Here is a 245,967-nt window from a genome sequence, read left to right as displayed (position 1 = left end):
TAGATAGGATAGATAGATAGATCCTGATAGATGGATAGATAGATAGATCCTGATAGATGAGATAGATAGATAGATCCTGATAGATGGATAGATAGATAGATCCTGATAGATGATAGATAGATAGATCCTGATAGATGATAGATAGATAGATCCTGATAGATGGATAGATAGATAGATCCTGATAGATGATAGATAGATAGATCCTGATAGATGAGATAGATTGATAGATCCTGATAGATGAGATAGATTGATAGATCCTGATAGATGAGATAGATCTGATAGATCCTGATAGATAGATAGATCCTGATAGATCCTGATAGATAGATAGATCCTGATAGATAGATCCTGATAGATAGATAGATCCTGATAGATCCTGATAGATAGATAGATCCTGATAGATCCTGATAGATAGATAGATAGATCCTGATAGATAGATAGATCCTGATAGATAGATACAGATATCTTGATAGATAGATACTGCCAGATAATATATAATTCACCCTTAAAAATAGATTTTCGCTGCGCCATCTCCGCTATATAGCGATTCGCACATTTAAAATAGATGGCAGTTAAAGGCCCCAATACCCTTAGTTCCATACTGTGCTACAACATTACCTAAAGTATAACAGATGGGGCAATGTTAGTCCATTATATTCGTTGTATAAAGGTGCCCCAATAGTTCGGCTTTTGTAGTTTAACGTATGTAGCAAGCAAGGCATTTAGAAATGTTGTGAACCTGTTGCACCCACTTTCACAACTAAGACTCATGCGTTAGCCCTGTCTGTGTCTACCACTCCACGAAAAGCGTACATTATTAAAGTGCGTTCAATATTCTCTTGTGAGTTAGGCGCCGAAGACAAAAAGAAGGATGACAATAATTTTACTTCAGCCACGAATCGCATGCAGAAGGATGTGCATAGAAATGAAACTCAGGTGTAACTTTTAGGTTTATATTAACTTGTAACCGCGCTGTTAACTTGTATGTTTGCCAAGTTTAACTTCGCGCCGATTCACGTTCATCCTGCATGATTCGAAACTCATTTAAACCGTGCTGTTACGCGTAGATCAATCCTAAGACAAATCTAAATGGGCCGAAAACTGGCTCGACAGCATTTCAACCTTCAATAATTTATAACTGACGCTGCGCCGTACAACAATATAATAGCAAACGCGTGAGAACCTAGGTGTCCTATACTCAACGGTGCCTATTCCCAGCTTTCGTTGCCTTACGAGTTTCTTTGCACAAAGTGACCTGTGTTCCATTTTACGTATACCCTTTTTCCAAACGTAATATACTCACTATTTGAATAGCTATAGAGGACAAAGTATATCGTATTTTTATTTGCCATTTTAGTAAAATATTTTAATATAGCAGAAGTTGATATTAATTTTCTTAAACCAATTATATTTCAACTGTGAAGAACGTATCTGCCATCCCATATCAAGAAAGTATTCTCTGAAAAATTCTTCCCATTTTCACGTAGACGTTTTTGTTTACCCTAATTCCTCAAAAAAAAAAAGTCCGATTTTTCGATATTTCTGAAAGAGGCTGGTAAAGTAAGTTTACCCGTAATGTCAAGATGTGTATGTTGAGTGGGAAAACATCGTTTATACACATCTGTTTTACATATTACTTAGATTTATCCGAGCACTTCTCAAGCTGTATATACACTAAACCAAATTTTTCTGCGCTTTACCTTTGATACTTAAAGCCTTTAAGAGTTTACTTTTACAAGTATAATTATATCGGCCTGCAATGGTGATAGAATTCAAGGGGAATCTAAGGCATTGTTCCACCAACGTAAAGTCGACGTACTAAATTGACTGAAAATCATTTTTCATGTTTGCTTGCATGTCAGCGAGAGCGCTAGCTTCGACTTGCAACATTTTTCCTCATTGTTTCCTCATGTTTCATTTAATGGGCCAGCTAGCATTCAGCGTCCCTCTAACAAGTGCCCAATTATCTAGATTTTAACCAAAAAAAGAAGACAGGCAAACAAAAAAATGTACTGCATGCAGTGGCCAAGACAGCAGATTAGATACGTAAACAGAGACATATCAACAAGCGTAACCGGCAGAATTTCCATTGCTTAGAAGAAAGGCAAAGCTGCTATTTTTAAAGCCTTTTTTCCTAACCGACAAAAGACAGATCATTGGATCTCTGGAACGATGCACTAGCGGCATGCCCGGTTGGTTGATAACTTTATCTCCTGAGACGACGTCGGCCTGTCTATGAATTGAGCACAATGGCGCGTTAGATGCGCGCGAAAGTTTACTTCTATTTGTCTCGATCGCTGCTGTAAGCACTGGGATAATGAAAACGTTACAACGTAAATAAATCTTACAACAATAAGTAAGTGGAGCAGAAGCAGTTTTTGAATCTAACAAGGCCCGCGCGCTGTCCGTCACCCGCCCGCCCGCCCGCCCGGACCATGTGTTATCGTCTGAGCGATGCTGTCAATCGTTAACGTAAATCACCTCGTTGATTGCTGCCCGTTATCCTTCGGCGTAAGAGTTGTCTACTTTTGTTGTTGTTGTTGTTGTTATTATTATGGTTGTTGTCATTGTCAGCATATGGTATATCTTCTATAGTTGTGCTTGTCGTTGCTACCATAAATTGAGAAGCCTGTGTGCGGGCGACTTCATCTCGTTGCTTTTGTGACTAGGAGTTCCCGTCACGATTTTAGCAGATGACTGACATCGGTCGGATGGTATAACTCGTAGATATAAGTGTGGAGGTAGTACTGTTATACTACTACGACCCTCAACGATAACAGCAATAGATACACTTTGCCCGTGCTAACGCTGCTGTTGCGGATGATGACAGCATGGAACAGTCATCGAAGAAGTCTACGTTGAGGCCGTTACTTTTGTGTGTCCGTCTATCTGCTCGACCACCCTCCGAACGTGAACACAACATCAATACAGATCATTATAATCATCAATATAACAGATCATAGTACCAGCGGTAGTAATCACAACAGCCGAAACGGTAATAATAGGAACAGCTGTAGCGGCGCGGCCAAGATTAGCGAAACTGATCGAAACAATAGCCGCTAGCCAGCTGATGATTACGCTATTATCGATCGATAAGATTGTATTTACGTCGGTACTTGAGGTAGTTGCAGACGTGCTATTGTGGAGTGCAAGAGCAATGTCACCGACTGATTTCGCGCCCCTCGTATCAAAGTTCTCTGCTAGATTACCATAGCTGGCCACGGTCGCATTTAGCATATTGTATATATCGTGTGGTACTATGGACGGGTGTGACAATGATGCGAGCTTGTGTCCGGGAAACGTCGGCCTCGGCGCAAGGCGATGCTTAAACGAGAACTCTGTTACTATCGAAAACCTTTTGATTTCGATCGATAAAGTAGTTTGGGACGGTCTACCGTGCCTATTTTTTTCTCATGGTGGCTGCCTGCTTAAATTAACTGGCAGGTGCTAGGGCTTGAGAGACTAGGTCACCATGGCCATGATCAGTTCGACAGTAATAATAACGGCGGCCATGGCAGCTGTAGCAGTTGAATCAACAACAAACGATAATAACGTAGCAGAGCCGTGGCCGCTTTAGAATATCTCGCCACCAGTGGCCAGTGACGTTGCTACGTCCTATATTTTTGCTGTTGCCGCAGTAAAACGTCGTCGTACAAGTTTGTGTGTATATGTATTATCCTCTCGAAGATAAGGGTCGTAAAACCAGTACGATATGGACTATGGATACAAAAACACACATGGAGTTTTACGCTACCTCCGCCAGGATACCAGAGTTATATTTACTGAAGGATGCTATTGTGACGTCACTGAGGACGATGAAGCGCTGACTGCAACGTCAGCGCCAGCGACGACCTTGAGGAAGTGAAAATAACGCAACAATCATCATTTGGCCAGCAAGCATCGGACCTGTAGATGAGAAAAAGGCTACCGTATGCTTCTACATCTATGTCTACTGCAATGGCTGCTGAGGTTCGTTCTATAATATCTCATGTGCATGAAGCAATGTCGACCCCGCTAGTACATCGACTATATTGAAAGGCTTCTTCGTTTGTTAGCGTCGAACATAGACGAAGTGCAAACGCTTTCACCGCGATGCTAAAAGCCCCTTCGGCGCATCTCATAATAATAGTAATAACAACAACAGCAGCAGCAGCAGCAGCAGCAGCAACAACTTTGCTAGGTCAATGTAAACATAGAAGAATACATAAAGAATTGGCCAAGAGGCAACCGTGGGACATGCAGAACCGCGCATACGCGGGCACTACTGAAGGGCATTGCTACTACAATTACTATATATTACTGTTAGTATTACGCGACATAGAACAGCGCCGCGGCTAGCAGAATTAAAGCTCCTGGAGCTGTAGCGTCTAGATATAATTGTTGGACGTCTGACAGGTCGTCTCAACAAACGGTATTACTTCTATAGGCTACGTTACTTCGTGTCGGGCAAATGCATTTATGCTAGATGGGAACCTATTGGGCGCAGCTTGGACTATCTTCTAAGCGCTTGTATCTCTCCGAGAAACTTCCATTCATATACAGGAGACCTTAGACTAAGGGGCGAGTTAGCTGAAGTGTATCAGCGGTAGACGAAGGGTTTTCAAGCCGTTGACCTATCATCTTCGTCGTAACAGCAGATTTATAATATATTTGTGAAGTCGATGGGTGACGAACGCTCCTTTGTCGAAAAAGTACGTGAACTCATACATATATGGCAGCACTACAGCCAGCTGAAAGACTGAATAGTCAATGAATTTTACTAAGCACAGCGCCCATGGTATATGTGTGATCATTTGTTGTGGTCGATTTTCTTCTTAGTAGTTCCTCGTACGCTAAATCTGTATGCAATTTTTAAGTGTTAAACTGAATATTCTATAGCTATTAGAGGGAACAACAAGAACGGATTATTCACAAAGGGTCAACTTCTCATTGACATTATGGGTTGGCCTGAAAGATGCCTGAATCTCTACAGGTCCGGTCCGTGCAAGCGGTGTTTTTCGGCTTTGTTTATTCACAGTCGTACCTTGTTTTGTTCGTCTTGAACCCACCGCCCGTCATTAGGCACCACTGATTCTAGTGTGTAATTTAGATAATGAGATATTATCTTTAATTATCATGCTGCCTGGCCAGTGAACACAGTTCAGTAGACTTGGCTCTCGTTATTTTATTTCCCACAGGAGACTGAAATTGAGCGAAACACGTTTAAAAGTTCTGAGGAACGTTGACCACTTCCATGGCCGAACGGCCTTATTGAATATAGGTTCTGCGCGATTTTCGTTTTTGCTAAGAAGGAAGCAACGTAATCGATCGGACGGGTTGATAAAAAGTGAGCCCTTGCAATGACAAACCTAAAAAACCTTTAAAAATATATTTAGAACTGGACAGCTCTTGATAAACCGCGGTCGCGGCACTTCTTACAGCGGAGGCTATGACTGTTTTAGTGGAAATGCTTAACTGAAAAGATGATATCGCTTGTGGGTTGGTAGTTGCGCCAATCTCGTTCGCGCTAACCGCTAGAAGGCCGTTGTTGATCTGAAGTAGACCATTTCAGGGCCGCGATGATGTTAGTCATGCACCCTCTCGCATCAGCGACGTTACAATAGCGCCGGGCCGGGAGCAGGTCTGCGAGGTCTTCGACATTAAATCGCTGTTGGTGTTTTGTCGTTGGCCCTTACCACGCTTTTTGGTAGCAAGAGGTCGGCTCAAAACTCTGCCTCAGCCAAATGCGAATCGCTATGATGAGTGGACAATGCGGTTTAGTTCTATTGTGGTTGTTGTACCTTTTCCTTGATCCTCGTTGCTCATAATCGCCGTTGTTACCTTTATGGCGATGACGATGATCATAATAATAATAATAATAATCAATGTCAAATGATGTCGTGAACACAATCAAACTAGCATTCAGGTAAGTTTAGGTAGTAGCAGCGTGGTACTAAACAACACTGCTCAACTTAAGAGACTATAACAACAATACTTTATCAAGTTACAGGTGACGGGGGCGGGGGACGGGGGGTGGGGTTGACGCAAGGTAGAAGTAGCAAATGGCCACTGGTAATCACCGACTGATGGCTGTCGCTGATGCAGAATCAAATGACGGTCGTCTAGCGGAGAACGGCGAAACGTTGCACGAGCCAGCATCGAAAGAACATCAACTGGAGGTACAGTTGTAGCCGTGACCATCCGATCAACAACTACCCAGGTCTACCGTATTGACACACCGTTAAGGACCAACTGCACCTATTATTCGAATTGATTTTTCGTTTATGTTAGCGTTACCCAAGAAAGCAATTTATTTATATGACGATGATTCTGTTGTTCCATGAAAGGTACTTCCTAAAATGATAGAACCAGCAACCAGATCCATCAGAGGAGGGGGGCGGTAGTGCGGATAGTATCATGAGAGTAACTCTCTCAAATCGAATAACCTGAACGATAGCGAAAGCATTTAAACAAACGACTAAATGATATATAATAAACATAATGATAAATTGGCGGTACTGATACTCATTCTGCTCTTAGTAATATCGCCATATAAACATCAGCCGTAAGTGCCGATCACGGTTGGCTGTGGGACGGCCACCGGACAAATTTAATGGGCGATATAACTAGCATACTTTTAGCGCAGGCTGTATCTTAGTATATGTATACAGGCTTTACTATAATAGTAACGGTGTGATTTTTGTGAAAATTTAACTATATAATAAACAATCATCAACTATATTTTACGCACAGTTTGCATATCGAGCTCAGTTTAATATATCCATTAAATCAAATTTTTTTCACAGTAAAATTTGTCGTTGCCAAAAAAAAACAGCATTCTATCAGAGGCGCCAACAGTGCACACCTTAAAAAGCAGATCGGCTCTGAGGCTTTTCTAAAAATCGTTGTTCTAAATCGTTGCAGGTGATGCTGCCGGAAAGGTTTTCATTGTCAGCGTTCCCTGCTTGGCATCCTGTTAACATTGTATGCATGATAATGCCTTTTTTTTAGCCGTTGCAAGACGCTTCTGACGCTGTATTGAGGGGACGCGTCAGAACAAATGGATATTTGAAAATGATGAAACGCCGCCAGCAAGTTCAGGGTTCGAACACTATGGAGGAAAAAGTTTAGGCAATGCAAGTTCTTTATAGCAGACGAGGTAATACCAGAAGAGGGAAATGTAGTCGATCGCTATACGATCGAACTGGGTCGAACTACGCTGTTTGAAAAGTCCTTTTGAACATCTAGATTTAGCGTAGTACTATGGTTATTATACAACTTGTCTAAAACATTGATGGGAACCTACGAAAGAGGGCTTCTTGTATGTTGCTTCAACAAACGACCTCTTCATACAAACGTCGAGAATCTTTATGATCATTTCGTGAAATCACCATTGTAATATAATAGAACATAGGAGGCATGAAAACAGCGAGGGGCTTCGCCTATTAATCCATTCTCAAACGTGAGAAAGTTGAATCTATGTAATACTTTGATCCGCTAACATTATACGAGTCGCACGTTTGCTTATCGGAACACAGTGCATAAATCTTAGGCCGGTTAAACATAAAACAAATTTAAATACGCAGCACATGTTTAAAAAACAAAGACGGATATATAAATGGCAGTGTTTAAGCAATGTAAGCAAAGAACACGAATTGCCCAAAGCATATATTTTCAACACGTTCTTTTTTGCGCCCTTTGATCAATAGGTGACAGCATCATAACATCAGAAGGACTAAAAGTTCTGCTGATCGGAAAAAGTAAGTCGTTGTTTACGCTAGATCATATCATGAAAATTCAACCAATATTGTACATTGATATATAACGAGGTAATTGTATACAAACAGGTCCCTGTTATCATTCTTTATTCTAGAGGGGCTGTTGTAAACGGCAACAAATCACCAGAGAAAGCCACAGAACATTCGTTCATATTTCAAGCTCGGATAAAGACCGTTACTAGCAGCTTGCTCGGGAAAATACATGTCGTCATATTCAATTATTTAAATTTTTAGCCCTACAACACTAAGTTCTAGTGTAACGGGGTAACTCAGCGTTTGCTATACGGCTGCAAGAAAATGTAGAAGTTTCCGTGCGTACGAAAATAGTCGGTCAACGAACAGATCTGCGGGCCAGTAGCGTACTCCGTTTTAGCTTTTAATCTTGTTTGTTGTTTACTAAATGTGTTTTGCTCCCGTCAATGTTCATTTGATTAAATATATGATTACCAAACAAAAGTAATGACATCATAGTAAAAATTCAGCATGCTGATAATCCTTCGTCAGCGACCCTTTACGATTTCCCTGTTCTAGCGCGCAACCTCGTTCGTGTTTTCGTTCGCGCGCGTATTTGGATATTCGCGCTGTTAGTATGTGCCCACCTATCCATTGTGTTTGGTGTCTGGTGTTGATGTAAATAAAATATTGGGTAAAATAAAAAAAGTAAACAAGACATTAGGTACCTGTCGGCGTGGCTAGATCAAGCCTAGAGAATCATCAAAGCGCCGCTTAGGTAATTGCTGTTACCAGCGGATATGCACCAACAAAAAGGTAAACGTTTCACGCAACCCCTGTCACCCCTCTGGCTGCTTAACATTACCAGAGACAACGTCCCAGCAATACAGACCATTTATCGCGCGGCCGATTGACGAACGAATGCTCTGGCATCATTTTTCCGTCTCCGCTATTCTCGCCATAGTCTAGCTAACTACCCAGCTAACAGCAGACGAGAGCAATAGCACCGTCCGCCGCGAAGCCGTCTGCAACGACGAAGACAAGATGGTACTGATTCGCCCTGCTACTGAAGAACTGAACACCAATCTGAGGTAGGCCAACAATGGTCGAGAACAACGATTAACGCTGCAGCAACGGCGATAATAGAGAGTAATTCGTTCGTTTGTTCGTCTGTCCTCAATCAGGCGTAGTAATAGTAGTGGTCGGAGCGGACAGTTGTTCTCATGTTGGACTGACAGGGGGCAGCCCTTGGGGGTGGCTATGGCACGGAGCCACAAGATGTGCTTGATGATGACGATGATGTTCTGTATGCCATATGCCCCTTCATACAACCCTTTAATCGAATCGCATGCAATACAACATCGTGACCGCTAGCAGCAGCTCGACGATATGATTCCCGTCACTGTGGAATCCACGGGTACAAAGCCGGCAGCAGCTGCTAATATTACCAGAACCGATTGTATTATAGCGGCACTGATTGTGGCGGAACGCACGAGGATGTGGTAGCTATAGGGCGATCATGCGGCCTTTGAATTGGACGTGGTCATCTACCAAACGTCAGCAGCTGCGGCATTGGCTTTAAACGGCGTTCGGATTATTATATTATAACGACGACGAAATGCGGCGGTGGCGGCGCCTCCAGCTGTCATTTCAGTAGCTTCGCGCAAAGCCATTTACCGTTGCTGACAACATATCTGTTACAGTCGTGCATATTATGGCATTTCTTTCAACATACGTATCCGCGGACACAGACATGGTCAGACACAGGCAGATACAAACGCGCGCCCATCATCCATGCTTGTAAGCAACAAACAACAATATCCTAGATACAACAAACGATGCAATAGAAGAAGGAGCCAGGCTAAATAATGTGAATGACGTAGGTGTTCCAGTAAAGCTAGGGATCACTTGTGTAAAGCCACAGAGAAATTTTCATATTCAGAACCGAGGCTTGTGAGGACTTTCGTTGTTGGCGAAAGCAATATTCTTGCCGTTAGAATGCCGAAGTAAACACGACCAGTGTATGAGGCAAATTAGCACTCCTATGCCAAACGCAGATGGTTTATAGAAAGCGACGTACGAACTTTGATGCAAATAACTGCGAACGAACTTCGATAAAGTTAAAAAAAAAAAAAATAAATAAATAGACTACTATCTTAGATAAACAGGTTAGTTGATAAGGAAAATGTGATTTTTTTCACCCTTGGAATAATCGGCTTGTTCGTAGGTTATATCAGTTCCAGTTAGATGCCTGTGTAAGTTTATTTACCAGTATCATATAAATAAAAAATTATTGTATAAAAATAAAGTTAGATAAGTAAAGATTAGATTCATATAGATATCACCGCGTACAATCACAGGTCAAGGATAGTATAGATCTGCAAATGAGCGAATACAGGCTCAGTATATTTCCGGCAGTGATTTGACGCGACGTGCCTAACACCGTCTAAAGAAGTCATTGAATTCGATATTTCTTTAGAAATATCTAATAGCTCAGCGGAGACCTTGGGACTTGTCAATGAAGCATCTATTATTAGCTCCTGCTATAGAAATAATAAAAATTTCCAACAGATTTAAATTTTCAAGTTGATAACGCGCTAGGAACTCACTGCAGTGATATCAGAAGTCAGATGACGCCTTATAACAGCAGTAGTAATCACTAAATGCACACTTTTCTCTAGTCGTGCATTTCTGGGATCAGGACCGCTTTCACTACGTCACAGCCTTAACGTTACTTTGTCAATAGCGATAGATAATTCAATCCGTCATCATCGTGCGTCGACCATTAAACTCGAAATAATTTTATGCCGCAATCTTTGCCAAGAGCACAGATGCTAGATAATTAGTTTGCCGATTGTCAGGACGATACGAGCTTATCGTTCGTTTGTGTATTGACTGCAACAGCTCTAGAGGCAGACTGGACATTGTTTCTATGCCTTTCAGACATACTGGCAGAGTTTGACGTAGTTTATAATACTATATGTCGATCTATTATACATTCACCAGTATCCGATAACTGCGTATAATATATGAAACAAGATCACTCGGTCATCGCGAACCATCGCTATGTTAATGCGTTTCTATAAAGGGAGAGACTAGCACAAGGCGGAGTTGCTGACTGTGACTGGTCGCTGGATGCTAGCGACATCATTGACTGCCACTCATCTCGTAACTAGTGACGGCTTGAAGTAACTTAGCGATCTTTTAAGCTTCTCATTGACGGTTCTATAGGCGACGACAATAACTATAGATCGCTGTGGTTGTATCGGGGGCTACTGTTCAGGGATAATCGCAGTAGCGTCAAAAGCCTGACCGAAGTGACATTGTGCAGAGCGAAAAGAAGCGGCGAAAAAAAAAATGTTTGCGAAACCACAAAATACCGTTGCGTGAAGGCAAGTGTCATACTTCTATTATTGTTGGCTCGCTGACCGACTGGCGAGGGTTAGAAGATAGGAGACGTCTCGTGCATGAATACCTTGTGTGTGCTTTCGTATAGCTTAAGTCATCAAACGGGAATGAAGGGGTCGGACGAAGTTCTAGGATCGTTGGGAAATGAGCGAGGATTGGCCAGTGAATCCTTTAACAGACCTTCGCCAGTTCTTTCAGAGATACTACGGCTGTTGTGAAAGTTCATCTTGTGCCAGCGATAGTGATACCTGTAAGATATGAGGCGATAAGTGTGCGGTCAAAGAGGATGGCCGTCTTTATTGAATCGTCGTTCATATCTGGCTTTGTTCCCATTAACCATTACTATTAGCAAACTTGTTCATCATTCAAAGTGTAACAGAGTCGTTTCCCATGCGTTAAACGCCAGCGTAGTTAGGTTGGTACGCTTGTCGGCAAATAGTTTCAGTAACTTGAATTTGTCGGGTTACCTCTTTCTCTCTAAAGGTATTTTTATTTAAAATAAAGAATATGGCCTACAATAAAGGATTTTTTATAAGGCCTCTAAGACTATCAGCGCAGTTGTCCCATTAATCGGCGCTAATGCCGTCATCATTCAATAATCATATTCTTCAATTTTATAAGTTTCTGCAGAGTAATTAGTACAACAATACAAAAGGTATTGTAGAAGATGATTTCGTCTATAATCTTGACCTATTTTCGGAAGCCGGGTTTAATGTGGTTTGCCTACTTGCTGTCACGAGGTAGACTAGAACGTATGAGTAACACTGTCATCATGTGGGTTGATACGGGCAGGGGAAAAAAGGCTGAGACCATAGCAATTAACATAACAATATTTGAGTAAAGTTCACCTAATTTTTTGAGTTTCTTATTTTTTTTTTTTAAATAAAAGTAAACTGCTGCTCAAGATAATTGTCCGGAAATCACCGGAAACCAAATTTCCAGAAAAAATTACTCAGAGCGACGGCGATCAAAAAACAGCAATTTTTCATAAGAACTCTGGCAATTTTTCAAAGCACTCCTCATCAATAGCTTTCCAAAATACTTCCCGAGCGTTGATGGTTTCGAAGATAGTTTACAGTGGGTTTGTAGAATTTTCTGCTCAGGTATGTCGTTTTGCAGATAGTATCATTCTGATAATTTTTTATTTATCTTCTAAAGAAAAGATTTTAGTTCTTAATTCGTGCTTTATATATATATAATGGAATTAGTAGTGGAGTATGTACAGCCGATTGTATGGCAGACGCGTGCTTTCTCATATGTGCAAAACAGAGTAACATGCAGTTCGTATCTATTATGAGAAACGTGTATCGAAAATGATCTTAGAAAACGTGCAATCCGGTCAGCTTTCCGTTTCTTTTAGTTGTTATAACTTTTTGACGATGTCTGTTAATTTTGGAACACGGCCTTCTAACTGTACGTGGTTCTTAGGCTAAGCGCTATTCGTAATAACGCATATATCCATGCACACGTAGGTAGTACAGACTTTTTTTTACAGTGCAGTGACCTTTTAATCATATTTGATACATTGCATTCTGTTAAATTAGACTCACTGCAAACTAGATCAAAATAAGTACATTGTAGTATTTAGGACGTCCCTTAAAGAAATTAACTGCTTAAATTAACAACTCAGGCAGAACAGGACTCAAAAGTACCTAAAGTACCCTAAATGACATAAGCAGTGAATAGAGACACAAGGTAAAAACGAAGTTTACTCTAAAGACTCAGTTAAGTTCCTTTCCCAGTGTTCTCGATTTACTATTTCGTTATCTGAAAGTTTACGGGTATTTCTTCACGATTTTTCTTGGTCTATCTAACCTTATGCCTAAGCTCTAAACATTTGGCTATCATATACGCTGAAATATACTACAGAAATGTCATATAGATACTTGATGTCCCTAGAGGACCATATGTTGTTGTTCCTCTCGTTTTCTCCCCGCTTTCCTTCAACGCTGCACCCCATCGAGAGATCCACTTGAGATGATATGACCAGATCAGAGATGGCAATAACAATACATAAACTTTTAAAGGGAAATGTTAGCCTAACGGATTGGTCGCACATTGGGCAACCAAACGTCCAGGGCACCAATACACCGGTGGCGTTCCAGTAACGCCGTAGGCGTTGTTCAACCGGAAATTATGCATTATTTCTGCTGAGCGCTTCCGCAAGTAGCTACGAATCTGTTACAGCATCCACCTGTGGCGTTTTTGCAGCTCCTCTTGGCCAACATGGACCGTAGTCGATTTGCTAGAACCTTACAAAGATGGCTAGGTTGTGGTGTATAAGCTTTGCTAAGCTGGTACGTATCTCTGTCACTTTACTTCCCATGTTGTGTAGTCGTCCGTTTCGTAATCATGCCTCTTCGTTCTTGCTCGTACTATATATCTTTATCTATTGCTTACCGATTGGATTGGTAATGTGAGTTACGGGGTATTAGTTGTGATAGCTAACCACCCAGACTGGCCAGATTTCTTAACCATCAGCTCCCCAGGCCAACAAACCTTCCCCTTCTGTGTGAATACTGTATGATGTATTGTATGTAACACCCCACGGGCGACAAGTACTCGTTAGATAATCGTGTCTGTTATTAATTAGAATCAGAATATTACGTTAGGGTAACTGCTATTACTGGCTATGAGTAATAAATAGAAATATCTGCATTGAATGAAACGAACCGACAAAACAAATGAGTCCGCTGTGCTACCCCCAAATTCTACCAGTGTTTCATGTTTGAATAATGCTTAAGCACTACGTGGGTCTTTTTCTTGAGTAGAAACATATTAGCGTAACATTTTATATCGAAGTTATTTAAAACTGATGCCATTTTTCGCTATTGGCCTTTCTGACTTCACCAAGACAGGAAATTGTCAATCTTTATATTGGTAGATGTGAAGCCACTGGCTAAGGAAGTTGCTATAGGTGAAGTACGTTTATAAAATTACTATAGTGCTACAGTCTATAGGAAGGGTGGATGTTGCCATGCGGTAAACAAATATCTCGTGGTATATTTCTGAACCCGGGCCCATCTGTATCTCTTCAGACGTAACGGCAGCAATGACTTTTGATGTAGCAATCCTCGATGTTTAGTATTATCACTGAAGTAGACAGTATTTTGAAATTGAAGTGTATTGTTGCAGGCAACACGATATCACACCCATAACAGACAGGCGCCGGCTTTCCATATTATTATTAAGCTCTTATTGTTTAATTATCGTTATTTGATATAATAATCGGACCCCGGCAGTACGAGCCTATTGAATTTTAGGACCATTCAACTATTTTGCATTGCACTAAACATGAATCAAATGGTGTAACGATATTTTTTTTTTGGATTTAAAGAAGCATTAGATTTCTTGTGTTCATGTAATTCATCGTGCGCTGATTAGGTAAACAAATAGAATTTACCTAAACCATATTGGCTCTAAATTGATGCCGTTTGTGAGTTATAATGACCTTCGTGTCACATCAACTTCTTCCTACACCGATTGTTTAAAAGGGTAAAACGTTTACGTCTTTATCTTTTTGTTCATAGATTAGATATGATCTGGTTGAAGACGTTCCGCGAAAAAATCAAAGAGAACAACAAGGAGACGCTAAAAAGGAAAGAGAAACCTACAGGAAATTTAAGATGGTGAACTGCAAGCACCTGGATGGACGGTGCGAAACAAGATAAACACCCGCGGAGTATAAAAAAAAGTTCTAAGTGGCAGCCTGTATAGTTAGGATGCTGTATATGGTTATTGCGAAACACGCTCGCTTTTTGGCTGTATACACCAGGTACATCAGTCTCTTTCATATTGCATAATCCCATCAAGGGAAAGCCATTATTTCGACCGTGCAAAGACATACGCGAAAGCCAGTGAGGGGACAACGGTTTCCCAACCATGTTCGTGCCCCTATGAGGCTCAATCTGGCGTAGTCGATCTATGATAATAAGCAAGTGTACCACCTGTCGCCCGTCAACCTATTATACATAGCCTCAGTGAATAATAATCTGCTGAATCTTCACTACGATCAGGGGGTCGCAAAGTCGGGCCGATCCGTGTCATTATTTTTTTCTTGGTAGATTTGAAAAACTATCCTTATTGTGGGGGCAACGGCCTCGGCGATGAAGCCAGATCAGATCAGATCAGAGCACCAGGGGCTTGCCTCCGTGTGTAAGAGTCCGAATGAGTTCTTGGCCGGATGCGGGCCAATCACCTTCCTTCAGTCATTTTCTGCCTTCTTTCGTCCTTTCTCTGAAACGAAGCGCAACCTAGCGGAGGTTGGAGAGGAAAAATTAGCGTTCCGTGAAATTTTTCTCTCGGAAACGCGACTGCACCGCTGCATAGGCTGAAACCCTGATCAGCGAAGAGATAAAAGATTTCGCAATTTTTGTTCATCGCCATTTTCTTGTACGTCGTAGTAATAGCAGGCGCTACCGCGGTTGGAACTGCCACTATCATCAATATCGCTACTTGGTCACCCGCCACGATAGAACAATAAAACCGTCCTGAGAAGTGGTCTGCCCGCTCATGACCAGTTTACCATGAAGACAAGCAGCAGGACAGCGAAGTGGAAACAAGAATAATGAAAAAAATAGCGAAAAATTTTGAAGACATAGGGTACATAGGACATTGGGACGACGACCAGGGAGAAGGTGCATGAAGGATAGACGAAGAAAATCCAGGATAATATATGAAATAAATCTATGACATCGGCAATTTTAATTTGTCTCTTCGTCTCATAATGGCTTTATTTTTTCTCCGATCTTTGCCGCCATCATCTTACGGTCGTTGCTACCGCTGCTATACCTGTGGAAAAGCACTAAGTGAGATCACGTTCAACCCATAGGCCCATACTGGAACGTGGGGCCAATCAAAAGTATACATAGTACAATGATACTCTGATGGTTTTAAGTAAATCACAGTCCGCGATCTGTAACATCCGGGACACTTTTAATTAGACTAGAACTGAGAGCATCTTGCCGAAGTCACACAATTACTACTAAAAAACGAGCGTTCACAGATGTTTTGCCCGTTTTGTTATGAACAAATATCTATTTTCAGGCCGACATCAGGCCCCTATTTCAGGCCCGATTTCTTTGTGCATATTTGCAACTTACAGGAGTGAAGGAGATTTTCCACAAGCTCGCTAGAAGAAGTCATCTAGCGATGCTCTTGGTCTGCTTGGAGAAGGAATGCTCGTCGAGACGTTTGAATGGGCGACTTAAAAACTGCCGCTTCGCTTACGCCAAAGTCGATGCCTTCTGTCGCCAGCAGCGACGACGCCAAGCAAGACAGCGCGGATTAGGCCAGGTCGGCCAGCTTCGCATGAAGTGGAAGCAGCGAAAAGAAAAAATAACTGCCCTTCCATGATCACCAGCAAAGTTCTTCGAGCTTCGGAACGCTGGAGTATCGGAAAAGCAAAGCTGACGTTCCGCCTGCGGGCTGGCACTAGTCGCGAACGCGTAGTTCGCTAACGCCTGCTGCACCACTACCCGCCATCTACTATCACGGACGCCTCTAATGCCACAAAGAGCCAGAAAATAAATCTCCAAGATAGAACAGCTTTCCTTTGGCCTCTTCTCAGAGCAGCGGCTGCAGCTGACTGTAGCGCCGCCTGCTGCAGTAGTAGCAGCCATCAACGTGCAAAGAGGAGACTGAAAGAAATCCTGTACACGACTGGTTCCTCGGGTTAGTAGCAGCAGACGTACCAGTAGCAAGGTGATAGCAGAAGTTGTATGACAGCCGCGGATTATAGCACCGGCTTCGAATGGAGTCTGTTACGGAGCGAACGACAGAAAAAAAAATCGAAAGAAAAAGCTTTGAAAAGTAAAGCGGCAAATATGTCTGCGCTGGCGGAGGCTGCGACAGCACCATCAGCCGCAGTGAAGGTTCCATCGACGACGAGCCCGAACAATGCCGAACGATGGGCAGGCCTCACGAACATGTGAGTGACAAATTTCAAGGGAACTCGTTACAAGGCGGGGAGTTGGGTACAGCCATTGAAATATATCATTGAGGACGCCTTTCCTTTTCTTTCCCACTTTCTCTTTATTTATCTTTTTTTGTTCGTTTTTGTTTCCGACCTCGGTTGGGTCGACACAGCGTAAAACGCGGTTATTCCTCTCTCGCACTGTGTCTATCTTCTTTTGTATTTTGTGAAATCTCTCGCGATCTGACGCTCGAATCTTTTCGCTTATCCTCTGTCGTTTTTCTACCCCATCCTCCATATTTAGACACTCTCCAGTCCATATGTATGTATCGATGTGCTAAGACTGACCGCAAGTAATACGGCAATTTTGAAAGAATTTCTAGATCTATATATGGAAAAACCTTAACTATTGGTCACTGTTTTTCCTGAATATAGAGAAGCAAATGCAGTTGGAAACATATACGTTGTAAAGCAGTTATCGGCGACTTGACTTGATGGCCACTGCATAAGTCATTGTGGCCATTTCAGTCAATTGGAATGTATAATTCTTGGGTTTTTCATCCACCGCCTTCAAAATTTCGATATTTTAAAAAAGCTCCATGTTGCTTTACTTTTGGGATAATCCAATACTATACGAAACGAGGATGTAGCTGAATCTTGTTTCCTGTTTGTTTAGACGCAAAGCTGTATTGCAAACCCGAAGCGACCGTGTCCCTAAGTATGAAATTCTCACCATTCAAAGCTGCCATGCGCTATATCTAGAAGAATTCCTTGAGCCGTAAGGACATCGACCAAAGATGCAAGTCCAAACTCAAAAAGGAGGTAGTAGAATATAACGTCTATTCAGCAGCCACCACATTTCCTAAACAGACAGCAAATACCAAAAACGCACTCAGATCTTTGCTATTTCTCCCGGCGTCGACCTCTTTACCAATAGTCTTTTGCTCTGAGAACCAGATAGCCAGCACAGGCCCGTTCGAAAACACACTTTTTTTTTTACTTTGTCGAACTTCCTGCAGCAGGTTGCTTCATCAGTTTTTCGGAGATCTATCGACACTCTCTTATGGTATCCTTTTTGGGTTTGGGATGCTTGCGGGGGGTAGCCTGCTCGAAACGCCCACGTAAAATGAAGAATCATCTAGTTTTCATAAAGAACTGTGTTTCCTAGTTTTCTGTTCCGCTACTGTGGCGCTCCGTGTAGAATGTGCACCTCGTATGTGCGTCATATAGAGGACTTCGCAGTTAACAGGAACCAAATAAGGGTTGTTGAAATTTTTGGGCCAAAACGCTATCATCACTGAAATTTCTTCAGTGCTACCGCATCGCTACGAATTGAATGACCAAGTTACCTCAACAGCCTTCAGTCCTTTCTCAGGTATGTAGTGTGTACACGATTCGTCATTCGATCTTGCTTTATAGCGAAGCGCCCCTTGCTTTTTGCTCTTGGGGTCACACCCAGCCGTCGCTATCAGGGCTATGGACTACGTCTGATCCAAGGCGTGTTTCCGCAAAGATCGAGAACCGGCCTAAGTCTTCAACATACAAAAGCAAAAAGGCAAAAAAGTGGAGGAGATGATGAGAGCATTCATCATCGCATAGAATATTTCCGTGTGCGTACGCACAGGCAACTTGGTCCGCTTTGAAAAGTGGCTGTATGTGCATGGGGCCGATGGATAGGTGCGTACTCTAGGAAGATAGAGCTGCATGGCAATAACGGAAGTAGCACGCTCTGCTTTTTCTTTTCGACACGCTTCTGGTATTGAATAGACGGATTGTACGCAAATATGTTGACGCGACCACTTGAGAAGCTTCCTCACCGTCATCTTCACTAGTGCTCAATCCGCGCTTGTTCTCAATCGAACGAGTCAGTTGTGACATGGGTACAAAACGATGCTTGGCTTTTTTCATTTATAAGCAGACCACTTATATGTGTATGTCTTGACGAGCGAGAGGGATTCGAAGTTTCTCTACTTTGCTCCCTGAGCGTTGTAAATAGGGCCTAATGCGGAACTCTTAGCAGTTTGCTCCTCCGGAGGCGAATTCTGCCTGTGCATTTCTCAGGCAAGTTCTCTTTTAAACGAAAATTGGCACAGATCGCGTAGAAGCACTTCGAGTCAGCGTTCCGCAAACTTACGTTAGCATGCGGCTGAATATTGGCCGCCTTTCCTCGTCGTTCTCCCCGTCGTCTTTTTTCGGAAGCAGCGCAAACATCAGCGCTACATCGATGGGGTAGTGTAGTACCTATTCAACGCATGTAAAGAATGTTGTTACATCGTCTCAACGTACATTCGGTGTGCAAACAACTCGATAGGGTGAAAGACTGCGCGGTTGCTGGCATTTTCTAGCTGTCCCTTCAGCTTCTGCCTTTCCTCTGAGAGTTCTGGCGCCAGTCGCTTTGTTTAAGCTGATACAAAACCTGAGTGAGCTATGCAACCTAGGCTTCAACCTATAGGAGTTGAATTCATACGAAAATTTTAGAATTGCAATTGGAATGATCGCAGAACGCCCATAACGTTCACTGCGCTTTTTAAGGTTAAGAATACGTTCAAATAAATGCGATCAAACGAAGGATGGGTGAGCAGTTTATGAGCGATTCTAAATTTGAGATACTATTCCGGCCGATACCAGACATATGGAGAGTCTATTTTAATTATTTCCGCTTCATTAGGAAACATAGGTGGAATCAACAAATTTAACAAGTCGAAATTTAGCGATGTTTTTTTCTTTGACTCGAAGGAAATTGAATAGCGTGCATATAACCTGGGTTCTTTTTATACGTTAGGAGTCATGTACATTTTCCCACCACTGCACCTTTGTAAGTTTTAACAAATTTCAGTACACACACAAAATACGCTCGCTAGTTGAAGCCTATGCGGGGAACAAAAAATCCACTATGATGGCCTCACCTCAGAACCTATAACCATAATGATGGACTTAGTGATTGTTACAAACATCAAACTACCAATAACGATATGCAGATGCTAGTACGAAGTGGCCTGTTATTATAAGAGGTTTCACTAATAAAACAAGCTGATGTCTACCGTGCGCACGTTTTCTAATCCTCTATTAATTTCTGTTTTGTCAGCAAACAAAGCGTATATTGCAATCATTATACGTTATTTATTTAATTACTATATAAACATTGTTTAGCTTTGCAAGATGTAATTTACCTGGGGGAAGACATAGCAATCATAACAATTGCGGTTATCTAAAATTTTCTATGAAGTCTATAAAGCGATACAAGCGCATACTCTGCCCTCTTGGTAAACTTGGAAACTCAGTAGGTGACGATAGCTCTTTCCAGAAAAATTGCTACTTCGAAGTTTTCGGTAGGCGCTCGCTCTTTTGTCAAAGCACGATAACACGAACGTTGCTGCAGCCCATAACGGCTGTGAACACCGGTTATACTGGACGAGAGGACCGAGGTACTTGGAAGAGATTGAAGAGGAAGAGCCGGCAGTCTTATAAAATGCTAGTCGATACACCGCCCATATAGTTCATCAAAGTTTATGTGAGACAGGAGATTATAAAGAGTTAGAGCTGTTGTTCGTTTAGCTTACATTAATAAACATGTAAAAGCTTTCCGTGTTTTTTTATTTTAGTTCTGTATTTACATTGTTAACAACTACGCATTTTTTCAGATGCGATCCTTTATTTTACGTTCATTGGAATATGGTCCAGATCCGTCCATACTACCTGGCTAGCGAAATCGCTATTATCATTAAAATATAGTAGCAGCTTTTTTTTGGATATTGCTTTAATATGCACGATGAGATGATTCCGCGGAGCCCACGTTAGTGTGGACACGGGAATAGACGCGCTCCGAAGTGAAGCAGTACGGGGTTTCTAAAGAAAAGTCGTATTACAGAGTTCCCACGAGAACGTCATTTTTTTTTTATAGGTTTGCTCATTCTCATTCATTGTTTTTTTTTTTTTTTTTTTTGCAGAAAAACAGGTTCCGTATCCGTGGGGGGTTTTTATTCGTGTAAATCCGTATACGAATGTTTAGGTGGTCATTGTGCCCGAAAGCCTTTTGGCACATCATGCATTTGAATAAATACCACCTGCATCGTGTTCGACTACTTTTACATGAACGGTAGGTTTTGTGTATTCGCTAATTGAATTACGGCGGGGTCGATGCTAGTTAAATGGCCCATGTACTTCATCTATGTGTACGTGCAGTGACTGCAATTGTCAATGATGAACATCAAAGCTAGAAGTTCCTTGCGATGTTTGTTTCCATAGTGCCATAATACAGGCCATTTGTTACGTTGGCGTATAGAAGTCACGCATGACGTCTTTTCTAGATGATGGCATGACCGAAGCACAATCGTAAAATTGCATCAGTGTATTTTCAAGTAAAAAAAGCCTCATCGGAAAGAAAAAGGAAGAGCTTGACTAATGTGCGCAAGTTTTCAGGAGTCGATTGTCCTACCAGGTTCGCTGATAGGCCAAAGCTGATTGTCTCATTTTCAAAGCTTGTTGCGACAGGAACATTTTACATCGGCGAATGTCACTGGAGCCCACGGGATGGCTATTTGGTAAAGCCATGAAATATATGGCGGATGTCTTAGGACTACGAATGTTTCTGCCTAGTTACGGACACAAGTTAAAAGAACTAATGAAGCAAATGAACATGGCTTTTACGTACAGTCCAGTTCCTGCACATCTTAAAAGGGGTCCAAACAAAGGAGTCAGGATACGAACGGCCTGCGAGGAACAGGGTCACAATGTGAAGCTGGATATTTATTCGGCGATAAATTATATATATATAGGACTCGCACTTTAGCTACCGAAAACCAGATTACTTGCTTAGCAACTCTTACACAGTAATTAACTCTTTATAAAATTGGTGGCAGTACTAAAATATATATCGTTCGTGTAGAGAAACGATTATGATTCCCAGATGCCTTTTGCTACGTTCATACACCGTTCGAAAGGTCCCAATTTGGACCAGCGGCCCATTTTTTGCCAATTACAAGAGCTGCTGAAGTTTGACTCTTTACAGGTGTGTACTTACTGCATTATGTAGCTACTGCAGGCAAAACTTATCTTTCGCAATAAAGATACTCATTTCACCTAGATATTTATCATTTAGCGTTTAGCGACTTCATATATATATAAGCTGGCTATTATTAATTTTTGTAATAGAATTAATTGTTAGTTTTTTAAATGTCAACCCTTCACTGTTAAAGCGCATTTAGGCACGTGCGCATCGTACAATTGGAATCTCACGCACAAGTTGCCCTGTCCTTCTCTATTATGATTGTAAATTAATTAAAGGGTTAGGTAGTATGGCGGTTGTCACGTGACCTCACCAAAGCCAGTTGTTTGTTCAGGTGAGGCATTGCTTCTCCCATAAGTATCGTTAAAATTGCATTGAAATGTCTTTGGAAGTTTCGTTACTCCGATGAAAGGATCTTAAAGTCCAACTAGACACTGCGTACGCGCACTCTGCTTGCGCTCTATATGTCTTGACATGTTGTTATGCTATCTTGCTGTACTTTCTTAAAGTAATCGGGTACGGGTATCTTGTATGTCATACGTGGGCTGGCCCAGAAAGCAGGTTCATTCATCGTCGCATCACATTCAAGTTTTAGCACGACTTTTTTTTAACGGTTACCCATATGAGGCCATTTCTGATTGGAAGACACGAGGATGCACAAGCCAAGATGCTTAGCCTTTCCGAATCTCCTGTATGCGTAGCAAATGCACGCTAGAAAGAAATTAATTAGCATATAACTATTCTTAGGGCTAAGGCTATCATTCGCTAGCCATTATTCCTTAGGGCTACAGGGAGCCAAAAAGGAAACTAGGCAGGTAGCTACGTTTGTACGTCATTGTTGCTATGCCCTACTAAAATTATCCTTTATACAGGACACGCGACCAGAGGCTCGTATCCCAAAAGTGAGTGCGTACGCCAATAGGTGTACAACAGTGCTAAATCATGTTGAACTACTAAGCTGCTATTCACATTTTCTTACTACAAGCATATAAAAATACATGCTTGTGAAAGCTGGTCCTGTATCGCAACACCGGAGGGTAGACAAACCAAAAAAGACAACATAGAAATCATGCAGTCGCGGGGAACTGTACGGGATCGCTGAAGTCGTTTTCTGGGGTATAGCTTAGGGAATTATTTTCACTGAAGACACTGTACATATCGAAGAGGATCCCGTGGCGCTCTACTGCATCTTGTGAGGCATCTATTGCCACAGTTGTTACCACTGCTGCTACGCTTGTCGCCCGCATTACTGCCCCAAGAGCAACTTCCCAGAACGATTAACCTGTGGTACTATTACCAAGATAGCTGGCCCGCCTTTTGCCCGAAGCCATAAGCACACCGTGATATTCCGAGACGTCTGCGTATAGGGGTTGAGAGAAACGAGAAGCTTATTTTGCGTTATACAAGATGCTTCTGCTAAAGAGGCAGCAGGCTCAGGACTATGGGCATCTTCCATGCAAGACCCCCGCTGGGGGCGCACTCTACCGCCCTAAAGCCCTAGTTCGTTGGCTTTTCCTGCGTAGCGTCCTCTCTAGTCGGTTAAGACATAGTCTCCTCGGCAGTTACATCTCCATAAACAAACAGCGTTCGTTTCTCTTATATGGTGGGCTATATTTAAATATTTTGCAACCCTCCAGGTCCAGGAAGTGTTTCACTTTCTTATTACCACAATCTTTCGTTCGGCGCTAGAGACCGATGACACAACGCGTGGTTCTAAAAACTACGAATGAACAATCAGGTCCAGACAAGTGATTACGGTCCCAGCGTATGTGAGGACGTTAGCGAAGTAATGCGATTGGCTAGGGAAGCGTAAGAAATTTAGGGATAAGGTATCTTAAACATAGGACAACTGTAGAGACTAAAAGGGCGGCGGCAGCAGCAAGAACAACGAACACCTAAGAAGCCCAGTAGAGCTGCTCTCACTGGTCCGCCGAGGGGGGGGGGGGCAGATATCTACTTAGTGAATAAAAATCTATGTTCTGGCTGGGTCCAATACAGTGCATGCCCTGATGCAGTCTTTCTGGAGACTTGGATACTTTGAGCGTATATGCGCAGACATTGAGTACTTACCGTATCACACTCAAAGAGATCGAATACCGCGCGTTTGTGTACGCTTCGTTTATATTTGATACATAAAATATGTGATTTTGAGAATCAAGCTGTGGAATAATATAGGTAATAATTAAGAGCTTTATGAGCATTCAATAAACAATTATTTGATCATTTTTATTGGATTACTGAAGCTTGTATTGCTTTGTCGTAAATGTCTGATTAAAAAATAACCGCCTTTTTTAATTAGACTCGCAGTTCGTTACAAAGTTAATAAGTTCAAATTAGTGTTCTAGATCGGCCTAAAAAACTAGTCATGCCAATAGACAGTCTCAGAAGAGTGCATGGAATTAGGCAACTATCCACTAAGGTAAGTGACGTACTATATGAGTCACTTAAAGTTTTGACGAAAAATATAAATGTACATTACGTGAGCATATAGTGCGCCCCACAATAAAAAATTTTAATAGCGGAATAACGCTAGCTATAAAAGTATCCTTTACTCAAAGAGGAATACTTGACAATACTTTTGGCGTTCGAAATATTAGGAGGACCGGGCATAGCTTCGAAAGCGTTACCGTAGAATGCATGGAAAAGAATAAATACGTCAGCTAAGTAAACTAGAGACGGAGAACACCTATAGTAAAGAGATCCCGAAGGCATTTCGATAAGCAGTGCAGTGGCGGTGATAGGTATTAGCAAGGAATGGATACCTAAACGTACTCACAAGACGGCCTGATCTCAATGGAGTAAAAATGAAAGAGTTCGTTAAAGGCAAAAAAAGACACAATGTTCGAAAGAATCTTTGAAACACAGTTTGGTAGCATATTATTTATAAAAATATTATTTGAAATCAAATAAAAAGCGACTTCTTTGATTACAAGTCGGTTTTCAACTTCCGCAGCGAGCAAATCCGCAGCCGATCTGCTTGTCCTTGTAGAAAGCATTGAAAACGCCTTCCACCCACGGCTTTTTTGACAAGCATCGGCCATTTCCAACAGATGATTACCTGAAAGCAATGCTCCTCTAGAATATAACTTATATCTGGATATACCGTGCCACCTCTCAAAGAAAAGTATTCTGTATATATATATATATATATATATATATATATATATATATATATATATATATATATATATACAAAGTAAAATAATCAGAAAGGAAGTAAGACTGTCAGTCGATTACCGGAGCCGCAAAACGAATTATCATTGACATAAAAAGACTCTTTCACCAAGAAATCAATGTGACGCTATTTTTTTAATACTATATTATTATGTCAAGCTCAGTTACCATTTGAATTTTCATTATCCATTAATTTACGTATACCATATACATACGAATATGCAGAACAATTTTTTTTGTTGTTCCAGAAAAAGCCAAACATTCGAAACCGATACCTCTTCCTTGATCTTGCCCTCATGGCATCATCATTAATCATCGCTCATTCCTCGTAGTGAGAGCATTAAGATATTATGATTAGATATTGTATATGAGCTACAGAAATTCCGATCTTAATTAGTGATTACCTGTTTTTCATTCTCGTATCTCTCAGCCTTTTCTCGCTGTCTTTCCCTCGGCTCCATCTATTTTTTTTTTTATTTTTAATTACCAACAACGGTTTCACAGTCAGCGACAACGCTCACGACAAATCACTGGTCAGTGATGGGATAACAACGACAGCAAAAACGACGTATTACCGTTCTATTACGAGTCCCTCTTTCTTTCTTTTGTCTTTACACAGCATGTGTTGTAATGTCATTTTGTCCGCGCGTTGTCGATCGGCCACTCGGCTAATTGGGGCGTGCGTGAAGCCACAATTCGTTTCTCCCCCACTGCTAGTCCGGCTTTTCTTATTCCCCCCCCCCCCAAACCTTTCCTCTCCTGCTAGCTTTCTCTCCTGTATATGGCATATTGGGCTTTTCTCTTTGTCCTTTTTTCTCTTTATTAGCAAGAAACACTTCGGGCCTGTCACGTCAAAAATGATAAATGAAGATTTCTAGTTGACTCTCACTAGCGTCAGGTCTTTTTCTATGCGTCTGTTAGTCTATCGGTCCGTCTGTACTTACGACCGCGTGTTTATCCGGGGGCCACCGGTTACCTCGCGAACTGATTCTCAGACCATGATATTTGCCATTGCCGTCCGCTGGCTTCGGCTGGCGCACGCGTTCGCGCGCAAAGACGGGTAAAACCTCTAGCTACTGTTAGTGTTGATGTACAGTCACCCCTTTTTTGCGTCCATGCGCGATTATCTGCTTGTCGATCTTCACGGACGGGCAGCGATGGAACGGCTTACCGTTTTCTCTCTCTCTCTCTCTCTCTCTCTCTCTCTCTCGTTTTTCCGCCTCTTCGCGCCTCTTTTCTCTCCGCAACTTACGCTGCATTCTGCTGTCCCGTTTCTGCGGATTTCTGATACGGTATTGGTGGCAACTGGCGATGGTCGATGGGAAAGGCGGTTAACGCTAGCTAATTGCTACGACGCCAGTAACAGGAGCGGCAACAGCGTAACGAGATGAAAACAAACAAAAAACGTGATACAAGCAACGGAGTTACTAGTCTCTGGTAGACTTGATCATGGACGCGATGGAGCCAAAACAACTGACCTTTGAATCCTACTTTGTTCTTGATGAGGCTGACGCCACCACTTGGCATTATCTATTGCTCGAAGATCAGCACTGGTATCGAATCGTTGCTCGCTCCAGATAAAACAATGGAAGCTGAATACTACGACTCTTAAAATGTATCGGAAGTTAGACAAATTATTTAGTTAGTTAGGTAAAAAACTTTCTTTGTTGTACATGACTCAATATTGCGACGATCATTGGTGAGTCGGCGGGACACAAAACGTAGCGGTTTATTCATTGTATAATATGTCTCATTATGTTTCATCGGTATCAAGTATTCTAGGTGTAACTAAGTTTAGATGCTCCTAAGTTTCTGACATTATGTTGATAGTATGTTAAGTTCAAACGATCCGTTTAACGTGTTATTGATCGTAGTGTGGACGGGGTAGAAACATTTTCTGCACAAAGCTGCGTTGTGTTGTTAACGAACGTTGAAGTTTTTTACATTGCAAAAAAAAGAAATACTTTTTTGCGGTAAACAAACATACATTTCGTCAACATAATTCATCGTCTAAGAAAATTAGTCGCTTCTTTTGACGAGGGAGGACTGATGATACTAATATACTAAATTGATATAAAATACATGTTGAAGTGTATGGAAACCTTTACATAATCGTGCTATCGTACAAAGTGAACTGACTTTTCATCTCTACTATCAAGTTCTATGGCTACAAAGCAAAGTGTTTATAGTGTAAGTAGAATGCCCTTTAGACGCCCCTGGCCATCTTTAAACGTTTGTTATCGGCAACAAACGTTGCTGACCAGTTCTCTTTAGTAGAGAAACATCTGGAAACGTGTTGAAAAAATCTACCACAAACTGTAGTACCGATCAAATGTAAGACCAAATAATAATCGCTAACGTGGATCGTTGAGTGCATGAATGCCACAAGTATGCAATTGCCCGAGTTGACGATAGCTATCAGATATTGTTTATGTTGATATGTAAACACGCATTGGCGTATCGTCTGCTATTGGCGTGTTAACCACTACATTGCGGTCAGCTAGTATGGTCAGAGTCTCTCGATGATAAATTTCTGCCAAAAGTTATCTACGACGATATATAGGTTTATGTATGTTTGATAAGTTATTACCAAATTCCTTTGTACTCTTCAAAGTACTTTGTTGTACATCTACCACTCAGTACCGCACGCGGAATTGATGATATACAAGAAGTATGCAAAGTTCAGCCTGTAGAAGATTCAGATTCGCTGTTCGACTCTGCTTTTAGCCTTTTTGGTGAAGAGAAATCCGGAGTGAGTTTTGTTATTATGAGCTGATCGGTATCTTTCTAGCTTAGCAGCATATTGTCTAAATGATCTGGAAATTTCATAATTTTCCTTGCTGGTACGATAGGCACAGTAGCGTGGTCTATGGGCACCGACAGTAACAACTATCCGTACGATAAATCGGTTCAAAGGATATTAACTATTGTTTTTGTTCATATCAACTTTTTTGAAGTTGTTGGTTTGTAGGCCATTCATTTTACAGTGTGCGACCATTGTTGACCTCGGTCAACTTCTCCACAATAAGAACACATGTCGATTTGGAGTGCTTACGCGCGTCAATTTCGAGCGTTTGCAAGTCTGAGTAACTTATTCACTGCCGTACGAAACGCACACGTGATTGGGTTCTGTACCAGTAGTAAGTTGTTTGCTTTAGACATCTTAGTCCATACGCTGGCATATGGACTATACATGTTAAGGAAATGCTTCAAAGAAGGATTAAGAGGTTGTTGGTCACTGAAAAAATTGTTACTTTCTTATCTTATTTCATGCCTCTGACTTCGAACAGCCTTTGTTGAATAAGTGTATTGTTCTCTAGAATATCATCTACCAAAGATTATCTCGTCCCGCAGAAGCTCTAAGGTACTTTTCCAGCTTTAGGCTTAAAGGATTCCTGGTTTGTGTCATAAATTAGGACCTTCGTTAGGTTCGATGATGCATATACTGCCCTGTGCCAAAATTGATCAACTTTTTTCCCGTGACACCCCGTATATCCTACCACCCTGTTTGGAAAGCAATAGTTATATGTATGTATTATTTGGTAATTCCAGAGGTTTAAGCCGTGCCAAGTTTACCCTAGAATGTACTTCAAACTATGATTCGGTGTATTCGCTCAGTGTAATATTCGCCTTATCCAAATGGCATTGTACTTACTATGAAGCTATAATCTTCGCAAATTTCAAGTTTTTTTCTTAACTAGCAAGCTACTCATAGTGCTACCGTAGTTACTTTCGTAAACTCAACTTCATTAGCTAAATAGGCACTGAGTGAAATTCCGATTGACCCGCAACGCATATAGTAAATCAGTTGTTACTTTTACCTATTAGTCAACTAGCTAGGATAGAGGCCTCGTCTTCATATATTAGGTATTTTATTAAAGCATGCTTGAAACAAAGGTGTAAAAGTGGACACCCTGAAGAGGCAACGAAATTATGATAAATTGAAAAAATAGATGTAATTTGTTTGTGCATCTCTTGTCAAATAATACCAAACGATCTCATGCCAAACACATATACAGGATTAATATTTTTATTAACAATTAACCAATCTGATCCTTCCGACCATTCGAGCGTAGCTTGCGCCGCGATGATGACTGGGCACTGACTGTGACTGTGAGAAGTTTAGTAGTCCTGGCCTGAGCTGAGCCTATTCGATATAGAAACACGAACCATAACATGTTAGCAGGCTGTATTTGATCGCTACACCATCTCAGCAACTCGAATTCTACGTAAACATGACCACGATGTACACATACATATACCATCACCATTTCAATGGTGAGCTTCAGCTGGATTTCAGCTGAGCGGCATTCTATCTAGTAACAACAGAACGTCGCATTATAATGACGTCTGGCTGTTATCTGAGCGTAATACGCGTAGCCCATATAGATCCACCTGTAATATAATTGAAGATCTGAATTGTAATTTGTTGAGCCAGCATCCGTTTTGTGGCATTTCGGCACATAAACTAGGCAGAAGAATAACGATAGAAAATATGATTTCATTGATATATTTTGTATAACGACTTCTGGTTAATTTGGCAAAAGCTACAGCTCCAACACCGTGTATTGGCTCTGTGTACGGATCTCAGACTTAGTCGACGTTTTACGTGACCCTTGTACAGTCAACTGGATTGTCCACTTCTATAATAAAAGCCACTCCGAAAACAAAAGCGATTTTTTTTAATTAATTTTCTTAGTCTTCTTTGTCCGTATATATGCGGAGATCATATACCTCGCTTCATCCATCCTAGTTCCTTTTCTCGTAGGCTTTGTGATTCTCTGTTCCTGACGAGATCTTCTTGGCCGTCTTTTGTAGTAGCTACTGAATCCGTCGCCAGGGAGCGCCACGTTCACGAGATGGCCCTTCGGTGCGCCCCCTTGCGACGAACTCTCTGCATCTCCTCAGTTCGCTCGATCGGGCCACTCCAGTTGAGAACGGACTGTCTCGATAGGAGGAGTGTAACGCTCTGTTTTCGAGACGATTTAGCATGCGCGCCATACGCACCAGCCGAAAAGTACACTGCAAAGCTTTGGGCGTCGGCCCTACGAGCCGAGCCAAATAAACTATTAACTAATTCTACAAAGAGAGGAACGCGACAACAAAAAGAAGCGAGTGCCAGGACTCTACTGCTGCTTGTACAAGTGTCGGATCATTTCGGAGCATAGAGTCCTGTGACTAGCAAGCCGAACAAGGATCTCCGGTCTGCGTCTTTCTTGTTTCGAGCGGCACTCGTATCAGACTTATCGTTGTCTGAACAAGTCATTAAATTTTTCGACCCTTTTCTATAACGGAGTGTGGATACCCATCATTTGACGAACGAAGCCAGCATCGCACTCTCAGTGCATCTATGACATCAGTTCGGCATGTCATACGGTGTAACAAAAATCGTGTGCAGATAAAAAGATGAAAAGTGACAGCGAATCTTTGAAGGGAATAAAACTCGAGAAAGGTATTTAGGTGCAGAGGGCGTGAGAGTGCGCAGTGGATACTTTTCATCATCAGCAAATTGACAATCCATATTTGAATGGACGTGTGATCTGTCCTAAGGGAAGGATTGTTGCTTAGAAGCGACCGTCAAGTAAAATAGACGATCTCAAAAGTTCCATACAGCGTGACGGCTAAGGATAACTGTCAGTGTTTCGTGGTGGTGACGACGGGTAGAGGTTTTTGTCAAGCGACGAGAGTTTACTAATATCCCAATATAACAATACAGAGAAAAGAAACGGAAGTGCGAGCGTGTGTGTGAGACCGACCGCAATAACGTCGTGACCAAAATGGGCTACCCTTTAAGAGTTATGCTATTGTGTACGTGGATAACGTGTCTTTTCATCGTAGGAGTGGAAGCACAGTTCAGCAAAAGGAGACCCCACAAAGGTAGGTTTACAAGCCGCTCAAGTAGGATTATAATGTCGTTTTTCTATATTCTGGGGAAACCATTTCTCAACCATTGAGGAAAGAAACTATTTCCACTCGAAAAAGGCCAGCGATCTGAAAATAAATATCATTTAATTATAACTTGAAAATTCTCAAGCCTTAGTCGAGCGTCAGGGCAGGTTTTGAGACTTATTTCAAATACGACAGCACACTACTTTATGCGTGAGGCAGCTTTTATCCTAGCACTGCACATTCGTATCAGTACCATCTACATTTGGTATGAATTCTCTGCCAATAATATGCCCCACTGTCGTTGACAAATAGCTAGTCTTGTTTCACTCGTGTCCAGTGGGGCAGGAAAACAGTGAAGGGCTGTTAATCCGTCGTCGCTAACGACTAAAATCCCTTAACGCCGAATTCTAGCAATAGGTGCAGCCGATTACACAACATATGTCACTACTGTTTTAGCTATTATTGAACTGCCTGCGGGTTTTTGTATAAAGATAACGAGAATGGCCCCTAAAGCTAATTCCACTATCTTCTTCTGTTGTTTTTCTTTTCTCTCCGTTTTTTGTTTCCGTTTCCTGTGGCCATCTCTATACAGTTTCACTCGGTCAGAAAGCTACGGTCAAACAATCAACTTATACCTTTACGCGAAACACCGAGGAGTATTGTTAGTCCAATATGCAAAGAAGTCGCATATACCACTAGCAGCATGCCGACTCACACCATCACTGTCTTAGAGGGTCTGCAAATCTCAAGGCACTAAAGTAGTGCTGTGATAGGTGCGGGTTGTAAGCGTGTGTATGTGCGCGCCACAACGTCGTTTGCCAGAATTATGGGACTGCAAAAACGGCAGACGTTTCGGCTGACCCATTCCTCGCGACGTACAGCCACACGGTTTATTCACAGTTCGTGCCGGCTTCTAGCTACTGCTAGTAGCTGCTTTGCTGTTTTCCCGTCTCTCTGCCATCCTTTCTGGTTTCTGCCGTGTCTTTGGAACGTGGTTCCGCCAACTCCAAAGCTCCTACTAATGGCCGCTTGTCACGGAAGCGCGGGGCCGTTGTCGGCAGGAGCCAGAGACGACGCTGGTACCGCGACCGCTGCGGCCGTCGTCTCCGTCGCTCTCGGACCTCCACAGCAGAGCAGTGGAAGGGAGCTGTAATGGTGAAGACGGACACGGCACGGAGCAGCGGAAACGAAATAGCAGACCGGTCTGCTTGGCCCCGGATGAGGCTCAGGGGGGGGGAAAAGTCTGCTAAACTGGGAGTTCAGGACGTTCTAACCGAGCCGACTTTCAGTCTCGGTTTCAGACTTGAATAGCGCCAGAAGTGAGTAGACTCTTGTGGACGGTCGGCCCACGATTAGAAGAATTAGAATTTTGGAGTCTTTGAGGGTTATTCAGAGTCGAGAAAGCTGAACACAGGACAAGGGAACCTGGAGACCGCGTGTTTCGTTGGAAGCAGAGATGCGAAGGATAGGCAGATAAAACAGGACCGCAGCACCGGCATTATATTGAGCATAAAGCTAAACTCAGCTGACGCAAAGCTAGCACGAATGTAATCAGCCAGTTTGTTCATTGCGGTATCCGCCGAGCGATCATCTGCAGTAACCAACGTAGGGGCTCGACTCTATTCCGCTTGGTTCCGGACTTCTCGCTGGGTTCCGGCAGCCGTGTCAAAGGTATCAACATAGATTTATTTGAGAATTATAACGTGAATTGCGTGCTCAATTTGGCCCTAGCGTGGCGCATTGGCCTTCCCGGCTCATTTCGGCATCTCGATTCGATAGAACGCCCGTTTGAGCAGATAGTAACCAGAGGCCTTCGAAACAAGGCGACAAGATTTTGTAAAAGCAGGCTGTTAAATACTGTATACAATGCGCCAGAGCTAGTGTGGATAGTCGCATTACACGGCTAGACAAATTGAGCTTGTTTTAGGGAGATGGAACTCCGCCATTAGAATGGAGGATGTAGCGAGAAGGGACCATCTTAAAAACGCGCTGGCTTACGCGACAGGCTGGCAGCTTCAGTTGGATGCCATAGCTGAAACGGCAAGAACTATGATATGACAGAATAGTTTCAATTAACTGGAAGAAAAGTGCACGCAGAAGATTATATTGCAGCTGTCATGTTCGCTGTGAAGCCTTTGGGTGACGTATGTGTTCGTGTGGTCCGTCAGGGTCCGTAATTAAAGGCTAGAATAATCACAGATATGCCTTAGTGTACCTCTTAATATATGGGAGAGATTGTTCTGGCAAAAAAGCCTACAAGACTTGGCTGTGTTAATTGCGTGAATACATTTATATTATCAAGAGGTCCAAGGTAGAAGATATAAAAACAAGTGAAATCATCACTCTGTCACTGCAGAAAATAGTCAAATTGTGATGTGTTGCCAGTTATTGCGCACAGCTAACTTTCTAACCTTAAAGATGGGTGTGATACCATCATTGCATATGATTCCCTGGGAAAAATAACCCAGGGTTTATGCCTAAATGGTATGCAAAAATGTACAACGATTAAAAAGGTTTCTTTTAAATTTAAATTACCTTTACGTCTCAGAGAAAGGCCGCCTAATACAGAGGCGAAATCATCCGATGTGATCGGAATCGAGTGGAATCATAGAATACAAAAAAAAACGGAACGTCAACAACTGGATCACTGTTAACGAGCCTAGAATTTGTCTCGTTCACACGAAGCTGCACTACCTTTCTATTTTAGTAGACCATTTCCTTAATAAATGACAATTTAGTGTTGACTTTCATGTTTATTCTTTGATCCTCTTGTATTAAATTTCTGTGTGAAAAATGAATTACCCATAATATTCTTCGATGCTATTATACATAGATACTATCTTACATGTATATTTAAATAATCAGGTCTTGGGAGACGTACAAAAATTTAGTCTAGAAGACTTGGCTGTGTGTGACTCTTAGAAATTTAGAATTTTTAGACCAGACTATCCGTGAATTCGACCGCGCACGAAACCGGAACAGACAAAATTTCCAAAAACATGTACCGAAACGCTAGCATCACGGCTAAGGTGGGCGCTGGAAAAGAATCTATCTGGATTCTGTTTGATACCTGGGACGTCATTGCACCGTGTATGACGTATATGTACTACTCAGTTTATACACTTTCTATGGATGCTGCACTTTGTAGGAAGGACAGCATTTTACAGGGGCGATTTTTTGCCAGTACGATGAGCCCAACCTAAATCGTTTTCACAATAGTAACGTGTTCCAAAGAATGTGGTAAAAACCAGCTAACCGCGAAATTCAATAAGTTGTCGGAACTTTCTACTTGTTTCAATAAGGTGTTTCTACTACATTATTATCGTTATTAGTGTTATTATTATTGTTCCAAATATTGTTGAGATATTCGGTGCAAAGCAGATCATGTTTTTTTTTTTTCTAAATTTTAACGTGATACTCGCGTTGACTGTTAACCACGATGACATTATATTTAACAGGATAAATATTGTCGCGTACCATTGTTTTAATCAGCCGATTTCCGAGCGTAGAAAAGTTGCTCACACGGGTAGTTTTCCCGAGTAACATTCTCACACGTCATAGGCTGTTTTTGATCATTGTGTTCTAAGGCCGTTATTGTTGTGAGGTTCGTTTGACAAACGGCAATCGTCAATAACAAAACTATTAGAGAGGCACAGCAAGCCTCGCACAGAACGTATTCACGCACGTAAAATCTAACGAGCTTGAGTATGATTTACGGCTGCGCGTTGACCAGTAATAACTACTGTTTCCAAAGTGAAAGGGCAAGTTTTGTACTACAGCCAAATGTTAACTAGGCAAGATTGCCGTCTGTCTGCGTGCAGAAACGATAACCACATGGTGTTTACTTCTGCTGCATGATGTTGCATGTGATCATCAGGTACGCTAGGGTACGTACGAAGACAATTCGCAGATGTATTCGTTTCACAGACAATCATTTCTAGCCTTACTACGTACTCTCAAAGTTCAGGCTGGACAATTCCTTATAGTTCAAGTTTTGTCGAGGATTATTTAGCGATATGATGAGGCTATAAGAGGGCACAACTTAACCGGCATGCTACGATCTGGCCTCCATCTTGATTCGTGCTGTATATACGTATATATTTGTTTAATCCTCTTATGTTACAATTTGCTACAATTATAATGTAAACGTTTAGCGTTTAACAGATTTCTAGTTTTACGACCGCTGTTCGTAATGTAATTTCACTCGTAGACAGATCCGTGGTCGTTAACCGCAAATGGTAAGGCGGATCTTGTACTGGGCGACCTATTCCACGACACGGTTTGCATATACATTTACGTAAGTTTAATATAAACGCTATGGCTTTAACCTCGAATCGATTGTATGCACAGAGTGCGGAGGTGGCTTGAAGCGCAAACAGGGTTATTGATTATTGATCGACGATTTAGTTGATTTCTGAACGAATGATTTGTGTGTTTCGCTTTTGTTGATCACACACGTTTGTCGTTTGGCGTCAGAAAAGTTGAGCCTTTTCCTAGGCTGTGCAAGTTCGCACGGTTTGTAAATGCGACGCAAACATGTACAGACTTTCGAACTTGGAAAAAATACCCTTCTCTCTACCGTATAGACACTTGCCAAGAGCTGAAGACATAAAGGCAATCGCAGAGCTGTGATATAGTGTTAGTCCTCACGAATGGGCTAAAAGTGGAAAGCAAACTTCGAACGAAATCCACACACGTCTGAGTCATATAACCACAGAATGTTGTCTGTGTTCATTGGGAGAGATTCTTAAGTTGTACAAAAGCTATTTGTCGTATATGAAAGCTTGGCTTGCCAGCTTACCGCAAAATCGTTACATAGATCAAACCCAATCCATGCGATACTCATTCTCCAGAGAGGCTTACAAAATGGCTGCAGCCAATATATGGGCGACTAAGGGTTTGTATACACACATACTGATTATACGGAGAAACAACGAATCATGTAGAAACTGGACACATATAAAGAGGTATTACGTATGACCGCTTTATATTTAACAGTCTACAAACGTTGGCATTGCCTACGTTCTATTAAAATGTTCGCTTGTTTCAGTTAATGCTCTGTTAACTGGTCGTGATAAATAATTATATTTTCCGAAGCAATGAGTAGTTGACTCTGTGTACAAATGGAAACAGATTGACCTAATCAATGGAAGCACGAAAAATAAGGGGAACTATAGGACCAACGAAGGTCACCCACGAGTCAAATTAGAACCTACGTACAAATGAAACATAACTGTAGACTTATTATTCTCCTGTTAGCAGCTTGGCCATATAATGGCTGGAATGGTTTATTTGACAGCATCTTGAAATTTCGAAAAGGTCGTATTAATACTGCTTTAATAACAGAGGTGCCGTTGAAGACGAAAAAACGCACGTATTACGCCAGCCATCAGATGCTTTTTGGACTTAGGTGAACTATGATCGAAACAATGATATTTTAAAGCGATAATTTTTGCAACGTTCAATACTGTTTCGCATGAAAGCAAGACTCGCAAGCCGCTCGCTTGCAATGCTCTCGCAATAACAGTGAAATCTAACTCGGTTCATTCATTCTCAGATGAGATACAATAGAACATATTGAGAGCTCTGTATCCGGTAGCTCTAATAGCGTTGAAGACGGTTACTTAGCGCGCGAGCGTGCCGCAGAGATGAGCATTACGGTCGAACTGACCATATATAAATGAGTCATCAAGCTTATGTTTTTCTCTTTGTAAGCTCAGTGATGATCAGCAACATACAGATGCTTCTATATAGTGAATAATAAGTGACCCTTATACGATAGCTGAGACGGTCGCAAGTAAATGGTCTAGTCATATTTGAACGAAGTAAAAATATCGTCGTCCCGTCACATTTTTAAACGACAGTGAGCTCGTTTCATGACGTCAGCTGAAGGAATAGCATCAACATAGTATTCCTTGCCTTTCCAGGCCATCTAGTCTAACATAGGCATCTACATCCAAATTGGAATTGAAGTTATGCGGCCTTAGTAGACGCGGCCTTTTCATGAGAACTGATATTCTGGTGAAACTCGTTCTCTGTTCTGAGAGGGTCAAATCCCATAAACCTGTCTATCCAAAAAACTATCGTTCGCTTCGATCCTTTGCCCCGAGTCTAAACAGCCCAGATGTAATTTTCGATATTTCACCCTTTAAATTTGCAAACAATATCGTGATAGTGATCATGAGCCGTTAACAATTGCGCTCGAACACTCACGATGTGTCTTCAAACTGGACAAAAATCCTGCTTTCGATCGAGACCTAAGTAGGCAAAAATACAGCTTTTTTTCTATTGTCCATTTAGTTATGGATGCTATTCTCATCAACACAGTGTTGATCTACAATTTACAAACAGGTGATTGATAAATAACAGGTTTCATTATTAATTTTTTAAAGGTTTTCCATTACGAGCAGATGTGGCGACATAGTATGGGTCGCATACACGAAATTTTATTTTGCACAAAATAAAAATCTGTTTAAAAAAATTTGTGAACGAGTTAGGTATCCTACTTTTGGCTGATGTTTACATCATCAGTAAATACAATACAGTAAATATATATAACAAGAAATAAGAAGAAGCTAGGTGGTTGATTGAATTAAATTTCTTTAGAGAATGCAGCAGCCATGAGGTCCACAATGCTTTTTTTTTTCAGGAAATATCTTAGCGTAGTATAAGACGTAATCTCGAGCATTCCATAACTGCGTAATATCGACTTTTTCAAAACACAAACTGTTTTCTTTAATAACATTTTTTTTAAATGTCCTACTTTGCCCCACAGAAATTTTGTTAGGTTACCTTTAGAAGCCGAACGTGGCCTGGCCCGCTACGCCCAAAGGTATATTCTCCGTGTACCTCCCAATGGAAGGAAGTTTGTTGCACAATAACATTGGACGATAAGCGCTCCTCGCTGCTAGTTCAAAGATATTGCCGTCGTTTCAATGAGTTTGCGGTTAAAAGGTGGCTTCTTTTCCAGCCGCAGGAGAAGCGGATATATGTTTGCCGGCAGAAGTAGGTCGTCGCACATGACGATGAGTTAGGTTGATGAGTATAACTAGACAGTGGCCAATTGAATCTATACGCCTCGATGGAGTGCTCTCACTATTATCACTAGAAATAGTCAATTACGGAAAATGTATCAGTACAAACGTCCTACTGTAAAAGTTTTTAGACGATGTTTTAGCGTTACGGCGCTATCACTAACCTATAAATGGGCATAGACAGACACATACTAATCTAAAGGATGGGCAACCGCGACAACTGGACCATTCTTTGGACTCAGCTGTTTTTGTGGCTGTCGAAAGCGTTTTACTTGTTCGAATGGATTCGATCTGATTTTTCGACCCAATCTGTAATTAATCAAGCCCACAAATAATCCAGCCAGTGACCTTCATAAATGATTTATACATGATTGATTATTCATTATCGAGATGAAATGAAATGGAGAGACACGACTGGAACACGTGTAAGATGTGTCTTCCATTGAATGAAAGTGATGTTCGGCGACTTTGCGAGCTGTTGTTTGGTTCGGGCAGAATAACCCCATCTATAGAAAATTCATCCGGCCGCTAGCTCTAACCATTGATAGTCTCTATGGCGGACTCGTACTCCGTTTAGTAGCGTTAATTGTTGAATGCTAACAGGCGTTCGTGGACGAACCTATACCTATGGACGGACCTATATATGGTCGTTGCTAAAATTGATTGACTACTATATAGTATAGGGTAAGCGTACAGACGCATTGCGCACCTACATAGCGCGTTCATAATAGAATTGGCTCATATACGTGTATATGTCGTACGAGACTTACCAGATAGGCCATCAACGCTTGTGTACAGTATAGCTTGCAAAGTGATTTGAAAGTAGTCTTTTAGCCTTGATAATCGTTTTGTAGCTATTTTTTAGCTTTCATAAAACTAGATTTTGGCTAGAAGATACATCCTTGATTCACGCCTCAAACAGATTATGTTCGAATCTATGCAATCGCGCACGTCAGCCGATAGCGTAAACATTGTGTGAAAGGCCGAAGGCAATTAAGGACAGCAAGCAAATTATGCTAGCAGAAGTCTAATTTTTTTTCAACCGTTGCGACCCCCAACCATTATCTGTTAGATTGTACATGTTATATGTTAAACACTTGATCAGTAATACTTGGCAATCAGACATGACCAAGTCCGGCGCAAGGCGCATAAATACTACACAATATGTTACACACAAAAAGTACTATTTCATGTGATCAAATATAGACCAAGCCTCGAACGATTAGTTTCCGTTATCGCCATGCGGTCCAGAGCATTATCCGTCGATTTGTTATATTTATATAATTATAGTAAATAGTATTATTATTCCATACATTAACGCAGCTGGCCAGAACGGCTGTGGTGAGACAGAACGCGGTGGCGTCTGCCTAGCCCACACATACACGTGCATGGACATTCACAGGCACACGCACACGCGCACACAAATCATTTTCGCACCATATCGCCGTCGGCAAATAAAGGTCCTGTTATATGAATGCACCTCCTAAACAGCATCCTCACGCCGTTGGTACGGGACACGAGCCAACACTCCACACAGCCTTAAGACAATATGTACATATTTCGTTTTTGTTACGGCTCGATCGTTATTACATTCGCATTGATCAAAAGTGCCAGTTCTATCGGATGACACAGGTCAGCTGAAGGGCGTTGCTACTACGTAACAAGATATATTCTCGTGCAAAAAATAGGACTTAACCTGTCACGTTTCCCCTTTGTACCACGCTTACGTAACAACTGAGGAACGAATAGATTTACAGAATGTTATAGATTGGTTCAGTTTCATGACCAGTTGCCGTCTCAAGCTGCAGGGCCGATGAACGAGGAAAGGTCGCCTGTGTCAAGTATAGCATACACAGTTAAAACAAACGTGACCGTCCAACGATGGCAAAAATATCCGTACAGCTGCCTGAACGGAATAACTGCGCACCGACGATAGCTCTCGGTCTCGGAATTGATTAAATATTGCATCATTACCGCTTTACGGTTCGCTCAAGTGTAGCCGCGCGAATTTGCGTAGATCAAATAGACGCTCGTCGATCAGAAATTGACCTCTGCGTCGGATGAACAACGTCAGCGCTAGTATACTCACTTAACACTATTAGTCAGTAGCAAAAATAACAACGGCTCGCTTACATTAAGTTTTGATTTTTCTTAATGCGCCATGTACGTACTTCTCATCATCATTATTGTCTCATGACCTTGGGTGGACACTTGTTACTGTTGCTCATTCATTCATATGATAGCGGTAAAGTCGAGGCCGTCTTGGAAAGAGGAGAAAGTTGACGATCACTAATAGTTTGCCCAAACCGCAAACCGTCTGCAAGCGACTGCTAGCAGTTTCTATTGCTTGAAGCAAATTGAAACAGCGAAAACCAGATAGTTGAGCGTGGAGCGCAGAAAAACAAGGGCAAGCACGTCAGAGGGGGAGAGGCAGAGAGCGAGTGGCGAGGAAGTCTCTTTAGAAGCAAACAACATCCAGAAATAATTATACTTTTTCCTGCCGCTACCTCATTTTCTTTCCATGCTTCAACGATGTAGCCTGCCAGACCGACGGTCACTGCACCAGGAACGACTTTACTCTGAGCCGACTCGTTAAAGATGCTGTTTTTTCTATGAATGTATTGTATGAGGAAGGTCTCGTTCGCTCTTGTCTTGTGTTTTTTCCATTTTCGAATACACGCACCTTAATTTACTATAACTGGATTTAGCCGAATTATACGCACTCACTCGAAGGTTCGGACCCCTAACTTGCTGGCCAGCAGCCGGTGGCAGTCAGATCGCAGGTTTGCTGCCCGTTTCGTTCTTCATAATGCACCTTCTCAAAAGCTATGAACGTAGGACTGCGCAAGGGCTAGATCTTAAAGAAGAAAAACACAAAAGGAAAGAATTGCGTAAGCACGCTCTGCTGATGACGAGGGAGCGGGCGAGTTTGAAAGCGCCTGTACAAGACCACACGTGTGTCAGCGACTGCAGACGGCCTTGGCCCTTGGGGCACTGAAAGCCTTGGCGGATGGGTGACCCAGGGCCAAGAGAAATTTCACTTGCGATGAGAGCTAGTGGGTTGGGATACTTCAGTAGTAGTAGCAGCAACATCGTCAATGTCATCCCGGAGCACCGATGCTGTCGCGGGCGCCATTTCCCTTAAGTCTGCCGGGTCCGCTACTAATTGTTTCACCCTCCAGCGTGCGTGGCTCGAGTAGCTGGGGTATGGCAAAGAAAGGCAGGGAAAGGCGGTCGAGAAGCGATAAAGGTGGGAGCAGATTTTCATGAAGACAAGCAGGGTTCTCTCGCATTTTCGCGAGGAGGCCTGGCGCAAGAGAGTTACACTACATATAAAAACAAAACAAGGACGCGTGCTTACAAAAAGTCCAAGAATGAGTCTGTCTTGATTTGGAAAGTAATTGAAATTGCATTTTAATACTCGCCAATAATAAAGAAAAAAAGTCGACGCACCACTAAAAATGATGCCCGTATATGACGCAAGTCCTATTCTTTATATAAAACGGTACTAAGGGGTGCGCAAACCCTCAACGTCCAGTCAGTTTATGAAGTCTGAATTGCGAAATTGGAAATGGTTCCTGCTCATCATGTATAGACCGTTTCAGCATAGATAATCCTGGCAGCTCTATTAGAGATCTCTTGTGCTGCATTTATAATTTGAGATGCTGTGTTGGAATTTTATGTGGCGTACCGAACTGTTTAAAGCGTCGACGCTGCTTCATCCCCTGGCAGCATTATTGTTATTTCCTCTGCTGTATCCTACGGTATTCCTAAAAATATGGGGGTTTCTGGTTGCGATTTGCGCGAAGTTTCTCCGTCGATACCCACTGGGACTCGAGTTCCAGGAGAAACACGTACGACGAGTTTCAAGACAGCTAATACAAAAAAAGCGGTTCTCTCCACTGTGTTCCAAAATATATCCGAGGAATGGAGAATTAACTCCCTTTTACACTAGCGCTAACATTGGCACAGAGAGGTCATCTGGTGTATCTTTACGGAAGAATTGATTGGAGAGCCAAGAGCTCTTTCTAGCTCGGCGGTTGGCTATCTGACTCGCTGACAACTCCAACCAAGGTGGCCGGTAACTTACTGGGGCGAGCTGATTGAAGGTCGATTGTAAAAACCAACCCAGAGGGTTTATGGGCGGAACAGAGCTATCGTTCAAGATGATGTATGCAATCAGTCATCACCAATGCTTATTACGAGAACTTTTACCGCTATCTTTTGACGAATTTTTGCAGGTTTCCCTGGTCTGTTGTCGTAGAAGGCTACGCTCCATTCGGCAGTAGCCTGTTCGTCTTTACGGCTTAAGGTCTTTCTTCGTTCCCTGCCTCTAAATGATAGCTCAGTTTTTTTTCTGATAACTGATTCCCGCTCCGAAACCTTTTTCCTGTTCATCGCGATCGGTCTTTCCCTTTAGTGATCGACATAACTTCTACCGTTGGACTTGGCAATGCCACTACGGCTACTAATACTATAAAAGTACAGTGTTCAACATCTGTAGCAATACAACGATGTGCTGGCGTTTCTATACGGCTTACAAGACCCAAGCCGTACGTGGTTAGGTTCTAAATATAGCTGGATTTGTTGAAGTGTTATTTTGAATTTGTAGTAGTAGATAAAGTAAGGTTACATGCGTACGCGTATTTAGCACGAAGCGCTACGTTGACAAGGTGTAACTTCACCAGCGGCACTCAAGGGCCAGTACCAAGTTGCTAAACTGGAGCGCCATTGGCAACGCCAACGGTACCTTCAATTCTACCCGCATGCCAGCTGATACCTGCCAAGTAAGCACTCCAGTCTCGTTAGAGTGTTTCCGTCGGTCAGCCTTCGGCCATCATTCGTTCCACCCGGTTCATTGCAACTGGTGGGTGAGCCAGAGGTGAAGTCGAAGCTGAGGCCATGTGGGCCAGGACTTATTCGAGTAGTTACAAGTGCTGATCCTCAAAACATCTCAAGGTGGGCGGCGGGTGGGCAGGGTGGATGTGAGGTGTGGGCCCTGCGCCTAACAGGGGTAGTTTCGCCTTGACGCATGAAAAGTAGCAGGACACCTGTTTACTCTCCTATCCCTTCTTAACTCCTCCCTATATGGAGTTGGTGAACCTGTGAGCTACCACAGCAGCATGCTGCTCGTAATCATGAAGGAGCTCATTATTATGAAACCAGCCGTGGCGGTGCTTCAAGAGTTGAACTTGGCGAGACAGCAGATATAGCAGCAGGGCGGTGGAGTGTTGGTGCAGTAGATGGGACGACAGATCGCTGGAGATTTTCATTGATGCCCACCACAATTCGGTGGCTGCCCGACTGCCCACCACATGACCACCGCGTCAATAGCATTGCTACGACCAGCTAGGTTACTGAATTGGCTGTGGCCGAGCAGCCTGGATCGTATGAGCTTGGTCTCGATGCTTACGGAGGTGGACGGGGGGCCAAAAAGAGGCTCATAGTAGTTAGGAAGCTCGTTCGACCATCAATCTAAGCTGTTCTCATTAGGTTACTTCTTTCGGAAGGGAAGTTAGCCGGAAGACCTGCAGTGACCCAGCCAGGCAACTAACCGCTCTTGGTTCTTTCCCTCGTTTCCGATCCTGTTGTCTACGTACAAACGCACACGCACACTTAGGGTCGGTGGCAGGCCACTGCGGCAGCAAGCTGCCGTCAACTCATTGCTGCGCGTAAGCAGTGGGTAATTCTGTCTTGTTCGGTTTTTTTCCCATATAACCGCACATCAGTTCTACGACATCACAGTAGCTTTATGACAGCTACATACGACGCCTTGATGACGGCAAGCACTAGCGGAGGTCGTTTGCGCCTCCTTCGATGGAATGCGGGCTCGCTGTTTTTCGCAGGCTTCTTTTAAGAGTCCCCTCGGTGCTCAGCGGCCGAATCACCATCACTATCGTCTTCATAGCACGATCCCTTAGCAGGCACCAGAGCTTCTCCGTTACCGCGATCGGACGTCGTAATTCGTCTTAAACTTTTACCCGCAGCGCCAGCCAGCCACTCCGGCAACGGCGTGGGATCTTGACTAGTTTTAGGCCCTAGTGAGCTAAGAGAACGAGGAAGGAGGAAGGCTCGTCAGTTTTAGCGAGAGAAAACGAAGCAGCACGAAAATGGGAGACGAAGCGCGCGTCAGGACCAGGACAAACTGCAAGGGGTAGCTCCGCCACCTCATCGGCTGGCAGCCGTAATGACTTCGAGGACAATTGTACGGGCAGGCTACGATTCCGGGCCGTAGAACCTGGGGAGTCAGGAAGGAGCAGCAGGACAACCATAAAAAAGTGGCAAAGATGAGATAAGCTACTGGTTGGACTCTGTAACAATGTACTACGTATAGCTTCGTAGGAGAAGTGGCACGTTTGTGGCACATTGAAAGCCAATGCCGCAGCAGCTTTTATGTTGGGCAGCAGTCAATTCCCGACCGCTTACAACCGCTGACCGGCAAGAGTTTCTCGATCTTCAATATTCCCTTCTGTGTGCATGCGTGTCGCACCGACTCTTGAGTTATATGATTATGATCGGATGTACCAGAGCTAAGGCATGAACGGGGAGGTGGAGGTTGAAGTACTGTATGTTCATATATTTGCCTGCTGTCAATGTGCACGTCTTCCTACGCTATGGCTATGCGTGGCGGTTATGGTTACCCACGAAGGTCTAGTGGAGACTAGCAGTACTACACCGAAAGCATCCCTCTCGCATTACTCCTGGTAGCCAAGTGGGTGACGTGGATTATGGCCGGAGGCTGGGGCTGTCTGGCTTTTGTAGGGTTCTGCGTCGCCGCACATCCTGTTAGTTGGCCTGCCACCGCAGTCGTTGTCACCGCTCCATATCAGAGGGGCCGTGCTTGTTTTAGAGTGTCTGTTGGTGATGGGCACGTCTCGAGGATGTCCAGGAGCTGGCCAACAAGTCATAACGCTCATTTGTGTACGTATTGCTGCTATATGCAGGACAACCAATGCTAGCAGCCGTTCGGAGACCGAACGATCACACTAACCGGGGCGCTAGCGAAAGCAGAACAGCTCTGTATATCGGACATGTCAATGTGGGCACGACCAAAGCACAGTCACACAGAAAAGAAGGAAACCGAACTGAAATAGCTCTAGCAGTAGTAGCAGTCGTGGTTAGGCTAAATCAACGCTGTTGTCGTGATTCAAGAGGGCGGAGAGACAGACAACGGTCGGGGCAATCAGCGCGGACGGCAAAGAGTGCAGTAGGCTATAGCATTAGTTTCTTTTTGCTTCTTCATTGAATTTGGGCCGATTGACTAACCCCAGTTTCATGAACGGCCATGGCACAATGCGAGTCTGGGGACAACTACATATGTATCACCACTGTGGGCGATGCAGCAATTCTTCGGAATCATCCACAGCCTCGGGTTCGATTCGTTGTGCGCCTTTTGCAGACACTAATTTGATCGCATCAGGCCACAGCAGTTCGTCAACTGGTGACTGCTCCGGTCGACGATGACAGGCCAGATTTGCCTGAGCCACGTTGTTCAAGCAAACCCCGAGGAACAGATGGCGCCTGGAGGCAAAATACGGTAGACAGAAAGCTAGTGAAAGGTTTATTGAATCCTTGTGGATAGCTGGGGCGTGTTGAAATTCATCATATTGCAATGAAGACTGGGTAAATGGGTTAGTCAATACACCAACGTCAGCTTGGCACAGATGACTGTTACGAGAAGTTGCTGATGGCTGAATAGGATACAGCCTCAAGACATGGTGCTAGGAGCTCAAGACGCCTAGGCATTTCTCTATCTCCTATCCCTATTCTGTCCTTTAATCACGTCGAGTGGAAACAGTTGCAAGTGCGTTCTCATTCGCTTGCTGAGTTAACTAGTGCTTAAGCTCTCGACGAGTTGTTAGCGTCGCCTTTCGGGACACCCACACGTTCAGCTAGTTCTCCCTGTCTCTTGTCGTTGGTCTGGTGGTCATTTACCAGCGAAGTTTCCATGAATATGCCGTTCTATTGCTCTGGACATAAGCTACGACCACAATGTAACGATCCTTGCGCACTGCTTCGACCTGATGGGGATCAGTGCTGAGCGAGCACAGTGAAGACCTTTCTCAAAAGCAAGTGGAAGACTAGCATCGGAGGCTGGTTAGAAAAGAAGGGGGGGGGGATGTCCCTAAGATCCCCACTTAGGGGGTTGCATCGCTAACTAATCGAATTAGCACCGCTCATTGGGCTGATGAACAATTTTGTCTTCTAGGACAAACTTGGGCATACGCCAGACTCACGTCTCGTTTCATGGCTACTATCTGAAATTACAAACAATATCAGATCATTCTTAAACATTTACATATAGGAATGCATATGTTGCCCTTAGCGTCATGCGATGTGTACAATGATATGTAGCCTATGCAGACCACTGAATCTACTTCTACGAGAACTCACAGTGGTAAACGAATGAGCGACTAGATAGCAGATGTTTTTGTCACCGCTTCACTTGGCTTATCGAAAGCTCCGGACGGCGCCAATGCTTGGGATGAAAGGAAAAGAGTAGAGAAGAGATTGAGGATTATGCGAAATAGCACTCGTGCTGTGGTTTACACAAGGTTAGGCATTTAAACCTAGAATGATAGAGCTAAATGAGTATTCAAGCACAACTCAATTTATTATAGGTCTCTTCTGTGGAAATCTACCACCTCAGAACGATAACACTGCAATACGCTCTTCACTCCGTGTGCCCATACACTTCTTAGACTATGGATATCACACATATCAAGACTAGATATTATTACACTACAGTAATGAAGTAATGAAGTTGTCCATCGGTGGTCGCATGAGCTCGCATTGTCATATGACTGAAGGAAAGGGTGCATGCACACCGTCCCTGGCGACTCATCGTTTACCTGGTCCGAGTTGCTTGCATATGATCTGGGTAAGGACTTTGCTTTTAGTTCAAACAAGTAAGCAAGGGAAGTCATGTGCATTGGCTCTAACTACACTGGCGAGCTTACTTCTCACCGATGAGTTTAGATTCAGAGCGCTTCCCGTAGACCTGTCATTCAGAGGCGAGAAATGCATACAGCTACATCAGGGCCGATCTTCAGGGTCAAATCTACGAGACGGCTAAAATGATCAGAACAAACAAGTTCAACCTGAGATCATAAGCAACTACAATCATGACTAACACTACGATTTGCGTTAGCATATTCGCAGCAGACGCTGTCTCTTGACCGTGATTCTCTCTTTCCCTTTACACTCTGTTTGTCAATTTCGTTTCGATCTTTCTATCGTCTACTTTCCACTTTTCTCGTTCCTTCTGCTTGTCTACAATCTGTAGATATTACCAGAATCACTGCTTTGCATAGTGACTCAGCAACGACTACACTTTAGGTACACATTGTTCCCCTTGTTGAACGGCTTACTCCTAAGCGACTACTAAATCGCCATCAAGCGGTATCCGATGGGGAAGACCAAAAGATGCTTGTAGACCAATCAACTGCTAAGAGAATAACATATAGGGATACATAAAACTAAGAGATAAAAGAAGTGATCGACGTACAACAAGGGCAAGATTTTTGGATTAAGCAGCTACGGTTTTAGTGTCGTTGATGTTGTTGGTATTGATGGTGCTGTTGTTCATTATTGAGTGTTATTGCTCCCGGGCTCATACGATTTCAGCCTGCTGTTCTCTGTTGTTGCTCCTTGCAGGCAGTTAGCCTCCCCTTGTTGTAAAGGATGATCCCTCTCTATTCGTTCTGCTGATATCTGGAGCAAGAGCAAATCTCTTGCTAACCGTCTATGGGAAGCTGCGATGAGTGGCGGCTCAGATCCGCGCGAAGTAGGCAGGGGTGTCCAGCAGGGGAAAAGCCCGCAGACTCAGTAAATTGACAAGCACACCAAGACAGAAACAGGGAAAAAGAACCGTTGCCTTCAGCCATTGCGAGGCCTTCAGGATGGAGAAAAGAGGTGGCACGCAATTTAGACTCGAAGGACATGCATGCCTCGAAGGATATGGCGAGAAGGCTCATGCATGATGAGGCATAGATACTCAGTCTGATGTGATGCCGGTGCTGGCAGCGCTAAGCGCAATTTCATCAGAGACTGGATCTTCGCTAACCACCTACCTTCGCGTGCGGACGAGCGGGAGGGCAATCTAGACAAGAAATAGGCGGTTGTAAGCACCATAGGCTACTCTACGAAAAACGCGGGCGAGGAAGTTGGGCGTCAGTTATTGGGTCGTTGTCCTCGTAAAACTTAACATAAAGTACGCACAAATGCATATATATATTGTTGCCGTAATAGTGTTTTACAGTTACGGCGCTAGCAGGCAGAAACACAATTTATTTCGCGTTGCTGTTCTGTTTCGAGCTGGAAGTCAGTCTTCTGAAAGAACGCTCTATGTCAGAATTAGACGTACGGGTAGACATATTTAGCAAGTGGATATTGTACAGTGTTTCGCCATACGTATCTTTATAATGCCGATCACGGATTGTGTTTCTTTTTGAGGTTTTTTTTATCAGAACTTCAATGTTGGTGAATTCACGTTCACCTGGAACGCTGCGAATATCACGTTCGTAAGAAAAAGCCTCCAACTGTGAAACCTAGCTTCTGCAGCAGACGAAGTTAACCCTCCAATAAACTGCTTCGTAAAAGCAGCGTGTAAGAACGACTTTAACAGAGGATAGGATCAGCATATATTTTATCTGTAAAATCAACTACAGCTGAAAATATTGACTATACAATAGTAGCGCACAATAATACACCTAATATTTACACTAATCTAAACGCTAGATAGCACCGAAGTCATTCACTTTCACAGCAGCGGCTATTGTCTCGGAAAAGCTCAACGTTCTGGCCTGGCACGAAGCCGACCCCAGTTTGAACTGTGCTTCTATCGACTGGCGGTCGATCAAAGATTCGCCGACTATGTGCCATTGATGCACGATGTATGTCACAGGCTAGCGCAATGTATGAGAAAATTTTTGTCTAGCAGTGAAAGGAAACGACAGTTTGTCAATTGCAAAAGAGAGTCACGATAGGAGAAAGAAAGAAATAGCCGTCGGCCCGTCTTTACGCCACACACGAAGACGCTTCGCCCCCTTCACATAGATATACGGGCGCAGTGACACAAGATACAAAGGAATGCTGGACGATGTTGTGAGTGGCAAGTATATGACGGAGTAGACAGCACAACGAAGAGACCGATATGGAGGAAAAAAGGCGGTCAGATAAACCCGATCGACTGTCAAGGCATTGTTTTGGTCGTCTCCACTTTGCTACTACCACACACGGTTCAGCTCTGTCCCGCTCTGCGCTCTATCTGGTTGGAACGAAACTGAAGCCATCGCTAACGCGTTGTTACGACGACGACCACAACGACAAGGACGTAGCTATAGAACGAAAAAAAAAGAGAGAGAAAGGGAGTCGATGCTTCTCCTTTGTTGCCAAAGAAAGGGGCGGTGGCAGAGCACTAACCCGGGTTGAGATCGCCAAACCCGAATTCGTCAGATGGGAGATATAAGGGGCAAAACCCTAGTCAATGGTTCTCCGTTCAGCAAGAGCACGCTCACCCAGGCCGCAGTCGCCACTTGCCACAGGCAAGCAATGCAAAGGGTGATGGAGCAAAGGCAGTGTTAGTGGTACGAAAGGTATGTGAGGAAATGTTGGATCTCATAGCAATCCAAAGTATGGGCGGCTGAGTCATAGAGAACAAATGCAGGGGTTGGCGACGGCTATTCTGGTGGTCCCTTGATGCGTTGTCCTTTTCGAATCGAGATCTATGTACGAAGAACTTTGTGCGTTTCAACTCGCAGACTGGCTGGCAACTGGTAAGCACGCAGACTGGGAAATATGGGGGCATTACGACATAGACAAGGAAGAAGAGGACGTCGCGAAGCGAAAGCCGCCACAGCATAATGAGATAGCGAAAGCGAAAGTGAGAACGAGAGAGCTCAATGGAAGGACTCTTTCCCTAGCCTCAATGCAGCCATCTTTGCCCCTTCGCTGAAATCACACTGTACCCCCTTTCGCCTGCCCCCACGCTTCTACGGCCCTGGCAAGATAATGTGTTCATTTGATAGCATTGCATGCTGCAGCGCGCTGCCGACACGCCACTACTCCGCGCCCCTGGCCGAGTAATTGCGACATGAAATAGGCGGCTGAATGAGGTGGGAGGTGGGCGTCTGATGGTGATGATATGACTGGGACACTAGCAGAGAAGAAGCCGCTGAAAAAGACAAACAGGCGCTAGCTTGCGAACAGAGGTCGCTGAACGTCGTTGGTGGAGACTCGAGGAGACAGAGAACTAGGGCAGGGAAATTCCGGGCCAAAAAAAAAGGCCGCAATAGTAGCGTTTGAAATGAAGCGGGACAGCGACGCAAGATAGATACAAGATGGCGTGCGCCACTGCCTACGCCGTCAACGACGCTAGCACTGACAGGGACCATATACAAATACGGGGCAAAGAATGAACTAGACCAGACCCAGCAGAGCGCTGGTGATTTGCCCTCATTGAGCAGTAATACAGGGGAAAAATATATAGCTATATTAACGGAGTCCTTACAAGACGGAACCGATATATAAGGGGAAGGAAAGAGAAATGGAGGATAGTAGTTGTAGTAGTAGTCGTAATATTATGGATATTAAATATAACGAGCTAAGGTTTTATTCGCTTTAAAAAGAGTTTCGCCTTGTTCTGTAGAACTGTGCCGAAGTGGCACGTTACCCTCTAACAGTATGGACCCAATCGAATGGATCAACATTTGCAGTGTATACTACGTACATCCTTCGATAATAAGGATCGCTTCACCAATAGCTAAAAGAACCTTGTAGCACGTGGAAACAACACGTATATCTTACCGATCAGTCTGGTTTTCCAGTTCCATCGGTCTATATGTCTAGCTTAGAAATTATACTTGGCCGATGATGGAAACTGGTGCTACTTGTCACAACGAAGGGAGGAGTTGAAAAAGAAATCCTTTAAGGGAACAGTAGAAATTCCGCCAATACAGACGAAGACACTGAGTGTCGCAAGGTACGGTAATTGTATATAGGTGTAAAGAACAAGACTGTGAATGATGGTGGTTGGAATGGATTAGGTAATGTGAAATGGATAGGACGAAACATTAGGCGATGCAGGAGAAATAGGTATGGGTATGTGTGTGTATGAGAGAGAAAAACGGGGTGACAATGGGCATCCGATTGCGTTTCGTCAGCTCCATGCGAAGAAAGAAAGAAGTAGATAGATACCCGAAACAAATCGGAGATCGCCTCCCCCATTGTAATAGAATGAAGTTACAAATCCGGCAGCCATGAGGAAGCTTTACCGGTTGACTCTTCGACCTTTTTTTTTTGACGAAATCGGAGCCGTTTGAGCACCCGGCGAGTCGCGTTTCTTCGAATTGTATTGTTAGTGGTTTGATCGGGTCGTCAACCATTTGGTAAGCTGTCGCTTATCGGGCAAAAGCGATCAGAGCCCTACGGCTATAACATCCCAAAGCGGTTGATCACATTCCACGCTTCGCTTGTGAAGGGCATTGTGAGCATACATTGTAAAGTAAGATTTAGCTGTTCTTCGTACTAAATTCCTTTTCACTTTCTTTGAAAACGAGAACAATTCAGTTTCTTGTACTCTGTTGGACATTTACTAACAGCTGAAGTATGGAGGCCACAGCAAGTATCAATAAAGCTATGTATATATATATATATATATATATATATATATATTTTTTTTATAATTGATCAGCTGATACAAATAAACGCAGGACAGGTTACAATCAAGCTTTACATTTTGCCTCTGGAAATTGCTATTTAGATCTAATTATGTTCTGTATAATGTCTATCAAGGGGCCCCTTGTGTACACACTACAAACTGATTCATCGAAGCACGTTATTCCTAGGGACGTGTATTTTATAGTGTCCTCGCTTATAACCTTATAACGTCGTCGAATACGGCGCAACAGAGGGCTGCTGTTCAGGACTCGGTAAAACGTCTCTGAGGGCAGCCTCGCAATTTTTGAAGTTAGGTTGCCCGTGCCAAAATACGCTGTACTACATTTTAGACATCGAAAACTCAATCTTTTCGCTATTTCTCTCTCGCTAAAGATGGCAAATCTGGGCGCACTTACCGTTACTTTCTAATGCGCGGCACCAATGTGACTAATTGTAACCATTAGTGAAAAAAAAAAAAAAAAAAACAGCTAAGAGCCATTTGTAACTCAAGTCCTTATTCTCAAAGATTCCAAACTATGCCTAAAGCTATATACATAATGTTTCAATATACGGTTTATCAATATAGAGTGCAAACTTAGACAGGGATAGAGTTTATGGTGCTAACGATTTAGGAGAAGCTCATTTGGCAAGTTACCTAGCATTAGAGTATTATTAGTATTCTCAACGTGTAATAAAGTCTATCCGTCGTAGTCTGATCCCCATTCACTGGTCTACGATACTCTTCTGCTGACGCAGGTCGTGCCTAACAACATTACTCAAACTCTTTGAAAGAAAACGCAAAAAAACAGTAGACACATCATATAGAATATAACAGTATGTTTCGCTTAATGGAACGTTCAATTGAACACAGGATTGAGCCTTTCTTTTATCGGGCTCAATCGAATAGAAGACGGAAAAATGACAAAATTCAGCTGCAGCAAGCACGATGTTTCGCATTTTAAGGTGGCAAGCCAATTGCCTTCGTTTTTCTATGGGAAATGAAAAAGTTACTTCGGCACTGACGTCTGCAAGCTCATGATTACATATTGAGAAAGTCACGTATCTATTGATAGGCGCCTTGTTACTGTTTATGGCATTACCAGCTGGCGTTTAGAAGCAGCTTGCTAGCTCACACCAGGTGCTCGTTTTGATCTTTGATCACAATAAAAGACATCTACCGCCGTACGCAAGTGGAATCATACATTCACCTCTATTCTAGGCATACTCAGCGTAATCTTTGTTCGCTCTTTTAGCTGATACATTCGATTCTGTCGCTTTGTCTTTTTAGGGACGACAAAGTTGAAGTGCACTGTTCTCCAACGATAACAAGTAGGATGTAACTACTGAGGGATTTAAGAAACAACCGTTCTTCAGAAGTGCTTCCTAGTCTAGTTTATCTATGCTAGAGTTGTGTTGACGCTTGAGATATTTACAGTTGTGCAGAAGTAGAACGTAGTGGCAAAGATGGTGTGTGTGTTAACTAAAAGCAACATCAGCCGATAAAATGAAATGAACGCACGTCAGCATGCCTGTTCGCCTCTAAGTCATTGCTCTGCTGGTGGAACTCGCTAGTCTAGTCATAAACACGGTTAGTTCCCTCAACTGTGTTCCTGGTCGCTTTTCGTGTCCGTGTCCCCTGAAGTAGGCAGTAACTCGCGGCCGACAACCGTCCTCATAGAAAACAGGATGGTCGCATTTCCAAACGCCGCGCTCAGAGAACATTTCTGTTATAAGCAGATAGTTAAAGTGAAGAGATGCAGTGGCGGTATTTCCGGCTCCAGGTTTCAATGGTGAGGGCAAGCGAGCGAAAAGGTCTAGGTGTAAAGCCCAAGGGGCACTCGGGACAGCCGTCCTTTTGCTTCGTGCTATACTGAAAGACCAGTGATTTCCGAAAGTCGATCGGTTCTGCCTTGAAAGCACGTAAACTGCCGACAGCCAAAGAGAGACCCGGTAGAAGTGTAAGCCACTAGAGTGAGAGTTGAAAGCAGCGTAGAGGGTGCTCCACTGCAGCCGGGTGGCACAGCAGTCCAATGCTCAGTCGCTGCTCGCCGGCCTCGAAGATATCACCACTAACCTTCTGCAGGAAGAGTTGCCTGCGCTGCTGACGTGCGCGGTTCACTGTTTAACCAATCTTCTAGAGCCGGAAGACCCTCTGTTTAATGTCTTACTTTCCACCCCTGCTAGACTAAGAAACAAAAAGTAGTCGTGTGTAAGGTGAGATAGGATAGGGCCAGTTTTAAGACGCGTGCGACGGTCGCTGACTGCTGCTCCGCGTCACCGCCACCGACCAGCCCAGCGGCCATGGCGGTCCCGGCTGTCTGTTGTGAGCTCTTATTTGAAATCCTCTCTCGCCTAAGTCTGTTTGCTGCCACTCTTTGTACGATATGTTATGAGTTAGGTCACGGCGGGGGCTTTTGTGTATGGGCGAGACGAGAGCGGCTAAGTTAGTAGTCTGCAGAAAGGCTTCGACGTGGACGGCAGAGGCCGTAAAACGATGGCTGGGTGCGAAGGACAAAGCTGAGGCTGAAGTGGGACAAAAAGGTATCCTATTCATCTTCAAGTGTCACTGCTGCGTGGCCGCTGGTGCGGGCGCTTGCTTAACCTAGACTACTCGTTTTAGCACCGAGCTGCTGGTCCTTGTCTTTTATCGCGAGGCGTTTCTGTCCTCGAAATCTCCGCTATATCTCTCTTACTCGTTCACACTATCTTCCTTAGCTACTCATGCGGCGATCTGGCTGTGCCTACAATGCCTTCACTGAGAGTCTTGAAACGACTTGCGCAGCGGTGCGTCTCACACGGTTTTGGAGCGCTTTACTCCTTTATCCAGTGCTCTAATGCATGGAGGGTCTCTGAGGAAGCGTGACATTGAGGTGTGGGGTAATGTGAGTAAAACTACGATTAAAGGCAGGGGGATATAAGTCAGCCACACTTGCGCATACTTACTACATATAGTACCGCTCGCACACAGCGAGGAAATGCTCGGAGAGCACCCTCTACAGCAATGAGAATGGCGAGCACGCACACGCTGACTACCGGTTCCACTCAGCGACGCGGTTAACTGGGCCAAACCACGCTGGCCAGCAGACCAGCCAGTCATCCACTGACCCCAGCTGTGAAATTCCGATTATTCCACTCTCTCGACTACTTCAACATTGCGACGAGTGGGTGAGACCTAGCGGACATATTACGCGGGCCGTGATGCGTCGACGGCCCAAAAAGGACGGGTTTGGGAAGGTTGGCTAAGGCTAAACTGTACGGCATTGCTATCTAAAAAGCAGGCTCTCTACCAAGCTTCGTCCATTCATCGTTGTTCTGCTTACTCCGATCGTTCTCCAGTTCTCAGTGGTGTTGGTGCAAGACAGAGATCTTTTGGCATCTTGAAAACGCTCTTTCTTTGTGCGACATATACACAAGACAAAAACGCACAGGCTCGTGCTCAGGCTAAGGCCAAACATGCTCGACAGCTGCGAGTGTATATCATGTATGAAGTATCGAGACAATGGCTGGTGGAGCTCTGCTTCTGCTCTTAAGGACGCACCGTGTCTAAAGTGTCCCCAGTGGAGGTTGAGTCTCCAGGTCCTGCATCGCTGCATTTTCATAAAGCGCGTTTACGCAAGGAATCAGCAGGCAGCTGTGTCCGTTGTCCGTTCGCTTGTAGACGAGCCAAGTGCTCGGTGTAACAATGAATAGCAGAGATAGTAAGTGAGGGCAATAAAGCCAAAAATTTTCCTAGAAAGATTTTTTTCTTATTAAAAATATTCATGCAACCCGACAAGATACGCCCTACGAGCTGTTATCTGGGAACATTTGTTACAGTTTGATTGACGGTACGGTACTAGCCTATATGTACTGTGCAAATGATTCTCAGCCCAGTGGCCAGTTACGATGTGCTTCATCATAGTTGTCGTTTCAGCATAACAACAGAATGTATCATCATCTAACGGTACTCATCTCTGGGTCTTTCTACTGCTGCTACAGCAGGGCACTGTATTATAAGCCGATCCGCTTAGCGAGGACACAGACCTCGGCCAGCACCGGAGGTATCTACCACTTAGCTCGTTGGTGTGCTAATTAATAGAGGAATCGGATCTGCTGTTGACCTCTGCCGGACGGGGTTAGGGGTGGTGGCATTGATCAAAGTTACGAACGGACACTGTCGCAGCAACACCAGTTAGACACGGGGCGGAGGAAAGCAGAAACAGTCGGACCAAAAAAGGGGAACAGGAGAAGGACACTCGATTGGGAATACCGAGCGAAACCAGAAGCTTCGGCTGATCGAAATAAGGAAGCAGACTAAATGGAAGGCGTGTGAGCCACCCCTTTCAGGAAATAAGAAACTCAAACTAGCAGCGCCCCGGTTTCGTCACAGCTGCGTCAGATGGTTCATGTCGATATCGTCTTTCCATAATAGAATAACTTTGCCTTAATTAAGTCATTATTACACATCAGCGTACTATATGCGTAGATGAGTCCTTACGCTGATACAGCTTTCGTTGAAGGCTTTTGCACACCGAAATACGTTCAGGGTTCTGTTCTATCAGTTCTGCCAAATGCACAATAGTTCACAACTGCAGCTATCTTTGCAATTCTCTTATCAAGGTTACGACCTAAAGAGGCACCGCTGTTAGTACTGCTGCTTGCACTTTATGCGGGAACAGCGCGTCTCCATCCTTCATTCTTGAAATCAGATAGACTATTCTTACTTTAGTGAATAGATCGGCTCCGTATGATAGTTCTTGGCTTTTCAGTTGGTTATAGCCCGATCATTACCTCCCTGCACGATTTCTTTCTCATCGAAAGTAAACGAGTGTGCGATAGGGCGACAACGATCCTGGGAAGACAATCATTTATCACGATTTATTTATACTGAATCTGTTCATCTTTCTCCCGCAAAGATGACCCGTAATTAACTGGCAATTATTATTTTAATTTCGTTGAAATGATGACGCAATTATGTATATTTTGAAAGAAAGACTGTCAAAAAAGGTCACCTGTATTTTTCGCTTTACCAATATATTCACAGGGTGAGTCAAAAATTCCTTGACACTCAAAGGCTAAGATTCCTGGTCAAAGACAATTAAAAGGTTTTTGGGCCTCTCTTTAGCATTCATATATAGGGATATTGTATGAAGCACATTGTTATGGAGCATACTTAACAGTAAAACGACGACCTGCCAACGCTAACGTGCAAGGTACGTACATCGCCTCGGCACTTTTCTCTTTATACCGATCACCAACAAAGGTAGCCAACTGTATTAAAAGTACTCTCCACCGGTTTGTCACTTTGCATTGCCTACAGCCCTCACTGATTGCGATTGTCAAGGGAGGCAAAACGGAAAATGGCTTTTTTCATGGAGTATTTCCATAGCTTGCCTTGGCTTTCGCTCGCTCATTCATTTCTCCTGTTCTCGTAACAGGATGAGTGTAAATACCTACCGGTTGCGAAGGTAGTTGCGCTCTCGACCGCCATTAATGCGCGAAGGCCACCAAGAAAAGACCGTGTCGGAGGATGGAAGGAGCAAACAAGTTGGAAATAGCTAAAGCCTGTCTTTTGTCCCTTTTGCTTGTTTTTTGTTCTTTGCGAGGCCTTACCCAAGCTGATTCTTGGTCAACCCAAGCTGACTAGTCTATTTGGTTTATTTACCGTTGTTTCGCTTTTTTCTCTGATCCTGTGTCCTACCCGAAAATTGGCGTGGCCATCGGCCGCTTACACTGAACAGGAGCTTCGTGAGTTAATGAATTTCCTTGTATCACGCGCGCAGTGACCCCCATCGCCCCTTTGCCTCGATTGGATTGCCGACACGACCCTGTCCCGATTTGGGCCTTCATCGACGGCCGCTGCAGAAACTGACCGCACCTTATGGCAGGACCAGTGAGTACCTGCCGTAAAATTAGTCGAGTACTCTGTCGGGCCGTCACACGGCCATACACCCAAGCCAAAATACAACCAATCCTCTCAAAGCGAATACAGATTCGGTAACGGTAAAAGATGTGTCGGTTTTCGAACTTCTATTGGTTATGTTCCAGCTATATCTGTAACTGTTGTGCAATGCGAACCCCGAGTTGCGTTGTCGCATTATATATAATGTTATGCTGGGCGACTTAAAAAGCCGCAAAGTACGCAGAGATAAAAAGGAAGAGACATAACGAAACAGAGGACTGTAATGGGCGAGTAGCCAAGTTGTTCTGTCCTTCTTAGGTCGCTTTTCCATTCAGGACTCTCCGTCTGGACTCAGTCATATCAGTCAGGACTCGACCCTGCAACGGAAGCGCTGGACATTAGCTGTCAAGGCACAACGGTGAATGGGTCATCTCACAAGTGAATTAACCTTAGGACTCGGATTATCCCAGGTGCAGTAGCAATCCAGCTAGCTCCTTCGTTTAAGCAGATGGAGGGCAGTGCTGAAAGACAGCGGAATACGAAGGGATGGTTCGAACGCGGTGATGAATTCATTACTGTATTCGTGTCGCGTGGGCCTTCGGTGCTTGGCCTGCTCTCTCTCTCTCCCCTGCTGCAGCTACTGCTGCTTCTTTGACCGTTTCTTCTTCGCTTGGGTTACCCAGTGATTAAGAAGTGCCCACGGTCAAAATCGGACCAGAAGGCTGCCGACCTAGCTGTTTAGCCGTCCATGGCTCTCTAACGTTTTAGTGTTACGCTCAGCTTGCTTTAACATTATAGGGTCAGGAAGGCATGGCGAATAACTTTGTTCCCGAAATAAGATGATCTACACTAATCTTTGGACGTTATTATAAATGGACAAAGTTTAAAACATATTGAACATACGAGAATTTGAGAAATTCACAGGGAAAGCCACTAGCGATTGTACGATTATACACCTATGTTGTACGAACGATGTTCTGGTGATGTGAATATGTCTTATAGGGAGAGCAGATATGGGAAATAGAAATAGGAACGTCACATTCTGAGCTTTGTTTGTTAACGGACATTGCGATCGACTTGAAGCTTGATTTTGTGACCGGCAACATTAGTGCGAAACTCGTTATTTCCTGATAACGTCAGCGGAGGTCCTACTACATAATTTTCAGAGGTTATAATAATCCATCGAAAATAATTCCGTAGAGATTTATTTAGGCGACGCGACGATAGCTTTGCGGAAGATATCATTGTCATGACTCTAGTTAGGCTTATTGCTGCTCAGAGCGCTCTGAATGTCAAAAAAAAAGCAAGCCAAAGGCTTAAAGATGATACGCCTTATTTATTTGTTGTCTTTAAACAACTACGATGTTTTGAATTAGAGTTTCGTACAGGTACATGTAGTATATTTCGATGGAAACAAAATTAAATACACGAGAACAGATGCAAAAAAACTCTAATGGGGATTGAATCGTTGGAATCTTAATGCGGAGGCGTCAAGTCCTAAATTATTACTATAGTGATTTGGTCTACGAAAATTTCGCTCGTGATCACCAATATGAATCAGCAGTGAAAGCAGGTTTTCACTGTTGAAAGCACTGTTGGAATTTAAAATACCTGTGTTTTGGTCCCTCGTCTGATATGAAGACACTCTTAAGGTTCTCACAAGCGCAGCTGCCGTCTGACTGGTGACTTATGCTCAAGCCAACTATCCCCGGGGGAGCGCTCGAGCAATTAGGGATGGGAACAGTTCCGCCAGCCGCTGTGCGGTGCCTGCAGCGGCAGATGGGTCTTTCGTATTGTTAGCCTTTTCTGCAATGCCTCGTCACTCCAGGAATCTTCGCTTTCTCTCTCTCTCTCTCTCTCTCTCTCTCTCCCTGTCTCTCTCGCTGTCTCTCCTACTGCTGTAAGGTAGTAGACATGATAAAAAAAAAAAACCCACTGGCTGGGAAAGACTGCTCTTTGGCTTTATACCCTGACGCCAGCTATATTGTGGGTTGTTTCACAGCAAGAGACGAGGAAACTGGCGGCTGACGACGATTTCAGACAGAAGTTACGTTGTATCTTACCCAGTCAACCAGCAATAGATAGACAATACGTATGCCAATTAAATCTATGTGACGTGCACACCGGTATGCCAGTTTAACAGGACACAAATCGATGTTTTTTTTTTACATTTATTATTATTATTATTTGCACTACTGTGTGCAAATTCCTGTAAATTTACGCATCATCGATTACAAGTAATTATCACCATTACGTTATCTAATATAATACAACCGTAATATTTTACTGTACCATTAGAAAATACATACACACGATCAAGCTACCGGAAAATTGTTTGTGCCCGACAGGCGATTTCGTGCACATTAAAAATATAATTTTTGGCATCAAAACAATACGCGACACCTTTGCCTTTACCGCTTTGCATCGCTACTGAATTGGTGTCACGCTCAATTACCAATACGCTTCCATGCTGCTTGCCATAGCTATGCGCGACGATTGGAAGAACGCTACCTCATCAGCTTTAATCGAATCTAGGATACGAAATCTGCACATTACTATGAACGAACACCGCGATGCATTGTACCCAACGAGTAAAGGACTGTAGTCGAATGTATGCATGCTTGCCTAAACGCGCGATCAATCCCTCTTTCCGCAATTCAAGTCTTGGCCAAATCTCCATTTCCACGGTTTTGTTCCATTTATCGAGGCTTTCCCTAGCTTAAGACTAGCTGGAGCTACTCAGTCGTGCGATATCGCGCTTCCTCTCTTGTTTTTCAACTGGTGGCGCCTTTTACCTCCGGAGGAGTCACCCGTTCCTTTTAGCCATAGCAACGCCCAACAGCTAAGTTCTTCGGAAACAGCTTCGAGACAGGCTGATCGCACTCTGTCATACATAGACACATGTACGCCTACGCAGTGCACATGTTTACTATATAACGCAGAAGTTTCCATCGCCGTCGACCCAGTGGCACAGTTGGAGTGGCGCGTTCGTTCACCTTGAGCGTTCCCGCAGATCTTCCCATCCATGATAAAAGAGAGAGAGATAAAGCGCAAGCTGGAAAACTAAAGAAGGTGATCCCGTGTGCTACGCCACCGAACCCAAAGTAGTTAAAGTTAGTCACGCGCGCGGGCTATGTCGCGTGGCAAAGAATATATCGGCGGTATTATTACTGTTTTGAGCCACCAAGAAATATTGGTGGGACTAGCAAAAGCTGATTCTTGTTGTCTTCGAGGAGATGTAGGTTGACGGCGGCGTTGTAGCCGGCGTTAGAAAAGCCAGGCAAGCCAGAAGGCAGCCACAGTACCCGTTAGCAGAGCAAAGGGAAATTACCTAAGGATTACCGACAAGTGCACACGGTTCAAGTGTCGTTTATCGCTTCTGTATGACCATGATGTGCTTGAAGGTAAAGCTGATAGCCGATACGGTAGAATGGACGCATAATCGACAATAGCAACGCTAACATTTTTTTGTTGTGGGTAGACATCTCTACTTTTCACAAAAGGGTATACGGCTAGCGTTGTATAAATGAACGTGTTTGTTGTGATACACACTGTCGTGCTTATACACGTGGCATGAGTCAGCTACCAATTTACTGGCAGTCGCATCAATCATACATCGTATCACGAATGGTGTCAGAAGCCGTTAACAAATGCTGAGAATTGCTCAATGGAATTACAAGGGTGCTACAACAGCAGCGCTTTTCTGAATCGAGGGCGTGTAGGGGTGTCAATGTCCTCATGCTGTCGGAAACTTGTATACCTTACTTATTTAATCTCTTTGGCTTCTCTGTCGTGACCTGGGCTCAACTGAAAAAGCAGTGACCTAAAAAGTGTCTCTATGTTTCATAATCATAAAGTAAATGTCCTTTTGCTGAAATTAACAGGAGATAATTTTATCGCATTGCGTGGCCCACGCATTTGCATCGTAACGGCCCCATCATGTATATCCCGCCAAACTAGAGCCCACTTGCGTCCTCGCAGAGAAACTTATTACCAGTCTGGAAACATTGTTGTCTCTCTGATCTCCGCCTAATCACAGCTAACGACGCTCATCTAGACTGACGCAATTCAGATTGCATACAAGCACCCCGAAACACGCTTGCAGACGATAGTCGCAGGATAATTAACCAAAGTTCGGTACCGACGTCTAAGGGATATGCTGAAACATCAATTATTGATGTATTTTCAACGAAAGTCATCAAAGATAAAGTTCGCTTTTCTTTTAAAATAACTTGTTCAAAGAGGCTGGATATATACGGTCCCACATCCCGACTGTTAGGAAACCATCTAGAGCTTTTAGACATTGACCTGTGCCGTGTCGTTTGGACAAGGACCATCCTTTGGAGCAAACACACGAAGTTATTCCGACACCTCATGGTATCAATAGCATGAGGTACCGGAATGACGCACCGTACCTCGTCGCAGTCATTCAGTCATCCATATAACCCGCTTTCCCCAAACCACACAGACTCTGACTGGTGATCTCTGTCGCCTTGCCCGGAGAACTTCGAGCACTTTCAAACCGCCAGTAGAGGTGTAGTTCGCGGCCTACCTCTGTCCGCGGCGCTCAAGAACGAATGCCACACGTCGCACAACGAAAGAAATACGAAAGTCGCCGAATAACAGAGAGAGAACGGCAGCCATAGAAATCGCTAACACTCCGTATCGATCGCATAGATCGACCGTATAGACTGCACTGATTAATCACTTCACGGATACATTCTCTAAAAGTGGTATCATTTCTCAAGTGCTGCCGTTATTCTTTGTGGTCAGTGATAAGGAATGCACAAGCGACCGCAGTCTGCTCGAGCGAAAGTCCGCCATTCTAGAAGTCCTGCAAGTCCTCAAGAACCTAGGCAACGATCAGGCAGTGGCCGCAATCATACCTCAGAAACGTTTTTATTCGGACATATCGCTGAACTATGTTTTTTATTGAGCGTCTATGTGTCGCCACCTAACCGGCTAAGTGAAGAGATGCTTTGCTATTGGTAATACCCAACGGTAAAGGTAAACCAACTCTGTTATTGGAATCGCTAGCAAGAGCATAGGTTCCCTGGTCTGCTGAGCAGGAGACTCTTTGCCTTTTTAGGAAGCCGGACAACGACGTCGATAGAACTACGTAGATTCCCGAGAAAACATTTGACGAGAACAACAAGCAGTATTCTGGAGACCGAGATTAAAAAAGCGTTCACTAATCCAGCGAGCTTTTTGTGCACGCTGTTTGTTGGTTTTAAAGTCGAATTCGCGCCTGCACCCGGATATACGATTCTGCGTACTTTTTTGCGTATATGGGTGTACCATAAACCGAACTCGTCCTGCAGGCTGCGACTCTAGAGGAAAATAATATAGGAATTGTTAACGAAGTGCTGAAATTGTCCTTCTCTCTTAAACGACTGGCCTGGCCCAAGGTGATTCTTTGTATCTTTTCTGTACGCTTCTACTTAACAGTCTTTCTGACAGAATGAGAAGTTAAAGCAACATGATCGAAACTATTCTTTACGGGGATGACTTGGAAGATTTCAGGTGTAGCGGGTTCTGGTTAGGCTTGACATGGCAGTACAGAAACTGGGATTAACAGCCAACCTGGATAAGACGAATTAATAAGATGGATGAAATCCAGTAGAGGAGGCAGAATTGGAACTGGCGATATACTGTGCCTCGCCGGATCTCCGCTTCGGTGCGTCAACAGACTACCGCACCTCGGGCAACTCTATGAATAGTTTTCGATTCATTCACATCTATATAGCGCTAAGGGCGCACCCTTATTCTTCTTGAATTGGCGATACGACGTGAGCGGAAAAAAGAAATCGTCAAAAGGGGTGGAGCAGGTGGGAGAACTAAAAAGACTATTGGAGATATGAGATCGCGGAGGCTCGGTGAGAGCGAACTCAGCGGATTTTAGGTTCCCAACCCGTCTCTTTCACTACTCCTTCATCCATTGAGAAAACAGCCGTTGATGTTTCAGTCGCCTATACACGTTCAATTATCAAATGTTTTCCGTGATAATAAACGTGCCTGACGCCTATCATATGTTTCTCGCGCGAGTTTGAGAAGCCTTTGCGATATCGACTGAACGATCCGTTTCGGCGCGTGGGAGGAGTTATGGAGAATCTCTCGGATGTTCGGCCAGCCTATGTCCTCTATCCGATGCTTCCACACACGAGCAATTCAATACATGGAATCAACAATTGGCAGCTGGTCTTACAGGTACGCACGGACATTCTCGTCATGACCTTGTCAGTCTAGACTAGTTCATATGAGAGAACCGTTTTCAATCGTCATTACAGTTGCTGCTATCAATCGTAGATAATCAAGTATTTTGAATAAGGTCAGCTTTTTGTGTTTAGTGCCATCTTCTTTAGCCGCGCACCCACTGCGCGGATAAGCATTCACTGCAACAAAACCGTCGTTCGAAATATAGGGACGACTTCTCTATGAGAATTGTCGGCGGAGCCAACTGCCTCTTTCCGGAAGCTTACTGGTCCTTCATGGTAAAACGCTCAACACGCGTTTATACATATTATTATTCAAAGAATGAGAACTAATGTAGGGACAGACGCCTTTTAACTATATCCTGCATATATATATATATATATATATATAACCTGCAGAAATCCTATTTTGGATACAATTCTTCTTTCTCGCCATCTGTGCCTACGCGCTTTGAAAATAATGTAAAGAAGGCTGCGAAAAAAAGGCTCTGTCGCAGAGACTGTTAGAGACGTCTGCTGAAACAGAGCTCACGGGATGGAGTGAAAATAGCGCGCTGAGCTCGTGCAACTGGAAAACGAACACGTGTCGGTGACAACGATGGCGTCGACGGACCTCGCCGACTGAACTCACTATGAAACTTTTCTTCGTTGCCACTTTGTTACTGAAGAAATGGTTCGTCTTCTCCTAATTGTAGCTTTCTTGATTCAGTAGCAGCCGGTTTGATGCTCTCGATTCGCTCTCCTTTACGTCTTAGTAGCGATTGTCAGATAACACTGGTATATATATATACATATAATAATAGCGAGTCTCTGTGAAAGGGGCATAGCAAGGGCACATAGGAAATGCAAGGCAAAGCCAGGTTCGGGGAGAACTGGAGTTTAAATGGCTGGATCAGTAACGGGTTGCTAGCATTTCGTTAGGCAACAAATGAAATGTGGGTCCCTCGTGCGTTAATGGCATCATTATCTCTACTATCGAGGTCATAAGAAGTTTACCGACGCGCAAAGTAACTGTGGAGTGGTTCGCATTCAGCAAAAGTGATAAGTGTCAATTTAATTCTAATATATTAGAAAGAAGTAGATGTACATTTGAGGATATAGTCGGGTGGAGTGAGTCGCTCAGGTTCTTGGTCGAAAATTCTCATTAGCATAGTGAACTTTTACACTACCAGCAAGTATTATCTTTTAAGCAATTAATCAAAGCTTAAGGGATAAACATGGGAATCCTAGGCCGGTTTAAATATTGCAGATATAAAAAATAGCACTGGTGCTCTATTTATTAATACTCTGAACTTGATAATAGAGCTTTATAACGTTTTGTTTAGCGTTTTTGAAACTATGAAGAGTAGGTATCTGCTACTCAACAAGATCATAGAATTACCTTAATCGGTCTGTCAATAAAAGTTAGATTCTCTTCTAAGTTACGGTTTTTGCTTTCTACTTAAGTTTCGTGACACTATTAAAGGCGTCGCTATATGCACCACGTGTTCAGTAAATTCTTGGGCAATAATTGATTCAGGTAACAACGGCCTCAGCAGAAATAAGGAGACCCAATAGTAGAACGTTCCATTGGATTTATACCGTTATATGCTTCGCCTAAAAGCTCACGTGCTCATTGTGGAAAGGCATAGGATCGTGACGGAAGTGTTGCAGTATCATGGGACATCGACGCGAAACGAGTCAAACGCCGAGCTCCATGTGAATGAATTGTACTTCCCACTTCTCTTTTATATTTCAACATTTCTCGCTTCCTCTACCCCACACTTACGCTCACAGACACATATAGACACATCAATATACTCAATTCCACAGCTGACAGCCGCTCGTACTGAGCTCTCCGTAGCCCGCCTTAGCACTTTGACATCCCTCCCTATCTTTCCCTTCACGCTCTTATTGAGTTCGTCGTTTGTCACAGTACTGCTCCAATGGCTCCTATAGTTATTGCCTACACAACTGACGGCGCCGTGGTCGTTGGCGTCTTCGTTTTTGTTAGAATTGAACGGGGCAGTAGACTATAGCAGCGTCATAGTATGAAGCGCGGTGTAGTGGTTTACGAGCGAAACTACGTTGTAGTGCCTCACCAGTCACAAGTGAGGGGAGCAGAGGGAGTCAGCGAATGGTTCTAGGAGGCTGTGTTGGCTTTAGGGTAGGTGATCTCCAACGTTGGCACAATAGCAAGTGGGAGCTGCCGCTCACAGAGGTCGGTATGGAAACAGGAAAACATGTGGAAGAATCAAGCAGAGGGTGAGGGTACGAAGGAAGCATAGTAAAAACGAGATTGGCATTCTGCTCTTACCGCTTCTGTTGCCGCTGTGGGCTCGGCGTTCCCTCCTTCGACTGACCTAGCTGTGAAATGCTGGTATACTCGGATCGAATCGCGGCACCGCATCCCTACCGACTACTTCGGCGTTTCTCGTTTGCCAGTCATATTGTCTCGCCGTCAGCATGTGGCGTGCAGCCAGTTGGGGGGCAACTGAGGCTTAGTACCAGCAGAGTTGTAGTGTAGCCACCATCATGCAGGGGATTGAATGAGGGCTCTTCTCATCTCACGCGTTCTCTCCATTTCGCTCCGTATTTCGTTTAGCCGGCCACTTAGGAGCAGTATATCTCATCTAGATCTATTTATACCGACAGTAGACACCGTCTGACATAGACACATCGACATACGCAGAGACTCATTATCCCTCGCCCTTCTTTATCTAGCTATATTTGCTTCTTCGCGCCTCTCACGTAAAGTATCATATGAGAACAGCGTAGAAGAACACGGCCGTCAAGTGCGATATTCTCTTCCAATACTTGCATCTACACTCTGCAGAACCTTTCGCTCACTTACTCATTTACTACTAAACGCACCTTTATGTCTGTCTCATCATTGGCAGGCCACAGCATGTGTTCAGCTGATATTGCTATGTGCTATGGCCAGATCTTTTTCGATCTGTCATTTCCCTATCTTTGCTTCTATTGTCATTCACACCCAGGCCCCTCATGTCAGCATGGCAATATGCTGGGGCGAGACGGCGAGGTAAGACTGTTGCGGCGCAGTTGGCGCTGCGTCCCCTTGGGATAACGACCATAGGGGTCCTATTAGAAAGAGTGTTTAGGGCTCTGTGTGTGTAGACGCTCCGTCGGTAGTTGCCCGTACCCAGCGCAATACGGAAGTAGTATCTGCTAGGTTCGGAGCTAATATAAAACAGGGGCTCGTAGGGTGGCGTAGCGTAGTTTATGGATGATCCCGAACCTACCGGACGATGGAAAAACACAAAAGCTATGGAATAAAATGTCACTCGCTCGTTCGGTATAAAAATGCTGTGATGCCTCTTCAATTCAATACTCTGTGCTCTAGAAGTACAACACCGTATCGCTAGCGAATAGCACGCAGCAGCCACGATAATCGAGCAACGGAGCCGCGCACGAGGTTCTATCCGTTCGTCAAAAAACTTTTTGCTAGTCCGCAAAATCTGCAAGGCGTTAAGCTTAATAACTTACCTTTGTCGTAATTTACGTATCTAGCTTTTGGCGCTGTCCCATGTAATTTAGCAGGATAGGCAAACAGCAATGGGAGGCCAATGGGTCTGGCCGACCTCAACGTCTCGTGTTCGCTGGCTTCGACTCATTCCAAATTTCTCAGGCCACTGACTACTGGCAGCTCGCGCAAAATGTGAAAATACTGCCGCTTCCATATTTTGCAGAGATCGCAGCTTAAGCTGTAGCAGCGTGGCGTTCTCATACGTGGGTATCCCGCATTATATTGGCGAGCGCTAACGATACTCGAAAGTGGGGCGGGAGGGGGTCGTCTTTGGATACAGATCGTTCGATTTGAACTATAAACAATTCGAATCTAAATGTGTAGGTTAATTTAGGTGTAGAAAATAGTTTTTATTGAAGGAGTTGATTCTGTATCGATATACTAACCGTTCCAAGTAAAATGGCTCAATAGCAGCTTTGCTTCTCACTAACAAACTTTCATCATTCTGTGTTTCAGGTAACTAGAACCGAACATAGGTCCCGTTGACAATAGCTAACCCGACAATGCCGTACAGAATGTAAGCATAAAATTTATCTATATAATGTATTATATATTTGGCGGCGGGTACAATGCAAAATCTTGTATAGCAAGGCAGCTGAATAAGGGAAACACACAGAGTATTCTCGCAAGCTCAGCATTCGATTCGTGTTCCCATAGTTAAAATGGCCACAATGGGCAGTTGTTCAACGTCGCTGTAAGAAAAAAGCGTTAGACTTGGGTCCTGAGTAGTGGCTGTTTAGCAGCGCCATAGGCAGCTGTTGTTATCGTTATTATCAGACCAAAAGGTGATGCAGATTAATCGCCTTGTTCGCACCTATATCTAGTAGATATCGCCATGAAGCGATATATCGTAGCCGTTGCCGGTGCAACGGGAATAAATGACAGAGCAATATCCTTATGATCTCGGTGCCCGCAGTAAAACGGGCTCGTTGAGGAGGTCATTGAAGCCAGCACTAAGGACGTCGCGCCAATATAAAGACACTGCTCGGACGATGACAGTCGCTTGCGATAAATGTCAACCATACATGAAGCAAGTAGATGAATGAAAGGGTAGAATGATGTTCGTATCATCGCTCTGCAAGCGCTTGCCAACGAAGCCGCTCAACGCACGTCATTACATGACTGGCACGACTAATTTGCGAGCCCCGGTGCTCAGGCGACCGAGGTCTACTTAGCGTCTTGACGCAGTCACCTAATGCAGTAAAAAAATAACATCACTACCCCTCGGTTGAGATTGATCATCTGTTACAGAGCGCGGCAAACACATGCTCGTATATATGATACTTGTATATGATGAAGCGATGTGATCTTACGAATTTTTTTTTGAAGCTGTCTTTCTGGTCGGTCCTGGCCAAATAGATAAATCCTTCACTCGAGCAAAGACTTCATTTTTCGTATGCATTTAATACCGAGTTAAATCCTCGTATGAGATCAGTCTCACTATTACTGTGGACGGGATGTGCTTGCTATAAGCGTGATTCCACGCTCGCAAGCAATCTATCCAGCTCGCTATGCCTGTCTGGGTTGAATGCATTGCTCGTTCAATGTCTGTGTGTCCTCGTTTTGAGTTCTGTGTAGCCATTTCAATAAGTCTGTGCATTATGATTGTCTGTTATATGCACAAGTGACCACGGCTCTTGCCCGAACTTCGGGTATCCGAGTCAGTCAGCGGACGATACAGCCGACAGTTGGATGTCTGTCATAATGTTAGACGGACCGAGGTACGTAGGTATCAGATGATTTCTGAATGCGCAATATGATTGTGAGTGATAGAACTCCAACAATGATTCATTACAAGTACATATATATAGCTATCTCATCATCTCAATGGCACTTAGTCGATGTTGTAGTTTTGTATGCGCCTGCAGGCGTTTGTCCTACCCTTCTATGTGCCCCCACGTGTGTCCCTTCTATGTGTCTCGGCCTGTTGGAAAAACTGCTCGAAGTCGCTCCCGACAAATCGATTCAACAAGCTACCTCAACGGGTAGCCATTGGACAGGCGACAACTGACCGCCGACGCTGAACATCCAACTGCCTCTCGTGGGCTTGCATGGTTTTACTGGCCGCTCTTTCTCACTAGTCCATCGCATTCTAGCATTGCTATAGGTTGGCTTTTAGGCTATGCACGCAGACAGTGTTGCTTTTACTGCCCGCCGACCAACTGCTTGTCATAGGCTACCCCCTACGACAAATGGTGTACATGACACATTCACGGAACAGCAAGCAACCACCCAATATTCGTCGCACATTCACATCGTATCGTTTAGCTATCTCAGAGCATGGGACCGCCCCACCAGGCCTTTTGCCCCCCATACCTTGTCAACCAATACAAGTACAGGACCATGCCAGCTTGGTTGGATAAAGGGCTCTGAGGATGGTCCTTTTGGGTGGGCTGGATAATAGAGCAGGAGCTTTTGTCGAAACGCAAAAGAGGCCGAACGGATGGTAGAAGCAGCAGCTGCTGGAGGTCTTGTGTCCCCTGAGAATTCGTGTCATTGATGGTGGCAAGAGCTAGACCAGATGACGATTTGTTCCGGGCCGTTAAATTCGGTCTCGAAGAGCGCCGGCAAGTATTCTGACGTCACCTACAGACAGACCGACGTGGTTCAACTTCATAACGCGGTTTTCGTCGTAGGACAAAATAATGTGGTAATGACAACGATTGGAGCGCTCACGGAGACGGCGGCAAAATGCGTTCGCAAAGATATCGTTCATTCGAAGCCAACTAAACGTTAGGTTACAACAGGCTGAACGTGATACATATTAAAGTACCAATAGTAATAGTAATAATAGTCGCAGTTGGTAATACTGCATAAATTACTATCCCAGTAGGCAATACTACGTTAATACGAACATGAAGGAATAAAAGTCGAGGGAAAAACGAGAATACCATTCGTCGACGACCACCGAGACAGGCCAGGCGAAACAATCGGGTGCGATTGTCCAACAGCGGTTATCACTGAGGGAGTTACTGTCTTTGAAAAAAAAACAAACGTTAACGCAGATTATGATCGTAGAAAGGTAGCCTACGCTTTAGGCATAGATGGCAATCATCCTACCTAATAATATCTGGACTACGGTACGCATCGTATCATGCAATGGGTTGCTAGCAAGCTGAGTACATTGAGATTAACCCTCACATACGACTTAACTCATACGAATGGTCAACGAATTCGTATATTGTACCTTAGAGCATTCAAGGTAATAGGCATAATGTAACAATTGAATCCGCTACAATTTATATAAAAGAATACAGAAACGGCGCTTCGAAAACGTATGAACCCTTTAGCTGTGTCGTAGATCAATAATTGGTAGAAGCATTGAGCTTTTAAACAGTTTGGTGACTACGTTCCACACGACAGCAAGGACCGCGATGCTGCGAGAGACGAACCGTGTGTTCGTGCAGCAGATTTTCGCCAGCCGCCGTCGTCGTCGTCGCCGCCGCCGCCGCCGCTGATTGAAGTTACGGCAGGAACGTACCACGGGCGTCGAGATGTGCCGCTGTTAACTGGCATGACAACGACGAAGGCATTCCGTTGTGAGGTGGCGTGCATGAGATTGCCAGATTGTGAAGACACGTGCATGAACTAGCCCATACCGGAAGACAACCCTTCGTCGCTCTAATGTAAGCAAGTGGGAAATGGCGACCGCTGATACTGAGCTTTGAATAATCTGAATAATAATAAGTGATATACGCGTAGCGTCGCTGGAGGTAATGATACTACATGATGTTATAGTAGACCGCCTGTTCGTCGGAGTTGGGATCTGCATTACTTAGTTCTTGCGACTCCTCTACTAGGTACTGCTGAGACATCGTTTATACATTACATCACATTTCGTATACAAAATACAAATAATGTTTCACATTATTTACGTATGCCGATTGTGCTTCGTGAAAGCATTAAATGAAAGCTAGTTATCGGGACAGAACGGCGAACTTAAGTACCGTACCATGAAGCGGGACATTGGGACCATAGAACAACTTTTTATATGGCCTATAGTACAACACGTTTGAGACTCGATCTATAAAGGTTGTTAATGCAGCTTTTTATTATAAGCTTCTCACCTGACGAGACGAAAAGGCGCCAGTCAGCCAAGCGACCTCTGCCATACGCGCTGGTGTATATGTGTTTGAATCCTTTTTATGAAATAGCCATAGATGACTGTTGCACTACCAATCCTGCTAATAGACGATGACGCACCTCCTACTTCATTGTCTTCGTTTTTATGGGTTTTCATGGTTCGGGCCCATGTTTTCCGAGCAGTACCGACTTGGGCTCAATTTAGGCTGGTTGCTGTTTTTGATGTAGGAGCAGACATTAAGAGAGCCCTCGACGCCAGCTCTGCTAACACCGATAGGGATAGTGTTGAGGGTTATACACGAAGCCACGCAGCCCCATAATGACCTACGAGAAAAAAGGACTGGATAAACGGGTAAAATGAGCTCGTGCTGTAGGAAGTCGTATTAGCAATCGTTGTAAAAACCTCACGAGGTTTCTCGTCAAAAAGTGAACAATCTAACCCGTGTCGATGAAGGGATTGTACTAGCTTGCGGTAGTAATTGTGATGAAAAGGATAGTGAAATGATGTTGATGGTCTTCGGTAAGCGCGAACACACTCGTCTACATGCCCCCGTAAAGGAAAGCGCTTTTAACGTCCTATTGTAGTCACAATAGCGTTTTCCATCCCGGATACGTTGACCAGGTATTTTGTGGGAGCATTAAACAATACTTGGCGACGTCTGAGTGCCCGAACGCTCATTGACGTTATTTGGATCTTGGGCAGTGGTTCTTCACATGTTACCTGCGGTAGCCAGCACTCAGTTATAACCAAATGAAAAAATTAAAGACATCGTCATATTCATTTACTACGAAAACAAAGCTTTACATTTTTTTTGCTCTTGTCCAATTTAGTTTCACCCCATGGAGGAAATCTACTATAAAGAAGAAACTGTCGAAAGTCTCTTTGCATATTATATAGCAAGAGTCAAAGGCATGAAATTATTATATTATTATCATTATTATTATATTATCATCAGGTTTTTGTTTGCATATTGTACTGCTGGGATTATTATCAATAGATGAGCATAAAAGGAGACATACAAAGATAGGGGAAGCTTTCGCTGAGAGTATTCCTGCTACCCTTTGTGTACCTTTACTTTTATGTCTAGTACGCCTTCCTTTAACTTTCTAATCTAGTTAGTCACCTCAGGCAAAAATTAAAGGTAAGAGAAGGCGGCCGGTGCTAAACACCAGGCGAACATTGGTTAGAAAAAGTCTGAACGCGACTAGACAATTCCTAGATTCTAAACTCAAGACTTCGCCACTTCCGGACACAACTAGTAATAGCCGCTTGCGGAACAAACAAAGAACACAGGAACCATTACGCCAATACCTCAGCACTGACCGCAGACCTCGAAGCGCGCAGGGGTAAGGTATGTGATTCGTTGCCTGGCTAACCAGCCATGCGTGAGCGGTTCATGAAGGAATCGCCGCCCAGGTATTCGTTGGCCCCAAAAAATACAGAGTTTATCTATGGAACGCTTATTGGGAGCAGCTATGGAAATGAGACATGCAGCGAAAGATAACGAGCTCAAAAAAATAAAAAGAGTCCGAAACAGGAGAGGCAAGACCGGAGAAAAAAGGGAAGCCCAAACCAAGAAAAAAGTGAAGCACCGAGTAAGAGCGGCCGGACCTATACGAGAAAGTGGTGGTGTTGTCCGTCAAGTTAACGGCTGCGCTGTCCCAGCTCGCCACTAAAAGTGAACTGAGGCACATGCAATGAAATGGGAACGAAGGCGTGCGTCGAAGGCAGCCGCGAAGGCGGCTGGAGCTTCGGGAATGAAGTGCGAAAATACACCAAAGTGGCAGTGAAGTAGAAGCAGCAACAAAATAGCAGAAGATGAGACTCTGGCGCAGGCTTGAGACGACTACGGGGTGGAAGAAAATCGGAGGATGCCGAGTCTGCAGCTGTCAAGACCCTCTAAGTAGAAAAAATTGTAAGCGTAGAAGGAGGGTACGCCTTGCTAATAGTCGAAGTGGTTGGTTACTGACGGCGCCATAGCAACATTGTAGCTAAAGCATACGAAACGAAGTGCGATCACGCATAGAAGAGTGGACAGGTAAAGTTCAGCGGGTGATCAAACTAGAGAAGGATGAAAGACTAAGAAAGTACCACTGGGAGAACTAAAGGAAGAAAAACTAGGTTTCGGAAAAAACGAAACCTAGTTCCAGATAAAATTACGCCACCAGGTAACCTCTTCGATTCACTGGTGCGGCTGCTGCTGGGTGTGCCGAGACCGCTAAGGCTGCCATCGGCCCCAGTTTTGCGCACCGCCGACAACAATAATAATAACAGATAGATAGAATTCGGTATCGAACTCACTTTAATTAGTTACCCGTGCAGAATCGTGAGAACTACTTTTTTCGAGACTCTCTCTGCATAGTGCGGTAGCCCTCTGGTGCTGTCTACATCTTGTGCAACGTTTATCGAGCTACCGGCCCCGTTAGATAAGGATTATATAGCATTCTAAACATAAACCTTTAGCTTTTCTGTTTAATATAGTGCGACTGAGCTAGAATCCTAGCAGTTTGACATCGGGTTGGTTCTCCCTAGTCGGATTCCCTGCTGCTCGCGCACAGCATTCCACTGCAGCTGGCGTCGTTCGTGTCCACCTTGACCACTAAACATTGACTAACAGCCGCGGAGGCCGATCCGGTTTGCCACTTTCCCGTATGCTTTTTCTATTTGCCTATCGAGCCTTTCGAGGTCTACGTCTTAGCCGTATTTGGTGCTCAGTGTCTCTTCTTCAGTACAGCGAACATGCAGTTCCGAATCCAAGTCCAACAAAGTAACCTGCCTGTTCTCCCTGCCTCTCGTGGACTACTCTGATCTGGTTTAGGTTCAGTTTCCTTTCAGAGAAAAGTAAGTAGTTCCTTTCTTAAGTGATCTTCAATTTTTGATGCTGGTTGTCTGTTTACATCTCCGAAATTCTTTGGCCTTTGCCGACCAAACAGAAGGCTGGGATACGACAGGTGTGGTTCTCAACGTGTAGTATCTGTGCCTTGGTTCTTTTCCTTCGGAAAGACGATTCAATAAATGCCGTGCATCAAAGCTAGCAACTAGGTTAAGCCATTGTGTAAGGTAGTGTTTCGACGTTCTTTTTTTTGGTATTGCAAATATTTTACTAACCGTTTAGAACAAAACTAAACATATTTCTGAATTTTCTATAACCTTCTTTCCTACCTTCTATTCTTTTCTTTATCTTTCACGAATTTCTTATAACTCTTGTAGTCTCTTCTAGATCGAATAATTGCCTCATACATAGACATATCTCTCCCTTCATTTCACGAGGATCAACTCTGCTTGTAACCTTGTCTCAAAGTTCTGCTATGGGCTTCCTGCTGGGATTGCCGTCTCTCATACGCAGCTATCACTGCAACTATACAAATTCTTCAATAGGCGATAGGCAGTTGCCGCCCATACCGCTTTAATAACACTGCAGACTTTAATAGTGGCAATAGACACTAGCAACAGATGAATTCAAGTTCAGGATCCTCTTGAATGCCTCCAATCGCCAACGTGTTAATTTTTGTTCTTACAGCAGCCTGCCTTATTTCGGCGATCGGACAAGTAAGCAAACAAAAGCAGCTTATCCTTATCGTTTCTCCTTTCCGCTCACTGGTCGCTATTTTGCGCGTACTCTAAACACTCCGAGCAGGAAGGACGGTAGTGCAATAGCAATGCGTGAATGCCGTCGCTATATAGCTTTAAGCCACCGTCACCGGGTGTGCGACAGCGGTGCAACGCGAGCCCACAAACGTAATCCTATTTTGCTTCTTCCTTCGGCTGTACTTGTTGAAACGCCTCAATAGAGAACTATCGAGACTTGCCTTCCTTCTCTTAGCTGGTTAACTTCAGCAGGTTTTTTTTTAATTTAGTCATCAATCCCTTGTCGCGTTTTCGCTACTGCTGCCGCCGTTGCCCCTTCTGCTACTTCACTACTAACTCTGTATGTTCTTTTTTTTCGCTCCCTTCTGTTGGGTTCTGTGGGGTTTTTCACAACTTAGCTTGGTGGTTCGCAACAAACCCGTAGCACCGGAAGCAGTTCACTCATTGCTTCCTTAGAAGTACTCTTCGTTTTCTTGAAACGGTCATATTTACAAACGCTCGTTGAATCGTTGATTTTGTCATCGCGGCTGCGTGTGCTCATGCGCCTACGAAGTTAATATCGCTCAACTTGCCGCCGCTCAGCGCCCTTAGCACTGGGACTTTTATCCGGTTCCTCTGCGATGCCGTGTAGCTTTCTCCTGTATCTCGCAGATGAGGCTATTCCAGATAAATGACGCTGGAGGGGGAGAGCCTCCCGGTAGTGCTCTAAGCGTGGCTGTTATGGGAATACTGACAAAATAACTGGAACTAAAGCCGGAGGGAATCAGGAGCTGTAATTTGCAGTGATTCAGTTGCAGCACTAGCAGAGCCCGTTCTTGCAGTTCTATGAGGTGCTTCGCCGGTACTGCTAACGGGAACCAGGAAGGAATAAGCTGCAGGATAGAGGTTCCTGTCTAGGAATGTTGCCGCCACTTGTAGTGACATTACAAACTGTCTATGTCATCATTGCAACTGAAGCTCGAGTGATGGCACCGAACTGTCTGGTAGTTAAGCTAGATAAGTATATTATTTCTAGAAGAAAATAACGTCTCTGTGCGTGTACATAGGGTACGGATAGACATATTTATAGACATAAAAATCCATGCATCGCTTCATCTGCCGCATGTGAACGGACTCAAATAAAGCCTAATGGACACACTTGTTACCAACTGCTTATCCCATGGCGCTTCTTCTTTCGCTTGTCCGGCAGCGCTACGGGGCGTTAATCTAATTGTTATAATTTCGTGTGCGGCTGAAACTAAATGATGATCATTTGTTGAATCTGTGCTATGGAACTGGGCACAGATGTGCTTTTATCAGTCGAGGATTAAAGGGCGCCAAGAGACGAGAAAATCTCTTTTAGTGATCGATGAAGAAGCAAAAATTAGACTCTCCTTCTTTGGCCGCTTTTTCATGAAGCTGAGGGGGAATAAAAAATAAGCTGAAGAGCTTAATAAACGACCAGGAAAGCTTCAAGCCACGGACACAGACACGCATAAGGATTCGAGCATAATATGTATTCACAAATAATTGGTGATGGATATATTAAAAATTCTAACGACTGAAAACACTAATTTTGCTCAGCCTGCATATCCACGTAGACGTGTCGGTGGCTTTTTCTTTTGATACGTCACAAGGTATACATATCAATATGAGTTGGCTTATAGCAAGGGACAGAGCTCTGTTCGTGATGAATGGACGCTCACTATCGGAATCACTTGCTTGGTTAGATGATATTTTCGCATCTTAACTCTCTCCTGATCACGTATAGGTTGTTGATATGCTGTTTGTTAGCAGGAATGGCAACGTCACTGTTGTAAGCTTGACTTCTTTATGGTGGGGTGGCCATTGGGTGACAGCGTAGCGTCTGAACCCAACGAGGATTGTGCTGGCGTAACCAGCGTCCATAACCTGTTACTATCAATACACACTGCGCACTATAGTCGAAAGGATGGAGGAAGACCGGTCGTCAAATTATGATGGAACACAGGCCTCACGGGAATGTTCGCCGTGTAACATCTATCGTTCATCCGATAAAACCAGCATCACGGCCCTTTCCAGACAAAAACACCATCAGCAGCAGCAACAACAACAGGTCGAATAGATATCTGTAGATTTCGTCCGACGCCTTTTTGTGGCGGTACTAATAGAGACCGGAGGAAAAACCAGACATGACGGAAAAGCCCCCGCTAGCATGAAGGCTTACTGATTTACAGTGCGTCTTATTTTTGTGGGCAGACCTCGTCGAAACTCCATAGAACCTATCGAAATCGTCGCCCCACCTCAATGTGACGGCTCGCTGTGCCACCTCGCAGACAAGTTGGCATGGCTGTGTCATAAACTTGGAAATCTTACTAGAACCAATCAGATTATACTGCTTCCCCTTCGAATGTCAACAAGATTTACAAGCTTTGTGTATGAGTCTGTGTGTGTGCGCCATTTGACCATGATATCAACACGGACATAATGCTGACGTCTATCAATTATTAGTTGATGGATTACACGCTTCTTTACCTCAAACACTTCATGTTAATTACACAGAGTAAGTAAATCGCTAGTTGTTGGCCCTGCAAAAATAAGTTAACTATTTCATGCTGCTCATTACCGAACGCGTTAATTAGGTCAAGCATCACTTGCGGTCATTTTGTTGGCACCATGGACCACATAGTATGACAGCTGGCCACAATTTTCTACAAGCTAATAACATGCGCAGATTTGGCACATCCCTTCACACATCGACCGCAAGTAAGTTCTAGAACATAGTTGCTTGATGGCAAAATTAAGGTCTAACTATGTCCGGCTATCATTTTCAGACCACCGACGGCAGCTCCCTTGTCTTTGCGGTCGGAATAAGTATAGCAGTGATCCTCCGGTTTTCGGACTCTTTTCGTTGTTGCTGCTATAATTGTGTTCTTGTTTCTGTTACGAAACCTGATGCGTCTATTCAGTAAAGCTACAAGCTAAACATGCGTGGCAGGTATAGCCACTGACGTCACTACTAGGATCGGACGCTCCAGGCTTCTGCTTTGCGGGACCACTCAGATTTGCCAGTCAGCTTCATCTGCGCCTGCAGCTTCACTGAGATCATAGTGAGTCGATCATTGCCTGTCTGTTCTGCAGACACAAGAACGACTGAATGGGAACGACCAAGATGGGGTAAATGATCGGGGGGTACGTGCGTACGTTCTGGGAGTGCGGCTTGTCCCTCTATCTTGTGGTCTGTTTGTCTACTTAGTTCTCTGTATCTGCTGGTCTACCCACGAATTTAAACAGATCCTGTTAGGCTGAGCGAACTGGAACTTTAGTTCGTGTCCTCTTGGTCTGGACAAACGATGGGCGGCTGTAACGACTGGCTGAACCCCTCTGCTGGTTCCGCATCGTGTAGGCCATCTAGTCAACGAGATGAGCAGAAGGGCAGCTGGCGGCGCTGTCCGATAGAAATTCATTGCGACAGCCTGCCTGCGACCAGCTTTGACAGAGGCACAAGCATGGACGCCAAATACGTCACAGTAATACACAGGGAGTGTACCTATTGCCAAATAGCGGGACTCCTCTGCGGGATTCTGCTGGCGAGAAAAGCTCGGGGCAGCTGAATACTAGCAGCGGTACTGGTCACTGTGACGACTAAGTAGAACACTAACTCTAGACAAGCCACAGCTGAATGTCGGTGCCGAGGAGAAGTATCTAATGCGACTTACCATTAATAGCGGTGTCTACCTCAGCGGCGAAAAAGGTACCGCGTTCTTAAACGATTACGGCTTGACTGCTATTGAGTGGGCAGTCTTGTTTTAATAGATGGGCCGTCCAAAGCTAGGTGAGTTGGCAAGTCTCCCTATTTCTATGAACTTTTCGGGCTAAAGTCGGCCATATGCACGCACTGGACCCTCGCAGTCCTAGACAGCGAATCTACGTACATACGAATAGCGGGCGGGCAACTTCTAATCACACCGGTGTCCTGCCGCAACACGGACAGAACAATAAAGTAAGTGTCCCAACGTATCTTACCATCAGTTGGCTGATTCTGCCTGTGCGTAAGGCGGCGCACGAGTTCACTTATTCTCGGGGATAGATTCTCTGGATTTCAAGATACGATTTAAATTTTCCTGCTCGCTCGAATTTGATGCCGCGTCGTGATAGCTATTGAAACCAATAGCTCTGCAACTTTAGTACCCTAATGTCTGATGCCATTCTATCCTTAAAGCCCCACTTGGCCCAACAATTTCGTAAACACTGTTTCAGAATTCTTTCGTCGAAAAGAGTTGCCAGAGGGTTGAAAGAATTCCAGGAACGGTTATACAGTGCATGATCGCATTTTAGTATAGATTAGGAATTGCCTCACACGGTTGTAAGGCTTTCTAATACGCGCCCGTTTGCGTGGGTGTCGGTGCCTAAAGGTTATGTAAACCTGCTGAGCAGTTTATTGAGATAACACACGTTATCGTCAGCCCTTGGTAGGCGGTAAGGATCTCCATCTGACGAAAGCGTACGGCTTCGCCGACCACTGTTGCTGACCATACGTGGGGGGGACATGGAAAAACTACGGAGGGACCGAAATAGATAGAAATGGGCGAAGAAATTCAGAAGAGCTGCAATGAGTCAGCAGCAGCCATCATTCCTTGCATTGCTTCAATGATGCAATACAAGGAATGGCGCCCTTGCTAGAGACGGCACAGCCATCACGGTTACGGATACTAATGCTAGCAATAGTGTTACGGCGGAAGAGTAATAATGAATGTTACAAATTCCTATTTCAAATAAAGATCACATAGCGCTGATGTGTTGTTGTGTGTACTTTCTGGCGACCGCCCAAACAAACGTATTCGTCGTGAAACGCGAGTCGTAGAGGAAAGAACGTTATATATATATATATATATTGGGAAGAGAGATAGAGGGAGAGAGCAAAGAACTACGAAATAGGCATTCAGGCGACCCATAAATTGTACTGAAGGGCTAAAGTCAGAGCGGTGAGCGATTACTCTTGGGTGGTACCGATTGCCGCCGAAAAATCCACCAGCATCTCCGCCTCGAGCGCTGGGAACACCGCACCGAGATTACATGTACATACGGCCCGGATGATACGCGCTCGACACTGATGGGCTCAGGCACAGACAGGCAGCCAATAATGGCGAATAGATCGTAAAAGCACGAAAAGGCGAAAGAGAAAGTGACGCTTAGCGTCGGAGACCGTGACAACATCGATGGAGATACACCGATACAGTTCGCTATCGTAGGCAGATGGGAAGGCGGGGAACTGATGCAGTCCTTCAAAACTGGGGATGGGGCAAATGGGGAAAACCCTGCTGTCAACCCTTCTAATCCTGCTCGGTCGTGACAGGAAGAGTAAAAGGGTGAACATGAGAGAGAATTACATGGGGCACTAATACCCTCGCTGTTTACTGGCAAGCAGCAAGAGGAGGCCAGCGGATCCACCAGCCGTCACCCTTTGATGGCTGATTGCCCTTCAAGGGAGAGAGGGAACTCGCTTCCCAGGGGTAGGGAGCTGAAACAGAGGGTGAAATTGCACAAAAAGAGATTGCTGTTGAACCAACGACGACAACGCCAACGTTAACGCCGACGTCAACCACAATAACAACAACGGCGACCATGATAGTCCGACGACTGCATTGGCCATAATAGTGTTTTGCCCGATTTTGCTTTTCGTTTGTGTCTCCGCGTTCTTCTATCGTTCTCCATTCCCTCGCCCTCCCCTTCTGAGTTTTCATGCTTCTCTCGTTTCCGAAATATCATCACCGCTACCGTGACTACTGCTACAATACAATCCGCCCACTGATGGCCCGTTCGTTCAGAAGAATCATTACCATCGCGGGCGAAAGCGGCGATGGAACGCGGCTGGTAGTGGCGGCAGCAGCGTGGTCGGCGAGTCGGTAGCGATACAGATGGAACGAACAGCGTGCACACAGAGGGCTAGCAAAGGGTATAGACCAAGTAGAGAGGACAGGAATGGAACCAAAAAGAAGAATAACGTAAGCGAACTACGACGGTGTCAGTGGAACAGCAGCCGAGAAAAGACGAGGAAGGAGGGAGGCTAACCTAGCCATGTAGGGCAATCAACTTGTTACGAGCCATCACCGACCGCTGATGCTGGCTGACGATGCAGGCTCGACCAGCGCCAAGCAAATACAATGCTGACAACGTTCCACTACGCACTAACCCTTCCACTCCCAGTAGAAGTCCATACTGAGGGCTAGGCACGTGCTCACATACGAGCGCATGCGTACGAGCAGACTCTCGCAGATTGCGCGAGTCTGCTCTGCGAATGCTGGCTTCTCGTATTCCTCCTCATGCGATACTCTGCCGGAGAACCGTACAATGGCTAGCTGGCTACAAACCGCCCCGCGCGACACACAGTAGCGATTATCGTGAAGTACATCCTATACCTTGATCACTAGCAGCACCGTCATGGCCACTGGCAACATACGACAACGGTTGTGAAGAGTGGAGATCCGCAAAGCGTTGTCAGGGGCTGTTGCTCAGACGGAAGCAATCCCCAGTGAGCTAGGGACGGCTGCGTGTGCGCCTTTCTTCCCTCATTTGGAAAAGCTAGCTAGAGGGTACTTTTGCAAGAAGTACCGTTATAGCAGTGAGCAAGCACCTGAAAGGATAGAGTGTATAGCGGCAGGCTACGAAGGTACATGTTTGTCTGCCACGAAAGGATCTCGCTAGCAATCTCTACCCGATAAGCAGTTTTACCGCCTCATCCGACGTTAGACAGAGCGTCTGGTTCTCGGCAGCTACAGCAGAGGGGCGCCGCCTCCGCCGCTGCTGCCTTTCCGTTCTTCCCCTATATAACTTTCAATTATAGTCTGCAACCCCTTCACTTAGTGTTATTGGCTAGACATCAACACAACGGTGAAGGAGGTCGGAAAGAATGTGGCAAAATTCCTTCCTCCAGTTCGAATGGTAGCAGCAATCTGTGCCTCATTTTTCTTTACTCAGTTTTATGTTAGAGAGAGGGAAAAAGGAAAAGGACATCGATTCAATTAGGTTAGGCCTTGACGATGCCGTGGACTGCCGACTGATTCATGCGACCTCCGTCAGATCAGTGTGCATTAAGCACACTCGTTCGTTCTTTTCATCAGTTCCACAAGATCTGCGTGTTCAGTTCGGTAAGTTAGGCGAAGATAAGACATTCGAATTGGGCCGTTTTGGGGCCTATCGAATTTGAAAGTCAAATGACAGGCGGCGAGAAAGTAAAAAAAAAGAACGTATATTTAGGTTTGACGTATATATATGTGGAAGCGTATATTCAACTACGATAGGCCTTATTACATTATCCAATGTGGACGTTATAGTCGTATGAAATTAGGCCCTTGCTTATTTCCTCCGTAAATATTGATGATGATTTGCGACCGAACGAATTTGACATAACACACACACACACACACACACATATATATATATATATATATAGAGAGAGAGAGAGAGAGAGAGAGAAGTAATTCGATTTATAACCGTTATAAACGGTAAAAGTTATCTTTTTTAACTAAAGTACGCCTGGATTTTCTTAATCAATTATCGTCCATCGGTTATATTATTATTATACTACGAAAAGTCGGACAATTGGCGAACGCTCTGAAGCAAAGAAACACCCAGAGCACATCATCGTCTTGAAATGCCGACTCAGTAAAGCAGGCACAGTCGACCCAACATAATAAAACCCTCACGGATGTTTCCTCTATCTGGTTCTGGTGAACTCTGATGAACTAACCCTCAGTTCGCCGTTAGGGAGTCATCGTGAATCGGACGTCGCGCCGTAGTTGCCCGAGCCCCGTCGGGTAATGGAAGCATCGGCTGATTCGCCTAGGATTGTCGAATCTTGGGAATCCATAGACCATAGATCCTCATTGGGCTCATTTTGTAGAAACGAGCACTTCGCGTCGTCCATGTGTCCCTTGATCTCTCCAGTGGTCCATCCTTCCATTGGAGCTGGCAGTTTCCAGTTTGGCCGCCAAAGCGGAAATGGGTATATGCCCCTTCATAGACAGTGAGTGGAAAAAAAGAAGGCGGCCGCTGAGTCGTCAGACAGCGGTTATTCTGCTATTGGCGTACTGGAGTACACAGGGGAGCCATAGCGATGCTGGTGCCAAGGCGTCTTTATCACTTATTTACACTAAAAGGCCACGACACCGCTACTGGTGGCCGACCGCCCAAACAACCATCAGAGGCCCGCATCTCACAGCGGAAAGAACGACCGGCACTGTTTCGCTGCGAGGAGATGATCTCATCGAGCCGTCAACAACCGCGAAAGCTCAGTCCGTTGAACTTAGTTCTTTACGCTGACAGTACCCGATATTCAACGATTCGGGAATATCAAGCACTCTTTCTGACGTCATCATCAGCGCAACCACTATTACAGTCATTCCTGCTATAATCGTTGCATCCATCGATGCCCTGCCGGAGCGTAGAAGGACGATAAGCATAAGACGCTGCCAAAGGCAACACCGGCAAGCGTCGCCGTGAACTGTCCCATAGTACAGAGACAGTATCCCGGCATCAATGACAACCGCTGATTCGCAGAAGCAGTATGGGGTTAGGAGGTAAGAGAGACGCGTGTGAACAAATGAAGTTTACACACACCGGGAATGCAGTGTAGAGGGAATGTAGAATGGTCGTTCTAGCATTTATTTTAATCTCGAAGACCCCGCCGCACAGGTCTTTTCGGCAATGCTTACTAGATTACACATCTGTATACTGTTGAATATGCATGTGCTTTCTTTACTGGAACGGCTTAGTGATACAAATTAGAATACTCTAACTTTTCATTGCTGCAGGAAAAAAAGAACCACGGCAAGCGAGAGGGACAGGCGCTGGTGGGAGAAAATAACAGCGAGCTCCGAACAGACAGAGCAACCGATATAGCAACTAAGAGCAAATCGGTGAGGACCCCCATTTCGAGACAAAGAAGTCCATCGGTTTTCTCTGTATCTGAATTAACACTGAACCCACGGAAGGACATGAAACAGAGGGCAGCATGTCGATGTGAGTGTGATGTTATCATCATTTCGCCTCCACGCTTTTTGAGCGTGAGGCGACGACTTATGGTTCTGCGCAGAGTTCATAGGGAAACCACAGTGAGCGCGTCTGTCACCTCGCCTTTTACAGTTCTCCCATGGGAGATACGAAGAGGTACGTATGGATCGGTACAGTCGACTCCTTGGCCGATATTTCCCGTCGGGATGGGTATAACATACTTCGTCGACTAAAAGCCCAGCAGAGGTAATATCAAGGTAGTGATTGCGTGACACGCGAATAAATGTGAAGTAGGCAGGGGTGAACTTTTAAGGAAACCGGTACCAACAGACGTGCTAGCTTAGCTTCTGTCCTCTCACAACGCGAACTGTTACGCTGCAGGCGATCATACGCGCAATCACGAGGTGGCTGTTCACTATTGGGAGAAGGAAGGGCTATGGATAAAGAAATTCAGAAGATTCGTTTTTATACAGGCATTTAATAGCAATCATTTGGTTTTGTTGCTAGTTTGTTCTACCTGGACGGGGATCACCAGGTCTTCATCTCACACTGCCCCTAGAAAAAAGAAGGGTGAAGAAGAGGTTTTTTCTACAACAGCGACGCCAGTGGAACACGTCGTATCCACTGCGCAATTCTCTGTCTACGCAAGAGATGCAAGACTGGAAGTTAACAGCGGTACAAGTAATGAGCTCACAGACAGCACGACCGTGCTGCCATGAGCACAACGGCACATTTCGATTTTAAACGACATAGGGAGCCATTCGAGTTTAAAGTGTAGATGACCATTCTAGCGCTGCCTCTACTGCTCTCGTTAGCCATTAACAGAACGTGAAAAATTACCTAGAAATAGGACAGCGTGGAAATGAAAGTTACTTCTATGAACAATAGAACAGTCAAAGTGTTCCATAGATTTATTGGGTGCGTAACCGGCAAGACAATCTAGACGGTAAGACAAATACCGAATTGCCAAGCCGCAGTGACAACGCTCTTTCTCAGACAGCGCAAAACAAATTAAGTATTAGCCTCATACGCAATAGACGCGCCCATGTGTACACGATGTATTGAACGGAACAGGAAAACCAAGAAGAGAAAGCATTATAACATGCGACAACTACAGCGGCTACGATACAGATTTCTTCAATTGTACCGTGCTAAAGTAAGATGCTGAGAATAGAGATGGCATGGCAAAAACTTCTGTCATTACCGATCACCTTAGAACTCCTGTGTCCCCCTCTATAACTATTAGGTATGCTTCGTTCCTGTGATTGGAACAGTATTACTGAGGGTCTATGGATCTTCAAATATGGCAGGTCTTTCGATTCCTGTATGTAGCTAAAGTGGCCACTGTTCAAAGGCCTAGGAGATATCGAGCGAGGCCCTACCACGGACATAAACTGCAGGTAGGCTAGGCCGAAGCGCTTTGCAGTGTGCGGCAGACAAGGTACGGTCTGGCACGGGCTATGTGCGGTACAGGCGTTGCTCACTTACCATACACATTATTACAGATGTACGTGTCTGATATTCAGTCGATCTTAACTAGCGGCCCCTAGCAGAGGCATAATTTGGTGCATACTTGATCCACCGCTAGCACCATCGCCAACTAGAATAGCGAACCAGAGAGCAAACGAGGGGATGTGCGACGTGTTCTGCGTGGGTGGCTTACCTCGCAGCTGGAGAACGACAGCACTGAAGTTGCCGACGCTGTTGTTTGTTATTGTTGTTGTTGTCAAATCGAGCAATGTAGTATCGACAACAGCACATCCTTTCCCGATTTGTTTACGGCTGCTGCTCCACCCTCGTAGCACGACAAACTCTGCGTGCTATTTCGCCACCATATCTATTCACATACATGTATGAACCAGCCTACGCAGACGCTACAACTTATGCATGCGCTTATACAAGCACAGACAATGTATAGTAAATCGATTAAAATAGATTTATTCGATAATGCTGTCGATTTAATTACATGTTATGCGTATACGTATTTATCTAACGCATTATCACAGAATTAAATTTAGAGAAAAATTAGGGGAGAGGGAGAGAGAGAGAGAGATGCTGGTTACGTGTCAGAAACGTGCTGGCCGTCTCGGTTGGATAAGCTAGAATGCGGAGTTGTAACAGCTCGCTTGGCTTTCGCCTAAACAAAGTTGTCATTGTCCGTATCGTTCCAATATGTTGTATTTTCTCGTGGTTTGTCGGTTCGAAGTATGCTAGAGTACCAGGCCAAACAGTCGCACGTGCTACCGCCACTCTCAGATTGCCGTTACTACCTACATCAATGTAGTTCTTTTTTTTGATACCTTAAACTTTTACTCTATTCCTCTATTTTCATTCATATTCTTTGCTTATGATCTTGCTTGTTCAACGGGGGATAGCTTGTAACTCATGCGATGATTACTCTGAACAGCGATAAGCCTTTGCGCGCGTCGAAGGGTTCGTGTGCTGCTGGGCGCGGCCACAAATGTTAGGGCTCTGAACAAGTTTCTGAGTATAGCAACATGTATTAGCTTCAACGGCAGAATGGTTAGTGTGATCGACATCGGCAAGCAACGTGGCTTTGCTAACAAACGCTTCTCGATGAAAATCACTTTTCGTCGACGGACGCGGAGACCCCGCCAGAACAGCACGATCGGGGGGTGACAACGGAGAACACAGCATTCCTAACCCTTGCGATATAGCGGTAGAAGCTGCTGTAAGCAAATGTCGACACGAACAGTTGCCCTTTGCAGTCCCATTCATAAATGCTCTATGAGGTAGACTCGGCTGTTCTGCTGCGTGCCACTTCATTCTGTTGGTTTTTACCAGTGACGAGAGTCGTCTATCGGTGTGATATGGCGATTGTTACAGCCTCATGGCTGCCGAAAACCGACGCTCGTTCACAAACGATCGACATCCTGCTCCTTGTCTCTACGAGCATACACGACCAAAACTTAACGGTCTGACCGTTTATTCGTTTATGAATGTGACACTCATACGTGCACAAAAACAACAACAACAACAACAACAACAGGAAAACAGCAAACCGTATGTTACCAAGTGTATGTTGCGCCGCCTTGGCCTGCCCCCCACCGAACAAACTCCACACAGCTTGAGTCGGTGCAGAACCATGGATACTAGAGAAGGGCTGTTAAGGGGTTGCTCGTGTTGATGCGGTAGGGCGGTGTCCGCATTCAGCGGGCCCAAAGGCGGCGGGCCGGTTAAACCGTTGTAGCAGTAAACTGTAGAGGGCGACCAACGTCGGACCTAGGACAGTCGCTATCAATGCTTCTATACGGTTACCACCATCCTTACTACTTTTATTATTATTCCTATTATACTATGGCGATTACCGCTCGTGTTGTCGGTCTCTCAGTGCTCCAGTGCGCGGCGCCTCAATCAAGAGCGGTGCGACATGAAGACAGAACACAGTGGCCGATGACGATGATAATAATGATGACAGGAGCGAGGACGTCAAATATTTGAATGATTATTCGCTGTTCTTGCTACTATCACACCGCTGTAGTTCGTCTGGTCTTTCGGCCAAGGCCAGGCCTGCAGGCGGTCAGCACTAGGCCGAGTTTCCTTACCTAAGACTTGACTGTGCCTTTTGAATCAGACCAAAGTTTTACGAATGCTGTTGCGACTCCTGCTTCTGTAGCCTAGTTATTGCGAAGTCTGTTGTATAATTTGAGAGTGGCGTAGTAAAAGATTCATTTCCACGTACTGAGCCCCGCTGGCAATGGCCTGCGTTTACCGATCTAGTGTTCGCCGTAACGTACAGGTGTAGAGATGAAAAGGCGGCCTATGCAATGGACGACAGGAGCAATAGATGAAACTCGCTGTAGATCCCGAGGGCATCGTCTTATATCGACGACAGACCAAATCGCTTTGTTGTTTATTACCATGTACACTGTTTGTTCTTAATCTAGATGAATAGAATATGTAGTTTATGAAGTAGTGCAAATAAACTCCAAAAATTGGGTTTTTTTTCTGGTATGCCCATTTACCTTATTTTTCATTGAGGAATAATGGTTGATTTAGCACGCGTTTATTTCAATTTATTTTTCAAATTAACCTACATACTTTTCCTTGTCTGTCGCGAATGGCTGGTATATTCTATTTTGGCATATAAATTAATATGTATGTTTTGTCGATATCTGTTAAGCCAAACCTGCCACTGCCACAAGATCGTTACCCCTTCAGCTGTAGCTTCAGGCGTCTGCCGGAAAGAACGGTTATGTTTAAAACGTTGAATTGCTTTCTTTTCAAGTTATTTCTATGGTTTTAAATATAATTGACTGGAACAGTTCTTGCATAGAATTCTAGGAATTGACTATATTTCGTTGTGTGTCATTTGTAGGTACGATCGTGCTAGCACTAAAACAATACAAACGTGCATAGAAGCTAGCTTTGTTAGTTACGGTACAAATGAAGAGCACTATTTCGAATGACTTATTGGTCGTTCGTTAGCTGCCTTCTGTGGGTAATACGATTGTTCTAATGCTTTGGGAAAAAGCATGCTAAACAGGGTCTGATTGGCTAGGGGTACACGTAGATGGCGACCGGAGACAAGTTGCTGGCTTAGCGATCTACCTCGAACCGGACGCTTTGTGTGATTTTGATTAGAAGCTAGATGAATGGCTAGGGTTGGTCGACCCAAGGGAGTTGCCGGTTTTGTGGTCACGTGATATCGTTTACTTGATGTTATCAACCCTTCTGACACTTCATAGCAAAAGCTGATCGCAGAAAAGGCGTGTCAATAGATCAGAGAAGTACCAAGCGTAACTACGACTTAAAATAGGCAAACAGATATTAGAGACCAGTGCCGCTTCCTCTTTCAGGACAATCATTATCAAAACAATGTTTGATGAAATGATAAACCTATTTCCCTGCGTCCTTCAAGGAAGCATTATGTGTATGTATATTATGGCTATAGGAACATATGCATTCAACGTCTAGCGTGAATGAGCCATTATGCGGCATATTTCTGCTTGCAGTATTGCAACAAATATACGCAACGTCACGATGAGTCCCTAAAAGCTGTGCCCTTTTTAACGTACGAATCGAATTGCATACTTGGATGGTTGGCTGGCTGGCTGGCTGGCGATCTATTGCAGCAGGGCTGAACATGTCGAGCTCAATCAGGGCGCCATTTCGAAACAGAGCGAAAGCAATCACAAGGCATCGAAACAATAGCCGTCCTGTGTAAAGTACCTGCTATCTAACACGGGGTTCAGGGCGAATAGAGAGAAAGGCACTTGAACAGATGAAATGGTGGGGTGCAGTACCAAGGCGAATCAAACACAAACATCGCACGATCTGCTGGCCAGGGGTTGTTTGCCAGGTGAACTGCCAAGGGGTGATCATGCAGGTGTAGTGGTCCATTCGCTACGCACGAAATGACTCTCTTTCACCCATAGGCTTGCTATATATCTTTAGCTTTTCGATAGGCTCTATAAAGTGGGAAGTCTTCTGCAAATCCTGCTGCTCCTTGTGGACTTGCAGAGAGGTAAAACACCACCAATAACTTATACAACAAACTTGTATTCGGTTCTGCGTGACGAACCTTAGACTCTACGCAAGCTCTACGATCCCCTGCCTAAACTTTAGTAGGTTTGTGTGTATTTGAGTCCTCGTGGGCCGATCATCCCGCGCGAACATGAAGCACTCTTCTATCGTGTACTATCGGCACTCCGATAGCCTACTACGAAAGTTTGGCCTTTCTATCGTCTGCTTCGTGTCGCTGAATCGGCCCGCGGTCTTTGTCGATGTCCATCGCAAAACTTCAACAGGGCACGGATGCCGTGAGTGAGTGAACGAATGGAGTTGGTGAAAAAGAGGACGTATCTAGGGGAGATTCGCGTATCGACCCCTGCAGGTCAATGGGAAGGTGAAACTCGACGGGACCCAAATAGAAGGTAGTGGATATGACCGAGTACGATTGCATGGAAGTTTGAAGCGGGCGGATGTGACTGCTATTGTATAATGTGCTGTCGGATAGGTGCACTTGGAGGTGAGAGAGGGGAAAAGACGGGAGTTTTCAGGGGAATGTTACTTTCTATCGCTTTAAACTACCGAAGGAAGATGTAGGGAAAAGGCTGACGCCTGATGTGAGCGTGTCCTTTTGTACCTTTCTCTCTCTCTCTCTCTTTGTATGTACATATGTGTGTATACTCCTCTTTGAGTGTGTAAGTGGCGGAGAGGAAGATCAGCTGATTTTAGGCGGGCACTGCGGCCGTTGTGAAAGGCAACGAGGCGGAGCGAAGTCACCGAATGGACATGCAGTGCACTACATATTATATATATGTGGAACATAAGTAGAAAGTACTCCTCTTCAGCAAAGTACCGTCAGCGGAAGGAATATACAGCGCTCACTGAGTCTCATGCCAGATGGTTCGGATGGTTTAAAGAAGCTGAAGAAAAAAGGGGGTCTAATATCAGCAGTTCAGCAATGCTCTACAGGCGGAGAGGGACCATCAACGCTTGGTGGCACTCTAGATTTCCCTTCTCGTGTGTCGCAAGTTGTAAAGACTTCAAACTATTTCGTTTTTTCATCTTTCGAAACGATACGAACTTAATGGCCGCGGCCAACCTCTGCAATGCTAGAGCACCTTGGAATAAATCAAAGGTTGTGGATGGAAGGGCCCAGCCCGTGATACACGAAGTTGGCTCACATCCAAAGGGATGAGGTGGCGGAGATAATGGCGAATGCGAGTTTAGAAAAGATGGAGCTGACAGATTGCATCGCAGATAGAAAAGCTCGTGCAAACTGTCATGCTTATATAAGTCGGGCCGTCGAAATCCGGGATGTGCATCTGTAGACACACACACACACACAGCGGCGTTAACAAATACAAATCGTTCTAGTCTAGCCTCGTAGAGTGGATTCTTTCATTTAATTTATATGTTTATATTTGTCGATATATCTATGTATGCATATGCACATATTGGTATCGGAAGCAACTAAGGTCGAGCTTAGTACAGAAACATGTATTTGCTCAACGGATCTCTTTTATTGCTTCGCTGTCTTCTCGCATCCATTCTATAGCAGTTATTGCACGGTATTTGTCGACTGCACGAGACAGGGTCGATAAACGAAAGAACTGATACTTAACTAGACTATGTGCGTGGTTGCGCACAAAAGAGGAAATGCTTTCGAAACGTTGTGTCCTTGAAGCGAAAGAACGGGTACCGTTAGGTAGTGATTTTGTAGCTTCAAAAATATGTCCTCCAAAAGCACTAGGCTACTTGAAGACAAACACTTGTTTCTCTTCGGAGAGTTCGAACATTCGTTTTATACACTGCTTCACAGGGACGCTGATTCTACGAGGATCTTTGCGGATCAATTTGTTACAGGAACAGAGTCAGTTTTAATTCTACTTCGGCAAGCAACGATCTATAGAAATGTGGCTGTTCTAAACAATGTTCGCTTCTGCAGGCAAGCTAAATAGTATAACAGCACATTTAATATCCTAGCCGCACTCGAAGGCAGCATAATTATGCAATTATGCAGAGAACAATTATGCAGCTTAAATTCAACACCTTTACTAAGCTATCTATGATGCACCGTCCAAGCCTACTATTTTTAATTAGTTCATCAAAAAAAAAAAAAAGAAACTGGTCTCTCGATTGACGACAAACGCCCGATGCCTGAGTCGAGCGGTTGGAAACCAACGTCCGTTAAGTAAATATTCAGTAACAATATATGCAAGTTAAATGATACATTGCTGTTCCGTTATATGTATATAAGGAGTATTCTAACCCGTTCTAATTGGGCTCTATATATACACGTCTGTTTCAGGTGAGCCTACAACAATCCTAGATCGTAGATGAAGCTACCATGAACTTATTGAACTTATTCATTTATATGTTTGTCTCGTATACGGTACTTATCTGTAGCTCAAACTAGTGGACTGGGAAAATATGGCGTTCTTTTGTATATAAATGTTAATAATTCTCCGTCACTGAGGGTCAACCAATAGCATATTTTATATGTTTATCAAGACCACCTAATTGGATGTTAGCATTTCCCCGTCAGCTACACCTCTTAAGAGGTATAAAAATATTTTTTCTTAACAATTCATTATAATACAATAAATTTAGACAAAGAAGTGTAGTCCTATACGTTATAAGTGATTCTACGATTTCCATAAATGCGAAAACATTATCTTGCCGTCAATCACTATCAGTGTACACGTACTACGTCTGATAGTACCTAAGCATACAATTACAAAGCCAGCTGAATAGGTCATTGTTGGGCTCGTCAAAACAAGGCCGGACCTAGAGACATGAAAACAATCGATTATTCTTTTCCTGTACGCCCGCCAACTAATCAATGCCCTGCCGCTTCAGGCGTCTGGTCCTATTCACTGGCGAATGCTTCCGCCAGCGAGGACTTTTATATACAGCAGTTGAGTACCTTGGACTTACAGAAAGAAACAAAGACGATAGATATGAATACGTAGACTCAGACAACGACTGTCTACACCAGCATAGATGTATATGTATTCTACAGAAGAGCGGTACAATAAAAATTGAATTTACATAATGCAATTATTGTGCCAAAGTTCCTATTCTTCTGCTATTCTGTTTCGAGCATTGCCCTGCGAGTATCCTGACGAAAATTGTCGCCTTTTCTGCCCTAACATTCTTCGATCTGGTCTAGCATCGTTTAGGTAACAGCGCCTACCCAAGGTATTGTTTGGATATGCTGAGAATGCGGACCGAGGGGGAATTTCAGCCCCCCGCAAAAAGGTTCTCCTTTACCATTTGTTTTGTACAACAACGACTCGCAATAGTACCACTATCACACGTGTAGCAATACCGGCATAGTTTACTTTATATTAGAGCTGTAACAGTTATTGCTGATACTGACGGATAATAATGTATTGGACAGCCAGATAGATTCGTTTGCTTGCTGCTCGTGCCACGTACCCATCTGTGCATATTCGTAACGGCATCGTCGTGTATTCGCTGATGTAGTATTTTGGCATTGAATTGTCATACTGTAGCAGCCGATGGGCGTTATAATCGAGTGGGTGGTGTTGTCGCTACATCACGGAGGAATCGTAGGGCTATTGCAGCTGCCTATATATTGGTTGCTTTCCTTGATAAGCTATATATAGCTTGGCACCATATATATATATTTTATAGATGTATATGGTCTGTTCGTAGTATGGGGCTAGGCTACCTCAGGTCATTGCAATTTGCCTTGTCGTTGCCAACGTCGGTTCTTGAATAGTAAAGAACAAGGTAGCGATAATAATCTCCTTGGACGTCTGCGTGAGGTCGGCTTCAACCGTTCGAACGGTTAACGTTACCTGAACAAACAACGCTAAGGCATGAAGGCACACAAAAAATGGCACAGATAGAGAGAAACATGTTAATAATAGGGAGGGACGTGCTTGCTATGTGCGTTTATCAACGACATTGTTCGGGGACATATCCAGTATCCAAACTGTGTATGATCTAGTTCAAGAATTGAGCCGATGCGGCAGATGAACGTGTATGATCGGGTATAGACGAAGGAGTCGTTGAGTAGTTTCTCCCCGTCGGCTTCTGCAGGTCTAAACCAGGTCACCGGGCGGTCGACTACCCTATATAAACTAGCTCTATGTGTTCCCTTATTTACGTGCTTACATCTATTGTATGTTAATAATTATAATTGTTAGATTTTTATTGCACTATACAGAATTGATTTAGGAATTTCTTTTTTGGTGTTCAGGTGTATAGGGAGATCGTTCAATGCGTTATGTAAATGGATGCTTATTGTTATCGAATTGATCGGCAGGAGTCGGAGAAGGGTTATTGTTGGGTCGTTGGGCGTAATGTCAAAAGATAAATTCAGATGTCAGCATGACATTGCAAAACAGATTTTATATAGCTATGAGTCTCTTAGATCGATACTGACACATGCGAACTGAGCAATGACGACGCCTAGAAAAAAACGGTACGAAGCACAACTCATAACAAAGGTACAGAGTGTCGATGTTTTAGGCCGATTTTATGTGTGCATTTCCTGCGTCTGCAAGCGAGCGCTACACAAACGCATTCGTTTTCAACGTTTTACCAACAAGCTAGCCTTTGCAGTCAACATGATTCCTATCACCATCATCATCATCTGGGACCTAGCACTCGAGTCTGCTCTATCCTGGTTTCTTTTCCAGAAGCGGTACTTGGGGCCAGCGCCTTACCAAAATTAGCAGGCGCGTTTGCACCATATCTAGCAAGATTATATAGGACTGGGATCATGCATTCGGCTTCAACGTTTCTTATTTATTTCGCTGTTCTCTCTCTTTTCGGAATTGCTGCTGTTTCTCTATCAGGCAAGCAGGTCTGCGTCATCGCCGTACTTCGATACTGGAGCCCTCGTGAAAGACCTCTCATGTATCAAAATGTCTCCAGTTCAATCGTCTACCGATTAAACCACTGAACTAGATTGCGACTGTCACAAGAGGAGCTATTGCATGCAGCTATCTATTGTCTGGCAGATTGTGCATCTCAGTATGGCTTTATCCTGAGCAGTGCTGGGCTAGAAACACGCAGGCGTCTACGAGAGATACACGACCAAATTATGTATGCAGTGTATGCTACTTGAGCCTTAATGACGCAGTGGATTCGCCAACAAAGGGAAGACACGATGCGCGAAGGCCTGCTAAAGGCACACCGTGTCTAGTGCTCGACTGTCGCTGGAATGGTTTGCGAATTAATTGTACTATAGTTTCATCCTCGATAGGAGAATGTAACTTTACTTTATGGCGTCGTGAAACAGCACGGGATTGTCTGCTTCGAGAACAGTTTATACACATTGCGACGTTACCTGACCGGTGTATAAGTATACGGGTGTAGCGAACGACTGAACAATTCGAGAGTCTCTATTCTGCATCTGTACAATATATATGTACATAGATATCGTCTTTTTATAAGATTGTCGACAGACTTTTGCCCATCATTGCTACCATCATGCCATTATCGTGCAAAATTTTGGTAGCTAAAACGAAATAAAGATCGGACAATCGTAACACAGGTATTTCCATGAATCTTATATAGACCTCATTACTAAACGGACGTGATATAGGAAAAAAAAGGGATGGCAAGGTTAATCAAAACGCAATGACAGCTACAGAACTGAATGCAAACTCTGTTGTAATAGCGTCCGCCAGACCTTTCGCTAGAATCTTTCTTTTTTCTTCCGCCGAGGTCGTCGTTGGCCTTGATCCTGTTGTCATTGTTATTCTTGTTGCTGCCACTGCGGGAGTTTCTACCAATGACGCGGTAAGCTGCCTGAATAGCGAAGTTTACTCCAATTTGCTTAATTTGGCGCCTGTACATCTCAACGTACGATGCTGGAGACCACCGCCGCTAAAATGATCAAATGGGAAGTTCGTGAGGGGCGTCGGAAAGAAGCCGATCAACTAGCCAACGTTGGACCTCCCTGCGAGAAGCCACCGAATAAACCAACAGGAAAGGCAAACAAATGAAAGCGAATCGATAGCTGAGTAGACACGCAAAGACAGCATCACGTAACATCTGCACCGTAGGCTTGCTCGGCAGGCAGGCAGGCAGGCATCAAGGAAACTTGGTCCTAGATGACCAGAGAGCCAAACCAAGCCAGTCACAGAAAGTCTAGCTTGCTTAGAAATAGGACGAGACGCAAGAAACGGTGAGTCTAGGGTATGACGTTCCCGGGCAGGACCAACCAAAGGAGGTCTTGAAACAAACGACAAGCTGGCCTGGATGAGATCAGTTGTAGAGGGTCTACTAGTAGATGGCAATCAAACAACAGGCATGCCAAACGCAAACGAGACGGCGAAAGTCCTCGCAGCATAGTTTAACTGCATTAACATTTAGATTCCACTCTTCCGAAGTACCTAGTATTGAATGAGCTCCGATTTCGTCTCCTGCCCTGCTTTTGTCGTACCACCAATCCAAGCGCAACAATGCATGGACATCGCAAAGGACACGGGGGCGTTTGGCGTCGTTGATCCCTTTCGGCCCACCCTAGCTTTAGACCATTTAATCAAACTGTGTCGATAGCTATGTAGGCGGAATCGTAGAGTTCTTTTCTTTTCTTTACTTTAGTAGTTATACTGTTCTCGAAGGGCTTGGTCCCATGAAAAATGGTTTCGCCGCTTTTTCTAGGGTTCCTTTTGAAACCTTTAAACTTTTGAAACGGCGTGGCAACTGTACAAGCATCTAATGTTTTTTTGCCCTTATTCTTTATTTTTCTAGTTATTAATATTTGGCAAGAATTTCTAGCAACTCAGAGATTTGGACCAATGTGATAACGTAATTATTGTTACCACTGTTACTCACTCAGAAAGATGCGAATTACCCGCCTAGGCCATGCGGTTCCAAAGCTACATGCTAGTTCACTTCATCGAGAACGTTACATAGTGCTGACTATCGTGCAGTAATGGTTACGAGACAGAAGGAAGAAAGGCCATTTGGCTGTTTAGTAAGCGCAAGCGGTGCAATGGTGGTTCTCGAATCATATGAACTTCGATGCAGCTTCACTCGAGGTGACTGATGTAGAAATAGGTGACCAGCCCAAGATCTGACACTGGCGATTTGTTCAACCATGACTACCGGCACTAGCGACACAAATAGCTCGTCTGGGCCGATCGTTTTAGCTGTTGTTAGGTGCAAATAGTTTGTGACGCGGTTCGATAGTGTCTATTAATTAGACTGTTTAATTTTTGTGGCCGTCTGCTGCTAGAATAGCTGGTTATGCACACATAATAATATAAATAAGATTCATTGTAAAACGATCGAAGTTGATACTGGAAAAAAAAAATGGCTGTATTGCAAATCGTTATTTTGGTCTGACATGCGTATGTTTGCATAACGGTGGGAACGTTCGACTCGGCCTAGTTAAGTTAAGCCGGACTTGAATAAACTTGAATAGGTCTGATACTTCTTTCTATATCGTTTTAGCTCTCGATAAGGCTAAGGGTGCAACTTCTTTTACCCCCCAGCGATATGTTATGATTTGGAGTCGTTAAATAAACAGTGGTCATGCCCCCATTCATGTATTACTCGTGTACAATACAAATACTTTTACACGAAATATTCACATGGACCTCGTACGACACAGAAGTGACGAAACGTGGGCATCTGTTTGTAGCGTAAACAAAATCTGCGTCTGTGGCACAAAAACCAATTATCCTACTTAATAATACTGCTTTGTGCGGCTGATACATCGATTAAATCACCAAAATTTCGCTTAAATTGAGTTAACCCGTAAGATTGGGTCGCTCATACACCGCTATGCTTCTTGCCTGACATTTAGGAGCGCGCGCGCACCTCCCTCTGAGTCAGTCTCGCTTATGCCGATGTATTCGCTTCGACGTCTTTATATAACCCAACGATAATTTATTTGTCCAAGTCAATCGAAGAGATCGCCTACCCCCCCCCCCCTCATGCGTTCTCCCCTAGGGTTTAATCTTTACGCGCATCGCGGTCCGAAAACGTATCATATCACTACAAATGTATGCTGCCCCGTTTTGTCCCATTGACTCGGCGTTAGCACCAATGGCCCGTAGCGTCCCCATTGTTCTATCAATTTTTCCATAGTTCAGCCGGCTGTACAATTCTCGATGACCGGCCATGCTGTAATAGTTAAAATAGTAATAATTATCATAATAACGGCTGTCTGATGTGGTAATGTGTAAAATATATTATTCACTTACTGGGTTGCTTTCGTCGGCGTTGTTTATAGGTGAGATCGTTGGTGTTTGTATGGCTGGGCTTCTCGTTGATAGAACTGTGGGGTATAACTTATTTTGCGACTGCAGGGGCCAGCGAGCAAACCGATGGCGAGATCACCCGCTCAAAACAGGAGGGCTGGGTCTTGTCTACTTGTCTACCGTTAGTCCCGTCCAGATATGGTTAGCGATGAGTTTATTTTAGAGTACTTCATTAGTACACATCCGTCATGATTGTTTAAAATAGGTTGACTAATGTACACATCGATTAAGTTTGCGTACTGACGGACGAGATCAAATCAGACTGCTTATGCAGGATGCAGGACTATGTTGGTGTACGGCGAAAATATAGAACTGACGCACTGTTTATTACGAATAGCTTAGGGTAAAACGCAATTGTTAACGATGTAGCATACGATTAGTGAAAATTAGGATCTGAGCATGGGTAAAATTAAAAAAATTAAATAATGCCACCCAAATGGTCCATCACATCATGGAGCTGTATTTAGATAAAGCTAAATACACATTACAAGTGCGTGTGGTCATAGAACATCGTCCGGATCGAGAACGGCAGACATAGTCCCAATGAGGAGTTAGGCTCTTACGGTGGCCTGTAAACAAATCCCAGCTACTGCACATGTCCGGACCGCGTACTCGACCGCGTATCCACGACGACGTACTACATACGTATATGAAATTAGTTACCATTCTATGGTCGTCAGTTAGGTAACCTTCCGCTGTGCATGATGTCATCTATGGCATTTCTTGCGGCTTTGTGTGCTGCTGGGCCAGCCCCAGCCAGTTAGTGTCATGCTTACCGCCGCTTCTGCAGCGACCCACAGGGACCGCGGGAACGACCAGTGTAACCCAGGCGCGCTCGTTCTCGGCTGCAAACAATCAAGGACTATTGGAAAGCTTCAACGAGTAGCGGGTCTAAAAAACAAGATAAAAATCCAACTAGAAAGAAAAGGCATTCGGCCAACGTTAAAATTCTAAGTGAATTGGAGTCCGGGTAAAGCAGGGCACGTATTCGACAAGCCTGATTTGTGCGGGTAGAGCCGGTGACGAAGAAAGAAACGAACGACGAATAGTGCCATCGCAGAAAACGCGTAGGAAATGTTCGCTCATTTGTCACTGTGCCGATTGTACACACACACGCAGTTCACAGATAGCAATAACAACAATAACAACAAAAACAATAATAGCAACAACGGCAAGTACCGCTGCTGCCGTCGCTGGCAAATCGGGATAACGGAAAATCGTATGTCTGCTAAAGGGAGTCGCTCAGTAAACAGCAATTCCAACAAACGACAAGCCGCAGACGCTGCGTGAGGGTGCCAGCACCATTTTGTTGATGGCCACTGCATCAACAGTCGTCATGTTCTTATTGTAGGTGATGTGGGACAGAAACAGTCACCACTGTCACCATATAGTAGGCCTGCAATTGCGACTCGCCATTGTATATACACAAAGCACAACACAATGCAACGCGGCCCCGTCCCTTGGCCTATTCCGTCTTCTACAATGCTACACGTCGCCGCCAGGGTCCAGTCAACACCGCCACGGACTGATTCAACGGTTGAGTAATTGGTTAGCCATTGATTGAATCGATCATACTGGGATGATGTGCGACCGGCGGGAGGGTTGGTGTCGCGCTGGCATAAGACTCAGTCGTAACATGTTCCCCCATTGAATGCGGATAATATGGCCAGTAAATCAGTGAGACGGTCTGATGAATAGAGAAAAAGGGAAAGAGAGACGAGTAATTTGACGATAACTGCTGTGATATTATTAAGACAGCGGTTGTAGGATATTTAATCATTGCATTGATTTTCCGATTGTATTTCTGCATACCTGCTATAGCATACAGGAATAGTGAGGCTTTAAGATAAATGGTATGAAGACAGAAGCATGTACCTAAAGCTGACCCTTTTTTTGAAATTTGTGGTAAGCAATATGATGTAGTTATCATCCTCATTATATATAGTTTTTTTTTTTTTTTAAACTACAATCATAAGAGGATGATTCAGTATTTATGAATCGAAAAGGCCTTATGTAAATCGAGCTTTGCTGCACCGCTTGATAGCGCTGCTGGGGGGCTCTACTTGTGCATGTACGTTGGTTGTGTTCATGGGCGAACGAAATAGTGGGCGCAAGCGGGCGCTCCCGCGCTATTCTAGCCTTTGAAGCGTCTGAGGGTCGTAGCGAATGCCACATGTCACGAGATTTTTTTCGTTTCGACCGAAGGGCCAATGGAATTAGCACTACAATGACACCCATTTGAAGCGTTCGGTTAGGCAGATTGGTAACTGCAATCGCGCGATTGGAGCTTTCACAGGATCTTTTTCGTGATGATGAACAGATGGTCGCAATAATGAGATTTGCTGAGCACTAACTCTATTTGTGTGATCATCGCTTTTTTGTATTTGACTATTAGAAAATACTGCCCGCATTCTGATGATTATACATTTGTGTTACTATCCGACAACAAATTTCGCTAAGGCAAATTTAAGGCATCTAGTTATGTACCTGTCTCTATAAGCGAACCTATTCAAGGAGTATAAATGCACGTACGTGTAAGTAATATGTTTACTTAATAAATAAAGTTAGGTTAGTGTATACGGCTTGTAGAGGAGCGGTAAGGAAGTCTGCATATAATAACATTAATTCTGTCTTATCTCCAACTGCGCAATCTTCGTGTTAGGTTGTCAGTTTGTCACCTAACAAGCACCAGCGAGTAATCTCTGATCTTCCGACAATACGCCTGTACGAACTATAGAGCATGATATGCTAGAAACATTCTTTTATTCACGGGCCTGAGGATCCAACGTGTATTACGCAGACGATACAAACAGTTCCATCCTTGCATATAAAGCCCTATGCTGCTCAGGCCTGAGTCGCAGAACAAAAAATGTCACGGTAGTCCAAGGCAATACGTTTGCTAGTTACTATGACCTATGCTGATCTGGCCATTCTGTAAGGCCAACCAAGGGTACCCACTGACGTCTAGTGATTGACGGGAGAGCAGTTCCCGAGTCTCGGGACATCGGCCGATCACTCTCCTGACGCCGAAACGGCTGCTCTTCTGTTCCGGTTTTCTCCATGCCTCGTTCCACGCTTCTGCCGTTGGTCCTAGCGTATCTAAAGCGTTCTCAACTAGTGGGACAGCCACGCGGGATGCTGAAGGCCTCGCATCCTTCTCACACCTTGTTTGTTCTGTCGTCTGCTCATAAAGACGTAGAAATGCTGTCGTTTCGGTAGGTCCTCAGTTCGGCTAAATCTGGTTGGCGCTCAAGGTCTGGATGTAATCCGTTTGTTGTTGCGGTTACATCGTTGCCACCTGTTTTCATAAAGTTTGTCGCTTAGTGCGCGCCGCTGTGCAGCTTACGAAAGCAAGGAAAATAAACGTATGACAGAAGCTAAGCGATAGGCGCAATGGCAGGGCTAAACCGTCCAGATCTTCTGAAGGAAATCTTGCATGGAAAAGATTAAGACGGCTGAAGAACGATTATGTGGCACATTATAGCTCAAAGCAAAAATGCGATGGATGTGAAAGTATACTTTCTATTAACATTTTTTCATTAATTATTAATTAATAATATTATTAATTTTCATTAATTATTTTCATTTAACTCATTAGGTATATTCGAAAACAGCTTGATAGAAATGTAATATACAACCCATAGATTTTTCCCTTAATTTTACGAGTAAATAGTATGTCATGCCATCTGATAATTTTTCATCGTCTCTTGCCATATCCACCTTTTACACTTTACGTGTGAAGCATACATCGGTATGACACGATTTCATAGTACGTGTTGTGATTTGTCCATTTGTTTGTATGAATCGATTTTTGAATTGCAGCAGATAGCAGGACACGCCGCTAGACGCTATGAAATACGTAACAGATATATGAAAAGAGAGGTTGTCAGTTAGCTTTGATGATTTTGCCCACTTTGTCGCTTGGTTTCAAGGTACACGAGATGAGGTGTAAGCTCGAAGCCACCTCTGCCATGAGAGTTAAGGCTTCGGCGCAAACGTGACAGCTCCTTACCGCTTTACCTTAGTTTTTTTCTTCCTAAACCGTTTAGACTCCGCGGCCACCACACAGAAGTGCGCTCTGTGGCCACTGCGGCAGCAACTGCGTCGGGACCTAACAACTTGGCATCGGTTGCCGATCTTAGCTCCGCTGCTTCGACCACGATGAGCGCTGAACCGCTACAGTCACAGCAAGGTGGCTTACGGCACGACAAACGAAAAACGGGACACGTGTGTGTTCCGAGAGACGGAGCACTGCGATTGGAAAGACGTATTACCTGACGCCACAGCTGCTACTGTGTGTGAGTTGAAACTGGCGGCGAGTGACGCGTGGTTGGCTGGTTGGAGACACCACCGGGGAAGGCTGTGCCCACGAAAGAGAGGGTATAAATTGGTTCCCTTTTAGAGCGAACTAAGCGACCGGTCCTACATGTTCTGTAGTCGAAGAGATGTTTGGTACCTCTTTTATTGTAGTCTCCGTTGTCGTTGACGACATCATTCATCTGTTCCGAGGCTTTTTTTTTTGTTCGTCGTAGGAGCGGCATTTCTCTATTCATTCTCTGTTAGGGCCAGTAGGGCGTTTTTCATAGAAAACATTTTCTTTTTACCCACAATCATCTTGCTATTAGGATTATTGCAAACAGGGTGCAGTGCCTGCCTGTGCTGTTCAGAGTAGGCGCATGGATGCATGTTCTCCTTCCTACTTTTTTCTGCTCGTTTTGCGCTCACCCGGCCATATAAACCTACAGACTAGTTAATCACTGTTCGCCGAACGGTGAATCTCTGCTCGATAAAGGGCAAGTGAGCGGATTTCGCGCATCACCTTCCGCCTGACTTCATCGTAGCTGGTCCTTGCTTCTCGCGTGCTTTAGTGAGCTCCTTTATCAGTCGCCCAATCTCCGCAACACCGGAAGGCATCAGTGTTGTCACCTTGTCGCGTGTTCGTCTATACCTAATATATACGTATATGTATCTATCTAGTGGTGCGGAGCCTGCACAATATACCCCATAGCCTCGTTCCGTTTAGCGGTTCCTTTCTATATTCTCTCTCTCTCGCTCTCTCTCTCTCTCTCTCTCTCTCTCTATATATATATATATATATATTGTTTTTTACTAATGTTGCTGGCCGTCAGTTGTATTGAGCGTATCTGCCGGGAATTAATAGTAAGCAAGCAAACGAGCAGTAGACCTGCTGGTTCTTACGGAGCCCAAAGGTCTGCTTTAGCGATACAACACAGCAAACGTAGGGCCGTTTCTGGATCCTCTTATCACTCAAAATAATAGTAGGAAGATGAGAGAATAAGAACGGGGGTACAGAGGGTGGGCGAAGAGGGATGGAAAGAAAAGTTAGCTGCTGTGGTTGCGATACGGAACCAGTGCAGTATACAGATAGAGATAAAAGGGGAAGACGAAATTGCCTAGCGGACGATGATGGCACTGGAATGATATTGGTGCCGATGACGCAGAGTCTCTGAGCCAGACAAGGCGGTGGTTTTGGGGGGGGTGCAATTGGTCTAGAAGAAGATGTTACCGGGCTGTGTCTGCAAAATCAATGGGCCAAGAGATGGTAATGTCGTTCTAGTAGAAAACGATGGCTAGCTCCTGAAATAAATGAGGGTAAACAGAAAGATTACGCCACTGGCTTGATCTGAGAACAGTATAGTGCTATACTGAATTTCAGTTTTTATGGTAGCCGTATTAAAACCTAATGTGTATAGTAAATGTTATGAGAAAATAACTCTGTATTTAAAATTAAGTCTTCCCCGATGTATAGTAACAGATAAAAAAAAAAATACCGAGGACATACGTTCTCGCCGTTATGCTGTTAAATGAAATAATGTGATAGTGTATACTGAAGTAAAAACTGTAAGAGCATCGAAAGATTCTGTTTTGAATTGATGTGAAGAGGCTCTTCAAGAAGATCTATTCACATGTATACCGAAATAATAATATTAACCATTCTTCGTTAACAACAACCATTTCATTGTCAGTCCTTGCTATCGAAGTAAGCGATTTCTAGCTAACACCCGTTAAACTTATTACTAGATCGTATCTACAACGTATGGTTATGAACTTATGAGCCGTGCGCTGCGTTTTTTCCAGCCTACTTGTGTTTCATCTTCTGCTATGGATGATAGCATCCGTACGTCCGTGTATGCTTGTAACCACAATCAATTTTACGTGTTTCCTAGAGGAAACATGGAGGCGCGAGGCGTAGCCCGTAGCTTCCTTACTCTTTTGAACTCCAAATTCCAAAGCGAGAGTGCTGTGTTTGTACCAACATTGAGCTCTGCGTTGTTTAGTTGTTTCGAACGTTATTCTGGTTGAAGCTTGTTTGACGTTCGGTTCAGGCTCACAACGGATGCGGACGCATTTTATAGTTACGAGCAGCGGCTCGCGAGCCGTCTACGGGTTTCAGCCACCAAACCCGGATCGACACTCGGTAACGAAACACCTGCCAAAGGCCTAGTTAGTGTTATCTTTCTCCTTCTGTTTGGTTTCTGCCGTCTGTTGCCCCCCTTGTGCAATTTGCTTCTCGGCTCTCTATGTAGGTACAATATATACGTATTTGACTCAGTGCAAGTAAGCTTGTAAGCTAGACAAGAACGTTCTTTGTTAATAATGATTTTTTTCTTATTTTTAATTAATGGTAAACCTTAGGGACCATTTCTCAGTGAACGCAGCGTGCACGATGCGCGAAGTTGCTGCACTTGAGAAAAAACGCCGGCGTGCATATATGGGTAGTAGGTGGACATCTATGCAATGATTTGTCCCTCATTTCCAGATGGGGTATGTTTGATACATTGTTTAGGTTAGGAAGAACGAAGATGTTACAATTAGCTAATTAAGTGGTACGAAATAGCTACAATAGACTTTAATGCACTCTCAATAATTTTACTTAATTCAGTAACTTCTCTCTATCAACAAATAGTAACAACATTCCGAATATACTACAATTAGGTACCTCAAATCTTAGCATCGTCGAGGATAATATGTATATACGCTCTGAAGGCTGCTTTTCAACAGGATACTTTCCAACCGTGTAATTTTAGTTAAAACATATGTTATATTTATGTTTAGCATTACCCTATATGATTCAGTAGGACATCACGAAGTGTTCTTTTAGAATTCAACGGCGAAGCATCTTAAAATGGAGCTTGATATTCAATTCACTTGAGGCTACAACCGTCACGTCGTTTTCTAGTATGTTGTTATTATGTTACCCGCTTTCCCCCACTCCGATCATATATTTTTGCTTGCTCTCATCTTTGTCGTGTCTGTCATTTTGGTCGTGTTCGTGGCACCAAATACGATGATGGACATTCGCAACTTAACTACCACTATGATCAGGGGTCCAAAGGTTTTCGCGGGCCCCCCATAGACCAAGCAGTACGCCCTCAGGACAACAATTGACCCCTGACTCCGCCTGATACTTAAACGGGCGACGGAAAAGCTTTGCTACGACTCTGTTTTGAAGGACAGCATAGAGAACCCTCACTATTCGAAAGAGCAGCCGTCCACTACTTCACAGTGAAAGCTAGTGGAGGGTCGGTAGGTTCTTCCATGGCTCACGGCGGCCACCAGAGTCTTGTTCGATGGCAGTAAAACCGGACCACTCCACAAAGTGAAGTGAGTGTAGACCTAATGGCTTCAATCCGCTCACATCCTAGTTGGGCGGATCAGCATATCCGGGTGGCGTCGCCATTGGCAATAGTAGCACCGTTGGTCAACGGTGGTGACTCTGAAGGCGGCCAAAAGCGAAAGATCTTTAAATCCTCCTCATCTCGTTTCGACTCCTCGAGGTAAACTGAGCGATGGGCATTCGTCCCGTCCCGTTCCATTGAGTCGAGTCGTCTTTCCTAGCAAAGGGCACCGTACGTAGTGAATGACAAGCTCTGCATCGACCGAATTCGTCCTTCCCGTTCCTTTTTTACCGATACGGCCCAACGTCCTGCTGGTCCTATTACTATACGCAAGCCATACTCGTGTTGAAGCGAAGCGCTGTGGCATGTTGCAAGCAAAGCTAGACCTCACAACGCACCGTCATTCCACACCAAGCAAGACCACTCGGCCTGCTATCATAGCCACAGCCCGACGTTTCCAAGGCAGGCTGCTATCGAAAGAACCAATGATAGTGGTTTAAGTAAGCTGTATGCGTGCCTGTGTCTGTGCAAACGAAAAGTCAGCCATCCACTGCCGTTTCCGAACCGACGCCCGCGGCAATGGCATCGGTATCGGCGACTCCGTTGCGGAGATCACGTGCGTGCAGTAGCTGGTTCGCGTAAGAGCAGCCGTAGGAGCAGTTTGCGGCGATAGTGCTTGTAAAGGTTCGAAACAAGCGTACGCTCGAAGAGGCGGCACCAGGGTCACATAGAGCCGATCAGAGAAGGATTCATTCTCGGCCACCATGCCATCCATAATGCGCAGGGTTTACTGAACTGTCTAGGAATGGGATCCGTCTTCAACGTAGTTCTGACCAGAACACCGATTCAGCTGTTACCGAGTTACCCAAAGATAGGAAAGCGAAACAGGGGACAAGACAAGAGTGGGGAGTGCTCGAATACCAGCATTGTAAAGACAGATTCTGATCCTGTTTCTACTGGTTCTCCATAACGATATTGCTTCTTGCTAGCTGTGCTATGTGCGAGCGCTGTCTGTTTTGAATCGAGGAGATCTGATGGGCCCTCACCTCGTCCCTCATGTCTGGACATGACCAGCATCATCCAGTGAACGCGGTTACGGAACGCCGGACGTGGGAAGACAGACATTTCTCTCAGCTGCAGTTAGACGCTAGTGACTGGTTATTTTAAGAAGAGTAAACGGTCCATGAAACACGGACGAAATGCGACCATCTATGTATCTCTTCTAAGAAAAAACCGATTTATTTTGAGAAATGTATCCACCTCAAGCAAAACATGTGAGATGTTGGCCACTTCACAGCCATCACACCCCATTTGCTTATCGCAGAATTGCTGAGTGACACTGACCACAGCTACTATGAGTTACGGTTATTTAAATGTAGCGTCGCACTTATGTCATGCTAACATATAGTGTCTTCATAACGTCAGCATTTAACTTACACCTACTGTTTATGTAGCCAATGAGGCACTGTAGTATACAGTGTGTAAACAACTTGTTACATGTTCCGCTATCTAGTTGTCAATGCCCCTGTATTCGCTTTGCCCGGGTGACTAGGCAGTGATCCTTTCACATCCGTCTTCATCCCTCTCAGATGGTTTTCCTGACCACCAGTATCTCGCTTTCGCCAAGGGTTCCTAAGCACAACAATGACGACCTACACATAGGAAAAGGTCGCACTCTCTTACGAAAAAGTCGCCAAACCTGTTTGCCGACCCATGTATACCTGGATAACTATTCCTGCGGACGAGATGGTTTCTTCAACACCCTACTACAGCATTGCCAACAGCAGCAGCAGTGGCATCGTGTGGTGAACAAGTTTTTCTTGACAGAGTGAGATTATACGACGTTCGCAACTGCTGTCGGCAGCGTCTATACCTACAAAACGTACTGTGGCCATGGACTCCAACCCCTCATTGCCACCGTTGGTTCCTTTTTTCGAATACGTGTATACTGGCCACGCGCCTTCTACATGTGTTCTATAGTTCCTTTGTGCTATCTTTAGTGTCACTAGCTCATGTCTACAGCGGTTCTCTCTACTGTCCATTTTGCTATATGCTTGCACCCGTGTCCTCCTGCATGCATATTGGCCAACAGACGACTGCTGAGATTCTTGCCAGCCGCCATCTCCTCAGATCTTGTTGTGCTGCCTCGTCCGTCTTCTCAAAATAGCAGACTATTATACTTCTGTAGGGCAAGCTGCAAATGAGATACCGCCGCATATGCCTTTTCCCAATACCACATCAATGAAGACCTTGGCCGCGACGGTTCGCTTCTTGCTCGCACACCAGCTCGGCCAAGCCGCTGTTTGCATTTTTACAAGACATCGCAGGAACAGCCGCATCTAGTGCGACCTGCAGCCACGAAATGTCCTTGGCCGTCCATGCCTTAGTCGAGGGGGCGTCGGTGAACAACAACAGTAACGATAACAATTATCGATATTGTTGAATGTAATACGTGCCCTACCTCGCTCACCGTATTTTTTGGTGACAATTTGTCGCTTTGTCAGGTTAGTCTTTAATGTTCTCTCACGTTCCCTTCAGACCCTCTGTTTTGCCTTCTGTAAAATTTTTTTCATGCACACCTTCTCATATAAACGGGTATCTTTTCTCCAACGCAATTTTCCAACTCAAAAAGTTGTTCTGACATGCGGTCAACTAACGTTTACGCGTAAGTGGTAAAGATGCTGTCTGGTTCGGTTATGACAATGGAGACACGAGCACTAGAATATTTGGTTACTTCACCATAGAGCCGCATGAAACTATTCCTCTGAGAGCAGGTGGAGCGGACGATGTGCGATGCCTTCGTGGCGCGATAAGGCGCGATATAGTAAGATATTTAAGCCCTTTTAGCTTCGGCATCGTTGCTGTCCTTGTTCTCATGTTAAAAACTAGCGGACAGCAAACGCCAAGAGCACCACGGTTTGTCCGGCCGCTGGGCTGACGACGCTATTGATTTTTGATTGTGATGGATTTCCTGATGGTGGGTCTTTTACTTAGATACTTGTAGTCTGGATTAAGCACACCCCACGATAACCCGTGACGTTCCCGTTTACACAGCGCTACCATTGGTCTCTGTTAGATTTTGTGCTGTTGAGCAAGTTCCCTTTGGATTTGGCTTTAAGTTGTCTAAGTTGCTATGACTCATTTCCCAAGAAAAGGAAAAAAGAAGATGACAAAGGACAGCTTCTCTTGAAGAGAGCTGCAGGGATTATTTACACCTGGTCTTCGACACACACATACACACGTGAACGTGCAAATTCTCACCAACCAAAAAATAGTAGGTAGCTGTGCCGGCTTGTGTCTTTGGGTCGATCCAATCCAGTTCACAGCTCTTTCGCGTGGTTTATATTCGCGCACAGTGTGTGCGGAGTTTGTCATGCGAATACCTGGACTCCGATAGACTGACCATGCCCAATCGTTTCCGTGTGAGTATGTGTGCGCCTGAGAGGATGTGTCCGATCAATCAAGGCTATTTGCACGTCGTGCCGCTTACTGCCGCCGTTCGCCATTCGAGATTTTAATCAGACATACATGGAGCCGAATTCGTAGAGTTCCTTCAGTCTGTAAGGAATTCATTCGTCAGCAGCCAGTCATGCTAGTCGTGAGGGTGACGGTGTTAGCTTCCACGCTGATAGTGCGAATCTATAACTTGTCGGGCAGTCATACAGTGGACCGCTACCCCCCTGGAGTGAGCCTCGCAAAACTAGCTGCCCCCGAGGGGGTTGGCTAGAGTTACCCCTGCTTTGCTGCAACCACGTCGAATCTTGGTGAATGCTGACCCGTAGACAGAAGAGCAGGAGTGAGTGGTTTGTCTTCATCGAACACATTTCCTGCTCGGCACTTCCCAAAAATCTTTAGTCCTCCGGGTTACTCGTTTTGCTACGAAGACCTACTTAACTAGGCCTTGCAGGACTATGTCGCAAACTGTCAAAATCTTGCCCGGTCGTGCTTATATAGCACTCATTCTCCTTCGATAGAAAGGGCGCAACATAAATAGAAAAAAAAACTCTATATTCTAGCCCCTTGGTCTGATCTAGGAGCGATATATTGCCGATGATGATTGGTCTATACTTCTGCCAGCAATGTGTATGTCTATACATATATATATATATAAATTTTTTTCTCGCGTACCATAAAATTCGAGGCTACACACGTGGAGGCCCGCTTCCTAATCAAGACGAAGCGTTTATCCTGTAATATCAAAGAAATGCTGCCGTTGTTGTCCCACTTTAGCTACAATGCGCTGGTCAGGGACGCTGCTGTTATAGTTGTTGGCTTATTGGCGCTATCCACGCCGGGGGACTCAGCTAAGAACCCGTCTATCCTGGCCCAGTTTGATCGAACGCGGTGAGGGCGACGAAAGCCAACCTTATCCATCAAATTTGCATTTGTCAGGAGTGCGTGTATACATACACACATTGCCAGACTACTGATCCAGCTAAGACAGGTAAGCAAGGAAAAGTTGGGCTGGGCCAACCTAAGATGAGCTCGCCAACACAGCACTCTCTCATTTGCACCCTGTAGCCCTCGGAAAGGCGCCCGTATAATGATAAGGATAGATAGACATTACCTGAATGAGTAAGTGCATGAATCGAGCGCGCACGGTTCCCAACCTCTATCTGCTATAAGGATGTAAGCCAGAAGGTATTCGATGGGGAGAACAACCGCAAAAATGAAAGCGGGCATCAACGAGGCTTCGGAAGAAAACAACATGGAAACAACAGTACCGCTTCGGGTACGGTGCTCAATCGGAGCTCTGTGGGTGTATATTGCTTATCACTGCTGCTGCTGTTAAGTGTGAGATTGGGGAGCACGTGCATTCTGGCCAAAACCAAGCCTGAGCGCGACAACGACGATCAAACGGACGAGCACCAAGAAACGTAGGATTGCTCTTCTACTTTATGTAATCCTCTTTGCTGATATTGCATCTTCGGTGTCTGCTGTCCCTCATTTTCTTCCCTCCAATTTTCTGGCTTATTTTGTGAGCGATTCGTCATCTCAATGCCACTTTTCCCCCTGGTCGTAAACGCCTGGAGCTGAGGCTGTTTGCTTACTTCGCTGCCGATGCTGTCTTGTCGTTAGAACATGGGTCATGCGGAAGAAAGGAAACGAGCTTATTAGCACGAGTTATCACATCCAGGGATTCCATTCAATAGGATGTGTGAGAATCATGCCTTCGCCGATCAGTTCACGTCCATCCCTGTGCACCCTCAAGTAGCATCTTCCCAAGCTCTGCGCACCCCCTTCACAAGTCCCGTACTTATTCGAACGGCCTTCGGCTAGCTTTCCCCCCTTTTCTCTCTTTAGCATGAAACAGAAGCAGCGCTCTGGATGATCATTGCGGCCATCGCCCTCTACCCATCATCGTCGCCTCATCGAATACTCCTTCTAGTCTTCCAACTTATTCCAGTCATCGTTACTGTCCCATGTACACGCCAGTAGCATTCCCATAGTTTAACAACAACGATCCAACTACAAGCAATCTTAGCAATGACGGGCAAATTTATCGAGCCAATGTCCTCTATATCAGGCCACCTAACCGAGCTTGCAGTGTCTTTGCAAGTTTGTTAGCCGAACTCGAGGCGTAAGCGAACGGGCTGAAGCATCATAGCGCAGTGAAGTAGTGAGCGCCAGACGCACCCTGGCAATAGCCACGCCGGCAGTCTCGGCCGGCAAAACCCTCTTTTTGACGTGGTCTTTGCTTTGAAGCCAGACGGCTCCTTCTCACGCTCGGCATTTAGGAACCGCACATCGCCTTGCAAGTCCCTTTCTCCACATCATTATCGCCATTCGCCGAAGCCGAGGCTACTGCTGCCACCGTTTCACCTCGTTCTGACTTGTCGTCATTATACAGTGCGAGCTAGTAACGTCGTGACCATCTTACCATCACTGACAATTTCACCAAAGTGAACTGTCGGTAACGAGCCAATAGCTGAGAAAGCAGACAACTGACCAGGCAGCGCCGTCACCGCAACCGTCGCCACCATTACCGCCTGTATCGTTCCTACGGAGCTTTGCTTATAAGCTTTTGTACCTCTTCGCTTACCCAGAGGAGGGAGAAGCGGCCGGGGATAAAGAGGAGAGAGCGAATAGAAAAACTGGAGCATTAAGGTATATGTAGTACTTATAGCTTCAGCAATTGCTGCAAGAAGGAGATCGCGAACTCACGAATCTGGTGATAGAAGAGAGTGGTCTGTCGGTGGAGTTCAGCCGTTGACGCGGAGCACGCCGAAAGTATCATGGAGGAGGAAGAGGAACCCCTGTACAGATTGGAGGTAAATTAAAGGCGATAAAAAAGAATCGGCGTTAGCAACAACAGCAGCGGCGCTGGAGGCTCGTGAGTTTAAATTATGCCCCAACCCAATATGTGGGGGAAGGTGCAACATAGTAAAAGAAAGAACAAAAATTGGATGATCATCGAAGGTGAAGCCTTCATCGCCTAGATCGCCTAATAGCCTCAAGGCTATGATCGTCATCATCTACATCAATCAACTTTTGTTAGTTGAAGTATTCAGTAAACAGGGGGGCTGCTAGTAGCTGAAGAAAAGAGGGGAAAAAATGAGACGACATTTCGTGTGTGCGAAGGGTCCATTTGAACCTGGATACAGCTATAATAATGACAAAAAATGTTAGAAAAACAAAATAATATTACCCCAGTTTAAGGAAAATAATTTCCGGTTTGATAATCTTGTGTGTTTGGTTTTGACTGCATTAGCGATGCGGTCAAACGGTAACGCTAAATAAACAATCGTGGTGATATGGCGATCTGATTATTCGGTGATGAATGTACCTCGGAATGGATAGATGATATTTTTGACTGTTCCTCTTCACCCGGACGCGCTGCAGCGATGCTAAAATTGTCGTCATTACAACTTATCATAATAACATAGAACTTAAGTTAACTAAGCTTGAGACTCACGACGATCTCCCCCGAGCCGCGGAAGAGAGATGGCAGGCCGTACTGCCGACGGCCAGCAGTGCCAGCCTCTGTCACACCTTCGGACCGCACCTCCGTTCGTTCGTAGCAATTTCCTATATCAAAGTCTCGACCCGCTTTACCACTTGCTTGGTAGCTCTTGTGGGTAACGTATTGCGCCACCCTACGACGGCCAAGCAGCCGTCAGTGCCGTTTACTTATATGCGTTTCTGTATGCATATTCGCATAAGGGCAGCGAGTCGCAGAATGAAGCAATGATATGCTCACAGACCAGCTTGCGAGCTCTACTCCGTCAACTTGAACGTACTGCGCAGGAAAAGAAAATTCAAAGCGAAATGCACGTCACCTGGATCCATCGAAAAGTTTCTTCCGCAGCACATTCCTCCTTGATCCTTGTTTCTTTATTTTTCACCCATCAGCCACCGCCCCCTCCTCCGCCTCTGCTTCCTGCCCCCTTCGCTTCTTCCCCTTTACTGCACCTCAATTTTGAAACGGCTGTCAGCTTCGAAACTTCGTGATAGTATTGTACAGTCTCTTTCTAAGTCTGCAAGAGTTAAAAGGCCCTTTCTGCGTACCAGTGCGCATAGGAATTCCGGACACCTCCACTGGATCCTGCTGGATAATATTGGCACAGTCTAAAGGAGCGACTCTCTGCAGTTGCAAAGGAAAAGCCGATGACTAAACGATTGCATACTTGTTTTGCTGTTGCTGTTGACGTTGTCATGTCAGTGCTCTACCGAAGTGGCGCAGTGTACGTATATTTATCGTGCAGTTGCGTGGAAATTTCTTTCCGATAAGGGTAAAAGTAATAAGCTACACGCTCTCTGTCTTTACGTTGTATCGATTAAGTCTCCGCTCGATGAATAGGTTACACGATTAGTGCTGCTACGGGGTATGGGAACCTACCTAGTGCACGTAGAACTAAATGAACGATACTTTCGATAGCGGCTGTTGGCGCATAAGAAAAAACATAACGGACTCCTTACGACGAGGCGTGATGATGTGACTAAGCTTTGCGTTTCTGGCCTGCCCGTCGGTAAGTGGTCTGATCATCTTAGTCGAATGTGTTACAGTAAGTGTCACAAGTTACATTTTATCGTATCTCTAATGCATAGAGGTGCTTGGATGCAGGTTGTTCTATGGGTGCAAATTAATCTGTCAGCAATTGTCTACCAGGTCCACATCCTCTGCTTTTAGAAAAATATACCGATTCTATGAGCAAAAATGGATCTATTTGCTTTCCTATTTCAGGTGAGCCGACGCGATGATATGGAACAACTCAATAGTTTTAGATACGTATATACATTCAGCGGGAATCAAGCAAGGTACCTATGATCGCTCAATTTCAGATAGCTATAGCACGCCTCGAGAATGAACAGAACTAGGTAAATATTTGTAGCTATGTAAGCAAACTATGAATACTTGCTTTGTTTATCAATCTAAACATCGTATCCTACAGCGTACGGCCGCTTCGTCGGATATCTCTGATTGTTAGTCACTGCTTGCGTACACGTGTGATTTGTTTCCAGCTGCTGTCTTATGTCCACATTGCATTTCAGACATAATACTGAAGTTGAACACCTATTTGTGTCAGACCTAAACGACAAAGTTGTTAATGGTTGCCACTTGAAGTCACCTGTTATGCTTATTATTCTCAACTTTTTTTCGTAATATTACGCCCGTGACATTAGCCATCTAGCCCATCGCGTTCTAAGTTATTATTAAGACGCTTGATTTATAGCGCGCGAATCGAAAATATTCACTCTGTTGAAAGCTAGAAGCTAAAAAGGCAACATCTTTCCCCTTGGTAAGCAACGGTGACAAGCATGTTAACCCCTTTTTTTCATTTACTTCACAATACAAAATAGTATACTATGGAACTTACTGTTTCGAGTTGGCTCGTCTGGTAATTTCACGGGCTTCCCAATTCCGTAATCTTGTAATTCCGGACAGACCCCATCCTTTCGACACTCTCACTATAAGATCGAGTGCTAAGTCGCTGCCAGTTGTAATGTACTGCACCATTGGTTGAGAGATCTACTAGGCGGCGCCGGCTTGCCAGGCACTATGCTCACTCACCCCATTGTCGATTTACTTTAGACCCGCATAACGTTGCGTTCATCAAACGTCGAAAGGCAGCGGCACTTTACAAGGGCTTCGCCAACGTTCAGCGCATTATATAGGCAGAGCAGTTACCGTTGGTGAGTGAAGGAGTCTTCTGAAAGGCAAGCCGCCACATGGTAAGCTATAGCTATGAGATATGTGCATCATATCCATTTTGATTACGACGCTAGAACCGCGGCAGTATAGAACTACTGGCCTTAGATAGGCGCTGAGTAGCCCGTCGTCCGTGTCTCTGTTACTGCCTTCTGCGTAATTGGCCCATAGATGATGATTACACACCATGGTGATAATCTCCGTCTTCTGCGGAAGCGAACAACCGGTCCCCGTTAGGCCCAGACACTAGCGGAGCGCTGACTTGGTCGCGGTGCTCCATACACATCGCTCCGCGGAGACTGCACTGCTGCTGATGCTCAAGTCTATGGCGCGTGAACTGCCGCAGCAAGTTCGTTGAGCGTTACTACTTCACTACAGTAGTTTGCGAAGCAAGCATTAGTCGCCAGCTAGTGTTGAACACATCCCGAAGAGGCCATACACACGAGTGGCGCGGCATGACATACGTATAGTAAAGACTCCACTGGCGCAGTACGTCGAAGCTCCACTGTGGTGGGATCTGTATGGGAACTGCATGTGGATAGAATGAATGCAAGCCACAGTGGATAGCGACTGGGCACTTCTAGTTGCCTGCCGACATACTACTCCTAGACCAGCACGGGGCTTTACGTGCGTTATGCGTCTGTGTTCCCTATCCTATCGAGCACAACGTGGCGTATCTTTGCATCATAAATAAACGCTCTTACACTTACGAGAGAAACAAAGCTAAGGGCTGCAAGTGGCCCGGTTGGAGATTGGTAGCGCCGGTTAACAGATCCGAGAACTACTGGACGCGTCGACCACTTGAAGTTCAGATGGCCACTTCTATACGCGCATTACGGAGCAGAGCTTCGCCTACAAACTTTTATGTAGTTTCAATGCAGGTCGCCAGCTAGCTACCCGGACTATTCTCTAGAGTGTAGTCGACTTTAATCGTCGTTGCTTACTCGAGCCTCGTTAACGAACAAGATTACAGCCACCCACACCGCGCACCTTCGCGACTTCGTCTCGTCGTCTATTTCGTCCTCCTTTACCACTGTACCTCTGTTCTGATCTCGTAGCTTCGATTGGCCCCAGGGCCAAAGATCGAAACCGAATGACGATTCTACGCAAGCCGGTATCGCTACGTTATTGAAGGAGCAGTGACTGCTGCTACCATCTTCGCTTGCGGCTCTATGCTGCCCAATCGTTCTGACTTCGTAGGTTATTTTGACGGTTAATATCTTTGAGTGAATATATTTGAGGTCTGGGAAGGCTTTGGCAAAATAAGGCAGCGAAACAGTGGAGTCTTTCTAGGCCTTTAGGCAGGTGCAACGACTTTGCCTCTTCGTCGCCCTTGAAATCGCAACAATCTGGTCGTTTTCATTCGAAAAACCACTTGCGATACTGTGCTGAGAAACTTGCTGTATTCCAGCTTGCTGCTGGTGCCGCTGCCTCCTTTAACCGTCCGCCGAGTAGAAAAGTCAGATCGGAAACGAGTTATCGTTCTCTGCTGAGCTTGTCTTCTAGCTCTTCTCGTCCGTTCCCAATGTGCAAGTGCTTTCGTCCGTAGCCGAACCGCCCTAATAGAGCAGATTCATAGCATTAGGGCAGCGGTATTTCGTTCGTTCGCCTCTGCCTTTGTTATCCTCCTTGCAGTACACGACAACGATGTCGACGGGGGTCACGTTTAAAATATCCGCAGGCTTTGCAGCCGCTAGGCACTTCCGTGAACTAGCGCTGCCGCTACTGCTGTCGCAGACCAGCCGACCGCTTTGACCTGCCACCCCACTTGTTCCCCCCCCCCCCCCCCCTTTTGAGTGTAGCCTCTAGAGAAAAGCTCTTGAATTCCAACCATTCTCCTCTTTTCTTGCCGCTTCCGGTCGACTTTGGTGGCCGCCGCTCGCTGCGGAAGCTGTACGAAACTCTTCCCGATCTCTGGCTGGTCGTAGAATCGAGTGGTGACTAAAACGTCGACGGCTTACTGTTCTGCTTGTTGTTAGACTATTTTTAGTCTTCAAGTGATTTTCATTCTTAAGGAAGGTACAATACTGAAACAAATGGGGCCGAGTCCGTTACAGTCACTGTTGGTTTGGCGATGGACCAACCAAGTGTTCAGCTTGCTTAGTACTTCAGCCGACGCCCTCGTGTATGAACATTTGGGTGGGTACGATATGCTAAGAAATACTTGGTAGACTGTGGCCGTGGATGTCGTTGTAATTCGGACATCAGCGAGCCTAACCACGTCCCGTCGCCAGGAAACCTTTACGCCGCCAACGATATCTGTGTAACAATCCCCTTGAACAAAATAAAGTTACGCGCGGCTATCGTCTTAGAAACTCGCCTTGTTATCAACGCTAGTTTACTATTCAGTTGTGTGCGTTTGCCCCTGCTATTACGTTGTCGTTGGCTGGTTAGAGGCCTGTAGCCCTCTCTTGATTCGTTTTTCCTTGCCGATCCCTTGGTTCCCATGTGTTAGTTGACCATCACTTACTCGCCGATTCGCCAGTGGAAGCTCGTCTGCAGCGACGACAGTGGACGGAAAAACGACGAGAGACCGGGCTAACGGACCACACGGAGAAAATACCAAATCGAAATGGATAGCTTAGAGTGACAGGGGGCGGCACAATCGAAAAAAGGTCGGGAGCTCACCGTCTGGTTTGAACGTTACTCAGAATATACACTGGTCGACTGAGAAGGTATCACCAAACTGCAGGCGCATGTTACTGGTAACGATTGTTAAACTCGAGTCGATGACAATTGTGTTACTGGTGAAATGACTACAATCGCTCGCAAAGCACAGGCGCACACGAGCTACGCTGCTGGTCCTACTGCAGTGATTTCAGCATCTTTTAAATTACCCAGCACCGCCCACTTATGTTCGTTGCCGGTCCGTTGGCCGTATTCCCTGCTGAACGTCCACTTCACCGACGCATAGACCGACTAAAGTCATTGCTGCGGCACAGTGCAACCTCTACAGTGTTCTACTTCGTGCCTGGACTTACTTAGCTACTTGGCGGCTGCTGAAATTGAGGAAGCCTGCGGCAGCTACTGAGTTGCTGAGTGCCATCCGTGCCTCCGTTTCTCTCTATGTCGACCTACGTAACCGCCTTCATTCTAATGCCTGTCCGTGTGCCATGCGCGTCATTCCATTTAATGAGAGGGGCGGATCCGGGCGGAACCGACTAAGGAGCTGTCCAGGAATTGTCGAGGTTTCCCCTAAGAGCCGCATCCTTGATGCTTCGGCTACTGCAGAAAGAGCCGTAGTGGCAAAATGGAACGAATCGCTTCGTTTTTTGGTGGTCATTTTACCCCAAGGCCTGCCGCATCACCGACCACTACTGGCTTTGCGGTAAAAGTCTGCTCCTTTGGGTAAAAGCAGTTTCTTCATCCTAGGCCCCGTGTGAGAGACGTGGGAAATCGGACTTCGTCCGCCGTGGCCCACAGCTAGGAGGACCTGCGGGTAATTGTGGGGTACCTAGCCTGACAACCGGAGCCACCGCTTCTCATCGACTTTCTGTCTCTTTTTTCTTTGTCTTTCTGTTCTAAGAAGACGAGTCACTTTCTAGTGCCGCTGAACCTGGCAGTCATTGGCGGTTGTCACACTGCCTAACCTAGAGACAAGTACGACGGGACAACCAGCCCACTGAATCCATATGTATAGTGTATAAACGGACCGAGTTCATGAGAAAGATCTCTTCCTCCCAATTTGGAAGTGTTTTTTTTCTCCCTCTTTCGGTGAGTTACCCCGTTTAACCCCTGCCTCGGGTCCTGATATTCTTTAGGACTAGATAACGCCAGGGTTTTTTCTTTTTCTAACGTTGCAGTCCCAAGAGGCTGGTTCAAGCAAGTTTGAAGATGTTGTTGTTGTTTCCGCCGAATGCCCCCACTCTATGGAAGAATTTATACAAATTCCCTGCATTCACATGCCGTTCGTTGTGATTCTTCCGGACTGTGTACATCTTCTCCTAAAATGTCATGGTCCTGCCGTGGTATTCTTCCAGTGAAAGGTAGGTCATTGCGTCCTGCCTCCGCAATTCTGCTTCAATTTCTTTGGTGTTTATGTGAATCAGTCGAATGGAGAGATAGATCTTGAAATCATTTGACCAACTCACTTAGCCTGTACGGCCTGTGATCGAATTGGTGAATGCGCTTCGATTCTTTTCTGCCGTGCATCTATAGCATGGCTTGTCCTATTCCATCAAGCGAAAGATACAAGGTGCTTGTGCCGTTCGTGTGCATGGGTACAGGCCATGGGCCCCTTCGCTTCTAAGAAGATCCGATCACATTCCGTCACCCCTTCAATGCTATTGACTCCGTGTCCGTCGATGTTGATACTATTGTTACTTTTCTGACAATCTGCTATTACAGACTACAAAGGGAAAGGATTTATAGTTCCCCCACCTGCTATGCTCTCAAGGAATATTGCGTTCGTGGGCGTGCCGTAGGCAATGGGCCAAACCGCTGTATCCGAACGTCTGCTGTTAGCCATGGTTACTTGTCATCTCTCGTATAACTATCAAGTATCCTCAAACTGCTGAGTGAGTTAGTTTGTTGAATGGCAATGAGCACAATGATACGACACATGACGGCGGTACTATTTTAGCAGATGTTGGTCACGCTTGGCCACGGTTACAGCCAGATGTAGCAATAAGATGAGGCCAAAGCAAATCTAATCATTAGCTGCTATAGAATGTTGCTATAGAACATAGCTGATCGCTACGGTTTTTTGACTGCATCTAAAAATGAGTGTTTCGAGTTTCATATTCCGCACCGTTTTATTATTGCAGTAGAAGTCTGACCATCAACGTGAAAACGGCGTGACTATCCTAAGATTTACATGGAATAAAGTCCAGTAAACAGACGTGTTCCCACTGAATCATTGCAAAAAATACTTATCCTAAGTAGTCCTGTGGAACCATAACACGTAATTGCCATCGGTGTTCACGAAACATTGCTGGCATATTAATAGCATTTTCCCTTATTTATTTTATTTTTTTTAAATTTATGTCTTTGAGGTTCTTCGCGCTTTTGCACGTCAACGGATTTGTAACTTGCAGATTAATTCTGCATGAAAAAAATCTTTGTATAAAATCTATCACGCAGAGATCTCGATTCGGAGGTGTGTCTTATGCAAAATTGCTCTGACTATGTCTGGTAGCTGGAGGTGCACAAGGCTAATTGCCTGTGCATGGCACATTTTGGCCGATTCAATCCCTTATCTTGAGCCTAGCTGTTTACTGCCAGTGAAGCCGTAAAGCGACTCAAATGGCCCCGTGTACTTTGTTTTCCTATTACTTCGTTAAAAAAGGTCGCGATCCATAAAAAAAACAATGATCCGCAAATTTTACGGCCTTAGTAACTTCGTTGCGGTTTAGTTGAACCTAGGCTTTTTTAGACAGCAACATCCACAAGGGTAAGCGCGGTGCTCAGGGAGTTTCGTTTGTCTTATCAGTGGTAGAAGCAGTTGTCACGTCTCGTCACGTTACCCCGCTAACTCTTAGAGACGCAATATATGCAGGTCCCGAAGCGTAAGAACGAATGATACTCAGCAGCAGGCCAAGGCTGAGCCGACGCAGGGAGCCAAAAAAAGACTGCGCCGAGCTGCGCCTGCATGACAACCGACCGGTACGCCATGTCACTGGACGCAGAGACTCCACGCATCCCAGCGTCCCCCGAGTACTTCAATGATCATGAGCCCCAGTGGCGTATGTCCACTCGTCCTGTCTGTCGGCAAACTTGGCTAAAAGCTGACCTTATGGGACCAGTAAGAGAAGACGGCCTTAATGTTCACAGCTACGGGCAAAGGGCTCATTCATCCCTCGTTCGTCTCACCATGTCTAGTCGCAGGGATGCGGTCTGCATGGGCATTAGTTCAGTAGATCCACCGACCACCCTGGGGACGGCGTGACACCGTAGATCTTGCTAGCTATAGGCATCTTATCTGCTATGGCTGCACTAAGGGTGGTTAATTTGTTTTCAATGGAGTCATCCATCATGTGCTTCTTTGGTTCTCGACCAGATCTTGCTTGTTCCTCTTATTGACTTTGGCTTTTAAGAAAAAAAAAAGGAGAGGCTTCTTCGTTGTCTCAGCCACTGATGTCCTCGTATACGTTAAGATCATGCTGGCGTTCGCCCTGTATCTTTAGCACCGATCTCTACTCACTTTCTGACATGATCTATCTAGTCTTTATGTTCACTTAGTTACTTGCACACAGGCCAAGTTAGGCCGAACCGTACTAGTCCTGAAAGCATCAGTTTGGAGCCACCTTTTGTGGCGATCAGTTCATGAAATGCTACCGTTTTCTGCATTTCAACACTTGCTTAGAAACGTACTTGTTGTTGACTTTGTTTCTTATCACACTGCGGTTGTTTCGTCGGTGCTGTGGCTTTTGCCGTTGCCGCTGATGCTGCCAGTGGTGATGTCAATAATGACTGCTAAACCATTACTGAGGCATGTGATTGTTACACGGTAGGTTTTTTGGCAAGGCAGGCGCTCCATCTATTGAATCATTTTTATACGTCTTCAGTCACATTCGGTGATTTACTATGTACAAAGTATTCTATATGGGGACTAAATCTCTGTCGTGCTAACAAGCGTTTGTTCTCGACAAAAGACCCACATGCCTGCAAACCTACTCGGCCTAACCAAGTTTTATTTGGTAGGAGATACCAAAAGCTATGTGTTTGTGTGGCGTCTGTGCTATCTTGCAGCATCCAATATGTGGATTAGATCGGAAGATTTCCTCGAGAGAACGCGGCCTAAAACAAAAAACTCAATTCTCTTTGCGGACGGGTGTTCCGTCGGTTGGCCGTCAGTGGTCTGTTGGTCGTTATAGTGATAATTGTGGTAGACCACGATGGTGTAGTTGTTAGTGGAGAAAGGACTCCTGCCAGCTGCTTTCCGATTCGGCCTTGCACTGGTCTAGTCATCAGAAAGCGTATTCGAGTTGCAGATTTTCCAAGCTTTATCACCTCAGCAATAGCTCCAGCTTTGACCAAATCAGAAAAAGGAAGGTAAGCAAAGGACCACATATGTACGTTCTGTGCCTTCGGCGACGGAAATTGTATTGATTCTTCCGGCTGCAGCATGAGGTAAATAAGTTTCAGTTAGTCACTGTATGCGCCATGTATCATCGATCAGATCAGGCAAGATCAAAAATAACATAGTTGCTTCAACTTCCAACCAAATTCATACATATTAAACAGTACTTGGCACCATTACAAATGCCAACCCTTTTGCCGGCGCTTTCGAAGCTATATACATATACACGGTGATAAGTTAGACGCGAATCATCAAATTTCTTCGTTCTGCGACTCATAAGAGAAACATACAAAACGCGTCTGTTTCAACAGACGGGCCTCACCATCGAGCGACGCAACAAAGAGAAAGAAAGCTTTTGCTCTGCATCTACATGCCGCGGTTCCTACCGCTTAACTTGTCGACTACTTGTAGAGCGAAAAAATTTACGCTTGTCTCTTGTCTGCCAACTTTGACGATCGGCTCGCTCACGATCCATAGAGCGCTGATCATGCCATGGGTACCATCGTAGCCGTTGTGCCACCATGGTGAACAGGACACTGTCCCACTCTCTCGTAAAGTAAATGGTTTCGTTCGATGGCAGATGAAGCTAGTTTTGTTGAGTATCGATGTCCGCTGCTATAGCAGTAGAAAAACTGAGGTACGCCCATCACAATAGCCGTTACCGCTGCGCTTCTTCGATGGCTATAGCCCATCATTCCTCGCCTTGTCGTCCTCTATCGTCACCGTTGCACCTATCAGTTTCATCAGGCGGCCGGTCCCCTGTCGCACTGCTGTGGCAATCGACAGTCGGCACTGGGCGCGGGCCGACCCGCAAGCGAGTGTCAAAACTTCTTCCGCTAAATTTGATACAAAGTGCTCAAAATATGAGCCTCACTATTTTGCTACTGCTCTCGCTCTATGCTCTATCACACTGTCAATGCGCAAAGAGTACTCTGTCTTGGGAGCGGCAGCTGTGTTTCACCCACGACTCGCTTTTTCCCGTTCTCACTCCTGTCTCTGCATGCACGTCTCCTGACGACCCTTCGGGACTCACGAGTTAGTTACTTCGGGATGCGAATGACACCTTAATGTTCGTTGTAGATTGAGTTGTCTCCGGTTTTAGTACTACTTTTGTTGCGCTCACGGTAGAGCAGGCGAAGAAAGAACCTAATGAAGCTAGCGCTTAGTTAAGCCATTGCCCTTGTCCGGTCAGCAGCAGCTTCAGAGTCCTAAGACACTGTCGGTCTGCTTGCCCGTATCTGGCAGCTATTCCATTGTATACTCACCGGTAATAGTTCTAAAAATAACGATAAGCCATTACTGTTGATACTGCAGAGTTGTATTGTTGCACACAGTTAATGTTTGTCTGTGTCCCGTTGAGAAAAACGCATAACATTCTTAGCTTTTTTAGCCATTCTTCGAACGAAAAAGGCAACGAGGGTAAAAGAGATGTATAAATGATGCTGCCGCCGCTAGAGGCTTTTGGCTGTTGACGTCCGACACATCTCGCTCGACTGACCCTTCTGGCTTAGGCAATTGACAACTGCAGCTACCGAATGGAATGGTAGACAACGAAAAGCCAGTGAATCGGGAACACTAAGCAGGCGACTGACCCGCTAAGTGAGGCACGACCGGGAAGCGGGCTAAGGCCACTTGATTCAACGACTCTGTCACTTGGGCTGGCCACATCAGCCTCTTGGCAAATCAATCGTCATCGTGCTACCCTAAGGTGGGTCAACTCAACGTTACCGATTTGTCAGTGAGAAAATGACGACAACGACAACGATAACGATGATGATGATGATGATGATGATGACAATAACAATATCCAAATGCCATCGGATCTCGGAGCGCACCCCACAATATATGGCAAGCGCAAAGACGAGGAACAATGGCTGCTACGGACCCAAGACCGGCGACAAAGACGGACAATTTAACGATTTGGCCATGGTCTGACGGAAATTAACAACTGGATTGCTGTTTGCCGTGTGTCTTATATCGTTAATCATTGCATGCCTGTGGCTGTGGTGTATAATAACTGTGTATAAAAGCACAACACGTAATGAAGTACATTTTATACTGGTCGGTCAGTTTTTACAAAGCGTTATTTGATTACGTCTACGCGCCGTGACCGACCATAGTTTACGGACCATACAGGCACAAAATACATGATACCAAGTTTCTTGGGGCAGCATTACTATAACGAAAACAAACGTCAGCGTTCGTATTGTGTTCTTGGAGCATTGCCATTGCCTCCTTTGTCTGCGCAGCAGCTACTCCCAAAGCTGAGCTTGGATGGCCGCTATTACAGAAGTAACGAATCAGAAATTACTCTTTAACACACTATTCGGTCCTCGTATTTGATGTCGTTTGCTTGTACCGCACACCGCGCACGAGAGTTTTTCTTTTTACGAGAACATTACCGCTAATCAACCTTCTACTTTCAAAGAGATTCTTCTTACTTGAAGACATCGGGAGACAAAGAGTCCAAAAGAAAATCTACTTAAATACATTCTTGGCAGGCTGGCGAAGCGTTGTTGTTGACGGCTCTAGCCTATTTACTACGGCCTGCATAGTCAGTCGGTTGACCATCTACTGGAGCGCAGTTTCCTCTGGCTCCATTTAAAAGTACTGCCCCCATTGCCAATGCGACCTTTTCCACGAGGTAAGAATAAACCAAAGCTAAAGGTGGCTAGCTCTAATGTGAAGCACCGTTACGATATGAGCATTTCTAGTGGCGAGTCATCTCTATTGGACACGCTTTGCTTGATGGTACATTGCTGCAGTCCTATTAAAGCGATTCTTAATATAATGTAAGTACCTAATGCACGCTAACGCTGTAGATACAGATACGCTAGCGATCCAGTTCGTGCAGGCGTTATGGTACGTTTATGAGTGCGTTTAACGGGACCAGCGTCGTCGTACAACCTGTAATGCCTAGACCAATCTATAAAACGGCTATTATATATAAAACTCATAATTGCGGTTAGGCTATTCTCTATGTTCGTGATCACAAACCAGGATAGTTCTCCGCTGATGAGAGTCGACGAACACGGTGAAGCACATTGTGCGTGCATGTACATACAATAGCCGAACATGATTTAAAGTGTTTTGTGTGGTGTAGCACACAATCAAATGCAATTCATGAACAATTACTCGCATATATCATTGGCACTTTTGGCGCTAATCATATATAGGGGCTCGACGCTAGAGGCTCAGTTTCCCCCCAAAGGCCAAAACTTCATTTTCCTATTTTCGCTTGCGCCGTGCTATCGTAGGACAACTACCTATGAGCTACCTATAGATACATATATCAGGTTTGAGAGATGCTGGCGACCAGTAAGACATGCAGTGACGAGGATGCTTGTCGCTCTTCGAACTTCCCCAATCTCATGCGCGCGTGTCTGTAGTTCATAATGACTCTGTCGTGACAGAGTTACCGACTGTAGAGTTCAGGCGAATACCGACGCTGCCGCTGCCGCTGCTGCTGCCAACTGGGTGTTATGAGAGAGTACCCTGCTGTGCTTCTTTCCCGCGATCTTCCTCTCTCTACTTCTCTTTTCCATCGGGTTTTTCACCCATTGTGCGCTTAGACTCTTAACTAGCTGTTCAGTGGCACTTAGTGTGCCAGCAGAAATTCAGCGTCGTCGCTTGTACTACTACAAAAACAGCAGTAGAGCTTCGAATTCCCTCTGTATACACAGTTGATCGGTTCGTTTGTGTGTGGGTCGCCCTTCCCTCAGCGGGCTGGTCTAGTGTGGGCTGATTCTCGTGAGCAGTACGCTGCACGTGACCGCTAACACTAACGTGACTCACAAGCCAGCCACTGTCATCATTCGCTCGTCTGATCAATGGCTGACCGGCCAGCTACGTTCTTTTGGTTGACAGCGGGGTGAAGTTTTGTAGAATTGATTGGACCGCCAGTTGTGCCAGTAGCGATCGAGATGCTGGTGGAGTGATTGAGGTACAGGGTGCGCTGGGGCACGGGCGGTGATCGAGGCCGGTGATCTGACATTGGGAGAGCAGAACAGGCATCCTGTGAGACTAGATGATGTAACAATGCGAGAGCAGCTCAGTTATCTATCTGGTCATGCTTTACATTGAGCTTGATTATAATGCTGATTATCGCGATGATGATGATGATGGTTTTGACAGCTATGCACTTCTGTTAGCGAACTCGAAGAAGGAAACCTCGAATTGATAAAAACCTGTATAAGGACAAAGAATATATCAGCAAGAACGATAGTTCCCAATAACGACGGTTACAATACAAATATAACAGTTGTAGTTGAAGGAGCATCGTTGAAATTAGGCTGAAGTGAGGTCTCTTTTGTCACATCATCATATAGGTTTCACAACGATCTGCTCCGAAACAAAGTACGAGGGTGTCCTGACACGGAGTGGATTGTCACTGGCGAACAACTTGAAATGATCAAACCTTTAATTAACACATTATTCTTTCGAGTTAGGTGTGCATGAGTCTACATCTTCAGGGCCACAAGCACATTTTATATGTAGTTCCCTTGCCAGCTGGTCCTCTTCTTTTACGAGTCGAAATATGACAACTCAGGTCTGACTGGCGTTTTACATTTTGATTCTCGCTGGTCAGCAGCTATGCGTAACGCTTTGTCAAAGATTACGTTTGGCGTTTAATTCACTCGTTCTCACACTAGCTAATGGCGGAATAGTTCGTTCTGCTAGAAGCTATACTAATAGCATCCGCAGGAACTTTATCATTTTGGTGTGGAAAAGGCCGAAAGAGATACAGCCCACAAAATTTAAACTTCTCACAATTGTGCTAATTGGTTTTTCGCTCGAACACTTTAGAACGACGCCAAGTTTCAATACAATGAACTCAGCACTAATTTATAAGTACCCGTATAAGTTATTTCCATCTAACTGCGTACTAGATAGTTGATGGCGGGCCACATAGGACTCATTTACTTCTGCCGGTACTGATCTCTCGAAACACACGTGTATCCCTAGCAAACGAAAATTTCACACATAAATACGTCTTCGTTAAGCTAGGCGAGGTCTTCCTATTTTATTTGAAGGACTGTTTCAATCTTTTTTTTTTTTTTTTGATCACGTGATAGTGAGATGGGTGAAGGGTGAGGCTATTGAGAGACAGAAATGACGAAAGAAAAAAGTACATCACTCTCATGGGAGCGTCGACTAGTTTTGCTACAGATACGTTCTAGAGCGCTGGTACCAAGAGCCGAATTCACTTGGGCTCTACTGAGTCTTTGCGCGCGCTGAACGAGTGAGATCTTCACGAACGCAAGTTATCAAGTAGTTTGAGTTTCGATGAGGGGTCGTTGAGACGCGAAGCGAATTGGGTTGACCAGTGTCAAGTGTTGGGTCAGTTAGCATTACACAATCGGAATCCGCCAAGCCTGATGTGTTAAGACTGGGCGTGCTTTGCGTTGCACTTTGACTACTTCTTGGTAATGACCTATGCGGGAACTATTTTACTTGAACGTGTGCATCTGTGCTTAATGTCAGCGCGTGAACGTTAAGAGACCATCCATACATTACCGTAGAATTGAAAACGTGGTGATTCTCTGAATTTTCATTTCCTTCATCTACATCAGCTACAGAGTCGTATTTTTGTCGCCGGAGATTGTCCCAAAAAAACTACGAGTTACATCGATTTACAATTGGGTCAGACTACGAGCGTAGCTGAGTATGGCTCCGCGTCGAGCTTTCCTCCATTGCAAAGCCATACCTACTCACTGTTTTCAAGCCACCCCGTTTGTTTGCTAACACACTTCAATGCAATGTATTCATTTATGTATATGTGAACTATGTATGAAACACTGAAATAATCTATGCAGCGGCCCTCCTATGAGAGGAGAGGGAAGCTGAATTCAGTGTGCTGATTTTTTTTACCGGAGATTCGTCGATGGAAAAGGAACGAAGGAAAAACTACAAGAATGAACCTGCGAGCAATTAGCTATCGTACAACAACAATAATAACAAGTAAAAACACACAAAGGATACAGTTAATTAGGATGACATTGACAAGCTGAATGCCCTATCCAACATAGAAAATTGTTACAAATTACCGATCTGGTTGTGATTTTATTATTGGGATATTAGATCTGATGTACATATAAGAATAAGTTGTTGCATGGGATGAAGAGTCGTCAGGCCAAGGGCAAGCATGCACAAATCTTGCGGAATATACAATATATCATGTAATGTATGTCTCATCGATCGACCTTCTACGACATGCACGAGCGAGAGTTCGATGATGTAATAGAAAATTATTTATATAAACTTAACGATTCAATGCGCCAGTTCGCACTTCGTGGCACTCACAACCAGCAAGAGCCTCGTTGTAAAATCAAACGAGGAATTTTATGTACGTGTACAATTAAAACAATTCATTCGAGGGCTATCTAAGTGACGATTTGTACATTGGTTAATGCAAGTATTTGCACACGTAGCTCTTCATCTGTGTATGACGATATTCATGACACTCTGAGCCAAGAATGTCTAAAAGCTAAGATCTAAAATAAATGCCCAGCAGGTCCGATGGGTTGTCATTTTCCCAATAGGTAAATGTTCATTTATCAGTTGTGAATTTACGGATGCAACGTATGTGTCGCAACTCAATGGCGAATGTTTGTTTCAAACTAAACTAGAAAAGAGTCAGGCAGCCTCTAGCAAACCTACGGTTGAAGTAGGAGCTCACGTTCTCGAAGAAATGAACAATGGCCTCTCGTCACGGGCGGCGTCAAATGAAATCGGACTAATGTATTACGAGCGTGGGATGACCATCGACTATGACTTCATATTTTTTCTTCGTCGTGAGCTGTTGTTTTTTTCTTTTGTAAAATTACTAAAGCAATAAGGTTCGCTTTTTCCGCGTGCTCGATTGGCACTCGCCTAACGTAGATGGATATACGCTCGTTCGCTTATTTTTAAGCGAAGCTATGTATGTCTCACTACCGTTCTCTAGCTGTTTCTTCGCCCGGCTTCAAGCATCGCGTCATCATTATAAAGCCGATGAATGAGGTAACGCTCTAGGGGAAATGTTGGCAGAGATTGGCTCGCTCCCGGAGGCAATTACAGGTCAAGTTTCATTCGCATACCATTCCAGAAGACACACGAGTTCGGGTTCAGGCGTAGCATTCTCTGCGATATGGATAGGCAACTCCGCAGCTTCAACCGCCTATCGTCAGGCCACTATAGACAGTGCATTCTCTAGAGTCTTATATAAGACTACATAGTGTCTAGGTAGCAGTGCACCTACCCAGCGGCTGATATCTATGAAACAGATCGTTGTGCAAGAATACAGCTTGTGGTGACGCCATAATGGCACGTGGCATGACGAAGGCAAAGCAGCAAGCTAACGTGTTGTCGCTCGAAATGGTGACCCCTAGGGAACAAAGAAAGAAATTCGGAATCGCCACTAGAGAAAGAGGCCGCTACAGGGAAATGGGTCCTTGGGGTCTGAGAGGGCGTTCCCAGTAACAAGGCGAGATGACGCCGGCAACTGCGACGGCGGCAATCGTACAGGCTAGCGCTGCAGAGACTTCTATGAGCGAAGACCGATTTGGATTGCTGCGAGGGGTTGTCGAAGACGTCGAAAACGAGTGCTGCGTAGAGCTGGGGCGTAGTTTGCCGAGATTTGATAGGCGTGCTAGTACCATTCGTCGTTGCCATTCGGTTTACTACGCGCTACCTAGCTCCAATCTGTGGGGAAATACGATCGTACTGTCGCGGTGGCGGCGACTGGGTGACAGGTTAGGTTTGCTCATGGGTGCGCTACATGTCTATAAGCTTCAGGCTGCGTTTGTTGGTTCGCTCACATTGGATGATGCCGTGATATCTGCAAATGTGTGATGTGAAGTGACAAGTCCAGAAACTTAATAAGAGGAGACGAGCCGATTTAGGTAGGTTCAGCCGACTATCGGGACGCCTTTTCGGACACCCTCTCAAAGGTGGTCCTATGCGACATTACGCTGTATGAGGAACAAGGCAGTGTTTCTCATAGGCTTACATATAGTGTTGCATATTGGCTGCGTACGGGCACACTACGCCATTCCAACCGTTTTCACGATGCTGCTGCTTCTGCTAGAAGTGTTTGCCACTCTTTCAGCTAAACTAACAACCGGCCATTTCGAAGTCTGCTCAAAATGATGTGCCACAAATGCATTGACAGCAGGCAAGAGACTGTCTAGCTAAATGGGAGTGAAACGGCTGAAGGTTTTGCCTGTGGGTAGACTTCAAAATTGACGACCCCATGGGCGCCGCGCTCTCGGTTTCTCTTCATCTGCATCGCTTCGCCGAAGAAGTGGAATCCCCTTCTATCCTGCACTTCCTCCATTCCCCCAACCTTGCCACTGCCACTAGCTGCCCAACCATTAAGTGAAGCTAAAAGTGGTAGTATGCGGCCCGGGGGTAGCCCAGGGGGGGAAAAGGAGCCCGAGCTGGGAAAGGCCAGCACAGAGGTTAGCCAACGAGCGTGCAACCCTGGCAGCAAAGCTATACAGCGAGCGCTAAGAAGTAGACGAAGATGTGTAGAATGATGAAAATGTGCATTTTCAAAATGTTCACCAACCTTTCCCCCCTTTTTTTTGCTTTCTCTTCCGCGCCGCTCATTCAGCGCAGTGGAACCTCCCAATACCTCCTATAGCCTCATAACCCTACCCAGCGTAGCCTACTCGGCCAATCTTCGCCTCCTCTATGCACGCAGAGAAGCAGCAGCGACAGCATCAGTGGTGCTTTCTAATCGTATCTGCCTACGTCACGCATCGTTGGCCAGTTTCTCGTTTCGCACAGGAGTCTGTGGTTGAAGCGGCAGCAGGCTTAGTCAGCTTCTGCGTAGTAGTTTCTGTCCGGGGACTATTCCGAAAAGGGACGTTTTACTCAATTCTCACTAGACTGACTGGCTGGTCGGCTAAATAGCGTAAAAGATAACTGCAAACAATAGGAAAATCGTATTATTTTTGTGGAACACCTAATCATTTTCAACAACAACCTTATACTGGTAATTAGTTGAAACAATAATATGTTCCCGATTAACTATGACAGTTCGCTGGGCTAGACTAACCTAATCTCTATAATGACAAGCTAATTTTTATCTCGTGATTCTAGCAAGTTCACAATCACAGTTGGTGTGCTTTGAATGGTGTGATAAATTATGAAATTAGCGTTATATAAGATTGCCTAAAGAACTAATATACGGTGAGCATATATCTAGAAACCTACACAACATGAAAGCCTTTCTAAACCGTCCTTAAACGCTGAACTTATACATTATGATACTGGCTTTCTGGCTTCCACTTGTAAGGCCTTTCAGAGTAACCGTCACCGTTATTATTAGTAATAGAAACTTGAGTCTTGAATAAAAAAAGGAGCAAATAAGCGACGAGGACTAGCTTTTATGTGCTTCGATCTGAATAAAGCTTCTATTGTCCTTGCTAGCACTATGTTTCTTCTACTGCCTGCTTTCGAAAAGGTCAGGTCAAGGAATATAGGTAAACCATGAGCTATGTAAGGTAACGCTATTTTGCATCTCGTTCATTTTTCGATACAAAGAAATACTAAAGAAAAAAATGGTTGATCTATCAAACAGCGACATCGAGACACATTGTATTCGTTGTTCCCTATCCTCTACAATGGTATCAGTTATCCTAGTAAAAGTGCCAGTAGTCTCCACATATGAGGCACTAGTTCGTGTTGTCGGTTAGTAATTTCTTCCGAATAGCGGTGGCTGTAGCATCAGAACGTTGGCTATTTCGTGTAATCAAACGGGTCGGCGGCTACCGCATCTAGGCCCACTATTTCTCGGCTTGTTGCCTATACCGCTGTCCTAGCGTAGCCTACAGAGGAGTTCTTTTTTGTTCCGGGCCACACAATGAACACTTCTTTCCTACCTCCATTGCTATTATAGTCACACTATATCACCATTGATGTTCTACTATCCATAGCATCAATTTGATACTATCCGGCCCTAGATCCTTAAAACAATATGATCTGTAGTAACGGACAGAAGAGAAGGAACACGAAGTATAACTAACCATCAGCTAACTTTCCAGGCATAAATGCCGAGGAGCAAATGCTTTTTTGTGATGATTTTAGCTGCTTGAAATGCAAATCGTTGGCGACACGAACACGGTACTGTGACAAACTGTAATAACACTATGTTATTACTGGGAAATCGCTTTATGTGTCTTTTGTAACCGATGAACCAGATGTTACGGGAGAAATATTTTGGACTATCCAAATAAATTGAATATACTTATTAAATTGCTCCTTAAATTGTAGACGCTGGATTGTGTTCATGTTACTGCGAAATCTTCTCGCCTTTAGGCCCCGCTTCTCTTGCGAGATTTGGGACAAGCAAAAGGTTCGTGGATATGGGAAACGCAGTTTCTTCTTAAGTCTTCACTAAATACTACGTACAGTAACTGTGTTTTGTCACTGTGTTATTTATGCACTTCTCAAGGAAGCTCGATATTGATTAGGTCTCTAACCTCAACCGCGGCAGAGAATGCGCCCTTTTTGAAGTTAAGGCTCATGGGTTTGATGTAATGCAATAAATAAATAGCAATTCAAATTTCAGGTGTTAGTCAAACACGTCTAAATAGAAAGCAATTAAGCGTACCCTGGCACCCTTTGGCCTGTATTGTACTTATTCGCTTACACAAATACGCCGGTAAACGCTGCAGTATTGGCAACGTTTTTCTATACCATTAGGAGTCACTTCATTTACGCTGATATCTAATAGATGAACACTGGACAACCGACATAGCTGATCGCTAGGACAGCGCACCACTTTCCAGGTTTGGCAATGGCGACATTCACGCCAATTTCATGGCCTGTCGTTTAGTTTCTTAATTACGTTGTTGAATTATTCGTTTTCCAAATCGCCAAACATACTACCTTCCTGTGACTGTATCATTAGTAGCCATTCAGTACTCGGTCGATCCTGCTCACAAAAAAGCCGAAAGCAGCTCCCAGCGCTGCCCAGGCCGCATGACACGCTACGTGTAGAAAGAGCACAGCGAATCACTTCGATCCACGCGCCTTTTATTCCTTTCTCGGTAACTGCTTTTAAGGCATTGTTAGGCTCTGGGAGTAGTACGCGGCCCTTTCAAAGCGTATTATATTTCTCAATGAACAGCCAAAGCTTTGAGGCTTTAGATTGTCGGGTCATGGTCGCAAAGTTAGGTTCTATCTATCCTTCTGCTAGTTTTCAACATTAGCGGGTTCGCTATTCGGGACGATGGTCCAAAGGTGGAAGCTTTCAGTACCTCAGTTTTCTCTGCAAGGCTATTGTTACTTACGAGCGACGTCGTTTTCTGTAATTGCTCGTGAAATTGTTTATGCCACGACGAATGCGCGCGAACGACTGCTCCCGTTATAGTGGCTGAGCGCTGACGAGCGAACACGTATATTTTCCTTAAGCTTTAGTCCTTGGTAAATAGCAGCAGCACGTCATACCGCTCTATATGTAAGTCTGCACTTGGAAACCTTGCACATCTTCTTCAGCGTGGCAGAATGAGGTTTCCAGAGGTCTGCTGTTACGGGAGCCATGGACAGCGGCATGCGGGCTGCTAGTTAATCGGAGAATGCGCAATCGTGGAGCTATTGGGGTATGCGGAGGTGTGTGAGGAGCTCGTGGGTATTTTGTGAACACTGTAGAGAAAGGTCAGGCGGAAAAGATAAGCGGAAACGGAGGAAAATTGGCCAAATGAAGATGAAGTTTTCAAGCGTTTGTAACTCGAATGTTATTTTGAGGAAGAGATAGGCAAATCTCACGATACGCTAAGACTCTTTCCCGCATCTTCTCAACTACTGAGCTGTCGCAAATTTCTTTCCGCACCAGATCCTTTTGTTTGAAATTCAACATTCTACAATAAAAAGTAAAAAAAAAAAAAAAACTTTGTTGACATTTATTTTTGCGTGGACTAGTAACATATAAGAGGTGTCTTTTCAAATTAGGATTAACCGGGACACTAAGGCGACATTATTCTAATATAAGGATCATATAATATGATTTAGTAAACTAGATATTATTTTTCCGTCTTGAAAAACTTCCCGCCTTAAATCATGACAATACTGTTTGTTTAACAGCCTTTGACAATTTCTCTGTTTTTTTAACATGTAAGTCTATAATGGTCTATTGCGACATTTAAGTTGTTTCTAGGTATTCAAGGATTTAGTAGTAGTAAAAACATAATAAACCAAGAGAAACTATTAATTTTATTTAATTCGACACTACTCAGCTGCATACTCTCAGAGCGTTCCAAAGTTCACCATTTGGCCACTGATGAGTATACGTTTCATGAAGGCCACCAAGAGCCTTAATTTTCAACAAGTGAAATATTGGCGATTGTTTGTTTAGCCGCTCGAACTTGACTTTAAGTGCTCAATTTTCTATTTGAGTTTATTTGAAAAGTTCTTTAGATACGACAACACGGATCATGTTCTTTCTGGGTCTGACGAATCTCTGCGACGATTTTTTTTTTATTCTTCATTGCGTTCTCAAACGTTTTACGAACAAATCAGTGAAACTATATTCCCAAGTGTGTCGTGCATTGGGGCCACTTGCAAAAACGCTGTGTTCTACAAAACACTTATAATTGTCTCCTCCAAGCAAACAATCTTAATGATTTTATTGCAAAACTTTTCCACGAAACGGAAACTATAAACTTTTAGTTTAATTTTGTCACGGGCCACCCTGTCAAACTTGTTGTCATATTATTGCTGAGCTTTGAAAACCTCGATGTTTTTAACGATAGTCTCAATACGAACCATGATCCCTGATAAACACAGTGAGCGAATACGTATTTCTGTCATCCACCTGCGATAGTCTACAAAATGCTTCATTCTCAATCTTCCGCTTAGGCGCAATTTTTTTAGACGCATATACTGGTTGGTCATCTATATCTTAGAACAAACTTTTTTGCCTCCGTTAACAAGCTCGAGTCGTTGTGTAGATTTTTACAAGATGAACATCATTAGGTCTGACGACCTGACCTAGGCTTCACGTTTTTCACATGTTACACTTAAAAAGATGATTATTGAACCACACTTTATATACAATATATATATATATATAAATTCACGACGTCTAGCAAACAAGTTATGATACTCAGACATTAATTATTGCCGTATGAATGCTCCTGACGTAGAAAACGAAATAACAGGAACAATGCTACAACGCATTTGTACAAAAGATTTAGAAAAATAAAGTTCACTCATAGTGCTAAACTTTTAGTCGGAGAACTTAAAAATCCTTTATCTCAACGAATGCCCCACTGGGGTAAATGAACACGATTGAGAAAGCTACAATGATATTTTAGCATATGACAGCCAGGGTGGCACGAGCCAAATTAGACCGGAACGGACGCAAGGTCACTACAACTTCGTGAGCAAAGCCGAGGGGTGGCGGCCTGAAAGCAACCGAGCTTCTGGGTAAAATAGGGCTATTCTTGGGGCTGAGACGCCATCGTGTCCTGAGAAGAGGGGTGGGAATCCGAGAACGAAAAACATGAAAGTTATTTTTTGTGATTTGTTATCCTCATCTCGAGTTGTACCCTGGTGACAGTTGGGTCGGCTGTCAAGTGCTGCCAAGTCATCTCTTGGTTTTCTCTGATCGCTTGAACTGCCTGACTGACAGGGACCAGACAAGATAATTTCTAAGGAACTGAACTAAGGAAAAAGTTTCGTCCTATTCGTTCTTTTCTTCGTACAAAACTCACATGCCAGTAACAGTGTGGTGACTGACCAATGTGAGATCGAGGACTCTCACTGCGAAGCGGTGGGTTTCCAAGCGTAGACTGCTGCTAGTTCCTGCGAATTCAAGTTTATTTATTCTAGTTTAAAATTGTTATCTTCTTTCTTACGGAATTGCTCGTAGTACTGAATGAAAAGGAAGAAAGCTGCATCTTTTTATCGGAGATCGCGCTCCAAAGGACGGGAACGAAGACGGACCGGTCACCGACCGTTACTAACTAATCCTTCCAGACGGAACCAGCGGGGGAGGAACATCGACAACAGTCCGACGCTGTTGCCGTTACGTTTGGTTTCGTTTGCTATAAGAGCAGTTTTGGGGTAGACATTAATAAATGGTTGACCGTGTAGCGAAAAAAGGAAATATAAGAAAAGGTTAACTGAAGGCTCTACGGTATAGTGTTACGGTACGCCTAAGATTTTGATAATATAGTGATCGGCTGACAGTGCGCTATCCGCTGATTCCCGTCCGGATTCGCGAGAGGTCTAGCAGCCCGTCGTCTACATGACTAAACCGGCGAAGGGGCCGCCCTTTTTATCAAATAGAGCGGTGATAGAAGAGATGCCGTCGCGTATAACGCTTGTTGTTTGTGCGGGCGACAAGCTGTGGCGGGAGGTTCCGTAAGTCGTCGTTGAGACTCTGTCTGCTCCATATGTCCTAGCCGATTCGATCAGCTGAGAGAGATGTCATTTTACCCCACATGTGGCGCTACTCATCTGACTTCTACCACTACCCACTTCTCGTGGACGTGGTTCACGAAAGGGAAACGAGAACGATAGGCGTACACTTCGGGGACCTCACCCAAGGGAAAACTGCTTGAGCTTGATTTGAGGTGCAACCCACACCCATCTAAGTAGCAACGGTCTAGTAAACGGATGATGCAGCGAGCGGTCCGTGGGATCACTGTTCCTTGGGCAGCGAGATAGACGCAACGGCGCAAGGAACGCCAAACACACGGCTGGTTTGAGCCGCGTCTTTCTAACCATTGCCATCACGTTATTGGACCCCGGAGCCAACAGATCGGTTCTAGCCACCGTAGGATGTTAGTAATCAGACGATTGGTGTACCGCAGAAGTAAGAGCACCCTGTGCTTTCCAACACAGCATAGGGCTTCATTCTCTGTCTGACCAACCCACACTCGCTTTAGACGCTGTGTCGCCCGCTCTCTAAAGGCAGGCACGGCCCGAGGAAATTCGGGTCTGCACAACTGCATTGGCCCGCACCACATCAGTGGGCCACTGAAAGAGAATTCCTGTTCAAACAGCAGTAGCACTATTATGCAGTATAGAAACGCAGAGGGACCTTCCGCGCACGTTCGCAGAAGGGAAGTAGGGCAAAAGATTCTACAGGGGTTTAGCACAAACTAAAGACGTGATTTCGGTTAGGGGAGTGAAACAAAAAAGAGAATACCATTTGACGTTCCCTAAACCGCAAAATTGAATAGCTGCACGATCGTTCTATGCTGCCCCACTGGCCGTACGTAAGTCATGGTGATCTTTGACGAGGGATCAGTTAGTTAATTAATGACAGACCGGCAAATACTTTGGCCACTCAACAACGTCAACAAGCAAAAAAGCTATGGTATTCGCACATTCTTTTCGATGACTGCGATTTCAAGGATGATCATCGACGATTACTGCTTTATTTGATGCGCTGCTGCTATGCAGTCACTCTTCGAAAGACTTGTTTCTACTGATTAGTTGTTAGATCACATAGTTAGTTTTCAGCTAGGCAAAAGCTTACAAACTAGCAATACGCTATTGTAGAAAACAAATGATACTCACACAAAACGCTCGAAAAATTATGTCCTACTGCGGTAGCTGAGTATAGTTAGAACCTGGCTTCGCCTTTCTAAACGCTTACGAAAACCATACAGATTGCTATGCTACTGGGCGATGCGACGAGTTGGAAACAGCTACGGAAAGGGTGTCGGTGAGCCTACAGTGCGTCATACCGTATTGAATAGATTAACTTATCAGGCAACAGACTTTCGTTCCACTGAAGGTTACGATACCACTCAAATCCGCAAATACCCAGCCAGGTTTAGCTAAAACCTTCCTTGTGCCCGCTGGCTGTAACTAAGCATCAGCAATTGTATACTAGGCGGTTATTGATTCGGCAGCCAATGAAAGGTCGTCAGACTTATGCCTTTACAAAAGCGCCGCTGGGTTATCAATAGACGGAAAAACTCCACCAGCTGGAACCAAGAACGAAATCCGGGAAACCGTTGCCAGAATTCACGTAAAGAAATAAACAGCTCGCGGAAATCAGCGTACGTATGGCGTGCCCGTAAAAGGCGACGTAATGACTATAAAACCTGCCGTAATCGCGTACACGATGCGTGTTTTACAAAGTGAACTTTGTTTCACCCGAACCTACGTTTTGCCGTAATATTTTTCTTTGTAGTAACCTTACATCGCTAGTGTCCATAACTAATTCACAATCATTCTATGTATATGCACCAATCGATTATTTAATTACGAATTGTAATAAATATACTTGAGCCAGAAATAAGTTGAAACTGTATTTTTTTTTTCTAATTATGGACAGTAAGTATTAACGGCTAAGGAACTAAGCCTGGCCTTTATTTTATGTTAGGTAGCTCGTAGAACGACTCCACCATTCAAACTGTTGCCGACAACAATATGTGGCATTATTACTACTACTAGTGGTATAATTTTTGGTCGTTTTAACCGTTAGTTAAAAAATATTCTTTTCCGTATAACAAGTTCTAACTAACTATATGCGTTTTACTTATCGCTTACGAGAGAAAGTAAATCTTAACCTCAACCCTCTTACCTTTGTCTACTTTGCCCGTAGCAATTAACGCTAACACAACTGTATCACGCTTTTGGACCCTTATCCAATTAATAGAACTATTCACTAATTAATCATTGCTTGGACCCGCCCATTAAACGGAAATTTACTTCATGTGCCAAAGTGGGTCCGAATCTATTTGCGTATGCACCTATGCCAGAGTACTTTTACTATACTAAAGATAGATAGCAGTAGTAAGTCTTTTTATGCACTCTCATCTGATTAATATAGGCTTTCCAATGCTTTCAGTCGACAGCGCGAACAAGAGGCTATTTTGCACTACGACCCGGCCAGGCTGACGCGCTAACTCGCTACTCAGCTAGAGGAAGAGAGAAAAAAGCTGGCCATTTAGGCAGAAGCTGCCATTCGTTGACTTATTGCCATGCGAAAACCAATCGATGCCATGCCAACCAAGGCGAGGAGCAGAAGAATAGTGAAGGACTCTCCGACGTTTTTCAAGCTTCTTACCCACACATTCCACTTTGTGTGGCGCAAGACCGGGAACCAAGTGGCATCTGAGCTTCAGTCATGTTGGCTCCAATACGACTGCACAAAGCAATATAATACCAGCGGTAGTATATAACAGTGGGTTTTATCTTAAGTGCCTTTAGGATGAGTGCTCACCAGTTTTGTCAGCCATCCTTTCTTCATTCTTTCGATTGTCTGGAACACAAGTCTTTCGAGATTCTGTCTCTTACGCGTTTGACTGACGCATTGGCCAGCTTGAAACCTGCAAAATAAAACATCGCGCATGATCGTGGATGTAAGGAATAACCCTGTCTTTCTCGAGTTAACTCGGGTGTATTTTTTGAGTATCACTGCTACGGCAGCTGTAGATCTCCTGGGTGACGCATTTTGAAAGTTTGAGGCTAGGGCAACGACATTAACGACGAAACAGTTTTATCGCGCTTCTATTGTATGAAGGGGAGTTTTTCCCCTAAGAATCCCTTGGCGGCAGAGGCGCGAGCAATAGCGATTATTGCAGACGCAGGGAATACGTTGACAGAAAGAACGGAAAGCAGGCAATTTTCAACTCTATCAGTCGATTTGTTTAAAGGTTAAAACGGCCTAGGTAAGTGACCGCAGTATTTTAAGGTAGTCCCAACTCAGGCTATAGATCGTTTTTTGTGCACACAAGGTAATGAATTATGACGAATCGCTAAAGTTAGAGTGCTTTCAATACATTACTGAATTCAATGAACGAAACAGCCTTTCTTATTAAAGACACCGTTGTGTTTAGAAGACGTCTGCGCTCAAAAACACAACTACGGTCTTGCCACAGCAATGTTTGAACTCAGCCCTCCGTTGATTGCTTAAGCAACGTTTCGATCGCTCTGCGTGAGATAGCGGGTAGCGTGGATGAAGCTGTGCTTCTACCATTTACGGAATTTCTTTCATTTTATTGCATGATTTTCTACCTAAATTTCACCTGCCATCCGATAGGAACATCGCAGGACCAATGTCTTTTTGAGAACATTAAAGGGTGGGGACACAATGCGAGCTACAGCCAACACACAAGAAGATTATGGCTTACTCAAAACTAGGAAACAAGAGGTTCGATGAGGGGGTACAAAAGACTCGACAACGAATCATAGTGAGACAATCAGAGTCACAATACAAACCTAGATTGGACCAGGCCAGGACCTAGTGAGTCAAACGATCGGGCAAGTAAGGCAAATGCTCGGATTTCGTACATGCTCTTTCTTTGTTTTGCCTTCTGTCTGGTCCCGTTCTAGTACCTATCTCCACACCAGCTTTGTCTTTTCATTGTTGTTGTTTTCCGCGGCTTCGATGACCGATTCGACCATCATCATTACGCTTCGGCCGAGCGATCCAGCATGATTCCCCTCCTTTCCTTTCTTAGAACGAATCTGCCAACATCGCTTCCTAAGATCCTTCTCAACCCACTTTTCGCTCGATAATATCGCCCTAAATGATAACGAGTTACGACTCCGCTGTTCTATTTCCGCAGCCGGCAACTGGTACTAGCGTTGTTGGTCCAGGCTGACAGGGTGGACAACGGCGGTTCTCCCTAGCGCCACGAACCGCTACGGAGCTCAACCAAATCCCAGTTGCCACAAGTCAACTGTTGAGAAACCGACGATTTCATCTCTCCCCCATGCGTCTGCTCCGTTTTCGTTTGTCCCCTCCTTGTTTTTTAGATATGATAGTACCACTAGACCCGGCAAATTCACCCACAACGACGCCATCATGATCAGAATCAGCAGGTACGGACCCACTTGACGACCGCACCCTTTTTGACTGGCTTGTTTCGTTTTCTTCTTCGAAAAGAATTATCATTTAGCCATTCTAGCGGATACGGTCAGTTACAGCTACGGTTCCAATATATTCAGCCTCGTTGTAGACCGGACATGTTAGGGCTATGCTCCTTCGATTTTTTCCCACCGACTTTCGCTCTAAGCTGTCTCTTGTATCATCAGCATAGCCTTTCCCACTCGATTCGATCCACTGTGGCTCTTACTACTGCTACTGTTTCTATTGTACAGAACAATACAACGATACAGCCATTTATCTCTTGACTTTCTTAATCTAGTTATGATATATGGTGTTTTAACGACTGTGATCAGTGTCGTCTTCCGGTATCCCTATCCATACCACCGTCTCGTCATCTAACGCTTAATTAGTCGTAGACCTGACAGCACCGAGAGAACATGAAGATCTTCAACCTCGTCGTGCCAAGGCATCACAACCATTGTGCCGTGATCGATGATAATACCAGTGGCAGCGGCTGCTCTGACGGTGGATCTACTCGGAACACAAAACCCATCAGCGCAAACGAGAGTTGATCGGTCGTATCTGACACGTTGGCTCATCACTAGCGTGTAAGATACACACGGTGCATCGAATGAATTGACGCTGATTTCAACAAGCTGAGGACAGCGGCCGTACGTCAATTGCAGCAAAAAGTTCTTAGTGTCCAACATGGTTGCACTCTACGTTGGCTATCCAGCAGTTCAATACAGCGGCCTTGTCCCGCACTCTTTATACCTTCTAGGAAACTATACCATCCTGGTCGTGTTCGTAGTCTGCTATATCCTCGGTTATTTTCTCCTTTAGGCACTAGTTAACTCATGTCGACTCTAAGTTAGTTTTTTCTCCGATGGAGCACACGCATGGGGCAACGACTTGGAATTCTTTTATGTCCCTACGCTGCCGCGTGGTGTTCGATAAAGAGGGCATTTTATAAAGAAAAGAGGCACGGCGTGTATTCACGGCTCCGCTCGCCCTATCAAAGGCCGAAATCCGTAGCGTAGCAGGGAATGGGATTTTGTCAGTGTTAGATTGCTTGAGGGAGATGGAAACACATGAAGAAAGGGTGGAGGATATGGAAGCAAGCGAGTGCAGATATAAACGTGTCTAGTGTGACAAGATCTCGTTGTCGCCTTTCGCGACAAAGTCGTCGTCTCCTCAGTTTTCTCCTGCACGATGCACGAAAGGAGACGATGGGAAAGACTTCTCCTACTATGACGTTCTTCTTTCGCTGAAGTTGAGAGGTCCTTTATCGCTGCTAGGCAGCAGATCACAAGGACAGTAACGGAGGCGCAGTTCTAGCAAACATTTGGTAGGGGTCATGCCTCAGCCGCTACTGTATGACCCCCATAGTCTCTGCTTCGTCCTGCGTCGTCTCGCAATCTACTTTGGACAGAAGCTTTCCTCTCACACAACTCCTAACAGCCCCCGTAACCACACGAAGGTTGCCCTCGTGCTCTTACGTCTAGTCCATTTTTTCTTCTCCGTTTCATCCAGAGCTCTTGTTGTCTTCCGCATGTCGAAGCATTTGACTGCAGTGGGATAGAGAAAGGGGTGGAAAGGCACTTTAAAGCCAGCGTCACCGTCGCAACCATGGCATCAGCTTCCTTTCCGTTCAGAGCGGCATCGTGCGCCTTACAAAACAGAATGTGTTGGACTTAAGCCAAGTATTTGGCAATTCGGTGCGGCTGGCTACACGTTGGCTCTGGATATGTATGTAACTTGTACAGGCGTTAGTGCATATGTACGAATGCCTGTGCTCGAACAACGGGCGCTGACGAGGGGAGGCAGGCAATGACTGCTGCTATTGTTCGTGGTGTCGAAGATGCTACCCTCGGTTAAGTCCCGTCTGGTTTCGATCCCGATCTTCCTTTCCTATAGTCGACGTTCTCCAAAAGTCCAAAACCCTAAGACCAGCTGAACGCAATCCGTCCGTTCGACGCCGTCCGCCGGCGTTCAGACTTCTCCGACGGAGTAAAACCCTAGAGGAAACAAAGGGCGCATCTCGTCAGTTTGTTGGCAGTTGTTGGCTTTTAGTTAAACAGCGAGCAACACAAACAGGCACCCGGCTCAACGCACTCGGATATGGCGACGCATCGTTCCTTTCTATGGGTTTTTCGCCTCATTTCTATTTTCTCCTCCTTTGTGTTAACTTTTCATCGCGTTCCATGTTCTTTCGACTAATCGTCGTTTGTCGGCCGTCTTCACAAATTTTTGCTTTTATTTAGCTTGAGCTGTCGCTTTGGCCGTTCTAGTTTCTAAAAAAACGTCAAAGATGGAGAAAAAGTGCGGAGGGAGACGAAGCAGGTCTTGTCCTACAGTGACAGCAGCGTTATTTAACCATGCCGCCTTCTACTTAAGTTCGTATAAAATTGCAGAAATGCGGCGGGAACTCGAACGTATAGATAATGCGTCGGCTATAGTAGAATTTCCTTGGCGAGACGATGCGTGGACGTTGTCATTATCACATCATGATGTATCACGTGTGCCATAACAACAAGCGGTGCGCTACCGTATCACTTGTAGCGACTAAGGGGTAGTTCTATAGGTTTATGTAAAGAAGAAGCCGTTCTTCAGCGGTATTGGTTCATGCTTCAATACTAATCACCTATCCAAGTTACGAGACACTGAGGTATTGTGTAGGGGGTAGCTATTGTCGTCACAACAGTCGTCACCGCTCGGATTCTTGCTACTTTGCTCCAGTTACTAGATCACCAACGAGAGTAGGTTGAAATATAGCATCGGGGTTAGCATCCACGATCTAAATACTCATGAGCAACGGAGTCAAAGTAGTTGTCTCATGTGATAACATTGAGCAGACGATGATCACGGGCATGCCAGTAGCAGAAAATACAGCAGATTTCGTTCTTGTAGTTAAGTGTATATGCACGTGTATGTGCGGCCGCTCAATAAGAACATGTGCTGGTCATTTATGCGTCGTTGGGAGAAGTTAAATATACTAATGCTATTATATTTATTATTACATTTAAATATACTATGCTAATTGAAGTGATAATATATGAAATAAATAAAAAGTGAGAGCAGCTAGGTCGTGATTCGATAATAGGGATATGGTGTTTTGCATTTGAAAAAACATGTGGTACAATAAATCGCTAACATACATTGTAATGCTATATACATAATAACTCTTCTGGAGCGCGATTTCTCGGCCATATTTTGTTACGACAATTTTGACGACGGCTATTATAATATTCAACCTAACAACGGTGCCGGTGATGATGAACAAGCTGAATTGCGTGCCAAGATTACAGAGGGTCTTCGTTTTTGAGACAGCACATCCTGATAAATCTCGCCATACGTTGATACGTTTTGGTACCCGTCTAGGCATGACGGGAAAAAGAGTGGACATTCGCGCTTCGTTGCTACTTTTTACCTGATCTATCGTTAGCACCGCTACCGGCTCTTAATCATATTCAGCTCATTTTGGCGTTCCGTTCGATTCAGTTCCCGTTGCAGCTGGTCCAGCAGTATTGTCTGTGTTGTCGCTAGCCTCGTTCCGTGCTCTCTCTTCTCTGCTCACTGACCTTGGTAGCTTTTGTCTCTGATTTCAGGTAATTTATATTCTGATAAGACGCAGCAGATGATGCGACTCGATGTAGTCCGTAGAGACTAAATGCTATATACATTGTCTGCAGCCTCTTCATCTAGCAGATTTTTCTCTCTTAGATAATAGGACGGCATTCTGTGCACGGCACAGGATCAAGGGACGTGCCAGTCGAAACTGAACGGAACCGATTACAGCTGACGATCACCGATAACCCATTGGTTGAATCTCTACCCTTGAAAAGGCGCTATATCCTGAAGTTATGCCCGGCCTTGACCAGCGGAACGGCAGTGAATCAGCCACCCCCAAAGCTGTTTATTGTGTCACAAGTATTATCCTGTCGCTGTTACGGAGATACGAGTACATAATTGCAGCTGGACGGCAATCACTTGAGAGGGTGAAAAAGATTTTTATTATTGTCTTATTGCATATTGTATATTATATTGTATATTTGTTTACTATTATGAATATGCCAATAGTACTCGGGTAGATTCTTCCACTGTAACCTGTCAAAGGAGACGCTCGCTTCTGTAGTCATGGGGAGGAGAAGCAGTACTTCGCTAAATCCTACCTGTTGTGGATGCAAATCCCCAACAGGTCTTATCATAACCGATATATGCTGCGCATTGACGTGTACTTTTCGCATTGTTCATAAAGAAATATTGAGGTTACCCAGGGTGTATACAGAAAACTAGCCCAATAAAGCGTTTAAGGCGTACAACGATGCGCACGAGAGGGATACCCCAGAGAAAGATAGATGTCAAGTTGAGATCAACTATTGCGGCCATCTTACTGCGGTTGAACTAGCATCGGCTCTGTTGCCTCTACTGCCTATACGACCTCTGTAATAAATGAATTGCAAAAAAGAGGGGGTCGGTAGGCAGACAGATCACGCTGGTAGTAAAATCTCTTAGCCTGTAAATCTTAGAGCCGAATCAGTACGGAGAGCCAATTAGCCAACACGCATATTTGCATTTATAAGGCAGTATTGACTACGATCATTTATCAGGTGTAAACATTATAATTCACTAACTTAATATAACTATCTAGGCAAACGTGACAATAGCAAATACAGAAGTCAATTTTATTGTAATAAAACGTCTCAGTGCCTCCTCTACGTTTTTTTTTTTTCCAATTTTACCGTAGGCCAATTTTACCGCCTATTGATGGACCCGTGCATCGCCCGATTAGACCAAATCAATATCTTAGTATACGGAGTATATATGGACCCGTTTATACGGTTCCTAGCAAAGTGTGTGAAAAGTAAAAAATTGTAAAAAATCGTAACGTTGAGAAAGGTTTTGAAACAGACCTAGAGCTCAACCCCTTTTTTCCTTCTCTATTCATGTTCACTGCTTTATTGAATAGTCGTTCTGCTTTCACTCCAATAGTTGAGTTGCTAGCTGCATCGTTTCTGTGGGCCCTCCCCGTCGTCACCGCCGCATAGCAACAAAATTGAAAATCGTCACTTGCGGCTAAAGTAGACTTTGTGCATAGCCATAATTTTTTTGTTGTTCCTTTTTCCACTACCCGACGAGTTCTCCTCGCGTCACTCACCCTTTTTCACCATTGCCACAGTCAGTCTTCCTCCAAGATCGACGACCCCCCCCCCTTCCCCCAGCCTTCCCGATACCCCGACCTTCATCCCCTAAATTTTCCACCTCCCGCTGTTTCCTCGCGCATTCGGCCATGTTACGCGCGCACGGTCTGCTTTTCCCCTTTAGAGCCCTCTCATTCCGAGCATTTCATTCTGCTAGATTTTAGGTTTATACTCCGTCCCTTATCTGCGACCGTCTTCTCAGCTTATTCTTACCACATAGGACGTACCAGTTACAACAGGCAGCACTGGAGTATTGGCTTCGCTGGGTGGCACGGAGTTAACAAGCGATCTATGACAAAACTCCCGAAGTTGCCAAGTGACTTAAATCAATGGATGGATCAGTAGAATGACGACAAATTAATTTTACTTATTCGCCAGCACGGTTGACCCACCGAGTTGCAACAGCACTTAGCTTCCTGCGAACCACCTCTGTCCCTGCTGCGATGCTACGCCAAGCATCGAAGAGAACGACTCGGAGTTGCCTCTAGACTATATGGCCATTTGTGTTATCTGACAGATGCCTGGACGAAGAAGCGCAACGAAACTCCATCGCTGATATGCACTCTGTCGGTAGCCTACAGAGCATTCGAAAGTTGATGGGAAAACATTCCGCTACGAACATGGACATTTTGGCGTTAGTTATGCTGCTAGTGATCGTGTTGAAGAATTCTCGGAGTAAATGTATGTTCAGAAGTTTTAGGATTTTGTCTATTATTATAGGCATTTGTCTATGTTTATTGTTTGTAGAGACTGTAGGTCAGTACGTGTCTGGTCTATAGTCGAGTCGCAATATCCGTTTGTGCTTTTAGTCTACTTCAAACAAAATGCCCATTCTAGTTTTAAGTATTGCTTTATACTATCGAAGTATATACGGTCTTGCTAGAAATTGCATTTTCCTTTCTATTGACTTGAAGAGTAAATAGGATTGTGCTATTGAGCAATCAAAACAGAATCAACCTTAATGCTGATTTCCTTTAGGGACGCTGCTATAATTTCTGCTATCCTTTGTTATTTGACCTTTAGCAGTCCCTCGAAAAGCGTCCAAACCCACATTTGTGGCCGAACAACTCCGAGACTTCAGATTCGAAGATGCTAACAAGTGTTTATACGTATACTCACACAGATCTAGCTTTCCCTGCAACTTAGTTTTTCTGAGTGAGAACAGCTGTTATTGCACTATACTAAAAATATTTTAGAACTATGTCTCCAGTTTGATTGCAGGAGGAAACTTTTCAAGAGCGTTATGTTTCATTGAATGAAACTTACTTAGTTAGAAGGTGGTCTTTATGGGGGGTGGGGGGTGGAGGAAACATTTATGAATGAACTAAAACCGAAAATGGCACAGTCCTTACGTCGATTTTACGGCCATAAAAATATTCTGTCGACCCATCTATCGAAAGTAAGCATACATAGATGTATACACCCACGCGATGTTTTTGTTTCTAATGCCATGAAAGATCAGTGTCACCAGATTTTGCTATAGATAACATTACCAACAAATAATATGCATATGACTAAACTATTACCCTATGCTTTCTATTGTTTATCGAGCGGATGTGACTATTGTCGGTTATGACTGTATGCTATACGAACTTTGACGGATCTCTCCTGATTGATTACACGATGACGGCTATGAGTCATTGGAGAATCATCCGGCCGCATCCCATCGCATGTAGACCCATATACACACACGTATATCAGTGTTTATGCTTTAGGCAATAGCAAAGCTTTCGCTCATCCTCGGACGGCGGTGAGTGCGACGATGGATGCATCTCTTATATTGTTCATCTATACTGGGATAGGGGGTAGGCAATACCCTGTAAAGCAAGAAAAGGCCACTCGTTCCATTGTTTGACACCCGGGTCTCTACTCCGCCATATGCCATGTACATATCGAGTGAGATAAGAGACGCGTATTCTAATTGAGTTGTTTGTCTCGTTGACGTTTTTCGTGGATCGATCATGAGAGTTCGTATCTAGAGTAAACGTCGAGTGTTTTTGCCGTGGTCGGAATTGTTTGTATGGTTATTATTGCTTGTTTTATTTATGCGGCTATCGTAATCGGTAGTATTGTTGCGTGATAGTGATGTACTGTGAAGCGAGCCAGGACTAGCTTATTAGACATTCGCATATCAGTGGATTTTCTGTTATTATTGTTGTTGTTAGATGGTCTGTTATTGCTGATTGGGAAACAACTAGCATGAATCGTTTGGTACAGCCAGCCGCTTTTTTACGAGACCACCCGGGCTGGAAGCTATATCTTGTTAATTTGGCTAGCTGTCAGCCTGATTTCGCTTGCTCTGCTTGTGTATGCTGGTGCTCCGTCACAGTTTGTCTGCAGCAGCCTCGAGCCGTCCATTGGCACTAACGCTATTGGTTCAAAGGTGCCTGATCTTCTCTGGTTGGACCAGGCGGCAGAGATGGAGATAGCCGCTGTGGAAGTGGTGGCAACTAATGAAGGATACATAAGCTTTCTATAAGGGTTAGTAGTATTAGTGACATATGTTTCAACAGCCTCAAGCGACCGATCTATTGAGCAGAGAGCTATGCGTAGACCACCAAGTCAAGGCAGCGATCAAGTGCCTGTAATAGACTGTTAGTTAACACTACGTATTTATCACATTCTCCTCTGATTTTGTGGCCATTATGGAAGAACGGTAGGCACAAGTCGATACCAGAAAATCTAAATTGGATCGTAGTTATACAAGGTGATTGATTCCACGTATTGTCAGGTCGTCCAGAACCGGTACTACAGAGACATAAAGATGCGCGTACCAAGACACTTCCCCATTAGGCTTCAGCGCGTATCTTAATGAGCAACGAATAACACAACTCTAGGGTAAAAAAGCAACTTCCGTATCAATAGGTGGTAACATATCTACCTAAAACATGCTACAAACACATTTTAAGATGGTTACTAATAGGAAATTTATTGAATTAGCTATCATAGTTATAAAATACGGGTGATTTTTTTCAACCAGCTTATTTTTTCTGGCTATATGTACATAAATAACGATAGTTGCAGCCTTTTTAACGGAATTTATATCTGTCCTAAGCACTGGTAACTATGAAAAATAGTACGTATTATCACCAGCTAGCGGTAGAATATATCTGGACGAAGACGAAATATATAGAACTGTTTTGGATTCTGAGGATCGAAGCAACGTTTATCTGCAGGGAAATCCAATTATTATAAAATGAACACTTTTACGGGCAGTCTTCTAATAACAACAGGGTAGTATACATAGATGCATATATATATCGTCAAAGGTTTAGTATAAGCTATATATAATTTAATATTATCATATCGGGCCGAATGATCGTGTGCGAAATGCCATCGTCTTCCTCACATAGCTTTAAGACAAGGAAGCTCAATTCGACAACGTTTGCCCGCCTGTTAAAGTGAACATAGCGCTGTATGACCGTGTCGTTCGCGTATTTTCCCCATTGAAGAGACGGAAGAGAGCATACCCAAGCAGTCATTAATAATAATAATAATACATTAAACGGAAATTCATGCACGAACGCGTGTGCAAAAAACGCGACACCTTAAAGCACTAAACGTGCAAAGAAACGAAAAACTTACAAAAAAGATGATTCCGAAACTATACCGAAAATTACCTGCCTTCCCCACGTCCATTTTGCGCCAACTAATTATATGTTGGCATAATCAAATATGTGAACTTATTACTGTGTGCGTTTCTCGCGCCGCGTAACGGTGCCTTGTTAGGCCGAAGCTGCTACTACGGCTGTCGCCGCGTCAAAAGTCTTTACATTGGCCGTGGCCACGCGCTACTGTTGCCGGCGGCTCTGGTTGCTTACTTGCATTTATACCGATGGTTTAAGTGCCGCTCTTGCAATATTAGAGAGACGTAGCAAAAGAGGCAGGAAAAGTACACTAAAAGTTTTTCGCGATATTCGAACTGCTCTAGGTAGCTTGGTTGATCGTTCGCCGATGGCCAATCGGCCTTACCCGATTCGTCATTTTCTTCTGTCTCCTATCATTCTTCTTTGTCTATAACTATGGCTTCGAGACTGTGCCAGGGCCACTACGAGTGCCACTGGCTACTGCAAGTACAGTCGTCTGGCCAAACAATGGTGGTCTGAGAAAGGTCTTCGGCCATACGCATACGACGGCTAATGTGTTAACTAACGTTCAAGTGCTACGCTCTTCCTCACTATCCCGCTGTTTTGTACTGGAGAAAAAGCGTTTCGTGTATCTGCCTGCCCATCTGCCAGCTCAGTCAGCGAATCCTTGGCTTCTTACCAGCCAGGCCAGAAACAATAGCCTGGCCGTAGTAGTTAATGTCTTCGTTTATTTCTCTGTCGTTCGGCCAGATGCTGCTTCCCTGCTAGTCTGTCGCCAGGACGCGAGCTGCAGCGACGGAAAACCAGCAGAAGGTCATAATGATAGCTGTGGTACTCGTATGGTAAATATGATGACCAGCAGAGACGATCCTAAAAGTAGTTTAAGTGACTTCATGAGTACTATCGCTGTAAGGTCAGCAGGCAGCCAGCTTACTATCTGAGCCCTAATGCAGATAGACAACCATAGGAAGACAACTAATGACTGCGGAATAGTGAAGTTTATGAAAGCAGAACGACGCTGACGGGTGAAAACAAAACAGGCAAGCCAAGAGTGGGACAACACGATAAAACGATGAAAAGGAGAAGAAAAGGGGATGCGGGCGGCGACCTGGACCAATTTACTGCTTGTGGAGAAGATGCCCCCTTGCCGTCAACAATTCTCCCTAGAATTCTGATCTGCTGAAGTCCGAATCCTGAACCCATTTAATCCTGCGTTTTAGTGGCAGCTCTGTCCTCATCGTCCACTTCTAACTGCCGCTGCTTCGATACTGTCTCGAGCATCAAAGAAACTGGTGACGAATTTGCTTTAGTAGACAAAATAGATGTTATTTCATGTACAACGTGAACAAAATGCGTTTGTGCAAAATGTACAAAAAGATTGTGCACATACCTTCATCTTTTCGATTGTTGGGTCAAGCTTTATCTACGAACATTTGTGTATACTGGGTTTCTTCTCTATAATCATCATAAGCTGGATGTCATGAAACTGTGGTTTGGCTATACAAACATATACTAGACAAGCGAAAAACGTCAGAGGAACGTTAACTATTTTCGAGCCCGACACATTTTCTAAGTAAGTGCTACGAGGGCGATAGCTAGGGGGTAAAGTTCATCGTTTTCATTTGTTGCTATGGTCAAGAAATAAGCATTCCGGACTATTCTGTGGGACAAATAACTTGTTCTTGTTTAGAATAAAAAATTTCCCTAGCATCGAGCTCTTACGATGAGCATTTCTGGCCAAAAAGGTGCGGAAATAAGCCGGAATATTTGTTTCGAAACCTCGAAGATATAGGTTAAAAGTAACTCAATGATATTTTTATTTAAAGGTTAAGAGAAAGTCATTTTTCAACTTAACCAGCAACTTTTTAGCGGAATTTTTCCTTTTTGGAGTCCGCTTTGTACATGCCAGAGAGTTGTAACCTTCTGACGTTAGCTATAAGCGAACTAGCATTATTGAAAATTCTTCTTTCTGCTTTCTGACAAAGTTACTTTCAAGTTTCAAACCCAAAGCAAAAATATGTCATGTAATTGTATAGCAATACCTTAAAGAAGTCGTTTTGACGATTTATGTGTGTATCCGCTATAAAACACTATTTATATAAAGTATGACTCGCTCTCGAATGAGCAGCGTATTTATCAGGGACGAATTATAGATCTGTGCAACTTTCGAAATCTTCCGTAACAAACATTGGCGGTATATCCTGTATTATACAATATGTAGAATAATATAACAGCTCAAAGCGACGACATGTTTAATCAATCGAGTGGGCAATATAAATGTTTCATTGGACGAATAACATTAGCAGATTAAAGAAATCCAATCCGAGTACGAGATGGACCATAAAAACGATGACATACGCCACCTTGCAATCACTTCGTCCGAACTTGTCGTCGTTCTGTTGCTGCTGTAGATCCTCGTGCTCCTTCTAGCCTTTAGACCCATTATCGTCGCTTCGTCGACGCTCTATGCTGTGCATGAAATCGCGTTCATCCATGATTGCCTCTGGCATCGGCGGCACTACCTAGCAGCTAAAGGGCTACACATTTCTAACTCTGTACTACATCGAATACCTCCTATTCCTCTGAGTCTATTTCTATTTTCTTTCGATTCGCTCCATGGAACCTCCTGCTACGACAACAACATGTTGCAGCAGCATGTCTTCAACCATGAATTATAGGTGTCACCATCGCTTCCACGTCAGCGGCAGCAGCTGCCACAGTGACAGCCGCAATTAGGTTTTCGGCAGTTCGTCACTTTTCGCGTTACGATGACCGTACGTTATCACCGTGGCTACAACCTACCCAACCATACCGCTTCTGTTACCAGTACGCAGCCGCTGAGCTTGTAGCGATGACAAGAGTAGCGGTGGCACTAGATTCTGGCCGAGTACAGCAGTAACTCCGCGCTATCCCGCTACGTTGCGTGTTCGTAAAGTGGAGACGATGCTGGCGGCCATATCGACCGAGAAGCAGTTGTTATACGTTGAGAAGTAGGCGGATGGCCCGAATCAGACCGGAACGGGCTGGGACTGAAAACAGAAGCGACGGTCATGAGTGAGCAAAGAACAAAGAAAACGAGAAGACACCAGGAAAACAAGCCAACCGCTGTTGTCGGGGCGACGCATCCATTTATCTCTATTACGTGTTCTCCTGGCCATCGGCGATACAAAGGTCATCATCATCATCAACATGATGATAATCGTTGGCGCTTTTGTCATTGTACGTTTCTTTATCCTATTTTACGCTGGCCTAACCAGATACGTCTACTCGAACACAACCTGGCTCGCGCGGCGCATGTGACGATGTTCTCTTTTTTTGTGCGCTTACATTTTCGTTGTTACGTGCAGAGCTTGGTGAAAACAGGGGTAATCCCCGCAGAGTTCTTGTTCTAATTTCATATATATTGTTTGCCATCTTGATACGGAACGCGTGGGCGGCCGTCCGGACGATTTTCCTCAAATGGCCCTCAGATGGACAGATGCATACATATCTATCGTATCTGTATAATATGTTAGACCTTACTGGAGCGTGTCTGCATGCCAACATTATTGGCTAAGATTTCCGTACACCCTAAGTGATACTTGCGTTATCATTAATAATCTGTGTACATGGTCATATCTACTACGAATGTTATTGTTTGAAAAAATTCTTTAGTCCAGTACTGAACGATCAACATCTTCACATTACCGTGGTAAATTTGGTTAGCAAACTAAAGAGGCGGCAGCAACACACTGGTAACCGCTAACCCAGTGACAACTATGCTGCTTAACAAATAATAATGAAGAGAGAAAGCGAGCCTAACGTATCTATGATGATTGCTTTCGGTCACGGTTTGAGCGGAATAGTAATGCCGACTTGCGTATTAGGAGCCAGTTTATGTAACTGTTCGCATGCCCTGCGGACTCTGACTATGCGTTTGGCCTGTAGTCGATGTACAATAGCTAGATTGTACGGAACACTCGGCATGGGCAAGCGCCTCTACGGAGGCTTCAAAGGACACTCGACACTGACAATAGTGTTTGTTCGAAAAAAGAAAAAAAAAAAAAAAAAAAAAATAGAGACTGCATCAAGTAGGCATAGATGTATTAGCGATCAGACTTGTAACGTCCGTTTTGTTCGTGACGCTTTTGTACTCTACTAGAGTGTGCTAACTAATACATTCGCGTCCTTTAAGCGTCTTTTCGCCTTTCTCGTCCAAGCCTAAGGAGCGAAAGTGGCACATTCGCTCAAGTATTTGAATATTTTGTCCGAACACTCATGAGTTGTTAGCGTGTACGTAACTAAATACTATTTGTAGTAGTAACTGGAACAACAACAACATCATCTGGCACACTTCTACCTCATCGAGCATTGCTAATTCCAAAGAGTAGTTGTTGTTTTTACGAATGATCTAAGCAAGTACGCAGAGACGTAGTAGCCCGAGGCATGCTGATCCCTTTATCATGGCCAAATGAAAGATACAACCGTCGAAACTTATCGATTCTACAATCAACCACAAAACGACGCTCTACGTCTCATTAGCCATGAGCACAGCGCCATAAGAAAACTAAGGGTCATTACTAAGAGTCGCCGTCATTTCCAAGCGGCAGTACGGGACGACGTTCTCATACGACGCTTTTTTGGAAATGCACACGAACAACACATGTACAAACGTACAGACGGTAAAAAGAAACAGGAACAGAGAGAATGTGCACCTAGTTTATAGTCGTGCCCCCCTTCGCTGTCAGTACTACATCTGCTTTCGTTTCAATATCGTTTTTGCTATCGTTGTTGTATCGTCGTCTTCGCTGCTGGGGTTTTCCTCTGCTTACATGCGACAGCGCGCTTATTGTATTCGCGTGTCGTGTGAATTATTACTAGGCATGTAGGTGGAAAGCTCTGGCAGCCAGCGACGCCAAAGGCGGCCGGAACTATTATAGTTTGCTGCCCTGGTCGACTCGTCTGTCACATGCTGTTTGCTTGCGAACAAACTGCTGCCCGCTCTTATTACTTGTTCTGGCAGTTCTAAAGACAAGACGAACTTACAGAGCCAGAAAGGAAGCGTTGAGCCTTTACTTACGAGAACTTCTAAATATCCCTGGAAAATCGTCAAAATGCAGTTAGTGCTCGGGTCGCGTCATCTTCATCCCTGTCACAAACAGGTTCATTTTTGCTTCACTAACACAGACAAATCGGCATGGTGCATAAACCGTATCACTGCGTGTAGTAAGAACAATCCAAGTATTTCGGTTTAGGCTCCTCAGAAGTTTGGTCGGGACACGTTTCAAATGGGTCTCGGTTGGCAGGACACGCGTTTTTGCCATGAATAGTTTTCGAATGCCAAATGCAAGCTACAATTAGATGTTTATGATTTTTTATAATCTGTTGAATCCTAGGCAAACTAAAGTATCTTCTGCGTAGAGCACGCCCTGAGCACTATATCATTACTTGTCCAACCTCTAGGAGACGTTAGGAAGCAGACTATCTCTAATGGAGAAAGAGGCGGCGATCGTCCTTCTGACCGCGTAAGGTGGAATACGGTACGTTAAACGAAGGGATGTGAATATACCATTGCTTACTGACGTTTTGCCAGCGTTTTTTTCTTTTTATAATTATCACTGTCGTTACTGAAGCCGCGCTACTGCCAATTCTACCGTTTTGGCATTTGCTGTTACTCGCCATATTACTGGACTAACGATCCCATCGGCAGCAGTTAACAGTATTCGAACCTCTTTTTCCTCTTACATTGCATCGTACGCGACATCAAAGTTATTGCTGTCGTTATTATTAGGGTTGTTGATGTCACACAACGTCCGAGCTATGGGGATCAGCAAGAGAATATGCATGTTCTGCATGCTTTTGCTTTTGTGTGTATGTATCCTTCGTGAGCGGCAGTAGCGACCGTAGTGACTGCGAAAGCAGCGAGTGCGACCCAAGTAAAAGTCAGCTTCCACTGGCTTTCCTCGCCGGACCCTGTAACAGCGTATTCATTCTTCGTCTCTTAGGTCAGCAGGTCATGAAGCGTACTGGGCCGGCAACCGCCGCGGCATCAGCAGACCGGATCGAAGGCCTTAAGGAAGCTGTCAAAGGAAACAAGGTTGGTCATAGCGGAGTATGGCGGGCGGTCCGCAAAGGCTGCTTCCGTAACCGCCATCGCTGCTGCTGTCGGCGCGAAACTGAGGGCCGACAACCCTTGACAGGGGGCGACCGGCAAAAGCCAATGCCGAGTCTTTTCCGCCGTCCAAACGGAAGAGCGTGCAGTGTACCGGACTGACAGGGTTGAAAGACCGGCTGTGCATCAATATAGATGCAAATGAGGGCCGCTGAGGGATTCTGCGAAAGACGGCTACACGACGAAGCTGCACAACTGCAAAGGCTACCGGGTGACAATAGAAGCGGGGAAGACAAGTGAGAGAGCAAGATTACTAGCGACCAGAGATGGCTTCCACAACAAATGGTTCTCGTCAGTCACGAAGCTACGTAGGACAGCGTTTTCGGATGAGGTGTGTTGCGTAAAACGGCTTGTATTTCCAGTACTATACAGTGGCCAGGCGTCGAGAAGGAAGTGTGGCAGAAATAGTGTATATAACCTTGTATATCGTGCCAGCGCAGTGCATTCCAACGGCGGTTGCAGCAGCAGTAACAGCAGCAGTGGCGTTGAACCTGGGGAAACAAAACAGCACGGGCGTGAGTACTGAAGGCGGGGTCGACTACAAGAAAGGCGGGTGCAGTGTGGCAATGGGGGGCAACCTTAGTCATGTTGCAACATTGTAACCTCACAGGGTAATTGCCCTTCTCGGCACGTATAGTAGTAGTATGTATGGGGATGCGGCTGGTCAGAGAATCGGTGGCAACGCATGGTCAGAGATAGGTAAAGAGAAAGGAAAAACGCACGAGCGACACGGACCCTGGGAACTATGACCCGTAGCGTGCACTGATGTCAGAACCTGAAAGCTCCGAACGCTGTCTGCAACCTTGGCCGCTGTCAAACCAAACTAACCTACGCGATGTGCAATGCCTACTATTAGTTCCATTTGAGCTAAAGAAACTGTACACAGATACAGAAAACGAGACGCTTACACTTTTGCTTCACCATATGTAAAGCGGAGCCCTGGCCAGAAGCTTTTGCGCAGGCTCAGCTACATTACTAGTTCGTCGAGAGCGGTCGGTAGCCTTGTGCCATGTGCAGCCCTGGCACACAGCAAGCGTCCGCTGGTAGATGAGTCGAGAATGTCTTTCCTGCGTGTTAAAAGTAAAATAACTCGCGCACGATATAGCAATGCGTTGCAGAACAAAGCGTACACAAAGTTATTTAGTTAAGCAGAGTTAGTTGGAGCTGAGGTGTCGGTGTATCGATCAACAGGAGGTAGTTTTGCTAGGGCCATCAATGTCTTTATTGGCGAGGGTAATCACCGAAGTTTATATACGTATATATCCCCTCAGAAACGAAGTGTCACTCGCAATCGCTATCGGAGCTCCAGAAAACGAATGGGCAGGAATCAATGTACTTTTCGAGGCGTCTGATGCTAAAGCTCGTAGCTCTTTTAAAACGAATCCAACGCAGAGCCGCCACATCGACGTTGTATGATACACGCATAACCGCTAGTATAGCAGCTACTAACACTGAGGCCCCGGTCGTTGTGATCATTACAAATGTGCACGAGGCATGGTAGTGCCAAGTAGTACTCTGTACGATTATCTTGCTGCCCTCATCACGAGGTCACGTCGACAATAAATTGGCTTTATCAGAGAGCATCACGCTGCCGCAGGGGCAGGAGAAAGTGAGTTAGCAAGAGAAAAAAACGATCGAGGGACGCAGTGTGTAGCTGCCGCAACAATAAAGCGATGAAATATCGCTTTCAAATCATTTCCCAGCGGTAACGCCCACTACCACTAAAGGGGTCGGGCAGAAGAAGTAGTCAGAGGACCGGGCGCTAGAAATTGCTAACGGCGGCGAATCGGCGGGAATATCCTCACAGCTATGGACAATTGCCGGCGCACCGTACGTTTCACCGGTGAAGACGTGGTCACAGGGAGATAGGAATACAGTCTTTATAGCGGTATCTGCTGTAGGGTTCTAGCCACGGCGCTTCTAGCAGCGGCTGCGTACCATGGGCCGTCGACTATTCACCGTTGTCCTGAATGGGACGAGGAGACACGGGTGCGTTCACCAGGTAAGCTGTCCGCTCACTACAAGCATGATGGAGATAACCGACTCATCGGCACCAGGTTGCAGACGTAGGGGCTATACAAGCGAAAAAGAAGGCAGACAAGTTTATGTCGTACAATTCGGAACGCGAACTTACCCTCCGTATATATATATGTGAGAGCTACGATGTTGGCCCTGTTCATGCTGCCAGCTCTAACACGGACGTATATTCGCTCCTGTCGGCAACTAGAGAAACTGTAGGGGCGCACATTGATATTATGTTGCACGGTTCGAGTACTTGTGCTCGTAGTAGAATAATAAAGAAAACTAGAAAGCTTCCATGATCCGCTCTTGGTTGGAACGCGCACCCCTAAACCAATACACTTATTCCCCTAGGAAATACGCCCATTCCTGTGTAAGCCAATCGAATAAAGCGAGCTGTGGGAGTTCGGCCAGTAGGGCCGACGGTATATGATGGAGCTGCATGGACTGCAATTCACGCGTTGTTATTACCTACTGCTACCACTGTGTGTCAGACAAGGCCGGCGAGGAAAGCTAAAGAGAGTGAGGTCATTTACTCGCATGATGGACGAAGTTTGCGACCACAAAAGGAGGAAGCGACCGAACCGGGCAGCAACTGAGACCTCGGTCCTCACCGGTCGAAGAGCCGACCACTGTTGCTCATTCTCATTTCGTGGCCTGGACAGGAATTGTAGGACAAACAAATGCTGGCGGTGATGGTAAGCTCAAATGAAAGGGCAAGAAGCAATGAAGGCTAAAGGGATAACTGGTTTAAGGTGTGGGTATGTGTATTTCTGTTAATGAGTGCAAATGTGAACTAAGTCATTTGATCGATCGGTTTTAGTGGAACATGCCTATCCTGTTAGCATAAGCTGCACAAGGTTGTCGAAGAATGGCTAATGTTGAAGAGCTTCTTTCAGGGAAATTAGCACAGTTCTTATTGGAGTATGTATATTTACACAGGAAAAAATATGACGAGGTAGTACCGATTTATGGAGTAGAGCGAAAGGTTTAGAGAAGAGAGGAGCTAATTATATTTTATATTATTGCTTTTCTGTGTTCTTTATCAATGTTTAATTTATTGCTGAGACCTTGTAAACAATGATAAGCGGACATTATTTCATTACTACTGTATCGCGGAATTAATCTGAGCGCAGATCGGTAAAAACTCAGAGGTCTGACTGTAAAATCGATTTGTTCGAATTCGTAAACAAATCCCTAAACAATATTAAAAACACAGACACGCGTTACGAGTTTCTTCAATTTTTTTAAATTGCGAACTATCGATAAACGGATGAATGTGTCATATGAAAACAGATGAACGCTCTGGCGATATGTACATCTAGTTGGCTCCCTTTCCCATACAAATCCATTAAATTTACAATTCGTATACGGCTGCAGGGCACATACAGAGGGTTTACCTCCGCCCCATTCAACATCTATAAATGCGTATGATTCACATTAGAGATTGCATTGTAAAATATACCCATATTCATAGGTCGATTCGCTACTGCTTATAGCTAGTTGCTGTTTTGAAAGTCTTCGTAAACAGGTTGACGTCGGTTTACTTGGATGCCGCAGGTAGTACGTTGGGGGTATTACGTACCAGTGCTACAGCTACCGGCACAACAATTACCACTTACCCGCAGCCACGACTTGCCACTAACGTCTCATGCCCCTCGCCGTATACCAGCTCCGTTAGTATCGTTGCTCGTGGAAAGATAGCAAACACCCATCATGTCCAATCGGGAGAATCTTGCGTAGCCTACCCAACCGAACCGACCAAAGCTTGCTTGTCATTTCCCCAATAGTAGCGGCAAAGGGAGAAAGTACTTTTCCCTGAATCCTTACCGACTTGGCATCCTTTTCGGGTGCAGTGTGTTTACTTCGCTTGTTCACAAGCTCAAAGAGAGAGAGAGAGAGCAAAGCACAGTATGGGCATTCTAACTAGCTTTTTCTTCGACTCTCCCGTTACCACACCACCCCCCGAACCTCCAACAGTGAATAATTGATGGAATCGCAGCTTCTATTGCGGCGGCGGAAGCAATGGCACAGCCAGCATAGCCCGTCAGTGGGAACTGTTACGATGAGTTGGGCGTCCGGTCACCTAGGGGCGGACAGTCCTCTTACTGCTTTTCTGGGGAAGGGGCGTCCTCTTGGATAAAGTATTTCCCTTCGCCTTCATTTGATTATCACACTGCTTGAGCTACTAATACAGGGTCTGCTATAGTCAGTCACGGTTACTTTCAGACCACGGACTTGCTGAAAACTCGCTTCCGTAAAGCTGTTCACTTGCTATTGCAGCTGGCGGCTATAAAGGCAAACGGATATCTACGGCAAGCAGTCGGCTGTTGGCGAGTCACCTGTGATCGTTATGGCAAGCTGCCAGACCAACTAGAGGACCATCACTATTGCTCCTATCACGCTCCAGTTCCTAACGACTTTTGTTATGCGACGTGATAATGTTCGTGCTTATCAACTCGACTAGTACGGCCAGCTATGGCAGATTGCCAGCCATTATATATAGTGCGTGTATCTGTTACATCACGCTGTGTATGGCTGGTCGGTATGTTATTATTAAAAGGCAGCGGACTAGTGAATAACCATTGTCTGTTGCTGTGAGGTAACCTCCTGGAAAATGTTGGTGTACATCTATTAAATAGACATGCGGAATTGTAGTTGTAAATATGTGCTGAGCGAATTATGTGGGAACAAGGGAAAAGTCAGGGCCTTAGCGCCCTTGATATGAATATGTGGTCAGATTTGAATCCGTTTGCAATTGGCTGTGGGCGATTAACCAGCCCCGCATGCTGGCGCTGGTGTAGCATTCGTTATGGGCGCTACATGTCTAATGTGATTGAGCATAATCTAGAAATTGATAAACATGATCTGTATATAAATATGCAGAAGCTAGCAAGGCGGAACAGACAAAGGTAATTGGCTGGCAACGTCGGTCGATGGGACCGCAAAGACCTTCAGGGAGAATATCGAGTCAATTGAAGCAAGCTGAATTATACAAAAAAAAAAAAATATATATATATATATATATATATTTGCAAAAAAAGCTGTATTCCTTCGTTGAAGTTTGGTGTTATTATAACAAATATGTGCTTTACTCACACATATGACTGTTAGGTTACCTTCTTTGGCAGTGTGTAAAATACCTCTTCTAATGATATGAAACACTATGAAAATACTGAATAACAATAAAAACGAAATGTTTATGTTCGACACTCGATCACAATTCGTAAGACTCACTCCGTTTCAGTCCAGTCAGGTAAAACACACAGATTATATAGTAATGAATATTACACAAGCTTGTATGCGGGCTGACATACGCAAACAATGTTGTAATTTTTTTAAATCTGAGTTCGAATCCGCCCATGCACACATAAATGCGTCAGGATTGCTTCTACTTTTGTGCATACATATCGCAATTTTATATTAATCTATCCCTTTGAATCTGTGTATTTGCCCATTGCAACTCGGCGATCGCCACGGTGATAACGATGATTCTTATTGTTATTATAATAATGAAGCGTACTATATAAGTACAATAGCTTTTCAATGCACTTACAGCTTCTTTCATGCCCGCAAAGATTTTTGAAAGCGTACATACGCACACCTGTACACGAGCTTTGTCCACATGTATATTACTAGTATTGATGATGTGTGTGTGTCTGCGTGGTGAAATTTGAGAGCTTTCATTCTGCCCCCATCGGCTTCATACTCATTTGCTTTACCTGCCCCGGAGACTGGTAGTAGTTGGCGAAGTCGGCCTGCTACAGGGAGTACCCCGCAATCAGGACGCTCGTCCTTTGGATAGCAGCCGGTGCCGCTCAAACTCTGAATTGTTCCTCTGACTATTTGCAAAATATTATCATAATGAACGGTCCGCTTGCAGAGACTGACAGAGCGAAACATGCAAAAACGTATTGCTTTAGCCCCATTTGCCCTTTCCCCTTCATCTGCTCGCTCTGGTGGCCTTAGCACCCGTTCCTTTCATCCAGAGCCAACTGAGTGCGCTTGATAGTAAACCCGCTAAATGCAGGTTGCGTATAAAGCAAGCCGGCAACGAGACACGAGAAAACAAGCGAGCCACCGACGTTGTCGACTGCGGCGTACAGCGGGTGGGAGTCGCCACCCCTGGGACGAAGCAGGGGCTGGCAGACTATGCAATGAGAATTTCCTTTGGTGAACGTGTGACACGCTGAAGAGGACTGAGGAATTGTAGCCACGTTATTGGCATCCGTTAATGTCCCTGTTGATGCTGCTGCAAAACTTGAGGTTTTTGCAGCAGCGCCATCCGTGTGAGGGACGTCATTTCACAGATTGGATGGAAGCGTGAGAAGGCGCGGCAGCCGACGGCAGCTGATATATAGACACATAGGTCGCTAAGCTGAAGACTTGATGGTATGAAGTCGCTTTGCTTTTCCCCTCTGAACTTTTTAGCTAACGGCTGATCCTGGATGCGATCTTGCAATTAGTGATGTCTCGAAACTAACGAACATGTCGGTTGCTATGCAAACCCATACCGCTCTACTATATACGTGTGCGTATGCACAGGCGATTTACAACTGTTATTTAAGACGCTTTATGTGCAGGGAAACCATATCTATATTCGAGACAAAAACAACTGCTAAATAAAGAACATCAGTATTCTATTCTATCATCTCTAACCGTCTTTCATATAAGGTAACATTGTACGCATCAATGATGTAAAAAAAAAAAAAATCTGTAAATTTTGTTTAAGATGTAATTTGGAAAAAAAATAAGATTGTCCAGTAAAATGACCGGTTCTTTTATTTGAAACATGAAGACGAATGCAGATCCAGTTGCGCCTCAAACGTGTACGCCTATATGAGCATTCTTTTACTGCCGTCACGAATTGCTTTTCTCTCGACCTGTTGTTCTTTCCTGTTACTGCCCGCGTTTAGCGCATCACATTACCTTCCATGTGTAACATGTATATGTAAGGACGCTTTGTCTCATATATATAAACATATATAGGCCATAACATATAATAACTAAAAATGAGTCATCAAACGGGCAGAGTGGAGATCGCTCTAAGCAGTAGGGAGGGACGCATTTTTGATGAGACGTTAAACTGCAGAAGATAAGGGCCAGCCTGTAGATGACGACTGAAGATGGTCTGTGGCGCTAACGTTCACTGCGCGAAGAGCACCTTCATAAGGTTTGCCACTAAGTGTATATGTAGCTGTGGTTTGTTTGATGCGGCAGTGGTGGTTATGGCTGGTGGTTAGGCCTGCACTTGCTGGCAGACGAGGCCTTTCGTCTTCGAGCCTGGAGAAAAGAACCGCAATAGAGCAGCGATGACTATTGCCTCGAACAGAACGGTAGAAGTTCTCTCAGCTAGGCTGTCTCGTATTCGATCAATAAGGTAGGGAAATACTAGAGACAGCTTCTAAGCACTTACGATGCAGTCCTCCCTTCGCTTTGACGCTGGCGATGCCTAAAAGACGCGCTCAAGGAGAAGTAAAAAAGAAAGCAAGGCCGAGGGGACAAGGCAGGATGAAACGTATAGCGCGCAGATAGAACCACAAAGAAGGTGCTGCAGAAGGCAGTAACACCGCGAAAGCACCCTTATCTCAGTCATATTAAGGATGGGCGGGGTTCGAGTGTGTAAAGGATTCGAATAGACCTGCGGTCTGCACTCGAAGTAAAAGACGGGTAAATGCAGACAAGCATCGGTGGGGGTTCGATTATGAAGAAGCAGTTTCAGACCGTTCTGAATAGCTCGATCGAGCACCTACGACACGGACAGCTTCCGCGGTCGTGGGAGTGAGTCAATGGACAGGGCGAGGCAGGAACGGGCGAATCGGGACAAGAGTTGTCCATTGCTTCGAGTGGGCAATCACTGCCAGCATCTGGTGCATTTGTAAGGGTTCTCAGCATAGCCGAGGCCTCGTGCTGACGTGGGTTGTTCCATAGTGGAAGAATCTCTATTGTGGGCATTAAATATTGTCGAGTGTTCCATAAAGGAAGTGCTGGGTGTCACTTGTTAAGGAAGTATGCGGAATAACTAAAATGTGCCAAGTTTAGACAGATACACAGAAAACTGAAAGGTGCAATGGATGCAGACTTTAGAAAGCGTGCTGCCAAAATTTGCCCCGGGCGAAGAACGACAGCAAATAAGAAACGAAAAATTTATTTGAGATTGGACCACTTCAACTCTATTGTAGCTCAACGTATTTCACCAGCCTATATATATATACAGTATATTAGTAATTACATGCAACTAATTTAGGGTCTTTTCAGTACACAAAATAGCTGTAGCTGGTGCAATTGGCCAGTTGTTCGGTTGGCGTAACCGATTTTATTAGTGCCTCTAGATCACCGTCATCTTTGACGCACTACATAAGGTGACGTAAGCCAATATGCCTTGTGAGTATTGCGCTCGATTTCAGCGTATGCTGTCGTGGGATGTTGATGTATTAGAAGACTTCCGTTATATACGTTGCTGTTGAAGTCTTGCGATTATACACTCGCTAGCTTCTTGTTACTGTTGTGGTAGGTTCAAATAGACGTGTCGGCAGGTTTCGTACCTGAAGTATTATGGCTAGCCAGATCCCATCCGACGTTGATTAACGATGTCAAATTCAACTCTGGCCTCCTTACTCCTGCTTGTTTTCTTAAACGAACAGATATTTAAATGTAATATCGCTTACGTCGCATGCACATATATGAACTTGTCTTCCTCTAGACAGAGGTGGAGGGAAGGGAGTAAACGCTAAACATTCTACCATACTATCCCACAGTCCTTTAGGCAGCTACATGCACTGGTAGAAAACGCGAAGTCAAATTTACTTTGGGAAAGGTTTATATCGTATATCTTCTCTATGCTAGAAGCGCAAGTCTAGGTGTATTACGACTCAATCGGTCAATGAAGCCGTGTTCTGCGCTGCTGGCTGCCTGCTTGGTTCAGGTTTATTGAACAATTTCTCATCATAGAGGTATGCACAGCTTTAAACCAGGATGTTAGTTGCCCCACCTAGCCATATACACAGACAGAAAAACCAACGACAGATCCAGGAAGGAAGCCGATGGTAGCAGCGGGCTGGGAGCGCTACACCAGGCAGCTGCCAGATGAGGATGAAAACAAGAATTCTGCTGGGATCCGGAATCATAACAGGAATCGAGGGTAGTATGCTTGCCCTCTTATGATTTGCGCCCTTTACATTAGCGCCTGTATCATACACGCGGTGCATGCCCTGCAAAGTTAGAATGGCGAACGCACGCCAGAGGCAAACGAAACTTGGTTTGTGCCGCATTTACCTCACGAACTCAGATTGTTTGTTGGAATCGATTTGAACTGTAGCGTTCCTTGCATTCCCCGGCCGATCGCTCAACCAAAATACAGACCAGCTACCAGGCTATGCAACAACCTAGCCAATGGGCTTTGTTGGCTGCGAGGTGCAACTCCAAGAAGCAGCCTCTAGAGCTTGACTTCCACTAAGCGTATAAGATAGAGCGTGTGAGGGCGTGGCAGGTCCGTGCGTTACTAACCCCTACCCTAGTACTGTTTCTATTGCCCAAGTAATAGTAGCAGCAGCACTAGCAGTAACAAAGTAAAAGCAGCTGTTAGTAAAAGAAGTTGTCGGTAAATAGAGCGGTCGAGTTTGGTCGCAATCAGCAGTAGGAGAAAGGGGCAACGGATTAGTAGGTTATGGGTGCTTAAGTGCATGCGGCTTGCACGTGGCCGTACGTTTCCGCACGGTATCGCCTGGTAGGCCAGGCTGCACTTTACTGGCGGAAAGAATGAACCAAGAGGTATGGGGGTAGGGTCTCCTGAAGGAACAGAGCTATAGACTCCGCCTCTGAGTCACAGTTTTGGGTGTCTTCCCGTAACCGAGGTCTCCGGCGAATGAACGAGGCTCGACGTTTCTTTACAGCACACGCGAAAGCGAGCACCCAGTGGGCTAGCTAGCTAGCTGAATAGGGCCGAATACACTAATTTTACCGTATATAGTTCTACGATAACTATCAGAGTGTACAGCCTGCAAACATGTGCAATTGGAGCGAAACACGAAGGGCCTACGCACCGATGTATGTGTGCTGTTATAGAGGGGCGAACAGAAAGTGTGGCTGGGAAGTGAGGGCAACAGCCCAAGGGGCAGCAACAAGTAATTAGATTAGATTCTGTTACAGGCACATTGCTTGACACAGTCCGCACACAGAAATGACTCCTTGACTGAGCGAAATAGACGCTTGAGGGGGGTGACTCGCTAGTGGATTCGTCGCTACTGACGAACGGGATAGAGCCATTTGATGAGATAGAACCGCTTCGTCATCGAAAGTGGTAGCGTGTGGCTGGTAGTTACTCATTCAGTAGTCGGCCTAAGAGCTCACTATTTAATTGCCCCGTTTCACTGTAGCAGCCTTCATACATATTCGCGCGCTTGGGGTCAGATCGTTACCTATCTTGTGGGTGACTGGCTTAATCGGCAGCCATTTATTGCCAAGCGAAGCATCTAGACTATCATCTGAACTTATCTGGTCCCTCTGTATCTGTAGCAATTTAACTGGGCCGAAGATATTATCCTCGAGAACATCGTCGTTACATCGCATGAGTAGCTTGAGCATAAATATTAGAGGAAGTGATAAGGGTGGCAAGAGCCGTTAATATCGTTCACATTACCCCTAACTATACGAAACAGGGCCAAGCTGTCACTGGTCTGTGAGACTATGTCGACATCGTGTAAATAAATAGGCTGCGCTTGACAATTTCCAATGGCGATACCAGCTATCAATCCAGCCATATGTGCGTCTGCTCGAATAGGAATCAAGCTACAAAAGTTTATCCAGATCACACCAGCTCACTAGAGACTGCCATAAAGTAAAGCATGATGACTGTCTTCTAACACGGACACTACTATGTAGTTGACTGGAAAACAGGCGGCAACAGCAATAGCTTTTAATGAAACAAAGTCCATTTCACTTAACAAGTATTTATGCGGCTATCTCTTCTATCGTATAACGCGCCATCCTTTGAACGTACCCCTACTACTACGCTAGTCTCGCTGGCGCGAGAAGAAGCGGTGATTCCCTTGTTTGTTCCTGTATGCATCACAAGCCGATCAATTTATGTAGAATTTACGCGTGTCTTCCATCGCGTACTGGGATTCGCTCGTAAATATCTCTCCTCTGCTTATTAGTGTTTGTGGTGCGCAGTAAGTTGTCGTTGGAATTACCATGGCAGCTACCACCATGACAAAAGCATGACGATGTCCGACGTTTATCAACGTTTTTCAACCTGTTCTCTTTTCTGTAACTGCAGAAGTTATTTGCTGCTGTTGGTTTACCATCATTATCTCTTTCCTGGTCCCGCTTCTACTAATCTTGTTCGCTTTGTTTCTCGTTCTTCTGCTCCCGGCCCCGCTTTGTGTTTTTTACTGTTGCCCCTGTTAAGATGTAAAGCCTAGCCTGTCTTCGGCGGTTCCTGTAGCCAATTCCCTTTAGCTGACTTCTGCGTTTTCGTTGTCGGGGGTCATTTTGTCTCAGCCGCCATGACAACCGCGGCAGGGGCAGGCAGCATCACTAGTATCCCTCTCCTTCTCCGGCCAAACCCATACGCCATCTCGGTGCTCCGAACCCTTCCGTTTCTATATCGTTGTCGTTACTTGTTTGCTGCCTGGCCATCAGTTATAAGGCAACAGCAAAAACGACAGCGGTAGCAGCCCCAGGGCATTCGGTGTCCCGGTGAGGGTCTTCGGGACCCCAGTTAGTCTCCAGCTTGTTGTCTTGGCCTTCTTCGTGCTGTTGTTATTGTTGTTGTTGTTGCTTCTTTTTCAGTCTTTGGATGGTCGAATGGCTTGCCTGTCTGTTGTCGAATTCTCGGCCACTCGTTTAGTCTATTTTTGGCTCGAAATTGCCTATGTGGCCACCAACATTGCCCCGGCAAGTGTTGCTGCCACCCCCCCGACGACATCAGCCTTGCTTCTGCTGATGCCGCTGGGTCACTGGGTTCGTGCGTAAAAGCGTGCTTAAGAAGCCCATTGAGGACAACGAAGCTAGGCAAGCGGTGAACATATGAGAAGCATTGCAGTAAAAGGGTGAACGAGAATCAACACAAGAAAAGCAGGAGAATCCGGGGAAGATAGAAAGCAGTGCGGAAGTATTGCCCATTGCAGTGGTGCCTGCATGACTGCGTGGTTGCGTCCGTCTCCATGTCTGCGAGTGAGTATGATACTACATACTCGTGTGCATGCGAGCGACTTTCTTTGCGGTACTAGCAGCTCATGACTTGACACGGTGACAGCGACAACGGCGAAGGCTGACAGTCAAAGAGGGGGCCTATGGACAGTGGGCGATAGGCGACGGGCGAACGGCTGAAGCCCGCTTTCTCCTTGACGTTGTTATCAGAAGAATAGAGGCGCAGAATCCCCTCGATCTTTTCTCGACCATCCGCCCTTGTCGACAGCGCAGCTTCTGCAGTCGTTTGTCGTGTTAGTAGCGGTCTTGCGGCCCGCTGCTACCGCCAGCCGTGCCAACGCAGGAGCGCTTCTTATCTATGACAGCCGTCAGCGGGCAAAAGTTGAGAAGGGACCTCTAGATAATAATTGCCATAGCACTGGTTGTCGTAGGAGTAGCAGCTTCTGAACGGCTCCCATTGTCTCTATTGTTATTGATGTTGAGCCGCTGTTATTCTTTGCAGGGGACTGAATGTCCGGCGGTCACTTCAATATCTGACAATGAGAACGCTTGAGAAGTAGAGGCAGCGTTTTCTTCGAGAGAGATACACGAACGAAGCATTGTGGCGCCCGATAGGTGCGCTTTGCTAACGAAACAGCTGCGGATTATGTTACACATATTTGCTAGCTATTAGTTTCTAGCATGTAGAGAATGGTCTAATCTGAGTGGCCAATCCGTGGCCCTTTCGGTGCGTTGCCATAGCAGCCATGACTAACAAGCACTCTGTTACTTTGGTTTAAAGCATTGGCAGGAAAGGTTGCTGAGAAAAATAAAGAATTAAGTAAACTAAGGTATACTATGAGCTTAACAGCTGCTTGTATGATTGCCATATCGTTCTATATGTCTATTGAAGAAACCCCAGACGAGTCTAATAAAACCTGCTCCAGTTGAGCTACTGATCGGAGCAGGTTTTTGATGCTGTACGAAAAAGACTTCGAAAACCTGTTGACATAACAAAAATGACTGAACGTGATAAAAGCCGCTGGTACATATGCGGCTACGTAGCAGAAAATTTCGTCATTTTATAGATTACTTTGTTGTAAACATGGCTTTAGAAAAAGCAGTAATAAGACCACTCAATATCTATACATGCAGGGCAGGCATTGCTAGTGTCGACTACAAGATGTGCGGAATGTTTTTTTGTAATAAACAGTGATTTTAGTAGAAAACGCGACAACTGCTGTTATTATGGCAAGCTGATTTTTACTTGCTATTACACTGTCTTCATTAAAAAAAGTATACATTCATACCTTTTGTGTCTGTGTATGTTTGCGTATGTGCGAGCGTCTGCGTCCTTCCGTAAAAGGAGTGGTATCCTATAGGATAAAACTCCTCTTGTAAAGGCTGTACAGCAGCCAACGCTTCCAGGCACTGCTGGTGCTGCTAAAACAGTGACAAACGAAGGAATAGCAGTAGCAGCTTATAAATACTGGACCACGTAGCTAATGCACCACTACACTATCACCAATGGTACAGAGCTGCCACTCGTTTTACGGCCTCGCTGCGTGTGTCTGTCTGTGTGTGCTTATGAGGGGCTTCCGGCCAACCCCAACGCGACTTGTCTATTTACTGTTGAATGTACGTACTTTATTGTCTGTGCATAGTAATAACGGAAGCTATACTACGAGTGTTTAGTGCGCTAGTACGAGCAGCGACTCTAGCAGCTGTAACTCGTCGCTTTCGTTGCTGTCACTCTTGCAGCTGCTAGGAGTTTCGCCGCCGCTCTCAAGAATGGTCAACGTCCTATCCAGGTTGTCGAGACTCACTGTTGCAGATGTGGTTGTTGTTACCGTCGTTGTTCGACCATCATCAGCATGAGTGAGCGTCAACGACGGCTGGCAGCTTCCTTTGCGTCATGTTATACAATATACAATGCGTTGGACGGAAGTAGAGCGTTGAGACGCTAGAGTGTCAGACAAGTTTGCCAGGAGAATGCAAATTTACCTAGCAACTACTCTGCTGGAACTGCTGTTAGTACGTGGGGTCGTAGGTAGACGCCGTTATGATAGGCTTAGTGATATTAGTACAATCACTGCACTTGCCGGATGTACCTGTCGGTGGTAAGACGTCTGTCTGGCGACTGCTATGAATACTCTCATGCCAAACAGGTTACGACCCAAGCCCGTTGCTCAACTCCGTCGAACTGACCAACAGCCACAAAGTGGTTTTGACGTATATGATATGAGGGAGGATACAGTCCGAAAGTGAAGTAACGGGCACAACGCTGCTTCGTATGCGCTTCTGTCTCACGACGCTAGCTAGTAGTAATTCGGTAGCACGCAGGCAAAGCCTATACAAAAGGCTCGCTGCTGTTGCGGCGGAAGTCTACGCCTGTCAAGTGCCGTTTGTCGGCTTCGCTGACAATTCACAATGGCAGACAGACAGGCCGGGGGCCACGGAAAGGTGTTGCAGATGTACAAGTAACCATAGTAGCAATATTAGTATTAGTGTTACTAATACAAGTGGTACAAGCAATGCGATCGTTTTATTTTTGTCTTGCCCCTAACCCCCAACTCCCCTCTGTTTTACGACCTGCAGGTGTCGAGAATTTTTTAGGGAGCGCGCCCCGCAAACCCATTGTCGACTACCAAGTAACAAGTACATTCTAAATGCTGCACACGATCAGAAGGTACGAGGGTAATAGAGGTTAGAACAAGTATTTGGTGCAGACCAGATTGACTGTATGTATCTATGTCCAGATACGAGGAGACCATAAGCTGTCCGTGTGTTTAGCATTACATCGAATGAGCAGCATATATAGTTTTTGTATCTATTTCATAAAACGTGGATGTTAACAGTGTATTGGCTTATCTACAAATTACTACATAATGGAAGATGTTCGCTAGTAAAAAATTTACCTACTAAAGATGTATATATAATACTAAAGTTGACTCAAACACGTTCCATCTTGAGAAGAGGAAACACCGTTATCAGGCAAGCAGAATGCATTACACATCTTTTTTCTGCTTGGGACCTACGACCTTACTAATCCACATAATTAATCCCCAACTGTTCAGTAATACAGGCAGTAGGAGATCTTGGCTGTTTTCCGGTCTGAAGGAATAAACAGATAATCCCCTTTCCTTCTCTGATCGATGAGAGTCCTATTGTCGGCGTATCTTCTTGAATAGCACGGTATAATCATATAGATCTTGCAGCAAAGACAGACCCCCTTTCGAATGGTTACCCCACATCCCAGATGATGCCATCGAATGTGCTCTGCAGGATCGCTAGATGGGTGAATGGAACATAGTGCAGCTGTTGTCCCTCAGAAAGCTTCTTCTTACACAACTACTTTATCTAAGCGAAGATTGCATATATAATACTATCATTCACTAGCTTCCTTTCTCTGTTCCCAGAGAAGCGCATCAGGTAAGCGAAGACAACAAGCGATTTCGTGCGGTCCGGCTGCTACACTTTGCACATTCGATTTCCCTTTTGCTGAGCCAAACTGCGGTCGGCCAAGTTGAGCTAAGAACCGATGTCGCCTCCTTGTCTTCGCGACACCGTATTTAAGGTAGCGAGCGGCTCCCATACGGCTCATGTGAACTCGCATAGATACATATATACATTAGTTGATATATAACATGCTATCACCGTTGTCTTCAGTTCTGCGGGTTCAAACCCAGTGGTTTGTGTGGTCCGTCAACGATAGCTGCTATCACTGGCCTTTCTGTCATCTTCAATACTGACTAATGCACTTTGGTATAGTTCAGTCGATGGGCGCCGGTAGAGGCCTAAGGATAGGGACACTAGGGGAGAAAGAAACAAAATTTGGAGTGCCTTTTTTCCAAGGGAAAAACAACAGGCGGTAGAGGGTTATGACAATAACGTCACAGCAGTCAAGACAACAACAATATACTGGGCACAGGATTGACCTGAACGCTTACAGTGGCCGGTAATCTGTCCTGGAATGGGGTCCTAGCACATTTGGGGCCGGTTCGCCAACCAGCGGAGAAATCCAACAGATGTTGCCACTCAGGCTCCTGTCTTCTCATCGTTCCTTTACTACAATAGGATTGGCTACTTTGCTCCTACACGATACCCATTGCCGTAACAAAGGAAGCTTCGCTCCAAACCAGTCACTCAAGTCGCGTTTAACTCAGAAAGACCCCTAGGAGGCGGATATTCGATTGTGAACACGGCAGTAGCAATGGTTCATAGAATACATAAAATAATGTAGCATTATAAGATACTGTAACTTCATGTAAATAGGCATATCTATTATAATAATGTAAAAAAATTATACGTTGAATTATTGAAAAAGTATTAAACGTTTATCGAATGAAAGTTATATCGCAGGTAATATGAGTCGCATTAGGCTGGCGTTTGAAAGTTGAGATTGGACGGTAGATAGATGTGTCAACATTGTTGATAGGTCTTTATTTAGATTAAGTAAAGTTTCATTATAATAAAGGCTCAAACGGCGTCGAAACGTCTAAAACAACTGTACTATTTATTGTTAAGGTGCGTTATCGAGAGTAACGGTATCCTTGTCACTTTTATTGTAGTGACGTAGAAGAATTTCCGCCTTAATTTTATCTGCTAAACTCTTTCTAAATAAAAAAAATTCTGAAAAAATAGATTACATACAAAAATAATAGGCAGATAAAGAATGTGCACCACAATCAGTGCCAAAGCTTAGGGAAGTGCCAAAAAAGGTAACGCTATGCGCGTGCTGAAATTGAAAATGAATCGGTCCCACCTAACAAAACGATTCATTTGGATCTCTACTATCAATAACTGGAGAGAATACAATAAGCCATTGAAAGAATCAACCGAAACAGAAAAAGCGTTGTTTTCCGTTATGACATTGCCAGACCACATATACATTTAGCCACCTGGCTGAAATTGAATGAACTTAATTAGAAAATTTTAATGCATCTGCCAAATTATGCCTTTAGACTACTATCTGTGTCCGTCGCTGCAGAACTCTCTTAATAGCGTTCACTTAGTTTCAAAAGAGAAATTTAAAAATCACCTGTCATAACTTTTGTGCAGACGCCCCAGAGGTTCTAGAATAATGAGATCATTGTTCTTCGGAAAAAAAAATAGCAGAATGTTACCAATAGAAACGGCGCATAATTCAACTAACAGTCTCATTCGGATGTCTTGATCATATTTGTTTTTGTTTTTTAAAACGGTCACTAACTGTTCGACAAGCTAAAATATATTTATACATATATACAAATGTAGTACGCATACGTAGCTTGGCGCAGTAGGACGTGGGTGGGGCGCAGGTGTTTCAGATATTGTGTGTGCGTACACTGAACGGGGACGTGTGACAGAACCGTCTTGGTTATACCACCAGATGGTTATGTCGATATGCAATAATACATTGGATTTCAATATAAGTGGATACTTTACAGTTCGTCATCTCAGTAAATTGGACTAACTAACCTCATCACAGGCTGAGATAGCCGCACGAATTAGAGTTGAACCTTGTGCAAAGAAAGGGGAGACATCATAAAGAGAGCACTAAAATTTACTCAGCTTGTTTCGTGCGTGACCAGACGAAAGTCCAACTTTTGCATCTGAACGACGAGCACCAAGGTCGAAGAAAGCACAGACCGTGGAAAACCTTAAGAGGTCTTGTTTAACTGCAGCCGAAACAACATAAACATGTATTTGTACTTGTTCTAAGAAATTAAAAGAAATATAGATATGTTGTTCAATACAGTAACAAACAAAGTAGGATTTCAGCAGATTCTTAATCCTTGCATCGACTTATTTGCAAGACGTGCCCAAGGCGATTAGTTCTGTATTATATTGCTGCAGAGGCAACTGGGCTTTTCGAACACACGCCATTCATTGCAGCTAGCGTGTTTTCTGTGTTCGTCTTCTGTAACAGCTCAGCTTCAGAAAGAGTCCACGACGACGTTACATCGGTTTGTCGTCGCTCGTGCTTCCGCCCTCACTTCTTCCCTCTATACAGACCCATAAGTCAACAGCCTGACTTTCTCTGTAAACGTGGGGAAACAGTACAATGTAAAAACTCGACAATCTGTTTATGCTACCTTAAGGATGTCGTTCCAGCAGGTCTACATAAGACTCGCGTATTACCAGAGCGCGGTGATTAGCAGCAAATCTAGATAAGATGCCGTTCTGCCTGCACCAGCTGCATCAAATCCAACAAATGCAAAGCCATATTCTAACCTGCGGCAAGCATGTAGGAAGTGGGTTAGCATCCTGAGTACCGAAACAGACGATAATAGGGACCGCTTAGCCGAGCCTTGCGGGAACCTTCCCTATCCTGAGGAGCCAACTTGCCAATTTCGCCAAATGTGACCCTTAAATACAGGAGAAAACTGGTGTACTACAGGCTGTGAAATTCTATCTAAATCCCCAGAAGTATATAGGAAACCCTATAATAAGAATCTATAGCATTTTCGAGCGTTTGGTTGAGGCACACATATAGTATATTTGTTTCAAATAATACTCCAGTCGGATGTGGTGCTATCTCAGTTGTAATCATTATATGTACAAATGTAGGCTAGCGTAATAAATAGTTAGTCGAGATCGCATTTTTGCAAGTACTATTTGACGCAAACTTATTTCTGAAGTATACTGTTGCCAACAGCTCCTTATTCCTGACATTGTTTTTCTGCTTGCAATGTTTGCAGAAGCTCGCCAGGCAGCATGCGTGGTTCCATCGCAGTGGATAGATGATTGGGTTCAACAGGGCTTACGGTACCCGCTTCGGCTTGATCGAAACAACTTTCTAGCACGTGGCAAATGTCTAGACTCTTTAGGTGGATCCAACGACAAAGAGCACTCGTTCGTCATTGATGACACGTAAGTAATCGGCTATCTTTTCGTCACCGTATACACCCTGTGAGAATATCTTATCCATTACATATGTGATACTAGAAATACTCAAATGGACTGGAAGCATTTTCTTAAATGTCCATTTCGCACCATGTATATATATATGTATATACAACAGACATGCTTGATGCACGCCTCAAAAGAGTATAACAGGCACACTCCTCATTTTAGTCGACTCTATCCTAATCTATTTACACAGGAGGTAATTGTAAATCAACTTGTTTCCCATTAAACTAAGCTATTAAACGCAACAGTGGTGCCTATATATTGTGTAACTTTGTTGCCCTTTTTCTTGTTCACCTTGTACCGTCTCCGACGATAAAAACGTTCAATCGAAATTGAAGCAACTAGTCTCGTTGTAATCTACAGAGAACTTTTCATCAGACGTTCAGCATGTCAGGCTAGTAAGTGCAATTTCTTTCGTGCAGCGATATGCAGTATCAAGCATCTTATCCTATTCCGCCCCGTTTAGTTTGGATACGTCTCTCTCGGGTTTTTTTTGTAATGTCTTCAAATCTTTTCGATGACCCAAATAAATCCTAATCTGAGAATCAGTGCGGTAACCTACGCTTTACCTATGACGTCCTTTTTGCTACATTAGCGGTAAAAGTCGATAGTCTGCTTCATTCATTTTCATCAAGAGTTCACCAAGTAAAATTGATCTCACCTGAAATTGTCTCTGTTGCAAACCTGCCATCGTCTCCGTACCATTTTCGTAACCGTATGGAACTTCATGCAGTGAACTCAATTGAATGGCAAGCTTGTATTACCTTTCTGCTTTGTCCCGTGACGTTGGCTGTGCTTAGCGCCAAAGTGGCCAATGTTCGAGGATTCAGGAATCTCTGCTTTCCGTCTGTCTAATTCCCCAATCACAGCCGACGTGTCGCAAATAAGAAGGCTCAACCTTTCGGAGCTGGTAAAAATTTGAAACAAGACCACGTGCTTCAATGACCGCTTCGTTTGTCTTATTATAGATGCCTTTATTATAATTGTCTTATACATTAGATACATTTCAGCCTTTTACTTTATTAGCTTATATTAGAGCGCACTATTTGGACCATGTTAATACTTGAAAAATATGAACAGTGGCGGGATATTGCTTTGTCGTATAGCGATTATTTACACGATTGCTAAGCTATATATATATATATATATATATATAGTTTAGCAATCGTGTATATATATATCGCCATATATATGGCAAGTTAGTATTTTGCATAGTTATATATACAATATTTATTTGATTCAACTGTCATCAAACCCTCTCCATGGTGCCTGTTTCGACTGTAGGGATGAAGTCTCCAATGCCAACAATAACATAGATTCTGAGCGCTCGCCCGTCGAACAAGAGAAATCTAGCCCGCGCCAAGAAGTAATGCATTTTGTCAGAATGACATTTGTCCGACCTGTGCGAGCACTCTAGCCAGGTTGTGTGTATCCGACCGGAGGGCTAACTAATCTTTAACAATGCGGCGGGGTCTATGGGTGCGCGCAGGCCCTGATCGGTGCCAACACCGAACAGGGCAATGTTTACTCCACGAGTATCGCCAACCGATTTACCCACCTATGTCGAACCAACAAAATGCACATGGTATGCCACGCTTTCCGCGGCAGGACGCTCTCCGCCGTTATCGCAGTATCTTGTGTTGAGCAGGCGTCAATGCTTGTCACGTACGGATCGCGGCGGAAGTCTTCGCTTCCTTTGCAAAGGAAAGCTGCCGAAGCTGACTTCGTGCTAGAGGGAGCTAGCTAAAGCTAGGAGGAAAAGGTAGCTTGTCTTGCAGAAGATTTAACATTTGCTGCATCCCGGCGCATCCATTCCATACCCTCGGAGATTGCAACTGCAACTATGCCGAATTGTGCGTGCAAAAAGAGGAGCCGATGAAGTTGGCCGTGAGGGGGAAGGAATACAGCCTAGTGATAAAGTTAGAAACGGAGCGATTGACAGAGAGAGAAGTCAAAATACGAACCCGATAAGGCCACCGTCTTACATTGCTAGTTCACCTCGTTGACAATTGCGATGGCCTGAGATGATCCTACGGCCAGAAGCAATAGGAAGCAGTTACTAGAGGAGATACCTGCGGCGAGAGAGAGGGACCTTGCGTTCAGAACTGTAGCTAGCAACAGAAGCGATGCTATCTATGTGTATATGCGACGAGAGACGGCTGCCAGTACGTTTTCAGGTCACGGCAAGGAGAGTAGGCAGGTTTTCTCTGCGTTTCTCTTCTTACGTCCGACGCGACTGGAAATTGACGATAAAGTGGCGTTAATCGGTTTTTCCAATGGTTGTATAGTATTTGTTTATGCTGCTAACATAGTTTGAAGTCGCTGACTGAATCGGTCCTGATAAGTTTGGAACTACCTGTTCTACTACTAACTTATTTGTATTTATTGTTAACAGGAGAGACCGGTGTTATCGTGGATTTATTATACACGAGAAACATCCAAATGTTCTGCAATATCGAGTGTGTAAGTATGAAGGGTTGAGATTGGTATGAATTAAAATATATGACAATGTTATAATTTCAAGTAACTGACTGATGTGCTATCGTTGTCGGGTGACAAATCGTTCGTGATAGAATTCGCAATTGTAGTGTTGTCCTTGTGATAAAATATATCTGTTGGGAATTTAAAGGGCATTTCCCAACAATATCCCAGCTACCTTTTGTCTACCATTTACAACGTAAATAGCCTCACCGCACAAATGAAGGTTGGAAACCCGTACGGACGTTTAACAAGGCAGTTTATGTCGGCTTATTTTTCAAGGGAACTCCTCTCCTGTGGAGATAACACCAAAGTAATCTAACATGAAATGGAACAAACCAACGGTAGTATGTTATCAAACCTAAAAGGGTCTCTAACTTTCAGGACAATAGCTATAAAATGCCGACAACATTGAATAGAAGTAAAAGGGAGACTCCGCCTCAACATGATCCATACATTTTTCATGTTATGATAAAAAAAAATCCACTGAACCCTTTATTTATATTTACTGCGAGGGATACCGGAGATATTTGTTGGGCATAATGCTCTTTTGAAACTTAATTTGACCTTAACGAGAATTCAAACGTTTCCCCGAGTTGAATTTACAATTTGAAGTGTTAGCTAGGAGTGTGTTGCTGTATTTTTTTAATATGTCTTTGTTTATTGCTATTTTTAGCGCCATGTTTTGATGCATCGGAAGCAAGGCCCGACGCCAGCTCGGTCCGTTATCAGATTGAATCCGATTTGCCCACTGTCCTCCTAATCCGAGGTAAGTAACTTTAACGGACGAATTATATACTATAGATTCGAGCTACATTAAAATACTGCTCAATTATCTACCCGTGCTTGAAAGGGAAATACCGTTTGAGGAGTTCACAGCTCAGGCGAAACATAGCTAGCGGCTAATAACCTTCAAAATTGGATCGCTCATAACCCAGATAATTGACTTATCGAATTATGACGTTAGATGCCAAAAGCGAGATCTTCGATCTAATTATATAGTGAAGAATTGCAGTTAAAAAAATGAAAGCCCTCGCGATATAGGGATGCATATGGAGAGCACCATCATATCGTTAATTGCCAACGCGCTGCATTGATCGATTACTGCAACAACAGAGTGTGTACAAACACTTATTTTTTACTATAAATTTGTAGCATTCAAATACACAAATGTTTATGAATGACATAAAAACAGCCAGCGTGTAGTTACGAGAGTCCATCATATAAAGGTCTTCTACTTCTAGAATATAAACAACGGAGCATGCTTAAAATCCTTATGGTTCCGTGCATAATAATGCCATTCATCTGCACGTATGAGGGCTTCGATGCCGTTTGCCTACTTCGCAAAAAGTCGTGACCGGACAGAACAACATAATTTGATTGTTTCTGACTGCGAAACCTAAACGCTTACTTAGCATAATCCTATGGTGCGATCGCTTTCTCGATGAGCGAACTCGTGAATAGTGTTACGTTCAATAGTGGCAATTTTTACTTGTACACCATATTGTAAACATGAAGCCATTGAGACGACTTTGCTTGATGCTATCCACATTATCTGTTGCGTCTCGGGGCGATAACGGGTCCATTTCCATATCCAACTGCAGTATTGATACTATTTTCAGTGCTGTCGTATTTGGCTCATCTGCTCGTGCGAACGAGTAAGACGGTTTCACGAGGCTGATTTGTCAGGACATACGACTGTGTGGGTAAGACCGTATGGTTACATTTGTATGGGCGGGAGAACACCGCTGTCTAAGCCTACCTCCTTGGTTCCGGCTTAAGGCAAACACTGCCTGCCTAAAAACGAGATAGGACGATCAAACAAGATGACGCAAGATGCCACGCACAGCTCGACGATCATTTCGGCACGCAACCCAGGGGTTAGACAGTGAGCGCTGTCGTTACTCAGATGCCCCTTCACAGGATTGAATTTTAAGTCCTCAACAAACATTAGGTGACAAAGATCCGACTATACGTTTGAAGCGGTATTAAACACCTGCAAGGTCGAAGATGGACATAGACGTCACGGAAACTGACAGATGCATTATGATCTATGGAGGAGCAGCCAACGACCTCACACAGAATAAACAGTGAGCAGTGGAAATACAATGAAGAATTCTTCCTCCATTTTAATTCTTCATCTGCGGCTTCTACGTTCCTCGGCTGTTGGGCGCGTTGCTAGGATTCTTACAGGTGGAAGCAGCAGAATCTATATGCGGTTCCGTTTGACCACAGCAAAATGTAGCAGCAGGTCGGGCAAAAAGGCAGAGTGGAGCCTTCTGATGTGAAGTGGACCAACATGGCCAGAACATGAAGCGTGGTCTATTTGCTCTTCTATAAAATATATTGACTTCAAACAGCTCGTGTGGTATCCAACATCAAGGAGGTTAATCGTCCATTTTATTGCTTGACTGAAATTAGAATTTCTACGAATACCAGGAAAACCCGAAATAAAAAAAAATGATGAAGCTAAGAAAGAACGAAAATCGAAAAACTGATCGATTGGGAAACATTTGACAGACGAGCCTTTGAGGAACTAGCTAAATTTAAGGCTGACTCAGACAAAATGCCTTCGGGCTAACAGAGGAACTAATGCACATACTTACGGCCATCGTGTCGGGAGAACAAGGAAGACTTGCCTTTTAATATGAACACACAGACACACGCTTACATATCTGAGGCACAGAATCAAACGCCTTACGAGAAAGATGAACCAGCGAAAAACTCATTCACCAACCAGATAAGGATATCTCAACCCCTTTACGAAACCACTGAAGAGGCATACAAAATAGCGTTCTAGACCTGTGGCGTTATCTACATAAGAAGCTGAAGCCCGTATATTATGGAATTCTCAAAAAAAAAAACTGGAAAAACGATTGGATGGTAGAAATTGTTGGGTGCACTTTTTGCGATGGATCGCCTCCATCGGGCTTAACGTCTATTAGTATTACGAAAATAATCCCGAAGGGCGTACCCCGGGGGAAGAAGTAACTTTCCTTAAGCTATATAGAGCTCGATATGTTTAATTGCATTTAATGTAATAACGTTATTGTGGCACTTACATATATGGTATTTGCCAACTGCACAATAATGAATCCCGGGTTGCAGCTTCGGTTTTTGGGAGTGACTTCCAGTTTCAAACGATGAGGTACAGACATACGTTCTTCAAGAAAGAAGATCCTTGTTGGATCATTGATATGTGAATATGATCCTCTAACAACCTCGTTTTAGTGGTTATGTGCTGAGACCTGTGCACGTTATGAACTCGTGTGTGCACATTCTACGGTTTACAAATTAATAGAAGCACCGCACGCAGCTGGAGCTTGGTTTTAATGTAAGTGATGATGTACGTGTGTCATGACGACGTTCATTCCTAGACTTTTGGTAGCTCTCTTACACAACACAGCGACAAATTGAATTTCTGGTGTAAGTTCCAATAATGCGTTTGATTGCAACGCAGGCCCAGGGATTTTGACACGGAGTTTGCTTACGTGAACGACAATCGTTAGTTTGATCGCACCGCTAGCGTGGACAAATCTCGATCTGCTTTGGCAGAATTTAGAGCACACGCAGCGCATTATCGTCGCAGAGAGCGCTGCAATCTGTATAGAAGATGAAGTTAGATCGTTACAAACAATAGAAGATTTTTTATATTAACTGTGTAGACCTCGTATCCGATTGGGAGTTGTTTGTTGCTGACACTAAATATTTCCTATTATGCTACCTAGTGAACGCGACCCCCGAGCGCTGTCCTCTGGTCGATCAACGGTATCGTTTCTCATACAACCGCAATCATGGCGAGTGTCGCACGCCGCCATCATCGGTTGATCAGTGCAACCAAAACAACACCCGCCTCATGTTCAGATTTCAAGCATGTGCCGAAGTCATGGGAACCGAGTCTTCCAGTAAGTACATCTACGTCCTGCTTTTTTTTTTCAGTGTATGATAAATCTGCGATATTTACTGGAAGCTGTATTTATCGATTCACACTAGTCACAATGAGTAAAATTTTGCGCATCAATGTAAATAAGGATATGAGACTACATGGCCAAGTGCTTAAAATAACGTGTTATAAAACAATGACGTGTTCCGGTGTTCCTAAAAAGTCGTGACTGTCAATCTATATATATATGAAGTATATTATAGACGTGAATATTACTCAATATGAATAGACTCACCATAGAATTTAAAGTTGCAAAGTCTCTTCCCAGATGAGGCGATAGTAAACCATCAATTTTCACAATGATAAATAATTCCCAACGACTAGGATAAGTTCTTTTAACGACAGCGTAAGTATTATCTATGTCGACAGCTGAGGAGCTGACATGTATCGCACGATGGAAGGAGGGAAATCAACTATATTTCATCGGAAAAATGGTGTCCACAAAGGAGTTGATACGAGATCCTAACGATCCCGCGCATTACAGATGCTACGTGAGTGCTAGCTTTTCATAGAAATATGTTGATTGGGCTCGATCAACCGATGCTGATACGATAAAGACAATGGCAATTAATGTTGAATGGAAGAGAAATGCTGAAACAAAATGTATCCCTTTGCTCCTCTTATCGAACTTCGAGGTCGCACTAAGACACAGTCTAGACTTGGCTTCAACATGGTAGAATAATCGACATTGGTAAAGCGGTATTTGTCACTGGTCATTTAGTCGTTACTTTGGATACGGGCCTCCACACTGAAAGCGCTCATCGTAGCTCATGGGCTATTTTCGGCGTTCCATACAATTGATCAATGATTTTATATTGAGCCTCTAATTGCTATGGTATGTTATATGTGCACTTAGATACCTATTTTCTTACTATGTAACGAAACGTTCTGTTAATTTAATGTTAAAATGGCACCATTTATTCCTGGTTTGTTTCTATTTTTTTTTTGTTACAGATGTACCAACACGACGGCCACGGCAAAACAATTTATCTATCAGAAAGTGCGGACGCCACCTGTTATGGAGTGTACTCTGCTTATGAGGGCTCGCGCGTCATGAAACTTCACATTGGTATGCATCGTAGTGGTAATACGTTTGTTCCGAGATCCGCATAATCCAATTACGACGGATAGAAAGGATATTGTAGCTTAATTAGAATTCGCCGAACCAGATTATATTTTATCTACACCATCAACTTTCGACCAGTTCACAAGCCCGTTTGAGTACCATCGAAAGCTGTGGCGTCGCGGTATACAGAGTCCTTTTACCGGCGGAATTACGTCGTCATGAAGTCCCGTTCAGTCCGGTAGTTCCTAATCATTGAGTCTGTTAGAGGTTTCAAGGGAACTGCGTGGGTGAGTGGATGGGTCAAACGAGCGTAAGCAGCGGGGAAGTCGCTTACCGCGACTTCGACGTTGTCCCTTACAGAACATAGCAGCGAGCAGTTTCTATATGATTCTACTACGTGTCATTCCCCCAACCCATACAATGTTGTGGCAATTCGGGTTAAGTACCGGTAGAAGCGAAAACAACTTTTGATGTGTGCCGTTATTTCTCAAGGTTCCTGTAGTACGTTGCCATCATGCTAACAACTATACATAATACTACACCATATGTGCACGCTATGCACTGCAAATTTACGACCGTTAGTACAGCGACCTATATATACATATACACAGAATAATATCGGTGCGTCGTAGTCGCGTGGAGACCTGATGCGGATATTTTTATAACGCACTGATAGGGTAACTTGGCTTTTATTCACGAGTAGTGAGTAAATGCATTGGGTTTTCCGAGAATCTAATATACCTCAGCTTGAGGCTGTTAGCAGATTAAATCATAGAGCCTACTGGAAAGTTTCAATTCAACAGTAAGACATACTTATTAATTGTGGCCTACGATGGACAACAGATGGGCAGCAGCTAAGGGGAGCGGCTGTATTCACGTGACCATTGTTGAGTGGCCTTATGTGGGCTTCATTAGAATGGCTAACAGTTAGTATATTAGAGAAAAGGAGCTTTGCTTTTGTCTTCTCTCGAAGAGGCCCAAGGAGCCCGGCTCCAGCCATTCGCCAGTAGTTTATCGTTAACAGGAGACAAGTAGCTGACACTTATCTACGGTTTTCACTTTTTAAAGATTTTTTTAAACGTATTTAAATATATCTGTATTTGTCGACCTGATTGAATTGCAGTAGAAAGTCCTCAGCCGCAATGTTTCTTTCCGTTCTATATGGGAGAAAACGACCAGAAGAGGCCAGTGTGGAGGAAAATTCGCCGTAATGCAGGTGCCGGCGACCCGCGTGCGCGAGTCATCTTTTCAACCACGAGTCGCGAGCTTACAATATCCGAGGACGGTGAAGAGGATGCCCGTGCCGTATGCATCTTTCAAATGAAAGATTACAATCCGGATGAGAGCAATGGAACGTTCAGCTATGTCGTCGAGTACCAGCAGAAATGGTGAGTTAGTTCGCTATTTCACCAACAGGGTTCTAGCTGTACTATGAATGTTCAGCCGACCCGCTCGACCCAGCGGCTAGTCGGTCGATGCTAGCTCAAAATTCGGACTTATTGCTTAAGTTTCACCAAGTTTAGTTTATTCTTATTTGTCGGAGTAGGAGAAACAAAGCGGTTTTTATGGGACGAACGAGATCGGACTGCAAGTTAGATCGGTCCGATTACGCGAGACGATACGAATCCATTCCACGAGTCAGCTTTTTTTTTAACATTATTGTTATCAAGTATTTAATGCTAGTTAGCATGTAGGAAATTCACTATATTTTTAACAGGACCTAACAACAAATTTTCCGGAGATATGGAAAAACAGATGAAATAGGTGAAAATATTTTGGGAATCCTCTTAACGAACATCTATAATATGATCGTTGCATTTGATCAAGGTGCGGCCCCTCATACCAATTTATTTTCCATGTTAGTATTGGATGCTTCAATCGGTATTGAAGATTTTCCTTGATCTTTCTGCCATGTTAGCGGACAACCACAAATAAATAGAAGGAGATAGCAGAAAAGAGTAAGCTCGCTGCTGTTGTTGAAAATAAATGCGCCGTTGATCAGCACCCTGCAGCGGTGGTCTCGCTTTCGATGGTATGACCGGCAATGGCCACAGTGGGTGGTCAATCCCCCTGAGAGTGAAAACCCTTGACTGACTCACCCCCACAACCAAGACGAAACCTCGCAAGCAGGCCGAAAATGCAACTACAACTCCTCAGCGTCATCCCAAAAGTCCTTGCTCTGACGAACGACTGGTCGTATGCTGCCCAGTTGCCGCCTGTCGTGCGTGTAGTAATAAAGCAAGGTCTTTCGTTGCGTCTAGTTACTGAATGCTGGCCGCCGGCTACCGATTTCGCAAACACAAAGCCTCCGATGGCTGCTGCGCAGTTTCCGCTACTGGTACAATTCCCCTGCGCTGTGGACAGACACACTTACGCACATGTTCTATACTTATCCTTACGTCCATGCAAGCTGAGGGTAACTCGTTTCATTGGAAGTTGCCCACAAAGATGATTTATCATATTATAACGAATGAGTAATGTATGCACTGATCCAAGCGCGGCAGCAGCATTACTGACTGGGCACTGACAGGGTGCATTTGTTGTCGACCTTCTATATTATATCCCAATAGAGATCTTCCATTCGTTTGCGTTGTGTCCTGCTTTCTCAGTAGGTCGATGCACGTGAGTCTCATGTGATTACCTGGGAGCCATCAGCAGAACTGGAAAAGGCAGCAAAAACATGGTGACTGAGTCTGCCAGTGGTAGGTTTGTCAATAACAGTAGCATCAGCCGCAGAGGCGGTACCAGCGGTTTAAATCGGCGTAGCAGATAGACTACAGGAGGATACCGAGTTATCAGTGGCAATGAAAACAAGCTCGGCGACGCGATGTTTTTCCTAGGATTGACAAACACTCACGTGGGTACTGCCTGAAGGGAACTCTGAAGAAGCGGAGAAGGGCAAAATGGCTCCTGTGAAGACAGGCAAGCCCATATAACCTCAGCAAGGCTATACATGCATGCATCGCATAATCCTGTGGCGGAGCCATTCTGCGCAGAAATGGCCAAGCCGAGCAAATAAACTGATGGTCACAGTGATCCTTGCTCACAAGCCGGAGCATCAACATTGAACTGAATAGACCAGTGACAAGCTAAAGGAACTTGGGCTGAACATGTGTACCGTGTAGGTTGGCTGAAAGTTGCTTGTCGCTGCAAGATTTAGCTATCATACCCATGGGCTCGCGTAACAATGGTAAGTCTGAGACCCAACGCAAGCCTAGCGTTAGTAAAGCAAGGTGACCGTAGTTAACTAGTCCGTGATTCGCGTTGAGAATAAAGTACGCTGAATAGAGCAGAGATAGAGGAAGAAAAAGAACGCGAATCACCATATAACTGAAAGGTGTAAGTGAGGATCCGTCACTTGACGCTGCTGCTACCCTTTCGAGTCCATGCGACAAATGACTTTTATTGTACACTACTACTGCTGCTGCTGCTGCTGCTGCTGTATAAAGCCTCCAGTAATGATTCGACATATAGACGGAATGGAAGGGTAACACATGACACAGCCTTGTTGCATGAAAGAACAGCCCGTAATAGCTACATACACGCGCATCGTTTCGCCAAGAGCGCCTAGTACGTGAGGGCCTTGAAAAGCCGATAGTGTTGGCTGGATATGCCGAGGCTAGCTGCAATCATGCAATCGGGCGGGCGAGCCGGTTTCGCCAAAAAGCCAGTAGAAGCACGCGAAGGACACTGACACCGCGTGAAAGAACAGGGAAAAAGCCGTAAAAAAGAGCCCCACGCAGGTTTAAGTGAAGAGATTGGAGGATTGGCCGAACGTGACTTGACGCTTGCGCATTCATTTGTTGATGCTTACCAGTGTTTGAGGGCTTTTGGGTTTGGGTTTCTGTACGCTATAAGCTGAAAGGGAAAAAGGGTTGAAGTGGGTTGTTTTCTTCTTTAAATGTTGCTCTCTGTACCCTATGTAGGTTTCTGAATGGCACTATGCACAATAAGTGTTCAGCTATAGCTGGTCGGATCGCCTTTTCGGTTCGCTCACACTTCTTCGCTGCCAACACTTCTTTCATATTCCCCTTTTTTCCTCGTTGCTTTAGATCCTTCTTCGTTTGAATGTCTGAGGATATTTAACCGTACATGAAGATAGGATCTCGGATGCAGACGACGGCGGGGTTTCTATGTTAGTACCGTATTCACTACTACTCATTGAAATGTTGCCTCTTGCCGCTGCAGACCAAATTGCCAATGCCGGAGCCACTCCGGATCCGATGGAAGAGGCTGGCAGTGGCAGATGCAGTCACGGCAACGGCAGTAGTCTCAGCATGGCTGGTATAACACCACCTCTGCCAAGTCATTCAGTTTCTCTATGGGCTTGTGGTACTAATGACACAACACAAAGTAGATGCTTCTACGAAACCACCGTGCAACTATAGCTTCTGTGTGTGTGCGTGTGTGAAAATGTGTGTGTGTGAGAGAGATGTGCTACCGTGTCCCAACCATACCCGACTGTATTGTACTTATATGTTTGCCCGTGTGCAGCAGGGGCTTGAATGTCTATACGAGCGTATAAGTCTGCGCGAGCGTGTTTGTTAGCATAGATGTTATGTCTTTATGTGTACGTGTGGTTGGTACCCACAAACGAACGAAGCTGGGTCTTACCTAGCTTGCTCGTGATACGCACGTCCAATCATCTCCTCCTCCTTTTCCTTTTCCTCTTTTGCGACCACCCCCTTTCCACTTTCTCTCATAGTTTCATTCGCAGCTCCCTTTGCTGCTGCAGCTGCTGCTGCTGCCTTTACCGAGAACGTTGTACAGTACACGAGATGTGGGTGTGCTTCCACAACATTTACTACTCATGATTGCTTTCCTGAATGCCGTGTCGTGCTGGTTGGGCTAATGAGTGTGAGTGCGTTGGTATACAGTGTACACAGCCATATTCGTACAGGATGTACTACGTAATCGTATCGTCGCTCGCGGTTGCTATTGCCCCTCGTAGTAGCGCTGTTGATGTTAATGCTGCTAGCTACAGAAAGATCATCTATCGTTGCTGCGCAAAGTATAAAACAAGCTTATAGGAAATCGTCAGCCGGCGTCTATGGGGCTGTTGCCCACAACGGACGCTGTTCTTCTTTTTCGGCTTTGCCGATGTGATAATAGGGTATAATGTACTATGTAAAAACGTAGAACGATGGCGGCATAGCTTGTTTACGAGAGGCTGGCGCGCCGAGACCTAGACAAGACTGCAATCCACACCATTATGGTAGTCTTCTACATTGAGTGGTTTTTTCTCTCTCTTTTATCATATCATAACTAAATTCACTTTATTCACTGCGTAGTCGACTTAGCAGACCCACTAGAAGCAACTCTAGTTGACTCTTAGGTCACTGCCAGCCCGTAACCTGTTCATATACGACAAGATATATTAATATAGGACCAGGCAGAGGCTAGCGTTACTGCTTAGTACTACTAGCACTGGCGAAGGTGGCACGAGCAGAAAAAGCGGAAGCTAAATAGATATTCGTAGAGCTTCTGCTGCGTGCATAGTTAAACGGTAGTAGGGAGGTCGCTCCGTTCATGCTCGTATGCGAAGCCGGTATTGCTACTAGCTTCAAATATGCTCTTTTCATTTGTTCTTTTTCCATCTTTCGTGCTTTATGACTTCTTCATTGATGTATCGTGTGCTCACCTGTATACTTGTTTGCAATAAATTTACAGTGAGATGAGCTATCGTTGTTTAACGTTGTCACGCCGTTCGGAGCACGTGGTCGAGATGCAGATTGGTTCGCCAGCGCCGACCGTCAAATTTGCCTGCCAGCAACCGTATTACGATAAGGAAAGCCGCCATTTTGATACTCTGTACCGTAAGTAGACAACAAACAAATAATGCAATAAAAAAAAAATACGAAAGAATGACGCGATTAGTGAAAACGAGCGGAAACAAAAAAACAGCAACAACAACGAATACAGGATTGCGATGACTCGATGCCGGTGCTATGTTCACTTTATTAACGTAACCCATATATATATTCAGCTGTGTGTTCGACACATCAGCATGCAGAAACTAGCGTTTTTTGTTCATAAAACGCGTCTTCATATATTAGAGCCGTCTGTTTTGATGGTCGGGTCTGCTATATAAACTGGCACGGAGCTGTTTTATCGTTCAAATATTACATCATCTGCATGGTTACTTCGTTTTCTTTTTTATGATTTATTGAAATTTATATATTTTCATTTTTATACACGCTCGCTCGTTCGTAATATTTAGATACATTTAGATAAATTTTATATTATATGGACACATTCAGGAGCCACGCCAAAGAGGTGCATTTTGCACGGCACCTCACTCAAAGTTATTGGTCGGACCGTTTTCCCGCTAGAGGAGTGCAAGATGGTAGGACCAGCCACAACCCTGGGTTGTGTTCACAAGACCTCAATGGCTTTCTACTCCACATGCGGACCCTACAAATCTGCCAAACGTAAGCATAATAAACCGAAATATACTGCGGGACCAATGTTCACGAATGCACTTCGATGTAGATTGTCATTGGTTTTACGCATAAACATTTAAAGTGATTGACAGGTGTGCGTGTTGGGGGGTAAGGCAGTTAGCTCCAACTTAACGGAACTTCCATTTCGTTATTTCAGACTTTTCCTGCTACGGCCATTATCGTCGAGGGAACACGACCTATATGATTGTTGAGGAAGAAGGCAAAGGCACGCAATGTTTCGTCTACCAGCTGCAGGAGAAATTCTACACGCTGTCCATTTACCCTCATCAATGCCCCCACATTTCGCAGAGCCACTTGCGTCCGGGTCATCTGGACCACGGCATTGACATGTCTTCATTGGGAAGGGGGGAACATATCGGCCACGAGGTCGAGATGCGACTGCAGGTTCTGCAGGGCCAATCGGAATGCGATAACACGTTGGACAACGCCTCAAGAGCTGCTATGGCTTCAAGTGCCGGCCGGCTACAACCTGCCGTTTGGTACGCGACGAGGGCTTTTTTATTGCTGTTTTCGCTTGCCTCAAGATTTTGGCCGCTGTCAGCTCTACGGTAGAGTAGATCACTATAAAACAGTGAGGGCTTGCGATAAAACAGAAAAGCCAACGAGATTGCGATGGAATGAAAAGCGGAGGAGGCATTATGAGGCTGCAGGAGGTATTGCTTGTCTTTGTTGTACCATCTGGTAGTAGTAGTAGTACGGTGTAGTAGCTGAGAAGCAAGTCCTTGCATCCGGTCGTCATTCGAATTGCAGTCATCGTATGGGCACGAATGAGTCAATCGATATGCAATGTCCGTGTACAGTATCAATAATCATAATAATAACAATAATGATGTAATTGTGGGGGTATAATAACAGAAAATAACCTCGAGTACAGTATGTAGACGTGTGTTATTGTATAAGTATGACAACCAGCCATGTGTTGTTTGAACGTGGCGACCGAATGGCGACGATACAGCGGATTATCAATTCATCCGCGCAGATCATAAGTGTAATATAAGTAAAAAAACATTTTCAACAACACCACAAGTAATTATGACAACAACAAGACAGAACAATATATGCACGACAAAATTGAAAAGGACTAATATGAAGAACATTTTGAGCAGCGTCTCTGTCGTCCTTAATCTATAGAGTGAGTCTAGTTATAAACAAAAAAAAAAAAAGACCATCAAAACTTTGCACGTATGAGAGACGACAAAAACAGCCGAACATTAACCAACTTGGTTATAACGTAACAGAAACGAAAAAAAAAAAAATAATACCACAACCAAAAGCACTGAAATACAATCAATGTACATGTTCATGTAGCAAAAACAAAAGATACTGACGCATAATATTACTAATTATTATTAAATACAATTATAAATGACGGAGGAAGAATTATAGAGAAAAATGCGATGAGCAAGTGAATATATTAAAGTGTGTAAACTGTACACAGTTTTGTACGAAAAGCAATGAATGGAAAATAAAAACAAATTAACCTGGGCAAGGGAAAGGAAGGCACACAAATAGTGCTTGCAAAAGAGAAACTCATAACCGAAAGCTGACAGACAAATGATATAATAATGGGGAGTGAAATGCCTTGCCCTGTTGAAAAGTCAGCAACAATGACGATGAAAACAACAGAAGTATCGACGCTGTTTTTGCCAAAGCATCGCGGAATGGCTGGCCAGAACCAGATCCGTCAGAATTGCCAAGTATCCTTTACGTTTGTTCAAAGGTTCTACTGTGCCATTGCTTAAAGCTAAACAAACAGCATTGGGAATTGACTAGGTGTTCCACTGATATGAACATGTGCTTGGCCACTTAGCCCGTTTAGGCATGGTCGGCCTGGGCATCTCCTGCAGGGTCGGCGTTTTCGACCCTTTTCTCGACACCCAGGTGTGTTTCCATCAACAAGTAGTAGTGCCTAAAAATATACGAAGTCGACATCGGCGAGGGTGTGACGGCGATCGTCATGACAGACCTTGTGCCGCGGGCAGTTCGATAGCAGATTCACACATCTAGGTAGTAGATGGTGGCAAAAGTTTAGATAGAGACTGTCAACAACTGTAAATCGCATCTGTATATAGAGATATAACAATCTGATTGTCGAACTGAACGAGACGAGGAGCCATAGCATCGTGAAAATGGTCAATGGAATATCAGGCGAAAAACCGTGGGGTGGTCAATAAATTTAATTTCATCAAGAAAATTGACAGAATAAGTTTGAATTTGAATAAAAATAAATAGCTGAATCAATACAGTTATCGGTGTGAACAATAGATGGGTGTTACCTGTAAGTATTGAGCTAGGACCACGAAGTCTTGTCGGAGGAAAGATATCCGTTGAAGGATCATTAATAGGCAGTTGCCGGCTGAGCAAAAAAAGCAAGAAGAAAGAAATGGTTGTTTGTAGAGCGATAAGAACTATTATACACCGGTGAAAGATCCGTCTGGAAACCGACTATGACGTGAGCGAGTACGTACCATTAGTTCACCGCCTTTTTTTTTTTTTTTTTTTTGAAAAATAATTTACCAAATATCATTAGTGTAACTAAACATTTGTCCGATTTACGTGAATTGTACACTCCAAATATGTTTGTATTCGATTCTAAATAATGTTTGAATACTGTCTTGTTTCAAGTTCTATTAAGTTTGGGTACTCGCCCGTGCAAATGTTGTAGTTACATCTTAATACCCAAACAATTTGCCCTTCATGTACAGATAAGAAGTATGATGGAAAACGTTGTGGGAGACAGGGAAAAATCGGCTGATAACCACTGAATCCCCACAGAACGGGAACGGAAAATAAACCAATCGACTGATTGTTGCATTGTTTACTATGTAAAGAAATTTAATGCAGCAATAAGGATTGGCAATCGAATAAAAAGCAATTTATTATTACCACGTAATAAACAAGTTCTTCGGAAATGCACCGCTCGTCCCCGAAGACGAAATCGAACAACGAGAGCACAGAAGTTGATGCGTACCACAACGATATATCATGTAATAGTCATTCCAAATAATGACAGGCACACGGCAGGCTTTTTTCCCGTATTGCCATTCTGGTGACCGCGGCGAATTGTAATGTTCCACAGAAACATTCAATATATGTATGTATGTATGTATGTATGCATGCATAGGGTGAGCTGGGGGTCCAGAGAAAGGGCAAACGATACGGAATGCGATATCAGTAGATGATTGGGCAACAAGGGGGAGGCACAAGCGATTGATTGAGTTTTATTGTAGTAGTCTTACTGATTCTAGATAAATATGATATATGTGTATTAAGTTGATTGCATCGCACCAGACACAGGAGACGTTTCGAGGGGTACCGACCACACGATCTATCAAGCCTTCCAATGTTTAGCAAGTTTTTATTGCCACGCGTAACGAAATGATAAAAAATGAAATGATTTATTTATAAAAAGTCTCGTTTTGTGACCTGTGAGTGATATGATGCAGATTTGGGAATTTTTGCCCGGGTTGAATATTTTACGACAAAAAAGCCCGTATGCCCTCGGACGGTCTCAGCGCCGAACTTGTGATACGCTAAAAATCAGCAATAAACAAGTACACGAAAATACACTTACGCAGCAGGATCCAAGTGTGTAGATAGTAGATTCCAGCCTATCTGTAAGGGGACAGGCGTAGATTTGCAGTAACATCATTAATGAGTAAATCGAAACGAACGTAGTGAACTGGGAAAAGAAGTTACAACTAGAACGTGGACGACAACTGCATAGCAGCAAAGACCTTTATTGGATCAGTCGTAGTACCGCATACTGCATTGCGAATGCACCAGACATACATGCTAGTCCATCAAGGATGTGATTGTATACCTATGATAAGCTAAATGAGATATAGGCAAGTTGATATAAGGTGTTAATACGAACGGGCAAAAACAAGGATTTAAAAAAAGATTACGGTAGGTGATAATAACGATTTGTGAGTTGAAGTGGGGATGGCAGAGAAGTACGAGGTACGAAGTTGTACAAGGCTTTGTCAGTTATTTCCTGGCCTTTCCTTCACCGAATTTCACCGTATTGCGTACAACAAAGCCAGTATTACTTGGAAGACGAAACAACGAAGGAAAGTAGCCCTAAATGAAGATGGCGACGACGAGAATGCTGAAACTGATATACAATGACGATGCTTGGATGGGAGATGCGGCCCTCTGAAGTGAGTAAAAGAAAGAATCGATTCCCGATGTTCGATTGTAAATATTCGTTATTCACACTAAAAAAAAAAAAAAGCGGATAAATAAATAATATCCACAGTTCAGAAAAACCTACATTGTTTTAATTATCTTGGTTATTTCTAGCGGTTTTATGAAAGCAACTATAAATGTGGAAAGTAATGAGAAGATAAATTAGATATAAACATAGCTAGCCGTCACGAAATCATCACGTTACTTAACCAGAACTTAGAGGGGATATACCTAGGCCTTTTTTTGCAGTAGTGGGAACCAACAAAGAGTAATTCTAGAGATACGTACTAGGAAGTATCTTTTATTTTTATCAGACACCAAGAAGTCCAAAAAGTCTATTCATTTTCGAAGGTTGTGTGGACGACCTGATACGATTAGATGGAGCTCATCCCTTTCGGCAGGCCGCGTTGTTCATCGTAGAAGTCAACTGGACAAGCAGTCCTAGTATTCAGTAAAATAAAATCACACCAGTTTGTTAAGAAGGCCTTTGTTGTGTGAAGGATAACACGAAAGGAGGTGCCTGTATTGTATATTTTTAGATTAAGTACCTAATGAATTTTATTCATGTTCTAGCCATTGCAATAAATGCTATAGCTAGCTTTTTCCTGAGAACATCCAGACGCAGGTTAAAATACGATTTTCGTGTCATGCGCCAACTAAATTTGAACTGTACCCGCTCAATATCTCCGACATGTCGGTCCAGGTAGGGCCATCGAGCTTCATCGCAGTAAATATGGTGCAGGAAAAGTAAACCTCAAAGATTAATGTTTTTTAATGATAGGACAGGGAAGCAGTATCACAAAAGGAACGCATACTGAACCGTCAGTGTAATAGGGCTAAGCTGAAATCCAAAGTGAGTGTTACAAAAACAAGAGTATTTCTTCCTGACTTAACCGCGAAAACTCCTCTATTTCAATTAAACGCATGACCACTTATATGCTGAGTGCAGGACAATATATTGTGATGAAATATTATTAGTTAGCTTTGTTCACACTATCGAACCACATATCTAAAGCCATTTGTAACGTTAATCTTTTTCTAACAGTGTCAGAAAATTTATACACTCGGAGGATCGTCGGCATATGGCCTATTCTTTATTGGACAGGGCGTCCAAACATTTAACTCTCGAGTAAACATGAGAAATAAAATTGTTCCGAGGCCAGACGTTTGCATCGTCCAAGCAAGCAAGCAGCAAAACGTTTTTAATTTCGAAAAGGTCAGTTTTCGAGACAGTTACACATCCAGGTGACAAGTGATTTAGTTAATAAATGCAATTGAAGACCTCGAATACTCTGACGGCCCTCAAATTGAAATCAGTATAAGGCAAGGTGTATAGAAAGTCTCGGCTTGTTCAAGGAACGTAAAATACGGGCTCGTCCAAGCCACAAAAGTGGCTATCAGCGCGTTTCGAAAGATCCTCAACAATAGCGTCTATGTTTGCCCTTTGCCTTAAAACTTCATATTGATTGGTGCATTCATTAAATCGATGTTATTATGGTAATTACTATGCATAGCCGGGTATCTTTTCTCATCCATAATGTGCATGAATGTAAATAGGGGAGATCACCTAATTATATTGTCTTCTCTGTGCTGAAAATAAGATATGATACGCCAATAGCTTCGCATGAGAAGACCCGCTGTATGCTATGCGTAGCTATTGATAAAGATGCAGAGCAGCTACATGTTAATGCGTTGGCTTTACCGTTTCTCATATCTTATGTCCGGCAATTAAATAGATGGCTGATTCTTAGCACGATACGAAACGTCCGTCGTTTGATTCGAACCCAGATGGCCGCTTGTCTTTCAATTTGTCGAACACCACGTTACCCACCGCGCTACTACGGATTTCTTGCAAATACTCCGGAACATTTGTACTTCCTTAATTGTACTCCGTTGTATAGACTAACTACCAAAGTAGATTTGTTTCATTGAAGATAATATTTCATGAGCTTACTCAGCACATTTAGAGAAGCTTGGCTACCTTTTAGCTTACATTAGGACTATTTTCTTAATATTTTATAGTCAAATGTCGTCATATAATGCAATAAATGTTGTATTTCTCTCTACAGCATAATCCTGTATTTCAAGGTTGTTCTCTGAAGTTTGATGTTGCCATGCTTATTCCAGTGTGATGATAAGATGTGATTTTATGTTCAGATCAACTTTGCATAAAATGCTTGCTTAACATATTTTGCAGAACAATGTCTAATCAATAAATGATTATCTAGGTTATTGCTTTCACTGAGTAAACGTCCCGCCCCGATTAAATCTTAACTATGGCATATTTGAATACTCTAACAAGAATTTGCGAATTTCCTACTGACTAGGTACAAAAGAAAAGCGCTCAACTATAATCATGAGTTATCGTTGCTGAGATCTTCACTCAAATGATCTCAATGATACTGAAAACTCATGCCAAGAGATTTCAATAGGGGTAAAATACCTGGCTTACAATGCCACTTTGTATTTATTGGCGTGTGTTGTATGACCCGTCACGCTGCAGAACGAAGCACAAGAGGATACTCCTTCCCTGTCCTCTTAGAACAGGCTGACCCGGCGACTGACACATGTGCGCAAAGGCGTTTGATGGTTTAACTGACGCTTTTCGTGACGCCAAATATAATAATATGGGCAAGTCGCCTGCATGAACATATGCAAGAACTTAGAACTAACAAGGCGCGGCAAGGATTAAAAGGGCAGAACAGGAAAGACGAGAAGCAATCCCTGCTGACAATCAACACCCCTTCTCTTTTGCTCAGTGTTTAGTGTGCTTGCAATTCACAATCAACCGACCTTCAATTTGTTCATCCGCCTAAGACCCCTTACTATTAATAAGTTTCTTCAAGCTGCACACGACCTGCAACGACCGACGAAGGACTAATTCATGGCAAATTCCTCTAGCTAAGAAGAGCAATGCTGGGTTGCTTCCTCTGCTCCCTTACTTGTACTGCTGGTGCTGACTATCCATCCACACGCGACGACCGGAAATGGAAACCCTTCATCTGGAGGACGTGAATTGAGCGAGGTTCACAAAAGATCGTCGAAGACGACCCAGCAGTAAGGGCCATTCCTGCTTAGAAACAGTATTGTTCGAGACAGCCATTTCATTCATAGAATACGATAGCACGCGAATGTTCCGTTCCCCAATGAGATATGCGGTATCGACCCGTCCTGACCAAGCATCCCGTTTACTCGCAGTTCTTTCCATATCAGCCTCTACTCCGTTAACACATTATTGGATATTGTCAAAGTCTTAAACCCAAGTCCTTCATGTTATCTGGTCTTGTAACAAGGCATTATCAGGTCCCTTCACGCCATCGCTGTCCAACCCGTTCCTGTGTTGGAGAAACTGGTGGCTGTCTACGCTTGGAGCCTCTGATCAGGTCTAGGACATAGTCCATGCTACTCCTGAACGATGCAATGTGTCAGCTTGTTGAATTTGGCGTCATATAGCTAAACCGTATAAGGACAAATTGTGAATCGCGTGGCATCGCTTGCGGTCCGCTCGTTGAATTAAATGATACCAAACAAAAAGAGAAGTAAAAGGACATTGGACAAAGTAGGAGAATACGCAAAAATAGGAGAAAGGGTAACGCAAAGTATCAGACTTCCGCCTCATTACAGTCTTGTAATTTCGTTCGATGCCGCGGAAAATGCTCTCAGAGAATTTTACCTTGAGCTATCACCTCGATATTTAAGGACATTTCAACGATATTTTTAACGACAAACGAATTTACTAAACGATATTTAAAGAGAACGGGCAGCGGTGACACAACATCTCTAAGGAACGAATGGCACTGTTATCGTTCCGCTGCCCATGGCATCTCATGCCGCACAACTGATTTCCTCTTCCTTGGGCCAAGCTAGTGAACGGGGGTTAAAACGAGAACGTTATCAGTTAAATCGGTGCAGCTATTTCTGCCTGGAGAAAGATATAACCGTATATGATGTTTTGTCATCGTAAACGAGCGGGCAGCGAGCTTTTCGCCGGCTCAGGCCCTGTCCTTTCACTAAGTTACGTAGACGAGAGTTTATCACTGTTTTTTTAGTCTTTATCATGCCACTAACAAAAAATACTTGAGCAGTATCCTATAATCCCTCTCTTTCTTATCAGGTAGCAACTCGAAGCGATCCGCTTTTATTAGCTACAAAGACGGGTGGGGGTGCGGTGGGATATTATTTTAAGAAGATAATGCCAATAATCTCCTGCTGGATTTCATAGTGAAGCAGAAACAGTCGCGGTAACAGCGGCGGCAATAGTGGTGGTAGGTGTACCATCTTATTCTAGCGATTAGCGCTGATTTCCAAATCAGGAGCACACTCCGTCCTTGTGCATCTAAGAACGAGTCGAACTATTGCTACTAATGGTGTGTAAGAATGGCTTCTGATAATGGCCTATGCATGGAAATTGACTGACCTAGGGGTACAGATTGAACTGCAGATCCTCAGAGTTCTAAAGCTCCCTTAGCATCCAAACAGGGATCGAATAGATAATAACTGACCAGTTGAAAATCGAAACAAACTGTGACAAACATAATAGCGAACACACCTACACACATTCACTTACATGCAGGTACGACCTTACCATCATTTAGTGCCATGTAGTAGGAATCTGTTATAGGCACGATGGCTGCTTTCAGATAGATTTTAGGTATACACCTAGGAAGAATATACGTAGAAGATACATGTAGTAAGAACAATACGTAGCAGATAAACGCCAGAATGTCAAGTATTTGGTTATTAAAGTACTGGCTATAAAGGGCTAATGAACGTCGTTTAGCAGGGATCTTCATAGAAAGAATTAGTCGGCGATAATCGTCTGAGAATACTGGGCTACCCTGAGATATTTTGTGAATGCGCACTCGTCAAAGTTTGCTTTAAAGAAAGATATTGATTGCTGTACCAGGAAAATCTGCCTGGCATCACTTTTTTATTTCTTCATACATTTAATTGATGACATTTTTTTTTACATTCACAGATGATACTCACGAAATTTGCTTGACGGCACGCAAATTTGGACTTTGTCCTTTATAGTCAAAGGTGACAAAATACCAACGGATCATATCCGAAGGCTTATTTCGTGGACAACAAAGGCCAGTCATTCGATGGAAGCTATAATTATTTACTCGGCTATGAAACATGGTTCGATAAAGACAGCAGCTTCGAGACCGTTGGCACTGATTAAGCTAGAAAACCACGTGCCATTATCTGCTTCCATGCCGTTGGCTAATGAGCGGTTTTAAACTTCGTTCATGTCCGCGTGCCTTAGACGCTCCTGCTCCTGTCCGTGCGCTGCTCCGCCCTGTCCTGAACTTGGCGTTCTACAGTGTGCCTATCCCTTCTACAGTATCCTGTCCATGCTTTTTCCATTTGCTGTTTGTCATCTATCAGTCTCGGCCGTCCTTTTTCTGTTCTATTATCCGTAAGCTTCGTTGCTACTCTTGAGCATCCTTCTTTCATACAGGATACTCATGAACGCACTCTCTACCGTCCAGCTTAATATAGCACTGCTCTGCTATGTGCAACGCGATGCTAATGCCCTGTTCTGAACCGTTCACCAGCATTATTTCCATCATTAGCAGCACCGATACCACTTGACAAGAACTCTGGCCAGCGTTGAAACCACGACGCGCAGAACGGTCGAGTTCCCATCCCCTGAGCAGCCGATTCGGCCTGCGGCCATGGTAGTCACTAGCTAGCTAGGAGCTACGATTAGTTCGTTTTTAAGCCAGTGGATTTCGCTTGTCTGTTAATGCCGCCTGTGCTACTGCGACACAGACTTCCACTGAAGCGAGCGTTGGGCGCTTACGAAGTCAGCGTGTATTTCTCCAACTCTGGTTTCCTCTGATACCCCAGTTGATACTTTCCCTTACGCGACTGGGAAGTGTGCGTAGTCAGTTGAAAGAGTGTTCTGTTTTCGTACTGCTCTGTGTTGAAGCTACTGAAGGAAACAGAATCGAGTGAGCGGCAGCAGAATGGTTATTGGGAAACAGAGCAGCGGCAGGATCCCGTTAAGGACTCCTACCCGTACCTATGACATGGTGAACATAAGATATACATTAAGGCTTACCTTGTGCCTTTGTCGTCGCTTGTGGCTTCTTGCTTCGCGCTATCTATGTTCTCCGGAGTATATACCTCGTAGTAAAGAAGTCTCTCTCGTGCCCGTCGCATCAACGCGCTTTTGTTGATGTACGTGCGTTTCGACTTCGATTCAACTATTTTCTAAAGGTACACCTATGTTATATATAGTAATGCATGTATGGGAAGCATTTAATCGATAAGACCAAAATTGTTCGCGGGGCTGGATCACAAGACTCATCTGAGCATAGGGTCTGGGCAAAGCGAGTAATGTTCGTCTAGTTACCGGTTCGTGAAATAAGCACGATCGCGTCATCATCGTTAGCTCACCAATAGCTTTCATTCAATTAAAGAATCAGATGAAACTAGCAGGAATCAGACAAGGTTAGGGAAAGCTTCGTTTTCTTCTGACAAGAAAACGTTTCCTTTTGAAAGGAAATGCTAAATATTTGGAGTTTCTCAGGTGCATACGGGCTAATAATTTAATAAAATTTCAGTAATTGGATTTGTTTATTCAGGAAAATTTAAAAATATACTACTGTTTGAGCCATCTAAGTATTATACTTGTATTTTATCGAATAGCTATTGAGTTGGAAATCAGCAAAGCAATATTCATATGCTAACTACGTAGTACTTACAGCTATGGTATCGCATGGTTATTGGCAAAGAAATATAAGTTATCTCCGAGGTGATCGATTTTGTAAACTAGTGTTAATTATAACTTGACTATTTCACCTTTAGGATAGTCTGAGTAATACTTTCTACGTAGCAGGGATATATTGATAAGGTATACATTTAAATTTACTTTGAAAAAAAAACCCAGCCTTTTTTCACTTTTACTTAATCAGGTATAAATGCCGCGGTTAACCCTCTATCCAGCACCTGAGGAATGGTTTATTTACGGCAATCTGTAACGCAATTAAACATGCTGACAATGAACTACTGCAAAACAGTACTCATATACGTTTAACCATCAAATCTTATTTTCATTTCCAGATAATATTTAATACTATTACAACAGTAAACGGAAAGTCGAACACTTATTCAGCCACCCATATAGTCATCAGTCTTTTCAGTTTACCCAAAAAACGGGTAATGAATAAAAAGAATACCAGGAACGTGAATTGAAAAAAAGACGAGAGCAAAACAGAAAAGGACGAACAACGAGAAATAGTGAATGTATTAGGACTTTAGACTCTCCTGCCCAAATATTTCTACCGCTGGCTCCAAGCCCACAAGATGCAGTCGATGAAGACACCGCTGCCGCCGCCGCCGCCTCTGGTGCAGACCCCGCTTGGCTGGGCTGCTATCCCAGAACCCCTGACACCCGGGAACCTCCTCCTTCGTCAAGTACACTACTATACACATTCATTCACCATGGATAGTACCATTGCCATGATCTACCACGGGGATCTTACGGGGATGCCGCTGGGGGGCGCAGGGGAGATGAAGTGTGGGCGGATCCGGCCGCCTGCGACGGACCCTGCTTCTACCGCTTCTAGTGAATAGAAATAGACTTGGCGTGGCACAGAAAGACGGCCGCCGCAGCGGCACAAGCGACGAATACTTGGATGGGTGGTAGGCAAACTGCGAATAGTCAATGTGCGCGAACCCCGCTACCGTTCAGGAGTGTCTGCGCTGAGTTGGGAGGTGTCTGCCTTTTTTAGTGTCTATGTCTCCGTGTATGTTTAGAAGGGAACGAAAGCAGAAAAGAATCTTCATATAACCGACTATGCGGAACGGATGCCGTTCCTGTCTACTCAGATGGGGTGTGGATTGACTAGGTCGGTTCGAAGCGGCGTCATAATAACGAGCAAAGGGATTATGACTTTCTCGTCAGAAAGGATCGTCGGCAGGGTGAGTAAAAGCGAAGCAAGGTATGAAACGGGTCGCTAGTTCAGCGCCAAAATGAGAATCGACTGGCTCGCTTGGGGGTGGTAAGAATTGGTCTGGGAAAGAATAAGGCAGGGCAGCGAAAAGTTTATTTGATCTCGTTGAACGTTTGGCCCGGCTGAACGCTGTTGGGAACGGGCTGTGCGTGAATAAAACCTTTGGATAATTGTACTGTTGCTCGGTATGACTACATACAGTTTTGGGAGAGCACGTAAGTTTCACCGCGTCGACAATGATAGAAACGTAGCGTGGTGTATTTCAAATAATAGTTATACAGGTAGCTGGTGCTCAAACGATAGCCACACACAGTGTAAATGAACAGAATGTACTAATAGCATCGGCACGGCTAAGGGCGGTCGTCAGCTGTTCCGTTGATTAATCTTAGTGAAACATTGTCAGATACGATCTCTATGGATCAATTCGATAGATAGGAAAGTGTTATTTTCGATTGACAATCTACTGTGCAATGATCAGACAGTTACCTATGCCAAGGACCTTTTCAAGATTATCCTGCCGATGTTCAGTAGGGTATCATTGTTATGTTACATATAAACCAATAACTAGAAACTGGTTTAATAATCCTTGACTTACATGTCCTATGACCTTACATGTCATGTATTAGGGCAATATTTATAATGAGTCTCATGATTTATAACGGAATTGTGCTATGACAGGCGCATGTTGCCGGGGTACAAAACAAATCACTTCAATCCATTTGCACGATCACTCGTTCGAGTTGAAATAGCAAATGAGAGGAGCTCCAGTGGGTTCGCGCGGTCACAGTTGCCACACACAAAAAACCATTTGTTAAGCAACCTTACATATTTATTACAAACTAACTTGTGATGTAACTTTTATATACGTATCGATGGAACAATAGAAGAGTCCGCTTTTACGTTGGAGAGAACAATGCTAGCATATATTGTTGGCCTATGAGTAAGCAATGGTTTGCGATCACTGATAGACCGATGCGATGAGGCCATGAAGTGAGCCAAACCTGCCGATCGGCTCCACTGAACAAACGAGGCGTTTTGGGCATTCCATACAGTTGGTTTTGTAACCACTGAAGTGCACAAACCGCTTATTCAGCAGTGCACGTCACCAAGATGGCGTCAACGTGGCTGGGCCTCGTCCCTCTAGCTGGGACGTTCTCCCGGTGATTGACATTTGCCTTGCGTGGCCCAATGTTTAAAGCAGGCAAAATAGGAAATCCTGTAAAGAGCAGCGGGTACAGAAGCAGGCCAGGTAAATTGGCGTGTAGGAAACTCAACCGTACTTCCGAACGACTTGTAACGATTTGTCACGTACTGCTGACGACACATGCGTACCCGCAACATGCATAGTGCCCCTGTAAGCGTCCCGCGGAGACAGACAAGCGGTGTGGAACTTTCTGAACTTGGCTTTATCGTTTTAATGGTTTTAACGAATTTTATATAGGCAAAAATTTGGGTATCATAGAATTTGTGTATTGGTTTTGCGGTATATGGTGCACTACTTGAGATACGATTATAAAAGCTGATCGAACTATTTGTCAGTGTTTATTAACCTTTCAATCGATATGGAGAATTTCAAGACTTTAGAGATTAACCGAGTCTTTAAAGAAAGAATATATGTGTATTTTTTTTTTTAGTCTCAATGAGGTAACAGAATTCGAACGGCCTCGTATTCACCGCCAAAAAATCCCTAACCTAGAATATGAAGGCCATAAGAAAATTGCTTATAATTCTGATATTTTCCATTTAAACAATGGCGTAAGTGACGTTTTTTTCACTATTCAGATCGATGCTTAGATACAAAAATGCATATGATAACTTCATTTTTAACGATTACAAATGAAATTCTTTAAATAATAAACTGTCGATTGGCAATGTCTTCACTAATGATGCAGATAACTTTAGTATCAAGTTCTTTGCATCATTAGTCTTATTACGCGGCCAACTACGGTAGACCTCTGCACACATCAAGTTTTTAAATCAACAGGTCGAAACACGTCTTTAAGTTAAATAATTAACGGGCTCCACCAGTACAGATGTTATCTCCCTCATGTGTGGTTGAAATCGTGCCAGAAACAGCCATATAGTTATACACACTCCCAACATGTCTCTCTACATCGCTAAATATGCATGTATTAATAACAGCCTTATAAACTTCTATCTGTACGTCAGCGTACATGTTGTTCTTTACAGAAAAAATTCTCAGCGGTGGTACATGGGTTGTCCTTGTATACACTTTACTGAAATGGCATCATCCACCCATACTTTTTTAAACAGGTCCACCGAAACGCCATTACGCAGTAACTTGTGTGCATGTATGCACTAAAAACATTCGCTCAGTGCGGCCAAACGGGATGAGGTCAATGAACTTCTATATATATTATCGAAACTTTTATATATATCGAGGTATATGGCCTGTCACCTTAACACTGGTCATCTACTCGATATATAGTAACAGGGCAGAATTGATTCAGTGCTTTAAGTAATGGGACCCAACCCTCAAATGTCCCGTGGTTATTAACGACACTGCTTTCCTCTTGTAGTTTTTTGAATGGCCGGGAAACGACCTATACTGGTGCTTGCGTAGTAGGAATATCAAGGTCATCATTGCTAGCCGTGCCCAGTGGGCTAGCCCCGATCATTAACGCACTGGCATCTCGGGCTGCCGTAGTAAAATGGCTTTTCAGATTCTGCTCAGTTCCATCCTTAACTGTCACTCCGAACATGGTTCTGCTTTTCTGTGCGTAAAACTAAGCCCTTACCTGGATTATGTTGAAAGCTAAAAATCAAATATCTACCTTTTTCAAGTTACTAGCTTGAGTGAGGTTTTCATATCCGATCGCTATCCATACTTAGACAAGATAGCAATATGCCGAAAGTTACTCCTTAAAAAATCAGAGGCTACACTCGAAATTGCCTCGTAAATCTCCTAGGCGGCTCGTTGCTGCTATTTAAGGGCCCACGTCGTCCCTCCAAGTTGCCAACTATGAAAGTCTTCAGAAGCAAGCTTAGGAAAATTCGTGCAAATTGATAAAGGGAGATAAGAAACAAGAAGCAAGAGGGCGAACTGTACATGTTGTTTTTCGCTTTGCCGTGCACGGTTCTACAATAGGCTTTGCAGGAAAGCCGGCTTTCACGAGCCTGTTGGAACATGTAGGGACCCCAGATGCGCGGGAAACTGTGGTCGAGATCATGTTCTTCATTGCCCCCTGCTACCATCTTTAAGATATCTGGCAAATCTCGTTAACGAGCTTTGTAAACATAAGCATTTTTACATTTGTAGTCTCTAATTGAGGAGACAAGCAACATGAAGCAGCATCTCGAATTTATCTACCCGGGTCATATCTTTATTAGAGGTTCCGGTACATAACTTTTAATACGTTGAACTTTATGGGTAAGTAGAGTCACCGACACAAATCTAAACATGTAGTTCTAAAGCTAATCTTATTTGCTCATTGTCCATATTTTTCTTATTTTCAGCGTTCGCGTTCGTACGTGTCAAAATGTATCTTTGCCTAGCCAGTGGTCCGTGCGAGATAACCGAGCTACTAAGTAGATAGCACATCGCTTCGTTTTTTCTTACTGGCTCTGTCTATCGAAAATTACACTTCCGCTGCGCCTCGATGCAGATTATTCGTTGCCTTCTTTCGCCTTTATGTCGACTAAGCTGAATGGACGTAGCCTCACTTTTCGTCAGCTGTGTCATCTTGGCCTGACGAAGGACGAGGTCCTTTAGTTAGAACCTTCAACGCTAGATGTGCTTGATGTCTTTTTGCTAACGGGGTTCATGGCTTGTATAAAGAGCTTTTAAAGTATCTTCAATCTTCGAAGTGGTTCGAGTGGTTTTCGTCTTAGCTGCCGTTTGCCCCTCTCTCTCATTTTCACTCTGTCTTATTGCTTTCGCGTTTCTTTACCAGTTTGCTTATCTAGCCGGTCGCCCCAGCCACGAATCGCGTGCCCCAACCAGCGAACAGCTCTGGCGCTTACAGCTAAAACAAGCAGTGGTTGCAGACTCAAACAGATCCACAGACCATAACCACATCGTCAGTATCGGGCGTAGCTTAAAACCGCTTTCAGCACTCTTGTCCGGACCAGTCGCTCGACATCAGAGTGCAGAAAACGGGCTCAACATCAAAAGCAGTATAGAACAGCCAGCAGTAGCAGCATGAAATGGCGAAAAATGCCGAAACGAAGATAATAGGTATTAAATGAAGATTAGCTCGGCTTGCGTTCCTTCTGTCCAGAAGCAAGGGAAACTTCGGTTCAGCGCAGGCTGAAGCGACAGCAGCTGCGTCAGTGCATAAATCCCGACGATGTGAGGACTCGATAGAGCGTTTTAGAACACTAGTGAATTCACCAGCCGTCGCCTCTACTGCAATCTTTGTTGCTACAACCAGCCGCCTCCTTAAATTCCGGCAAAGTGTAGCCGATAGCTGTCCTCCCTTGAACCCTCTTTTTCTTCCTGATCCAATCCCCCTTAAATACTTTCAAACATAGCTACACAGATACCCCCGGGCCCCGTATCTCACTGAGAACGTTAGTAGCGCGCGAGATCACCATTGTGCCATGCACAATGCTGTGAAACATCGCGATCACTGGTAGTGCTTAGGCGAGGTGGAGCGGGGCGGGACAATGTGGGGCGACGCGCCATTGCCGGCTGGTCAGGCCAGGGCAGGGCAGACGCCGATAGCAGATATTCTATGGTGACTCAGCGGTTGTCGAAAGAAGAAGAGCTGTGCAGCTAAAATCGGACTTGGCGTCGGGGTCGGTTCGAGTAGTGGAAATAGCTTTGTGGAAGGCAACAATATATCCTTAATTATTAGCAGCGGGCTAACAGACACACGCACACGCATAGAACCATACTCAAATATAGACTCACTCAGTGTCATTCAGTCACAAACGGATGACTATTCTCGCCGCTCTGGATCAGCCCAGACGACGAGGATGGCAGGGAGTGGATCTCGAGAACAGCCAGGATTTGAACCCTTTGAGATTAGCTCGAAATGGCTGCCTATATAACAGCGTGCCGATAAAAGAAGGGTAGATTAGTCTACGGCAACAGCGATGACCTAGAAAGCCTTCAGTCGGCAGCCAATTTAAACGGAAGCAAACATCAAAGAAGGTAAAGCCGCTACGCCGTGCAACGAGTGCAGGACCATCAGCGTATGGGCCTGAATGGGATAGAACGAACAGAGAATCTAGTTATGGGTGGTTGACATGGAAGAATTAGGGCGTAGGACGGTAATAGATATCATGGAAGCTATTCGAGAATTATTTTATTTAGAAAACGATAATTAGATATTAATATCTGATTAATAAAACGCTATAAGCGTTATTAGATAGAGGGATCTTTTTATATAATTGCTTAATGCGAACCGGAATGACGGTGCGATATGTATGTCCTGTGGTGAATTATAGTTGCTACGTGCAGGCAGAAGTGTTCAAATGCACGTAGCCCTATAGAAAATTAGTGATTTCTCCATTAACCTGTAGAGTAACTCAAATGTTTAGCATCATAATAGCATAGCTGAAACCTCGATATTCACGGTCTCGTTCATTTCTAGTTAAACTGTAAGATCGGTCGTGTCGACATCTACTTCGAGCTCGAAAGAGACCCGGGTAGAGTCGAGGCTAATGTAAAGGTTAGCTGAGTATCCTTGAAAGGACCTAGTAAAAAAATGATCGCAAATCCAACATTGATTGGTGCTTTGAATAAGCCTTTTAAACCTTAGCGGATAAACTAATGTGCCAACATGTAGAAAATAGTGAGCCGTAAGAAAAAGGTAAAGGGTTCCTCGTACACTCTGATATTAAAAGACGATTTTATCGAAATTCTAGGTTTTCCGAAACCCGTGAGACTGCCTCTCCTGTCGATTCAGTACGATTTAATCAATTCAAATACAATTAAGGTGTTTCTACTTGTTTTTTGGGAATATCTTCCTATATTCTATGTAATAATAATTCGCGGACATGTTTGATATTCAATGGACTGCTTATAGGCGTAATTAGAATTGATGCTATATCGTGATTCTAAACGAAAGAACTCAGTAATATAATGCTCTTAGCCCATAGCTAATAACCTATCGAGAACATAAACCCAAATCAAAATGAATACGCGGCCTTGACTGATACTCATTATCAGACCCGTTTGCTGCCGGTGGTAAAACAGAAATCTACCATCGACCTTATATTGTTTTGCCAATAGAATACTCGTTGTATCATTGCAGTATATATGTATATATATATATATATATATACATATGTTGCGAAATAAATTCAGATACACGTACGGACGTAGTCATAATTTGTGAATGTAACAATTGTGACCTTGTTTCGATGCTCAAATGACTGTTTGCGTTTGTGATCAGAATCTTTTTCCTTTCGGGGTGCTGAACGAGAGAACTCGACAATGTAATCTCCTTAGTCTACCTTTAACCTATCGGAATCCAAGTCTTTGCTTCGTACTCATTATCGGATTTGTCTGCTGCTAGTGAGCAAATCGAAAGCTACCATTGACTCTATATTACCCTACCATGAGAAAGCTTCGCCGCTTCTAGCATATTTTATCTATTTATATTATTCTTTACACAGAAACAAACTCAAATATACGAAAAAAACGAATGGCCTGTTTCTGTAATCCTGAACTATGTTAGAGAGCCCTGAAATTAGTGCAATAGTGCAAGCAATAGTGGGAGCAATGTATAAATGTTCAAGATTCAATTAGTTTAATGTTGCTCGGTCTGCAGGACCAGCTGTACAGGTATCTTTTTGGCAACTGGCGTATTCGTTCGTGTCGAAAAATTCGTAAAATAAACTACTACGCGTGTACAACAAATATCAAATGCTCTAATCTTCCACCAAATGATAACGCCTTCGCTCTGCATGATTAACTCACGGCCTTCGTCCCTCATCGGTGCTCACCATGCGGACGGCTGAAGCATTGTCTTACGCCACTCATACGGCGTACATTGCATGTAGATAAATAATTGCATCTTGATGTCTCGAATAATAAGGTTGAGGACATCATTGAAATATACATAAACCTACATTTTAATATAATGGTCTGCACCTAGCTAAGCAGTTAACGAAAAGGAAATGTTACACATAATACGTTTACTATACGATATCTGTTAACGATACAGTAATCTCCGCTACCCTATAAGTTGGTCATGGTAATCTGAAATTGGTCGAAGCTTGTTGCTGAACCGTACCAAGAAGGCGTACCATCGTGGTGCTACGAGGGTTTGTCCTAGCTCTTTTAAGACCTCTGACATTGTAGTTTCTGTACCTGTACAAGCCATTTCTTTTAATTTACTTTGTCAATTTCAGGATACTGACTACAAAAAATCAAGTGAAAGTAAAGCGCCAACTAATTAAGCTCTTTAAATTTCAGTACATGACAATTGGTGACACTTGTTGATCTAAAAAAATCTAAGTTTTAGCTTAGCTAGGAATGCTTGCCACTCCAAGATAATAAACGTTATATTTTTTTAGTCATTCTTTATGTAATAATAGTTGGTTTACATAGGAAACGTAGGCTTCTCCCTGAAACTGGAGATAATCGACGTGGAAAAATTCACATTTTAAGTTAATTTTCACTGTGGCAGGTTGCTGAATAGTTGCAGTACTACCTATGAGCGTCATCTGTTCCCATACGATATGGTGACATTTGTTTAGCCTACGCGAAGACCTTACAACTTCGTACACTATAATCAGGAACAACAAGCATCCAAAGTTCCATTACAGGTTAGAAACGTCTCGCAAGGTGTACTTAGCATTACTGTTTTGGCAGGCTATCTTTGGACATCGCGTTAGTGTTTTCATGTGCTAAATTAATTGACAGATTTACGTTAAGTATCCGACAACATAAAAGGACTCATCTGAATGGCGCCTCATTTTACCTATTTACGTGTCAGGAATACTGTAAAATAACAAGTAATGTCATACAATAACAAATGTCATATATAGATATGACAATTATATAATTTTGTACACTTGACATCAGTTTCTATACCTCAGTTGCCGTTTGAAGATATTGCTATACGAATACAATGCTGGGAAAAAGACGGAGCTTTGGAGATACGCCTGTATAAAACAGTATGGCAATATAGTATAGGTTGCGATGAGTAATGGACTGTTTTATTGCTTCGGCTTTGTGACGCTCTTAAATGTTTACTTTCCTCCACAACTACCTGTTCAACAACAGATACTGGGACCCATTTTTTATACGTCCCGGTGGACACTCTGTGTTAAGCTAGATAAGTAAAATACATCACGTACTTACTTATTAATGTTTAACCAAGAATCACAAGATCACCATCATAAAAAGCCATTCACCCATAGCTTTCCCAAATATATAATAACATACTTCCGTACCACCAAAGTAACTGTCCTATCTACATAGTATATCAAAAAAGGACATCTTTATTCGCCTTTTCGTCTTCTTTTTTCTTTTCCTTTTTCATATAGGCACTCCCTACAGTGGCGCTTTTTGTCGAGCTTCTTTTTCCTTCAGCTTTCCGACTACGTGGTGGTCGTAGTTGTCGTGCCGCTACTTGTTCTGTCAAGTCTCCTAGCAGACCCCGACGCCGCTCTGCACCAAGTCACCATGTAAACAGCTGACTCACCGCCCGGAAGTGATTAGTGGTCCACCGTATGTTCCGAAGGTGGGACACTGAGTTCGTGGGGTTCAGGACTGACAACAACAACGTCTGAGCTGCCGGCTTACTCCCTGGCTGGTTGGGGTTAGGGCTAAAGGCTATGACTAGACGCCAGCTAGCCCTCGTCTTGCCATCGTTTTGGCTATCTTCCCTGTAACAGCTTCTTGGCTTTCTCCATTTTGGCTGTATTCGGTAGCCCTTGTCGCCGTCCCATTTTACCCAGATCGGCCCTCGTCCGGTCCTGGTCAGCACCATTGGCGTCCGTAACTCGAACCTCCTCTCCCCAATGGCCACTTCCTTCTTCCTATTCTTTCGTCCGCCCATCGTATGGTTGAGTTGCTTTTGCTGTCGTCTGCTGCGATCGCAGCTGTATTGAGCTTTTGCTAGGCGAAGATGTCCTCTGCCGTTCGCCCCCGCTGTCTCGTTCCTCTAGACTTCTTCTGTCCCCTTCCGCTCACTACGAACATTCCGGGCTGGAGATGCAAGGGTACGTCGAGAGGCGACCCACGTTCGATGAGCTCCAGTTGCATTCTGTTCTTATTGTGTGCTAGTGCTAGTACTACCAGCAGTCGACTTCGGTCGCGGTAGCAGGCATTTGTAGTTGCGCGAATCGTTGGAGAGAGATGTGGACGGGGAAAGTCAAGTCGGACAGTGCCCCTCCATCTGAGCTTCGCACAAACCATGCAAACGAGTAGTTTCGTAGGCCCTCCGGCATATTATCTACCTGCTTCCATTTCAAGCTGGCCTGTCGCGACAGCAGCGAAGGCTCTATTCATCAGCCGGATCCAACTTCTTCCTGTTGGCTGCTGCTGCAGCGGTCGCTGGCACTATATTTTTTCTCCTACTCTTTTTCCTCTTTCTCTTGCGCAAGTTCCTATTACATAGAAAAGCTCGCTTAGCCACAAAAAAAGCCGCGAACGGCAGCTGCTATGTACTTTCGGGCCGACCCGACGATTCCTCTCTTACGTCACACGCCCTCAGGGTCCAACTGCATGTCAGCTGATACTCTTCTACATTGTGTATAAGGGTCTTTTCTGTCGTCTGTCGCCTGATTGAGAACAGTTACGGAGAGACGGGCAAAAGGGCACCAGTATTTGAACAGCAATTAGATGCGTTTGCGATGTTGAACTAATTTGTGTGTAGCTTGTTTAGTATAGTTAGTAGGAACTTTGTTTATTTATTCATTATATGCATATACGATTTTTTTTTAATTAATAATAACTCGGTATATATTACAGTCCATATTTCAGTGGTCCATCTGAGTGAAAGTATTTCTTGAAAGATTTCAGTGATAGAGCTGTCGATATGTTACGAATTTTCAAAATGAACAAACACAAACATGTGAATATTAGCAGCGAAAACAAACAATACTTAATTTTTTATGTATTTATTGCGCTATATCTTATGTTGTACGCTATGTTAAACCGTTGAATGTAATTTCAATAAGGAAACGATGAAGCACAGTTCTTAAGTGCTGCGGATAGGCGCAGTGCCATAAAAGGGGCCTACTGATGTTGGCTGTCTATGATGGGTCCAAAGAAGGCGCTAGCATAGTGGACAAATCGCATGAAATAGAGGCCAACGAGTGACAGCGAGTGTCAAAAGTACGCGCGGATTTATAGGAAGAATATATCATCGATCTTGCGTGGCATGCCAAACATAGAGAATTGGGTAAATAAGATTCAACCATGAATAGGAAGTACCGGGACGGCTCTGTTGGATTTCCACGTCTTTCAACATGTGCCTTTATTTCAATTAGATTTTACAAAACCAGTTCTAATATAGTTGTTGTATGAAGTAAAGATGTGAAATCAAATTCAAACTTATAGAAAGATGGGATACACATTTAAAATACTACAGTTCATATTGCAAAAGATAAGATAATGATGTTTGGTAGCGCTATATGGGTTACGATTTGGGCGTAAGATTTACGTAAGTAATCAATTCTGTACTCAAGTAGTTTCATTGCAACCCACTGTATTCATCAGAAAAGTTGTATACTAAATCAATTGTTAGCCTTTCTTATAACTTGAAATAACTATTTTTCTAAACTTTTGCACCATTGTGGGCCTGGCATCTCGAGAAATAGGATCGCATCATGTTATAAATGTATGTTCTCGTTTATGAATATGGCTTTCTTTTGTAATGGTGATTTATGTCTTCTCTCGTTACTTTCTGTCTCTTATTGCTGTTGTTGTTGCTACTTTTGCTACTTAGCTGATTTACAGGATCACTGGCCAGGAGGCATCTCAGTTTCCCGCTCACTAGAAAAGCCTGCGATGCCTTCGGTCACCGTCAAGGTCAATGACGCACTAAACAGGACCTCGTTTCCAAGGCCACCTCGTTACTTTAAGCGCTTCTTCTTTTTAGTAAAGATGTAACTTTATGGTGGCGGCGGTGGCAGTAAGCTCATAAGCGGCGCCGTCGTTCGGAGGTAACCAGCGAGATCAGAATTGTTTTCGGTGGTAATAGGAGCAACCGTTATGGCAAACACGACCACATTCATGCCTTTCCCTCGCTGGTCTCACCATTGGCACCAGTCCATAGTTTTGTTCTGCTGTTCCGGTCTGATCAGTGCCGCCGTCATTCCGATGATATTCGACGTTGTACTCTACACCCCACCGCCTACTAGCGAGAGTGGAAGCCGTATTACAACTACAAGATTACGAGATCCATATACACAGATTTACAAAGACACTGCGGGGGTATAACCCGCATAAATTGAGGCCAGTGCCCTACCCTTAGTCTGTTTATGTGCAGCCTCATCGGTGAGATGTATGTAGAGGATGGACTTCGCCACTTTGCTAAAACGGCAAGAATTGCTTTTCCTACCACTGCTATTAATAGAGCAATGGCCAATCTCGCGCTTTTGCTTTCGAACGCCCGGCCTTTATAGGCCGCTCGCTCTTTCTTTAGACGTTACATTACCTGCTCTCGCTGTTAGCTGTCTGCAGTTCTTTACTGCTGCGGTTACGTTGTTATTACGAACTTTGGTGACATCGAAAATAAAACGTAAAATATACTTTTTGTTACGAGTGGGTGGGCGACAGTCAGGCGACAAAGCAAGCTACTATGTCGATCTTGGGCAATTGCAAGCAGTTACATCCCAATGCTGGCAGTAGTGACTCTAAAGTGCCGCTACTTACTCGACTAACAGAAATCCGTCGTTTACCGACGGATCCTTTCGAGGTCCGCGTAGAACTACAACGCCTATATATTTGGGTGTGCATGAATGCTTGGAAAGGCTAAAACGAGCCTAGTGCTGCCTCGTGAAGTCTGCGAAGCAGTTCCGATGCCTTACCCTCCTGCCGGGATTGGCGGAACACTTCATTAAGAACCTAATCTTTTGGCATTCGTGCATAGCTCGTCTTGCTTTTCAACATCATACGTTTCTCAAAAGTTGATTTTGACTATACTAGTAGTCCCTTTATGGGAATTTTGCCATTGCTGTGAACTTTATAATGGTACGCTATCAACGTATGCGAATGCATGAATGCTAGTATTATTAACTTTACGGACTTCTTAGCTTGCTAGGTGCCGTCTGGTACACCCTCTGCATCAGGGCACTAGTTTCGCTGTATGTCCCTGTGTTGGTCTGTAGTATTTGCCTACTGCTACAGTTATCACTGTCCTTTCAGCATTAGACAGGTCTGTATGTGGCGCTCAAAACGCCGTCCTTCGCAGACGTAACGCCAGCTGCTGGCTGACTTCAGCGGCATTGTAGAGACGAATTCTCTGAGCAATAGCATGACTGCAGTTTGACAGCTCAGTTGCACAGCACCATAGTTCTGTGAACCACCTCTACTCACACCCAGAGTGACCTCTACACCATACTCGCCCTTGTTAAAAGAAAAAGGCGTAGGCCAGCGAACTCCCTCATTCGTATCAACGTTTCCTGTGGTGGCGCGTGTCGCTGCCGTGTTTTGAATGCGCCCAAGAATGCCAGTCTAGGCCCCGTCGTCGCCGCGATAGGACCGGCGCGTATGTCAAGGCGGTGTCGTTGCGCGGACCGTGTACATAGGCTTGAAGCACTGGGTAAAGCGCCGACTTTGCCAAAGTCGTCTCAGCGTGAACTAGAAGCGCGTTAGGGTTTGTGTTGTCAACGAACGCGAAGAAAAGAAGAGGTGATGATGGCGATGGCTCTGGTGGCGTACATGGTTGGCGAGAGTAACTATTTTGCAGAATGCATATGCCTTCTACCGCACGATGGTGCTATTTAATGGTGAAGGGTTCGTCATTGCTTTTACTGCGTCGAACAGCTCGCTTTCCGATGGCTACCGCCCCATCCATATTTCTCTGACGAAGGGAAAAGGAAAAGGCTATGCGTATGCAATATGTCTTCCTTTGACTTGATCTTCTCGGACTAGTCTCCTTACCGCTTCCTACTAAAGCGTGTAGAAATACTGAGGGGCAAAGTAAAGAAAGCACGACATTGTTTTGACTAGGGGTATCAATTAAGCTCATATTGGTATCGCACAGCTCTTTCACGCTTTTCATGCAGGGTTCAACGGCCTTATCAGAAGTAAAGATACGCATATTGCATGCGGATGAAATGGGCTTACTAGCGAAAGCAAGTTTACACTGATAATATCGTACGAAAGAAAGGATAATCTACATCGCGTTTTTCCTGAATCCATTATTACATTATAAAGGACAAATTAATCACTTGTGAACGGAACAGTGCGAGGTTTCGATTATACATTTTAGCTGCAAGCATCGAGATTTTTTTTTTACATAAATTTGCTCCTTTTTTGAATTTTAGAGAAAAATTTTGGCAGCATTTTGCGTTTGACAAGAAAAACTAGAGTGTATTTGCAACAAAATTTGTTTGCGGTTAGGTAAATTCAAAGGGCAAATCTCGAAGGCCACTTGTTTGGCACTAGATTAGATGCATTGCAAAGGCTGAGTTTCATTTCTGGCCGAGGTGATATAGATTAAATTGAACTTGAAACGGGAAACAAGAGCTCTTGTTAATAGATATTGGATATGAACGGTTTATGGTCGTGCAGTGCATAGTATGCCTTTATCAATATAAGTCTCCCTTTAAGAAATTGAGGTGTATTTTAGTGAGGTGGAAGTATTGTAACTGTCAATGTAGGAGCTCTGTTCAGTAAATGGTCACCCGCTACGTTGCTGGGAAAATTTGCCATCGCTTAAGGCCATCAAATGAAGTCAATAGTTATAGAGGCTTAATAGAGTGTAATTAATGTTTGTGCTATGTAGACGACTGACTAATTCGATGCCCAGTGGCGTACTGGACACATAGAGATTACTAACTGTTATCTTCACTCTGAAACGAAGCACTCTACCCTGCATTTATCTAACAAAGCAAAAAGCAACCCTCAGCTTTGAGCTATAGAAGCGCGAACTGAGACGATATGTCCCTTGTAGCATAAGCGGATTAGGTATCCCAATCCCAAAGATCAACTCATTATTATAAAAATAGTCAATATCACTGAAATTCGTAAATTCTACGTTGGCATTATGTTGAGCACCCCGGTATTAGGAAAAACGTTCGTTGTCTATTGTACAATTCCGAAGCACATCGGAACATTTTCACAGGTGGGGTCCGTTTTCCAGTGCAACAAGATACGCTAAATGATCAATCCAGCTTTGATATACTTTAGCATTAATAGGAAACACTGATAGTGTCGAAGCAAGCCATGTTAAACGTGTCCCTCAAAATCCTTTTTGGGTTTCCAGCTTTCAATTGCAGCTGTTGCTAAGCCTCCGAAGTATTGCAAAGGGGACCATTGGGGCAGTTTATTTTAAGGGCAGTTCAAAATAGATGTTCGTGTCCATGTAGCCAGTGTAAAGACGAAATGAACGTACTAAAGGTCGGGTGACGATGCTATCAGCCCAAAGCGGTGCTGGTCATCAGTACTTAGTATTTAATATTTTCGTTTTCAGTATTCTTTTTCCTTCCTCAAGTAGATCTATTCCAATTCCGACGTAAAATTAACTGCCCGTCTTTCAAGTGTCACTAACATTTTTATATCTTTTTCAGAAATCCGTACGTATCCTCGATACGAATCACATATTATAATCACCTGCAAATATAAATTTAAAGTATCATATCGATGACTAATATAACCAGTCCCGTTCAAATATAGTAGAACTACATGCCATGTCCGAGGTAGGCTTTTCCCTACATCTACATACCTTTACCTCTAGCCCGTTTCCATAAATCACAATACCTATGCACGCCTGCTGCGCACCGTTACCAGGGTTGTCTCATCAATCAGCGTATAATTTACCACCTATTCAAATAACTGACACGTATTATACATATTCAAAAAGGAATAGATTTTATTTAAAAAAAAAAACGATCAAATAAGCCGCCAACAAGCCTATTAAGCTTGATAGCAACATACAATTTTGCTACAACTTCTAGGTGAGCTTCAAGATCAATAGTTATGAGGCAGTTCACAAAAACATAAAGCTTTAACCAACTGTACGATCAAATGATTTCGAGTTACTCTCAGACAAACACCTTGTGTATATTCACCCCTTTTCTGAGTCTTGTCACCTTTGCCTTCGTGGCGTCCGTCTCATATTTTATTTTCACTTCAACGCGTTCTGTCTCTTTTCAAGTGGCGCTACTGAGCCTCCATTGTTGACATCCTTTCTTGCAGCGTTCTGAGCGTCCTTCTTGCGCCCCGTGCACCACTCGAGGGGGTTCTTTTTTGCAACGAGCTCTTCACAAAGCCAAAAAGGGTGGGTCGTGCTAGCGGGCGTTGCAGTCCAAAACGGTTCACGTTTTTCCTTTTTTCACAACGGTACACTCACAGCAAGCTACTTACCTTGTTTAGAGGGGTTATAGCTCACAGATCGGGCGTCGTGCGGAGGCCACTCGGAAATTTATACATGTCACTACCTCAGCGTCATCCTTGAGCTTTGTGTCCCCGTACTGACGAGTTAGAGCGGGTCATTCAGACTGAAATAGGCCCTATTATACTGGGTCTGACCGGCTCGTTACCGCCAAGCGTTCGCACTTGCCCGTTGACTGCGACGGTTTGTGCGCCGAGAACGGCAGGTTGAAAGATCGCACAAGACGTGAATAGCGTTAGCGTAAATACAAAGTGCAGCAGCTTATTTTGGACACACTTCTATGTTGGCGCGTCACTTCTCTCAACCACGAGCTGCTTTAGAATGCAGGTTTTGTACGTCTTTTTCCAGCTTTGCTCTCTTTTTTCCCCACAGGATCTCGTCAGCTATCCATAGGAAGCAAGAGTATCACTGTTGAGGAAAAATAGCAGAAATTCATAAGTTATATAGACTTAAGCTGTATTCAGGGGAGAGTCCTTGAGGCAGGGCGGTCGCAGCGAAGGGGACCAAGACGGTGACAATGGTGGACAGACTGTTAATAACAGTCGCTGACTATCATCATCGAACCACAAGCCGCCTGAGTCGTCACTTTGGAAGCACAGACACGCGGTCGAATAAAGTTAAAGAAAAAGAAGAAAGTCATTTAAATTGCCGTATTTGGTCGACCTATCGAGGGTACGTTAATCCATGAACTGACCGTTTTACAACACATGCATCACCAAAAACCCAAACGGCTTGCGACCAGATCTGAAGTTCGCTGAAGTAATGCCACATTACATGTAATCGTTCTAACATCTTTTGCTAGCTTCTTTTTTTACTTATACATATCACTAGGTTTTTTTTTTTGTTGTTAGAACTTTGTTTTCCTTGTTTCACTGTAGATTTGTTATTGGTCCGGCCTTTTTTCTTCCCAACAAAGTCCTAGCAATAATCATTTAGCAAAAAAATTCTCACGTATGTTCAAGTTATTAAAACGCTCACAATAATTTCTTTGTGCTAAATAAAGTTGATTCAATGAAGCTATTCTTTTCTTTTCTATTGATTAGTCTTTAAGCACTTGAACTTAAAGGGCTTGAAAAACCGATGGCTAAAGGTGGAACGTTTACCTGCATGTTAATCGCACAGCGCTCTAATAGCCTGCCGAACTTTGTGTCTCTCTTCATTGGTGCCACTCGTTAATTGTCGTTTCCTAAAATACTCTATCTGTGTTACCTGTATTTACAGTTAGAACAATGTCGAGGTAAAGTAGGTTTATGCAAATTATGACCACATTGAACCACGAAAAATCTCTTGCCCATTGATAACGGAATCGGAATTACTCAGTGGCGCTCTGTTTATTCAGCCACTGTTACAGCAGAGAGCGCCGTTTTCCGATGCTAAATGTTTTCTAATCAGCTATTCCATAATTGTGTGTCGGCCGTTCCATACCCTGAACGGGCTTACATATAGCCCACTCGTGATCAGAGTCAAATGTTGCGAGTTCAGTATCTTTGAATCAATGTAAAATAGATATTTCTAGACGAAGAAACTTTAGAAAAAGTATTGCTACATCTCGCCAAACAGTTGTTCTCAAGATTTTCTTTCATTGATATGTTTTCATCGGGATAATTGCTTTTAGTGGCACATAAAAACCTCACAACAAATTTGTACAGTTACATATCTACATCCCTCTAAAAGATAACGATATGCTCTTGAACTCTTTTCGTGCAGAACTTTTGCCGCACTTTGCTTAGCCGAGTTTAATGGCCATGTTGTTAAACTGTGTGTTTTTGCCAGTCAGATTACTATCGGAGTGACTATAGTAAAAGGGGACGGGGGTACCTTGCCCCTGCATTCGCATCTCGTCCCTCTGTAGCAATCCTTATCGCAGGCATATCGAGAGTCCATGGAGCTACCTCTATTCTGTCTGAGAAACCCAGGCAGACACTCCTATGGTACAGTAAGGCAACTGACAGAATTGCCATTGGGCTCGACCGCAGCTGCAGCAAATAGACAGTAGAAACTCTTTTCATTCAGATATTTTCTACTGGATCGCAGGTTTCTCAGGACAATCAGAAACTTTGCTTTCTCAGGTCGACCACACTTTCATCTGCGCCTAGATGACTGCCTGCTGTTGTCGAGCAGACAGCTAGACTGATGCAGTGTTTTAACATTGTTCCAGCCTTGTGACACATATTTTGCCAAGATCAAACCCGCATCATTTTTTTAGACCTAGCATCAGTTCACACGAGGCAACAGCCCCAATTCATTTTTATTAACTGTGTAACGAACAGAGCTATATTAATACCTCATTTGTAAATCTGAGCAGTAACCGAAGTTGTGGCTTTGATAACGATTATAATATATTTATGGTGCGTACTTTCTTGATGCTACTTTACACTACTACAAACTAAGTTGGTCAAATAGTAATGGCGGGCGTTTTAGATGTGCCCTTTTCTGCTCAACGTAAGAAATTAGGGTCTTTCCTTCTGCCCACTAACTCAAACATAAGAACTAACACAAGGAAAAGCCATTCATACGCCTAAGGCTCCGAGAATAGCGAAGACACGGAGAGTTCGGACTGAAAGTTGCAATATGAACACTTGTATTTATTGAATACGAGGTACATATTATCGGAAACTTGTTCTAACAATTATAACAACTGGAGTATAAGAGTACTAGACGATCTAGGAGCTCTTCTCTCTGGTCGTTCGGGCGCCGAGCTGCCAGCAAACGTATTTCGTCACCGCTCCCTGCCAACTTGGCAACTCGATCGAAGCAGCGCAATCTCTTTCATTCTCTGCCTCGCCCCGGGTCCTAAGCGCTAGGTGCGACGGGTGCCGCTACCGTTGTACCCAGAGTCAAGGTAAATTTCTATCTGAGAATTTATTTGCATTTAGTGAGACAAACGATAGTGTAGACTTACGTACATACGCTCAAGATACACAAGACGGTCGGCAGGAAATGTTGTATAAGTCAATCAAAGCGAGTAAACGAACCTATGTGACGGACATATAGAGACTTACAATGAAATCCATCTAATTCTTTCTTCGTGCAAGAATTATCCTCTCATCCATTAGGAATACAATATAATGTATTGAATATAATACAAGCAGTTGCGTGGTGGCACATTATTGCTTAAATAAACAATAAAATGAGCCACAATCAAAAATCATTACTCTCTAGTTTTGTTTCCTGTTCTCTCACCAGCTTCAGAGCAATGGGCTTCATCTACAGCTGTTCTTCAATGGGGTCACTACTTGATCTAGCATTCCCATTCAATTACTAGAAAAGATGCTCTATCAATACATACATAGCTGTCTGTCTCCGAGATGGGGCAGAATATTATTGCATTGCTAGCATCGTTGCTGCATGGGCATAGTCAGCTCTGGTGAGTCCTAGTTCCCGTTTTGTTCATGCAAAGTTGGTCCGCTACTTCCGCGGGGCTTCGGCCTTTTACTCACTTGCGACCACAACTAGCCATTTAGCTAATCTGATTTACTTGTCGAGTTGCGTAGGGACCGCACGAGACTGTTTCTTAAAATAGCGAGATGCGACGATAGTTGGGAAATGAGCCAATTCTCGCTCTGTCAAGGCTATCCGGCTTAATACTCCCGAATCTTTGAACTATTCCTTCCCGAAGACTTGTACCCGACCCCTGTTCGAATAGTCTGTTCGTTACCGGTTCTTAATGCAGCGATATTATACATTGATAGTTTTAGCTGCACTGCGTTTTACTTTCAACGTTCTCAATCTCAACTTAAACCAGGAAAGTTTTTGCTTGCTTAGGCTGTGCTTCTATTCCCTGAGGACTGGTCACAGAAAGCGCTTAGTGCACGAGGTGGACTTGTGTAATACAGGCTTTTAAGGGAGCATCACACTGAGATAGACGCAGCGTTTGTGTGCGGGAGTCTATGAATAATTTGATTATTGTTATGATGACGAAGACTCCAATCGAAAGACAATCATGATTCCCCGGTCGTGGTTGGCTGTATACTATTGAACATAGTTTGGACGACGAAGTAGGGAACTTAGCCTGCGATAGGAGGTTGGCTAAAACTGTGCGCACCTGTCGCAGCCAAGAGATAGGTTCTCAAGAGAGGTAAGCTGAGGCGAGAGTAACACAACTGTATATCAGAGCTTTCTGTTATTCAATTAACCTGGTCAGAGATAGACGGCAGGAGGGTCGAAAAGCTCTACGCAAAATGGGGATCGTCGATGAAAGGCCAACAGAACAGGGTTTCGTTGAGCTGGAGAGTACAACCGGCGTACCTCTAGAGGATCTACAGGTCATGCATCTCTGCGTAATAAGTTTTTCGCTTCCTGGGATCAAACAAGAAGATGTTCTCTGTTTTTGGCATGGCAACCTATGCAACTGATAATGTTACTCTGAACGAGTTCAGTGAAGAATTAGGTTCTGTTAATTAGGTACAGTGAAGCCGGCCTTCCAAACGACTATCGCTTTCACCGAGGCAAAATTCATATATGCTCATTTTTAAGTATCGATTTCAGTCAAAACATTCGATGACCAAAGGCACCATATGGTACCAATGATTTCGTTTTGGTGCGGCCAGTAGGTGCGCTAGTTGTTTGTATGCATTACATTTTATAAATGTAATATATAAATAACATTTTGAGTGAGCGCAAAGTCTTTCGAATATATAATTGAAAAAAATTCGAATTCTAATATTGTAGTACTAAGAGCCTGCACGTGGGAATATCCAGCACCGGCCAAGGACTCACCTGCGCTTACCAGCGCAGGATGGTGTACGACCATGTAAAAGCCAACTTGCATAAGTACCTATATTGAATAGATAAACACGTATAATTATTTAAATAGTGCAACGATATGATGCGATCAGCTGAGTCAAGACAGTGTACGGTAGCTACAAGGTGTCCGCTGCGCTCAGTTCCGGAACAGGACTCAACGTGTGTAGCGTACATTGCATGAGCTTTGGATGCCCTGCTGAATTCGACTCGAACAGCTTTTTTACTCTATCACTAGAGTTGCGCGCCATAAGCAGCAAGATACTTCAACGAGTTCCTTTATGAACGAAACGATTTCTAACAGGGGGCCCATCCCCTTTGCAACACAGAACTCCCACTAGGAATAGTCAGTCGAGCTGGCCACTGGCCTGCAATGCGGCCTTGTAGCGGCTCTAGGCATGCGTGGGCGTTTATCGCAATCAATCGACGCTCGACGAAGAAAATCGAATATGCTTCTGAAAAGGTCAATTGCATTTTACGTAAGCTTTTTACACGTCTAGCAGAGCCTGAACTTGAGGCCAACACAGCACCTTCTACATATAGAGGCGAAGGTAAGAATAGGAAAAGAAAAAAGAACAGCCTTAAAGTAACCAAACGTGTGTATATATATATATATATATATATATGTTTTTTCCTACTATAAGCGAGCACCAAGCAACTGCTTAAGGGCAACCCAGTTATTTTTGTGTGATACGACTTTGCAACATTGTTGTTTCTACTCGTGGTGACAATGTCATGAACAATAACAATGGCGGAAAACACTCGAATGTGAAAGCGTTATTATAGCGTTTCGGATGCAGTTTCCTGGCCACTGGCCATCTTGGCTGTCTGACGTACGTAATGCTATAATTGTCCCGCATGAATAAATTTTGTATTCATACCGGAGCCAATAATTGGATATGTTATTTGAATTCAGTACTAACACCATTTTAAAAATTTGTCTCACCGAAAATTATTCTCGGCTTAAACTTGTTGAAATATCTCTTGCTTTCCCTAGCCAAATGCTGGCGTTTTCGTTCATACGAATGAACTTACAGGGACCCCTTTATAAAAAAACCTAAGTTGTCCTGCAAGTTGTGTATGCTTTGCAAAAAGATGATCGAAACTCTTCTCTTTCTGCTTAATTGCTTCAAGTTGATTCGTTTACTCTTGCTTCAGCCATCAGCGGTAAATTCCTATCGCCGTATTACTAACTGACATTGACATCCAAGCTGCTACCCTATTTTTATCATCTTTAGTTCCAATTTTGAGGGCATCTCATTTAGTTCTTTGGGTCAGTTGCTCGACAAAACCTTATTGACCATGTGCGTTGGCTGTAAGGGGCTAGTTGATCCGCTTCAGGTATATCCCGCTACCAACCCAAATAGAGAGGTTTTACTTCACTTAATCGTAACATGTAGCGTTTATCCTGAACTGTCTGCGCCTACACACTTCGGAACCCATGCGCATCTCCGACTATTTTACCCTGTCAACAACGCCGACTGAGATACCATGGTACTCCTTATTTAGGTTTGTCTAGCTATGCTAGAGAGGAGCATCCTGCACACACTAATGTTGCGGCACTAATGTTAGCGTTTGGACGCGGTCAGCCCATTCCGCTCAACGCTTTCTTCATGTAGAGGCTCTGACTACGAGCGAGCCTACAATAACAATGACGGCGGTGGCTGTAGTAAAGCCCACCAGTGTCCCCTCTCTAAAAATCGCATGCGCTCTCTACGCATTTTGGTCTGGCCCTCTCTTTTTTGTTCTGCCTGCCACCTTTCTCAGGTATCCTGACCCGATACCTAATGCTCTTTGATTGACCTAGTAGTTCCCTGCCACAGAGCCCCAGTTATTGGGATCGCTCGTTCGAATCTCCACACATCGTACCCGCTCGATCTCAGTTCTCTTGATATGCAGGGGTCACCTCACTCCCTACATACTTGGCTACCTCTAGTTAGGTCTCCTTCTGCCTTTGGATGCAGAAGTGGAAGAGGAAGAAGGGTTCTTTTTGCGCGACCATTACTGCTATAGCAAAATCTTTATTTTAAGCTGTCAGCTCTCTTGTCGTTTTCTCAGTTCTCTCTCTCTCTCTCTCTCTCTCTCTCTCTCTCTTTTCTGTCTTTCTCTCACTTCCTATGTCGTATTCGCCGTGTCGCACACTACTTCACTCTTACAGCGCGAAGGAAAACGGTAGCGGGGTGGAATAACTTATGAGACTATCCTGTCAGAGGCTGTATCCGTTTTGCTGTGCTTTCTTCTCGTTACGCTACATTACAACGTTATTTAGGTTTGACCCTGTTGTCGTCTGTTGGTTACCGTGACGATGGCATGGCATAGTGTCATTCGTCTGCATTCACACAGACTTGGAAACCGCTGTCCACTCCTTTGTATCCGCCTCGTCCTTCTATTTCGTTTAACGCAGCAGGACACTAGACAATCTTTGAGTGGCCAGCCTGCCTTAGCAGCCACTCTTCTGACTTCTCGCTTTCAAAGAACGCCATAACACTGCAGCCGGCTGCAAGAGCTCATCAGCCCTAGTCAGTGGTATATGAGTAAAACTTATCTCGTACCAATTCTTTTCAATTGTTGAATTTCTCTAATACGTTTTACCGATAGACCTAATGCCCATTTCCATCGTTACGGTAGGGCCCCAATGAGCATTTTTATAACACCTTTAATTCTTATGAAGTTTACTGACTCAAGCCTGCTCTAAGGAAGGTCTTTTTGTTCTGTGTATTTAGACATAGCGATGGGCTTTCTAAAGAAATACAGCCAATACTATACAGCATAAGAATCACCTCAACCGCAACAACGGCCTAACTAATCCTTTGCTTGTTGCCGACAAACCATCAACTATGCTGCATACTCAGCTAATAACTATTCCATCAGACAATGTGGTTTCTGACGGTAATAATCAGGCTGACTTCAGTCTATCCAACCCGTGGCGACAGCGGGACCTTTTTCTTTTTTATCATCACCTTTGTACTGCCTTTAACCGGCGACTTGAAGTTTATGTTGATAACACAAAAGAAAGTGATGTCTCGCTGAATCGTGGGAGCAAAAGACTTTTCTACTATAGTAACGGCAGCGTAGAGACAAAACGCAAACCACGAGAACAAAGCAGTCCGGCCGGTCGCCCTGGAAGTTGTAGGCATAGTGGTCATTCCTATAGTCGATCGGAGCGCACCAGCGCACTGGGAACTTTAGCGATCCTAGCGTCGGTGCAAAGAGGACGGCGGTGTCTCACTTGCCGCGTGGTTGTCCAGCACGGCGAAAGTTCCGACACCGAGAGCCGTGAAGCGACATGAACGCCAGCGGCAACGAGTTTTACGCTGTAGTAGTGGGAACTGCGACGTCCATCCCTGTCCTTTTTGTTCCTAAAACAAAGGGGACAAGCGTCTCGCAAAGCTTCTCATCCACTGGGAAATGGTAGCTGTGGCGCAGTCTGTAGCAATTGACTTTTGGAAAAAGGAAAGCACAGGAGTGCGTACATGACGGCAAAAGAGGAAAGTCAAAAGAATAAGAGAGAGTGATTTGGTCGCTATAGTAGGACTTGCCAACCGCAAAAAAAGCGACAAAGGGTACCACAGAAGGAATCGGGGCAAAGTAAAGGAGCAAACAATGGAAAGGATGATAGGATGAGAAGGGGCCTTATGACCACATAAAAGTGAAAATGGAAATAAGCCATCAATGCCGCTGCTTCCGCTAGTGTGCTAGACGAGGTGAGCAAAGACTGGGGCTGCCTTCTTCCCTGATGCCATGCTGACGTTCGGAATGCAATGTGATTATACCACTGGTTCCGTTACTGACGCAGCAATAGCAACTGCCAGCAGATGACGTAAATGTTCCCACTGTGGCTGCAGCTACTGGCTATAGTGTGAACGTGTGCGTGACTACGGTTACGTAAGGTACGGCATAACGGTACACGGTTGTTATTTCGCTTACAGATGTCCGCGGAAATTGCGAGGGTTGCTTGAAGCTTTTGCAGAATTCGTTCATGGTGAAAATGCCTCTTTCCGTACACTAACTATTTGTAGCTAGACCTATATGGAAGGGGGTATGCTTGATTGTATATGTGATTAAAATTTATGCGACAAGAGCTCTTTCTGCTCCCGGAGCTCTACTGGCCTACACTAGGAAAAGAGACACCTATATTGTGCGCTACGTGCGATAGTTTCATGTCTGAAAAGGACGCCACAGCGATGTTCCTTAGAGAACAAAATACGAATCAAAAACAGAATGCACCCTACGCGTCCGGACGTTTAAACAAGACGCGTTTCCGCTTAGATTGGCAACAAAGAAATATGGGGAATAAGTGTAGGCGTAATCTAAATTTTAAATCTGCAATAATGAACAAAACGATGAATATGCAAAGCTTCTGTAATCAATTCAGCCCTGTGCAGTTGATTGTATCCTTCATATGGTAGACTTTTCTAACATATCTACCCGTGAAGTAGAACGCTGAATGCTTAAAAATTTACCATTTGGCTTGGTTTTCTTTTCTATTACATAATGACTAACTCCAAGCAAGTTAAGCGCCGTTTGTACTTTGTTGTACTATCTCTGAGTAAATACACACATCTGCTCTCCCTCGTTGATCAACGATATCGGAAGCAACTAACTTTTCGATGCACTTATACACAATGTACGCCCTCGTGTTTCCCTATACGTGAGTGAATATCCATAAACAGAATACTGCAAATTATTCTGCTACTCGTATATCCCCTATTTTCCAACGGAAAATATATACCTGTCACCTTTGTCGAATTTCTCATTGCAACAATTTGAGTTTATTAAAATCTGACAAGAACAAATACCTATTTAGGGCTTTCGGGTCAATAAGTCCGGTCTGATAGTCCAACAATGTGCTAGCTGACTGCTGGCCAGGTTTCTAATTGCCTCTGAAATGATCAGCAATAAAACAACAGGCGTTACGAATGATTATTTTCGCCGAATGATATTCCCGTTGTTGGTTAGTATATATGAGTATATATATGTATATATATATATATATATATCTGAGCTAGCTAGACCTAGTCAACGGGTACCACCATATTACGATCATAATATTGCTGTATATCGTGTACTTACACCGATGTTATTTGCTTGGAGAAGATGAGGACGTCTCGTTCGGATGAATTTTAGAACGACTTACTTCACTACAGTTTCCTTCCCCAAGCCCTGTAGTGAAGTATTTTCAAAGGGTGAGCAGAATATCGTCATACGACAGGTTTCTCCGCCTAGAAAATCTAAATCGATTAGGTGGGGACGAGAAGCAAACGGTTAGGGCCACGCGGGGGCGCATCTCGTCCTCACTTAGCCTATAATGATCAATTGCTGTCTGAACTGAATGATATCGTTTAAACATTAACCCGCTTTATCAAGTTGGTTATGTGGCTGGTAATGATGTGCGAATTATTGGTGTGCCAAACTTAGCTTAAATCCTGTTTGGGGTGCAGTTGACACTTCTCTTATACTACGTGGTGCAATCACGATACCTCTACGTCAATGAACACTCCTGTATTTTTTACGAGTATCAATGAATGACTATGTAAATGAGTAGTCGTATTCATTTTCAGCGATCAGCGAGATTTCTGTTAGGAAACATGGCTCCCTTTGTCACTTCGCTGGAGTACATGGAATCATCACTGGGTACAGTTGTAACACGCTTTTTGAATAGATGTATTTATATTTGTTTGCATCGCGTCACTGTCTCGTTGCAGTCAGCACTTGTTTTCTTGCATGTTTTTAATAAAATAAAAATTGTGGTGATGCATGCGCCATGTGTGTCTTTTCTACTTCACTCGATGCAATCATTCCAGTAGATGCAGCTACAGTCTAACCAGCGCTGGCCTAATCTTCCTTGACTAGCATTTGGTAGGGTCCCAAAGTCAGCTTCGCTGGCAAGACAGGGCACCCCAAATGGGGTCCACTTCCCAGAAAAACGTTAACTTTTCTCCTGAATTTAAGAGCCACTCACTCAATTCATTCATTCGCATAATCAATGCATAGCAGAGTTAGTGCTGTAAGACGAATGCTTCAAGGCTAGTTCTTTTAGGCTTTCTTTTTTCGCGCACATAAGCGTGGACGCCGGGTTGATAGCAACTGACCTCTTTTCTATGATAGTAATAAGATGACATTTGAATTCATGTACTTCGAAGTAAAATGATATCGAAATACATGGACAAAGTGAACGAATATTTACTGGGCAGATATTAGAATTAGTGAGGCTGAGTCGTTTAAAGATGGATTAGGTAAAACGTTTGAACAGCTCAAACATTCAGAAGAAACAGACACTTAAGCGGTGTCTTAGTCTGAAGTCTTAAAGATCGACTAATTATATATATATAATTACGCAATATACAGTGTCTTGCTTCTTTCTGCCGCTGTGACAAGAGACTTTGGTGCATAAATGATTACTCAATAGGCAGGTAACGCAAGAACTTCGGTTAACAACATTTTTAAATGCCCAATCATAACTAAATACAGACGTTTATGCTGATTTGTATAAACGGATTATCTTATCGAAGCTACAGTACTATTGTTCAGCCTAGCTGCTTTACTTAGTAAGTATTTTATGGGCATCCAGTTTTGTTTAAAAAATTGATACTGCCCCGTTACTTGTTCAAATTCAAAAGGCAAAGCTTCTAAACCACTCTTCTAATGTTACAGGAAATAAGTTCCGTTTAGTCTAGGGCAATAGTTCCAGCTAAACTCATTTAGGGTATCCAGATGAATGCACGAGAAATATGGTTAGATATAATCATAGTAATTTGCCCCCCTTTTTTTTTTTAACAATTAGCACGAGTTCAGAGCCGCATTGTTTTGCGTGCATCCGACCAGATTGGCACCGAAGCACTCGTATTACATTGTTACATACCGCTCCCTACCATTATCAGTCCCCCTTTGTGATAATAAAAAGAAATTATTTTTTCTATTCAGTCACAGATTGTATAATAGGTTTGGCAAAATCATTTTTGGTGCCTGAGCTGCTCAACACATCTGATAGTATCAGGTAGGCGCAAATTCCCAGGAGTTTATCTTAATTTCCCGATACCCCCGGTGCCTATTTAAAACACTTAATACTCAATTAGCAAAATCTGTTATTAAGAATAGAATTAGCTTACACGGATGTCTGTTAGGGTTACAATTCAAGCACGCTTTTATTGAGAGGTAAACATTTTGTAAGTATTGGTGTATTATATGTGGGAACGTAACGCTCGTCCACGACGAGCGCTATATTAAACACACAGCGCTATATTAAAAACACAGCGAAATCAGGGATAGAAAATTTCAAATCTCATCTACCTGATACGTACGAAATGAAGCGCTTGATCGGCATCGGTTCTTATGGGTGACCTCACATAATATAATGATAAGCTTTTCTCATAAGTGTCAGCTTGTTTCGATGAATTGCGCTCTTGGCTTTTAAGCTCACAGCCCCCGAACATAACGAAACGATAATAGAGTTAGGTTTTTTATTTGTACTAAAACTTCAATTCGACCCATCTTCAATTGCAATGAAAACTACAGAAAATCTGTTAGATATACGTTTGCGACGTTGAATGTTCACCATTGCTGTCAATATCTTTTAGTAGTTTCTGGACTTGTTTAATCTGTAGTATTGAACGTCAAAAAACGCGCCATAAAAATACGCTAGTTATCATTGCTTTGTGGATCTATTCTGTTCGACAGCATAACCATAATGTGTATTCTTTGAGAGGAAACAACACCTCATGCATTTACTCTAATATTACGAGCCATTTGTATACAACCTGTTTGTCGCATTCAGACAAACGCGACACGGTCTACTAAGCGAGTCCGTTCAATGTTCCTTGTGTACCCCCTCACGCAGCAAATGTTGGTAGCGAAAGTCATATGTGTTCCCTACGTGTCTATGTTCTGCAACAAAAGGAATAGGAAAAAAAAATCCGCTAAAACAACACGGGCCCCGGTAAGCAGAAGCTAAACAGGGAGAGCCATATATATATATATGTATATACGGGGCGAGAAACATTCGTTTTTGCCGTTGTGTCTATCCTGCGTTGTAGATGATGGATTACTTCACCTCGTTCTTTCGGATCGTTCTTCCGGCAACGATGAGAATGAGACTCCCCGCAGGGTAAAGACGCCTATTTAAACAGTGCTAGCGGCATTTTTTGGCCTTTGCCTTCACCCTGAATCATGGCCGTTCGCAAGCTGTGTTGTAGTTATATCTTGTGGCAAACATAAAGCAACAGTAGATTTCAAGTAGATGAACCCTTACCGCAGGAAATTATTCAGCTGTGAGGAACCTCTGTTCTTATAAACAGTAGTGTTTGATACGATTAATTGAAAGCGCGTTCAATCCGTGAATGTTGTTGCGCGACCTCTGATTTGTTGGTTACCGTTATAGGTAGACATATCATATTTTTTGACACCTATATATGTTATGGACGAATCCTTCCAGTTTATAGTAATGTATAATAATATAGATTTGCCTCTAACATACGATTACTATATTCAAATGGTGAAACCGCTGTTGTCCTACCACGTATGACTATTGTACTTGCGTACAGGCTATGGAAACTAATTATACGTTAGCGGTTGCCTGTTTGCGCACAATGGCAAAAAAAGACGGCTTATTTGAAATACGTTTTCTAGCACACAGGCTTTGTGGGCTCCCATAGCCAGCCATTCGTACGAGATACGCAGATCTAGAGGGTCTACGATAGTGAGCCATCATGCCGTATGTCGATGCCATCATTAGAACATCACACCGGGTCTCTATAGCCTCTAGGTAGAACGACACGAAGTCGACCTGTACATTTACTTGCGTAATCAAATTTTGTAGGGTTCCAGGGTGAAGGTCCAATTCCATCGAATAAGTAATAAAGTAAATGAGCACTCAAGATCCCATTCGAAATCTCATCTTGAAACGAATCGTGTTTAGGGGCAGCATCTTTGAAATAGATAATAGGTGCAATGAATGTTTGTAGCGAGGCTCTGGTTTACGTGAAAAGGTCGTAGTGTATCATCGGATGTACGTGGAAGCTACCCCGACTACATGACAATGAGTTGTATTTCTGAAGTCGTGAAGCGCACTCTATTAAGTCGTCAATGGCTGTTGCGGCCACAAGGCAAGTAAGTTCATGGAACTGTAAAACGTCACACATAATTAACAAACAATTTTCAATAACTCGAATATGATACGTCAATTAGAGATTTGGTGTGGATTTAAGACGAAATGTTTAACTAGAGTGCGGTCATCTATTATAGGTTCAGGTGTAAAAGGAACAGCTGCGTCTAGCTTAGCGGCTCCTAACGACTGTACATTTTTATGATCTATCAGGCGGGTGCGTGTAACCAACAGTAAAACAAATCATTTTAGGTTGATTTATCATAAAGTCAAGAAGTTCAAGCGAAGTTTGAACGAATATTTGTCCTTAATTTGACGTTGCTAAATTCATTCGTAATATATTTGAATACTTTGGTAGCTAAAGCGATGCGTCGGAGATACGCATCAGCCGTCATTACGTCCCCGCAGCTAACGAATTGCAGTAGATGACCAAACAAAGCAAGCGTCCTAATTTAGTAACTAAACAAGAGGTCCTAATTTATCCCTTTAATTCATTAAGACAATGACGGTAGCTTCGTAATTCCACTTCTGTTGCATTGCTGTAGGATGAAAATGTATACATATTAAGAAACTGTCTGCTTCAATGAGACCCTTGAAGAATATATTAAGTAAGTCCATTTAAATTGTGATTCACCTATAGGACTAGATATATTGCTATAGTTAGATATAAGACAATATTCTTTGTAGACCTGATCTACACGAGTCAAAAGCCTCTGCCTTCTGTCATCGGATGGCACGTGCGGTTATTTTTTTAATTTTAAAAAAGGGCAAAATAATTTGAATTTTTTTTTTTTCGATTGTATAAGGGAACCTTTGCTTTCTGCATAGGAAATATTTGCATCGGGTCACCTAAGAGACCAACAGCCCAGTTTTCTCGCATCGTCTTGCCGCTTACTCAGGCACGCGAGCCTCATCGCAAGGACATGGTTTTCCTCTGCAGAGTAATGGGAACCTATTAACTAATGAGATGTCAATGGATTTAGGAGTTCTGCGCAACGAGTTCGCCGTGGCTCCATTGCATCTTCGGGTTACGACCATCACTTTCGAAGTTAGGATATATATGTATTCGAAATACTATATTCGAAAGTACGAAAAGTAACGTAGCACCACCAGGTTCGAGAAGTTCTCACTCCCAGCGGGTTTTACGTCGAGTGACGTTTTACTGTTGATGTAACAGCTGGACGGTTGCTCCCACACATTGGCGGGCGTATCGAGAAGGATACGTCTAATTTTAGGGACATGTATCATGTGGTATTGTCGACTGAAAGAAATTTAATGGGCCCGTCTTCCCACACTGGAAATTAATTCTGACGCAACAATTAAGTGCACGCATTTCTTCGCATATTCATGAAGACAACAGGAGCGGATCCGTCGGGAAGTGCCTTGTGTGTCCTGCTTCCGCTTATAGTATCACTCTATTTCTTGTTGCCATTTTGTCAAATCTAAAAAGCCGATAGCTAGCTTCCATTAAGCACTTCTGTCGCGTCTGTTGAATTTATGCCCCAAAAAAAAATATTCGTAGTTATCGTTAAGCTCAGAATGTCTCATTCAAATTGTTTGATTATGTTTAATTGGTTAGGCGAAGAATTTCAATTCTACGAGTACATAATAAAACTTGGTGAAGAGAAGATTTGCAACGTCGTTTCGGCTTCGGTCGTTATTGCACCCTTAAAGTTATTTAGAAAGAGCTCCTAAGCTGCTCATACGGCAAAAGCCCTATCACTGGCCTACCTATCTAGACGAATGTCTTTAAAATAAGGTTTTTATTTCCACCTAAAAAGTCGAGTAGTAAAAAGAGAAGGTGACCTTAATTTTTCGACGTTCGCTGCCATGCCAAACTAAAATCTGAGTGTTAAGCTAATAATAATTATAGAATAAGGAGCTCACACACACATTGCTGTATTATAAGCTTAGTCTAATTTTCCTCGGTTGTCAAAGACGTCAGAACAAACTATATCGTCCATACCAAGACTTTGTATATCATTCACTTGTAATGCAGTAAATAAAATCAACGTACTTGAGACCTTTAACCCAGCCAAAAATAAGATTTGTTCTTGTTAACTTTATAAAATTTTTATGCTGTCTACATTGTAAAACGACTCTTGCTTGATTTACAAAGTGGACACCTTTGTAACCCACATAAAAGCAGAGTTTTGGGTCTTAGTATAATTATAGCTATGGCAGCCTTCTCGGCTTGCACGCGAAATCATTGCAGTTGTAGTATTTTTGCGTTGCTTCAGTAAATCCACTTAATAGCGTGAGTTCCTCTGTGACTTCGCTGTATCGTGCCCATTTTAGACACGAAATTATATTACCTAAAAAGTTACGTTGCCTTATTCCTATAATTTAATTATCCTCATTCAGATACTTCACTTGAGCCTTTTACTTGCTCCAACTTCGCAGTGGTTATTCCATCCGTTTCAGTTACATATCCGTTTCAACTAAGCCGTTACTATACCATCGTTCATGTATTGCATTGTTATTTCACCCATAACATTTCGTACAAATCTTAGGACACTTCAGTAACCATGTAAGTAAATTATCTGAACACATCGGTATTTGACTGTTTTAATTTTTCCTTAGGAAAAAGACAATGTTTGTCCATGGCTTAGAAGCCAACATGACCATTATTATTATTAATATAGCTTAAATAATATAGATAAAATAGCTATATAAAAAAAACAACTTTACGCAGTCGAGATGACTGCCTATATATATATATATATATTGTTTTCTTAACCATTAATCAACCATCAATCATTTTCCCTACAATTTTTTAAATAGCCCATTGGTTCTTATTAATCCATAGCGATGTAGGCCAATGACATAAACGTCTTCAATTAATATTTTCTCAGAACTACATTTTTCGGTCACATCAAACAAAAAAAGCCTTTGACGACTCTACAGTTTCTCCCTTGCACCGGTTTTCTCTAACGACAAGGTTAAGTAAGTTTTGTTCTATATATAGCCTCATCCTCCCCTATACAAAATAGAAACGCGCGAAAACGTTGAACCGTATACAAGGCGCAACATACTTATAAGGGGTCGTAGCGTTTTTGAATAATACTAAAAACGTGCTGTGTTGCCTAACGTCAATAAACGTATGCGTACTTTGGTAGTACGTGTATCTTGTTTCTGCGGACATCCATAATATAACTATTCATAGGTTAACAAGCTGACTCATAACTTTAAGGAAATATATATGGAGTGTGAAATTTTGATATTTACTCGCTTGGAGCTTTAAGTAGTCTGCCTAACATGGCCAAGAAAAAAACATAAAAAAAAAAACAGATAGTGATCGCTGGCTCCAATATGTGAACCTTTAGGCAATTTTATACAAAATTATTTCTAACGAATTAACCTTGATATCGATCTTACACAGACACAGTAAAAAAAAAATTAGTCACTTTAATGTTGACCGTGGTCAGGCAAATACTGTCACAACTACCCAAGTTGGTAGAAACTTTAATCTTTCTAAAATACCAACAAAACTAAATTGTCCCCTTAGCATGTGAGCATCAACTGGCAAGCCTTCGTATTTTTGCACTGTTGAAAAAATGACTAGGGTATCTAACTATCGGGTAGTTGTTGATTTTGAAGATGTACACGCTAAAGCAGAGATTGTAAGCGTTCAAAGATGGTAACCTTTGACACAGCGACCTTTTTCCTATTGTTCCGTTGTAAGAAATGCACAATATCAAAGGGTTTCGCTTCCTTCAAGTTCCAGACCAAACGATCGCAACGTACACATAATCCCTCTATGGTAAACTAAAAACACTTAAATCCACTGAATTTAATTGTTCTATATTTATACCCATGTATACAAATACATACGGGCATGTCCTCGCTTTCGAGTATGAGATAGTACAACCAAGTATGAAATTTGAAATAATAATATCAATGAAAAGAAGCATAAGCATTTGATAAACTATTGTCTTCAGCGAGTTATGAAGTTACGAAGTCGGTATTTTCGGCAGCAGCTGAAGTAACAGCATTTAAAACTAAATTTGTCCACGAACGACTATGTAAAATCATTTCCGCGTACGCTTTACGCTGTTGCACTTCCATTGTCTATCTGCTTTATTATTATCGCCTAAAGACGCTTATGATGCTCTCAAGCCAACTCAGCATGGTAACATTTACAACAGCAATTTTCGACAAAATTCGTAGTTTGCATTCTATCCCTCTCTAACCGTAGTCGATCGGCCTATATATAGGTCGAAGCACCTATAGTACTCTTACGCTTTTCTTCACGGTGAGTTAGTTGTCTCGTGGCCTGTTTCTGCTCCAATTTATTCCTTTGGAGTTGGGCCATTTTCGCTATGCAATCCTAGAGCAACAAGCCAATGAACGGACGAATAATATCGCTGTCGTTACGCTATTTCCTGCTTTCGCAGGACGTTCGGAAAGCACCGATGAAAGGCCAAGGATCGTAATGGCTGCTGCAGAAGCCGCGCTAGCATCAGAAGCACTACTAGTACTTCCAATTTTCCGTCAGCACATTGCTTTCGCCACGTAGATGATAAACGAGAGAGACCAGCTTCTTCAACTCTCGTTTTTCATCCTTTCATCCGTGATTCTTCGAGGCCGGTCAACCGACAGCGTCAAGATAGCAAAAGAGAACAGAAAAAAAATGTGAGATAAAATGAAAAAAGGTAGAAATAAAAATGGGGACAGTGGCACAACGGAGAGAGGGGTAAAGAGGGGGTTCAAGTAAGTTGATAAATGGAGAGTCCGCTTGTTTGTTCGTTGTAACACATCTATGTTATTGCGACGGAGAGGGATAGACTGTAGGAAGCGAAGGATTTGCCGAGGGCCACTGGCGAAGGAAGAGCGAACCAGCAGGCGTAAGAGGAAGAGCGTCCTGCTACAGACGATGGATACCAACCGCGACGGTCTCGATAACGGCCGCGAGCCAAGCGCCGACGACGTTAGCTATGTACACCAGCACTAGTCTTCCTTATTCGTGCGCTTCTGCTGCTGTTGCGAGACCAACCGGCAATTTTGCAAGAAGCTAGGTAACCGTCCAGCTTTCTTCGAACGAGGGGCAGCAAGATGAGAGCCTCGGTAAAGCAATCAGCCATAGCTTGATCGGCTGCAAAAGCTGACGGCATTGAGCGATTTGAAAATTTGAAATTTAGATTGAACTTGGCCTCTTGCTTTTCACATGTACACACCATGCAGCGACCGCACGTTCCACTAGGTCGTCTTCGACCCTGGCGTCGCTAGCCTACACCCCCTTGCTGCATCAAAACCCAAAAATGGAGACACAAGACGGTTGAGGCCAAAGAAAGCGAAGGTGCGGCGATCGGAAGCGGCAGCGGTTATCACTGCGCCCGCCGTTTTTCGTGGTTTTCATTCGCAGAAAGCAAACAGAGAGTGAATGTTAGAGTCACAAAGGGCGGTAAGCATAGAAAGACAAAGATACCCAGAGGACTTAAAGCCCTGTCCATGCGTCGTTCACGAACGCCGATCCCGAAAAAACCAGCATCACAGCCTTTGCAGCGGCGACGGGTTAGCAGGAGCAGAGGATGGTAGAAGAAGACGCACGTCAAGTACAACCTAAGCAACAACAGCATCCCGGAAGGGATGCTTTGAGGTAAAAGATGCGCAGTAGAGAGAACTGCCTAACGTTGCATTCTACAGAGAAGTAACGACAACAAGTGCGCCGATGTGGCGTAGCCGATAACTAGAACTGCCGACAAGAAACGGCGATGTATAGGAGAGAATGATGAAGTCAAAAATCGCGGAATTAGGAGTCTTCAGTGGAGGTTTGTATTCAGCCACAAACACAGTTATGATTCGTTGTCCAGAAAGAAATTTGCTCGCAATTTTCGTTTCATACTTAATTTTTTGTATATCATTTCTTCAAAATACCTGTGTTTAAGAGATGAAATCATTTGAAACTGAAACAACTAAGTATTACACCCACAATCGTCGAATGCCTTTAGTTTACTGTTAGTTATTTGATTAAATAAAGATATTTGGAAGCTTCACTGACTCTAATTGTTTAATTTTTAATTTTTTTTTTAATTTAAACATTTGATACATATACAACAATTCTTTTTTGCGAACAGCCATATTGGTGGCTTACTGATAAATATAGTTTCCAGATGTGAAGAAAAATATTTCGGAACAGCGTGATACTCTGCTTATATGAGAAAGTATATAATGAGCTAAAATAACGAAATAATTTTCTAGTCTTTAATCAGCTACACCTATTTGCAATCTGCGTATCCAACCTCCATATATTTCATAAATCCAAACTTGTGCCATTAGCTATTCAACATTTTTCATCGAGTAACATTATATATAGGGCATTCAAACAGGACACCATTATTCTAAAATTGTACGCTGCTATGCCTTATATTAACAAAATAATTCGTTTATTGATCTGTCTCTATATTCTTTGCATTGGTTTTGCCAATCTCGTGTTTATAACGTGCTCATAGTAGGCTGGCTTCTGTTTTTCCTTATTGTCTTTTAAAGGACCCTCGATACTTTCGTATGGTTGAAATCTCTTTATCTTATCAGCCCCGTCTATTTCTTTCCTTAAGCCACGTCTGTGTTTAACACTGTCTTGAAAATTTGAGCCTTTGTTGTGCCCGCGAAGCGTGCGCACGCTGCATCGTTGTGGGCCGCCCATAGTACTAACGTAACCGCCAGAGTCAGCTGCCTCGAACAAACGCCGATTGCCTCTGCCTACCCCATTACCCGTTTGGCTTGCAGCTTGCCCTCCGTTCTTTGCGGGCAACGGTAGACTGAGGAACTGACGGGCGGACCTCTTCAACTTGATGGAAGAAGCTTCGTTGAAGGAAAGGCCTTCCTGCTTCCAAATCGCTTATCAGGTCTTTGGTCCGCTCAGCAATGCTACAACGAAAAAAGGGGGAGCTACCAGTAGCTTCGACCTTCGGGGGTAAAAGTGGGATCTGCAGAGGACTGCGACGACCAAGTGCTTCGAAGAAAGGAGAGTTGTTGCAAGAGCTACGGTTGCAGCAACGCTGTGAGCTGCTTGTGTCCACGTAGCTAGGGGCCGCAGCCAAGGGATTTACCATTATTAAACTTTTCTTCATTGAAGAAACAGAGTGACTTCTCTTTGGGTTGTTTTCCGGGTTTTTCGGCAATGGCCGGGACAATGACGGCAGCGGTGGTAAGTAGTTGTGTGGCTTTGACCCTATTACGTTGAGCTCCTCTCAAACGGACGAAGAGTATGACGCTAGCTAGATCAATGAGTTCGAGGGAAATGAAGGTTTGGGAGGCAGAGATAAAGGACGCTATCCCCTGGTATATTACGATGTGAAGCGACGCACACAGATGGTAGTTTTTTTTCGGCGCCATTCCGACGTGTCGTTCAGGTTTTCTTTAAAAACAAAGATTCGTTGAGCGGTAAAGTAGCCCAGCTGTAGGCACGACACAAAGCTGAGAGCCGCTGATATTGCTAGTAACCCGGGTGAGAATTTCTGGTTTAATCGATTTCTTAGACGGTGGAAAAGCAAGTGGACAGTGCTCAGCTTGAAGTGGCAGACAACCCACTTTCGGGCTTTCAGGAAAAATATTGAGCTGAGCCCCAAATATTTTAGCATTATTTCTCTCGATTTATAACGACAGTAAATACCAGACTGATAAATTATGTAATAAGAAACATTGTTTATTTTCAAGAAATTCAAAAAAGTCAAATTTTTGTTCTTCAAGTCTTCTTGCGTCTGAGGTTACTTCAAACATTCTACTTGGAAGCAAATCATACAATGGGTGAAACTTAGTTTTGTTTTTTGTCTAGCACGTTAATAAAAATACCTTACTGGGTTTATACATAAATAATTTGAACTATCTAAGAGATTTTCCATGACGTTTAGATTAAATGCATTTCCTAACACCAGGTTTTGACGGCTCTCTTTATTTGAACTAACGCTAGATTGAGAGACACCAAAATGATAGATCTTATATTAAAATCGCTACATAGCTCTAAATAGACCGGTGAACTTCTAGTCAATATCTCGACGAATATACATCTTACTTGACATATGGAATTCGGAGTTTAATGGATGAATATTAATAAACTATTAAATAAACTTTGTTACGTATAAATCTAACAGTATAGCCAAGTATAGCGCCATTGAAATTTGCTGAAAAACAGCCACTTCCGTTACTTGTGATCCTGAAGATCATATTTTTCGGCGGTGCTCTAAAAACTTACCTCGTTATGCTTAACTAGTTATTACAAAAATAGCCTTTAACCAATTCTAGCTAGACTGACAATGGCTGAAAAAGGCTAATGAAAATGGAATAATACCATTACAGGATCTAGTTCTAGATACTAGCTCTGAGGTAAATAGGGCGTAGAGAGATCCTAAACAGACATTGACTTGATGTCACATTATGCACTATAGTATGTATACATATATATATATATATATATGTGAACACGGAGATCGGTGGATTACATTCTATTTCTTTATAGACATGTGAACTCGGATGTTTCCATCTTACCCATAACAGTCTATTTCCCTTCATACAACTTCATTTCTTTATCGTCGTCTTCACGATTGTCCTTACACTACGGAGTCTAGCTAGATCGTGGCTGAACTTATAATCAGGTTGTTTTGTGAAGGTGAAAGCATTATTATCGAGCTTTCCCCCTTATTTTCTTTCGGAGCGCACTTTTTCTTATGTATATAACCGTATAGATTGGAGAGAAGGAACTGAGGTAAGGCCGCTTACCTCGCAGAGAGAATAGCGCTAGCGTTGTCCCCGAATGTTGATGGCGATTTTTTGTCGTTCTATTGGGCCAGCACCGATCCCGTTTTCTCGCTGTCTGCAGAGATCCTCTCTGGCTATGACTACATGACTTGTACGGCGTATGGAGTAGTGCACAGACACTGCGGCTATCTGTTGTCTCCAGGGGCGAGAATTCAGGGGGAGATAAATTGAACAGGAGATGGTGATTGAATTTTGAGAGAAGCCCGCCAGCAGGCGGCAGTTGTCGCCGCACAATAGGGCAAAAGCAGTGCTGCGTAGTAGCAAAGATCGAAATGACTTTGCTGGATGGTCCCCTCGGCTTCATAACATTCACCATTCATGGCTGGCACTACCGATCAGCACCAAACCATGTCATTCTGTCACACCACCCACACGATTGGCGAGTGGCTATCGTGCTCATGATGATGGCCAGCGCGCTTGCCTGATGGGCAAGCTTACGAGGTTCCTTACAGCCAAAAACCGATGGGGATGTGGTCGAACAACGGAGAGTATCTAGAAAGTGCAGCGCGGAAAGGATCTGCGACTAGATCGCGTAGGTGACTTCAGGGAGCAGCCGGACGCTACTGGCTGGAGCAGCGTTGATGGGCAGACATTCGACGAATCGCATGAGGTCTGGCGGACGAATCAGTCAGTTTGGCTCCCACAGCATTGCTTGCCAGTTTGGCCACAGCCCAACGAGTGAAGGAAACAACTGCCGATGCTTCAAGCAGCTGAAGCTGAGGTGAAGATGCGAGGCGCTCATGTGTGCGTTGCCCCTAGGCGCTGGCCAGGCAAACACCCGAGTAGCGCTGTCTGGGCTGCATACTGATCTCAAATCCCATAGTTCGTACAACCACACAGGCGTACACAAAATAGGAACTCGTTGATGGTTTTGCGTTCAAACAGTCTTCGACAGCTCGTACCCCATATTCTACCCGTACACCCTTCTCTCACCACTTGACTAACGCTGGTTGGCACAGCCAGCCAATGTGGGCGTCCAAAATGTGTCTCCGATGTTTACAAACCTGCACCAGCTGATTCCATTATATATGTAAGGAGAGAAAGACAAGTATTTTTTAAGACAGCACAACTAGATGTAGTTCTAGAACGGGCAGCGGTTAACAAATATTGGAATAAGTACTTTAGCAAAAGCACTGAACAGGTATTTATGAGCTACATACACTGTTCATGTTTAAGAAAGCCTACGAATATTTTAGTAAATTGTGGTAGTCGAAGAGCGGCAATAAAATCATGCAGGGCTGTTGTATAGTGTAGGAGGACGGATTATACTTTAATTCTAGATGAAGGCGGAGCATGTAAACGTCATTTGTGCACTAGATATATATATATAACGGTTGATCTAGATGAAGCAGAGGCACTATACAGATACGGCAAAGACTAGTCCTTGGCAATAGAATGTCCTCATTGTGCTTTTGGTTATACTCGAAATGCGTTGCAGTAAATAGAAGGTAATTCGTCCAATATGAAAGGTAGTCAAGCAATTGGGCATTCAGGTTGCTACTGTTTATTCATCGAGCGGAAAGAAAAGGGGCATTGTCCTGCCCAACGGCATCAAAACTATCAGGCAAGAATGAAGTGAAACGGCATACTATCAAGGCCTTGAACAGCTGAAAGGATGCAAATTCTTTCCTACTACTATTATTATTATTCGATTTCGCACATATCGAATAGAATTACATTAATTGATCGAAGTAACCGCATTGAAGCTGTACGTCTCCCTTGAGGCACAGGTCTCTAAAAAGCGACTGGTCCCTCTTTGGACTAATTTCGTCCCTGTCAGATTGCTCTCGTCGATTATTACATTTAAACAGTAAATGTTTGCCGGTATCCTTTTCGTAGTAAATGATGAAGACTAAATGACGCGCCAATTCGTGTATGGAGTAACATATGATCCTGTATCATTAGCTGCCAGCGCCTCTAGCGCTAAATGGTGTCAACACGATTTTTAATAAATCACCTGGCTGCCAATCCGGAAATGCTCGGCCATCGTAGCCAACTTCGAATTTTTCGTATCTCTGCAGCCCTTTTACAAGGACTAGAAGCATAGAAATCTATTGGATTTGTCTCTCAATCGAAATGCCGACCTCTCCATGCTAGGCAAATGCCTGCACGCAACAGCACTACGCGATACGTGCAAATGAAGCAAGGCATTAGGATAATCTATTGTTGGTCAGCTATACTTGTGCGTTATCTACGATGGCAAACAGTATAGCGTCAACGGCACTTCTGATAATCATAAGCCCGGCCTTTAGTCTTATTAGTGCTCCTTTCTCTCCCTTCTATATTTCGTTAGTGTATAATGTATCTCTTTTGTTGTATTACGTCTATCGGGGTACATCCATCTGGGAAGCCACCAAATTTATTAAATAGGCCCAGACGTGACTCGGAAATTTGTCACTGGGGTCGCTTTCGTCTGCAATTGGATGTCTCATACACGGACATCCCGGACGGCGTACATACATGTATTGAGAAATAACTGGTCAAATTTTGTTAGTGCGTTGGTGCTTGAGAACTAAATAATACTTTGAAAAGTAATGAATAACGTTGATTATGATGACGAACCATGAACTTAAACGCATTTGCTAAGTTTTTGTTCTGTTCGTAATTGCTAACGAGTGATAGCGGGTGTCTCAGCTCTGAACTATTTCGCATAAGGCGACAGAGAAGTTTGCGTAAATAAATCCATTTGTACAGCTTCCAGCTCAATGCAAAGGAAAAGTGCGATATCTTTTTTGATTTACAGTCTACGACCTTTTTTGCTGTAGCCATAATTTAAGCTCTTTAGGAACTAAATTGACGCCGTAAATAACAAGAGAAACGAGATTGTTTATTAAGTCGGATGCATGACGCTGCGACGCCCTGGCTGTTGTTAGGTTTTTCTTAAACTGTGTTACGATAAAACGCTGATAAACTTCTTCCTATCGCTGCGAAGCCAAACAAAGAGGGATGCCGGGGAGTGGAGGGTCGTTGAGCTCCTATTTGCAAACGTAGCCGCAGCAGTCGTAGTCGTAACAATGACTGAGGTGATGGCAAATGCTGGTCACCAGGGATCACTTTATCAGTAGCAGTAACGCGCCAGCGGCTTAGCTCATGCACCTTATTGCAACCAATTGTACGGATGTACGCCAGAAAGAGAGTCGGCCGGGCCATCGTGTCGGCACACCTACTTCGGATGTGCACATACTCGTACATATAAATGGAGGAAATGAACGCTCGAGTCTCAATAGACTGGAACACGCAAGGCGCAAAGCCCGATATACATCCATGCACGAGCACAGAAACCCAGCATGGATGTAAATGCCCCTATGTATTCCTTAGGAATGCAGCCTCCTACTTCAGCACCAGCAGGCTACCTTGGGGAAGGCGCATGTAAAAAAAGAGAAAATAAAAGCTCAAGAATAAGCAAAACAAGGTGTACCGCCGCCGAATACACCTTTAGTTCCTTCACTGTTAGCCCGCCTCACAATGCCTTCCCAGCTATCTACAGCAGCGGTCTATGTCAAAAGTCACAGCAGCAGTAGCGGAGGTTGTTCAATCTAAAATTGTCGCGGCTGCACGACCACCAACTTTAGTGTCTTTCTCATTGGTGTTGTCGCTACGGTGAAGCATTTTGAGAAGCAGCAGTCTGCTAGCTGGGTGGGGGCTCATCATTCCTCCGTCCCTCGAACCCCTCTGGACAGAATCTTGCGGGCGAAAAGCAGAGGGAAACCGCGTGGGCAAAGCGGGGGTCAGCCGCTAGGCACGAAGGACGGTCTGAGGGGTATGGGGTATTTTGAATAGAAACCGCGGTGTTGTTGGGGTTTGTCAGTGTCGTCCTCAGGGCTGGTGCTTGCGTTGTTGCTGTATCTGCTTATAAGGCCCCTCCCTCCGTCTGGTCGGTGCTACTGTCGTTGCGGTTGTGTGCTTGTTATTGTTCGTATATTCATAGATTGCGCTGTTTCCCGTTGGAGCCAAAAAGCCTAAAACAGGTCTGATGGCTAAAACTGCCCCCTCGAGCTTATCAACTAGAGGTTTGCCGAATCTCTCGCCAACTTCGAGGAAAGGCGTCGTCTTCCGTTTCGTCATGATATTGTGAAAGAACGAAAAAAATCTACTGTTACGCAAGATTCAGGCCACTTCTATGAGCACTGCCGATGCAGGGGCATATCAATAGGTGCATATATAGACAATTCTCAATGGGGGGTTGGAGAGGATAAGGCTGTTTACTTAAGACGAGAGGAAGTAGCAATGATACAGTCGCATCTATATCGCTGTTGCTGTCTGTAGGGAAATGATCCAGTGTATCGTACCTACAAACATATAATCAAGTGAAAGGCTATGCAAGAACAGGTCGATAAGCAGTAAACCACATCGATAAGAAGTAGGCGGAGATGAAAGCATTCTTTAGTCCTGCTTATTATCTGTGCTAGCGATTGAGGCGAATTACCCCGTGAGATATCCTTTCGGTGACGTCATTGTGCATCCTGCGCGAAGCGTCTGCGCAGAATCAGCGGAAGGGAGCATTGTGCTTTCCAAGATTGGAAAGTAAGCAAAATAAAATTAAGAGTGCCACATGCCACAGGAGTGTGACGTAGGCGCTTTCATATTTCACTACATTTTCAGGATTCTCTGCTTAAATCGGGATAGATTCTAACAGACAAACCCGAACCTTGACAAAAACGCCATTGAATCCTAAAGGGCTTCTGCTGCAAATGTTTCTCTTCAGAGGGAAGGCTTTTGTAGATATTAGCAACATAGAATGAGTTGAATGTGCGTAACTTATAGGCTCGGCGAGTTTAGGTGTACCAGTATCGCATCAGCCGATATAACGATTTAAAGGTTATTCTCAAAATTATATGATCAAAGGAAGTGTTGAAAATTAATCGCGGTTTAAGGACGACAAAAAGGAAAAAACCGAAGCAAATGACGACTACATTGATACCACAGATCCTTGAACAGTGTCCTTTTTAGTTGCCTGTACAAGTTGTGTTGAATGGTCCACTTTCGTTTGGACACAGCTTACGAAACACTTTGTCTCGATCTGAATCCAGAATTCTTCTTTGGTCAGCTAACAAACGAGCAACGAGTAAAGCATTTAAGATGTTCTCTTCATTCTATAAAATATATTATACTACGAAGGCAGTATCCAATATAAATCTGTGAAAAATAGGTAAATTTGTATTTTTAGTGAGGTAACTATTTTCTAGTTTATTGAGTAACATGCAAGCCATCCCAACTTCTAGGCCTCGTACATTAAACAGGGGATAAGTGCAGTTCTATCAAAATAAGTGAAACAACGAGATAACAGTCGCTACCTTGTATACTGATTGAACGTTTTTTTCAAATCAAACATTATTCAAACTCTCCTGATCCTGTTTCTAACCACATCTCATCTTTTTCGCGTCCCCTAATTTCTTCACCTTTCTCAGGATTGTTTTAAAATTACCTACTAATCATTTTTTTTGCTCGAATCTGCCTTGATAGCTGGAGGACCTGATTTGTACGAGCTAACATCGTCAACTTTCCCTGCTAACCCCAATGACAAGTTCAAGCGAGTTTTACGATCGCGCAAAACAAATACCGTGTAGTGGCGCGCGTTAACGAACCGTATCGCATAGACATCAGCCAGACTCAACCCCCTATTGCATAACAAGATGTTGCGTCCTAAACGACGCACCATTATCTATCCAAAATAGGTTTCCATATTTTCAACCATAAAAATGATTTGCGCACCCGTAAGCATAAGTAAAGTCGTCTCAAAATCCACTTTGAAATCTTTATATATACATTGTGTAGTGAAAAAAGTATCAAGCTAAAATATTTTTTATACTTTAACGAAATATTACAAAATGAAGAAGCGCAATTTTGATAGCTGACTTTTAGCCATGTTTCTGGTTACGCCATAATTAATCACAGTGGAACTTTTGTGGTTTCTAGGCAAAAAAGTTACAACAAATGATTTTTGCATATCTGCATTGAAACCAATTTATCACCATTAAGAAAATTCTGCAGAGACCGAAACGGCCGGCAGTCTGATAATGCAAAATCGGGGCTTACAGCAGATATTTCCCATTCTCAATTTTTATCGGAGAGCTAAAGATGCATGCAGCCTGGTATGGTCATGGCGCCAGCCTTATCCACTAGTTACAGGCGATTTGCTTTAATACTTTGTTGGAATCTTGTTAGATGTTAACAATATGAGTCCGAATGGACCGTTTTGCCAGACGACAGCAGATCATGACGCGTAATTTCTTCCTAGCATCATCAGACATTTTCTTTAACGTTAGCTCGAGCTTCATTACAGATTGTAGAGCACGTTTATTTCTTTCGCACATTACTGTCAGGTATGATCTAGTTTTTATCAGTCGTAATCAGCCGCCTAATAAAAAGTATCGTTTAGTCGAGTTTACTGAAACGCGCGAACTCCGTAAACCGAAATACGGTCGTGGAGCTCCTTTTCGTGTCTTCGAACAGATGAAGACTGTTCGGTAATAAACACATAGTTCCTTGGCAATATTACGGCTATTCACACGTCAGTCTCGCTCAATTTTTGCGATAATATCTTCAACTTTTATCGCAGTTGGCCGACCAACACGAAAACGACAAAACCATCGTCGGATCCGTTCCTTCCAATAACGCGGTTTAACCATAAGCATCACAATTTTTTATAGGCTTCAACAGAGCAATAACATTCTGAAATATAGTGAACGTCGGCTGAAATTTCACTCATTTCCAAGACGCTGTATCCTAAATCTAGATAAGGTCGTATTCTAATAATGTTAAGCTAGCAACGCCCCTGTCACATCTAAAGGTTTTGTCCTTTCATACTTGATTACAGCGCTTGTCCTGCCCCAAACGTTTATCAATAAAGTGAACAAATATTGTAACTTGCGTTTTCTTCTTCTAAGCCGCGTTAACATCGTTCTCGATGAGAGACATAAATTACTTAGACCTTATTGATTCTGCCTATTCACAGGCAACGTCGTAAACGAACAACGTCCCTGTTTTTCTGCAAAAAAAAAAAACTCCGGTAAGTCTCAATGAAATCTCTGCATTGACAGAAATCGAGAGGGCGAAGGCCGTGCACGTTTTGTCCGCTTTGTACAAAAGGAAGCCCAGAAAAAACATAAAAGGGGGTGCTGATGTTATCTTCTTGCTAGGTACTAGCAGTTCTTGCGTTGGGTCCCCTCGACTACCGCTTTGTGCAGTCGACAATCCGGCGTTAATGAAGCGAACAGGACTGACTTCTTGATGCGTTTTCTTCTTTTTGGGATCTTCGTTTCATGGATCTTATTTTATCTCTGCTTCGTCGTATTTTGTTTCCGTTGTCTTCGAGATCTCGAAGCGAAACGAACGCGTCCTACAAGCCCAAGCAAAAAAACTTGGAACTGGAAGGATACCTACCAATCACAAAGCACAAACTTTCCTGACA

General features: G+C 44.0%; 2 protein-coding genes and 1 long non-coding RNA gene across 13 annotated transcripts; 2 read left to right on the top strand and 1 right to left on the bottom strand.

Moving 5' to 3' along the window:
- The first annotated feature begins 3,972 nt into the window (after window positions 1-3,972).
- On the top strand, window positions 3,973-22,106 carry LOC147757497 (uncharacterized). Of its 8 annotated transcripts, none has more exons than XR_015321100.1 (6): window positions 3,973-6,155; window positions 6,901-7,135; window positions 7,686-7,736; window positions 7,850-11,098; window positions 20,976-21,124; window positions 21,448-22,106. XR_015321100.1 is itself a non-coding variant. In XM_086980089.1 (6 exons), the coding sequence occupies exons 2-4, from the start codon at window positions 7,111-7,113 to the stop codon at window positions 16,467-16,469; spliced, it is 327 nt and encodes a 108-aa protein (XP_086836215.1). In that variant the 5' UTR covers window positions 3,973-6,155; window positions 6,901-7,110; the 3' UTR covers window positions 16,470-17,043; window positions 20,976-21,124; window positions 21,448-22,106. The 8 variants fall into 8 exon arrangements, 2 of the variants coding, with proteins under 2 accessions (XP_086836215.1, XP_086836216.1); XM_086980089.1 differs by lacking the exon at window positions 7,850-11,098 and adding an exon at window positions 16,219-17,043; XM_086980090.1 differs by lacking the exon at window positions 7,850-11,098 and adding an exon at window positions 16,219-17,043 and having other exon boundaries at window positions 3,973-6,196.
- A 5,596-nt stretch (window positions 22,107-27,702) lies between these two features.
- Window positions 27,703-190,572, top strand: LOC111244516 (uncharacterized). 4 transcript variants are annotated; one of them, XM_086979695.1, is made up of 14 exons: window positions 27,703-27,959; window positions 30,026-31,084; window positions 31,689-32,767; window positions 113,603-113,676; window positions 174,149-174,320; window positions 176,755-176,822; window positions 177,514-177,606; window positions 180,566-180,742; window positions 181,150-181,271; window positions 181,735-181,849; window positions 182,970-183,234; window positions 187,517-187,662; window positions 188,107-188,277; window positions 188,447-190,572. In XM_086979695.1, exons 4-14 carry the CDS (start codon window positions 113,616-113,618, stop codon window positions 188,860-188,862), a joined length of 1,806 nt encoding a protein of 601 aa, XP_086835821.1. In that variant the 5' UTR covers window positions 27,703-27,959; window positions 30,026-31,084; window positions 31,689-32,767; window positions 113,603-113,615; the 3' UTR covers window positions 188,863-190,572. The 4 variants fall into 4 exon arrangements, with proteins under 4 accessions (XP_086835821.1, XP_086835822.1, XP_022647472.1 ...); XM_086979696.1 differs by lacking the exon at window positions 31,689-32,767; XM_022791737.2 differs by lacking the exons at window positions 31,689-32,767; window positions 113,603-113,676 and having other exon boundaries at window positions 182,973-183,234.
- LOC147757496 (uncharacterized) lies at window positions 29,063-68,001 on the bottom strand. The gene is made up of 3 exons (XR_015320686.1): window positions 67,369-68,001; window positions 66,179-67,120; window positions 29,063-29,354 (listed from the first exon to the last, which is right to left on the bottom strand). It is a non-coding gene; the product is annotated as an uncharacterized LOC147757496 (long non-coding RNA).
- Window positions 190,573-245,967: the final 55,395 nt, after the last annotated feature.

This window comes from Varroa destructor, unplaced genomic scaffold, assembly GCF_002443255.2.
Source record: "Varroa destructor unplaced genomic scaffold, Vdes_3.0 BEIS01000002.1, whole genome shotgun sequence".
In the NCBI taxonomy this organism is placed as follows: domain Eukaryota; kingdom Metazoa; phylum Arthropoda; class Arachnida; order Mesostigmata; family Varroidae; genus Varroa; species Varroa destructor.
The sequence above is the reverse complement of the archived record's forward strand: the minus strand, read 5'-3'. Positions and strand labels throughout refer to the sequence as shown.

Coding starts and splice junctions, on each gene's coding strand:
- LOC147757497 (XM_086980089.1), top strand. CDS start 7,111: ATGCAAGTTCTTTATAGCAGACGAG. Junction 7,136..7,685: donor AGTTCTTTATAGCAGACGAG/GTAATACCAGAA, acceptor TTTGATCAATAG/GTGACAGCATCATAACATCA. Junction 7,737..16,218: donor AGTTCTGCTGATCGGAAAAA/GTAAGTCGTTGT, acceptor TGCAACTTACAG/GAGTGAAGGAGATTTTCCAC.
- LOC111244516 (XM_022791735.2), top strand. CDS start 30,985: ATGGGCTACCCTTTAAGAGTTATGCTATTGTGTACGTGGATAACGTGT. Junction 177,607..180,565: donor CACTGTCCTCCTAATCCGAG/GTAAGTAACTTT, acceptor TATGCTACCTAG/TGAACGCGACCCCCGAGCGC. Junction 187,663..188,106: donor CCATTTTGATACTCTGTACC/GTAAGTAGACAA, acceptor GGACACATTCAG/GAGCCACGCCAAAGAGGTGC.